Source organism: Leguminivora glycinivorella, chromosome 5, assembly GCF_023078275.1.
Source record: "Leguminivora glycinivorella isolate SPB_JAAS2020 chromosome 5, LegGlyc_1.1, whole genome shotgun sequence".
In the NCBI taxonomy this organism is placed as follows: Eukaryota; Metazoa; Arthropoda; class Insecta; order Lepidoptera; family Tortricidae; genus Leguminivora; species Leguminivora glycinivorella.
Window position 1 is genome coordinate 20,187,439 of NC_062975.1, and position 254,689 is coordinate 20,442,127.

A 254,689-nucleotide genomic window follows, 5' to 3' on the forward strand; every position below is an offset into this window, starting at 1 on the left:
TGGTGCTGTTAATGTCAATATATTGGAGGCCGTTCCCTTTTGTCTCTGCGTTATCTGCGTAATCTGGCATTACGCAAGTCTTCAGTTGAGCGGACGAGGACTAAGGCGGTCACGGCCGGCCAACGCTCCGCAGCCCTGCCACGCGATGGAAATTGATGGAAAATTACTCCTTGCTGGCTGGACGGGAAATTGGCAGGTTATCGGGGTGGGTAAGTGGCTAACAGTAGTCTGTACGCACTTGTACCTTTGGCAAAAATGTAAAGCACGTGTCAGTTTAGGCTTCGTAGGATTAAGCCAGAAAATATTGTCGACTTCACCACATTTCACCCCTAACTGACACTGAAGTGGGAAAAACAATGATTAAGACGCAAAAGAGAGAAGAGATGTGGTAGGTACGTATACATAGCCTGTCTCAGTTTTGACAACGGGAATAGGTGCTGGGGCTGTAGGTATGATAAGGCCAACTAACTAATAAAATAGAATCAAGATAAAATAATAACTGACAATATAACATTATATATATATATATAGTATGTATTATTCTTTATCTACTACCCCTCATATGTCTATACATCAACAACACAAAGACATCAAAGAACACAAACATCCTGATTCCTAATCCACGTCCTACAGTTCTTTGAACAAAATATAAAATGCAAAATTCATTGATTATAACTAAACTCACGTTCCAAACTTTCAAACGTCAACAGAATCGTTAAAACAAGCGGCCGAGCTTCACCACATACCTATCATAAGTATCATAACATGTCAACCACATGACAAGCATTCGAATAACATAAATCATGGGAAGTTTCGAACGAATAAGTCGACTACACTACTACACCACTCTTAACTTCATGCGTATGTATGTGGTTTGGCAAAGGCGCGAGATTATCTCGGCGCAACATCGACATTTGACATAGACTTAACCACTGGTGGGCATTCAAAAAGTGGAATCTTGAGCGTTACGAGGGTTTCAAGGCACGAAAGTTAAACAAACTTTGCCACCGAGTGAAACAAAAAAAAATTCACCACACCAACGAACAAAATACTAAATATAAAACATCAAATTGAAAAACATCAATTTCATCAATGTTTTCGATATTTATGAGTCAAAATCGTCATTTATAACTATATTCTACCAGTCAGCTAAAGACATCAAGCTAAAATTGGTATGAAATTACTTTGCACTCTTGTGGATAAAATGCAATTTTGCTATCCGTTTTCGAATAGCAAAATGGATCTTTATCAGTTGGTGTGGTAAAAAGAACTTGAGGGCCGGATTTACACATAAAATGCATGCCATAGTGACTATGGCACTAGAAGTAGGCCGGATATGATCCTTTCGCGGGCCGAACAACCCGCGGGCCGTACTTTGTCCACCACAAAGACTAAACCGTCCTTACGTATTAAATACAATTACAAAAACATGTGATAGTGTCGCGCCCCTCATGAGCTAGCCCTGCTGCAATAAAAAAGCCTATGTGGGTACAACTGAGCATTTCACCACCCCCCTTTCTTCCTATGGATGTCAAATTCAAATTCAAAATTATCTTTATTCATGTAGGCCTAATTACAAGCTCTCATGAATAGTTAATTACATATATATATTATGATCTTAATCTAACCTAATGTAGTTGAAGACGACTCTGGGATTTCAGCTCAATTGTGACGAGGGCGATGGGCTAACTACTTGTCAATATCACAATTTCGGTTTCTTTTAAGCGAATCATTGCAAAGAGTTGCACTACAACTTGAGCAATTTCATAAGATATGCCTACCCATTTTCGGATATCCGTGAATTTACGTAGGTTATGTATATTATGTAATAGTAACGTATTTCTGAATTTCAGACGAAAGCTCCTTATTGCACTAAAAACATAAGGACCTTTTAGTGATAGCAAGCCACATGTATAAAAATCTGTTTACGCTGCCATTATAGTGTCTAGGTATTAGTGTATAAGGCGTCATCCATATATTACGTCACAGTGTAAGGGGGAGGGGGGGTCATACTAAATGTGACAATCCCTGTTAAAGGGATACAAAAAAGCGTGACATAGGAGGGGGGAGGGGTCCAAAAACCTGAAATTTGGTGTGACGTAATATGTGGATGATCCCTAACGTCCCAGTGAGTTAGATACTTAGGTGTTATGTACAGTCAACCAATTGGAACCCTAGGCCACTGTAGAACTACTTAGTGACGTTATAAATTAGATTGTAAGAAATCTCTCACTGCTTGTCATTTTGACATGGTTGTAGAGTGGCCTAGGGTTGCAATTGGTTGACTGTATATGTGCATACTTCAATTACAGTACAAATAAAAGGTGACAGCCTTGACAGGCACGTGTCGAGCTGTTTATTTTAGTGTACATTTTTAACTCAAGGAAAGTGGGCATGCGGTGTCTACGTCACGTCAACAGTTGTCATTCTATCGAGTCCATAGATTTAGAATTATTAAACTAGATTGTTGAATCACATTTTTTGCTATACTAAATTGAACCTTATCACTGAGACAGAAAGGTGATCGTATCGGACTAGCGAAAACGGTCCACATGAGAGGGCATTGTTTGGGCTGGTGTCCCTCTCGCACGTGTGGCCATTGTTAATGAGGTTACCACAGTAGTAGTATTTTTATCTGTATATTACCTGACTTTATAACTTCTTATATTATTTTAGTGTTATATTCAAATTAGGGTTTCGATATATTTCAAAGAATTGGAAAATAATTATAATGTAATTATTTTGATGCCAATAAATCAAAGATTTGTATAATTAAAAAATATGTTCAAATGGGTATTAGTAGATTTGGTAGTAACTTTGAAATTTGACTGGTATCCCCAATGTATGACAGAAATGACGTCACTGAATAATGTTGACATTGTCAGTAAGTGCGAGAGGGACACCAGCCCAAACAATGACCTCTCATGTGGACACACTTTTTGACCTAACTACTCATTCTGGTTTAACTGTAATTCTGTGATCGAGTCAAATACTTAGACAGTAAAGACGCCTACTACTAACAATCCTGACCTCGAGGTTCCAACGTCCTTAATAACTACATATAGAGTATCAGGTGCAGAGAATTGAGAATTAAAAGAAAAACAGCATTTCGGAGAAACGCTTTAACTTAAGTAGGTATGTCATAAACAAAACTTACAAGTTCCTTTACGAAAGTGGCTCCAAATGTCACCGACCACTTTTTTGACACATTTACGAAAAGCCATTTCGTTTGGCAGCACAAAGCTTTTCGTTTGGTAAGAAAAACACAACTTAAACCTTTAGGGGCTCAAATCTGATCAATACTGAGTGCCACCTCGATCGAAATGAGAATATTACGAGGGTTAGGGGAAGTCCCTAGTACCATAAGTAAAACGTTCCATTTCACGCCATAATAACATCACAAATTTCAAATTTGTATAGTTGTTAATTGTTATACGTTGCGAGGCATATAAAAACAAACTAAGATACACAAAAAACATTACATTTCCTTCCTTATCAGTTGTATCAATCCAGACCAGTATTTCTGAATTCAGGCAGACTTATTGACCCAGCTTAACCCATAGGAAGGTAAGTAATATAATAAGCACGTGCAGTCGTGCACAATGTATTAGTACATATTACGAAACAACGTTACATTTTTTTTTACAAGCGTGTCCTAATAAAACATGAAGTATAAGATCGTAAGGTAAGCAACTTCATGCGTAGGATAGATATAGTATATCCTGATAAGCAGTATGGATATTAAATCGCTCTCTAAAGCCTCCGCCACACAAAAGCGTTTTGATAGCGTAGCGTTAGCAATCGGCGTTCGTTAGTTCCCGCCGGCGTCCGTTGGGCGCAAGTGGCGCAACGCCAGCGTTCGTCCGGCGCACCGCTATCCAATGATAACTCCGCTAACGCTCCGCCTACGCTCTCATAACGCGCATGTTTGGCCACGCTTTAAATACAACCAGCATCCTCTTAAATCAGCTGACGGGATCAACGGCAGATAGCGACCCAACATTGAGTTATGTGCATCCTGCGTTCCAGAATGTTCGGCCGATGTCTCTTACAGAATCGTAAATTTCGACTCGAAAAAGTTTAAAGATAACTGTTGTAATTAAGGTTTGAAATGTATGCTGAATAATGATTTGCACTTTTCATCCCAAATAAACATTTAATTACTTATTTAAATGTGACCGCCCGTCGTTACCCAATTATAATTTTGTGTGTATTTAATTCTTTTCCTTACGTTTTACTTGCTAACACAATTAAAATATATTGCTTAATACTTAAATATGTATATTATATTTTTATTCTGTCCCATCCCAAACAGGCAAAACTCGCATAAATTAGGCTTTACATAGTTTAACAAAAAAAAAGTTAATTGTATTGATTGCAGTATTACAACTGGGTACATAAAAGTAAAACATGTAGAACATTTGAATTTATACACTTATGCTTATTAATTGCTTATTAATTGGTTGGAAGTGTTGGAACTATAAATGTTGCATGAATAAGAAAATAAGATTCTCTTATTAGAAAATAAGATTCCATTTGGTATAAACATTGCTGAATAACATTCTCCTTTAAAAATATATTCCTTACATTACGCAATCTGGAGAAATGATAAGTAAATATTTGCCTATGTTCCAGAAAAACAAGTTTCATTTATTTAAATTGCTGGTATAGGAGGCATTGACATTGACCTCATGAATTTTGGAAGACCTCTTGGTAAATTGACAACCGCTCTGGCGCAGTCGGTAGTGACCCTGCCTGCTACGCCGCGGTCCCGGGTTCGAATCCCGGTAAGGGCATTCATTTGTGTGATGAGCACAGATATTTGTTCCTGAGTCATGGATGTCTTCTCTGTATATAAGTATTTATATATTATATATATCGTTGTCTGAGTACCCATAACACAAGCCTTCTTGAGCTTACCGTGGGCCTCAGTCAATCTGTGTAAGAATGTCCTGTAATATTTATTTATTTATTTATTTATTTAAATATCTAATCAAATTATACAATATCACATGAATATATAAATAATTGTATGTTTCTCTGAATTCTCTTCACCCCTAAGAGATATTTGAGGAAAACGGATTCAATAAAATATATACCAAATTTAAATGGCAAAGAAAATACTGGAGCAAAATAATACAAGTTGAATAAATCAGAATAAATCTAAGCACGACAGATTCAACAAAGAACCACAAATTTTAAAAATAGGTACCTTCAAATTGTGTAGGTATGTAGGTAAACAACAACACATGATAGGTACGTACACTCACGGACTTTAATTGTTGATCCACTTCTAGCTCATTTTATACTATGGGATGTCCAGTATAAAATGAGCTAGAATTGGATCAACAATAAAATTAAAGTCCATGACCGTACCCAATAGCAGTAGGTAACTTTCTTGGCATATAATAAAAGAATTCAAATAATTGTCAGATATTGTATTTCTAATAGTAGGCTTTATAACAATACACCGTACGTTTAATCGTATTTTGTAAAATACTTTCTTTACGGTAAAAAAAAAAAACAATTCTTGCAAGGAACATGTTCAACCAAAACAATGTTTAGTCGCCTGCTGGGCTCGCTTTTAATGTCTGGCAAAATGATATGATTTATATTTCACTTACCGAGACTGCTGGTTTTCTTATTTCACCCATAATCCTTCATTGAGCGTAGTTTACTTGGAAGAAAATCTTAGATTCTCTTCCGATAAAAAATTTATACAATGACAATGGCGTAGAGCCGTAGAGCGGTTAATTCAAATTTCATTTGACACTGACAATTCCAATTCCATAGACACGTACGTAGTGAAGTCCCTTCTATAAGAACAGGTCCATATTTCAATACGGAACCCCATGTTGACAAAAGCGTGGTATACACGCATCATACAGATTCAATTCACAGATGTAGACTGTAGTTAAGAGTCGGAAAAACGACTTCGTAAATGCCAAAAAAAAATAGTTTGCGTTGTCGGGTGTAGAATTATAGGAAAATTGAGATAATTATTTAACGACAATTGTATTTATGTACAGAAACTACTAAGAAATTCATTTGTATTCTCAAATGAAACTATTTTTCAATTTATAGTTTTACAGAAACTGTTGAAAAGAGGTTAAGTGACTGTCAACAAAATTGGGCGCCGTTTGGACGGCGAAACACTTAACTTTTACATCATATTTCTAAATGAATAGCGAAAAGAGAAATGCCCGTGGCCGTGGGCGAGGTAGAGGCCGTGGCCGGGGTCGTGGAAGAGGCCGTGGTCGCGGCAAGAAAGTTCCGAAGGTGATGTCTTCTGACGAGGAAGAATGCTCTGTTGAAGAAAGTTCACAAGACCAGGAGGAGTCTTCAACTATTGAGGAGACAAAGGAAGAGGTTGAACAAGCCGAACCCCCTAAACGTGAGTAACTAGGCATCTTTTGTACCTTTTCTTAGAGTAATCAGAATTAGTTAATAAACTCCAGTGGTCTATGTAGTTCGTCTGTATTTGACACGACTCGTGCATAGCTCGGAGGTAAATTTGGTTTAATGATATTCTGTGTTTTTACTGGTAGAGTAGTGTTGCAATAGGCATTTAAATCAAAAATTATGTGCAAAAAATTACCAAAAAAGAATTCTACAGTTCATTACTTTCTATCACTTACATCTATTAAGTTTAAAAGGAAACAAAATTTATCAACTCTTCCTTTTCAGTGGAAGTCCCTTCCGACATATCACAACTAGAAGCCCCAGTATTCACAACACTGCAGCGTGGCCCGCCTGAGCCCATGCTCCGTTTGGACTGGGACCATCGTGCAGCACTTATTGGGGAAAAAGTGCTGAACCCAATGATATATTGCTGTGATATATGCTCAAAGCCTATACTTATTTATGGTAGAATGGTATGTAACATTTAAATGATATATTTAAGCAAATGTTGTTTCTCTAGTACTGTATCAATGTCATCTGAATATAGTATCATAACTTGAACATTATATTCTTGGAGTAGATTGTCTATTCTGGCTTAAGGGATTTATTGATCTTTGAATTAATGGGCATATTTTTCATCAGTGGTAAACACAAATTTAATAAAAAAAATCTTTCATATTTGTTCCGCTGTAAGGCAAACATGAATGTATAGGTTTAATAAAATTTAGAGATGGGCCGAATATGGACTTTTAATTGCCGAATTATGCGAATATTCAGTCAAGGTGGTCACGAACATTCCTCTACTGTTCCAGTCAGATTTATCTGATGGCACTTTTGATTTCTTTAGAAATGACAAAGTAGAACATTCGGCCGAATATTCGGTTACGCCATATTTAGAAAGCGGATGTTAAGAAAAAACTATTAAATGATTGATAATGGTTACATATGTTACTAGAACTACATATGTTATTACGATTTAGTGAATTTAACTAAAACTTAGTTAAAACAACTCTAAACTCTTCTCAACTCTTAAACTACGGTTTTTCCAACTTTGTATTTGTATTTTGACGCATAGGCAATTATCTCTTTCTAGTAGTTCCTTAGAAAGCTACTAAAATAGGAGCTTATTATCCAAAGGAATACGTAAGATCTTCATTATTTTTTTACTTTGTTTATTCGGTAAATATTCGGCAAAGCAACCGAATTATTCGGCCGAATACGAACATTGAAAAACTTGCCGAATATGCCGAATACCGAATATTTACCGAATATTCGGCCCATCTCTACAACAGAATTATTCGGCTAAATGCTTTCTTATTTCTCATATCTTCATCCACTGGAGAGGTCACAATTCTTAACCAATAGTCCTGATTTTTTAAATTAACTTTCATGACCAAGTCATTATTTTTCTGGAACTACAAATCCTTTATTAGCCAAATAGTCTGTGATTATGACTTACATTGTCTGCTAAATTCCTAACATTTTCTGTATGATCAGGTTCTCCGCGTAGAGCAAACAGGACTCGGCACTGTGTTCATGTGCACACACTCAGGCACTCGTTATGGGAACACAGGCTGCCGGCGGACATACCTCTCTCAGGTACGTTCAACACTTGTAATTTACCATTTATATCTTAGAGAGAAGTGTGCAAATGCGGTAGATTGGAGATGTTAAAGATTACGACGGCCGGTCTGGCTCAGTCGGTTCGGTTGTGACCCTGCCTGCTAAACCGCGGTCCTGGGTTCGAATCCCGGTAAGGGCATTTATTTGTGTGATGAGCACAGATATTTGTTCCTGAGTCATGGATGTTTTCTATGTATGTAAGTATGTATTTATCTATTTAAGTATGTATATCGTCGCTTAGCACCCATAGTCGCTTAGCACCCATAGTACAAGCTTTGCTTAGTTTGGGGGTAAGTTGTTCCGTATAAGGTGTCCCCAATATTTATTATATTTATTTTTATATCAGAAAAGGCATCCAAATTTTTTATTTATTTATAGCAGGTGCAGGTGCTCTGCAGGTGGACCAACATCATGAAAATCAATTCTTATACGGTGCACTTGCCGTCAGTAACCAATGTCACCTTTTTTTTTGCTGTGTACTTAACACAGCAAACAGGAGTGTAAAATTTCTAATGGGTTGGCAACGCGCACGTGACACTCCTTGAGTTGCTTTCATAGGTGACGGTGACCGCCCTCCATCAGGTGGACCGTATTATGCTTGTTTGCCACCGACATAGTATAAAAAAAGTCAGCAACAGGTTAAATCAATCTAATCAATCTTAAATGCGTCATAACTAGTCGTGGCCACATCCGTAACTATGCGGAATTGCATAGGGATAAAGCTCTTCGACAAGGAGGATTTAGAAAGAGAGCTAAAGGCTGACAATTTTAAAGTGTGAAGGTTATACTTAATATACTTTCAAGCCAATGTTTGCATTCGTTGTTGATCTTGGCTGGTCAGTATAGTTATTTGTTATATAAGAGTGCAAAGTTGTATTTTAACATTTTGTAATTGAAAAATGAGCAAGCGAAGAATCCTGAACTTGCGCGTTTTTCAACACACGTGAAGTAAAATACATTTGCACTCGTGTGTAACACAAAACTTATCCCCTCACTATAGCGAGGAAAGTACAACGCAAAAAACGCGTTTACCACTGCTTCCAGTAGTTCCACAGGTGGTAAAATATGTTCATCACTAGATTAACCCACTTTTATCAATTTTAAAGCAGAAAATTTGCCTCTATTCAAGGTCAAATTACTTTATCCACTAGTGGATAAAATGCGTTTTTACCCGTTGGTATTAAAGGACACGTGTTTCCGAGCTAGTGGGGGGAAAAAGTTTGTGACATAAAGCGTTCAAAAGTTAACATTTATTGTATTGTTACAGAGGGACCTGCAGGCGCACATCAACCACCGGCACGTGTCGGGCGAGACTCACGCGGCCGCCGAGCCTCCCACCGTGGCCGTCGTCAAACCTATCTCCGTAAGTTGTCACTAAACTCTAATTAGATGGCATGTACCTTGCCTAATAAATAATAAACAAAAGTTGAAACCCGTGATCAATGGTAATGAGGTTGGCAACTGTGAAAGGATTACTTGTGTGCGATTTTACTCTATGAGAATTGGTAGTGGTCTCGGGAGTCTTCCGCGACCACGGCTAGTGCAAGTTGGCCGAAACGTTGGGTAAAAGGTAATAATGTTATTTTATCGCGTTCGACCCGTGTGTGTCATAAAAAATGTTTATATAACCTAACCACGAAATTAAAATTTTGAAAAAACCCCTGACCACGACATAGTAGACTGATTTTCATGAAACATGGCTAAGAACACTCCCGACTAACTCAGTTTTCAGACAAAAAAAACTAAATTTAAATTGGTTCATCCGTTCGGGAGCTACGATGCCACAGACAGACATACACACAGACACGTCAAAGTTTATAACACCCCGTCGTTTTTGCGTCGGGGTTTAAAAACGCGAGAACTTAAAGTGTTACAGTGCATATTTTTTTAAGTTTATGTGCCTGTCTTACTATTTCGTTTTTCATATCGAGGTATGCAATATTTAGTATCGTATCGTACGTGCAGGTGGGCAGCGGGGTCGGCGCATCGAACGACCCGCGGCACGCGGTGTCGACGCGCCGGAATCTCATCACGGTGCCCATTCAGGACCCGGACCCTAATTATTACAACTATTATCAGGTTCGTAATTTTTTTTTTTTAATAATTTCTTAGGAAGTTGGAAATCTTTGAAAAATTTTCTACGTACGTACAGACGGGCCCTTAGATTAGACTCGATAAAAAATTAACTACCGGGCACTAGGGTGGGTAGAAAGCACGATCTTTAGTGAAAAAAACGTTTTGTACATTTCCAGCAACCCGTAGCGCCGGTGGCGCCGCTGAACGCCGTGGCGAGCGCGGGCACTAGCGGCGCGGCGGGGGCGCCGCCCCCCGCGCCCGCGCAGTACTACCCCGCCTACCCCGCCTACACGCCGCAGCCAGGTACACACTACCTACACACGAGACAACTACAGACACAACTAGAACAAACCTTTTCGATGCATCACGATAAAACCCAGCCCCTTGCACGATCTCATAAATTGTTTAAGTCGATGTACATTTTTAAGCAGAGTTCTGACGATGGTTTGGAATGTACAAAATAAAATATTAACCCATTCATGGCCAAGGACTGTCGAGCGTACACATCACGCCGGGCCACCATACAAACCGTTTTTAGCTAAAACGCGTGACTCAGCTCATGGGTCTCTGGACTGGCGCGAACGCAAAATAAATTGCCGCTTATGAATCCAGCCAGTTGAACAATCTTATGCAACATTTTTACTAACCAACTGTTTTCTGTTCATATTCAAAATAAATGTATTTACTAATTTGTTGCTATTTGTAAGAATTAACATTTTATAGTCTGACCAGAAATATATGATTGTCAAGAGGATGCTGTTATTCTCTTATAATTAATTAATTTTACGGTTCAGAAAAGTATTTAAAAAATATTTATAATGAAATTCCGCAACTTAGCGCGTGATTATGTATATTTCTAGTCATCCATAGCCAAGGTCACAAAAATCACAAAATACGAAATCACTGAAGAGCACTGGGGTATAAAGTCGCCAATGAATAAATCGTGACTAAATAGAATTTCCCATATTACTCTAAAATACATCCTAATCCACGTGAAAGATGAGACGACCGCTTAATCCGCCGCCGCTTAGGTGCATTCATTGTTTATTGGCCAAGTGTCACCGATAATCTTACATGTGGCCTGTCATGATCTTTGTTTTGGTAAACGTCATTATAATAGAAACAATAGAGCACTTAAAAACTGTTATAAACACCACGCAAATGTTTAGAAAAAAACTTGTCTTGTAAATATTTGTCACACACTTTTATGATAATACAATATAATTACTATTTAGTTTGTGACTGTTTAAGCCGCCCTGTTTATGTAATGAAACAAAAAAATATAGCATGGTAATAAGTTTGGTTCTTAGAAATGTTGCTTGCTGCCATCCAAACAGTAATCCGTTGTAAAATGGTAGATCAGTCAATGAATGCTCAAGAGGGGGGTCTAGGTGGAATGGCCGAAAGCAGAAAGTTTCACTTCGGGATGTTGTTAGGGGTAGTCAGGAGACATACATACTAAAAGTCCTCGGACTTTGGACGTGAGCTCGAAGAGGGGGGGATGAAAAAAGGTCCCATTTTTTGGTTTTTTGCTCATATTTCAAAAACTATGCGTCATACGAAATTTTGGTTTACTACACCTTGAAAGCTTATAAAATTCTCTATAACTTTGATCTAGAAATTTTTTTTCTATTCTCAACCATTATCTAGGTATGAGCTCCTAAAAACTGTTAATTTTTTAAAAATCGTTTTCCCCCCCACTTTTTGCTTCATACATTGCTCCATATCTTGAAAAATGACTGGGATTAGTAGTCAAAGTAGACCCCAGGCTCCCATGAGCCGTGGCAAATGCCGGGATAACGCAAGGAGGATGATGAATGGGGATGGCACGGAACGAAAGCAACTTACTGATTCCTGTGCAAACAAAAGTACCAGCTGCTCCGGAAGAAATACTGAAGTCAATATTTTGCCGGTGCACCACACATTGTAGTAGTGGTGGATGGTAGATGTGTACAGCTAATTGTATTGTTACCTGTTGTGTGAATGCATTTATAAATACAGCATCATAATACAATCATGTTCATCAAATACATATTTTACACGTTTATCACATACATTTGTTGTTTCATTTCGTTTTAAAGTCGTATAATTATTCAACGGTACATGACCCAGAAGCATATGTACACATATTATGAAAGGTATTTGAATGATCTACAAGATTTTTTAAGAAAACTTTTGTCTAAGATAAATATTTTTCAAGATATGGAGCAATGTATGAAGCAAAAAGTGGGGGGAAAACGATTTTTAAAAAATTAACAGTTTTTAGGAGCTCATACCTAGATAATGGTTGAGAATAGAAAAAAAGTTTCTAGATCAAAGTTATAGAGAATTTTATAAGCTTTCAAGGTGTAGTAAACCGAAATTTCGTATGACGCATAGTTTTTGAAATATGAGCAAAAAACCAAAAAATGGGACCTTTTTTCATCCCCCCCTCTTCGAGCTCACGTCCAAAGTCCGAGGACTTTTAGTATGTATGTCTCCTGACTACCCCTAACAACATCCCGTAGTGAAACTTTCTGCTTTCGGCCATTCCATCTAGAATCGTTCGTTGACCAAGCTATGGTACAATTTGCAACGAATTTCGTCATGAAATAAGCTTTAAAACAATGTGCAATAAAGTTTATTTTTGCGTGCTATGAAAATATGTGTAGTTTTTACAAGTAGCGCCAGGCCACGGTGATCCATACCTTGAGTCGTGTCTATAACATCAGGCATATATATATTATTTATATTTTTGAAATGTGGATTCATCCATTTGCTTGGAACACGTATGTATCTCGAATTTCAGAATATTTACTATATCTTATACTTTTAAACGAGCAATTCTTGTATATTTATTTATTTATTTATTTATATATATATATATTTATTTACACTGACGATCTCGGAAACCGCTCTAACGATTTCGCAGAAATTTGTTATGTGGGGGTTTTTGGGGGTGAAAAATCGGTCTAACTTATCCTTAGGTCCCGGAAAACGCGAATTTTCGAGTTTTCATGCGTTTTTCTTCGCGCGCCATCTCGTGTGCACGTGCAGTAGTTGTACTGTTAAGACAGAATTCTTTCGGTCGATGTAAGTACTATTTATTGCAAACACTAGATGGCGACACAGGTCAAGGCTAAAACGAATAGAAAATACACTATTTGAGTTTTTGTGGCGAAATGCGCGCCATCTCGTGTGGAGTAGTTGTGTTAAGGCTGAGAATTCTTTCGCTCGATGTAGGTACTATTCATTTTTGAACTAGATGGCGACACATGTCAAGGATACGAAACAGAACCGAGCGAAGCTCGGTTGCCCAGATATTTACACTTATAGTAAACCAAACTTGAATTTTCTCGACCCCATTTCACTAAAAAAAAACATGTTTACAATTTTTTTTTTTCATTATACCTTATGAAAATGGTTGTTAGCTCAAACTATACTTACATTATTACGTTATATTACGTTTTGTTTATGTTTAAATCAGATTTATTCAGGACTCACATGAGAGTCATCGGCCCTGCGGAACTGTTTCACCATGACTCATAAGCTGAGTTGCTGGCCCTGAATGGGTTTTCCTGTGACTTTTTAACGTTTATATGTTCCGCGATCTTCTGTCGTTACGCTCTAGGCGGAACGATCGTGTTCATGTTGAAGACCCCGTATTGATTGTAGAATTTGCAAAGTCTATAGAGCGCTATAGAATCACTATGTGATCTAAAGGCGTCATTTATATCCAAAATATCGCAAGCGGCGTAAACCGATAGTACCTACACTGTCATATACCTTATCGTAGGTCTATATGCCTTCCTTTTACTTCAACGTGAAGAAAAAGAACGGCACGTTGCCTATAATTAATTTAGGCTTAGGACTTTTTATGGCATACCGTGGTTCTAAAATCCGTGGAGTCGACATATGAAAAATTTTCGAAGTCAAAGTCAAAGTCCAACAGTATGATGTCATATTAAATATAAGTATTTATACATACTGTCACAACGTTACCTAGTTAATTTTAATCGAACGTAGTTAATATTAACTAATAATGTTATTTATTAGTAAATTTTATCATAATCCTATATAATAATAGCAAAAAATTACTATTAAGATAAAATCAACTACGTTCGATTAAAAATTAAAATGAACTCAGTGACGATGTGACAGTGTGTATAAATATCATACTGATGGACTTTGACTTTGAAAATTTTTCATATGGCGACTCCACGGATTTTACCTTCGCGGGCACTATGCCAAAGTGTCAAAATGTCCATGGGGACAAAATGCCCAACGGTCAAAATGTCTATGTGGTCAATACGTCCAAGGGTCAACATGTCCAAAGGTAAAAACGTCCTAGGAGGCAATATGCCCAAAGAGACAAAATATCCTCAGGGTAAATATGTCTAAGAGTCAAAATGTCCAATAAGTGAATGTGCCCAAGTGTCAGAATGTCCAAGTTTCAAAACGACCAAGGAATCAAAACGTCAAAAGAGTCAATATGTCCAAGGGTTATAACGTCCAAGGAATCAAAATGTCAAGAGTCAATATGTCCAAGGGTCATAACGTCCCAGGAATCAAAACGTCAAAATAGTCAATATGGCCAAGGGTCAAAACTTTCAATTAATCTACATGCCAAAGGAGTCAAGAAGTCTAATATGTCCAAGTTGTAATAAATGTGAACTTACAAATCCGGGAATATAGTACTTATTTCCCTCCAGGACCACCAAGTTGAATTCCTAAAATGTTGAAATCCCGAAATGTTGACTTTCCCAGAATGTTGATTTTTTTCAGTTTCGCAAAATGTTGAATTCTTATAACGTTGAAATATTAAAAAGTTGAATTCTCAAAATGTATACTTTCAACATTTCGGGATTTCAACATTTTAGTAAGTCAAGTTTATATTCCTGGAATCTTTTTTTAACATGGGTACTTTTTTTTGGTCCTAATAGGAGAAAAAAAATGTCCCAAGATTTCCAGACATTTTTGGGATTGTCCATCCCATTACCGATATAGCTATGAAAAAATGGTAAACGGACTGGAAAATAAATCTTGGGAAAATTAATCCTTTTTCTTATCAGGCTATCAGGATTAAAAGAGTCCGCGATTCTTTGAAGAAATCACATAAAAATTATCAAATAAGTAAACCAAATACCGTTTAACACTAAAGACCTACTTAATCTTTCTGGTATAGCCCATTGGTTGACTGGTAGAGAACTTATTTCTAACTAAAAAGTTGGTCTCTTCATTATACACTACTTCTTACATAATATGTTTATTTTTGCAAATTCAACATTTTAGGGTTTACTGAACATTCGCCAAAAAACGTTTCCCAAAGTTTCACATCCCAAACTATTATTCCCAAATTATCATTTCCCAAATAAACGTTTGGCAAAACAACTTACCGCAAATATAAACAAATTCCTTTATTTACATGAACATATTTACATAATTATATAAGAAACTAGGACTAAACTTAAAAGCTAGCTAATGTCTAAAATAGGCCCTTGAGGCATTGTACCAAGGATACTGGCGACATTTCCTCGCTGTATCGCAATGCTGGGGTCTTAGGTCTATGGGGTCCCAGCGCGAACAAGTTGTTCACAGAAATCGCGAAGCGTCTGGTTGAGGTAACTGGTGACCGAAGAGCTGGCGATTTCCTCGCACAACGTATCAGCATCGTAAATTGACATTTAGCAAACTTTTTTTCGCAAGTATTTGTTTCCCAAAATATTTACGTAAATACATACAATTACGCCTGTATCCCATAAAGGGGTAGGCAGAACACATGAAAGTACTAACGCTTCAGTACCACTCTTGGCAAATAAGGGGTTGAAAGAAAACGAAACTGTGACATTGCAGTGACAGGTTGTCAGCCTCTCGACTACGCCAAAATTTACCCCATATCCCACAGTCGCCTTCTACGACACCCACGGGAAGAAATGGGGTGGTGAAATTCTTAACCCGTCACCACACAGGCCAATATTTACTTGGTCAAATTTCATATTACCAAATATTATTTAGCCAAAGGTATTGTTAGGCAACATTTCCATTTCCCAATATATTGTAATTAAATGGCGCACTAGAAATTTGTTTGTTGATTTTATACTTTGTGTCCAATATTTGTGTGAAATAATGTGTATGTCGTACTTACTTTTTTTCCTCCTGCTGCAAAATGTCATGTTTGTAATAAGGGAGCTCTATTATACTGGACGGTGAAATATTTGTAATCGAAGCGTTTTGTATACCAAGTACGAGTAAGGCACGCCACATACAGTCTTAATAATTCATAATCTTAAAAAAGATTTGTATGTAACCTGTCAGTTCAAACTGACAGAATTTTCAGATTGATTGAACTGATAGGTTGCATACAAATCTTTTTTAAGATTATGAATTTTTAAGACTGATGAAGAATTGTTCTCGAAACGCGTTTAGGCGTGCCTAAGATACAGTTAATTCGCAGCAATTATTAGAGTACAAACACACGGCCTCACCGGACGAAGGACATCCACATACTAAGTTTTTTCTCGCTTTAACCCTTAATCAAATAACGGGAAATTATTTCCCACTTCATCATTCACCACAAAATATTTTTTATCTTTTTAATGGCACCACTGAGCGATACAAATCATACAGATTTAAAATCTTAGTAACTCTTTGAGTTTGAAAAAAGGCAAGACTTTTCTGAGGACAACCATTTGTGACCACACGTCAAAGTCAGTTGTCATGATTTTTCGCGTAATAACAAGAGTCTTTTTAGTGTTTTGAGGCTAAGTACGAAAAAAAATCTGGTAAGTGCATACAGTGAACAGTCTCATTAACTGGACTTATTTCCCCTGTGCTCTGCTTAAACAGAATTGTCATAACGATTATGTCATTATTTAGCCAAGATTTTGAGGTTTTAGTAAATGGGAAATTATTTCCCAGTGTTCGTGCCTGAACTCACGATTTTGGTAGGTTTTCATCAAGTGGGAATATATTTCCCAGTGTTTATTCTCGACTTAGACTTTTTGAAAATGGGCTTTTTTTGTTTTCCATTTTTTTGTTTTTATTCATTTTATTTCTATTCATTTTTAGTGAAGACAAAATGAATAAGAAAACAATACGAACACAACTTACAAAAAAGTACATAGAAGAAACTCTTGAGAACTCAGCTGATTTGTCTGACATATCCGATCATGAATATCATGGTTCTGATAATGATCCTTGCTATGTTGACAGCATATATTTTCCTTTTCTAAGTTTCTAGATTTTAAATCAACTAAAATTGACTAGTAAACAGTTCGTACCTTATCGAACAATGGGAAACTATTTCCCACTTCATTCATAATTATGCTTTCCCGTACCGGATAACGGGAAATTATATCCCGCCGCGAACCCCCCCCCCCCCCCCTCCCCATATCAATTAAGTAATGAAAAGTACATATTTGTTGCTTAATTGAGTTCGTATAGTACTAAGAATATATATTTTCCATCTTTCAATTTAGTTAAGTATTTTGCTCTTCCTAAAATTATCAATATTTAGAAAAAGTATTGGTATAAGTTTTATAATTTATCAACCTACGTATTCATAATATTGTAAATTGAAATTATTTGCCAGGAGTGGCAGTGAAACTTGAGTTGTTTCATGTGCTCTGCCTACCCCTTCATGAGATATATACAATTGTTTTGTAAGAAAGTAACAAAACTGTAGTTTAAGAGTTGAGCAGAGTTTAGACTTCAGAGTTGTTTTAACTAAGTTTTCATAAGTCATCATAAGAACATAGTTGTAGTAACATATGTAACCATTATCAATCATTTAATAGTTTTAATCTTAACATCCGCCTCGCCTTAAAAATATGGCGTAACCGAATATTCAGCCGAATGTTCGGTTCGGTAAGAGCTGAACCGAATGTTCGGCCGAATATTCGTATTCGGCAAAGTCCATATTCGGCCCATCTCTAGTGTAAGGTGTCCCCAATATTTATTTATTTATTTCTATTTTTCAATATTCACTCCTTGGACGTTTTGACCCTTGGACATATTGACTCTTTGGGCATATTGACTCCTTGGACGTTTTGACCCTTAGACATATAGACTCTTCGAGCATATTGTCTTCTTGGACGTTTCGACTCTTAGACATGTTGACTCTATGGACATATTGACTATTTGGACATTTTGACATTTGAACATATTGACTCTTTGGGCATATTGACTTCTTGGACGTTTCGACTCCTAGACATGTTGACTATATTAACATATTGACTTCTTGGTCATTTTGACCCTTGGACGTATTGACTACTTGGATGTTTTGACCCTTGGACATTTTGTCTCTTTGGGCACATTGACTCCTTGGACGTTTTGACCCTTGGACATATTGACCCTTTGGACGTATTGACTCCATAGACATTTTGACCATTGGGCATTTTGTCCCCATGGACATTTTGACACTTGGGCATAGTGCCCGTGAAGGATGTGATTTGTAATCTTAAAATACAAACACAGGCCACAAATCTTTCTCTGAACTCTGAATCAGGGGCGGCTCACTCCGCGATTCTATCGCCGCGCTACAAGTACATGTCAGCGGCCCATTCATTGGCGACGACCTTCGTGCGGCGCAATAAAATTCAATGTTGGCTGCTCGCGTGCGGTCCGTTTGTTAATGTAGGTAAGAATTTAGAATGGCGGCATTTTGTGAACATCAAAGGAGTGAGCCTTCTGTACTTGTACTATTATATATTCTGTGTCTGAATAAAACTTTCTTTATTTTCCAATCTACTAAACGTTGCTTTTTGTAATGTAAAGCGGCCACTATTTTTGTTTTCTTTGTAATCGGGGTGCGTAAGCATCATTGTAAGTACATCTGTGTGATGAACTAGCGAACATTGGTACTGTGTAAATTTCACAAAATTGTGAAAACGCTAGTGAACTTGTAGGAGCGATTTGACGAGAAAAAGTTAGTCCAATGGGTACATAATAATGATGTAACTTCATACAGACCAAATCACAACAGCTGACTCGAATACCACGAATGAATTAATGAAAGTATCTGCGTCTATCAGTGTACAGCACCTTCACCAATAGAATTACGTCTCTTGACTTGACTATATGAAACCCTATGAAAGATCAATTTCTATTCGTGCCAGCTTTCGTGAAACGACATGCAATAAAAAATAGCTATATATAAGACTGGAATATAATATAAATAAAAATTATACACAGCATTGATTGGGTATTATTTATTAATGTAACACTAGTCAATATCAATTATATTTACAAGTCTCATTCACACCTCCCAATATCTTGATTTCAATTTCAACAAATGCATTAAAATCTGCAAAAAATATCTTTCTTTGTATACCATACTCGCCATTCCCATACTGAAATAAGTATGGGTGGAAGGGAAATAAAATAAATACTAGAATTGTAAGAACTCACAACGCCATTGCAGAAATACCAATTAATAAATTAATTGTTAAATGCACTGCATGCATGATTACTGCTTTGAGCCTGCACTGATAAAATGTTAAGGTTAAGCGTGGTAAGACTGACAGTTTATTTTGCCCGGTCATAGAGCAACAGTATGAAAATTCCCTACAAGGGCTAGTTTTTATCCAGTGTTTCTCTTACCCCATCTTTCTTTATATATATATATTGGAATCCTTATTCACTTCCTTTATTAGATTTGCAAAAGTTAACTCTTACATGCATGGTATCAAAAACGATACTATCAAAATGACACAACGTTGACGTCAATATGAAACTTTGTCATACTATCAAAGTTTAAAATTGACGTATGATTTTAAATTCTTCTTAAGTCATTTTGGAAATGAAACCTATAAAATTATACCATGCATTTAAGGGTTAACATAAGAATAAAGTTGCAGAAATGTTTTGATAATACTACCTTTGATATAATTATGTAGTTCATAATAAAAAAAAACTTTAGAAATGCTTCGTAGATTGACCCTGTTGTTGCTGTCTATTGCAGATACATAGTGTCATGCTCTCAAAATAATCACATATGTGCAATAGAGATAGCAACAATCCATAACTAAATTAAGTCTTTCCTTTAGAATTGACTGATGGTAGCGATGATATTAAAGGCCTACCTCTAAACTGAAAGTAATATACAAATATAACGTTAGTTTTAATAGAATAACTGATAAATTCGTCCCATTTCATACTATAAACTGTTTTATTGTTGTTCAACTATCTAATAACCTCCTTTTTTGGCCAAATACGAATACTTTTGAGGACAATAGTATTACTCGAAAGAATTTCACTGCATATCCATAAGAAAAATCAACAACAGCTATTCTGGTTGCAATTTACAAGGAATTATTATTATTTTAGCCTCAGTCGATTGCCAAGAGGTTATAGAGAAATATTTTTTATACCACATCGGTGGCAAACAGGTATACGGTCCACCTGATGGAAAGCGGTCACCGTAACCTATGGACGCCTGCAACGCAAGGGAAAATATTTATCATAAACAAAGGATAACTGATTTTTATGACGGTTTAATTTCATGGCAGTGTTTTTGAGTTAACGGAATCTGTAATGTATTAAAAACCTTTATCTGAACCTCAATTTACCTTTCATTCTAGTGTAAGGCCTTTTTAGGGTCCCACCCCTATAAGTGAATAGGGGTTTTCTAAAAGAATTTTTTGAAAATGTTCATATTTTGAAAAATCTGTGCCCCCCCCCCCTCTAACTTTTGAACCATAAGTTTAAAAGATATGAAAAAAATCGCTAAAGTAGAACTTTATAAATACTTTCTAGGAAAATTATTTTGAACTTAATAGGTTGAACAGTTTTTGAAAAAATAACGGGAAACCACGGAACCCTACACTGAGCGTGGCCCGTCACGCTCCTGGCTGGTTTTTTTTAACGTTTGAGAAATGCATTTCCTCATGCCATCCGGTCCGGGGGACCAGGGGCGAAGTGTGAGTGCACGCTCATATTGGGCGTGCGGCGTGCATGTCAACAATTGAAGCTCATACACGTGTCCTGAGTCCACGCTACATAGCGCGCACAGGCCGTACACCAAGAGGATCGAGTATTATAGAGAGTTACTGTCGAAGTAAAATATGTAATCACAATGCATAGACTGCCATCTCTTGACACAGGCTTGAAACTTTTGAACCTCAGTTTTGACAATTTGGCCCATATTCTTAGCTTGATATGTTTTAAAATGTCAAATATTAATTTTAGCGCCATCTAGCTGAGCGTACCCCAAAGGTGTAATGCCATCTAGGTCACCGTACCTTTTTCTGTATAGTACTGAGGTGCGTTTTTTTCTTAGACTATCTGTCTATACGGAGTTATATATGTCTTTGCCGTACACTAACGTGCCTACGCGACCACGCTGCCATAAAATTAAAACATTGTTCCGATCATCATTTACGACCCGATTATAATTCATCTCGGTGATCGACTTAAAAGGCACTTGGCGTTTCAGGCCATCGCGATTGAGAGAATGTATCTGTCAAAAAGTGGTAAAGTAGAATTCTAACAGTGCTAAAGTTAGTGAAATATATTTTATAAAACAATATTTAACGATTTATTTTCTAACTTTAGCACTACTTCCTTTATAGTGTTTTAAATTATCAAAAATCTTACCGTTATTAAATATTATTGTAAAATATGTCTGTAAGAACACAAAAACGTAAACAACCAAGTACAGTCTTACTTATTGCGTTCTTCAAGGCATACTCTACAATAAAATTATTCATAGAATTTCAAATAATTTAAAGTACAGTGCTGGACTGCCTGGTCATTCCTTTTCTATGCGTACGGTACGTCCAGATCTGGCGAATACAGCGCGAATAAATCCATACAGAGCGAGCAATGTCCTCACGCGGTAAATGGCCAAATTTAAACTTGCAACGGCAGAAAAAGAACGCTATAGGGTATTAAACTACTAATCAAATCAGATTATTTTTTTTGCTAAAACGATTTGTTACTGTAGTTACGGTCAAGTTACCTACTCTTTATCTATCCTATCCAAGCTTGCCCAGAAATATACGACTATGCACCACGTTGCGGAATTTCATTACAACTATTTTCTTCATACTAAACTGAACTTTCACTCTAACAGCGCCTCCTGACAATAGTCATATATTTATGGTCAGGCTTTATGTAAATGTAGCCTGACCGGAAATATATGACTAATGTCAAGATATAATAACAGCACCCTTATTCTGATGTATGAGGTGACAGATCAGTATAATATGAAGAAAATGGTTCTGATGAAATTCCGTAACATGGCAGATCATATATTTCTGGTCTTGCTTTACCACATTGGCCATAAGCGGCGCGAGGATATTGCCTGTGTGGGCTCGCCCGTTGAGTCTGATAGTGAAAATCAGCGCTTTATACACTAGGGCATTCACCAGACCTAAACCCAGTACCTAATTACAACCGATCCCTAACTACAGATAGCTGATAGATCATGAGTGTTTCGTCGTGGGCGGCTCCAGGTCCACCAGCGTGGCTTCCTGCGGCGCCGGCTCGGCAGGGAAGGCCGGGATGACGTTGGAGGCCTGCGCCTTGCGCACCGCCTCAATGTTCACTTTCGTCGAGAGGTTCTTCTGTCGCGTCTGCTCTGAGGTTTTGGAGAGACGCTCGCTTAGAGCTTTGAGCGCGATTTGTCTGAAAGAGGAATATATATAAGCGAATAGCCGGGTCACACAGCGAGGCACTATAATAAGCTAGTTTCCTACTAGTCAAATCAGCTTCTTTTTATGAACTGTGAAAACGATTTGCTATTATGGAATTACTATGAAATACTGAGGAGTGACGTCACGGTCAATTCATTTACTTTATTTATTATTTATTACTAATTACTAACACATGTTTTGTTTTGTAAATTTTGTGAATTTTTTGTATATTTTAAATGTATATGGACCTGGTCTGAAATAAATGATTATTATTATTATTATTATTATATCTCTCTTTTTGACTTATTAAATGGAAATTATGTTTAAAAATAACTACTGTCCATATTTTTCTTCTAATTATGTGGTGCTTTATTTCGTGAACTGCATGAAATATTTTATTTTAAGTATAGGAAACTAGCCTATTGCCTCACGACCTGGCTAATTAGATGATTTATGCTAAAGAACAGTGATGGGTAAAGTACGGCCCGCGGGCCAAGTCCGGCCCGCAAAAGGATTTTATCCGGCCTGCCACCGGTCGTTTGAAATAGTGTGTGATATGGCCAGCAGTGTAGTACAAAATGCATTATTGGTGTAAATCTGGCCCGCCTTTAAAATTCCTTCAAATTTTGATCCGCAATGAAGAAAGTTTACCCACCATTGCTAAAGAACATACATTCTCAGGTGTCTTATAATCGATATAGAGGAGGAGAAAATTCATGAAAGAATTTCTCCCGTTCTGAGTCATGGCTTGTCCAACAAGTCTCCATCGCCATACAGCAGGGTGACACTGCTAATGTGTTTGAGATTTCTGGACCTAACCGATTATAAGAATTATATGAATTAAATATTGTTATCAAAGCATAATAAAAAGTTTTACACAACTAACATAGCAAGGACAGGACCTACAAAACTTAGCCTAGGGCCACGAGCACTGCACCGATAACATGGTCGCGCGATAAACTATAAAACACGCCATCCCTATCGCACTATTCGTAAGTGCGATAGGGACGGCTTGATATTATATCATTTATCGCGCAACGATGTTTGCCTGCCTGGCGTCTGCTCCACAAACAAAAATTACGCTTTTATATTACAAGCAACACATGACATTTTTTCGGAGTTCGTCAATAAAACCAGTCATATAAAACATAAGTTTACAATACTATAATAAAATATATGACCTAGAGCCCAAACAATAACAAGTCAAGGACGCCACTTATTTCTAAGTGCTATTGATTAGTTGGTAGATATGGTTTTAGCATGCAGAATTGTCATTACTCAGCTTGTTTCCAGAAGCGTTTACAGTCTAGTATTTTTAATGTAGCGAAGGTCATTGTTAGAGGTTAAGGTATAATTGCAATATGTGACGCCAGTACAGATGTTGTGCATAGTGCATTTATACAAGTGTATCTGTCATGCTATTTCAGTCAATCTCAGTACGGAATGTACTAACGCCGTGTCTTGCGTGGGCGACGGTCGCGCGACCGTCGCCGTCGCGTCTCATCGCATCGTTTACTTCCATATCGATAAGGTCGCCCACCGTCGCGCGACCGTCGCCCACGCAACCCACGGCGTAAGAGGTAGCTTGACAAATACGAACGTTTTAAAGAAAATATTGTGATAAAGAATTTTGGACTACATGATTCAAATTTTAACCAAATTACCACCAAAGGCGTAGGTATATGGATTCGCAGCTACTCCAATATCAACTTTGTGCATTTCAACAAGGTTCATTATCGCATGATAATACTTCTGAAGTAGGATTAGATTATCGTAGTGTTTGGGCTGATCGTACTTAGTGTGTTTTTTCGATTAGTCATAGTCAGGGCCCGTAACTTTCATGCCGATGACATAAATTTGACGTCACGCTGCATATAGGGATGATTCATACATACATACATACAATCACGCCTGTATCCCATAAAGGGGTAGGCAGAGCACATGAAACTACTAAAGCTTCAGGGCCACTCTTGGCAAATAAGGGGTTAAAAGAAAACGAAACTGTGACATTGCAGTGACAGGTTGCCAGCCTCTCGCCTACGCCACAATTTAACCCATATCCCATAGTCGCCTTCTACGACACCCACGGGAAGAAAGGGGGTGGTGAAATTCTTAACCCGTCACCACACAGATAGGGATGATTCAAGAGTTTTATTTAATAATTAATCATTATTCATCAATCATTTTAATCATGACTTCAATACTAATCTATTCATACGTCAAATAATTAATACCTACTTGATACGTGAATAGTAAATTAAATTATTTGTTTATTTTTATACATACCTTTTATTAAATAGGTTTGTTACCATATTTCAATAAATTATAAAAACAAAACAATATTGTTTCCTTTTCGTTTCACGTATCAAGTAGGTGGGCCATTTTTTTCAAAGTTGTCCACCCCGTTTTTGGCTTGTCCCATACTTTTGATATAATATTTAGCGTATTTAAAGAGTCTAAACTAATGAAGACTATTTTTTATTCGAACCCAAATTTAGTTGACAGTAATTTACAATATTCATTTAAATTTTTATTATAATTATGTATTTGTTAATAATTATAATGTGATAAAAAATGGGCAATTTTTTGCTGTCCCACGTCAAATATCGTTTTTGTTATGGATTTTATTCTATAACTAATTGTACTAAATATTGATGACGGCATAATTTGAAAAGGTTGAGTTATACGCTATTATGTTATAAAATATTTCATGTTAATAAATAAACGTACTATTTAAAATTAAGTATAATTTGCCGAGACGGAATCTGGTAATTGTGGAATTTTCCATTCCGAAACCGCAGAATGACTGTTAAAATTAAAAGAAAGTTCCTAACATTTGGTAGCATTTTATTCAGCTTGGCAAAATTAATTTAAAACTACTCAATACCGTCATCTTGCATTTGCCAGTTGCCGCCAAACAGGCATCAAAGTAGCTCGTACTCAGGGGTAACATTTTCTCATTCCACCTCCCGAAACCAAATTTGCGGGTAAATACGTAATATGCAACCTTTTAACATCGATTCCTAAAACAAAGTACTAATATTGAAACCAAATAAGCCAATTAAAAACAAGATTTGTGATTATTTAATAAATAATTAAGTAAAATATCGCCGGAGGTAGCGTTCCGTTACTTCCGATCCGATACTAGATCGTTAGTTTCGTATAGGCGGAAAGAAAAACGTATCGGAATGGAAGTATAAAGCGGTATTCACGTGGTTTTAATGTGATGTTTTAGTTTCATTTGATTGCGGGAAATAAAAGAAAAACGTATGGGATTAAAACTAACTCATCTAAAATATGGTAATCAATCACGGATTACACACTCCGGTTGTTTTAGTCATTACTCGCGATATGCTTTGGAGGTCTTAGGTACCCACGTTCAAGTGTAGACAAGACCTTAGCTTTCATCCGTTACCCATACAGTCAGATCCGTTACTGTCCCATGTTTCAAATAGTTTTATTTGCAAAAATTAAATACAATTTGTTATTAAACTACGTTTCCGTTATTTTATATTGAAATAGTAACGTTTAAACTATTGATTACAAGTGATGGCATCCTATAAACTTGTGAAACAGTATAGTAATCTTAAAAATTCTCCTCTATTTTGTACTGAAAGTAACGGAACGGATATATATATGGGTTTAAAAAAATAGTAGTCCGCATTTATGTGAAAATGAAAGTGTAATTTCTTCATTTGTTATTTTAGAATGAATAATAAAAATATTGTAAAATTCCCAAACCTTTTATATTTACATTATCTGCGATTAAATTTGGTTGCGGAACGGAACACTCGCTTCCCCTCAACTCAACAAAAACATATTTTTTTTCATTAATTACTTAAAAGTCAAGTGAACCTTCTATATTTTATATAAATTTATTTATTAAAGAATCTATAAAAATAGCTTTTAATAAATTTCTATCGGTTTCATTTTCATATCAACTTTTTTCGGGGTGGACAACTTTGAATAAAATGGCCCAGGTATTAGATATTTCACGTATAAGTAGCTCAATTTTGAAGTCATTTGTACATGATTATATTGATTGATGAATAATGACTAATTATTACAATCAGCCTATATGCAGCGTGACGTCAAATTGATGTCATCGGCATGAAAGTTACGGGCCCTGGTCATAGTATTTTAGATATAAAAAATCTCTCCAGAACGATACCTATTTCAGAAATTCAGGGAATGCTGTCAGGACGGACGTTTTATGAACCACAAATTAGCTTCTAAACTGAGGAGGAACACTGAAAGGTTGGACAGATGTTGCTATTGCAATCGCTGTATTAGGTACATATTGCATATTATTTTTATGTACAATTTGGCATAAAGTAAAATTTTTTTATTTCTTATTTATTTTTTTTTTTTTTACTTACATAGTCGATACGTTAACATGACATTACAGTGAGCTAATACGCCATGAAACTTAAATAACATATAACAACGTATAAAATTAGAAAGGTACAATCAATATAACACTAAGTACCTCACATTACACTCGATGGCCTAGCATCCATTTCCTCACAAAACCTCAAGCATTCCTTTCTCACAGCCGCCCATCGCCATGCAATCAGATCGCACTCGGGTGTTGACGCCAAGAGCGCATTCAGTAGTGAGAGAGCACGCAGTAGTGGAGAGTTCCTTCGCGACACAGTTCGCGCAGCCGGCACCGCTAAAAGAACGCGTCGCCGAGGCCTGAGATCTATTCTGGAGACTCCCGGAACATACAGTCGCACGAGGCAGCTAACTAGTTCCGGGCAATCTGACTCTCCGCGCAGCACTCGACACGCAGTACCTAACAAACTAAAGGTCATTCTGACTTCCAATGAATTGTATCCAAGGGTTCCCAAGAGGTACTTGGTTGGATACAAAAGCGGGTAGTACCCATACATTTTTTTGTACAAAAACCTTAGGAAAGCTTTTTGCACTTTCTCGAGCATTAACGAGTATGTGGATTCATACGGTAGCCATACAATCGACGAAGCCTCTAATTTGCTTCTAACCAAAGCGTTATACACGAGCTTGATGGCCAGTGGATCGTTAAACTCCCTCATGTTACGGACTACAAACCCTAGTCTTCGATAGCAGTCGGCCACAAGAGACACTATGTGCTCGTGGAACGTGAGATGCGTATCGAAGACCACGCCTAGATCTTTAACTGAAAATACTCTATTTATAGTCTCTGATCCCAGAAAGTACTGCGCAAGTATTGGAGCCTGTGAGCGGCTGAAAGTACAGACACAACATTTGGCAGAATTGAAAAGAAGCCTGTTTTCCATACTCCACTGATACACCAGGTTGATGTCCGCTTGCAACGATTCACAGTCAGTTCCTTGCTCCACCCCGTAAACTAACTTTAAATCGTCGGCGTAAAGGAGACATTGAGATGACTTCAGAACTGACTGGAGATCATTAATCATGATTCCGAACAGGAATGGTCCCAGTATGGAGCCCTGGCTGACGCCCGATCGCGTATGGTATGGAGCCGATACAAAGCAACCATGTCGGATAAATTGCTGTCGATCACGTAGATAACTTGCAAATAATTTTAGCAATCCAGTAGAAAAACCAATACGGCTTAACTTTTCCAGCAATACATCATTATCTACGCGATCGAAAGCCTTTCTAAAATCAAGATACAGCACATCAACCTGTATACCTCTATCAAGGTGTTCCGAAATGCTATCGACTAAAATCAGAAGATTCGTGTTTACAGAGCGATTCGGCCTAAAACCGTGCTGCGCATCACACAGAAAAGGTCTAGTCTGTACTGACAGAGTTTTATGGAGTATGGACTCAAACAATTTGGCCAGCGTAGGAAGAACAGCTATTGGCCTGTAATTCTCCACCACAGTAAGATCACTCCCCTTAGGAATCGGCCTTACTCTAGAAACTTTCCACTGATGCGGGTAACACCCAGAACCGAGAGCCAAGTTGAAAATAAAATGCAAAGGAATCTTAAGACTCTCTGCACATCCTTTCAAAATATACGCCGGTACGTTATCGGGCCCAACTGAGGACTTAGACTTCATCCGTTTAATGCCTGTTACCACCTCTTCCATTGATATGGACGTAATGTGAATGAGGTTAGCATCAGGAGTTTGATTTCCACTCCATTGCTTGCTCGGGTCCAGATTGGGTATGTCAGGCAAGAAAACCTCTGAAAAATAGTCGGCAAAAGCCCTAGCAACCTTACTTCCAGTGTATTTTTGGCCACCAGACTCTATACTAGAGACAAAACCACCCTTTGTCTTCAGACTGTCAAGATGTTGCCAAAACGCACGGGGATTTTCTCTTAGTCTACTCTGAATTCGGTCGAGGTAATCTTCATAAGCCGACGCTATACGTTTCTTCACTTTGGACCTCAAATTCGAGAACTCGTTGTAAACGTCTTTATTTTTAGTGGCTTTCCACTTTTTGTGAAGCTCGCCTTTTCGTTTAAGGTCACTGATCAACTCTGAAGTGTACCAAACGGGATAACGTCTACTTGGTTTCGCCGGTCGATTTCGTTTCGGTATACAGAGATCAAAAACCTCATACAATTTTTTGTACAATATATCGACCGCCTGTTCGACATTCACAGAGTTTAGAACTTCCTCCCAACAGGCCGCCGAGATTAACTCATATAGAAGCGCATAGTTACCTTTGGGAAAGTTCCAATCCTGCTGCTTGTCTACATTACCAGGTTCCAGGCGTTCGGTTGGAGCTCGACCTGTGATACCATCCATTGGAACCGATATCTCCAGAGGAGGATGGTATGCGTCTGGCCTTGGGACCAGGCCTCCATCCAGCATCTCTAGTACCACACAAGTAGGAATGCGCTCCGACATCAGCACAACATCTAGTTTACCCCCATGAGCATTCCTCACCTCATTCGTCTCTTTCAAACCACATACAGTTAAAAAATAACAGTAATAAGTTAGAACATTTTGAGACGTATAATCTGGATTCAAATTTAGGTCACCCACGATAAACACCGCACACTTTAGCGTTTCGATCACCGACTCTACTTTTTGAAACCACGCGAAGTAAGTTTCGTCAGTTGCACTGGGAGGAATGTACACAACACAGATATAGCATCGTATTTGGTCAACGACGAACGATGCCCACAAGTCCTCACCACTTGGCGTTTCCAACTCTTGACACCGACACAGTTCAATCCCGGGCCTCGCCGCGAGGAGCACGCCACCGCCGCGCGCGCCCGTGGCGCGGTCCCGGCGCAGCAAGCTCCACCCGTCGCATGTAAGCTCAGCATCATTTACTGCATCCGTGAGAAAGGACTCTGTCACAGCAACCACATCGCACTCTTGGGATAGAAGACATTTCCTAAAGTAGCTAAGTTTGGTGTTTAACCCTCTGACGTTTTGGTAAATTATGTCTATCGTCGCTCGCATTTTCTGTTTAGCGGTCGGATATCCCTGTGTTCGTGCCGTCGCCAGTGTAGGACTTTCGAAAAAACCACGGCTTTACCCGAGCATTATGTGGCCAAACTTCGGCGGATAGGCATTCCATACAATTCCGGTGGTACTCCAATTTTATATGACTTATAATCACCTTTTGCCTTGAGCTCGTGCACCGTGCAAGTTTTTTCTGGGCACATAGATTTCAGGTATGCGCGAATATCATCTGCGCCTGATATCATGTTCCACAAGTGTATAAATTTTAAAAACTCTACTGCTTTCAGGGTCGTAACTGCAGGCCCTGCTGTGCATCGCACAGAGGAGAAACGTTTCCTAGTAGTATTAGCCTCCTTTCCTTTGACTATGTGGAAGCTTTCGCCATCTGTAGGATTACTGTTTCCTCGATCTGTGGAGATAACAGGAATTCGATCTACACTGCTTTCTCTGGATACCGTGGGAGACCCTGCACTACCTGCCCTGTGTAGCAGAGACCTGTCACCTGCACCTTCTTCGCCGTGTTTTTCCGCTCCAGCCTTAGACTTGTGTGCTTTTCGTGTCCTGCGTCTACGTTTTGGTTTCAGTGCGGGAGAGACATTATCAGTGATATCTTGTTGTCCTGATTCCGTGCAGCGACTACAGGCTGGTGGAAACTCTAACTGCTCTAACCTCCTGTTAACCACGTCGAGCTTATCAGAGCAATCAGTAAGAGCTGTCTGGTATTTTGCTAGTGTGGAAAGGGCGGCACCTAATTGCGTCGACAACAAACTCATTTGGTCTCTGAGATGATTTATTTCTTGTATCATAGAGCTCGTCTCACCTGCTCGCTGTGCTAGTAGCGCCGATTCGTCGCTTTTGGCATCTGTTGATTGAGTCTGTGTCCTAGGTTTCTCGCTCTTGGTCCGGACTGAGATATTTTTGACAGTCAGAGGCGTACCTACCGGCGTCGTACAATTTGGGCCTGTCTTTTTGTACGCAATACAGCACTCAGGGCACACCCACGAGTCCTTTTCCTCCAGTGTAAGCTGTTTATTTATGCAGGATACGTGATAAAGCTTACCGCACGTAGCCAACATACACTCAACATACTCCTGACCTATTTGAAGTTCGAACGGGCACCCATGGCAGATAAACTCAGCACTGTCGCCTCTCTTCACTGTTGCCATCGTGTAAGAGTCACTTTTACCGAGCAGCAAATACAGTTCAACTTAGCTCAATCGCGTAGCACTTCCCGTAGCTCTCGTAGCACTCCGTAGCAGTGGCTGGCGTAGTCGATGATCGAAGCTGCGATGACGTCAGTACGCACTTGTTCCAGTGATGTTTTTCGACGCCAAAGCAAAGTGATCCGTGGCCGAACGGCAATGATAGCGGTCTGTCAATCCGGCGATGCGGGTTCGATCCCGAGGAACTCCCAGAAATTCGTTGTCTCTTTCTAGACACGCCCACTGGGCGGAGATAATCCGTAAGAACTCCGCAAGTGGGACAAGGAATTAAATAAACCAATCACAATTTAAATATTAAAATAAATTTGCGTGGATTCACTATAAGAGAGACACGTCCGCTCCACGAGGCAGCGGGGGCCGTATATAAAAAGCAATCTTACCGCCTCCTCTCCATATCCTGCGGCTCGACGCCGGGCATGGATATAGTGACGCCGCGCGGGCTCATGGCGAGGTGCACGCGGCGCTGGCTGGGCGCGCACAGCCCGACGCGCACGAGGCAGCGGTGCGGCGGGCCCAGGATGCCCCGCACTATCGGCTGCAGGACTGTCGGGAAGAAGCTGGAACAACGTTTTGTGATTATGTCAATTATTTTAGTGAATAAGTTTATTTTTTTGTTTGACTTGGCGGGAGCCCTGCCGTGTCACCAGATGAGTGTGTGAAGGGGCTTCTGGTAAAGGTAACATACCTTTTATCACTTTTGTATGATTTTTCGTTATTACTTATTATATTTTGAAACCTCTATCTTCTCTTATTAGAACTAGCAACATTGTGACTGGCAGAATCAATAATCGTAACCTGAATTTCGTACCTATTGGTCAAGGTGTCCCCATGTCTAACTAATCACATAAAACCGGCCAAGAGCGTGTCGGGCCACGCTCAGTGTAGGGTTCCGTAGTTTTCTGTATTTTTCTCAAAAACTACTGAACCTATCAAGTTCAAAACAATTTTCCTAGAAATTCTTTATAAAGTTCTACTTTTGTGATTTTTTTCATATTTTTTAAACATATGGTTCAAAAGTTAGAGGTGGGGGGATGCACTTTTTTTTCCTTTAGGAGCGATTATTTCCGAAAATATTAATATTATCAAAAAACGATATTAGTAAACCCTTATTCATTTTTAAATACCTATCCAACAATATATCACACGTCGGGGTTGGAATGAAAAAAAATATCAGCCCCCACTTTACATGTAGTTTTTACTTTTTTTCCATTTTTTATTTTTGCACTTTGTTGGCGCAATGGATATACATATTGGTACCAAATTTCAGCTTTCTAGTGCTTACGGTTACTGAGATTATCCGCGGACGGACGGACGGACGGACGGACGGACGGACGGACGGACGGACGGACGGACGGACGGACAGACAGACATGGCGAAACTATAAGGGTTCCTAGTTGACTACGGAACCCTAAAAACTGAGACAAAGAAGAAGTTTGTAAACAAACATATGTATGATATTCACTAATGCCTTGTTATGATAGAGTTTACACTAACTGTTAAATAAACAGTTACTCACTCCACTGAGGTGAGCTAATAACTGTTTGTACTGTTTATTATTCCAGATAGATGTTAAGATTTCAAAGGTTTGGCTGTTGGGCATTTCTCAGAGCGTTTAATTTATTTTGATTTCGGTGGCAACATTTTTACATGAATCCTGTAAGAGTCACATGAAATTTTGTCAATTTAAATAGAAGTCGCGGATTTCTACCAGAAACAAGGAAAACTCATGCTATGCTTATGGGGTTCCGGTAATAATCCGAAATCAAAAAAGTTGAAACACTGAGAAATGCCCTCTTATAAATAAGGTTGTGTACTTAGGTTTCAGAAACATAAAAGATTGATTTAAAATAGAATTCTAGTTGGTAATATTTAGAGTTGTCAAATATTACACCAACCAATTTAGCCTAGATAAAAAGAGTGTTGTACAATCACAAGGCATAAATATGTGATGATTTCTGTACCTTAATTGTTCGACATTTTGGTAGGACATTTCAAACAAGACGTTACTGTGACAAGGTATAGAAATCATCACATATTTGTTCCACTGACTGTGTTACAGTTGGCTTACCCTAATTCAGCTGATCCTAGTACCCAATAGAAGGATCCATCTAGCAGTGCTGTCCTTTTTGAAAACCAATTTAAAGAACTGCAGCTTTTTCAAATATTATCTTCAAATAAAAATCTACTGATAACCAACCATTAAATTCTAAATTATATATTCATTGTGTACACAATTTGACACACTTCAATATCTCAATTGAAAATTATCACCTTATCAGTGACAACTTTGTTACATTACCTACACAGCATTATTTTTAAATCAATACATATGAATTTTTGTTTTATATACATGAAACTCACTTGTCGAAGCTGAAGTTATCAGCCATATCGCCTCGGGTTCCACTACTATGTCTCTGCCAGAATCTCAGGTACATCCAGGACAGAATGGTCCCACTGCCCCACATGCAAGGGTAGGTGCCCTCCAGGGCTCCAATAGCCCATAAAATTATAGCCGCTATAAGCAGTAGAAGTGGTAGAGATCTGTTTGTAAGTTTGCCTGGAAGGTAAGAATCAAGTATTAAAAAATCAAGATTTTTTCATTTCATTTAGTTTACATTACTTCATTACAATGATATGGTTTTTATTACTACTTGATTTATTTTAAGACAGTTATCACCTTATAACCTATAATAAATGAATAAATTACATATAGGAAACAAAATAAAGTATGTCATACCTAAGGGTGTCTTTACAAGTAGATGGTCAGGTAATATCTGCTTCACTGCCACACACACCGCGGCCAGGTACCCCGCCAGGCCGTGCACATGTATGTCAAACAGATACGATGTCTGGCCTGTGCACGCAAATATCACCAAGTAGTAAAACGTCGTCAGAAATGCCACGCCAAAGTTCGTCAGAAAGAAGAACTTCATCATTTCCATTTGGCCCCATAGCGGCTCTATTAACTTCCCACACAATCCCACAGTTACTATGTCGATCACTACTTCCCATAAGTGTATCTCGAGAAACCAGAACGTAAAAGTAGACCACAATTGAAACGAAGGGGGCAACAAATATCCTGGAGTTACACTTAGAACGTTCACGACATCTTCAGAGAACGATAACACATATCCTATTACTACGACAACGCAAATAAATTTCACTGAAGGAGATGTGTTTCCTAGTAATGCTGAAAATTGTTGACGAAAATATGGTAAATTACGGCTAAATACTCTAAGCGCAGCCATTTTTGTGACGGTTGATTGGGAAAAATAGACATTAGAAATCTGTCAATTGTTTTCCGTTCAGAAATGAAACGTTTATTTATATCGGAATTAACCCTTCAAATGCGGTGAATCCCTGAATTCCAAAGCCAAACGGAACCTTCATTTATGGAACCCTTTAAAATATTATATTTTAATTAATCGGTTATTGTACTTATTGTATATTGAAAAGTACTCAGAAAAATTGTTGAATTTTAAATATAATTTAAAATTGAATGTGACTTATATGATAAAAGTCAAAGAGAATATAATCACTACGTTTTAATAAAAATAAATAAAAGATAAAAGTTACCTCAAATAGTCTGATCTGATATGAAAATGTCATCAATGACATTCAGGTCATCGACCTTGTTGTGATTTTTAAGTTTAAGAAAAAATAAAAACAATATTTCAGCAAAAATCCCATAAATTACGATTAAACGAACTTCCCGTTTGTTACTACTGGGTAAATGTTATTCCTCCGGTACATAGGCAGCGCTTTATTGGTAAGTTTGCGGTAAACTCTATTAATGTAAATATCCAACGTAGTTTGATATCATCAGTTCGTTACATGTGCATTATCCAATAACAATAATTTAATCATTTTAGTTGCGGGCAGCCAGTGTATGGGGTAACGGGATGACGGGTGCGAAACAATGCAGCATCGGTCGGGTGAGCTATCTGACGCAGTCGAACGCTGCGGCGTTGGACCAGGATTTATTCAATGAGTACAAATTCAGCGTCGACCAATTGATGGAGCTGGCTGGACTGAGCGTGGCTACTGCAGTAGCGAAAGTCTATCCTCCTCAAACGTAAATACTTATTTTAGATTTCTTGTACTTGTTCTAAAGTCTACTATTTGAATGACATATTTAAAAAAGAAATATACATAATATATTTATAAAATATTTTTTTTAGGCATCAGTCTGCCCTAATAATCTGTGGCCCAGGAAACAATGGAGGTGATGGCTTGGTGGCAGCTCGCCACATGGCCCTGTTTGGATACTCAGTCTCTGTCCACTACCCTAAACGCACACCTAAACCCCTTTATGAGAACTTACTTGAACAGTGCAAGCAGTTCAATGTGCAAATAATTGATGATTTGGCACCGGTGACAGAGTTAAAACAAAGTTACAAAGTCCTTGTTGATGCATTGTTTGGGTTTAGCTTTAAACCACCAGTAAGAGAACAGTTGAAACCAGCATTGGATGCTTTGATTAATGCAGGACTACCTGTTTGCAGGTAATTTGCATTTTCATTCTCATTGAGTAGAGTAATTGCATTTTTCTTCTACAGTCAACTAAACATAATTTTGTTTTACAGTGTAGATATTCCAAGTGGATGGGATGTAGAAACAGGACCAGGTAGTGAGCCTTCTCTGAAACCATCTCTTCTGATTTCCTTGTCAGCTCCTAAGCTTTGTGCAAAACCAGAATATCTGCAGGGTGCTAAACATTATCTTGGAGGCAGGTTTCTCCCACCAGGAATTGTCTCAAAATATAATTTAACTTTGCCACCTTATCCCGCTCAGGATCAAGTGGTTCAGTTGTCCTGCTAACAGTTCTAACATTTAAAAGTGGGCTGTTAAATTAAGGTTAAAGTTGTTAATGTTACTCTAAAATGGAATAAAAGGTATCTTTTTTTAAATTCTTGTGTTTCATTGCTCATGAAATTAAGAATATTTTTGTTTTATATTGAAATATTTTATTCTTTGATTATGGATTTCGTAGTTTTCGATCAGATAATTTTAATCAATGTCCAATAATTTTAAATTTCACGCCACTGTCTTGAAGTTGTTCAGTAGACAAGCTCACCAACATGGCAAACGAAAAAAAAACGAGTGATATTCAAGTCATATTTAAAAACTCGCAAACAGACCACTCACCACTGGTTACAAGATTGACGTTTTAACTGTCACTTTCACTTCGCGCCATTTTTTCCCTCCACCGGCTGTCACAAGCTCGTGAGGTCAGCACCCAGCATCATTTATTTAGTCTCGAGGCATTTGTTCTTGTCGAAATCCCGCAAATTTTCTGTAAAACGTAAGTATTATTGTGCAATATCATCTTAAACATATAAGTAACAGGTGTAAATGCTTTGGTGCATGTAAGCAACTTTTTGCAAAATCCGTTACTTGCAAGCGTTACTTGGTCGCTTTGTGCCATGTTTTCTTTGTTACCGACGCTTGTAGTTGCAGTACCAGTTCTAAACTTAAGCGATTAACTTAGAGATGCTATATTCAACATTTAAGTGTAACTGAATTGTGTTAATTTCATTGCTAGGTCACAATGTTCGAGGCACGTTTACTCCGAAGCTCCATCCTCAAGAAGGTGCTGGAAGCCATCAAAGATCTGCTAACACAAGCCACGTTTGACTGCGACGACAATGGCATCCAGTTACAGGTAAATTCCTTTGTCTGCTTATGCATTGACCTAACACACTGCCCTGATTCTCATGTCAAGAAGTTCAAATGACCTGATTCTCATGGCCTGAAAGAAACTGGTTGTTGATTTCTTAATAACATGTGGATCGTGTTTCTAGACCTACTGATGCTCTAAAATGCGATGCTTGGTCTGTAATCTATACCATTTGTTTTTAACAAGCAGAAACGTCTGCTAACAATTCAAAACATTTTTATATTAAAGGAAAAAACCTCAATATAACTCAATATAACTTGAGACTCCAGTGCCGTTACAAGATGTAATAGTCTGTCGGTAGATGGCGCTAGGCGTCACCCCAAGACGTGTGTACATAAGGAAAGGCATGGAAAGATTTACGATGTCCGGCGTGGCTTCCGTAGCTCAATTGGTTAAGAGCCTTGCACGGATTGCAAATGATGCGGGTTCAAGTCCCGCCGGAAGCGTTAACTATACCATTTGTTCATACAAATCTCTTGGATCAGACTTGATCAGAGTAGCAACTTAAAAACCAGAACATTACCTGAATCCCTTTATTGTTTTCTCTTAGTTTAGGTATTTTACAATATGGGTGTATAAAATAGTCCTGACAGCAGTAGGTCAATACCAAAGCTATTAATCATTATTTTACTTGAGTTGTTTCTTGAAAGATGTGATTTACAATATATTATTTGTGTGTCCTCCAGGCAATGGACAACTCTCACGTGTCTCTGGTGTCACTCACTCTCCGAGCAGATGGCTTTGACAAATACAGATGTGACAGAAACATTTCCATGGGCATGAATCTGGGAAGGTAAGTTACAGAATTGTTATTTCTTATTCTATGATCAAAGCTTTTTTAGTCTATTATTTTTGCACTAAAGTTTAATTTCACTGAGAGATCAAGAAAACAATTCGTCTTCAAAACAATTTTACTGAAAGAAAGAGGCAAATTTAAAGACATTTCCGTAAAAATATTTCCTAGCACATTCAATACGCAGGTCAATATGAAACACATGAGAATCTTATTTTTCCTCAGCATGTCCAAGATCCTCAAGTGTGCAGGCGACAAAGACACAGTGACCATGAAGGCACAAGACAATGCGGACACAGTCACATTTGTCTTCGAGAGCCCCAACCAGGAGAAAGTCTCTGATTATGAAATGAAACTCATGAATTTAGACCTGGAACATTTAGGTAAGTTGTATGAAGATTATAATGATTTTCTTTGCTGTTTATTGTGAGGAGTCTTATTTTTATTATTTTTTATTTATTTTTTAAAGAGGTAAACTCTCATGCAGTTTCATATTGCCCACTATTTCAGTACGCACTCATTTGCAAAGTTTCTTGTTTGATTGAAACAATAAAGGGCCATCTGTACTGAAAAACGTTGTACAATACACATGCGGAGAGAAAACTTCGGTCACGTTTTAATCTATCCCCACTTGTTTGGAACTTCCTCTTTCCCGCACTTCACGTAAAAAATTCTACCCACAACACTATTTTCACCTAGACTTCCGATTTCATAGAAGAAATTGTGAAATTCGCCAGGTATCCCCGAAACTGAGTACAGCTGCACAATCCGCCTGCCCAGTGCGGAGTTCGCGCGGATCTGTCGGGACCTCTCCCAGTTCGGCGAGTCCATGGTCATATCCTGCACCAAGGAGGGTAAGAATCTAGATAATCAATAGAAAAATATAGTAATCCAGTCTAGCTTGTAAAACCTTCCACAAGCATTTTTCAAATTTGAAATTTACAGAGCAAATTACAGGCCTATACAATACATAACTCAAAATTACTATGTACCTACTGTTTATTGTGTTAGGAAGTGAAAGGTTAAATGTGTCATTCTAAGTTTTTAAAGTGTATATTCTAAGATATAATTTTTTTGCTTAATTACACACATACCATGATACTAATAGGAAACAAAATAGGTATGTATTCAGTTAGTTCAGTATTAACGCGATTTTTAATTTTCAAAAAGCAACTCTGAAAACATTAGATTGTTAGGGGGCCATGTAAGGCTTCGTAGTGCCTATATCACTGCGCCCATTCCTGATCCATTGTGATCAAATCATCCCCTATGCTCATGTTTACTTTAAACGCTTCTCAGGCGTGAAGTTCTCATCGACGGGCGACATCGGCTCCGCGAACATCAAGCTGGCACAGACGGCGTCCGTGGACAAGGAGGAGGAAGCCGTGGTCATCGAGATGGACGAGCCGGTCACGCTCACCTTCGCGTGCCAGTACCTCAACTACTTCACCAAGGCCACCTCGCTGAGCCCGCAGGTACACTTATAAATATTTTAGGAGATACTAAGACCTATATTATTAAATTAAAACGGGACGAATAATATGAGTGAAGATCGTGTTAGTTTAAATCAATATATACTAAGACCTATTCCCTGTAGTCTTACCAGTTGGACCACTGGGGAATTTCCTTCCTTACTTAGTGATTGTAAGACTTTTTGTACGAAACCAGACTCGACATCTGTTTTAACGGCTCCTAAATAAATAAATAAACCAGCCACCTGGCTGAGCCCGCAGGTACTTACCTCTTGTAAACAGAAACTTCTTAATTTTTTTATGAAGCTGCAGGTACCTGAATTTACTATCCATAATGTCAACCTATTTTCATGATTGATAGGAAATCGGAACACTGAGATTTCCTGCTAGATTTTTGCACTTCCAGTAGGAACAAGAACATGTAGACGGCATTTTTCCAATTTTTCTCAAGTTGTAAACCAGAATGACAATTATTGTCGCCATGTCAAATTGAACAAAACTTATCATGAAGAATAGAAGTATTCTCTATTCTTATTTTATTGTTATAATCTATGAAACTTGTGAACAATAATTAGTTGGCTATAAAGCTATTGCAACCACGGAAGTATAACTAAAGATTGCAACGTAATGAACGCTTGTGAATAGCTTTTGAATTCCGAACCTGTCAAATGAGTAGAAACTCAAAATTATTTGAGGCAAAAGGACGTACCATGAAAAAGAGCTGCTAGAGTCATCTAGCGACAGTCAAGCAGTTCAAATAGTCCAAATCATTACGCAATTGAGTTAGATCGTACCCCTCTATCATCTTTGCCACTACCAAAGACCTATATAAACTTCGTATAGACCGATAAAATCTAAGAAAAAAACGTATCCCAAAACCATACAGAAAAAGGTACGGTGAGCTAGATGGCGATACACCTTTGGGGTACGCTCGGCTAGATGGCGCTAATATAAATATTTGAAATTTTAAAACATATCAAGCTAAGAATATGGCCCAAATTGTCAAAACGAAGGTTCAAAAGTTTTAAGCCTCTGTCGAGAGATGGCAGTCTATGCACTGTGATTACACATTTTACTTTGACAGTAACTCTCTTTAATACTCGATCCTCTTTGCCACTACTTACAAAATCACTCACAAGTACCCAATTTTATCCACAGGTCCAACTGTCCATGTCTGCCGACGTCCCATTGGTTGTCGAATACCGCATCCAAGACATCGGCCACATCCGTTACTACCTCGCGCCCAAGATCGAGGAGGAAGACAGCTAGACTAATTGTTTAAGTATAATATTAGCTTTAATCCACTTTAATAATTTAGGTTTTATACAGTATCAGTTTCTGTTATCATTGTCTTTATGATTGTCAATACAAAAATAAATTCAGTTGATTAATGTTTCTGGCTATACATAGAAGGTTGGAAGTAGACGGCCCAAGGTAAATTGCTAATATGTCGAAACTGGTCGAAACTTTCAGTTCAGGATTTGGTAGAATTGTTAGCCAGGTTGTTCAAATGAGCGGGACTCACGCAAGTATTGTCACGACTGATATAAATTATGCTATTTTTGTACTACGTTGCACAATATACGTAATTCCATAATCCATTTTTGAGTATGATTTCCTCCTTTCATCCATTTGATTAGTAAGTAATTCCTTAAACCGTTTGGAGTACAATTTTCTTCGGATTTTTTTACACAGTTATAAAAGTAGGTAGATGATAAAATAAAACACAGTATTACTTTTAGGAAAATTTATACTGACATTCCATCAATCCATCATATATCAAATACTACACAGTATTTCAAATCATGTCCATGTTTCACATGAGTATTTAATCTGAAATATGAATACGAAATTCATACTTAGTTATTACAGAAAGCTCACAAAATAAAATCATTCTAACGCAATGGAATGTAGAACTTACATCTATTCAATAATTTAATAGGTTCTAAACCTTATATCTTAAATAATAATACATCTACACAAATGCCTTTGGTCTTTAAGTACTAGCCAACGCGATATAATCGGTGTAGTACGGACAATGTACTTATTTACATGCATTATTGAAAAGATCCTTAAATGTTCTAGCATGCTTAATCGAAATTTTAATTTATCGCATGTGTGACTTGAAAATTCACAGATGTATTTCTGTTCAAATAAGTATATTATAGTAATCTATGGGAATGTTACTAGCAAAGGCGGATTTATTGAATCACAAACTAGCTCTTTAAATGGCAACGTGACTAGACCATATTAAACTTACAAAGTACAATACGCATACACAGACTGTACAATAAATAAAGATATCCTGTTCTCGGAAGACCCTAATCTTAAGACTTCCAATCATATGGTGCTCCTTAATCCTTTTGAAATACACGAACAAGTCGAACAACTAAAACCGTAGTGAGTGACGTATACAAATATAAATGTTACCGTCACCCTTTCAAGTAAGGTTTAAATTACGCGATATACTCCTATGAAATAGGCAGTTACTTTTTTGCTTGACGTCAAGTCCAAAGGGTCTTCCAGGATCAGGAAACACTAATGCAGAACCTAAATCTGTGTATGGCACATAACACTAGGACTAAAGAAACGATACACTCTTAGATAAATAATGGTGAAAATAAGGAGGGCGGAACGGAGCGTAGTTCAGATGACCGCGACGCTACGAATTTTGATAACAAACTCAGAGAGATAGAATCAAAATGAAGAGTCGTCCGGACCGATAGCGGGTAACTTGACTAGATTAGTGTGTTAGGGGATGTGACGCCGATTTTTTAAAAATGACCCTGGCGCGAGGCCGGGAAAACGCTAGGTTGAAGAATATAATATAGTAGTTTTTTTATTTTTTTTATTTGGAAATTCTTTGAGTCGGGCGGGTTAAGCGCCCTTTACTCTACGGGACGGGGCGCCTATACACCTGGGTGTATAGGGCAATAATATAGTAGTTTGAAGTATTTTTTGTATGGTACCTATTATTGGTTATTGATAATATTTGATACTGATCGAGTCATCGAAACTGGCCTATGAGTGATGCTACTGATTTGCAATCAACAAAGAGAAGGTCCTTCTCTTATGAAATCACGGTGGTGATTTAATAGATCAGTTTCGTTCATGTCAGCTGTAAGGAATCGATTTGTAAATTTCAACATAATTAGATTGTGTAGAAAACATTTGCAAAAATCCAAAGAATCATTATGTTTTCCAAGACCGATCGAACCATTATAATTGAGTTATAAATTACATATAGAAAACCAAGCATTTTCTATTAGTTTGTAGTCTTTTATCGGCATCACAAACCACACTGCAGTTTTCAAGTAAGCGGTTTCACACAGCAAACAACGTCGCGCAACAAATGGTCAATGTGGACGTATCTCGGTCGAGGCAGAACACTGCCTCGGTAAACGCGCGCACTGCGCGCCCTGTGTGAGCCGGCTAGTCAAGTGAGCCGGTCAACCGAGTCTGTCACTAGAAAAGGCACGAAATGCTTTTTTTTTCTAGTGAGGGAAATGGTCTGACAGGCTGTATTAGCCGGTCCGGCTGTGTCGGCGTAGGTCGCTACTGCTTCCACTTCTTGGCGGAGAAGAGCACGGCGCGCTGCTTGAGGAACAGCGAGTAGCTCTGCTTGCGCGGCAACACCGCGCGCCCGCGCCGGCTCGCGCCCGCCCCCCCGCGGCCTCAGGACTCGCGCTTCACCTGCACGTAACAGAAATCCCTTATACAATCCCACAAGTCAACTTAAACGCGAGATAGAACAATACAAAACTTCAATTTTCCGAACGAAATGACAGATTCATAGATTCCTCATCCTGATACGTAGATTCTTGTTTTGTTTTGGCCACATTTTCTTCACTAAATTATCCGTTTAAACGAGCACGCACCTCGCTTCAGTTTTCCAGTAGCCATAGCCATCAACAGGTAGAACTAATGTCCAGGTGACCTAGCGAAAATGCCAATTGTGCCACAGCGAGCGAAGCGGTTATCTCTCTGTCACATTTCAATATTAGTGTAATAAGAAGATAATAATAACCAGTTTCATTACAGCACAAATGGTTGAAATTTTCACTAGGCGCTCTGGAAGCGTGCGCGAGACGCGGATGCTGGAGCAAATTGTACACGTGTGCGAGGATTTTATGCTAGAGTAAGTTGCGACAGTATAAGTACGTACCTCGCTCGGTCCCTCGGGCTCATCGTCCGCCTCGCCCTCAACGAGGGCAGGGCTTATAATCTGGTCGTGCAGCGTGCGAAGGTGCCGCAGCAGGTTAGACTTCACGTTGAAACCTTTGTTGCACAGTCCGCAAACGAACGGGCGCTCGCCTAGAAGGTTTACATGTTTAGTATTGTTTACAAAAAAAAAGAACAATGTGAATAAATACAAAGGTTTGTAAGGCAAAGGCTTTGCACATCAACATTCAAAATATACGACCTTATTGTTGTAAACCGACAATAACAATGATCCAAGGTATGTATGTAATCTACAATTTTGAAATATTGGCTTGTAAAGATGTTCTTAAACTTAACAAACCATTAACTTAGGAAGAAATATATGTGCTCATCACAAAAATAAAAGCTCTACCGGGATTCGAACCCACGACTATCGGCTACTCGGGCAGGGCCGGTAGGTCGTAATTTTGTAGTAACATTACCTAACCCCCATGACTAATAGTACATACTAACATGTTTGTAGCGGAAGGTCGTGGTCTATCCATAGGTTAAATATGTCTAATTTAATTGCCTCAGACTACCTATATTTCTTGTAGAGACGGCCGATTTATAACTTTACAAACAGCAACAAAGTAGGTACATATTATTGAAGTATGTTATTAGGAACACGACAAGATATTTGTGACATCATCTGATAAAAGAAATGGTTGTTAGATATAATTAGGCACTTGCTTACAATGTATATAATTGCAGACATTTATGCGAGGAAAATGTAACAGAGGTATTGTTTAAGGGGGTTATAAAGTCAATTACACGCAGATGCCTAAGCGTCTCTGCTGCTATATTATTTAGAATCATAACGCTCTAAGATTGAAAATAGTGACTAGTTATTTCTGTATTCACCATACAAATAAATGCGCTTACGGGGATCCCAACCCAGATGCAGTAGAGCAGACCGGTCGACATATTATTGGATGGGCAAATTAATCGACGACCGGTCTGGCGCAGTCGGTAGTGACCCTGCCTGCTACGCCGCGGTCCCGGGTTCGAATCCCGGTAAGGGCATTTATTTGTGTGATGAGCACAGATATTTGTTCCTGAGTCATGGATGTTTTCTATGTATATAAGTATTTATATATTATATATATCGTTGCTGAGTACCCACAACACAAGCCTTCTTGAGCTTACCGTGGGCCTCAGTCAATCTGTGTAAGAATGTCCTATAATATTAAAAAAAAAAATTAAAAAAAATCTATTTATTTATTCTATTTTAGTATCGGGATATTATATAGACATTACAGACGATCAACCAAATCTTGGCACTAAAAAAGGCGCAAAATCCAAATTTTCTATGCGAATTTAACCTCGCCCTACATTTTGAATCAATTTTGAAGTGTTATGGGTCATAAACTGAAATAGATACCATACACTAAAGAAAAAGCGATCAAGCCCACTGGTGGCGAAGCCGGGAATCGAACTCGGGTCTTCAGGAAATAAAATAAAAAATAATAAAATAATTTGATTTGTTCCCTACGTCGGTGTTATGGGTCGTTGACGATTCCGCCGACGTCAAGGTTCAGAATGGCACGCGTTTTATGGGGCATTCCACGAAAAAGTCGAAATTCTAGTGGAATACCCCACACTGGTGAGCCCTACATTTTTCAAATTCGCCGCCTTTTTTTGTTCCAAGATTTGATTGATCTGACTGACAATTAATATAATTTATTTATTTATTTAAACTTTATTGCACAAAAGAACAACTTAATGTACAAAAGGCGAACTTAATGCATTCTCTACCAGTCAACATTTGGGCAAAGCAGAGAAGATTATAGGCGGTGCATTAAGAGACCAATTTTGAAATATCAATCAAAACCATATAGACATATAATATATTACATACATACATACATACAATCACGCCTGTATCCCATGAAGGGGTAGGCAGAGCACATGAAACTACTCAAGTTTCAGTGCCACTCTTGGCAAATAAGGGGTTGAAAGAAAACGAAACTGTGACATTGCAGTGACAGGTTGCCAGCCTCTCGCTTACGCCACAATTTTACCCATAACAATATATTAACGTACATACAATTACATACTATGTTTACATAAACGGATGGACGATAGGATTCCCAGCACTTGCATGTAAATTGTCTGAGGTTTTATTTATTACTTAGTTTAATACATATTCTGTAATTATATTTGTAATTAGTTTAATTATTCGGTGTATTGGCTTAAGCTGTGATGCCGTGTAAATTATTTGAAATAAATGTTTAAATGTTTAAATAAATAACGATAGGTTATATAATATATACTCATATCATAAATATAATTATATATATACATAATATATAAATTTTACTAACCTGTCAGAAAGATAACATTCTATTCTACCTTAAACTAACTAAACCTATAATACCTTAACTTATAATAATAGTAAGTAATACAAACCCGTGTGTGTCCTCATGTGTATAAGCATGGATGCATGCGACGGGAACGTTTTCTTGCAGTGCGAGCAAGTCTTGTTTTGCGCGCCCTCTGTGAAACGATTGTGACGTTTTGGTGGGGCACTGTTGTTTGATATGGCCAATTCTAGACAACCGACATCGATACATTTAGAAAGGGTTATTAGGACATCATGTTTCGAGAGGTGATGGCATGCTGGAGTTACATGTGACATCAGAAGTGGGATTTCGCTACTTTTGAGGATACTAACGGATTTATATTGAAAGGGAATTTAAAACGTGAGCTTACTTACGGATTAAATACAGCTCAAGACGCGTCATAATTAAAAAATAGTATACATTTAAGTAAAAAAATTGAGAAGGCTTAAGATCCCACGGTTTTTAAGTAATTGCCAGTCATTTGAATAAAAGATTTCTTTCATTATCCATCCGTAATCTCGTGTCTGACCATCCAAGACCTCCATGCCACCACCTCAGTCGCAAAGTGCTATTAAGCGACAAGCAAAGCCAATATAAAACATAACTGAAGTGATCATCATGTGTAGCGGGGTGCGCGTTGCGGGAACTCAGTGATAGGAACAAGTAACTTACGGAAACTTTACTATTCGCTTGTCGAGAATCAGCCACGTACATAACAATCAGATTTCAGCTATGTTAGTTATTATAATTTAGATCGTGATCAAATTACTGCCTCCAGAAATCATTAAATGACATAACATTTTTATGCACCACACCGAGACTGCATCATACAGATTTTTCTGGACGATAATTTGATTAGCATTTTATAGGTTGGGGTTTATTGTCTAAAAACAGTATTCAAATAAAAAATGGAGGTACTCTTTACGAGAAAATATTTTCTTTCTTTTAAATTCCTGAGGCACGAATCGGCAAACCACGGACCGTACTTCGTAGGTTCTCCAAGTAATACGAGTACATCTCCAGTAACAGTTCTTTATTTCTCATATCTTAAAAGTTTGCCGATACCTCACCTAAGAGAACAGATGCTGAGACCTCTGACTGAACGCATGCGGCAGGCCTTGCCTTGCGGCATGCGGCCGCTCTGTCATCTAAAACAGTTCTAGTTCACTGACTACCAGTTTGCCGTACAATATCGGCGTGTCAGTTGGGGTCGGTTGCACCAAACCTCTATTACCGAATTTAACGTTCGCAATTTTGTTTGTATGGGAATTTCCATAGACTTCTGCTGCGTGATTTTTGTGTCTGTTTATTGTGGTTGACGCTACTGGCCCTTAGAAGTAATAAGTGACATCACCGAAAAACTGACAGGCCGTTATCGTCCAACTAAGGGCCAGTTGCATCAACCACATTTGACTGACACATCATCGTCACGCAGCAGACGTCAATGGAACTTCCCATACTTACAATAAAATTTAACGAACGCTTTAACGGTGACAGACAGTTTTGATGCAACTGGCCCTAACTCTAATAGTCAGTGGGCTCCTTTAAGGGTCAGTCGCATCAATCACAACAAAAGTCTAATGAAGAATCCCATAGAAAACAATTTGCGAACGTTAAATTCTGTGACAGATGGATTGGTGCAACCGACCTTAAGTCCATTCTAGCCCGCTTGCCGCGTGCGTTCAGTTCGCGGCGACGCAATTTTATGTCCGAAATATTAGGACTTTAGGACCTAATAATAGTCTTAATTCTATAGTGTGAGGGTGTAGTGTGAAGTAAAAGTACACACCTGTTTCGGTGTGGGTGCTCTGCACGTGGCGCACCCACTCCGCGGGGTTGGGGAAGTGTTTCTGGCACAAATCGCAGCGGAGCAGCGCCATAGTCTCTTCGGTGTCATCGCTCTGTGTACAATAGTTATTTGTTTTACAAGGGGGCAAAGTAGTTGTTTAACCGCACGTGCCAATATTGATACCCAAGCAAGCGAAAGATTCCAATATTGAACTGCGAGCGTAGCGAGTGGTTCAAAAAGTGGAATCTTGAGCGTTGCGAGGGTTTCAAGGCACGAAGGTTAAACAAACTTTGCCACCGAGTGAAACACAAAATTTTTCACCACACCAACATGAACAAAATACTGACTATAACACATCAAACTAAATCAAATCCTTCAATCTAATCAATAATTATGATTCAAAATCATCAGTTATAGGTAAATTCTACCAGCTAGCTTAATACATCAAGCTAAAAATTGTATGAAATTACTTTGCACTCTTGTGGATAAAATGCGATTTTGCTATCTGTTTTCGAATAGCAAAATAAGGCTTTAACAGTTGGTGTGGTGAAAATAAAATTATATTATTTAATGCAGAAACTTAATATTAATAAGAACACGGACCAATGAGGGTAGACCGTGCGCTGTCTACACAACTTTAACATCGCTTGAGTTATCCGTGACCGTGACGCGTGTATCTGCGTCGAAAAATCGAGAGCTCGACAAAAAACAAAAAGGTAATCACGGTCTATATCCGTAAACATTAATAGTTTTTTAGCCAAGGGACGACCAGCGGGTCTGGTACACTAGTGTGATACATACACGATATAAGAGTATTGCGTTAGTGCGTCCCTTGAGTCCCTTCCGCACCTATTAAACGTGCGAAATGGAGGCAGTGACGCGATAGGCTAATCACTCACGCTTGCCCACTAGCACTCATTCCTGCCGAGGTAGTTATAGTCCGAGACTGAAATACTACCCTATTTTGAATATCTGACTATAAGGTTATAACATTTTATTTTATTTATTACGCACTTACATTTTATAATAATACGTCGGAGGCAAACAATCATACGGCTCACCTTACGGTAAGCAGTTTCCGTTATATATGGATACTTGGATCTCTTAAAGATTCGACCTATGAGATCTAAGGTTATTAGGTTGCGTTTTTCGCCAAGGAGGTACTTCCCCAGTTTGGCTCTGATAATACTATAGATTTACACATACTAACACAATTATTTTATGGAATATAATGGGCACTACCTACTTTGGGGGTGCCATCCAACAGTTAGGCTCCCCACAGACAGTCTTAAAAATTCATAATCTTAAAAAAAACTTGTATGCAATCTGACAGTTCAAACTGACACTGACAAGACACTGACAGATCTGAACTGTCAGATTGCATACAAGTTTTTTTTAAGATTATGAATTTTTAAGACTGTCTGTGGGGAGCCTTAACGGAAATCAATAAAAACAGGTTGTAGTTCAGAAACACAACAAAATGCTTAATAATTACTTTCGTGCAAATTTTTTACATGCAAGTTGAATCGAAGGGAACTCGAGCAACTTAATAGTTTTAGTTCTGTTGCCTACTTTATAAGCAGGAAGTAGGTACCCGTGTTGTTTAAAGGTTGCTATTTTTAATCTAGAATATGCCTGATCCATTTACGTCAATGGACGTTCAAGATTATGAAAAAAAAAAAAAACAAAAAGTGTTTAGATACCTGCGATACAAATATAGATTTTGCGGTTATGACGTCTGCATTACGGACCTAACTTATTTTTAAGGTTCAGTACCAAAACAGAAAAAAAACGACACCCTTCTAGTCCGTAATCTGTGTGGCACAGCCACAAAACATTGGGTACAAATATGTAGTAGGTACCTACATAGTATGTTGTAAGCCGCTCCTAGTTAAGTGAGAAAAAAAACTTATAAATCATCTGAATATAGTTATTTGTTTTACAAGGGGGCAAAGTAGTTGTTTAACCGCACGTGACAATATTGATACCCGAGAAAGCGAAAGAATCCAATATTGAACCGCGAGCGTAGCGAGTGGTTCAAAAAGTGGAATCTTGAGCATTGCGAGGGTTTCAAGGCACGAAGGTTAAACAAACTTTGCCACCGAGTGAAACACAAACTTTTTCACCACACCAACACGAACAAAATACTGACCATAAAACATGAAACTAAATAAAATCCATCAAATAATTCAATATTTATGATTCAAAATCATCATTTATAAGTAAAATCTACCAACCCGCTTAAGATATGAAGTTAAAATTTGTATGAAATTACTTTGCACTCTTGTGGATAAAATGCAATTTTGCTATCTGTTTTCGAATAGCAAAGAGAGCCTTTACCAGTTGGTGGTGAAAAATATTTTCTCTATGAATATGATGATATTTATACAATATCCTGTGCTAAAATGATCCATTTTGTAAGTGCTGCGAAGATACGCAATTATGTTTTTTGGTGGATTTTTTTTTGGTTTATTTCTATTAAAAGAGTACCTAATAAATCAAATGGTTCCTAATCGATAATACAAGAAATAAAAGAAGGCTATTATAATCATCACCAAACAAGTTTGTTATTGAAAGGATAAAAATGCACGGTTCCTTAAATCCATTTTTTTTTATTATAATACATACATAACATACTGCAGAGCCGTAAATCGTGACAGGTATAAATAATTTAGATTTATAAATACATGAGTTCATATAAAAAAAATGTATTTGTTAATACAGTAGTAGTTGCTTGTTACACACATTAGTGTAATAGCACCTTTAACCTGTATTTACATTTACTCGTAAGTATTGATTGATCGAAGATAAATATTATCATAAACCACATTGTGTGCCGCAGTTACCTACTTCATTGTTACCTCTCGTAGGTATGATAAGGATTCTGCCCGAATTTATAATTACGACCTTTTTTCTAATTCGAGTTTTGAATCAACGATATTGCCATTGCGAGCACCACACACACACACACACAAATAAAAGGATAACAGCTTTTTTTTATTTAAAACATTTTTCCAATTCATCTTCAGTAAGTTTGACTAGTGTGATCGATTCCTCCCACAGTATCCGGGCGTTCTTATCCTTGTAGGCCCAGGGTATGGCACGAGCTGGCCTGCAGTTCACGAAATATCTCCCACTGGTTTGACCGACTTCGTCATCCAAAGCCACATGCAATGCCGTCTGGGCTCCGACTTTAGGTGTCTTGCTGCAGAAAATCAGCAAGTATCGACATAACGCGCCTAAGATTTTACCGGAGCAATTGTAGATACCCGTTCCGATAGTGCCAGGGTCAACGGTGTGAACCACTACATGAGATCCTTTGACTCTTCTAGTCAGCTCTCTGGAGAAGAGTATCAAGCTGAATTTGCTGTTGCAGTAACTGAAGAAACTCAGCCAGTTGATGTCGGAGTCGCTTAGATCAACGCTTCCGAAATAGTGCAATCTAGATGAGGTGTTGACCACCCTGGCCGGATCCGCGGCCGTTCCAGTCTTCTTCAAAAGCGGGAGCAGCAGTATCGTCAGTAAAAAATGCCCGTAATAATTCACCTGCATAATAAAATTCAAGCGGTCCTTGGTTGCAAAGTTCTTGGGCATTCCGATGCCGGCATTGTTCATTAATAAATCCAATCTGTCTTCGTTTTTCAGGATCTCGGCGGCGAATGATCGGACTGATTCTAGAGAGCCCAAGTCGAGGTGTTTAAAGACAACTTTTTTGTGAGTCCTTTCTTCTATTGTTTTCTGAGCGTGGATACCTTCTTGCGGGAAGGGGCAAGCGATGATGACCCGGGCGCCCCGTCGAGCGAAGTCGGTGGCTATTTCTAGTCCCATGCCGGTGGTGCCGCCGGTGATGATGGCAGTTTTCCCTTTTAGTGTTTTGAGGGACCTGCATTCCCGATTAGTCGCAGAGTGGTACAGTCGAAGGAGGTAGAGGGTGGCGAAGGCCGCCAAAGCTACAGCGGCGAGTGTGAGGACCATCTTGGACGCGTGCGGATTGCGAATGAAGTGCTGACAACTTTGGATAAATAAAGGAGCAATCAAAGTTATTCTCGAATCTCAATCAAGTGCATGTTATTCAAGAACCAGTGTAACTTTAAACCCGACTTATTAACATCTTCGCATAATGGAGGATTTTGAGTACAGCGCGTATTATTTATATTTAAACGTTTGTATAATATTATACCTGCGATGTAAGAATTTTATTTGCCATAAAATATTAGCATAAAGGAGAATAAGTAATGGATATACAACAAAGTAATTATGAGAGCCAGTTGAGTTCTGAATGTAATAAATATTATATTATAATAAATAAATATTTCAGGACTATGTGACAAGAAAATATTCGCGTTATGCACACAAATAACTGTAATTACCGAGAATCTAATAACCTGGGAACTATAGCTTCGTGCACAGGGTCACTGTCGGTCTGTCAAAGGTGAGCTGCTGTAAATGGCCGTTCACTATACATATGATCATGAAACTATTCGAGTTTCAGTGCCACCCTCAGCAATAGGCTAGTTTCCTATACTTAAAATAAAATATTTTATGCAGTGCACGAAATAAAGCACCACATAATTAGAAGAAAAATATGGACAGTAGTTATGTCTAAACGTAATTTCTATTTAATAAGTCAAAGAGTAATATAAAGTAAATGAATTGACCGTGACGTCACTCCTCAGTATTTCATAGTAATTCCATATTCGCAAATCGTTTTGACAGTTCTTAATAAAAATAAGCTGATTTGACTAGTAGGAAACTAGCCTATTAAGGTGTTGAAAGAAAACCAATTTGTGATATAGTAGTGTCAGGTTGTCAAGCCATCGCTCAAACCACGTACCATCGGCAACACTGTTAGCTGTACATTTGTGATTCTTATTTACAAGGGCGTAAAGTCTACTGATGGTTAGTTAAGGGTATTGCTGTTTATACCACCACACCATTTCCCACTGTTGACGACACCTACGGGAGAGAAGTGGGTAGTAAATGACTTGACTCGTCACGTGGTCTGTCCTCCTCAGTCCTCTTGTACAAATTATTGTACATCATCCTCCTTGCGTTATCCCGGCATTTGCCACGGCTCATGGGAGCCTGGGGTCCGCTTTGACAACTAATCCCAAGATTTGGCGTAGGCACCAGTTTTTACGAATGCGACTGCCATTTGACCTTGCAACCCGAAGGGTAAACTAGACCTTATCGGAATTAGTCCAGTTTCCTCACGATGTTTTCCTTCACCGAAGAGCGACTGACAAATATCAAATGATATTCGCAAATAAATTCCGAAAAACTCATTGGTGCGAGCCGGGGTTCGAACCCGCGACCTCCGGAACGAAAGTCGCACGTAGGTATAGGTACTTACCGCTAGGCTATCAGCGCTTCAGCCCTGTAGATCTAAGTTATATTCTAGTTCTTAATTTTTTTTGTCATGATATTTTTATGCAATAAACTTTTTATCTACCTATCTATTTTTTTTTAACAATTTGCTTTGAACTTTTATTGAGTAACGGAAGGTTCCAAATTCAAAAACAAAACAAATTTTTCCAGGACTCAGGAAGGTATATCTATCTATAGTATCTATATTATCTGTTGTCTGCATTTCTAAGATCAAGTGTGCAAATTGAACGTTCTAAAATATTTATTAATATTTAGAGGTTATTATACGTATAATTTACATGGATGCTAATGTTACTGGGTGTTATTCTGTTATTTAAGAATTACAAGTGTTGTGTTAGACAGTAATTCTTCACAAAGTCACACAGGGCGGTCATTTAAAGATCAAAAGGGACATTCGGTTCCAAAACTAAATAAATATAGACTATTTATTTATGAGAAGTATGAGAGCATTAATTAAGGTGCAGTGGGTAAAGTCAGAAGCTTTGGAAAAATCGCAGTGCTTTCAGTCCGCCAAAATATGTTTTTTATACACCCTAGTCACACCTGATGGAAATGAAGATAGAGTAAATAAACAATAACAATCCTTTAATCGCAAAACGGACCTTTCTTTTTTTTAAATTAAAATTTACCCCAGGTATTTTGACACATGAAATTAAATTTTCATGTTAAAACTGTTAAAAGCAACGTCAATGCTGGTGACACACTTAAATAAGGGGAAATGTGTCTGGCCTTCACATTTGGCCAATTTAAACGACACAAATAAATTGACCTTAACCATTTTCAAAATAGTGGTTAGGTAAATCTTATACTTTTAAACGAGCAATTCTTGTATATTTATTTATTTATTTAATTTATTTATATATTTATTTACACTGACGATCTCGGAAACCGCTCTAACGATTTCGCTGAAATTTGTTATGTGGGGGTTTTTGGGGGTGAAAAATCGGTCTAACTTATCCTTAAATCCCGGAAAACGCGAATTTTCGAGTTTTCATGCGTTTTTCTTCGCGCGCCATCTCGTGTGCATTAGTTGTACTGTTAAGACAGAATTCTTTCGGTCGATGTAAGTACTATTTATTGCAAACACTAGATGGCGACACAGGTCAAGGCTGAAACGAATAGAAAAATACACTATTTGAGTTTTTGTGGCGAAATGCGCGCCATCTCGTGTGGAGTAGTTGTGTTGTTAAGGCTGAGAATTCTTTCGCTCGATGTAGGTACTATTCATTTTTGAACTAGATGGCGACACATGTCAAGGATACGAAACAGAACCGAGCGAAGCTCGGTCGCCCAGATATTAGGTACCTATATGCGTTACCTTCCGCGGTCGTCCGCTCAGTAACAGTATGCTGCGTTCGGAGAAGGAACTGAACGCACGGCGCCTTAAGTAAATAGTAGTTAAGCTAAATATAACATCAAACATCAAAATTGACATATGCAAAACGTGCAATACATAGTTTAGATCCAATTCAAATTTTCGCGAAAAATACCTAAACTATACCTAAAGACTTACGTCATTGTCAAAGTGACATATCGGGGTGTCCCCAAAAGGAGCCATTATAGTGTTTTTTTTTTCAGTTAAAGACACGTCGTTAGGATCATTTAAAGGAACCACCTGGCATATGGTTGCTTTTTATTAAATATGTATAACATGTACTGTGTGTATATACCACGGAGCAATGTTTGCTCTTGCTGCGTGCGTGTTCCGGCCCCCGGCAGTGTGAACACTTTCGTACAGCTCCCAATGATACAAGCGTCCTATACAACATGTACAATGTGTAGGTACCGCGTAGCGATGTTTGCGCTTGCGTGCGTGTAGCCCGGACCGCTGTCAGTGTGAGTGAACACTTGCGTACAGCTTCCAATGATGCAACAAGCGTCCTATACATGTACAGTGTGTAAGTACCGCGAAGCGATGCTTACGGCCCAGCCACGACATTTGTCTAAGCGCGACAGCGGTGAGCGGCAGCCATACGTGCGAATGAAAAGTCCCATCGCTGTGTCTCGCTCCAATGTATGGCCGCCGCTCACGGCTGTCGTGGCTGGGCCGTTACGCTTGCGTGCGTGCGGTAGTCAGAGCCGCCAGCAGTGTGAACACTTGCGTACAGCTCCCAATGATACAAGTGTCCTATACAACATGTAGTGTGTACATACCGCGGAGCGATGCTTGCGCTTGCGAGCGTGCGTGTGATCGGCGCGCGCGTGTCTCTCCACGTGCCGCACCCACGCCGCGGGCAGTGTGAACACCTGCGTACAGCTCCCAATGATACAAGCGTCCTATACAACATGTACAGTGTGTACATACCGCGGAGCGATGCTTGCGTTTGCGAGCGTGCGTGTGATCGGCGCGCGCGTGTCCCTCCACGTGACGCACCCACGCCGCGGGCAGTGTGAACACCTGCGTACAGCTCCCAATGATACAAGCGTCCTATACAACATGTACAGTGTGCACATACCGCGGAGCGATGCTTGCGTTTGCGAGCGTGCGTGTGATCGGCGCGCGCGTGTCCCTTCACGTGACGCACCCACGCCGCGGGCAGTGTGAACACCTGCGTACAGCTCCCAATGATACAAGCGTCCTATACAACATGTACAGTGTGTACATACCGCGGAGCGATGCTTGCGTTTGCGAGCGTGCGTGTGATCGGCGCGCGCGTGTCCCTCCACGTGCCGCACCCACGCCGCGGGCAGTGTGAACACCTCTGCGCACAGCTCGCACGCCAAAGGGCTGTATACCTGCGTAAGAAAACATCTTGTTGTAGAGTCATCTATGACGTTATTCAAAAAATCTATCAAATCTATGTAATAAATGAAAATGTTATGTGTCCTTAATCCCTAACCGGCAAAACATGTTTTAGCAGATATTTATTAAGAATGCACTGTTTTATAAATGAACAGGTTAGATTATTGCTTGACTTACATTCAAGGCACATGGGTTCAAAGAAATTACCACGGAAAAGGGGTTGTGCGTCACGCGCCAGCCACGACGAAATATCTTTGGCATAATAAGTTTAAGGGGCAGGACTGAATGAGAAAGAGAAAGCTATAGCTATCCGTACCAGTCCCTCCAAATCGCTTCGCCTCTTCTATGTTGGACGCGTCCCATTACAGCGCTTCCAGGGTCTGTTAGAAGTCTGTCTCCAAGGCTAGAGTTGTAACTAATGAAAGAGAAAGCTATAGCTATCCATACCAGTCCCTCCTCATCGATATCCACGTCTTCAGGCTCCTGTTTGACGCTCATCTCTTGCTGGAACATTTCAGCGATGGAGCGCTCCTCCTCTTCTATGCTGGACGCGTCCCATTCTGGCTCTTCCTTTATCGAGACGTCTGGGTCATTGTTGCTGGCGGTTGACTTTTCTGAGGAAAGAAATGATGGTTAGTTATAGAAAAAAAATGTCTCAGGTTTATTACAACAGCTATAGAATACAGTGAATGGACAACTTATGCTTATTATTTCGTTTTCCCAGGAACAGTATAATAAAGAGTACTATCGTACAGTTTGGACACTCCCGCTCCCCGCTGAAAGTGCCGCCCACCCCCTCTCAGTTATCTCACAGTTACCGCCTGTCAAAAACGCGAACAGTCGGCCTGTCATATTTCACTCATACAAGTACGCGTTCACCTACACGAGCTTAGACTGTGTGCTACAAACGAGCCTCTTTCATATATTTGATCGCCAGTGTCCGAGGTGTGGCACAGGTGTACTTTTTGTATGTTTTTCGTGTTAAAGTTTCATTTCTTCCACACTTTTTTTTATGCACCTAAATTTTTTTTTTTATACTACGTCGGTGGCAAACAAGTATACGGCCCGCCTGATGTAAAGCGGTCACCGTAAGTGTTAAGTACACAGCAAAAAGGAGTGTACAAGTTCCAAGGAGGATTCGGGTTGCCGACGACTCAAAGGACAATAAACGGAACAAGTTAGTTCCGTAAGTCCTCCCGTCATCAGCACACCGCACCCTCGTTGAGCTCTGGCAACCTTACTCACCGACAGGAACACAACACTATGAGTAGGGTCTAGTGCTATTTGGCTGCGGTCTTCTGTAAGGCGGAGGTACTACCCCAGTTGGGCTCTGCTCTAGATTCGAACGAGACGATATCCGCTGTGCTGTGCCCTACCACACAAAGCGGAATATCATTCGCTATGCCCTACCTCCTGCCAAATTTGAAATTGTTGCCATAAACTGAATAAATTATCCTTCTTTGACTATACACGTTAAGTTACTTCGACTACCTAAGGGCCAGTTGCATCAACCACATTTGACAGACACATCATCGTCACGCAGCAGATGTCTGTGGAACTTCCCATACAATAAAATTTTAAAAACGCTTTAACGGTGACAGACGGTTTGATGCAACCGATGCAAGTTTTTCTCGGTTAAGCGACTCGCCTCGACCGAGGCACTTCTACTTCGGGCGTTTGCCCAGGATGTCGCCTCGCTTCATGTGGAGCCTGCTGAGTTATGGTTGTCGTTGATCGTCCTAGGGCACCCCATAGGTGCATAGGGCCTCCACAAGATCCTTCCACGCCTTTCTATCTCGAGCCACCGCCTTGGCCTCGTTCCAGCTCAGTCCATATTCCAGCTAGCCAGCCAGCTGAGTTACGGTAGAGTAGACGTGAGTACTCACTCGAGGCAGCGTCCTCGGCGTCCTTGTCGTCGTCGTCGTGTTTCTGGCGCTTGCCGTACTTGCGCTCGGCCGCGTGCCGCCGCAGGATGCGCGGCGCCGGCGCCTCGTCCGGCGAGTCGTCCGCTATCGTCGTGGACGCTACAAAAAGACAATACAATTTGACAATTTCTTAAATAACTCAAAGGGAGCCCAGATTACTTTAGGAAAATTGGGAATCACTGCCACAAACCCTTATCACTACATAGTATAAAACAAAGTCGCTTTTCTCTGTCCCTATGTCCCTATGTATGCTTGAATCTTTAAAACTACGCAACGGATTTTGATGCGATTTTTAATAGATAGAGTGATTCTAGAGGAAGGTTTACATGTAGGTATAGTACCCGTGCGAAGCCGGGGCGGGTCGCTAGTTGTATTATAACCCCACAAAGATGTTGTCTAAATACCTTAGGCCTTAGCGTCTATTTCAGACGATTTATGGTGCAATGTCCGAGAGACATCGCTTTTGATGACTAAAGTGACCTATGCGAGAGCGACACAGTTTGCCACATAGCTGACAAGGGAAGCTTGCAACCGATTGTCTAAATAACATAAATAAAACTATGTATAATATAGATAGATAGATAAAATCTATATTCTTCTCATTTTTAATGGCTCTAATGGCCAAGAATTTTAATTTACATGTACTTATAGCAGGGTGTCCACTACTAAATCCAAAAAAAATTCCCTGACATTTCCCTGACTTTCCATGACCATTTAAGAAAATTTCCCTGACCAAATTTTCACTCTTTGATGATATTTTTACCACGGTTGCTTCAAAACAGTTTTTTTTTTCTTAAAAAAAAACCCGAAGAAAAAGCAGTTTTTTTAGGGTTCCGTTCCTCCAAAAGGAAAAACGGAACCCTTATGGGATCACTCGTGCGTCTGTCTGTCCGTCTGTTACAGCCAATGATTTTCTGGGATATGTTTGTTTTCTAAAGTACGAAATATAAAAAGTTGCAAGGGAGTTCATAATTTTAACTATTTTCCTTTATGTTAACTATTAAACTTGGCTATACCAGCGCCGGCCCGTGCACTCTCAATCAGGGACATCATGGTAGAGCGAGTTTGAGTTTCGGCGACCTTGATTATCTCATGCAAAAAAAATCGCGAGCGCAGCGAGCGCGAAATTTTTTCCCCTTTTATACGTCCCGTAGTCGTTATTTGGTACTTAACTTAGCAGAACAAAATGGAGTACCTAGTCTATCTGAGCAGAGTCAGGAAAGCAGGCTTGAAATGAAAACGAGATTTCAAGTGTAATGTGAGCGTGAAGTATTGACCAAGTTACAAAAATATATTACATATGTAGAAATATTAAACGCGAGCGAAGCGAGCGCGAAATTTTTTCTCTGTTGTCAGCATCGGGATGCCCATTTAGGTGTTTTGCCACTACATGCCTTTAGGTTTCCGAGTGCTTCATCGTCACGCTAATTATACTCCTATGCTCCTTTGACTAATACAAAATTGCGCCTCTATGTGACGTTTTGCGCCATAGGCTTTATGAGGAACTCCGCTTTGGATTGTCGGATCGGATCATGATCGGATAGATACTTAGAATTTGGACAGCGACGTAACGTAACTTTGTCGTTTTCACATCGCCCTAGCAAAAGCACCTGCCTTATGAATTTTGTACATAGTGACATTGTGGTGCAACTTTCCAACTAATCTAAATCACAATAACTGAATTTATACCCGATCCCCCTCGCTATTTTGGAATATGAGGGTGGGATACGCAAAAGTAAAAAAATCTGGATTTTTCCGCATTTACGATTTTGGGCCGGATAAATTAAGGTTAAGCATGAAGATATCCCCATTAGCAATCACTGGGATGGAGGCCAGGTACTATACTTGTAATGAAAAGTCTGAAGTGTCAATTTTAAGTTGTCTTAAAATCACTACCGGGAATCCATCTTTGCTGTCATGGATGTGGCTAACCCAAGAAATCATATTATTTTTTGAATAATTTTTGATTTTTTTTCATGGTGCCAAATTTTTTCCTGACCTCCAAATCATTTCCCTGACTTTCCCTGACTTTCCATGACCACTATGAGCTTCCCTGACTTTTCCCTGACTTTCCCTGACTTTCCAGAAAGTGGACACCCTGTTATAGTCAACCAATTGGAACCCTAGGCCACTCTACAACCATGTCAAAATGACAAGCAGTAAGAGATTTCTTACAATCTGATTTATCACGTCACGATGACATAGTTCTACAGGTTCCAATTTGAATTGGTTGACTGTACATACATATTTGTCGCAGGCAGATTATATAATCCGCCGTATTATATTACGCATACGTATTTACATATTACAAGACAGAGCCGTTCTTCAATACGGCGGTTTAACCACTAGCCGGATTTAATGTGGCTGAATGAAAATCCGCCAGAATGTACTCGGCGCCAACGTTCTCTAAAACGTGTATGCAAAAACAAATAGAAAAAAATGTTTCCTTGAACAGAAAAGGGTCACTATGCTCAGTTTGCTCCCTCATAGCAGAGAGGAAAATGCTCGTAAAGGGTATGTGATGGTGCTGTGAAAAGTATACTGAAATGTAAATAATTACCTATAGCTATAGAAGTAGAAGTAGTGGTAGTAGTGGCCGGGGTTGTGGAAGTGTCTTGGGAGGGCGCTGGGGCGACCAGTATAGTTTGACCCTTGGGCCCGGCCGACCGCAACGCTGCCTGCGTACCTCCTTCACTGGTCTTGATAAACACCAGTTTGGGTGGCCCGATGAACATGGGTCTGAAAAAGAAAAAACGAATATTAAGTATTTTATGATACATTTACTCTTATTAGATTAACTTGAGAGGAGACAATAAAATATTCAATACGTTACCTTTCTATATAATCAACTTCTTGGGATTTTTTTTTTTAATATAATCTCTAAAAATGTAAAGTATTAGTAAGGCTTATTTTTTTATTATAAACTGGCCAGTGATTGACCTTAGTCGCACCTGATGGAAAGTGAGGCCGAGATTGTAGCTCACTGGTGCAGTAACAGTAATAGCCTATTCACTCTTGACTTGAATACACAATGACATTGAGCATGTTCCATTCCTTAGTAGTTCGCATTAAAAGAAAAGGCAAACCTCTTTGTGCGGCTTATTATTTGCACCAAAAACATATGGTACAAAAGATGGACTTAATGCCAAAAGGAATTCTTTAGCAGTCAACTTTAGAACAAAGTTAATGTAGGTTAATTTGGGCTGAGGATTATTAACAAGTGGTTTTTTTTATGAGATACGAGACAAACAAGGAGACAGGGTGCCCGATGGTAAATTAGTAACCGATCACCCCCGGACATCCAAAACACCAGAACGTCCAGAACGGTTGGAGGCGTATTGCCAGTCTCTAAGATGGAAGTTTAATAAGGTTCTGACCTTGGTCAACAAAATAAAAATGAACAAATAATTTGCCTAAACTATGCGAACACCTCTGAAATAGCCAGAACCAGAACACTACTGATCCATAACATAAATTATTACACTGGCTAAAATTAATAAAAAAATTATAAAGTCCTTACCTTGTGACCCCTTGCTGCTGCATAGGTGTGAAAGTCTTAAGTAATTTATCATCCTTCTTGACTGCTATCTTAGGCTGTAAGTCCTCCGGCTTCTTGGCCGGCTGTTTGTTAACGCTAGCTACTTGTGTGGTAGTCTTCTCCGCTGGAGGGTCCCCAGCCTCATCTGTTTGCCGCCATAAGCCACGGATCTTTAGGACTTCACCGGCTTTTAATACTGTATCTAGAACTTCGTTTGAAACTGTTGTTTCACCTGGAAATATAGGGCTATCTTAGTTTTACTGCTATTGTCTTACGAAAACAATTAATTTTTCTTATCGGAACAAGGTTTCGCGTGATAGGAATATGATCTTAAAGTTCTATTTCCCTTATCTACTCGATTCGAAAATATGATTAATTTGAAACACCTGGAGATACTTGGAATTTGTAAGTACGAGTTCACGAATGTTTTTACTAAATGAATGTCTTGATATGTACTTTATAAAAACGTACCTTTGTACATATATTCCACTAAAATCTTGAGCGCCTTTGTGGATATCTCGGAAGGCAAAACGACGTACAGCATGCCGCCCATCCGCGTGACATGTCGCTGGCCCTCGAACAAGCCGCTCAGGTAAACACTGCACGAACTCAGGATGAACTTGTGAGCCGGGATCTGTGACCCGTCCATCGTGCATAGCACCACATCTGTGAACCGCTCCGAGCGCAGCAAAGCCGCCACGGACCCGTTCAAATGTGAACTGTGCGAGTGCCATTTCAACTGATATGTGTCTGTCGACGTCATTGTCGGTTTATCACGTCCACTCCATCTGCGGCGAAATTATTTCACGTTACGCGGTTTGTTTTTGTTTACAAATGCGAAAACGCCGCCATCGAGAAGCGGGCTTCACGCCTGTTTTACCGGAAACATAACTTTTACCGGAATCAAATCAAATTTAATATTGAATAAACAACTTTGTGACTACAAAATTATTAATTATTCATTAATAAGTTACATTTAAATTTTCAATAATATTTACTACTTGTAATAAATAATTAATTGTATTAAATTAGACTACTTTTAATGATTAATTTTGTTTTTAATTTAAAATGTTACGTAACGACTTAAAAAACGTATTAAAAAAAATACCTTGTGAAAACCGGAAATTAGGAAAATCGATATTTAAAATTGTTACAGTAACGAATTAACGACTTTCCTAACTATTCATTTTCTCTTTTATGCACTATAAGAGCTATAAAACGAATGAAATAAGTATATGAAAACAATGCGCGCCACCACCGCGTGCGACCCTCAAATCTAGTGTGCGGCGGCTGCGGCTGTAAAAATCGATGGAAAGGGTATTGATTTTTGGAGCGGGGTTGCGCGTTTATCTCATCGATCCATGCCGGTGAGCGTCGGTCTGCGCCGCGCGCCTGCGCCGTGTGCAAGGGGTGCGTCGGCCGCGGCCCGCGCGTCCGCCGCCAGCTCGCTCAGCCACCCTGTTCATGCGCAAAATGTGAGAAGTATCAAATCAACTGGCCTCCAAATTTACAGCTCGCCGATGTCTCGCCGTAAATGAAGACGTAGGTATTTATTTTAGTTTGTCTTAAATTATAGAAGGTATTGTCATTTATAACTTTCGCATTATTACACAAATACCTATTTCAACTATTTTGAATCATTGAACTGCATTATGCATCGAATAAAAATTCAGTAGGTAAATATAGGACGAGGGACCCTAGAAACTAGGACGGAGACACCAATGAAAATAAACTTTGGGTAAATAGTCCAGGATACGAATGCCGAAACTGAAAGATTATAAATCTCAACTTTGTTCTTTTCTTTGAATGTAAGTAAATAATCAGAAAAATATAAATTAGGTAAAACTACAGGAATGTAAGTACCTACTCCATTGTAGTTTTAGTTAATTTGTATTTCTCCGATTTATCTGATGTTTAATAAAAGAGGAAATGAAAATAACAAAGTTGAGATTCAAGATGGCTAAATAAAAGAACATAATATCCATCCACTGAACTAAGTATCTCCAACCATCCATAGGATTTCTACAGAAGGTAGTTCACGGCATTAAGACAAGATGCAACGGGTCCATTCTCCATACAAACGCTCTCGACTAGTTATTTCCTCCCTGTTTTCTGAAGGTAGAGCAATGATTTTTTCATCACAGATTATTACCACCTTTATGTCGGACTGAGGAAATAGTTTCCCCTTACGGTACCTCGCCACAGGAAAAGTGTATAAGGTATTATTGCGGTCGGCGCTTACGTCGTGTATCATCGTGTACCTCTACTCCCTACAACGCTTTTAATATTGAAAGTATTGTCGATAATAACAGCAAAAGGGTATAACTGCCATATATGTAGTAGCTTCCGTGATGCTTAAGTACACAACAAAATAGATGTATGTATTAGAAATTATATGTAGGTAGGTACTACATATAATTTCTAGGCTCTGACTGCATTTATTTTCATCTTTTTCTTAAAAAAAAACTTGTAAAAATTGTTTCAAATACCGATTAATTAACCTAGTTAGTCATGTAATTTAGTTAGTAAAATATAAATTCAAACTATTATAAATGTTGGCGACAGATCCGCCCGATCGCAGATTAATAAGAAAAAGATGAAAATAAAAATTAACTTATTTTTACTTCACGACGTTTGTGATACTTTTGTAGACAAAATTTATACATGTTTAATTAAATAAAAATTCAAACTATTATAAACTTATAATATTAATTTGTAAAGTGATACGGTAAAGTTAACCGAGCATTACCTTTATTAAAGGAATTGTACCTGACCGTAAACAGTAGGTAAGTATCATTGTTTTCTGGATAAATCATCCCCTCAGCTCAGCGCCTATAGTAAAGAAGGTTCCGTTCCGTGCATCTTTTACAAATATTCATCCACCTGCCGGTTCATTATTTCAAGCAACCATAAAATGTGTAAATTAATTGGTAGGTTACACTGATATTGTAATAAACGTATTGGTCGTGAGCGCGCATGTCGCTCGAAGCTCCCATGATGCTCAGTGTGCTCAATAGAGCGAGAGGATAGGATACCTGACCTAATAAAGACTGCTCTTGTAATAAAAGTTGCAAGTCAGACCTCACATGGAGTACTGATGTCATCTTTGGGCAGAAGTACCTGGATACCAGCTTGGACCCTTTGACTCGCTGCATGGCAGAGACGCGCTGTACGAATTGTCGTCGATCCCACCCAAACATACAGGCGGTATGAACTCTTAAGGAGGAACTTCGCCTCCTTGTGTGTGTTCTATGGCCCGTACAATGGGTTGTGTTCTGAGGAACTCTTTGACATGATGACAACGTCCATTTTTCATCATCGCACCGCTCACCATTGACAGGGCGCTCATCCACAGACCTTGCAACCACCGTGCGGTTTCAGAGGAATTTTCACCCGCGGACGCTCCGGCTGTGGAATGAGCTCCCTGCCGAGGTATTCCCGGTGAACTACCGTATGAAGTTCTTCAAAAAATGATTGTACAAAGTTTCTAATGGGTCGGCAACGCGCACGTGACACCCATTGAGTTGCAGGCGTCCATAGGTTACGGTGACCACCTTCCATCAGGTGGACCGTATGCCTGTTAGCCACCGACATGGTATAAAAAATGTCATCTTACGTCTAGCTAGATCAGTTGGCGCCCATAAACTACGTTGACTTCTTATCACAAGGGCCGAAAACTTGTATATAACATGGGTATAAATGGAACATGGATTGAACCATTTGAACCTCACGACCCTCGATTAATTTATTTTTCCCCTCACTAGCTCGGAAACACGTGTTTTGTCCTTTAATACCAGCGGGTAAAAACGCATTTTATCCACTAGTGGGTAAAGTAATTTGACCTTGAATAAAGTCAAATTAACTGCTTTAAAATTGATAAAAGTAGGTGAATCTAGTAATAAAGATGATTTACCACCTGTGGAACTACTGAAAGCAGTGATAAACGCATTTTTTGCGTTGTAGTTTCCTCGCTATAGTGAGGGGAAAAGTTTTGTGTTACACTCGGGTGCAAATGTATTTTACTTCTCGTGTGTTAAAAAACTCGCAAGTTCAGGATTCTATTCTCGAACCACTCGCTTCGCTCGTGGTTCAACTATAGAATCCTTTCACTTGCTCGTTTTTCAATTCCACACTCGGCGTTAAAATACAACTTTGCCCCCTTGTATAACAAATAACTATTATGAAATTAATCTATTTTACAAAAGTCTGAAACTTTTTTTATGGAATGACGTTATTATTTAATTTTTATAACATGGAATTTGTTACTTAGTATTCACCAAGTTGTTTTTATAAAGTTAGATTTATAAATAGCTAAATACTTAAAATAGTGTTTAGTTAAGCCCATGTAAAGGACAAAAAACAAGGCCTATTTGGTTTCTTTGTTTTAGTACCTAGCATGGTTGGAGCGCATTAAATTAGTTGCATAGCTCGATCGATCAAATAGGACGTAGATATTAATAATAGGAATGTAGGTATAGGTATATAGGGGGTTGTTACGCGTGGGGTGGCCGCGATCAATACTCGCTACGGACTGCGCACGCGTCTCGGGTGGACGCATGTCGTCATGGACGCCATAGATATATGTGTAGGTATATTGGTATAGTACGTAGGTATACAGAACAATACAGTAAATAAAACATATTGTGAAATTGTACACACAAAGACGCATACTTAATTTAAAAAAAAGGTAGTCACTTATGTACGTACTAAAAATATTTCCTCACTAAAAAAGTCAATATTCAAGAAAAACTTAACTAGTGACTGGGTAAATCGTTATCATAATATTATTTATAATAATTAAATATTAATTTAAAATAATTTTACTTGAGAATAAAAAACCTATGACGAGGACTCGACTACAAAGACGCTGACGATGGGTAAACAAAGTTACTCACCAACACCATGTGCTTTGCTACCGATAGACCAATATTACGAAGGGTTTACGATAGCATTTTGTTTTTATGATCGTGCGGGTCGCTAGTATAATAGCGTCGAGTTTACGAACGAGAACAAAACAGTTTGTGAATTGTTAACATGATAACAGGCAGGTGTGTGATGCGTCGTGTATCTTTTTGTATTTTGGCAATTTGAGTTACACTTATTATAGAATTGATTCATATTATTCAAAAATTAATATTATAATTTTACTTATTTCTGACATCCATTATTAGAGAGCGCACACACGGGCAACTTTTGGCAGCGACTTTTTTGTCGCGACCATGGCCTAAGTAGTATGAAAGTGCGCTCACGAAGCGACGCAACTTTTCATACAAATACGAAAGTCGCCGAGCAACTTTGTCGCCCGCCCATTTCATCAAAATATGTTTAATGAGAAAACAACACATGTCTACACGACTATAATAAAAGTAGGTATAATAATACATATATGTATTTATAATAGCACTTATAGCCCTTACCACCGACAGATTGGCGCTGCCCCGCTTCTGACGGCATCATAAGTTATATCTTGTTTTATCCATATTATAAATGTTTTAACTTGCGAATAAAAAGTAGTAGTATAATAAATAATTGGGAATAAAGATAAATATATATATATATATATATATATATATATATATATATATATATATATATATATATATATATATATTATATATATATATATATATAATATATATATATATATATATATCTGTATAAAATGCACAACTAAGGCAGCGTCCCCACTCAGGCGACGCATGTCTCGCGGCGCGGAACGGACGTCTCCGCCACGCCGCCTGAACGTAATTAAAAAAAAAACGTCTCCTCAGTACATTTTGTATAGGAAGGACGTAAGACGCGCCGCCAGGCGGCGCCTGAGTGGGTACGCTGCCTAACTTTACATTAAATAACACGAACCACAATTTCAAAGCTTTTCATTTCGTAATCCAAATAAAGAACTATTGAACTATTAATGATGTAATAGTTTTAACATTTTATGTGAGCCAATACAAGTCGTACCTGTACCTACCCAAGTGGATATCTATTGGTGATAGTGATAGTAGATACTCCACTAAATCGCTAAAATGCGTGATTAGGCAATTTTATTTTGTAGGTAATTTTTAAGCTGTACTACAGTAAGTAGTTCTGGGTTTGTACTTGCTTAGAAAAATATTACAGCTCATTAAAAAAACATCATGTACCTACTTGATCTTTTGTTTTTAGCGAGACGATCGTTATATAGTATTTTATGCAACTGGCGTTTGACGCCACGAGTATATGTTTGACTCAGTTAAACACCGTTGCATACAATATTTTTTCTCTGACTATGGACTCATTTTTTAACAGTTTTCTAGAATAACTTTCGTGAAATTCACACTGTTTCCTGTATTTTGACCAAATTTTGACGCAAAGGCCTTCTTTCTGTTCCTGCACTCAACCTGTCGCTCGCACTGACCGCGCCGCTGTCAGCACCCGGCCGGCTCCCCGCACACCCACGCCATATCCATTAAAGGCTTCCTAACAATGCGTTAAAGGCTAGATTAGATTAGTTTTATTAAAAGAACGCAAGTACCATAACTTTACTAATATGCTAATAGGTATAGGTAGGTAGGGTTTTTCTGTAGCAGTTATTAAAGCAACTTTGGTTACCAATAGAATATATTTTATCCTTTTAATATATTAATTACCTACTCAAAATATATCGGAATACCACAGGTAGAAGCTAATATTTTCCGTGTAGGCTAAATCGTTGTGAATTAGTGATTCAATACTCTTTGTGTGAGCTCTTAGACTATCATATGGCCGCTGTACACACATGGCCAACGGTTCCACCAGCCCTTTGTGAAACCCCTTGGCCAAGATAAGAGCCGCTGTTTACACATTGGCGAACCAATCACTTGGCATTGGCTCTTCATGAAAGATGGACGTGGAATGGAAAAGTCTAGGAAATTCTAGATCATAGACGTTGACAGAAAAATTTGATTAATAGTTATTTGTTATACAAGGGGGCAAAGTTGTATTTTACCGCCGAGTGTGGAATTGAAAAACGAGCAAGGGAAAGGATTCTATAGTTGAACCACGAGCGAAGCGAGTGGTTCGAGAATAGAATCCTGAACTTGCGAGTTTTTTAACACACGAGAAGTAAAATACATTTGCACCCGAGTGTAACACAAAACTTTTCCCCTCACTATAGCGAGGAAACTACAACGCAAAAAATGCGTTTATCACTGCTTCCAGTAGTTCCACAGATGGTAAATCATCTTTATTACTAGATTCACCTACTTTTATCAATTTTAAAGCAGTTAGTTTGACTTTATTCAAGGTCAAATTACTTTACCCACTAGTGGATAAAATGCGTTTTTACCCGCTGGTATTAAAGGACAAAACACATGTTTCCGAGCTAGTGAGGGGAAAAAAATAATAACCCCGTAGTAAAATTAAATTATTTGAAATATTAACAATTTTTTGAATATTATGATAAGAACATTTATCTTTTTTAGGAAATACATTAAACATTTGCAAGGTTATTTTATTTCCTAAAATCTACACTATTATTGACATAGATAAACTTATTATTTTCGTAAATATTTCACTACCGTCCTCTCTGACGGCTGACGACCAACTGAATGAAGCGCCAACGTGTAAACGCAGTTGGCCATTGGCGCCAAGATCCTTTGATGTGTGGACAAAAAACCGACACCAATCGGTTGGCCGGCAAGCGCAAGCGCCAACTGCCAACTTACGGCCAAGTAGCCCTCTACACGCTTGGCCAAGGGGGCTGGTGGAACCGTTGGCCATGTGTGTACAGGGGCCAATAGAAAATGACTATCGACTTTTTTAATCGATTTTTAGAATTTTTAAATGTATTTATGATTTTCTTTATATTATTAATATTAAATGTACTTTCAACAATGAATGTCTATGTTTTTTTAATTTTTTTTGACTCAGTTTTTGTAGAAAAACATTTGAAATAATTTAAATTGTAATTTTTTTCGGTATTTTCAAGGTATATTTTTTTAAAGGTATAATTTGTAAGGTTGTCGTTAATAAATTTGCACTGGTAACACTTAAAATGTCAAAATAACTGTCAAGGTGGCATGTGTCACTTATGTCACATTTGCGGTTTGTTTTGCGTGCGTGATGCACGCATCTTTTCAACACTTATTTATGTACCATTTTTTGACAAAAAGTGACTAAATAGGCAAAATGAATCCCTCTGGCAATTCCACTGCATTGTCGGCGGACCTTAACAACTTTATTTATGGTGTATCACGAAGGAACTTCCAGAATGCTTTGGAGCTTACTAAAATCGGTATTAGCCTGTTGAAGACGTTTCCTGCGGCTAGGGATGCTGTCCTCGAATATTTCGCGATGGTTTTTCATAGTGCGGTCAACGTTTCTATCAACCCAACCGACTATGAGGTATGTTTTTCTAAAAAATAGCGATTTAAAGACCCGGTCTTTACACTGGCGTATTTTGCTTAAAGTACTCAGTCATACAGCTTTGTATACATAATTACATATACAACATGGTTTATAATTTATGTACCTACTATTAAGTAGTTGTAAGATTGCTGAGCCCTTGCAGGGTCATATTACTCCCACATGTAATATGTTTGCAATAAATGCTTTGTTTGTTTGTATAAGTCATGAGTTGTTCCTCAGAATGACCCTAATACAAACGGAGCGCTGGAAAGTGTGAACATGATTGGACCCGAGCTCTGTAGTCTTGGAGAAGCCTGGGCTCCCTTTGTTGCGCCATGGTGCATCAATCTAATTATGGATATAGCTACACAGAAAGAAAATGTCCCAAGTAAGTACTGCTTCATTATTGGAAATGGAAGGTTTGAGGTAAATCCTTTGCATTGTAATGTCAAGAACTGGTGTCACTCAAAGCCTGACCAGAAATATATAACCGTTGTTAGGAGCAGGGTTCGAGGATATATATCAATGGATATATACCAAGATATATATCCGAAATATATCCAGCTGGGTTCGACGATATATATCAATGGATATAAATATCCGATATGTATCATTTTTTTATAAATATTGCAATACAAAAATGATTTAAAAAAATAATTGGTTGTCTGTAAAGTCGGTTTACGGACGGTAGTTTAACATGATAACGTCAAACATTACAGTAGTATAGACAGGGGCGGTCAGAGTATAGCAAAAGGGGCCCGATTCTGGGACTTTTTTCACGTTTTTTTGTTCTTATTTGAAAGAATGCATTAAAATAAGCATCTTTTATAAATTAAAGTTTTTTTAAAAATCTACTAATTTAGGAGTTAGAGTGGTGCAAAGTTGCAAAATTTTCCCGTAGCATTACTAAGGCGCCAGAGACAGAAAGCGATATCGACGGAGCCCCGCTTATTACAGAAACTGCACAGAATAGGAGCCTTCGGCCGTTTGAAGATACCTAACGAACCTAACCTATACCTATATAAAAGTCGTCATTTTGTATCCTAGACCGTTTGCGAGACACGCGTTAATTTTATTAAAGTGCTAGTGCCATTTACTAATCTTAGAACCCTAATATCTCAGTAAATATTAATGGAAAAGAAAAAGTTTATATAACAAAACATCCTTATTTAAACGTGTTCTATATGATTTATCACTATTAACATAGGTTATATTGGTAAAAAAATCATCGTAAACGTCTCTGGCGCCTTAGTGAATACTATGGGAAAATTCGCAACTTCGTACTGCTCTAACTCCTAAATAAGTAGGTTTTTCAAACAACTTCATTCTATAAAAGATGCTTATTTTAATGCAATCTTTCATGTTTTTAAATTACAAACACTCAAAAATAATAAATGAAAATTTATAACAAAAATTTTCTAAGTCCTAAAATCGCTTATACCCCAACCGTCCATACACAAACCACTTTCTCTTGCTTGGTGGCCTTGAGGAACGGGACAATGACGTCATCTTTTTCGTGCATGCAGCCCGTAGTAACGAGTTATTAGACGTTATCACGTCAAAATGTAACATTGTTAAAAATATACTTTTTTTGTGTTTGTTACTGTTTTTCTACTAAATTTTATGTTTTTTGGTAGATTCTTCATTATCTAAAGTAGTATTCATAAATAATGCAACAAAATAATAATATGCCTTCCATACAGAATGGATATATATCAAAGTTGATATATATCCAATATATATCATAAATATCCGATATTTTGATATTTATTATAAATATCGGTTATTTTCGAACCCTGGTTAGAGGCGCCTGCTATTATTCTGATGGATGGGCTGACAGTTCAGTATAAAAAAAAAATAGCCTTTGTTTACTGAAGCTTTTTACATTCATCTACACATATAAATAAATAATAAATAAATAAATATTGGGGACACCTTACACAGATCAACTTAGCCCCAAACTAAGCAAAGCTTGTACTATGTGTGCTAATTAAGTGACGATATACAATACTTAAATAGATAAATACATACTTATATACATAGAAAACATCCATGACTCAGGAACAAATATCTGTGCTCATCACACAAATAAATGCCCTTACCGGGATTCGAACCCAGGACCGCGGCTTAGCAGGCAGGGTCACTACCGACTGAGCCAGACCGGTTGTCGGTTACATATACTATCTTTGCTTATTATCTATTTGTTTTTAAACTATAATATATTACTATTTTTTCCCATCTACAACTTCCAACTTCAGTCTTTTGAGGACATAGGCCTCTTCCAAAGCCTTCCAGGTATCATGGTCTCTCGCTTTCCTGAGCCAGTTCACTCCGCCTATCTTTTTAAAATCATCTGACCATCGGAGATGTATGTTCAGTATAGTATGAAGAAAATAGTTCTAAATGAAATTCCACAACATGGCGCGTAGTTATATATTTCTGGTCAGGTTTTACATATTTGTGACACTGTTGTACTTTTGGGAAAGAGTAAATTTTTAATATTCTTCTTAAGTGGAAACTTTCTGAAAACTTGTTTAGAATTGAAAATAAAGAATCATCCTCCTTGCGTTATCCCGGCATTTGCCACGGCTCATGGGAGCCTGGAGTCCTCTTTGACAACTAATCCCAAGATTTGGCGTAGGCACTAGTTTTACTAAAGCGACTGCCACTGCCATCTGACCTTCCAACTTCCAACCCGAAGGGTAACTAGACCTTATTGGAATTAGTCCGGTTTCCTCATGATGAATTGAAAATAAAGAATATCAACGACATAAAATCTTGTCTTTCAGTAATAAGGTTCGAATGTACCATTAACCCCTGGAACGCTGTTGTCAAACAATTGCCATTGAATTACTAGCCTTCAGTATATTATTTACAGTTTAAATTGTCTGGGAGAGATCTGTGACAAGGCGTTTGAGGGGTTAAGCTGCAGAGGGGTTCTTGCAAAACCAGTTAAAAAAAAGTTAACAAATAGTTATGTAGTTTTTAATTAAAAACTTAGTCACTGAAAAGATAGTTTTTTAATATTTAAGTATTTGTAACTTTTACTAAACTTGAAAATATATGCAAGAAATAAAAGGCTTTTTTATTTTTATTTTATTTATACCATTAAGCTACATAGTTTGGCATTTACTGAATTAAACAACTATAGCCACAAAGACAGATGGGCATATGAGTGAGACACTTGCTTTATTTAATGAAATTGTTCAGTGTTCTTTTTTTTAATTCCAGTGTTTAATTTATATTTCTAACTTTCAGATGGAACCCTCCAGACAACTGAACCAATAAGGATTCTGCTGGATATCACAGCACAAAACCTGACATTACTAGACACTGACATGAGAGCCAAGTGCATAGATATGATGCTTGGTAAGAAATCATAATATTAACGGCCCAGCCCAGCCATTGGTCTAAGCGCGACGGCGGCGAGCGGCAGCTGCATCGCTGTCTCGCTCCATTGTATTGCCGCCGCTCACCACTGTCGCGCTTAGACCAATGTCGTGGCTGAGCCGTAAATCATGACCAAAGGGATTATAGGGGACATTTTCCCGACATTTTCTCAGCAACAGAGTGATCACACTCAAAACATGGAGCAAATTACCAGAAGCCGTGATCTCAACACTGAATGTCAACCAGTTTAAGAACCGACTAGATAACTAAGTATTTAACAAATTTAAAGAACACATCTTAAGAAAGAATAGTTGGATACAGGCAACTATCAGTTGTTACAACCTTATAACTGCCTGCCTGATTGATAAATAATAATAATTTGAACAGCAAATAGCCAGATCCACACAGAGCAGGGCATGTTGCGAGGAAATGTGCTCGAGTGACAAACATTCAATGTAGGCATGCCCTGGCTCGGGCAGGTTGTTCAGCCGAGCATAACACGCACATTGCATTGACCTAGGCACGTCTACATAGCACGTTTGACACCCGACGAAATTGCCTTGCTCTGTGTGGATCTGCCTATTGTATACATAATTTGTATGCACTCATTTTGATTTTGGTGTTTGACTGGAGATTTTATATCCCAAGTAATTTTAAGACACTAGTAAACAACCTACTTTTATCCAGGCAGGAAAATAAGGACTATATTTTTATGGAGAGTTGATGATTACTTATTCTTTTAATGATGAATTGAATGTTGATTCATATTCAATATATTTTACAGTATACACAATGAAGAACCGTGTGGTGACGGGCTAAGAATTTCACCACCCCCTTTCTTCCCGTGGGTGTCGTAGAAGTCGACTGTGGGATATGGGTTAAATTGTAGCGTAGGCGAGAGGCTGGCAACCTGTCACTGCAATGTCACAATTTGGATTTCTTTCAACCCTTTTTTGCCAAGAGTGGCTCTGAAACTTAGTAGTTCATGTGCTCTGCCTACCCCTTTATGGGATACAGGCGTGATTATATGCATGTATGTATGTATGTACACATGAAGAAATATAACTTCCTTGGATTTTCATCTGTTCTGCACTTGTATTGCAATATCTCTATGATATTTAACATTTTATATTCTTGCTAGGCTGCCGTGCGTGCTCCTGGGCAGTCGGTTGGATCGGTCGCGCTGAACCTGCTCTGGTGGCGCCGAGAGCGCTAGCGTTGGGCGCCGACGCCGTACTAGCGCATTTAGCGAACCATCCCCCCGCGTTACTGCACGTGCGACGGGCGCTGCTCGACTTATTCCAGGTACTGTACACATGTTGCTAAGCTACCGTGCATTCTCCTGGGCAGGCCTGTACACATGTTTCCATGTTGATGACGAATTTCCAAAGCCAAGAAATGTCTTTCTTATAGAAGTATATTTTTAGAATGCCCCGTCACCTTCTTTCAGTTCTCACCTTTGTTTTGGTTAATTATAGTTAGTTTCAAATAGATTGTCTGCTAACTCAAAGACATATATAACTCCGTATAGACAGATAAAGTCTAAGAAAAAAACATACCTTAGTACCATACTCAGCTTGATGGCGCTAATATTAATATTTGACATTTTAAAACATATCAAGCTAAGAATATAGGCCAAATTGTCAAAACTGAGTTCAAAAGTTTTAAGCCTGTGTCAAGAGATGGCAGTCTATGCACTGTGATTACACATTTTACTTCGACAGTAACTCTCCATAATGGTCGATCCTCTTTGACTAAATACTAGATTTCTAGTGCTAAAACTTCATCATTATTGTTAGTGACTTTGAGTTTCATTGCAGGAAGCCATATCGTTAAAAGGAGACTCGGAAAAGCAGCGAGACGTGATCCCGTACCTGTTAAACTTGGCCGCCAAGTCCGACATCGTGCTCAAAGCTATCACACAAGACATCAAGCAGACGTGTAAGTATCATATTGCTACATATGTGGTTAACGAATGTGCGATACCTATGATATTGTATACAATTATTAAACACGACACACATTGATATTGAGTAGTTTACGTAAGTTTCAACCACGTCTCGGATACTGGCGATCAAATATATGAAAGAGGCCCATTCCAACACACATTCTAAGCTCGTGTAGGTAAACGCGTACCATGCTTGTGTGAGTGAGATATGACAGGTCGACTGTTCGCGTTTTTGACGCGGTAACGGTGAGGTAACCGAGAGGGGGTGGGTGGCACTTTCAGCGGGGAGCGGGAGTGGCCAGTCCGTACGATAGTACTCTTTATTATACTGTGGTTTCAATAGTTGTTGAGATGTGACTTTGAGAAGCACTGAGACCTGATTGGCTCAAAAGAAACCATGAGAATCATTGCATGAAAGATGCCAATTTAAAGATTCTTTTTAAAGATTTAAAGATTTTTTTAAAGATTTAAAGATTTTTATTGAACATAATAACATACATTTAGTAACAAATTTGTTCGTAATCAGCTGCATTAGTATAAACTGTGTCGCAGCTATTTACGCCCACCTCGGAACATAGTGAATTTTATGTTCTACTTATATCTAATAGACACATCAGTTTAGAAGTTTACTGTTTAGTAAACTTAAGTTTACTAGTTCAAACATGTGGTAATTGTTATAATTAACATTAGATAAAATTTAATTACAGCGAGTAATAGTTTAATGGGCAAGTAAGGCAGCAATTACAGGAAGTAATAGTTTAATATTTATGAATATAGTGAAACATATTTAACATGCTCATTCAAATAGTAACTCAGTCTCATAATAATTAAGTTTTTGTAAAAAGTTTTTTAGTTTCTTCTTGCATTCCCAGCATGACAGTTGATAAATAGGTAGCAAAGAATTTACTTTGTTATACAATTTAGCCGAGAGATAGTCATAGTGACGTCTAACAAGAGTCCAATGTCCAAGTCAAACGTCCAATCGCAACTAACTAGTTAGTCATAGTATATTAGGTATTTGTAGTAGGTACTAGCTTTGCCCGCGGCTTCGCTCGCGTTAGAAAGAGACAAAAAGTAGCCTATGTCACTCTCCATCCCTTCAACTATCTCCACTTAAAATAAATTTATAGTTTAAAAAACACTAGAAAAACACGCTTTTATAAATGCACGTAAAAGCCAAAAATAAATTATGGATCGTTCAAGTTGTCTCTATTTCTGGGATGAAGAGTAAACCAAGTGCTTTTAATTATAATATTTGATTGTAAAAGCGTGGGGCGCTGCAGTCGTGTTGCAACTGCAGTTAGCGCGCCAATCTGTGTAAATTGCTTCTCGTAACATAGCTTAACTTGATTTACAGCAAGTTATACAAAAAGTCTTTCCTGTTACAGTGCCCCACGCCGTGAAAGACGGACAAACAAACAGACACACACACTTTCCCATTTATAATATTAGTATGGATATTATTATACAAAAATGTTATTGTTGATTTTCAGTGACAGACGAGGTGATCCAACGTCTATGGGTGGTATGGACCCACCAACGCAACACAGCCGCGTGGGAAGGCGTGGGGCCTGAGTCGCTAGTGGCTCTACTCGTGCGCGCGACCGTGCAGTGCACTCTACTTCTACTCCACCACCCAGTGTGCCGGCAGTTACTTGGTGAGTTGTGTATAGACACTAGTGGTCTATGGGTGGTATGGACCCACCAGCGCAACACAGCGGCTTGGGAAGGCGTCGGGCCTGAGTCGCTAGTGGCTCTACTCGTGCGCGCGACCGTGCAGTGCACTCTACTTCTACTCCACCACCCAGTGTGCCGGCAGTTACTTGGTGAGTTGTGTCTATATACTAGTGGTCTATGGGTGGTATGGACCCACCAGCGCAACACAGCGGTTTGGGAAGGCGTGGGGCCTGAGTCGCTAGTGGCTCTACTCGTGCGCGCGACCGTGCAGTGCACTCTACTTCTACTCCACCACCCAGTGTGTCGGCAGTTACTTGGTGAGTTGTGTACAGATCGTTTCACGAATGGAATAAACGAAACTTTGATTGTATGAGTGACATCTGTATTGGTATAGTATACAGACGTCAAATGCTTCCATTATCTTGGTTAATCTGTCACACACATGCTTATTTTCGTTCATTTGTGTTTGTTCAATTGACGGTGAATGGGCAGTATGGTGCCAATGTGCCAGTAGACTTACTCGGTGACTGGGGATTGTGTACTGCGGGCAAATAAGTTTTTCACTAGGTAAAGGCTTGACAGACTTTACCTAGCCTGTATAATAAAGGTGGTGGTAAAATCACAAGGTGGAGAAATGGTGCCAGTTTCACCAGCGCAAAATACATCTCAGTTTATTACTGTTTTCTTTTCAGAGTACCTCCTACAGAAGTTAGAACTATCCGGTCTACTCCCAGACGCGGACTTTCCTCTCCTGACCAGTGCCGCTGAAGAGGCCCCGATGCTCAGGGAGAGACTGCTGGTCGGAGACCAGCTGGAGCAGTATACTATAGCCCGGCTGCTTATACTTGTCAGTGAGTACCGTTGTGTTGAGACTGTTTACACAAGACAACCTACAGACGTTAGAGCTATCTCCTGACCAGTGCCGCCGAAGAGGCCCCGATGCTCAGGGAGAGACTGCTTGTCGGAGACCAGCTGGAACAGTATACTATAGCCCGGCTGCTTATACTTGTCAGTGAGTACCGTTGTAGTTGAGACTGTTTACACAAGACAACCTACAGAAGTTAGAACTATCCGGTCTACTCCCAGACGTGGACATTCCTCTCCTGACCAGTGCCGCTGAAGAGGCCCCAATGCTCAGGGACAGACTGCTTGTCGGAGACCAGCTGGAAAAACCCTATACTATAGCCCGGTTGCTTATACTTTTTTTCCTTCTGTCACAGCTTAAGATTCTTGCTTCTGCTTTAGCATCTACATAATCTCAAGATTTTGCGTAGACGGGCATTTTCAGAATATGGGTCCCCCCAATTAGCGTATGTTAACAAAAATTAACTCACTGTCAGTTTTGTGACGACAATTAAGCATAAAATCTGTCTAAAAATTTACTTTTTTCACATTCTGAATGTTTTAAGTTTATGTAATTAACACAAAAACAATTATTTTATTGAAATTTCATCAAACAATTTATTTTCTTAACTATCGTCACAAAACTAACAGTGAGTTAATTTTTGTTAACGACTTACGCTAATTACGAAAGCGAGTGTCATTCGACTGATTGAATGAGCCTTTCCAATATCCACTGTTGAGATAGTTTACTCTTTATTTTATTTCCATAGATATTTTTTTTTTATAATTTGGATGACATAACCTAACTTTAACTTCCAGGTTGCCGTCTCCCCTCCGAATACGTCAACACGCTAAGCTACCTCCTCCAATACTCTCGCACCGACACAACCCTAGCGCTCTTCGTACGCATAATGTCCGGAACTATGACCATGCACATCCCTAATGACACCTCAGAACGCGCGTTAGGCTCCGCCGAAAGATACCAAGAACATATACAAACGGCCGTCGGAAATGCGCTGAGGAATTCTATGCAGTCAGATACTCAGATAAAGAAGAGTTTTGTGCAAGGAAAGGTGCCGGCCGATCAGAAGACTTATTTACATCATTATTGTTTGAATATCGTCAAATTGTTGCGGTAAGTCGATTTTGTTGTTTATACTCCAATTGCTAATTCGAGTCCAAAAAAACTACGACAGATACGTCAATGTCACAGCTGTCAATGTCATTTATGTCACTGTCAAAATACTTTTCAGGTTTCGCCAACCTTCTACATTCTTTATTTGGCACGTAAGAAATCCAAGAATACTTGATGATAAAATTGTGAAGAAAATTCGTTTTAGTTTTTTTGTTTTAATTCTCATACGTCAAATTAGTTCCACCGGTCGCCACTAATGATAAATGTTGGTAATTCGCATTATATTACGTGTATTTGTGATAATCAACATCACCTTCATTCACGTTGCTAATAATAATACAACTTAAACCAGACAAATGTATGCACTAAAGATGCCCTGTCTCAGTCCGGTGCAATTTTCGCCAATGTTTATTAAATTAGTCATTGGAGTCTAACAACCCATTACCAATATTAGAATGTTATTGCTGAAGGGTAGCACCTGAACTGGCTCTCAGAATGGCGCGTGGCGAAGTCAGGGGCTCACGAAAGGTATTTCCTTAGCGTATTGAACGAGTGCCCAATGTATCTCTGAGACTCCTCAGGAGATTTGGAACCATAAATTGAAGAACATTACTCAAACTTACTTACATACTTGCAAATACTCTCTTTAAGGTAAAACAATAGATCATTACATGTGCCATTTTTTATCTAAAAGGTTCATAAATGTCGGTTGTCAATAAAGCGCTACTTGCATATTAACGTCTGTCTATCATAATATCAGAGATGTAGTCTGTATATCTGTGTATCATACATAATAATAAATTCAAATACAGTTTGACAGACCATGGTGTCATGGCCGCTTCCAAAACAATGGCGGCCGTGGCAACCATAAAGCCCACTATACACTATTTCGCTGATTAGCTAATTGTAAAATATATGTATAAAAAATTGGTCACAATATCTTTATCATCAATAGTTTGTTCTATACCGCAAAATATAGCACCAAATGTTATTGATACCTGAAGTGATACAAGCGCAATACCAACTTTACAACTAAAAATCACGGAAAAAAAGAAAAAAAATCGAGCGTCCTAGTATTTATGTAAATAATAAAAGACTATTAAATATATAAATCAAAGGATGGAAATAAATAATAAATAATTTATCTTGGCGTGTGTTTTTATAAAAAAGGAATATACTATTTTACAAACATTTTATTGCAGTGGTAACATCGTAGTAGTTTTTTTGGACTCGAATTAGCAATTGGAGTATAGTTATATAAAAAAAAGTGTTCGTTACTCTATATACGACTGATCTGTATCATTCTTAATATGCATAATGTCTGGAACTATGACCATGCACAATGCACATCCCTAATGCAACCTCAGAACCACACCACATTTTATGTTGATTGTATAAAAAGACAACATGTGTTTATTATATGAAAACTTAGCACCTATGCTAAGGTTTTAGGAAACGGCTTCTTTCTGTCATGTTAAAAAAAAATGTACAATTTGGTTACTAACGTACACTTTTTTTAAAGTGTGTTAATTAAAAAAATGTACGAATAGTCTACAATACGGAATCTGGTAACTTTCCTCTATAAGCCAAACCCACTAAAAAATCTCTATATTTGTTCTTAGATGGGAGAACTCAAACCGCGTACCGCACCTCCGCACGCGTCCCATAGGCCGAGCGGTCGAAGCGAACCTCTGTCGCTTCGGTACGGCGCTACAAGACACCGCTTCACTGCTGCGCATCTCCGTTGAGTGCACCATGTCTTCCCTGCCTGAGATGCCTGCCTGCCACGCCTTGGCTGAGGTAACTAAAAATACATATAAATACATCCGACACATAGGCCGAGCGGTCGAAGCTAACCTCTGTCGCTTACGGCACTACAAGATACCGCTTCACTACTGCGCATCTCCGTTGAGTGCACCATGTTTTCCCTGCCTGAGATGCCTGCCTGCCACGCCTTGGCTGAGGTAACTAAAAATATATATAAATACATCCGACACATAGATTGAGCGGTCGAAGTCAACCTCTGTCGCTTACGGCACTACAAGACACCGCTTCACTGCTGCGCATCTCCGTTGAGTGCACCATGTCTTCCCTGCCTGAGATGCCTGCCTGCCACGCCTTGGCTGAGGTAACTAAAAATACATATAAATACATCCGACACATAGGCCGAGCGGTCGAAGCCAACCTCTGTCGCTTACGGCACTACAAGACACCGCTTCACTGCTGCGCATCTCCGTTGAGTGCACCATGTTTTCCCTGCCTGAGATGCCTGCCTGCCACGCCTTGGCTGAGGTAACTACAAATATATATAAATACATCCGACACATAGATTGAGCGGTCGAAGTCAACCTCTGTCGCTTACGGCACTACAAGACACCGCTTCACTACTGCGCATCTTCGTTGACTGCACCATGAGGTAACTACAAATATATATAAATACATCCGTCACTTTTAGGACGAGCGGCCGAAGCCACAAGACACAACGTCCAGCAGCTAAGTAAAGCAGATTTGTAGGTAGGTACCATTCATTTTTAAAAACTCTCGGCCCAATTTTATTCAAATTAAAAGATAAACTGAAAATGTATATTAAAATATTATTAAACAGCTGTAAATACATAGTTATAATTTCCTCGGTTAATTATTTGACGAGTAACTTAGTCACAATGTGTCGTAAATACAGATGTAGTGCGATAACCTAACCATAAAATTAAAATAAAAAAAAAAACCCCGACCGCGACATAGTAAACCGATTTTCAGGAAACATGGCTAAGATCACTCCCGACTTACTCAGCTTTCAAACAAAAAATACTAAATCCAAATCGGTTCATCCGTTCGGGAGCTACGATGCCACAGACAGACACACACACAGACAGACAGACAGACACGTCAAACTTCTAACACCCCGTCGTTTTTGCGTCGGGGGTTAAAAAGGGTTTCCTTTGTATTTTTCCGGAAACGTTCGTATTTGTCATGCTAGTTCGTACGTTTCCGTAACAATACGAAGGCAAATCTTTTCGCATTACGTCTGTACACGGTATTTTGTTTAATGTTTATTTGTATTAATGGGTTTTCTTTGCAGGTATTGGACAGGATAGACCTGACGGGGACGAAGGGATTGCCGCCGAGCGTAGAAGCCATTCTGAAGGTCGTCAAAGCTACGGTTCTGTATTTCTTCCGGTGTCTACATGAAGAAGGTAAGAGCCCATTCAATATTATACCTTGGCCAGTGGTTCTTAAACTTAACTTGCTATGCATCTCTACGTCGCATAATAAATGATAATACTTTAAAATAAACATTGAATAATTATACATTGGTTTGGTAGATGTGACGGGTGACAAAAGGGCTGGCCACTATTTTGCTCAGAGAATAAGCATCGCCATTCAGCGAGGCAATGCGGCCAGCCTTTTGGCCACGCTGCCTGTTGGTGGCGACTTGCAGGGTGTTTTTGAGTTGTAGGTGTGTGTGTGTGTGTGTGTGTGTGTTTTTTTTAAGTATGTACTTTTAGGTTTAGTTTATTGACGATGCATGTTGCGGATTTTCCATTGTCTTACTTTTTGACGAAGCTTGTAGCTAATAACGGATTTTGTATTCAGTTGACGAAGCCTGCGTTGCGGATTTGAGAATATGGTTCTGAATAAATTATTTATATTATACATAGCAGGTTAAACTTAAACACATACTAACTTCTGTGAAACAAATATCTCTCAACTTTATGTGTTATAGAATATAATAGAATAGAATATAACAGAATAAACATTTATTCGTGAACACAGACAAGACAAAATACACATAATAACAACAAGACAAAGGAATTAAGTGCCACGAATTGTGCCATGCCATTGTATGTAGCACAATTATTATAAAGAACGTGAAAATGTGTTTTGTGTTTACTTTTACTAGGTTTAAACACTGTTTAGACTCAACTTAGCAACTTTATTTAAATCTCAACACCTTTTACACATGTTCCAAAATATTGACAAAATCATTCCACGGACAGAAGCCGTTTCCATCGACAACACAATTTTCCATTTCAAGGCGTTGCCACTGCGGAGGATCCTCTAAACTTACTTCAACGCCATCTCTTATTTGTTTTGCGGACAAGTACACGTAATCAACTCTTAGCAAATATCGATCCTTTTCCTCATCATACCACTTTTGAAACACGACCTTTCCTCCTATAGGATTATTTTCAAGTTGGTCATGTAGAACATACTGCCTGAAGCCGAGCGATCTTAACAGTATAATTATACAGAGTGGGGCCTGTAACAAAGGCGAAGAATTGAACTGTAGGCTATTCTTCTTATACTGATCAACATTTGTTCAGTGACTTTTAAAAATTATGAAGTCTAAATTTTTAATTTTTCATACAAAATAAATATTAGCTTCAATGTACGCCATTATTGTTGTCATTGACGTTGTCTGTCACACTTTAGACTTAACAGAATTCGCAATACATTACCTCTTAGAAAAAACTTTCAAGGGTGATAAAAATCAAAATACAAGTTATTTTTAAAAGTCGCCGAACAAATGTTGATCAGTATAAGGGGAATAACCTAGAGTTCAATTCTTCGCCTTTGTTACAGGCCCCACTCTGTATTAGCGTCATGTGCGACGAGCATATAAAATTTCCTTTTACTGTTCTCAACTATATCAGAAAAATATTCAAACAGAGGCGAAGCCACGAGTATGCCTCTATCTTTTTTTTATTTATACTACGTCGGTGGCAAACTAGTGTACGGCCCGCCTAATGGAAAGCGGTCACCGTAACCTATGGACGCCTGCAACTCAAAGAGTGTCACATGCGCGTTGCCACCCCATTAGAAACTTGTACATTCCCTTTTGCTGTGTTAAATACACAGTAAAAAGGAGTGCACAAGTTCCAAGGAGGGTTCGGGTTGCCGACGACTCAAAGGACAATAGACGGAACAAGTTAGTAAAATCTTAGTTTCAAATCGCTCGCTCATCTAATCAGTCGCTCGCAAATTCGAGATAAGTTTTCGCTATCGGCATTATAGTTTCCCATTGCGACGCCGTCTGTATTTGACCCCACGCCACATCTTCAGTCGCCTTACCATCATAATATTCCATCAAAAAGGAATCTACAAGATACCAACCAAAGTACAAACCGCCTGAAATACTCGGTGTATTACTATCAAAAACCATTTCAGTTTTCACTTCTCTCAAATCACAAATCTTTTCTGTTTTGCAGTATGACGAATTTGTAAAATTCACTATTCTGTTCAATTCCGTAAATGCTTTTCTCAAGTCTGTACGAATCAAATTGTTCTTCAATTCATTTAGAACAGCGGTTTTGAATTCTGCCGATTGGTTTCTGGCTTTAAATTTAAAGATGGGGTCAAAGTCTGTGATATTTTTAAAGAAAACTCGTCCACACTCTGTAAAGGCGCCTTCTGCAAATGCTTTTGCAGAATCTTTCGTCCTTTGTCTAGTATTGGCGTATACAAATACTTCGTCTCCCGGGCAGTTATTGTCGAGCAAATTTTTCTTAATCATCCAATCGGAGAAATACTTGCCCATATGGTATTCGAGGAGGCGTCCCTTTGGAGTTAAATGTTCTGCTTCTGTATTCCATTCTGGCCAAGGTTTGGAGCTGAGCAAATACGGCTCTTATATTATGTCTCGATAGGACTATCACTTGTTTTAACTCGTAGTCGTTACCGACAAAAAAGGTCGTTACAAGTATTGTACATTTTAGAAACATTACATGTGGTGACAAATGTTGTAGTGACCCTGGTCATAAAATAATTTTGGATAACATGTACCGAGACATTGTGACGGCGCTTAGCCAGTCTGCCATAGTCAGTAAGGAAAATGTAAGACATAATAAAAGTAACAAACATCGTATAGTCGGTTGGAATAGGCACGTGAAGGACGCTCACTGGCGGGCGAGACAAGCATTTATTGAATGGGTGTCTAATGGCAAACCTTTGGTGGGCACTGAATATACTAACATGTGTGAAAGTAAACGTATATTTAAGTCCCGACTAAAATGGTGCCAAGACCATCAAAATCAAATACAAATGGACATGATAGCATCGCATCACTCTAAAAAGGATTTTAAGGCATTTTGGAAGTCGACGGGCAGGTTAAATGTGAGGTCTGGCCCGCCAGCGGGTGTGGAGGGGGTAACAGATCACGGGGTCATAGCTAACATATTTAGAGATCACTTTACTGTGCAACCTAGCATAGCACCTGCATGTGAGGGGGGGAGCACGGGGGGCATTATGGAGAGGCGAGCGACGCGGATATCGGCCTCAGACGTAGCTAAGTCTATACATGCTATGTCTGGTGGTAAGTCGCCTGGCCATGATGGCCTCAGTGTGGAACATCTACGCTATGCTGGGTGTCATATTTCACGTGTACTTGCATTGTTTTATTCTCTCTGTATATCCCATTCGTACCTGCCAAGTGACTTAATAAGAACCCTTGTAATACCAGTAGTGAAAAACAAGACCGGAGACCTAACTAGTAAATCGAACTATAGACCAATATCTCTTGCTACTGTTATTGCAAAGGTACTGGACGGTGTGCTTAATGTACAGTTGAGTAAAAACCTTTCGTTGCATGACAACCAGTTCGGGTTTAGGCCTGGGCTGTCAACTGAAAGCGCTATCCTGTGCCTTAAGCATACTGCCGCGTACTATGTTGATAGGAATACTCCGGTCTATGCTTGTTACCTTGATTTATCGAAAGCGTTTGATCTGGTTTCCTACGAATTGCTTTGGAAGAAACTAGAGGGAATTAACTTAGCGCCTGATCTTATAAGTATATTCAGATATTGGTATGGAAACCAGATCAACAACGTGAAATGGGCAGGTACATTGTCTGAGCCGTACAGGTTGAGGTGTGGAGTGAGACAGGGGGGATTAAGCTCACCATCACTTTTCAACCTGTATATGAATGACCTTATTGTAGCGCTCAGCACCATGCATGCCGGCTGTCATATAGATGGGGTAAATGTGAACAATTTGAGTTATGCAGACGACATGGTGCTGTTGAGTGCGTCAGTTTGTGGCATCAGAAGGTTACTGAAGGTATGTGAGGAGTATTCTCACTCGCACGGACTTAAGTATAATGTTGAGAAAAGTCAGTACATGGTTTTTGGGGTCGAGTCTAAAATTCCGTCATTGATACCACCTATTAGACTTAACGCGGTTGCCTTAAAAAGAGTATACCAGTACAAATATTTAGGTCATATAGTTAGGTCCGACCTCAAGGACGATGATGACATAGAGCGGGAACGTAGGGCCTTGTCGATCAGAGCTAATATGATTGCACGAAGATTTGCTCGGTGTTCAAATGACAGTAAAGTGACGTTGTTTAGAGCTTTTTGTACAACATTTTATACCTGCAGTCTATGGCGAAAGTTCAATCTTAAATCGTATAAGGCCCTACAAGTACAATATAATAATGCATTTAGGGCGCTGATGGGGCTGCCGCGATACTGCAGCGCATCTGGGATGTTCGCGGAGGCGCGTGTGGCATGTTTTAAAGCTACTATGCGCCTGCGGGCTGCATCTCTGGTGCGACGTGTGCGCTCCAGCTCCAACAGCGTCATGTCAATGATTGCGAACAGGTTTTGCCCTTATGTCGCATTTTGTTGTGGGCTTCATGCACCTGTGGTTGACACAGTGAGGAATAACTATAGATAAGGGTTATCCTATCAGTGTGTCAATCACAGCTGCTTGACTTTTTAGTATGTGTGTTGTGTCTGTGTATTTTTTATATTTTATTGTAAATTATGAGTTGTGTTACTTGAAATAAATAAATTTTAATTTAATTTAATTTAATATATCTGCGATGTTCGTTTCGCACTTGATACTAAAATGTGCACTAACGAGTCAGTACTTTGTTTTGTTATCAATATGAGTTATTAATAATTCATGACGAGGTTGAAAACCTGATTTACAAACGGAAATAGAACTCGGGGTTGTTGTCTTTCATAATGGGTAGCCTTGATGGGATTGTGTTTATGTCAAAACTAGTTGTTTGTTATTTGAAATGATAATATTGAAGTTTATGCAAGCATTCTTGACCGTATACATAATTGGAAACAAAATCGTCAATACCACGGTAAATAAATAATTTGATGGATAATCATATTAATCACGATTCATCACCATGTTGAGTACTTATGGTTTCCTCCATTCTAAATCGACCTGAGTACTTAGGGTTCCCCTCCTCCCTCCAGTTGGTTCGACCCAGATACCTTTGCTTATTACGAACAATAATAACGTTGACCGACTAAAACTTCTCGTTTGGTGTGCTTTTGTCGAATGCTACAACTCGGTTGTTGTGTTCGCCTTAACACTTTCACAACCAAGAACCCGACTGGTGGGCACTCGTGAACTTTGCTCAGATGCTAGAGAACCCGCTGGGCGCGGCGTCAGTGACACCAGTGCTTGTACCGACTTCACCGTTCTTAGTAACAGTAAGGCCAGTTTTTACGAATGAATAAAAACCTATAAACTTTTTCACAGACATCCTAACAAAGCTCCGCGGTGTGCAGTCCGCGAGTCGACTTCTTCGCAAGTTGTGTCTGCACAGCAAGCTAGCTCGCGCCGCCGCTCTAAGGGACCTACTCGAAACAGCCATGTTTAGAGAGGAGGCAGCTTTTGGGAGTAAAAGCTTCGTGAATAATACTGTCGTGCCGGCTAGGGACTGGCAGCCAGAGGAATTACTGCTGCAGATGAATCAGAAACATGTAAGTAACAAGTTTAGAAAACATCCGGAAAACTCCACTAGTCGCCTGCTTCGCAAGTTATGTCTAAAGATATAAATACTACTTGAGTAATGCTGACAGCAATCTGGACGCCATGTTCATCACAAGAATTTCGCATATAAAACCTTGTGTTATCTATGGACTCATTGAAGTTACTACATAAATAATAACTTACTTACTTGGCTGGCGCGATAACCCAAAATGAGTTATGGCCTCCAACACAAGAGCACGCCATTATGCTCGGTCTTGAGCGGTATCGCGCCAGCTTTCGCCGACGCCGAGCTCACGGAGGTCTACCTCCACTCTATCCGCCCAACGATATTTTGGGTGTCCAGCAGGACGGCGTCCAATCGGTCTCCCCAAGTACGCCCTTTTGACTGCCCGATCTTCTCCCATTCTCTCAAGATTCTGGGACCCGTTAAAAGAGACGATGGCAGTTGGAGGATCCGCAAAAATTCCGAATTTGAAAAACTGGTAGCCGAGCCAAATATTATAGGTGAAACCAAAGCGCATCGTCTCCGTTGGCTAGGTCACATAAATAATAAAATAGTTTCTTTTCTCCAGGGCCCAATAACGCAGCTGACTCAGAGCCACACTTCAGTTTTCCACGCTGGTATCATCGGTTCAGGAATCCGGAAGCAGAACCTCTACGAATCCAAGAAGGACATTCCTCCCATCCTGACTACAAACAACGAGCTTCTGATGGGCGCCCTTATGTCTTGTATGGTAAGTTCATTCCAGAAAGTAATAACTCAATTGCCCCGCATATTTTAGTGTAGGCATCATCAATCGTCCAAAAAGGACATTTAAGTATGACTTCGGTCTCTTTAAAGCAAGAGTGAATAGACTATTACTGAATCGGTGTTTTCACTTTCCACCAGGTGGGACTAGGGTCAATCGCCGATCAGTCCATAATAAAAAAAAAGTAAGAGCCAAACTATTAACTTCATAAACTCTACACCATAGTCAACATTCCGGGCTTGGCTGTTTCGCTTCATTCACGTGAATTGGCATTATTTATTGATGAAACAATAGGGAACTTGACTGTAGTTAAAATAAAATATTTTATACCATGCACCAGATAATTATAAGAAAAACATGGACAAAAGTTATTTTTAAATCCAATTTCTATTTAATAAGTCAGGTAGAAATATATAAAGTAACTGAGTTGACCGTGACGTCACTCAATTCGATTTCAATATAAATTCCATATTAGCAAGTCGATCAAATTCGTTTTGACAGTTCTTAAAAATAAGCTGATTTGACTAGGAGGCAAGTAGCCTACTGTGAAGTTAGAGTTAGTAGCTTGGCTCTACATAAGATCTAATAATTTTTTGACATGGTTGCCTTATTGTTTTGTCTTGGCAACATTTTACATGAAAATGTTCATGGTCTTATCGTTATTTTTAGACTAATAAATTTCACGAAACGTTATTTTGTTGACAGGATGGCAACAACGGGGTGGTGGAAGGTTGCACCTCAGTGGCGTTGCTATTGGTAGAGTTGGTCTCACCTGACGTCATGTATAATGGACTGCCTTGGCCGGACGAAGACTTTACTAAGGTTAGTTGTTTAAAAGTTAACTACTCTTTTGGGATTATTTTTCATGGCGATGGGAAAGTAAGTTGAATTTAAAATATATCGGTTGATAGTTGAAATATGTATTTATGTGTGACTTTTCACGCCTAAACACTCTAGAGTCCTTATTTCTGTAGACTTGATATATTTCTGTAGAATTTCCTCACAATCGAAGTGAAAAGTAGAGTACACAACTCAGGCATAAATTGCCCCACGAGCTTCGACATTTAATGGTACTTCAGTTAGTAGTGGAAAACATGGAAATGCTTTCGATTCAATAAATAACCCCGCACGATTCGTGTACCTACTGATGTGCCGACGGAAAGTTTCCAAAATTCAGAAATTTTCACATAGGAAAACTTCGGAAACTTTCCATACTTTGTATGGACAATTGTATGGATGGAAACTTTCCATTTCATAAATTTAAATTCCTTTTATTTTTCGTGAAAGTTTCGTGAATTTTTCAAGAAATTTAAGGTTTTTTTGGAAAGTTTCCGCATTTTGCACATCACTACTTGTACCATAATACTTTTGGTTTCAGCAAGTAAGCATAGAGCGAGAGCTATACATGCGTTCAGCGTTAGAAAGCAGTGCTGTGGCCCGCGCGGCGTTACGGCGCTGCGCCGGCGCGCGTCCTTCATTATGTCTCGCGTCTGCACTGCTGCGTGCCGCCGCCGCTACCGCAGCGCCATTGCACCGCTTGGCCACACAGCAAGGTATATACCACATAACTTAGTCATTGTAGTAGGGGTCCAGTGAGTATATAGCGTGAACTGAATGAAAGCAGTATCGTAGTTCGAGCGGCGACACAGCGCTATGAGTGTAGCCAATATCAAGGACAAACGCTTATAAATAAATATTATAGGACGATCTTACACAGATTGACTGAGTCCCACGGTAAGCTCAAGAAGGCTTGTGTTGTGGGTACTCAGGCAACGATATTATAATATACAAATACTTATATACCTAGAAAACATCCATGACTCAGGAACAAATATCTGTGCTCGTCACACAAATAAATGCCCTTACCGGGATTCGAACCCGGGACCACGGCTTAGCAGGCAGGGTCACTAACCACTAGGCCAGACCAGTCAAAAAGCGGCTGCGAGTGCAAACAGAGCATGCGATTATCATGTCGATGTCGCTAAATGTGTTAAATCGTCACTACTTTGAAAAAAAAACTTGTATCTTCTTCTGTCAATGAAAAGAAAAATGTAATAAGTATGTATGGAATGCATATAGACTTACTGCGTTTTAACTTTGAGGAGCAGTGTGAGATACGAGATTTTTTCAAAGTAGTGACGAAATATAAATTCTTCAAACTTAGTGTAACAAGATCCTTAACTTAACACGTTGGACACCAGAAACCCACCTGGTAGGCACAACACAACACGTAAACTTTGCTCAGATCCCGGACAACCCGCTAGGCGTGTTCGCGCCATACAATGCAGGCGGTTATAAAATAACGTCTGCACGGGAAGCATGGTCGCGCGATAGACGATAAAATATCAGGCCGTCCCTATCGCACTTACAAATAGTGCGATAGGGACGGCCTGCTATTTTATCGTCTATCGCGCGACCATGCTTCCCGTGCTGGTTTCTGGCGTAGTGCGACATTTTTAGTCTGGTAGTGTTATGTCAAAATTATTATAATTATAACAGTTTCTCATCATTTATTTTACAGCAGACTCGCAATCACCCGAGATAATCCGCGAGAAGACCGCTCTGAAAGAACTTCTGGAAACCATGACTTTGGGACAGTTACTGCCACATCCACTCAGCCATATGATCGAGATGGTGCCCAACCTCTCCGCTATCGAGGTTTGTTCACCTTGTCATTATCTACTTTCAATTGATGATTACCGGAATAATTAAAACATCTAAACTGCCACGATCTGCCCCAGGGGCCCGTTTCTCGAAAGGTTCAAGTCTTGTATTACAAGTGTGTTTCCATGACAACCCATACGATTTGACAGTTCGCGCACTTGTAATACAAGGCTTGTACCTTTCGAGAAACGGACCCCTGGGGCCCATTTATAATAAATAAAAAAAAAAAAAATTCTCAAAACTGAAAGTTACAAGTTAGAAGCGGAAGTCTCTTTCCAACTTGTCATATTAGACATTGATTACCACTTGTAAATTGTAACTTGTAACTTCGAGAAATGGGCCCCTGGTTAAAAAAAGTAAGGTACAGCGGGGCAAATCTCGACAGGGGGGCAAATGTAACTGGTCCATTTTTTCCATGTATAATATTTGCATTATTAAATAGAGTGTCCACCGGTTATATAAGTAGGCGTGGGTATAGTAGGCGTGTTCAGTGGATGTAGAACTCAACATGTGTAATAATGGAAAAAATGGATTAGTTATAATGGCTCCCCAGTCGAGATTTTCCCCGCTGTACCTTATTCCTATAAGATTTTTCGAATAAGTTTCTCTCTAACAACAAAATCGTTTATTTGCAGATCGTGCAAGTGTTACGGGATTGCCTGTGGAGCTACACGCGAGACAACGTGCCTTCTCCGGCCTTGTTCATCGGTGATGTCACAGGTAATTCAAACTTATATGCCTAGGGTTGCAAAAAAAACGGTTTTTTTTCTGGCTTGAAAAAAAAAACATGAAAAAACCCGTGAAAAAAAAACAGTTTTTTTTCTGGAGTATGTTTTTTTTCTAAAGGACGAAATCTCAAAATTTGCAAAACAGTTAATACTTTTGTACGGTTTATTAGACTTTATGTTAACTACTATGAACACTCCCGACTAGTTCACCTTTAAAAAAAAAAAAAAATCAAAATCGGTTCATCCGTCCCGGAACCACGATGCCACAGACACAGACAAACACGTCAAACTTAACAACCCGTCGTTTTTGCGTCGGTCGTTAAAAAGGGGGCTAATTTAAATGATGGTTTTTAGACTGTAACCAGAATTTAGCAAATGATTAAATTTAATATTTATTGCATCGATATTGACGCTTTTATCTAAAGATAAGTATCCAAAATAAAGCATTTGTATGTCTATTATTGTACCAGGTCTGCACTGGCGCGACCCGGCCACCTGCCAGCCCGCGCCCGCCTACACGGACACGCTGCGCGCCATCCTGCAGCACGGCGTGCGCACGCACGGCCGCCTCTACCCGCTCATGTTCATGGACCTCGACAAGCCCGAGGGAGACACTGAAGGGGAACTGAGTATAGACCTGGATGCGGAAGCTATGGACGTGCCTGCGGAACCGGCACCACAAACTTCAACAGCTGCTGCGACTTATTAAAAACGCTAAGAGTTCAGAATGCAAGTTTCATTGCAATATGCTTTATGATCATGTATATAATAGTTATAAGTTTAATAAAAATATGGAAAATTGTGGGTAGTTTTAGTTACTTACAAAGCAGGCCCTACCCGCTCATGTTCATGGACCTAAAGACGCAGGGGGACAAGCCAGAGGGAGACGCTGAAGGGGAACTGAGTATAGACCTGGATGCGGAACCTATGGAGGTGCCTGCGGAACCGGCTCAAACATCGTCGGCTACTGCTTTTTAAAAAGCGAATATTTTGCATGTTTCATTAACAGCGTGCGCACGCACGGCTGCCTCTACCCCCTCATGTTCATGGCCCTAAAGACACAGGGGGACAAGCCAGAGGGAGACACTGAAGGGAAACTGAGTATAGATCTCGATGCTGAACCTATGGAGGTACCGTCGGAAGCGGCACCACAAACTTCAACAGCTCCTGCGACTTATTAAAAACGCTAAGAGTTCAGAAAATATTGCAAGTTACATTGCAATATGTTTTATGATCATGTAAATAATATAACTATTTGTAAGTTGAATCACAGAATATATAATAGTACAAGTACAGAAGGCCCACTGCTTTGATGTTCACGACATGCCGCCTTTATAAATGCCTACAACATTCTTACAAAGAAACGAGCCGCACGTGCGCGGCGTCCGGCGATAGGGTTGCCTATGGATTAAACGAATTAATACTCAGATAAAATGTTATACTATAATATTCAGGTTTTGGGTACTTTCTAGGTAATATATATAGTATTTATATATTTTTGTTTAAGTTCCAACATCACAAGACTTATTGAACCTTTCCGAGGGACTTAATCCATATAATATTCATTTAACTAAACATTATTAGTCATTCCACACGCGGACAATGCATATGAACCTTAAAAAAACTCGCGACGTAAAGTAACAATAGAAAGTGCGAACGTGCGTTTTGTGAGAATGCGCGCCACCCCTGATTAGGCCGCGAACTCGCGGCCGCCAGCATGTACTAGTAGCGCGGCGATAGAATCGCCGAGTGAGCCGCCCCTGGTTGAATACAAAATTGAAAATAACTAGCGGTTTGTTTTAGTTACTTTTAACAACATAAGGCCTTACGTTTATGCTTGTAACAAAAGTTGAGTTTAAATCTTAAATTGTATATGTCTGGATCTAACGAGGACTTAATCCGTGGAACAAGGGAATGAGAAATAAGACTAATGCATTTCTTTTCCTCTTTATTTACATTCTGGTAACCCCATTAAAAATACAGTAATTACTCCAAGAGCACTAAGAAGAAATTTAAAGAATCCTTATTTACTTAAAAAATATTTGAATCCAATATGGTTCCCTCTCACGTCTTTGACTGGGTGCCGTCAGGTTTGGTGACCGTCGTTGTTTTGATGACTCTTGGTGGTGAATCTGAAAAATAAGAGTAACATTTGAGTACTGTACGTGTTGCGTATTAGCAAAGACATATGTAATTGACAACATTTCATATTTTTGAGTACTACTTTTTATTGTTTGGTTTGAAAGAACTCAATACTAAAAGATACACGTATTTTTTTATTTTTCCAAAAACTGCTATTTTAAAGAGAAATTCCCTTTTTATTACTGCTTCGAGCAGAAAGAGCGTAAGTTACAAACGCCAAGACACAGCTTCGTGTCGTCACATGTGTTGTTTCATACACATAAGAAAACGACAAAATCATTCCTAAAAAAAAGTTTTAACAGTCAGCTTAAACAGTCCGGTATGTCTGACTCACGGAAGTATAACTAAAGCATGGAAGCCATGCTAAAATAAGAGCTCGGTAACATGTATCTTACTCACACCACACTATTACCTTTTTTATATGAGCGAATGAGACAATATTCCACAACTTCTTTCGTTTTCTCGAAGGTTGTGCCTAAATGCTGATGTCAAAACGGACCTGGGGTCCATTTATTATACGCACAGATCAATACAACAAGATGGCCCTTACAGGGCGACTCGCGGTCACCAAGCATACGACAAATCAGGTTTATAAAAGTTTGAACGCGTGCGACACCGATCAGTAGCGCCCAAGTATACGACCCGCTAACAGTGTCCGTGTCCGCTCGGGAAAAAATCTTAAATAATCAATTTTGGTTGCAAACAATGGTCTCTTACAGCATAAAGTGGTGTGGCAAGTCTTCTAACACTTCTACATGTAAAAAAGATGGAACAACATTCCACAGTTAAGTCAAATTAATTATTTTGCTGAATATTGTTTATTGTCCGCGGAGTTCATTTATACTGGTCAATATGGTTGTGCTGAGCGGCGCCGAGGCGCGTCCATCCCTCTTTACCGAGTTAACAATGTGATATGCTATCCCTTTCACGTAAACGACTAGGCATGGGGCCATGTTAGTTTATGTCTGTTGCGGGAACTTCGTACTGCCGTTCGTACCATGTAGCACATGAATTTATGAAATATAAAAGAAAGCAGATTTGTAATAGTGAATAATTATCTAGAATCTGTAGAGTCTGTAGTGGTATTTAGTTCATTGATTAGTTTCGAATATTTAGTTGGTTATTTAACTTAGTAAACGTAAGTAAAAATGCACAGTTTAGTTATTAGTTACTAGAATGATTTTTATTGAGATGCTATCACAATTATCATCCTCCTTGCGTTATCCCGGCATCGGCATTCGCCACGGCTCATGGGAGCCTGGGGTCCGCTTTGGAAACTACTACCAAGATTTGGCGTAGGCACTAGTTTTATGAAAGCGACTGCCATCTGACCTTCCAACCCGAAGGGTAACTAGGCCTTATTATAATTTAATTATAATATTATAATTTGTTGCAAAACAAATTCACCACAGTACTGGTACCGGTACCATTGTCTATAATAGACATGTCCCATTCCCATCCCTACTGCTAATCATAAAGGCGCGCCATTATTTGAAACGACCAATGGCAGCACCGTGCGCGCCCGCCTCACCCCGCAAGGATTGGTGATTTGCGTCTCGAACAATATCGCTTGCATTTGGCTTCTAGTGGGGTGTTCTGTGATTATACGGCAAAATTAAATATACGTTTGTCATTTCACACTCGGTCTCCATCTTTGACAACTGTACATAGTCGTATTATATTGGTTCGAGTTTTTAGCGCGACTTCAATGGTCGTCTTGACGATATTTATTTATTTTGTGAGGATTTCTGATAGATCGTGGAAAAAATAGCTCAGTGTATATTTGTGATAGTTCCAAGTTTCATTTCTGACTATGGCTTGTGTGATCAAGTGTTGCAAATCACATTCAGGAAGAAAAGAAAATACGCAAGAGGTTATATCATTTCATCGGTAAGTTTCTTGAGTTTTTGATAATATTTATTGATACGACCTGGCAGAAATATAAATGTACATATTAGTAGTTTATACAATTCAAATCTTATTCAATTCTGTATAGATTTTTGCATATTTTTTGGAAGTTTTCTCAAACTCGGAAAGGTTATGTTTTTTAGCATAGTGATGTGATGTGTTTTATCGACCTTGCAATAATAACCTATCAATATTCATACCTTAAAAACGCCATCAATGATTATTGTTCTTTGTTATGATTCTCTTGTTATTTAGCTATTTTACAAATTCAACTTTATATATTTCTTAGATTTCCGAAGAAGAAGACCGGAAACACGAAGTTCAAGGTGCGATGCTCGCGGTTCCTTTACTCCCAAGACTCCACCAAAAAGAAGGCCAAGAAGCTGAAATGGAGCAGGCCCCCAGATGTCTCCCCAGGTGTCTACCTTTGACAATTGTACATAATCATATTATATTAGATCAAATATCTCGGCGGTCGTCTGGCCGATTTTTAATTTAATTGTGTTTATTCCTGATAGATAGTTGATGATCCTGCTAAATTCTTATTTGTGATGTGTTCAAGTTCCTTGTGTGATTATGGCTTGTGTGATTAAGGACTGTAATTCACGTACATGGAGAAAAGAAAACTCCCAAGAACCTGTTGTGTTTCATTAGTGAATTTCGGTCAGTTATTGATACTATTATTTGTAGGATCTAAACAAAGCATAAAATACGATCTTTTCATAGTTTAAATAATAACTACTACCATGTTAAATTCTGTTCTGAAGTTTCTCCAAACTGTTTTTAGGTTATGTTTTTGTACTAGTGATGTGTCATTTTTATCGACGTCCCGACATTAACTCTATTGACATTCTTGCATTGAAAAGGACATAAAAATGATTAATGATGATCAGGTATCACAGACTGGGTAAATGGTAATGTAACATTTCTAGTGAATTAAACTTATAGTATTTTTTAGTTTTCCAGAAATTCTCAAACATTATTAAAAAGAAACTAAAAATAGGTGAAACTATTGAAATAATAAATTTTGGTACCTACACTGCCGTTTTGTTTTATTTTCTATTTGATAGAGAAAATATTATTGAGGTAAGTATAAGTAGATTTTTGAGTGGAGGACTAGAAATTAATAGAGGGATGCTACACGAATTAAATTACTTAGGTCTTTGCGTAAGGAGAAGAGAAGAATGTATTTATTTGTTTTATACTCGTATCTCCCATCTTCTATTTTTTACAAACTATTTAGGCCGATATTACACTATCATAGAAATATAGTCATAGACAACATGCCGTCCTTTTTATTCACGTTACAGAAAAAGGGAGGCATACAGACCTATGATCAGAGATATAGGTATGATAATGTAATATTAGGACTTGGTAAGAGAAGAGAAGTGACCGTTTATGTAGGTAAGTACATAAACAAACCATTTATTTGCAATCAGTAGGTACGGTTAGCCAAGAAGGCAAGAATGTATGAATATATGACTTTCATAGCCAAAAAGCCACATAATAATCCAAATGAAATGTTTATATCAATATTGTATGTTTTCGTTACTTTTATATATATAACGTTTATATTATTTTTAAGGTGAGAACGTAAGTAAGTGCATATTTTATCGATAATTGAATCGACAAAGTAACATCCCTAGCTAACACAAAACCAGGGACCACCTACCAAAAAGAGCAATAACTAGCATATATCCATCCTTTTTCAATACATTATCTAAGTCATAAGGAAGTCAAGGATGAGTATATGCATTTTACACGAATTTTTATTAGGGGGGCTTGGTCTGACTGTCAAGTGTCACTGTCAACCACTAGTGAATGACTACGAATCATAGACTAAGCCATGATTTTTTTAATATCTTTGCTACGAACTGTGATAAGTTTCACTGTCAAACTCAAGTGACATCCCAACTGGAAGATTTTTTTGATATAGTGGCAGCTCTAAATCAGCTATTTGACGTCACTTCCCCTTTAAACTATTTTTAAGATTTTTTATACTAAAAATGCGGAAAAAAAATTAAAAAAATGATTTATGTGATCTACAAGCGTATATCTCGAAATGGTTTTCGATTTAGGGAGATTGAAAATTTTGAAACGTTGTCAATTCCGTATAGACGGAAAAAGAGAAAAAGGTACGGTGGCCTAGATGGCGTTACACCTTTGGGGAACGCTCGGCTAGATGGAGCTAATATTAATATTTGACATTGTAACACATATCAAGCTAACAATATGGGCCAAATTGTCAAAACTGAGGTTCAAACGTTTTAAGCTTGTGTCGAGAGATGGCAGTCTATGCACTGTGATTACACTGATTACCCATTTTTACCAGACTACGGCAACGCAAAAGGAGGGTTATGATTTTGACCGGTATGTATGTGGGTATGTATGTATGTATGTTCATCTGTTCCCTCATTCTGAACCAGACGTCGGGATGGCTCCATACTTAGTTGAGATTGTATTGGCGCGTGTGTGGTCTACAAATCGTACTGTACTGTCCTGAAAATGGGTTCCCTGATGAATACTCAATTACTCACCCTCGTCATCATAAATGGTCTGAGTGAGTTCCTCCACGACCGTGCCGTCGGCATGTATGGTGGTCTTCGTTTCCTTGGTGACCCTCGGCTCGCGCGGCACGTTGAAGAAGTACATCACATCAAACTTTTCGTTCCCGCTCGATAGCTTCTTCCAGAAGTTCACGTCGTCAGTTCTGAACCAGACGACGGGTTTGGCGCCATTCACTTGGAGAATGTCTGAAATATACGAGAAAATGAAAAAGTTGTCTGATCAAGACGCACCGTCAATAGTTATTTGTTTTACAAGGGGGCAAAGTTGTTGTTTAACCGCACGTGCCAATGCCAATATTGACACGCGAGCAAGCGAAAGATTCCAATAGCGAGCGTAGCGAGTGGTTTAAACACTGGGATCTTGAGCGTTGAGAGGGTTTCAAGGCGCGTAGGTTAAACAAACTTTGCCAGCGAGTGAAACAACATTTTTCACCACACCAACACCGAACACGAACAAAATACTGACTATAAAACATCAAAATAAATCAAATCCATCAATCTATTAAATATTTATGATTCAAAATCATCGTTCATAGGTAAATTCTATCAGCCAGCTTAAGATATCAAGTTAAAATTTGTATGAATTTAATTTGCACTCTTGTGGATAAAATGCAATTTTGCTATCTGTTTTCGAATAGCAAAGTAAGCCTTTACCAGTTGGTGTGGTGAAAAATATGTAGTATGTATTGCACTCTTGTGGATAAAATGCAATAGTTCACCGCTGGGCGAGTAACTATCAACATCGCCCTGTCTCTTTTATTTACAGGGGAGTGATTATCTTTTGTTAGTTTTTATAGTCGATAGCTCATAGTTTACTAGCTCGCGGTGGGACCAGTGCCTTACGAGACCTGTATTCAGGCATATAGGAGTGCTCCCGGCGGATAGACTCAGTGCACGGATAAATAACGTGAGTACAACCAGTTATTAATGAGATTATAGTTGATTCAAATATTTCATTTAGATACTTACCGACATCGGTCTTCGTATTCTTCGGCTCGATGTATGGAACCACTTTGCTGGGGCAAGGTTGGTTTGAATCTTCAGTAGTCGAGGGTACCGGCTTAGTCACTTCAGCAGTAGCGTTGGCTGTGGCAGTCGCTGTCACTGGTGAAGGGGTGGTGGCTTCTGTCTCAGGTGGTGTTGGGGTCGTTGGGGTTGGTTCAGTAGTCACAGCTAAAGGAGTGGTTGCAGGGTAAACAGCAGTAGCTGTTACTGACACTGGTGGTTGCGCTGTGGGTGCGGAAACTGCTGGCTTCTCTGTGGTCGGGCCGGTTGGAGGTAGAACTGTAGGTTTAGGTCCAGGGACGGTACCGTTTTGAATTACAGGTGGTGGAAGAGGTTTGTTTGGTGATGGAACAGTGCTGTTTAAAAGTACAGGTGGTTGGGCTGGTCCGGTTGGTTGAATAGTCGGTTTTGGACCAGGGACTTTGCCAGTTTGAATAGAGGTCGGTTTTGAGGGTGAAGCAGGGTCATTAGGTCCAGCTATTGGAGAATTTGGTGCTGGTGCGGGATCGACTGGTCCCAGTTTAGGCGCTGGTTTGACTGGGGTTAGTCCTGGGCTAACTGGCGCTGGGTTAACCGGGGTTGGTGCTAGGTTAACTGGCACTGAGGCTGGTGGTGCAGGGACAGTGTTTGATTGAGCAGTGGCGTGAGCGACTGGGGTCTTCTGTACTGTAGTGGAAGGAGCTACTGGGGCATTTGATGCTGAAGCAACTGGGGCATTTGGTGCTGAAGCAACTGGGGCATTTGGTGCTGAAGCAACTGGGCCATTTGGTGCTGAAGCAACTGGGGTATTTGGTGCATTAGGTGCTTGTGCCACAGGGGCTGCTGCTGGCGATGGGACCACCGGCGTCTTTGGTGGGGTATTCGGCGCCGTTGGTACAACTGGTCCATTTGATGCTGTTGGGCCATTTGGTGCTGCAGGGGTTTTTGAAATTGGAGTTACTGGTGTCAATGGGGTTTTTTGTACTGGTGGACTTGGTGGCACTGGGGCAAGTGGGGCCACTGGGGTTTGTGGGGCCACTGGGGCTTGTGGAGCCGCTGGGGCCACTGGGGCTTTTGGGGCCAGTGGGGTTTGTGGGGCCCCTGGGGCTTGTGGGACCATTGGGGTTTGTGGGGCCCCTGGGGCTTGTGGGGCCACTGGTGCTTGTACCACTAGATTCTGAGCTGGTTTAGCAGTCTTAGTCGGCGGAGTAACGCTGCCAGCGTTCACTAGGATGTAGTTAGGGTGTTGTTCGACAATGTGTTCGATTTTGTCCATGTGCTCGATGTTTCCGTTGGGGTGGATAACTAAGTAGCGTTTCTTTAGCGGTGTGGAGGCGAGAACTTGCTGGATCCTCGGGTGGTAGGCCAGTTTTTGAGCTTTAATTAAAAACAGGTTTTTTAATTAATATAGTACACGGATAACAGGGGCCCATTTTTCAAAACTGAAAGTTACAAGCGGAAGTCTCTTTCCAACTTGTCATATTAGACATTGACTACCACTTGTAAATTGTAACTTGTAGCTTCGAGAAATGGGCCCCTGGGGCCTATTGCATAACAATTTACAACTTGTATTACAAGTGGAACTCTCTTTCTTATAAAATGAATTGGAGGGGGACTACCGCTTGTAATATGAGTTGTAAATTGTTATGCAATAGGCCCCTGGTCGTAGAATTTTTCAAGTGACACATGGTTCGTTCGTGGTTGTTTGCATTAACTTTTTTTCTATTAGAATCTAATAACATGTAAATTATGGCATATATCCGTTTGAAGCCTCAAAAGTAGTTTGGTACCTTAAAAGGTACCGTCAACCGGTTTAACCTAGATTTTTAATTTTTTTTTGCTGATTCTGGACTCCTTCTTGGAGGAATAGCCAGACATAGCACTGGATAAATTGGGGGTTAAATCATCAGTGGATAAATTGGGGGGAGGCCTTTGCCCAGCAGTGGGACACGACGGGCTCCAAATAATAATAATAATTTTGCTGATTAAAACAATTTAGAGCGTTTTCTCATTATCCGATCCGACATCGGATGTAGGAAGGATGTCCAAGGCAAAAAACAAATATGGCGCCTTTAAGAATAGGATATCGTATAATCTAAAAACGTACGTAGACTTTATAGTAAACTTACGCGAATAATGGTACGGGTTGGTAGCCGGCTGACTCGCGCCCTGCGAGTTCCCGACCTGCGCCTGAGCCTGGGCGTGAGCCTCCGTCGCGACTTGGTACTCCTGCTGCACTGGCTGGTATTGCCTGATACAGAAAATCCTGGTTACAACATCGTCATACGATATTAAAGGCAGACAGTGGGATATTTCGCCACAGTGACATTAGGACATAGGACATTTTTACACAGACAACAAATACAAATAATTTATTATGAATAACATAAGTGTACAGTGGTTATTCTTAAAGACGACTGAGTCCCACGGTAAGCTCAAGAAGGCTTGTGTTGTGGCTACTCAGACAACGATATATATAATATACTCATAATACATAGAAAACATCCATGACTCAGGAACAAATATCTGTGCTCATCACACAAATAAATGCCCTTACTGGGATTCGAACCTGGGACCGCGGCGTAGCAGGCAGGGTCACTACCGACTAGGCCAGACCGATCGTCATTTCACATTGACAATCCTGTGTCTATCTGGGTTGACAATTAACATTGTTACTTGGCGTCAATATTTCCTTGTTGAACAGGCAATGAACGGCCAAGTATCACTGTCAATTGTGATTATTGTGAAATAGGCCACAAGATAAGTTGGAATCACAAACCACGTCAACTATAGAAGTCACCAGATATTTTCCCGTAGTCATTTAGTATGGAAACTCCACCGCTTAATCTAGCTGTGTCAACTTTTACAACCAGACTAGTGCTAGAGGGGCTGCACTCGTGTGATTGTGGATTATCGAATTGAAGTTTGACTGTTCGCGTACGGTGTTCAACACAGGTTGAAAATTGTAGCTCGGCCTTTAGGCCATTGCTACAACGTCCTAGGATGAGAAAAACCGGCCAAGTGCGAGTCGGACTCGCCCACCGAGGGTTCCGTACAAACTAGGCTTGTGTCGTTCACGAACTATGAACTGTTAGGAATAAAATCCCATCAATGACCGAAATGAACTGAATCTTTCCGTGGTCTGAGAATCGGTCTTTGCTCATTTAGTTCAGTATAGGATCGGCGAGCGCGAGCCGTTTGGATCGAGAACGAATGTGTGACTGCGCCGACCGAGAGCGAGAGCTACTTAGCAGAGCAACAAAAAAAGTCAAGTTTTCATATTAAACTTCGGTTACTTACAACCTTTCGGCCCGGAATGTTACTATCTGTGGACTATTTGTATAATTTTGACACTATTCGGTCCCATTCGTTCTGATCTTTCCGACCGCAGTGGTCGCTGGTCTGGCTGAACTAAATGAGCAAAAGACCTAAAAGAGCGAACTAGTTCATGGGAGCGATTGAACGAGATCGGAGCGCTCCGATCAACGAACGAAACGGCACAAGCCTAGTACAAACTTTTAATGGTCAAAATAATCTAATACTACTCATACTCATTTATTTGTAACGCCATTTTACACGTCAAGATTTGATTTAAAAAAATAATATTCATACAACAATAATACTTAGAAAATAAATAGACAGAAGATTGAAATTACAAAAAGTTAGGCAATATTCACATAAAAAATTAACAAAAATATTTTTCTAATTAGGTAATAAAAAAATTGTCATAAGTGTAGAACGGGTGCTCGACCAGCCAAGTTTTTAAGCAATACTTAAAGTTCGACACTCTAGGTACTTCAACCACATATTGCGGCAATTTATTATAGACGGCAGGGTCCATCACACTATGAGCAAGAAGAAGTATTGCATAGATTTCATCGAGGGAACCGGCCCCTTACCCTTCTCTTTGTAGGGAGTAGTCACGTGCGATTTCATGACTATTGGGATAAATCGGATCAGTTTGACCCAAGGAACAATTTTGCCAAGCAGCATCGCCACAGGCAAAAGTGCAAAGTCGCTGGCCTTACTTATCCTACTGGTCATTGGTGACACGAATATGGCAAAGGGAAATGAGCATAGTTTGAAAATTATAAGTTCTAGCTATATACTTCAAAAGACAATATTGTAGAGAATTTTATAGAGAATATACTTCTCTTAGACGTTATTGTTGTAGCTTTTACGGTTTTCATGGAAATATAAAAAAACTGAAAACAGGCATACAAAAGTGGGGAGAAGGAGGAGAAACATTGACACCTCGGCGTGTTTCTACTTCAATTTTGTCTTATAACCCTATAAGCTATATACATGCCAAGTTTCATGCTTTCTGCCAGACGGGACTATACATTCATACTAATGCTCTGTTAACGCTCCACACTATTCAAGTATTTTCCCATTAATATGAACTATCAACGGCGTGGTCATGCGGCCCGAAAGATTAAAATGCACAAAGTGAGTCTTTTTGAGATTTAAAGCTAAGCCATTCCATGCGAACCATTGACGCCGTGGCTTGCGTGGGCGACGGTTGCGCGATGGTCGCGCGACGGTGATGCGACGCATACGAAATCAAACCTTATCGATATGGAAGTAGACGATGCGATGAGACGCGACGGCGAGTTATATAATGTCTTTGGCTAGAAGTATAGGTACTCTAATTAAACAATATAAACAATAAAATTAATAGCCCTCAAACTTTGTGGAAAAACTTAAAGAACACTGTGTTGCCTAAAATAAATAAAGATTTGCCTACTTCATTTAATAATCCTGACACCATAAACAAACACTTTCTTAACCTGCCTGGAACTCCAGATGTTAGCTTGTCACAGCTGACCTTTTTTGAGTTTCATAAGTTCAATGACTCTGTTTTCCACTTAGATACTATTAATTCGAATCAACTGATCAAACTGATCAAATGCATAAAATCTAATGCTGAAGGTATAGATAAGATAAATCTAAATATGCTTGTGTTAACTTTTCCTTACTCAATTGAGGTCATTACAAATCTTATAAATACCTCCATTCTCACAGCAACCTTCCCCGATATCTGGAAGTTAGCAGTTGTGACTCCACTTCCTAAAGTATCCCCTCTACTCTTACTGACCTTAGGCCCATAAGCATACTACCTTGTATGTCTAAAATAATGGAAAAAGTAGTTGGCTCACAGTTAGCTGCCTACTTGGAAAAAAACAATATATTACCAGACGTCCAGTCAGGCTTTCGAAAGGGACGCAGCACTGTCACCGCATTACTTGATGTCACTGACAACATCCTGGATGCTCAGGATAAAGGTATGTGCACACTTTTAGTCCTCCTCGATTTCTTCAGGGCGTTCGATTGTTTAAATATAAATCTTCTTCTTTCCAAACTGACCTACTACGGTTTTGACCACCATACTGTTAAGTGGTTTGATAGTTATTTAAGTAATCGATCACAAATTGTGAAAGTATGCGGAAATGACGGATCCTCACTTTTTTCTGAAAAGGCTGTAGTGACCAGGGAGTTCCTCAAGGATCGGTGCTCGGTCCGCTCCTGTTTATACTCTACTCTTCAGATGTAAGGTCGCACATCACACATTGCAAATACCATATCTATGCAGACGACATACAAGTGTATATATCATGCAAGCCAGAAGACATTGACTGTGCTATTGTGAAACTAAACCAAGATCTAGCCTCTATTGCATCCTGGGCCACAGAAAACTGTCTACTGCTTAATCCGAGCAAAACCAAATACCTTGTATTTGGCAGCCGGCAACAAGTGGCTGGTATCACTATTTCACAAGATGTTATGTTGTCAAACACTCTAGTTGAGAGGGTATATGAGCCCCGTAATTTAGGACTTCTCATGGACTGTGAACTGCGATATGAAAAGCATGTAGCTGAGTCTATCAGAAGTTGTTTTTATAAACTTAAGGTCCTATACAAAATTCGGCCATACATAAGTGAAAACCTACGCTGTCAGCTAGTTGAGTCACTTGTATTATCAAAATTGAATTATATGGATGTAGTGTTTGGACCTAGACTTCTTGCAAGAACAAAGAGACTCATACAACGTGTCCAAAATGCCTGTGCCCGCTTCTGTTTCGATATTCCGTTGAGAGCACACGTGACTCCTTTTCTTAACAGCCATCACATCCTTAAAATGAAGCACCGACGTAAATTTCACTTGGCTTGCTTGCTCTTTGGTGTGCTGAAGTATAAGTCACCCCCGTATCTCTTCAGCAAACTCTCTATCATCAAACTTCGCGAACGCCGTAACTGGGGGATTCAATTGTTAACGCCGCGCCATACTTCTGCAGCTTTCCGAGGAAGTTATCGCTATTCTGCATCGCGTTGCTGGAATAATGTGCCTCCGCCTTTGAGGAACCTGCAAAGTATTTATAGTTTTAAAACCAAGCTCAAGCAGTATTTATTAAACCACCAACTTAGCCAAGAAAACTTGAGACTTGACACGAGCTGCCTATAGTTAAACATTCATTTCTTATCTTTACCACTTGTTTTTTGTTCCTTCTGCAGCATGATTATTTGCCGTTGATGTTATTTAATAATGTTCACCATCCTGTAAACCCGTACATTTGATATTTAGTAATTAAGTTATGGTTTCACACAAAATCACGTTTGTTATTGTCTTGTTGTGACAAACCTGTCTTTTAGTTAGTGTAACCACCGCTGGCGCTAGTTGCAACTAGCAATTGCCACTTTAATGTACACCCATAGTATGGTTCGACCAAACGTTAAAACGCGGCGTGCGCGATCTGGTGTACGACTCTTTTTAATTAATTTGGGTTTTTTCTGTTTATAATTATTATTTTATTCTATGTGTCGATCACAGTCTGTTGTTATTTTTCTTGTAACGTTTTCACTTTCTTAACTGTTTGACCACGTTCTTGTATGTGTTTTGTATTTCTTCTGTCTGTTACCCTCCGTGAATCTTTCTCACTTGATGGTCTCATCGGAAGATCAGCGCTGGAAGTCACCAGCAACATGCTGAGATGAGGCCATTTCGTGGCACTTCATTCCTTTCTGTCTTGTTGTTATTATGTGTATTTTGTCTTACCTGTGTTCACGAATAAACGTTTATTCTATTCTATTCTATTCTAATCTATTCTAATGAGCATTATTGTATTTAGCGCCATCTCTCGGCAAAATTTACTAAGTAATTTACGCGACTTGAGACTTGTGTGAACCTTTAGGCATCGAAAGTTACATGAAAAGTTGTCGAAACTAATAATAGATGACGCTGCATTTGAATATCTTAACTCATAACTCTAATACTAAATTGAATATAATCTAAGGTAGAGCAGAGTCTAACTGGGGAAGTACCTCCGCTTTACAAAAGACTGCGGTCAAATAGGACTAGACCTTACTCATTGTTGTGTTCCTGCCGGTGAGTAAGGCAGCCAGAGCTCAACGAGGGAGGACCTACGGAACTAATTAGGACAATAGATTGTCCTTTGAGTCGTCGGCACCCCTTCTAAGTACAGGTTTGTACAAGTTTCTAATGAGTCGGCAACGCACATGTGCCACTCCTTGAGTGGCAGGCGTCCATAGGTTACAGTGACCGCTTTCCATCAGGCAGACCGTATGCCTGTTTCCCACCTACGTGGTACAAAAAAACTGTCGACGAATTCACCTTAAACATTAAAAACAAAGTCAAAATCGATTGATTCGTTCGGGAGCTATGATGCCACAGACAGACATGTCAAGCGTCAAACCTTAAATTATTATAAAACACTCCGTCGTTTTTGCGTTGGTGGTTAAAAACAAGAAACTTCCTTCAAAACTATAATAAAACACAACTTTCTATGAAAATTGGTCAAGTGCGAGTCGGATTACGACATTTCCATACAAACAGGTCATGAGCGCCTGACGAAATGTAATGGCAACGTACACTAAATTTCGTACTTAGATTTCGCGTATATTTCGGAAACGATAAGAGATAGAGCAAAATGGACTTCTGATTTTGGTTGTCGATGGCACAATTTTTTTGTTTTCGTATATATACACCTTTTTTGGACCTATGTGGGCAATATTATGGTCAGTGAAGTTCTAAACGGTCTTAAGTGCCTCTTTTTTAGTAGGAACTTAAGTCATTTTGGAAAATGTTTTTTTTTATTTAACAATTTCTATAACAAACGAAACAGAAATTAATTTCTTTATACCTGTCCAACGCGATTACAACATTTTAAGACGTTTAGTAACTATTTGCAGCGGCAGTGAGTGAAATTCGTAATCTGAGTTTTTTTCTCTTAAGTCCAACTTACGCTTGACTGTAGATTTCTAATAGGTTTTCCTGTAATCTACAGGTAGAGGGCTATCTCGTGTATTTTTTTGAAAATTTTACGCTAAGTAATTTCGGAGATAAGGGGGGGGAATGGTCATTTTTTGCGTATTTTCTTAAATTACTTCTAAATTACCAAAATAAAAAAAATAAAAAAATTATACTTCAAATGCTTATAAAATGCTCTTTCATTTGATATGTAACACGATATAGTTTTAATAACTTTGATTTTTAATTTTCAATGTTACCCCCCAAAAGTGGCCCCTGTGATTAAATTTCATTTAATTAAATTACATGTCCGTCTTTGGGCCACAGGTTTACATATGTGTGCCAAATTTCAAGTAAATCGGTCCAGTACTTTTGGAGAAATCGGCTGTGACAGAGGGACAGACAGACACGCGAGTCATCCTATAAGGGTTCCGTTTTTCCTCTTTGAGGTACGGAACCCTAAAAATGAGTATTTTATATATGCAATATTAAAAATACCTGCCTAATAGATTGTTGACGCTGCACTGGGTAGTATTGCTGCGTTAAGGGCGCCTCATACTGAGCGCGCTGTAGAGGAATCGAGTTGAGGTACGGCTCGCGTACGGTGTTCAACACAGGTTGAATATTGTAGTTCGGCCGCGTCAGGATTTGGTTTGCCAATCTTTGGTTCAGGTCCTGGTATAGGAAATACGAATATATTATAAGAATAAATTATAAGTGGTGTGCACTTGTGACGAAAGTGAAACAGTTTTACGATAGATGTCGCTAGGTGCGGGTCGCTTTAGTTGTCTATAAAAAATATGGGGTAACATTAACAGAACATAGATCATTTATTGATGAGAGATGACGCGCAAATAGTTCTAAAAGGAACTATTAATGGTAAGCCAAAACGAACTATTAAGGCCAAGGCACGCGTTTCGTTAGTGTAATGTATAATTCTCGGTCGGATACGGCTTGAATTTTTCCATCTTTCCCACTTTTTTAAATCGCTGTAACCCTCTCAGGGTATTGGCAGTTTTAAAAAGAATAGAAATAGTCTGTATTTCCATTGCTATCGCAGCGGTGGAAATATCTCTAAGTTCTATAGTTAAATTTAAAATTTAGACTAAGGGGCCGTCCACATATTACGTCACACACAATCCCCCCCCCCCCCCTCTCACCCTGTCACGCTTTTTTGTTTTGTATCCCTCTAACATGGATTGTCACATTTAGTATGACCCCCCTCTCTCGCTGTGACGTAATATGTGGATGATCCCTAACCCTCTGCAGGGGGTCGTACAATGAAAAAACTCTGGTCTGTCTAGTAACTTACCTGGTTCCTCAACAAGTTCTCATAGTTCTGCCTGCGGATCTTATCTTGCTGCTCTATGTAGAGCTGCTGCTGGTAGAGGTCGGGAGAGTGTGCTAGAGCTGGTATTTGTACCTCTTGGGGCTCATACGTCTCATAGTACGCGGGCTCCGGGAATGGGAAAGAGGCTACAAATTATAAACATTATAATAATTTCAAAAACTCGGGTTATATCGTATCATACACGATGACACTGAAATTTGTCAAATCTAACCTTTAATACAATGAAGATAAGAGTTAAAGCATGTGTCTTCGTGAATGAAAAGGTCTGTTATTTGGTTAGAATGGAGCTCAATCTAACACATCTTTATTTGCTATGTTTATATTGAGTCTTGTTTTGTTAAAATGAGAATGTTAAATGAAAAGAAATGAAAAAAATGTTTATTCAAAACTAAAACTTAAAACTTTAACTTCTGCCAAACCAGAGTATGGTTTGTTGGCAGACGAGGCTCCTAATACATTAGGTTCTATATCTACTTATATTATTTACTTGCAATACAATTAAAGCACTACAATTTGAAATAAATTTTAAGAACAAATTAAATTACTTTCAGAGATGCGAACCGGAAGTAAGTTATTAAACATTAAGGTGTATATAATTGTAGAAATGTTTAAGTAATGGCTTTTAATTATTTTATTATATTGTATTTTAACTTAATTATTGTTTTTTGTATTTTTACACGTTCTATACACTGTATTGTCTTATTTTACTTCGATGTTTGTTTTTGACATTCATATGGGTTTTTTTGCCTGAATTAAAATTGATTTATTTATTTATTATTTATTTATTTTTCATAGAAAATATTTTTTATTTGTGTTTTTTTAGTAGGCAGTAGGGACACTACTACTTCAACTATGAACTGAAATAAATGTCATACCTATACAAAGAAAAAATAACCAAGGCCTCCAAGTGTCCAATGCTGGATTCGAACCAGCGTACCTACTCCGTTACGCCGTTTTCACATTATCCGATCCGATATCGGATGTCGGAAGGATTTACATAGAAAAAATCCAAGATGGCGCCTGTAATGTATGGGATATCGGTCCGACATCCGATCGGATAATGTGAAAATGCACTTATAGTCACGGATGCCTCATGTGACATGTCAGTTCATAATTTGAAATAAGTCAGTAATAGGATATTTGCACATGTAATATCTCGTGGCATGTTTTTTACATCACTTTTATTTTACACTAGCTTTTGCCCGCGGCTTCGCACGCGTTAGAAAGAGACAAAACGTAGCCTATGTCACTCTCCATCCCTTCAACTATCTCCACTTAAAAAATCACGTCAATTCGTCGCTGCGTTTGGCCGTGAAAGACGGACAAACAAACAGAGACACATACTTTCCCATTTATAATATTAGTGTGGATAAGTAAAAGCCAACACTAGTGCTGCCCTCCTAACCTCAATGGCGGTAAGTATCTCAAAAACAAAAGATCTAGAAAATAAAGTTTTCAAACAATAACTTACTCATGCCACTACTTAGGTTAGCAGGGCAGAGAATCCTTCTGATTTCGTACTGACATATGATTTTAGATACCTATGATTTTTACTGAAACCAAACTACAGGAATTTTGAATAAATTTCGCGTTACTTTCCATTACTAACTTATTTTGAAAAGTAAGCGAAAGTAAATTAAGCACTATTTTAATAAATAAGGAAATACTCACAGACTAGCTCCAAAACAAATATAGCGCAAACGACTATTGTCTTCATTGTCGCTACATGTGTACTAAGATACTAACACACTCTGACCGTCCAGAGCCCCATACTCTTATAACCACGAGCTCGAACAAACACCACAGACAGCTGAACAAACAGTCCGCCATTGTTTTTAAACTGCTCCGGTTACTGAATACATGTTTATGAACAAAGAAAATTCAGGGCCCCAATAATGTTGCGTAAATACCGAATAATAGGTCCTTAGGTAAATATTGGGTTTTTGGCAATAAATCTGGTTGACGGAAGGCAAATAGGTACTAACTCCACGTGCGTAATCGCACAGAATATTATAATAGTATAAGTACAGAAGGATCACTGATTTGATGTTCACAAAATGCCGCCTTTCATAATGCTTACCGCACGCGAACAGCCGACATTGAGTTCTATTGCGCCGCGCGAAGGTCGTCACCACTGAATGGACCGCGAATGCGAAATAATCGCGGAGTGCGCCGCCCCTGTAGGCCTAGCACATGATTGCCGCGGGAGTATGTCGCCGCGAGATAGATCACACGTCTTTTTCTAACTGTATTAATGACATAAGGACGGGTAGTCCACTCGCAATCATGTGCTAACCCTGCTGGTGTAGGGTGTTAAATTGTCTACAGAGATTAGAATAACCAGATTCCCATCAACGCCAACGCTTCTTTCTGATGAGTTTTGGTTACATTTTTGAGTACGACTATGGAGACTTGCTAGCATGTACCTATTGCGGTCTCGCGTGAGAATGCAACTCACGTAAGCAGATCTGCTAGTAGTAACCTATGTACGTACGAGGCTTCGTTACATTGGTTATTAACCTTTTAGGCGATGGCGCCAGTAGTTACTCATTGACGTCAGTTATTGATTTATTGTTACATACGTAGGTAGGTACACAATAGTTTTCTAGAGTTGTCATAAATCATTTTAATGTTTGAGTCGTGCGGCGTATATATTAGTGTTTTTGTAGTGTAGAGATGAAGACGCAAATAAAAATTTTGACCCGACGGCCATTTTTCCGGGACATTTCTCATAAGGTGTTTGTTAATAAAACTGAATTTAAATATTAATCCTATTTTCTTATTTATTTTCGGTGGTATTTTATACATAAACACTATATACGAACGGTGTTTAGTCAACTCTGAGAGCGTTTTCACATTATCCGATCCGATATCGGATCTACATCCGAAGGCTACAGCGACGCCATTTTCTATAGCGCTGACTGAACACCGACGCTTTAAAAGATAAGTAGTAGACGCAAACCAAATTGACGACCGGAATTGTAAAACTTCTCATTTACATTGGTCGTAGGCAGAGTGTGTAAGACTCTGAAGCACTGTTCTGAGCGAGCATTCGTTCGTTCATGCACCGATTTTTTTATATACTACGTCGGTGGCAAACAAGCATACGGTCCGCCCGATGGAAAGCGGTCACCGTAACCTATGGACGCCTGCAACTCAAGAAGTGTCACGTGCACGTTGCCAACCCATTAGAAACTTGTACACTCCTTTTTGCTGCACACTTTTTGCTGTGTATGGCATTCAATTGTTTTCATTTGCGCACGAACAAACGAATGCTAGCTCAGAACTGTTCAGACCACTATGTGAAAACGCAGATTGAGAGATATATTTTAGTTTGCTAGTATTATAGGTACACGAGTAGGTCTACAATTTAACAATTTTCATTTTCGTCTCCGCTTGACTCGGAGCAGTCCTCGACGTGAAAAGTGTCGTCATGTGCTGGATTCGCGTTAGCTTTAGGCAAGGGACGCTTGCGGCGGGGCTCGTTCAGCGGATTGTCGAGCTGAAAGATGTACAACCCAATCATAAGATTTATTATATCGTGACGCGTAAGAGGGGCGCACCCACGGGCGACAAAGACGCTCGGCGACCGGCGACATTTTTCTCGCACGCATCTTAATCTAACATGGGCTAGTATGAAAGTTGTCGCCCGTGGGGCACCCTCTAACGGCCCAGCCACGACATTGGTATAAGCGCGACAGCGGTGAGCGGCGGCCATACATTGGAGCGAGACACAGCGATGGGACTTTTCATTCGCACATATGGCTGCCGCTCACCGCTGTCGCGCTTAGACCAATGTCGTGGCCGGGCCGTAAGAGCGGTTTCACACTACGTTCGATCCGAATCTAATCCGATGGAAATAAGATCCATAGTAGTCGTAGAACTATTTGTATGGTAATTTACCCACTAGATCCGAAGAATGACGGAAAGAAATTGGATGACGGAGATCGAATATAAATAAATAAATATAAATATTGGGGACACCTTACACAGATCAACTTAGCCCCAAACTAAGCAAAGCTTGTACTATGGGTGCTAAGCGACGATATACTTACTTAGATAAATGCATACTTATATACATAGAAAACATCCATAACTCAGGAACAAATATCTGTGCTCAACCACAAATGTGTCCTTACCGGGATTCGAACCCAGGACCGCGGCTTAGCAGGCAGGATCACTACCGACTGAGCCAGACCGGTCGTCAAATCGCCGGATATAGTGCGTAAATTACCATATAAATAGTTACGGCTACTACGGATCTAATTTACATGGGTTCGAACCGACGAAGTGAGAAACCGCGCGCTCTGTGTGGTGTTCAAAGAATCAGCAGAGGTTTTTATTGGATACTTAGGGCCAGTTGCATCAACCACATTTGACAGACACATCATCGTCACGCAGCAAAAGTCTATGCTTCCCATACAATAAAATTTAACGAACACTTTAACGGTGACAGGTGGTTTGATGCAACCGGCCCTTAGTACGTAAAGTTAGAGATTACAAAAGCAGAGGTCCGTCGAACCATAAATTAAATATAACAAGATCATACCATCCCATACATTGAAATGCGACCGCCTACGAACGCGCTTACACTCCACCACACATAGATGGCGCCACAAAAAATGCCTTGTTGCCACCGATTATTTGTAGATTGGCATTAAGTGTCAATTCCGAGCCGTAAATCTATGTCAAAAGTGGCACTTAAGGTGGCTCGCTTTCCATACAAAAAACATCTACCATTTATTTAGTCACCGCACACTACAACTAAATAAAAATATGCGCATACATCTACTATACATTATCCATCGTCGCAGTATTGAACGAAATACATTGTTTCATACAGAAATCATGGACAAATCCATGTGAATTTTTTATTAATTTTACGAAAATGTGTGTGCCAAATTTTGTGTACAGACACAGAGCCGTCATATTTCGCGCATTTTTAGTTGACATTGTCATCAGTGACACTTGGCTCTTGACAAGTAATTATTTAAAGATATTGGTTTACTTAACTCAAGCAGACTCAGAAATAATGACGCATTTTGTCAATAAAGATACATATCGTGTATTTCGACACTGCTAGTGTAAATCGAAATAGCGTCTCGGTCAAATGCATTGACTATGAAACAGGAGATCTCGAGTTCGATTCCGGGCTCTTTTTTAATAATTTGAACTTTTTTTGGATTTATTAAGTTTTATTTTTATTTTTTAATAGAATAAATATTCTATTAAAAAAGACTCTTACTATATTTCTTTCCTATTTTTTATTTTCATATAAAAATACATTACAATCTTTATTATGCCTTTGTTGATAAAATAAAATATTACACGTCAGGTCAGGTACATAGGTCATAGTGTGGCATAGTATTAGTATTAGTAATGTGCTGACTTCCTTACATTTACTGAGCTAGTTGACCTATGTTATTGTTGTGTGAATGTTTTTCTTCAACAACTAAATAGTTATATATATGAATATGTATGTAGGTATGTGGGTAGCTTTTGCACATTGTAATTTTTCCTCAGTCACCCGCTGAGCTCAGAGACCACGAACGCTGTAGTGTTCGAAACGTCGGGATAAATTGTAAATTAATTATACACGATTTAATCCGTTTTCATAGTTTTTATTTCATGAGTAACTATCGCGGTAACTGAAGACAATATTAACTAAATGGTTACAAATAATAATTATCATCAATATAATCTGATCCAGGCAGGCAATTATGGTCGCGCGATAAATGATAAAACATCTGGCCGTCCCTATAATCGCACTTACTAATAGTGCGACAGGGCCGGCCTGATATTTTATCGTCTATCGCGCGACCATGCTACCCGTGCTGTACTAGCTTTAGCCCGCGGCTTCGCTTGCGTTAGAAAGAGACAAAAGTAGCATATGTCACTCTCCATCCCTTCAACTATCTCCACTTAAAAAACATGTCAATCCGTCGCTCCGTTTGGCCGTGAAAGACGGACAAACAAACAAACACAAATTATCTTTGGTGAAACAACGAATTCTTCCACTTCAGATTATAGAGTAACCAGTTTTTCCCATTTATAATAAACTAGCTTTTGACCGCGGCTTCGCTCGCGTAAGAAAGAGACAAAAAGTAGCCTATGTCACTCTCCATCCCTTCAACTAAATCCCCTTAAATAATCACGTCAATTCGTCGCTCCGGTTTTGCCGTGAAAGACGGACAAACAAACGGACACACACCCTTTCCCATTTGTAATATTAGTATGGATTTGACATTATTATTTATATTTAAATAATTATATATGTATAGCCCAATTTCGTCGGTAACAGCGTGTTATGTAATGGCGTCGTTGGGGAGCAATCGTCTGTCACGCCGTGAAGGTGCGTTCGATTCCCAGGATTATATAAACTTTTTGTATTTTTTTGGATATAAATTTCGTTTTTTTTATTGACTGAGCAAGAATGGAGAGCCGAAGGTATCAATTTTGTCTTAGAGAACATATTGATTTTTTTATTGTCATTTTGATTTTCTATTTATTAAGTTGAGATATAAAACACAACTTTTAATACCCTCGCTAAATATAATATTTTATCGAAATCACTCCTTAGATAAAAAAAGTCCACTTGAGTTTTTAAAGCATTACGTTACTCAGTTAACTATTGCATTTTCATTTACTAATTTAAGATTTCAAAAGCGATTTGAATACCCTTGCTCCATCAAAAATAAACAATTAGAAAAAAAAATCATTCGGATCGTAGTTTAGAAACTAAAATTTATCTATACTTTTTGGATTTTTTTAAAAATATCACATTAGGATAATTATGTTAGAAATTCTGAGTTCGACGAACAAAAAATAGTGTCACATAGTGTTGTGTTCCTGCCGGTGAGTAAGGCTGCCAGAGCTCAACGAGGGTGCGGGGTGCTGACGACGGGAGGACTTACGGAACTCATTTGTTCCGTCTATTGTCCTTTGAGTCGTCGGCAACCCAAACCCTCCTTTGAACTTGTACACTACTTTTTGCTGTGCATACGCAGCAAAGGGGAGTGTACAAGTTTCTAATGGGGCGGCAACGCGCAAGCGACACTCTTCGAGTTGCAGGCGTCCATAGGTTACGGTGACCGCTTTCCATCAGGCGGACCGTATGCTTGTTTGCCACCGACGTAGTATTAAAAAAAAAAAGAGAAAAAGTCCTGGATTCGAACCCAGTACTTCCATGCAAATCATGCGATGGCACGTATTTACCGCAAGGCTATTTAAACAAGCTGTCGCCGCGTGAAATTATCGACTAGAAGGAATACAAAAACACTGTTTTCATCACACCCGCACTTTAAATGTGCCATTGCGCGCAGGCGGAGCGTGAGTTATAGAAAAATCGTTCTCCCAAGGGAATAATGAAATTTCTTGTACCGTACTTAACTTTTTTACATCTATTTACATATTTTTTACATTGTGAGTGTGATGAAAAACATTGTGTGTAACTCGGGGAGTATGAATATTACTAACTCGAGTCTTTAAATCGCTCCGGCAAGCCGTCGCGATTTAACTTACTCTCGTTAGTAATATTCAACTTCCTCCCCTTGTTGCACAATGTACTATTGTATGTGTGAGTGGTACTTAAAAATAGTGTAAAATAGTAAATTTATTTACATTAAGGGGATTAACGTTACAATGAGAAGTTGAATGTTTGTTGTAATACGTTAATTTTAATATTAAATGTTCGCGAAGCATAATTGAAAGTATATAAATGCCTGTACGACTCCACAAAAAAAATAAGACTGGTAATTTGCAGATTAACGCCATCTAACGCAGCCTGAGCTTCGGGTAACCTAGGCGAGCCACCTTAACGGCATCTACAAGTATAATCGAAAGCTACAAGACATTTTTTTTGTGGCGCCATCTATGTGTGGTGGAGTCTAAGCGCGGTCTTAGGCGGTCGCATTTTAATGTATGGGATGGTATGATCTTGTTATATTTAATTTATGGTCGAACTTACTTTTCAGATACCCCATCATAGCTTAGAATTGCGACAAAATCTTATATTTTATTGCTGTCCGCGATTCCATCCATTAAAACCAAATCTAATATAACAAAGACATGAGCTAAGGGTAAATTATGATGGTGCCATCTATGCAGACCGAGAAATTATATTTTAAACCATAAATTAAATATAACAAGATCATACCATCCCATACATTAAAATGCGACCGCCTAAGATCGCGCTTACACTCCACCACACATAGATGGCGCCACAAAAAAAAAATGTCTTGTAGCTTTCGATTATACTTGTAGATGGCGTTAAGTGTCACTTTTGACATAGATTTACGGCTCGGAATTGACACTTAATGCCAATCGACAAATAATCGGTGGCAACAAGGCATTTTTTGTGGCGCCATATATGTGTGGTGGAGTGTAAGCACGTTCGTAGGCAGTCGCATTTTAATGTATAGGATGGTATGATCTTGTTATATTTAATTTATGTTTAAACATACCTAAAAGAAAAGGATACCTACATTACCTACTGATATATAATAATATCACCTGAGTTAAAAAGGAAAACAAAATTGTGTCTCGTCACAAATAAGGACAAAGGTATGTATAACACCACTGACTTGAATGTGTACTCAATACGTTAAGGAAAAACCCGTATGCCGCATTTCCATGTAACGCGTTCAATAGATTCATTAATAAGTTGATTCATTAGCAATTTGAACAGATGTGGCAATTTCTGGAAGCGTGACGCGTCTGTGTGCATTGTAAGAGAATAATAAGAATAGGTGACACGCAATAATAGAAGCTAGATATAATAGTTGATGCAATACTTTATACTTATACTATATACTATATACACAATAAGAAGATGAGATGTATTATATGTATTTATGTATTATTTGATGTATGTTTTAGATTTCTGATTTTCTTTTTCTGTTCTTTTGTTTTCAATGCACCGCCTACAATCTTCTCTGCTTTGCCTTTAGGTTGACTGGTAGAGAATTGCACATGACATTAAGTTCGCCTTTTGTACATTAAGTTTGTCTTTTGTGCAATAGAGTTTAAATAAATAAACCTAACCACAAAATAAAATTTTTGAAAAAACCCCCGACCGCGACTTTAGTAGACCGATTTTCATGAAACATGGCTAAGAACACTCCCGACTTACTCAGCTTTCAGACAAAAAACTAAATCCAAATCGGTTCATCCGTTCGGGAGCTACGATGCCACAGACAGACACACACACAGACAGACAGACACACACAGAGACAGACACGTCAAACTTATAACACCCCGTCGTTTTTGCGTCGGGGGTTAAAAACTACACATTTGATGTAATAGATGTCTATGTACATTTCTTAATGTAACTTCTACTTTAGAAATGGATGAAAAATTTGTGTGTTTAAAATGGGGCTAAAATGTGGAATGTGGGATGAACTGTCGCCTGCAGCAGTGTTTAACTGTTTACGGACCGATATACAATCTTCAAGAAAAGAGCGTATGGTGCTCCTCTTAAATTCCGTTCTGGTGTTGCTTCACTTACAGCTCAGGGTGCGTAGCCTAATGGCACAAACGCTAACGAAACGCTCACGAAACGAAACGCTAGTAGATATCTATCTCTATCGCTCTTGCGTATTGGCGCGACAGAGCCAGACTAGCTTTCGCGGCGTTTCGTTTTCGTTTCGCGTCGGAGAAATACCATTCGGATACGGGGCCTAGTGTTGCTGGTGTCCACTGGCGTTGGTAACCGCTTTCTATATATACTAGCATTTCGTAATGAACATTCTCGTAGGTTGCACTATTTTCTAGATCATCTACAGGGGCAGTTTAAAAAGAACTGTTTTGTTATGTTGTTTTTTTAATACTACGTCGGTGGCAAACAAGCACACGGTCCGCCTGATTGAAAGCGGTCACCGTAACCTATGGACGCCTGCAACTCAATGCGTGTCACATGCGCGTTGCCAACCCATTATAAACTTGTACACTCCCTTTTGCTTAAGTACACAGCAAAAAGGAGTGTACAAGTTCTAAGGAGGGTTCGGGTTGCCGACGACTCAGAGGACAATAGACGGAACAAATTAGTTCCATAGGTCCTTCCGTCACCAACACACCGCACCCTCGTTGAGCTCTGGCAGCCTTACTCACCGGCAGGAACACAACACTATGAGTAGGGTCTAGTGCTATTTGGCTGCGGTCTTCTGTAAGGCGGAGGTACTTCCCCAGTTGGGCTCTGCTCTAGATTCCTTACATGCATGTTTACTTACATGTCTGACCAGTTTGTATGACCCCTCTCCGTCAATGAAGGCCAGTTTGAAGGCTTTGGTCAGATGATACTTCTTGAACAACATGAACTGTTCACGCAGCGTTTCTTGAGGCTTATCCGATAAACCTGAAAGACAGAAAGATGTAAACATATAAGAAATAATTTAGAAAATTAAAAACTACGTATAGGCACATCAACATCATATAGGAAATGACTTAGAAAAATGAAAAAATTACAGTCAGCAGCAGAAGTTGCGTAGCGGGCAAGGTGTTCAAAATGAACTTGACACGATCTTATTTTTAAGACAATAAGAGCGTGTTAGGATCATTGTGAACACCTTGCCCGCTACGGAACTTCTGCTGCTGACTGTACATCCGGTAAACCAACGCTAAAATTAAAAGGGGTGATAGCAGGGGCGGCTCACTCCGCGTTTCTTCCATACATTTCGACGGCCGCGAATTCGCGGCCCATAAAGTTTGACAACCTTCACGCTGCGCAATGGAACTCAATGTCGCATGCAGTCCGTTGACAGGTTGTTGAGAGTGAACCTTCTGTACTTGTACTTTTATATATTCTGTGGTGATAGATAGGACAACTTATTAAATTTTACCTCAATGAAAATGTCATGGTTTTCGAGATATTGGCACTTTATAAATTAAACTTGCTTAATAAATGATAATCTCGGTCAAACAAGTCTGTCAGTAAATAAGAACAAAAAAAAAACTATAGGTATCCTTTTCTATAGCACCCTAAAGAAAAGTACGCATATAGTTTTCTTTGTTCTTATTTACTGACAGACTTGTTTGACAGAGTATAGCTAATGAGGTCTTCTCATCCCTTTTAATGTCTGCGTTGGTTTATTATAAGACACTATAACTCTAAACTTGTGCGTAATATGTATTATGGTAAATTTGAGTTTCCGGATTTAGCCACAAGATGGCGGTTTATCCAACGCACATGTGAGTTGTGAGTGTGCAATGCTTCAGCAATCCTTACCAGTATTCTCACTACGGGAATTAAATAAGGTATAACCGGGTTTATAGCATTTTTTTTCACACTTGCTACCAAACTGAGTTATTGTATGGCAGTATAATTTATTGATTTAATCTTTATCACACAAAAGAAAAATCTTGCAGTACAAAAAGGCCGACTCAAGCATTCTCTCCCAGTCAACCTCGAGGCTAAGCAGACGAAATAATGACGTATTGAATTACATATACTGTCATATGTCATATACAATATTACATACCTTTGAACGAATAGTCCCTAGGCCGGATGTCATACATAGTGTAGTGCAGTATGAATGTTATGCTCTCGGTGGTTTCGCTATCTTCCTCCAGTTCGTTTCTGACGACGAACGTAATCTCCATCTGTGTGCCGTCCATCAGCTTGAAAAGAGATGCGTCTACACTTAGGAACACCTGCAATCAAGATATTACATGTATTCTTCTAATTTTATTATTCTACCCCGCCCGTGCTACCGGGCCCGTGCCCGTGTGGTGACGGGTTAAGAATTTCACCACCCCCTTTCTTCCCGTGGGTGTCGTAGAAGGCGACTGTGGGATATGGGTTAAATTGTGGCGTAGGCGAGAGGCTGGCAACCTGTCACTGCAATGTCACAGTTTCGTTTTCTTTCAACCCCTTATTTGCCAAGAGTGGCACTGAAACCAGAGTAGTTTCATGTGCTCTGCCTACCCCTTCATGGGACACAGGCGTGATTGTATGTATGTATGTATGTTATTATTCTAATTGGTATAAGGAATGATCAGTGGTCAGGGTTCCTTTTGTAGGTACCTTTTAGGTAATAAAAAAGCTATGAAACTTGATTTACTAGTCTGATTTCAAATTGGATGTTATAGGTGTCTATAGTGACTGTTTACAATCAGGCGGGCCGTGTGCTTGTTTGTCACCAACCAAGCTAGAAAACTGATCTAATAATTAGCTAAACCTTCATTAGCGGCAACTGCGTCTTTTGTAGACTGTCTGTTGTGGCAAAAAACTTGCACTAGCTCAAATTAACTTTTAAGCATTATTTCAGTAGTGGAAATCTTTGCAGAGCTAATCATTGTGTAAATTATGGCAAACCTATGCACCTATGTGGTGCTCTATCACAAACCTTATCTGAATGAAATGATATTGGGCTGTAGCTGTGTGCAATGGGCATCAATGATATCGATTTACTTCATTGATGGTGAAATTGTCAATAGCAGAAGGATTATGGTTGACTCTCTTAGTAAAATCTCTTGCTATAAGACTGCAAGATGAGTAAGAATACATTACCTTCAGATCTTCATACTGTTCAAGTCTCGCATAGTATGCAGTGAGTGCCTTCCTGATGACATCAAAGGTTTTCAGTGAAACCTCATTGTTGCAGCCGTCCAACATTGCCTTTAGGTTGAAGCCGAGGGGCAGAGAGCAGCCTGTGATCTTGTGCTCACCTGAAAGACAATGTAATGAGTTTGTATATATAGAAAGATTTTATGCATGCTATGCACATCACATTCAATGCCGCACTTGTAATTTTGCATTCTAAATCGCCCACATGTGTCCGGTGTGGCAGTGAACGACATACGAGGTGCGGTCCAAATGTCTCCGGCCCGACAAATATGGCAGAAGAGTTTAAAAAAAGTATGTATATCATTGTGTTCGTCATTTATTCCACTTTTTTGGTGTATAGTTTCTTTAGGTGTCTGTTGGCTGTAGGTTTTTTTACGGTGTTTAGTGCTAGGTTAGTGCCCAAACTTTTATCGTGCTTACAGCGAGATGAGTGAAAAACCGTGAGTTCATGAAACTTGAGACCAGCATAGACACCGCGTAGCGAGTTTTTTGAATGCAATTGCTACTGTAGATGAAACCATGGTTATGTAAGACGATACTCTGTACAAAAGAAAATTAATGGAGTGACAACGTCATGGTGAAAAGGCGCCTAGAACAACCTCTGTCACAAAATGCACGAAAAAAGATAAAGGCTACGGTATTCTAGGGTTGTCACGAAATTCTAACGATTTACATTTATGTAAATCGTTAGAATCGTTCTTTTAAGAAGGGTAGACTACGGTAAATAGCAGATGCTACGCAATATTTTTTGTCCAATTACGATAGCAGATTATGCAGAATAGTCTTTAAAAACTTAGCAGAGGCACAAGGGCATCTCCGCGACAATTTCCCCGTTCACGCTGCTTCATTTTACAAGGTATGCTATGACGAAATGTGTCTTCAAAAATATTCGGCACCTACCTTATATTCGAGACGTGACCCCAAGTGATTATTATTTGTTCTAAAAACTTAAGGTAGACTGAAGCACAGAATATATAATAGTACAAGACTGAAGTAAAAAAAAAAAATCTTCGTTTGACGAAGTGACCCGTGCGGTTTAGGGCGATTTTGAGGACAAAAATCTTTATTATTTTTATTAGGTGATGGAGAAGCTTATAAAGAGATTTGAAAAGTGCGCTGTGACAGAGGAAGACTATATTAAAAAATAAAAATAAAATTGTAAAGATATGTAAGCCTTTTCTTTGTTAGGCCGGAAACTTTTGGACCGCACCTCGTAGCTCAGTTGAATATAATATACTCAACTCAACAGGCTCAACATGTTTCAATCCAGTCAAAGATCTTCCTCCTCCTAGATAGTGCTATGGCATCACATTTACTGTTTAAGCACGCAACATACACAGTGCACGAGTGCATGATCGAACATAACACAAAAAAATATTTTGTAGACTATTAATTGAACAGTTACAGAACATACATGTAGGTATTCATGAGGTTTTTGCATGTCATCTACAAAACTAAGCAACAGATTTTGATGTAGTTTTATTTTTAAATAGATAGAGCCATTTGTACGCACAGTTTTTATGTATAATACTCACACAGAGAACCTCCTATAGAGTGGCAGTCTTGTATATTTGGTTCGCGATACGAGTCACCAGTGTTTGGGGTGCGAGGAGCGGGCGGGGAATGTGTTAAGCGCGCTGTGATTGGCCGTTTCAAGGACGGCGGGCAGTCGCGCCAGATGAAAAGGGACAGAAGTATGACTGTCCCTCTACTGACGCGTAAGTGGCCAATGTAAGTTGACCTATGCCGGCTCTGAATAAATTATAAATATGACTTATTTGTGGAATGTAATGCCGTCTGTTTTTAAATTTGAGCTTCTTGTTACCTTTCCACACCATTTCACACTACAGGTGGACATCTTTAAGGCATCAAAATACCCTTTTCCAATTTTTTTGTGCGAAAAACACGCGCTGCTTTCGGGTCTGTTACTTGGTCGATACTGATCGGGCACGGCGAGCGCCCGCACTTATATCAGTGCAAATACTAGGAAGGCTGGCCACCGCAAGTCGTCTTGTAATAGTTGTCTATAGGGGTTGGTCTGTGAATACTCATGAAGGTGGGTCCCTAGTTTGTAATAACCTGTAACCATGCACAGAGTAAAATGGCTTGGAGGATGCCATTACCCTATCAGGGACCCCAGAAAATTAAATGAAAAGTAAATAAGAGGTTATAAATGAGGAAAAAAGGCTAAATAAATAAGTAAGCCTTGCACTAACCATCAACTTTGGATATGGTGACTCCATGTTTGACATCCACCTCCCTGTCAAGCTGCATGTGGAATATGACGGTGCAGTGGTCCCGGCCGTATGACTCCACCTCCATACCTGTCAGCATCGCTGTCAGGTCCAGGGTCTTCTGCCATCCGTCTATACGTTTTTGTACGATTATTGACTGAAAATAGATAAATAAGTATTGTAAATAGTTACTAAAATTGATAAATCCCAATGTTAGACGGTGTATAAGTGTGAAGACATGTAACCTACTTGTTAAGTAGTTGACTGTTGCTTAGCAATGTTTGTTTAAAATTGTGTCGCTTAACTTCAAAACTGGGTAAATCCATTCTGCTATAAGGTTGGTTATCTTTCAGATCATATTATATTTTTTATATTTTCAACCTTAAAGCAGAATGGATTTACCCAGGTTTGAAGTTAAGCGACACAATTGTCATATCTGGCAGGCAAGTATGGTCGCATGATAAATGAGTATTGCACTGTTTGTAAGTGCAATAGGGACGGCCTCATGTTTTATCATTTATCGCGCGACCATGCTTGCCGTCCAGATGTGTGTCGGTTGTATACATGTAATGAACTTTATAATGCCACATGGATATTTCTATACACAAGTAGTGCAATTTGAAAATAAATTGAACATACTTTAGTGATAGCAACATCATTATCCTCAATTTTCTTTGGTACCACAACAGAGTGCCGGTAGCTCGCCCTCTGGATTTGGAAAAGGTAATCTTGTTTTTCTCGAAGCTTTCGCTCTAATTCCGCCACCTCCTGCTGTAACTCACTGTTTTCATCGTTTTCCTTGAAAATTCTGGGACCTACAAAATCCAAATTAATAGTAGTGACGCTAGGACCGTTTTACGGTGGTATAATAGCAGTGTAAGACTCACACTCTGTTAATAAACCGTCTTGTATCCTATACCCATTAGTGGTAACATGTTTCAATAAATACTCACGTTTGTATCCTTTGCGAAACAACTTCGTTATTTTTAATTGCTTTTTAGTCACTTTCGACATCGTCATTTCTTATTTTTTAGGATTCAGAAACTTACAAACAGATAACTAGGAATAAAATAAAAATAAGTAACGGCTTCTAACCAAACATCGACCATTTGAAACTTTTGACAGTACGTTTTATATTAATTTTCAGCCAAGTAAGGCACGACCAGATAAGTCTCGCTTATTAAGGCCGCTACAGAGTTCTTTGATTACAACTGAAGTTGGTTATGCCATGCTATGAATCAAAGAATATAATAGTACTCACTAGGGGAAGAACGCCAACTCCATACAAAAAAATGCCCCCTTCCAATAACACACACACTTATACTAGTGGCGGTCTCAACCAAACCACGTGACCCCTCCCTCGACAGAAAGCTGGATCCGCCCCTGGTTCCGCCACTAATTCTATCGATAAACATAATTTGTGGTAAGATTTGTGGGTTACTTTAGTTTTTGCTCTAATGAAATAAAAGGCATATTATTTATGTTTTATAGCGTGTGACACTGGCTTTACGCCTAACGCCTCTCAGAGAGGCGGCACGAGTCAAGAGAGAGATAGACGACTCCCTAAGAGAACCAATCGAGGTAGACCCCCGGTTCGCTTCCTGACGGACTAAGCCGCGGGTCAACCTTAGCTGGTTATTGTGTGCAACTAGCTTCGTTCAAAACACGTAGCGGCTGGCAGCGCGGCGTTTTCGTGAGACAGTGGCCGTTAGCTTTCACTCGAGAACGCACGCGTATCCGCACGACCCTTTGTCTTTTTTTTATTGTGTTAGAATGTTTAAAGTTAAACTGTTATGTTTATTGGGTTGGTAAGAAAGTAATGAGCGATCGATTGAATTCCACATAAAATTTTTGAGAGAGTTCTAGAATCTTCTATGGTCGAAAGTATATAAAGGGCGAGTCGCACAGTTTCTCGTCAGTCATTCACTATCTGTCGCCGAGCTAATATAAGGAAGAAAATGGACGAATTAAAAGTGCATGTAAGGCATTGCTTACTATATGAATTTCAGTCTGGCCATTCAGCCGCCGAAGCAGTGCGTAATATATGTCAGCGTGTTGCTCCTGAAGTTGTGTCTGAGGCCACGGCGAAACGATGGTTCCAGCGGTTTCGTAGTGGCGACTTTTCATTATCAGATCAACCTAAGTCTGGTCGACCGGCGAAGATTGATGTAGCCAAATTAAAAACCTTAATTGAAGGAGATCTGAGGCTAACGAGTCGTACTCTTACTACCGAGTTAGGCTGCTCTCATGTCACCATAGAAACACATTTACACGAGTTGGGAAAAAACTACAAATACAGTGTTTGGATACCGCACGAACTTGATAGAGATCAACTAAACCGCCGTGCCGATATCTGCATACAACTTCTGTCTTTTTGCCGCACATTCAACTGGTTGGACCATCTTATCACTGGAGATGAAAAATGGGTCTTATATATAAATCACACACGCAAACGTCAGTGGCTAGCTCCAAACGAAAAAGGAATAGAGGCACCAAAAACAGAGCCTCACCCGAAAAAAAGTTATGCTGTCCGTTTGGTGGGATATTCATGGTATTATTCACTGGGAACTCCTACCAAGTGGAATGACTGTTACCGCATCAGTATACTGTAATCAGCTTGAAAATTTAAACCAAAAAATCTGTCAGAATCGTCCACAGCATGCTAAAGTTTTTTTCTTACACGACAATGCTCGCCCACACATTGCAAAAGTGACTCGGCTAAAGCTATTGGAGCTAGGTTTGAAAGTGATACCTCATCCACCGTACTCTCCAGACTTGGCACCTACGGATTACGCATTGTTCAGATCGCTAAGCAATGCCTTGAATGAAAAAAGTTCGATGATCAAGCCCATCTACGACAGTACATAGCTGAGTTTTTTGAATCTAAACCTAAGAACTTCTTCGCCGATGCTATTCATTCTTTACCAGAACGATGGAGACAAGTAGTAGATAACGAAGGCCGTTATATTTTTGATAAATGATTAAAATAATAAATTAAATAAAAATTACAATATTGGTTATGATTCGCTCATTACTTTCTTACCAACCCAATAGACAGTAACTTTGATGGCGTCTCTCGCTCGTAAATTGCACTGCCACTCCGCGACAGGGTAAAAAGTCGCGCCAATCTCTTTCTTCTCGCGCATCGCATATGTCACGCTTAGTATTTGAGCTAGAGGCCGTTCCACTTTCGCTACCAAGAACCCGACTGTCGGGCACACCGCTCGTAGAAGCGTAGCCGATTACATGGGTTTCCCCGTATGTAGCGAAAATGTCGTAGCGCCGCGTAGAGCCCGGTTTCGAAAGTGTTAACTGAAATACGCCACGATAAACCACTCGCAACTGCTTTATACTGCTCTAGAGTAAAATGGGGTTTTATAGGTTAATGAAACTCATCTAAATTTCGATGTTTAACTCAGAAGTTTATTTTTTGACGTGATAACGTCTAATAACTCGTTACTACGGGCAGCATGCACGAAAAAGATGACGTCATTGTCCCGTTTCGCAATATAGCTTTAGCGCCATCTATTGGCGCGCGTTGGAACTAAGCGGCTGATCGATGCGCTCGGTATGGTTATAGCGTGTGGCCTGAGTAAAGCACCACAGCTGGGACAGATGGCGCGCCCGTGTGTTGTTCTCGTTATGCTGAGTTTAGACCAGCAAGTTAATGCTGCAAGTTTTGAGACGCAACTATAGGTAAGAGTGAGTGGCAAATATCTGCATCTCTTTCTAGCATATACTTCTGTCTCAAAACTTGCAGCAATAACTTGCATGTCTAAACTCAGCTTTACAAAATTAATTATTTTAATTTATACGACTTTTTACAGAACATATCCCGTCTGAACTCATCATAGATTTAGAATTATTAAACTAGATTGTGTAGTTAGGTCAAAAAGTGTGTCCACATGAGAGGTCATTGTTTGGGCTGGTGTCCCTCTCGCACTTACTGACAATGTCAACATTATTCAGTGAACGTCGTTTTTAATTATACAAATCTTTGATTTATTGGATGTTTATTGGCATCAAAATAATTACATTGTAATTATTTTCCAATTCTTTGAAATATATCGAAACCCTAGTTTGAATATAACACTAAAATAATATAAGAAGTTATAAAGTCAGGTAATATATATATCTAAAAATACTACTATTATGGCTCATTAACACTGGCCACACGTGCGAGAGGGACACCAGCCCAAACAATGCCCTCTCATGTGGACCGTTTTCGATAGTTCAGAATAGCGAAAACGGTCACCTTTTTGTCTCAGTAATAAGGTTCAATTTAGTATGGCAAAAAATGTGATTCCGCTGTCCTCTGTCTTTGGAACTCACTGACAATGACATTTGGGCCGCTAAACATGGTACAATAGGGACTGAGCTCACACTTTTTTGCCATACTAAATTGAACTTTATCACCGGTGCAGAAAGGCGTTCTTGTCAGACTAGTAAAAGTTTTTGGCTTAACAACTCAATCTAGCTTAATATATATAAATCTATGGCATAGAACAACATGTCGGGTCCCTATATATAGGCACAGAATACATAATAGTACAAGTACAGAAGGCTCACTCCTTTGATGTTCGCAAAACGCCGCCATTCTAAATTCTTACCTACATTAACAAACGGACCGCACGCGTGCAGACGACATTGAATTCTATTGCGCCGCGCGAAGGTCGTCGCCACTGAATGGGCCGCGAACTCGCGGCCGCCGGCATGTACTTGTAGTGCGGCGAAAGGATCGCGGATTGAGTCGCCCCTGATATAGGTCTAAGGTTTTATTTGAAAATTGAAATGGTCATACAATGCCAAAAATTGTAAGTATTTGCAATATTACTTTCTATTATAGTAAAACATATATTTTTTAAGGATTATAATATATATACACGTATGTTTTTTCATAGCCAAATCTGGTCTGCTTTGGCAAACATTGCCATCATTGCGGTAAATGGATGGAGCGAAGAGCTTTGAGGAAAGATTGTAAGTATTCACTTCTGATAATTGTGTTAAAGGTTTTTTATCTATCTACTCACACCAGTATTCCCAAAAGTTATTGGCAAATCACTAGAAAGACTGCAGAGGAAGTTCTGTAGGCACATTTACAAACGACTGTACGGATATTACCCATATATGTATCCATCTCTATTCGTAACAGGAATGGTTGGTCTTCAAAGTCTTCAAACTCTAGAAACCAGACGGAAACTGCTGCATATTATGCATTACCGCCAACTGTTTCACCATAGAGTAGATGACGCATCCGTGCTTGAGAGAATGGGGCTGCAAGTGCCAAGAGCGAATGTGGTGGTTGGCATGCCGGGCGCGGTGCCGGCGCGGCGGCGGCGGCGCCTGTTCGCGGCGGCCGGCGCACCGCTCGAGCCCGACCTGCTCTTAACCGCATCATGTTGGAGACAGACGATATTGACATATTTGCTGATAGTGTTGGTGTGTTTTACAGAAAACTCTTAAGGTTCATAGACTCTACACTCCTTAGGTGATTAATGTAATAACCATAGTTTAACTTTTAAGTGTGTTTGCTTTTATTTATGTCAATTTAACATGTACATAATTATATTACCCCATAAGTGCTTTGGTGAAATACTGTTAACTTTTGTGTATTTTTAATAAATAAAAAAACGTGAAAAAAGTCCCAGAATCGGGCCCCTTTTGCTATACTCTGACCGCCCCTGTCTATACTACTGTAATGTTTGACGTTATCACGTTAAACTACCGTCCGTAAACCGACTTTACAGACAACCAATTTTTCTCCAAGTTATAGTTACTTCTTAAACTAATTATTTTTTACTAAATAAGCCTACCTTAAATTATAAAGACTACATTTTACAGAGATTGTTCGATCTACAGAGATACTGTGAAGTGTATCTGTAGATCTTTTGGTGGCTTGACTCATTGACTCACAGTTCTATCATTTATCTCAACACATTTACTGTTACCCCATTTTGTACCGTTAGGTTAGGACTTCAAGGTTTCCATGTAACTTGTGTAGTGAATGTTATATTTGGTGAGAAACAGATAAAAAAATTTACACTTGTGTATAAATACAATGATGAGTTGTTAATCTTTATTTAAATTAATAATTTATGAAAGAAATAAAGATACAAATAAACACGAAACTTAGCGTTCTTTTAAAACGTCAATTATATATAACTGATTTGGATTCCATTTGACAAAGTTTTAACAGTTGGTTTGGGTGGTGGTTGGGTTGCCTGTGTGGGTAATGTAACTGGGGTTGCTGGAGTCACTGGCGTTTGTGGGGTCTGTGGTGTAGCTGGAGTTACAGGGGTTTTAGGTGGTTTTTGGTGGAGCTGGAGTTGGTGGTGTTGGTGGGGTAGGAGGGGTTGGTGGAGTGGGAGGGGTTGGTGGAGTGGGAGGGGTTGGTGGAGTGGGAGGGGTCTGTGGTGGAGCTGGAGTTGCAGGGATTTTAGGTGGCTTTGGTGGAGCTGGAGTTGCAGGGGTTTTAGGTGGCTTTGGTGGAGCTGGAGTTACCGGGGTTTTAGGTGGCTTTGGTGGAGCTGGAGTTGCAGGGGTTTTAGGTGGCTTTGGTGTAGCTGGAGTTGCAGGGGTTTTCGGTGTCTGTGGTGGGGCTGGCGTCGGTGGTGTTGGTGGTGTAGGTGGGGTAGGCGGCGTTGGTGGGGTGGGTGGAGTTGGTGGGGTAGGCGGGGTTTTTGGAGTAGGAGGAGTTGCTGTAGTAGGCTTTGGAGTTGTAGCAGCAGTGTAGGGTGCATAAGTAGGATATGGAGCGTAAGTAGGGTAAGGAGCATAAGTAGGTGGGGTTGGGGGTGTAGGCGGAGTTGGAGGTGTAGGCGGTGTTGGTGGTGTTGGATAAAATACTGGGCGTGGTGTGGTCACTGTAGCAACAGTGTAGGGTGCATAAGTAGGATAAGTAGGATATGGAGCGTAAGTAGGGTAAGGAGCATAAATAGGTGGGGTTGGGGGTGTAGGCGGAGTTGGAGGTGTAGGCGGTGTTGGTGGTGTTGGATAAGTTACTGGGCGTGGTGTGGTCACTGTAGCAACAGTGTTGGGTGCATAAGTAGGATAAGTAGGATATGGAGCGTAAGTAGGGTAAGGAGCATAAGTAGGTGCTTGGTAAGATTGGTAGGTTTGAGCAGGCGCTTGATAATTCTGGCTCTGGTACTGGGTACCAGAGTTTGCTTGAGGGTCTTGCTGATTGTACTGATAAGTCTGCTGGTAATATCCTGCCGGTGGAAGTTGTGGAAGCTGCGGCAGTTGTGGCAGTTGCGGCAATTGAGCGGGATAAGCATTTTGATAAGTTTGCTGTGGATATTGATAGCCGTTGTATGCTGTGCTAGTTCTTTGCCCTGTAGAAAGAAAATATTGATATGAAGCAATGTATCCAGCGGGCTCAGGGTACGGAACCGACTGAGATAAAAATAATTTTACTTGTCAACTCAATGCACTATCAAATTAGTTGGAGATTGGAGATTTAGTAACCGGATAAAGTAAGAAGCAACTCATAAGCAACTCCATATTTTGCAGCTCTACTCAATCTAACACAGGACTATTTAAACACTAGAATGCGTGTGACACAATTAAAATGCATTATTTGGATAATTTTTTTCCAATGGAAAAAAAACATGAATTAACTCACCGACTATACAGGCGCAAACGACCACACTAAAAGCTATTACTTCAGCCCTCATTGTTAGCTACATCTATACTGCGCGGAGCTTCGAACATGACTCTGATAATACCTTGTTTTGTATTCCCGTGCTGGAGACCAACGTTTTACAAAACCGGTATTATTGGAACTGTAGCTTCATAATAACTACGTGTAATAGGTGATTCCACCTATACTGGTTAACTCGAAAAATTGACTCAAATAAGGCCACGTATTTTGAATGTGGTATGGTTGCAGTTCCATATTATTTCTGCTCAGACGTAAATTAACTCAAACAATGGAAAGCTGTGTAAACTCAATATTTCAAATATTTAGAACGTATTGGAAATTAGTCACTTGCGTTATTAATTGACAAAAATACAAGATACACATGGTTGATTAGAAGAATAAATAAGATAAGAAGAATTTGGTGTACATACACACAGTTATGAATTCCTTAAATCCTCCTAAAATCGATTAAAAAGTCGCTCAATGCTCTAACTTACCTGGAGCTATGTTTTAAGTCCTTATGAATGATCTTGAACGTCCTATATTCGCAATTCATTTGTCTTATAAAATAATAATTGAGATGAATTTACAAAAACAAAATTCTATCTACGCTAGGTATAATTTCTGTTTACTTATTAAGACCTAATAAATTATATCTTTATGTCATTTTTCAATGATATATGCATGAAAAACAATGACGTCTGAGTCTTTGTATTATAACAATAGTCATTTGGACATGAGCAAAGTTTACACACGTTGGTGAGACGGGGGTTCATTAAAAATAAGTGAAAAGAGCAAATCAAGTTCAGCTTGATATACCTTTTCTGGCTGATGATTTTACAAAAGCGCAAATTCAGTGACAAATTTGTCACGTGACAACTCGTTTTTGTCAAGTTGTAGTCCGAGAGTTGTAGCATATTAGCTTTTAATACTTTTTATATTTTGTGACCCATAGCCCCCTTTGACTTTCTATATCTACGTAATTGGTTCAGAAGAACTAATAGGAAGACAGACAAACAGACGAACAGTGTTACTTTTATGGACATTAATTATTATTTTTATAAAGTTGTGGCGAATATATAGTGATTCAATATTAGACAAAGCCTGCATTGTGTCGTGTTTGCAATTGTCCTGTTATTTTCCATTGAAAATATGATTGCACATTATTAATAAAGTGCGTTGCGCAATGCAACAGTTACTTTGTATTTGCTTTTACTCACGTCGCCACAGATGTGTTTTCAAATAGGATATTTTCAAAACGCATTGAGTATTAGTTTACCGGCTAGTACACGTGATTTTATTGTAGTATGTTCTAGATTTGTGTTGTTTTACGTCTTGACTCATTTCGATGAAAGAAAATAGTTATTATGGCCATGGCCTATTACCTAGTTTGCCACTACAAAAGGCGCAAAATTCTATAGGACGATGAATATTCGCACACGGTGAAACCCTGTATTTTTTTTAATTTCCCGCTGTTTGCTAGTGACTATAGAGGTACAGTAGTATTTACTTCCCCCTTGTAGAATATCAAAGCATTTTTTAAATTACTTCCTTTGGCTACAATCACACGCTACGAATTGATAGTGAGATTTTGGTTATGATTTTACCAACATCGGGTGGTGTTGTTCTGTCGCATCACGTTTTAATAATGTGTACCGGCCTTTAATTTCAATCAATGTCAAGCCAATGTTTGTTTGAAGAGAGGATAATGATCAGCCAAATAGTGTTACGACTAACCGTAGACATTTTTTTTATAGGGAACGTGCAAGAACTATAGAGGGCAGCACTGGCCGACTAAAGCGACACTGCGCGGATAAAATGAAAAGCAAAAACTTATCTGTCGAAAAAAAGGGCGGGAAACTTCGGTCGCGGCGGACGCAGTTTTCGTAACTAAAGTTTTGAAATTCTATTTTAAAGGATTGGACTTGTATATTGTGTATATATTTGTAGATTTAGCTTTAGTTTTTGACTATATTTAGTAGTTAGGTGTATATATTGATTGGTAAGTACTAATTCTATGTAATTTTTATGGGGGACGCTAAGCCCCCTGACCCTGGGGGAACAGTTCCCTCAGGGTCGAACACTCCTATGGATTATCTTATATCTGCACTTGAATCATCAATGGATACTGATGCGTCTGTATCCAATACCTCAGACATAACTTTAAAAAGGAAAATACTTTCGCGAATGTGTACGAATTGCAATAAAAGGAAACGCAAATCTGGGTCAGGAAAAAATAAAAGTACGGATTGTGTGTGTGCTGATGAAATTAAAGTTCAAAACAAAAAGGATAATGTTCATACTAATCCACAACCAACTGAAAAATCGAATCCCGTTCCCATTGTAAATGCAAACTCTGAGTGAGCGTCAGGACCCCTGGACCACTACAGATATTTGATGTTTAGTACATACTAAAATTTAGTACCTATTTGATACTATTTGGTACCTGAGTACATATATTTGGTACCTCCACTGATATCGAAAAATCGAGCGAATAAAGTGGCCAGACATTCTGACGTCAGGATGTCTGGACCATTTTTGGTTTACATAGTTCTAGACAACACTACTAATTGATATCTTAGTCAATATTTACTACCTATTTGGTACCTGTCAATATATTTTTTTCAAGTTTTTTTGGCATACCAGAAAAAAGTTATGACGGAATTTAAAGTTGTGAGCCCGGCCGTGCCGTTGAAGTATGTAGCGCCTGTTTTGACACTGTTTTGTTACTTTTATATTTCGACTATATTAATGCCACTAGTCAGTAGAGATGATGTGCGAGTGCCTAAAAATAAATTCCTATTTAAGTTGACGCGCAGGAGGGCAGGCGGATTTGCCTCTATTCTTTTGACATGCGCTACATACTTCAACGCCACGGCTGGGCTCACAACTTTAAATTCCATCATAACTTTTTTCTGGTACGCCAAAAAAATTTGAAAAAAATATATTGACAGGTACCAAATAGGTAGTAAATATTGACTAAGATATCAATTAGTAGTGTTGTCTAGAACTATGTAAACCAAAAATGGTCCAGACATCCTGACGTCAGAATGTCTGGCCACTTTATTCGCTCGATTTTTCGATATCAGTGGAGGTACCAAATAGTATCAAATAGGTACTAAATTTTAGTATGTACTAAACATCAAATATCTGTAGTGGTCCAGGGGTCCTGACGCTCACAACTCTGAAAGTTCAAATACTAATAATGTCCCACCGACTCATGTGCCTGTTGGCCGCGTCCGCTACCAACATTCTGACATTGCTCCTTTTGTTGTTCATGTTCAAAGAGAAGCCAGCAGTGATGGCACAACTCTCCATCCCATAACTTTTGGTCGCTTTATGCGACAAAATAACATCCAAGGTGTTGTGAATGGCAGTTTAAAGAGAATAGGCAGAAATAGAGTCAGTATTACATTTGCTACACACACTGATGCCAACAACTTCCTAAGTAACAAATACAATGCTTTCGTCCCAACATTCAATGTCACTCGCATGGGAGTAATTAAAGGTGTACCCCTTGATTTGACTGATGATGAAGTACTGACTTCTATCAACTTGCCAATTGGTTGTGGACCAATTATCAAAATAAGAAGAATAAAAAGAAAAAAGTTTGTCAATGACAGTAGTCAATTTGTAAATACTGGTACAGTTATACTTACCTTTGATGGACAAATACTACCTACTCGAGTATACATGTGTTACATGGCTCTGCCTGTAGAGTTATACATATATCCCACTGTTCAGTGCTATTTTTGTTGCCGATATGGGCATGTGAAAAGCCAGTGCCGCTCCAATCCAAGGTGCTTTAAATGTGGACAAGGTCACTCTGGTGATTCTTGTGATGTTGAGGAGGATGACTTCCAGTGTTGCTTGTGCAAGGGTTCCCATCAAGCCACAAGCAAGAAATGTTTGGAATATAACAGACAAAGAGCTATCAAAGAAACAATGAGCAAAAGTTGTATTTCATACATGGAAGCTTCTAAAGTACATCCACCAGTTTCGAAGGTATCATATGCTGAGGCTTTACTTGCAACACCATTGTCATCCACCTCACAATCACAAGAAGATTTATATAACAATCAGGATAAAACACCTATGTTGAATAAACAATCATATAAAAAAACTGTCTTCCTCAAACCCAGGGCTCCTGTAAAGCTAGGAAAAGGTTATGATAAAAATGCGCATTTTGAAATCACTAGACAACCTACTATACAAAGAGATAAACCAGTTTTTAACAATAGCACAAATGAAAACCCTAGTTTTGATGATATTGTAAAATCTATCATTGATTTAATGTCTCAGTCAAAAACCTTTTCACCGTCCAACGTTGCCGCAGTAATTAATGCTTTATATCAAATTAAGATCAACAATAATGGATCACAGGGCCCTAGTGGTTCAGTGGAATGTTCGCAGCCTAATCAGTAGGAAACAAGATTTAATACATGTTATTAATAAAAATGACCCCTTTCTCATCTGTGTCCAAGAAACATGGTTGAGAAAGGATTCATTGTTTAAAATACCAGGATATGTCTGTCTCAGAGAGGACAGACCTGATGGGTATGGCGGAGTGGCCATACTTGTCAAAAACTCACTAACTTATAATTATGTCACTTTACCTGTACATAGTGATGAAATATCTGTTATAGCAGTGGTTGTAAATAGCATTTGTTTTGTATCATTATATTATAAACAACCAAATAATAATATTCTTATAGAAATAAATGAAATTTTTAAGTCCCTGCCTAAACCATTTGTTTGCTTAGGGATTTTAATGCTCACCATGAGTTCTGGGGCTCTGCTCAAACTTTATACTATGGAGAAAGGTTATTGGAAATAATTAGTGAACATAATTTATGCATTTTAAACACTGGATCTCCTACTAGGCTTGCTCGAAATCCAAGTGCAATAGATCTGTCTATATGTACTCCAGATCTTGCTTCATCTTTATCATGGTCAACAGCAGATTCCACTTATGGTAGTGACCACTTTCCTATATACATTACCTTTCCTTTTTATAAGACTCCACGAACACATGCCAGACAGCCCCGTATTAAACATAAACTGATTGATGACAAATGGGATGAGTATAGAGAGGCTGTAGTAATAAGAATTAATATTTTGCCAGTAATAAACAACTCAAATATATTAGAGAGCTCTCAAGCATTTGCCTTAGCTCTGGTGGAGGCAGCTAATGAAACCTTTCCATTAAAGAGCAGAGGTCCGGAGTTCATTCCATCCCCACCTTGGTGGGATTCAGATTGCACTGTTGCAATTAAGCAAAGAAAGGAGGCAGAGAAAAAGTATTGTCAAGAAATGACTGATATTAACTTTGATAACTACTTAGAAGTCGCTAAATCAACTAAAGAATTACTTAGAAAAAAAAAGTTTGAAGGTTGGCATAGATTTTGTAAATCATTGAGTCCAAATGTAGCTCCCTCAATTGTTTGGCAAAATATTAGGAGGTTTCGATCAGCATTTAAAGACACACAAAGTAAAATATCTCCATCTTTAGCAGACCAGGTTATGGATCGTTTGGGTCCACCTTATGTCCCAGAACACCCTATGATTCTCAGGCCACTAATGTTATCTAAAAATGATTCAGAAGATGTTTTAAATTCCCCTTTTTCGCTTTGTGAACTGAAAGGAGTACTTTCTTCGACTAAAGATTCCGCACCCGGTGAAGACGGGATCCCTTATTCTTTCGTATCAAAACTGGACGATAACAGTCTCTGCTACCTTCTTTCTTTGATTAACAATGTTATGATTACAGGCTCTGTTCCCAAAGAATGGAGAACACAAACATTGATTTTAATACCGAAACCAAATAAACCTACTTCAGACCCCAAATCGTATAGACCCATAGCCTTATCATCTGTAATAGCTAAAGTCGCAGGACACCTTGTAAAAATACGATTAGAATGGTTCCTAGAACACAATAAACTCTTAACTTGTAATCAATTTGGCTTTAGAAAAGGTTGTACTCTTGACAGTTTAAGCATCCTTACCACAGATATAAGAATAAGTTTCTCTAAAAATGACTCCTTAGTTGCTGCCTTTTGACGTGATAACGTCTAATAACTCGTTACTACGGGCAGCATGCACGAAAAAGATGACGTCATTGTCCCGTTTCGCAATATAGCTTTAGCGCCATCTATTGGCGCGCGTTGGAACTAAGCGGCTGATCGATGCGCTCGGTATGGTTATAGCGTGTGGCCTGAGTAAAGCACCACAGCTGGGACAGATGGCGCGCCCGTGTGTTGTTCTCGTTAAGCTGAGTTTAGACCAGCAAATTATTGCTGCAAGTTTTGAGACGCAACTATAGGTAAGAGTGAGTGGCAAATATCTGCATCTCTTTCTAGCATATACTTCTGTCTCAAAACTTGCAGCAATAACTTGCATGTCTAAACTCAGCTTTACAAAATTAATTATTTTAATTTATACGACTTTTTACAGAACATATCCCGTCTGAACTCATCATAGATTTAGAATTATTAAACTAGATTGTGTAGTTAGGTCAAAAAGTGTGTCCACATGAGAGGTCATTGTTTGGGCTGGTGTCCCTCTCGCACTTACTGACAATGTCAACATTATTCAGTGAACGTCGTTTTTAATTATGCAAATCTTTGATTTATTGGCATCAAAATTGACATTGTAATTATTTTCCAATTCTTTGAAATATATCGAAACCCTAGTTTGAATATAACACTAAAATAATATAAGAAGTTATAAAGTCAGGTAATATATATATATATAAAAATACAACTATTATGGCTCACTAACACTGGCCACACGTGCGAAAGGAACACCAGCCCAAACAATGCCCTCTCATGTGGACCGTTTTCGATAGTTCAGAATAGCGAAAATGGTCACCTTTTTGTCTCAGTAATAAGGTTCAATTTAGTATGGCAAAAAATGTGATTCCGCTGTCCCCTGTCTTTGGAACTCACTGACAATGACATTTGGGCCGCTAAACATGGTACAATAGGGACTGAGCTCACACTTTTTTGCCATACTAAATTGAACTTTATCACCGGTGCAGAAAGGCGTTCTTGTCAGACTAGTAAAAGTTTTTGGCTTAACAACTCAATCTAGCTTAATATATATAAATCTATGGCATAGAACAACATGTCGGGTCCCTATATATAGGTCACAGACCAACCCCTATAGACATCCATTACAAGACGACTCGCGGTCGCCAGCCTTCCTAGTATTTGCACTGATATAAGCGCGGGCGCTCGCCGTGCCCGATCAGTATCGACCAAGTAACAGACCCGAAAGCAGCGCGTGTTTTTCGCACTAAAAAATTGGAAAAGGATATTTTGATGCCTTAAAGATGTCCACCTGTAGTGTGAAATGGTATGGAAAGGTAACAAGAAGCTCAAATTTAAAAACAGACGGCATTACATTCCACAAATAAGTCATATTTATAATTTATTCAGAGCCGGCATAGGTCAACTTACATTGGCCACTTACGCGTCAGTAGAGGGACAGTCATACTTCTGTCCCTTTTCATCTGGCGCGACTGCCCGCCGTCCTTGAAACGGCCAATCACAGCGCGCTTAACACATTCCCCGCCCGCTCCTCGCACCCCAAACACTGGTGACTCGTATCGCGAACAAAATATACAAGATTGCTACTCTATAGGAGGTTCTCTGTGATATAGGTCTAAGGTTTTATTTGAAAATTGAAATGGTCATACAATGCCAAAAATTGTAAGTATTTGCAATATTACTTTCTATTATAGTAAAACATATATTTTTTAAGGATTATAATATATATACGTATGTTTTTTCATAGCCAAATCTGGTCTGCTTTGGCAAACATTGCCATCATTGCGGTAAATGGATGGAGCGAAGAGCTTTGAGGAAAGATTGTAAGTATTCACTTCTGATAATTGTGTTAAAGGTTTTTTATCTATCTACTCACACCAGTATTCCCAAAAGTTATTGGCAAATCACTAGAAAGAGTGCAGAGGAAGTTCTGTAGGCACATTTACAAACGACTGTACGGATATTACCCATATATGTATCCATCTCTATTCGTAACAGGAATGGTTGGTCTTCAAACTCTAGAAACCAGACGGAAACTGCTGCATATTATGCATTACCGCCAACTGTTTCACCATAGAGTAGATGACGCATCCGTGCTTGAGAGAATGGGGCTGCAAGTGCCAAGAGCGAATGTGGTGGTTGGCATGCCGGGCGCGGTGCCGGCGCGGCGGCGGCGGCGCCTGTTCGCGGCGGCCGGCGCACCGCTCGAGCCCGAGCTGCTCTTAACCGCATCATGTTGGAGACAGACGATATTGACATATTTGCTGATAGTGTTGGTGTGTTTTACAGAAAACTCTTAGAGCGTGCGCAGACAGAGAGCGGTCTGCGTTCTGTCAGAGTTCCGCGTTCTGGTGACCGTTGACCGCTCAAGAGCTCCAACGCACACAGGCGGCGTTCAAATTCTCGCGTTCTAGTTTGGATTGTGTCTTTGTACATGCAACATGTCACTGGAAAGTTTGTTTTCCTATGAAGAATTATTGCTCAAACATTACATCTATTAAATTCTCCTTACAGATGAACAGCGATTCGATATTTTTATTCGCATGTCGATGAATAGTTTCATTAATTGAGAAAAATAAAGGCTGGTTGTATTTTTAGGGCATTGTAATTATTTATTAAGGATAAAATAAACATAACAGCAATTCGTCGTGTACTATCCGTAGATTCGACCTCAGAAATCCTTCCTTTTCCTAACAAATTCATTATTTTTCTGTGTTTGCAACCTCGGACATCCCCGCGTTCCGGCGTTCTCTGTCTCGGCGGGAAAAGAACGCTAGAACGCGGCGTTCGGCTTTGACCGCCGCAGGCAGACTGCCCGCTGTGTGCGTTGCTGCTACAGACTCGGTACATTCTAAAGAACGCAGAACTCTGAACGCGGAACGCAGAACTCCAGACCGCTCTCTGTCTGCGCACGCTCTTAAGGTTCATAGACTCTACACTCCTTAGGTGATTAATGTAATAACCATAGTTTAACTTTTAAGTGTGTTTGCTTTTATTTATGTCAATTTAACATGTACATAATTATATTACCACATAAGTGCTTTGGTGAAATACTGTTAACTTTTGTGTATTTTTAATAAATAAATAAATAAATAAATAAATAAAAAAACGTGAAAAGAGTCCCACAATCGGGCCCCTTTTGCTATACTCTGACCGCCCCTGTCTATACTACTGAAATGTTTGACGTTATCACGTTAAACTACCGTCCGTAAACCGTCTTTACAGACAACCAATTTTTTTTTAGACATAAATTCTGCTTATGATAACGTCAACATTTCAATCTTAAAAAATAAATTAATCAAATTAGATGTTCCTAACTTTCTTATTAATTTTATAATCAATATGCTGTATGAAAGGTTTATAAATTATCACTTAGAACAACCTGGAAATAAATTTATTAAAAGAACTGTCTGGAAGGGTCTACCACAAGGTTCTGTCTTGAGCCCTTTATTGTATAACATTTATACTTATGATCTGGAACTTTCTGTTGGAGGACAGGTGGACGTCCTTCAATATGCGGATGATTTGCTTTTGTATGTTTCGGGGAGTTCTTTAGAAAACATTAGTAACACAATGTCCTCATCCTTGAATGCCTTAAATAGTTGGTTGAATAATAATGGGTTAGATCTTTCACCTTCTAAAAGCTCTGTTGTTGTTTTTTCACGAAAGAAAAATACTCCACTTATTAATATAAATTATAATGGTTGCCCACTGGTAATTAAAGATAGTGTTAAATTTCTGGGAGTTATATTAGATCGTAAGCTTACTGGAATTCCCCATTTTGAACATGTTGTTGTAAAATGTGAACGTAACCTGAATATATTAAGATGTCTGACAGGGGTCTGGTGGGGAGCCCACCCTTTTACTATGAGATTACTATATAATGCTTTAATAAGAAGTGTTTTAGATTACGGCACCTACCTCTTACACCCAGTACAGGCTAAAGCTTTAAGATTAGTTACAGGGGCTATGAAATCAAGCCCAATAAGTTGCTTGCAAGTAGAATGTTGTGATCCACCTCTTGCCTTTAGAAGACAGTTTCTATGTGACAAATTCTTTTTCCGTTCCGTGCAACTATATTCTCATCCACTACTTCCAAAAGTAAAGCAATTAGCTGAACTGGTTGAAACAGGTAACTATTGGACCCATAAGGATTCTCCTTGTGTTGTTAAGAGTTATAAAAAATACAAAAGTCTAGAAGCACCGACTTATAGAAGTGAGACTCTTCCTTTATATCAACAATCATACAACAGTCTCATTACTAATCCAGATATTAGATTTAACATCGGTATATCTAAACACGATATAAATCCAAAAATAGATTTTTTGAACATTCTTAACAATGACTGGAGTAATTGGCACTGTTTGTACACAGATGCCTCTAAACATGGTGATAGAAGTTGCGTTGGTGTTGGAGTCTTTCATTCACAATACAAAGGATTACAACTTATTAAACTGCCACCTGAAAGTTCTGTCTACACTGGTGAATGTTATGGTTTACTTAAAGCTATAGAATATGTACTTATGTTGAAGATACCTAAAACAATAATTTTTTCAGACTCCCGTAGTGCTTTAGAAGCAATAATGAGGTTTCCATTTAAGTCACATAAACAGTCCCCTGTCGTGTTTAACATTAGGAGCCTTTTATACAAATGTTCCCAAAAGAGTTGTGCTGTCGTGCTGGCTTGGGTGCCAAGCCATGTGGGTGTCCCTGGGAATGAGAGAGCTGACCAACTGGCAAATGAGGCTATTCACGTGGGAGACATTGTACCATATCATAACTATTGTCATGACTTAATCAATTTGTCTAAAGCGTATTTGTATGATAATTGGAATGGGATTTGGAATAAGGAAACATCAAAAGGTAAACATTATCGGCATATTCAGCCGGCAATTCCAAAGAAACCATGGTTTACAAGAGTATCATTTTCAAAAACTGTGACGTCAACATTATGCAGAATGCGCCTGGGGCATGTTTGTTCCCCGGCGCATTTACATAAAATAAATAAAAAGCCGGATCCTCATTGCTCTTGTGGCGAATATGGGGACCTAAACCATATTTTCTTTGCATGTACTCTTCACGATCGCTCTGATTTTCTTTCTAGTCTTGAATTACTACGCATCCCATTTCCCACATCCATACTTTGCTTGCTGTGTAATTATTCGTATGATATTTATAAGGCCATATCAGTATTTTTAGAAAAGAACGATATAAAATTGTAGTATAAAATGTATATATCATATCGAATCCAATCCTTTCCTTTCCAAATTACCGTAATATCCGTATTTCCTAATTCCTAGTTTCCCTAACTTTAACTCTTTCACTTGTCGTTGGCTAATGTAACAAAAGCCAGAAAAAAAAAAAAAAAAACTTATCTGTCAAACTGCGGTCACATTTACAAACTGAAAAACATGAGTAAATAATAAAATTATGATTAAAATAATAAAGTACGGCTTTGTTCCCGTGAAGAGCGACATTGAGCGCGGTCAGAACAACGTCAAAGGGCTCAAATTATTTCAGGCGGGCCACGTTTTAGATGTGACTGAGAAAATCAACGTCGACAAAACATCCAAAATTAGTGGACGAATCGTGGCCCAAACGAGGATTTCAAATGTTTATGAAGCCCAAATTACAGTAAGTACATAATAATTATGTTATTGTTAATATTTAGTAATAACAGAACTGTATTTGCGACTGCAACCGACGGCAGCTTTTAAACATCCCGCCATAAACTTTACCTCGTATGCTTTGAAACCTGCACGGGTAGCATGGTCGCGCGATAGACGATAAAATATCAGGCCGTCCCTATCGCACTATTAGTAAGTGCGATAGGGACGGCCAGATGTTTTATCATTTATCGCGCGACCATAATTGCCTGCCTGTAGGCCTAGCACATGATGGCCGCGGGAGTATGTCGCCGCGAGATAGATCACACGTCTTCTTCTAACTGTATTAATGACATAAGGACGGGTAGTCTATCTCGCGGCGACATACTCTCGCGGCAATCATGTGCTAGGCCTACTGGAGATGCTTGAAGCCTGTATCTATTGTATTATCCTTTACTAATGATGATTACCACAATTCAAATATAAGCGTTATAATTCAAGTATTCATCATACTTACGTATGTTTCTTTGTTGCATTTATTAGACATGCGCGAAACAGTGCATCAAAATGTAATGCCAATCACATCACTTTTCCGAGAAAGTAACATCTCACTGAGATGTCACATCATACATCACTCGAAACATTACCCGACCTTGAACAGCGCTCGGGAGCGAGATGGCACCATCACAGTCATCACAGATATCAACAAGGCTACGCATCTCATATCAGCGCGTAGTTCCATTACATGCTGCTTTTTGCTACGTGAATTAAGTATATTTTATAAAATTTGCAAATGGTTACTTATACTTACTGGATCATACGATACCACTACCACACATGTACGTAATGTACATCTAGATAAATTATTAGCCGCGAAAGTCAACTAAACATTTCACAACAATAAGAATAATATGTTTTGTTTTCGGCGCGCCCAATTTCACAGACAAAATTACTCTGTTTACCCGCATCCATAAAATGATTATAAGAAATGATAATAATAAAATAAGCTCTATGGGGACGCATTACAGTTTTAAATCTTTTGGACTGTTATAAAATCATATTCGCAAGCGAAATTTGCAACTACGTAAACGCGACCGCGTTCGGCTGAGTAGCGCGTTCCGAACTCTTCCGGAAATAGCCGAAAGCATCGTATCATAGTTTGATGGTTAGAACGAGAGCGACCGAGCGCTTAGTGCGGCGCGTGTGAGCGCGAGAGCGAGATAAGAAATAAGAAATTAATAACTGTAATAAGTAATAAGTGATGCTTTCAAACATCTCAGTCGTTACACCATTACAGTTTTCACATGGGGTAGTAAACATTACGCGCACTGTTTTAGTTGTTCGCGACATTTGCGTTCGGGTGATAGGTAATGCTAGAAGTGATGGTGGATTTCTCGGAGTGATACGTAATGCCATATTACATGTTCAAGTGATATCACATTTGTGATATTACTCTCATTACTTACACATGTCTAGCATTTATCCATAAATTTCGCTTTTCACGAGTCCAAGGTACGAAAGTGCTTTCGGCTGGAATGCTATAAAATTTTATATTTTTCACTTGCCCCGCGTTGTGTTAGGACACCTAGATACACAACAATTCATTTTAACGTCCTTTTATTCTATATTTTAGCAAATATTATGAATACAAATATTTCTGTGACAAAGCAAAGTGACAGGTTGATAGTATTTGGTTTCCCATTATAGCCACTAGATGGCAGACTCCAACGCGCACGGTCCCTTACACAGATTTCGGGAGATAGGTCATGCCGGGCGATTTGTATAGAATACGCCTGTCGCAAGGACTGCGCAACCCACACAAAGCACCAGTAATTGTAAAGATAATGCACGCACACACCTAATCCACACACACTTGTAGCTGGACGCTCCTATTGCGCAATACACGCGCATCATTTCAATGGTTGTGTACATGCGAACGATAAGCGAGCGCGATCGCGCACGCACACAACGATAAATAGCGGGAACGCCTCGCCTCGTTTCCGAGAAAAATGTCTCACTGAGTGAATCGTTTTGTACACCGTACATTGCGGCGCAAAACACTACACTGTTTACAATATGCTCCTTGTGTAGCCGCAATGTATAATTAACGTTTTAAAGCATAAGCAAACGTAAGGTTACATGGTACAACTCGGAGTATTACGTTGAATTCTCAGAGGAAAAAAATCTATAGAGGGGACAAGCCGCGCGCGGCCTGGTCGCAGATGTAGGCCCATTGGGCCTACACCGCCGCCAGTTCGCCGTCCGCTGTCATCGAGTGTACACGCGCGCTGTTCACCGACGAAAAACGAGTTTTATCCAAAATGCCGAAGTATGCAATAATAACTTGCAAACATCGCAGTGACCTGAATAATTTCCAAGCCGATAGGATAACATTTCATAGGTAAATACTATTTATTTCCTTTTATTTCACATAAAACACGAATTCAACGTAATACTCCGAGTTGTACCATGTAACCTTACGTTTGCTTATGCTTTAAAACGTTAATTATACATTGCGGCTACACAAGGAGCATATTGTAAACAGTGTAGTGTTTTGCGCCGCAATGTACGGTGTACAAAACGATTCACTCAGTGAGACATTTTTCTCGGAAACGAGGCGAGGCGTTCCCGCTATTTATCGTTGTGTGCGTGCGCGATCGCGCTCGCTTATCGTTCGCATGTACACAACCATTGAAATGATGCGCGTGTATTGCGCAATAGGAGCGTCCAGCTACAAGTGTGTGTGGATTAGGTGTGTGCGTGCATTATCTTTACAATTACTGGTGCTTTGTGTGGGTTGCGCAGACCTTGCGACAAGCGTATTCTATACAAATCGCCCGGTATGACCTATCTCCCAAAATCTGTGGTTGAATTCGTGTTTTATGTGAAATAAATAGTATTTACCTATGAAATATTATCCTATCGGCTTGGAAATTATTCAGGTCACTGCGATGTTTGCAAGTTATTATTGCATACTTCGGCATTTTGGATAAAACTCGTTTTTCGTCGGTGAACAGCGCGCGTGTACACTCGATGACAGCGGACGGCGAACTGGCGGCGGTGTAGGCCCAATGGGCCTACATCTGCGACCAGGCCGCGCGCGGCTTGTCCCCTCTATAGAATTTTTTCCTCTGAGGTCCCTTACAAAGAATTTTCCGTAACAAAAAATGTACAAAAGGCACTTTTACGGTGGATAGAAGGAAGCAACACGTAAAACACGTTAAATGTGGTTCGCAGTCGGCCATATTTTAGAGAATCCGCTTTGACACTAATCAGAACTTTTCAAAAAACTGTAATTAAGTACATGAAACTGTAAGTATTTAGGCATGGCGATGTCGGCAAAATATTGCCGTAATTCATAGAATGAAGGAAGGAAGCGCACGATTCTAGTAGGTATTGAATTGGTAACGCCACGGTAAGTGCGTTTTCACATTATCCGATCCGATATCGGATGTCGGACCGATATCCCATACATTACAGGCGCCATCTTGGATTTTTTCCATTGAAATCCTTCCGACTTCCGATATCGGATCGGATAATGTGAAAACGCTCTAACGGCGTAAGAAAATCTAGGTACATGGTTGCCAGGCGAATGCACATTTAACTGTAGGTACGTCAACCAATTGGATCCCTAGGCCACTGTAGAACTATGTCATAGTGACGTTATAAATCAGGTTGTAAGAAATATCTTACTTCTTGTCATTTTGACATGGTTGTAGAGTGGCCTAGGGTTCCAATTGGTTGACTGTACTTCAACACTAGGTCAATAAAAATATTCTATTGAAATCAACTCCTAGTGAGCTTCTTTGAACTCAAGCCTCATGAATTCATGACGTCAAAGCAATAATTAAACTTCTTTTCACAGTTGCTAAATGGTAAACAAATATAATTAACGTAAAAAAAGGAATAACTTCACAATCTGGGATATAGTTTCTGATGCATTCAGTAGTATCATCACCCTCCTTGCGTTAGAGCCAGACCGGTCATTTACTCGTAGTAGGATTTTGGTTCTCTATTCGGAGGCCGCAATGCCCCTATGGTTAGAGCGACACTCACGGATCTGGGCAATCGAAACAGGCCCTATATTACGGAATATTACCTACTCATAAAAATAATAATTCCGGCCATGAGTTATTTTTGTAAGCAAATAAGGTTTCGAATAGTACGTATCACGATAAAATATCGATCCTGTGACAGCGGTCGAATCAGCACGCAGGTATGTGACGAACAACTCTCGCGCGTGCGTCACCGCTCGCCCGTGAGGCCCTACTGATTTGCCCCTCGCGAGGGGTACTTACAGTTCGATACCTACACTCGCGAGTGGGATAGGCTTGTGCCGTTTCGTTCGTTGATCGGAGCGCTCCGATCTCGTTCAATCGCTCCCACGAACTAGTTCGCTCTTTTAGGTCTTTTGCTCATTTAGTTCAGCCAGACCAGCGACCACTGCGGTCAGAAAGATCAGAACGAATGGAACCGAATAGTGTCAAAATGATACGAATAGTCTACAGATAGTAGGGCCGAAAGGTTGTATTGTAAGTAACCGAAGTTTAATATGAAAACTTGACTTTTTTTGTTGCTCTGCTAAGTAGCTCTCGCTCTCGGTCGGCGCAGTCACACATTCGTTCTCGATCCAAACCGCTCGCGCTCGCCGATCCTATACTGAACTACGAGTAAATGAGCAAAGACCGATTCACAGACCACGGAAAGATTCAGTTCATTTCGGTCATTGATGGGATTTTATTCCTAACAGTTCATAGTTCGTGAACGACACAAGCCTAGAGTGGGACAGGCCTGCCTGTGTTACACAAAGGACCCATAGACGTTTGGTTAAACTACAAATTTAAAGTTTAATGCCTGACTGGGTACTGGGTAGGCCGCATTGTTGTGTGCGTAATATGTGGTAATATCGTATCTGTGGCCATACCTCTTCGTTAGTTTGATGTACGCAAATGTGTCTACTTGTGTGAGAACGGCAGCTGAAAATGGTTAAATATGGGGAGGCTATGATTAGAATAAATCATGCTAGAGATATGGGTGCTTGCCCTTTGCCTGTTGCTTAACTATAAGTGCGTTTACACATTATCTAATCCGATATCGGATGTAGGACCGATATCCAATGACATTAAATACTTCTTATATCTATGCCGATATCCCATACATTAGAGGCGCCATCTTGGATTTTTCTACTGAAATCCTACCGACGTCCGATATCGGATCGTATAATGTGAAAACGGACTAAGGCTATACTAAATCTAGGTTAGGCATAGGTACTTTGTACTTTAGTTATGTTATGGTATTGGAAGTACCGTTCTTGAAATTAATATGTGTTGCCCTTAATTCGGTGGTGGCCACCTACACATATAACTGAGTGTGTAAGTGGCTATTACTAAGGCACTTTTTGTCTAGTACAGTACCTACATATGTTAATTTTTAAGATTAACTTAATTAGAATAAGTTTTTAAAATGTAGTGCTCACTGTATGGACTTTTTGTCTGAAATAAAGTTTTTATTTTATTTTTTTACTTATTACAAGGCAGGTAAGAACACTTGTATATATAAAAACTACGCGATAGAAACCCTTTGTTATTGACTCGTTGAGTGCTGTGAATCACGTTCAAAGAAATTTTCATTGCGTTGGCGTGTGTGCGGTGTGTGCTAGTGGTAGAAGGGAGAGGCAAGTAATTTTCCTTATATTTTTCAAAGTAGTAGGGATGCTATTGCATATCACTGTACTATCTGATCATGTGCTGAAACTTGACATGGTAGTTCCTTAATTAGGCGGTCTTGAGTAGATTCAGACCGGGGGGCATCGAGAGCCTCCCCGCATTTAGGAGGGGGAGTAGGTATTTCGTCACTGCTTTGAAAAAATCTCGTATCTCACGCTGCTCCTCAAAGTTAAAACGCAGTAAGACTATATGCATTCCATACATACTTACTACAATTTTCTTTTCATAAAAAAAAAAAAAAAAAAAAACAGACAGACGAAGATACAAGTTTTTTTAAAAGTAATAATTATTAGATAATTAACTATAATATAGGTAAAGCCTGACTAGAAATATATGACTATTGACAGTAGGGCTCTGTTATTCTAATGTATGGGGTAACAGCACAGAATACATTTTAGTACGGTGTGACAGTTCAGTTTAGTATGAAAAAAATAGTGGCGCGTAAGTCATATATTTGTGTGTGCGTAGCCGAATGCACAAACGCTCACGAAACGAATCGTTTCGTTTTCGTTTCGCGTCGTAGAAATGCCATTCGGCTACGGGGCCTGGTTTATTTATGTAGCTTTTGAAAGCGGATTTATATGTATAGCGCCTGGATAAAGTCTAATGGCAAAAAAATATTTCAGCATATGCTTGGGAACACGGTAGGTACAGAAATTAAAAGGCGTTTTATTATTTTTCTAAATTACACCCTCGATCTCATTCTCTTACAGATGACATACGACATAAAAACTATCTTGTTATGTCCTTCAACAGGTCTCTTACGCCTAGTCACAGACTACTAAGGAGATACTACTACGTATCGCCTCCCGGGTCTCTAAACTCTACGCCTAATCTATTCAGGTTTGACAATTGACATTAATGTTGACTTAGAACTTAGAATACGCTGTACCACTATTTATTTGTAAAAATATGTAGCTATGTATATAACCATGAATTTATGAAAATGAATTGTAACTTTTTGACGTTTAAGCATCGACTTTTTATGAATAAATGTCTTGTATCTTGTTTAGGGCTCATTTACAAGGTGAACTCGCACACAAGATCCTTTATTGCGGTATCTCATTGGTGCGCTGAATTTGTATGTAATCTCAACAGCGCGCAATGTAACTGAAATCGCATCCGAACCATTGCGCGAAGTGTAAATGTGTGAAATAGTACATTGCGATAAATAAACTCAAACTCAAAAATATAGTTTATTCATGTAGGCAAGTTCTTAAGAATAGTTATATATTAATTATATTTATATTATAATCTTAATTTTATATCTTAAGAAATTCGAAACGAGTGGCGATAAATTAAAACACGAACGTAGAGAGTTGCAAATTACTTATTCGCACGTGTATCGTATGTACAATGTGTGGTACAGTACACATGGTCATTTCAATTTCTGACATAGTTGCATAGTGCGGTAATATAGCGCCATATGATATGTACCTACTGTAAAACATACATACATACAATCACGCCTGTATTCCATAAAGGGGTAGGCAGAGCACATTAAACTACTCAAGTTTATTGTAAAAATCTTGCAATTTCTTGCATGTAGTCAATTGTGCGTAGTATATTATTATTGATTTTCAGGAGCGTCATGCAAGGACAATCACGAGTCTCCGTTGCGTGCCGCCGTGCCCGCCTCCTAGAACATGCGAGAACCGGAACATTCAGTACATGTGTGCGATATCTGACGACCCAAGTAACAATTTCTGGTCCTATAGTGGTCGAGAGCACCAAATTAAATCACATTAAATGGTCCTATAAATAGTCTATATTGGTACTGTAGAGCCGATTTGGCGCAATTATGCAGCCATTTAGTGATATAATAGGGCTATAGCAGTATCATCCGTGACGTTTAAGGTCTATAATGGTGATGTGATGATGACTATTGTGCTAATTTGTTGACATAGAGGACACAGTAACGCTATTATAGTATCAATTTATGCTATAGTAGCATTTGAGATTCCGTTATACAGGTTTTTTGTTCTGTAATAGCAGTTGCCGTCCCTTTTAATGCGAATGAATGAAATTTCTAAAATAATTTAATGTGTGTAATATTTAACAAAAACTGTTCTAAACGAGGAACTTTATGAAAAGTGGCATGTGAACTTGTGAAGTTTAGTGTCAATCAAAATAATTTGGATTTCGTATAATTCCATCATTACTGCAAAAAGGTATGCGATGGAAATTTTACCGTTAAAAGAATATTAGTTTAATGGAGTATTTTAAGTGCGCCCTCGATTTATACCTGTTTTGAATAAAATAAATAAATATAATTTAATACAATAAAATTATTGGCACCATAGTTTCTACTATGGATCCAAGAAGTCAAACATACGCTTTTATAGTTCGACTATGTCACTTATCATACGCATTCACTGCCATAAGCCCGCCATTGTGGATTCAATTAGGGTTGCATGAGACTTTAACTATGATCCAGTTTAACTTATAAGTTCTTTATATAGAAAACAATACTTGTTTTCAATGTTTTACTATAGAAAGATCTTCTAAACAGTTTTTTTTTATAAAACATAATTATAGTAAACTCAGCTATAACGCTATTGTGTTTTAAAAGAGATACCGAAACCATTATTCCACAGTTCTGTGATATAAAAGAGTAATTGTGACGTATACGGCGATGAGATATAAAAGGCATTAGAAAACGACTATTATCGCTTTTCAAAGCTATATAAACGTATCCTGAAAACTTCATTATACAGCAAAATAGCTCTATAATGGTATTCATATCACTACTACAGTGTTAAATACTGTAGCAGTGTTTTCCAAAGCCACTATATCCCAAAATAGTGGTAGAGTTAGGTTTTAATTTCTGTTAATATACGACTACTAAAAATACTATAAGCGGCTTGTTGGGAACCTTAATAGCGCAAATTGATAGCATAACAGTGATTCCTAACACTATTATACAATAATATTGTTCTTTAGTAGGTTATTTGGTCCTGTTATAGACCAGGCCTATAGCGGCTCTATAAAATGGTGATATAAACGTTTACATCACTTCCTAATAACACCTTTTAGCTGTATAACACAACAACTATAGCGGCTTGTCGGGAACCTTAATAGCGTAAATTTATTGCATAACAGTGATTTCTAACACCATTATATAATAATATTGTTCTATAGTAGTCATATTTGATCCTGTTATACACCAGGCCTATAGCGGCTCTATAAAATGGTGATATAAACGTTTACATCACTTCCTAATAACACCTTTTAGCTGTATAACGCAACAACTATAGCGGCTTGTCGGGAACCTTAATAGCGCAAATTGATTGCATAACAGTGATTTCTAACACCATTATATAATAATATTGTTATATAGTAGTCATATTTGATCCTGTTATAGACCAGGCCTATAGCGGCTCTATAAAATGGTGATATAAACGTTTACATCACTTCCTAATAACACCTTTTAGCTGTATAACGCAACAACTATAGCGGCTTGTCGGGAACCTTAATAGCGCAAATTGATTGCATAACAGTGATTTCTAACACCATTATATAATAATATTGTTCTATAGTAGTCATATTTGATCCTGTTATAGACCAGGCCTATAGCGGCTCTATAAAATGGTGATATAAACGTTTACATCACTTCCTAATAACACCGTTTAGCTGTATAACGCAACAACTATAGCGGCTTGTCGGGAACCTTAATAGCGCAAATTTATTGCATAGCAGTGATTCCTAACACTATTATACAATAATATAGATCTGTAGTAGTCATATTTGATCCTGTTATAGACCAGGCCTATAGCGGCTCTATAAAATGGTGATATAAACGTTTACATCACTTCCTAATAACACCGTTTAGCGGTATAAGCTTATAGAGCTAAAAGGTGTTACTGGAGGCTTTTATACGACAAGCGGTCACGCCGAAAACCTTTATACGACATCTATAGTAGCTTTTGGCGTCGAAAACCAAAATTATAATACTAAAATGTTACTTGGGGACTGCTCCTTCAAATGCGTATGCGATAGCGGTTATTACAGGAAGGGGACGTGGTGCGTGAGATATGAGGAGTGTGGTAAGATTATTTGATTCTTGATGATCAGCCTGCCTTAGTTGATAGTGCTAAGTCGTTCCTTGCCTGCTAAGTCGTTCGTATAATGGCATTTTTTTGTGTGATGACCACAGATATTTGTTCCTGAGTCATGGATCTTTTTCGTGTAGTTAGAAATTAAGAATGTATTTACTTATTACATATATTGTTGTCCGAGTACCTACAACACAAGCCTTCTTGAGCTTGCAGAGGGACTCATGTCAATCTGTGTATTTTTTTAAATTTTGGATTCCCGACTTTCCTGGTAAAACTCAATCTAGAGATTTTTAAGATAGTTAAATATCTACCTTTTGTATATTAGCAATAATTACTTCAATAAGACCTTGATTATTATTTTTCCAGATGAGTGATGCCGATGATTATTGATTACATGAATAAGAAATGAAAATAAACTTATTTCGTTCTCATATTTCGATTTATTTATAGTAAGTATATCTACTTTCTTAGGTAATTACTTAATCACCTAAATACCTTGAAGTACTTTCATTCTTTATTCCGAAGCATTGGAGTCGCTTTTGCCAGCTGCAAACAAAATAAGAGTTTGTACTTAAGTGTATTTTCTGGATTTTAAAATGAAGATACAGTTAAGAGACAAAGACAATAAGGTACTTATTGTTATTAAAATTCAGTTGATATGAAAGCAGACATTCTAAGTAGCAGAAAATAATATGTAGTGACCCTGCCTGCTAAGCCACGTTCCCGGGTTCGAATCCCGGTAAGGGCATTTATTTGTGTGATGAGCACAGATATTTGTTCCTGAGACATAGATGTTTTCTATGTATATAAGTATTTGTATATTATAATATATCGTTGTCTGAGTACCCACAACACAAGCCTTCTTGAGCTTACTCAATCAGCTCCCAGAAGTGCATTTTCCGGACTAAGTACCTAGTCTAAAGTGTCCAGTCAGTGGTTAGAAGCTTGTCCTGTTTGATTAATTAAGGACACTCCGAATATAATGAATTCCACAATTTAATGTTAATAAGTTAGATTAGAACAAGTTTAAAATGGGAAAAGTATCCTTAAAGAGCTGTTCCAATGACCAATATGGTGGAAAATTTCGCTGGCTTGGTTGAAATCTTGGTGTCTCAGTTGGCAGAGCGCTGAAATACATATACATGAGCCCGTGAAGTTCAAGTCTCATCCACTGCAGTACTTTCAACTTTTATTTCTTCTAAATAAAAGATGGATGAGAGGAGAGTAACGAAGAAAGTATATGAAAAAAGAGTGCGAAGGCGAACTTTTCTTGTTTAAATCCGGGAAATATTGCAAAAAGGCCAGGTCAGAAGTAATCGAAACCGACGAGCGTGTATGAGAAACGTTATGAAAGTGAGTGAAGCGAAAGTGGTTTGTCAGGATCGTAGTAAATGGAAATTTGTGATCTCTGCCTACCCCTCTGGGAAACCGGCTTGATTGTATGTATGTATGTATTAATTCTAAGCATCGATTGCTGGCGTATCTGCTTGTAAAAAGGTAAAAGTAAAACGAGTCAACGTACGGCATTGATTGTAAGGCACGCAAACTTTGTCCTCGTTCCAGAAGTAGCCCTTCTTGCAGCGGCAGCTCGGGTTACATTCCAGCACTCTGCCAATGCTTCCACGGATTGGAGGACAGCCTCCTGACGGCGTGGCCTGCCTGCAGGAGCCGTTTGGACAGAGCGGTGGGCAGGGGTGGTATTCTTCGTTGGGCTTGACGCATTTGAATGGGGCTGTGGACACAGTTAAGGGTAATATAAATCTTGCCAATTGTTTTTGGTATCTGAAGACTGTAGTTATCAGATGCCATATTTATGTTACATTAGTCAGTGAAAGCTTATGAAACACTTGAGTGGTTAGATGAGAGTTAGGTTAGACGACCGGTCTGGCTTAGTTGGTAGTGACCCTGCCTGCTAAGCCGCGGTCCCGGGTTCGAATCCCGGTAAGGGCATTTATTCGTGTGATGAGCACAGATATTTGTTCCTGGGTCATGGATGTTTTCTATGTATATAAGTATGTATATTTATCTATTTAAGTATGTCTATCGTCGCTTAGCACCCATAGTACAAGCTTTGCTTAGTTTGGGGTTAAGTTGATCTGTGTAAGGTGTCCCCAATATTTATTTATTTATTTAGATGGGGCCTTAAATCGATTAAGAACAGCGGTCTGAAGAAAAATAAATAAATATTATAGGACATTCTTACACATAGGTATTGACTGAGTCCCACGGTATAAGCTCAAGAAGGCTTGTGTTGTGGTAATCGGAATCCATGATTCAGGAACAAATATCTGTGTTCATCACACAAATAAATGCCCTTATCGGGATTCGAACCCGGGACTGCGGCTTAGCAGGCAGGGGCAATGCCGTGAAATAGGCGTTTGATCGAGCCATTCTTGGCTATTCTTATAAACAGAGTGACTATACATGTAAAGACACTTCAAACTTGGGGCTATTCATCATTCATCTTTTAGTTTAAGGATTTCCTCTAATATTGATAGATTTCGTATTTGGAATTTTGGATTCCCTGTTAACCTTTTGCCTTCAACAGCATGATGGGAAAAAGTCGTAGAATAGAAGCACAAAACAGCGAAGAATACTCACGGCATTCGCGTGTAGGTATGCAAGTTCCATTCTCAGCACGACGGTGGTTGAATCTGCACTTGCACTGGGGCGGGGGACAGACATTCGGGCGAGCGCAAGCCACGGTCTTCGGGCCCTTTGGGCAATAGTCGGAGGCGCAGTCAGCTGGGCAGTAGTGTTTTGTTTCGTCGACACCGCATGCTGGAATACATGGATTATGGTGTGTTAACTAGGTATTTAACCTAACTATAAGTTGTCAAAGCTGACCTCTGACTCCCATGAGCTGTGGCAAAATGCTGGGATAACGTAAGGAGGATCATAGTCTGCTAACTTGGGGTAGAAAGTAGTTAGGTACACCTAACGAATGAAATGTGTGAATAAGCTACGATCAAGGTGCATTCTACCATATTATTTATACCAGAGGGCACAAATAAGGAAGAACGGAAGAGGAGTACCCTGATAGAAAATGGTTTCGACGATTTGCCCTCAGGGTCACCGAGGATCTTCAGCCGTGATAAAGCAAATGCGCGGTCACCACCACATCGCACGTCACATAGATCAATCGAAGTGGGATTAGCTCTGTTGGGCAAAGTAATAATATCACACCAAATAACTGAATTATGCCCAAGAATAGACATTTTTTATTTTATTTACACAAAGAAAATTACACAGTATGAGAATCCATACTTATATTATCCATAATAATGGGAAAGTGTCATAACGCCGGCGGCCTGCTGAACAGATCACCGGAATCTGGCTACCGCAGTCTCACCTCTTGACAACCTTTCAGCCACTCTTCAAGAGTTGCTCTATTGTGGCACCGTGTGTGCTGCCGTTTTGCAGGGCCCACTCAATGAGTTGGCAAGTCACCGCCTGTCTTTTACAATTGTGAGACTTATTGTCACGGCAGGTGTCCGATAGTCTCCTCCTGTTCATCCAACTTACAAAACAATAACCCATGACTTTAGCTCCCATCGTAACACAAAAGTGCTGCACTGCAATAGTCTTTGCACCTGGCGGGGACCATCTCCGGTTGTATCATATCATATATTGTGCGCTCATCATCATTGTGCGCAGATCATATCAGATTAAAATGTCTTAAAGGGCCTCTGTGCTGTTGGCTTCGGCCCCACGCATGCCCCCCAAAGGTCCGGGATATGCAAAATACACACCGAATAGCTGAATTTTGCCCGGGCATTATACATAATGCCCATCCTCTATTGGGCAAAGTGATAATAACATACCGAATAGATCAATTTTGCCCGGGAATTATACATAATGCCCGTCCTCTGCTGGGCAGAGTAATAATAAAACGTGTAGCAAAACCAATAGATGGATTGGCGCAGCTTCAGCAGACTTTCGTGCCGATCTGTTCAAGAGACTGTATGCAGTTTCATATCGAACTACAAAGGACACAGCCGACCAAGTGTCCCTTTCTCGCTAGGAGAGGGATAAAATAGCACTTTAGGTGTCAAAAAGCAATTGTTAATAAACTTATATGATGAACTAGCTCTGCATGCCTCCACAAACACTGTGCCGCGCTAGGCGGGGCCGGGCTAGGCTATACAATAGTACCATTTGCAAATGGTGGTCAGTCGGCTTAGTCGGGTTCTGGTACTCTTGAAGCAGAAAAAGAGGGGCTGACTTATTACGGGCAGCCACAGAGTCTTGAGAGATACCTTGGGAGATAGCGTCAAATGTGGCGCGGCAGACGATATGGTCCAGCACACCCTGGGAGAATACAGTCGTTGGGCCGCCGAAAGAGCTTTATAATAAGTAGTAAGTACGTTTTGTGAAACTGATTTAACTATGATTATCTTTCAATCAATTGTTTTACTGACCACTATTTGATCAACGACTTATTAAAATAATTTGTAAGTATTGATTTTTATTAAGGTCAGTGTCGGAAAGACCGTCTTGTACTTTAAATTTAAAGTCTACTTCAATTACAACGATTAGGGCGTCAAGCAAATAGGTATTTAATACATACATACAATCACGCCTGTATCCCATAAAGGGATAGGCAGAGCACATGAAACTACTATAAAGCTTCAGGGCCACTCTTGGCAAATAAGGGGTTAAAAGAAAACGAAACTGTGGCATTGCAGTGACAGGTTGCCAGCCTCTTGCCTACACCACAATTTAACCCATATCCCATAGTCGCCTTCTACGACACCCACGGGAAGAAAGGGGTCGGTGAAATTCTTAACCCGTCACCACACAGGTTATTTAATTTGTATAAAAAAATCGAAAGACCTTCATAATTGTTCAAGTCTACTCAACAAAAGTATGCTTATTCAAGAAGCACAATTTACATTTCATTATTTGTTAGGAAACACCCAGTACACTTATTAAACTTATTATCAAATTGCCCAACAATCACGTAGCAGTATCATAATGCCCGGGCAATGTGATAAAAAATGGCGTTTATGCAAACTTGTTAAACTCATTATCAAATTGCCCAACAATCACGTAGCAGTATCATAATGCCCGGGCAATGTGATAAAAAATGGCATTCAGACAAACCTGTTAAACTTATTATCAAATTGCCCAACGATTACGTAGTAGTATCATAATGACCGGGTAATGTGATAAAAAATGGCGTCTAGACAACGATTTATCACTTTGCCCAAAACAGCTAGGCATTATTCATAATGCCCGGGCATTATACATAATGCCCTTATTAATCACTTGGTCCATAACATAAATACAATGTAACCGCTAAAGCCTGTAGGCAATGTTTTTTTTAATCGCATGCGAGTTCTCACACCGTGTAAATGGGTCCGTACATACAGTAAATAGGATGGAGGATAGCACCTACGGAGTTTTGTATGTCTATACAAAATACTTACATTACATGTAGGTATAATGAGAATAGATTAAGATGAATTTACGAGAAGCTAAAATTCTTGTAAATACCTACAACGTTACTAATGTCTATTCAATCTAAGTAAATACCCTGTCTATTTTTAAAGTTTTAACTGAAAAATAAAATTTGGCATTGTTTTTTAGAAACCTGATCAAACACAAATCTGAATAGTAAATACCTACAACGTTACTAATGTCTATTCAATCTAAGTAAATACCCTGTCTATTGTTAAAGTTTTAACTGAGAAATAAAATTTGGTATTGTTTTTTAGAAACCTGATCAAACACAAATCTGAATAGCAAATAGCGACGTGGAATTAAACATCTGTTTCAACAAGATACAGCTTGGAATATGGCAAATAACAGTAGAAAATAATAGGGGCGCCTCCGTCTATGTAAATCGTTTTGCATGTGGCAACTATTTTGATATTTTTGATACTTTTATATGAGAACGGTTAACACGTTCGCGTGCGCAACCGATTTCTTATGTTGTCACTGTTTCGCACGATCGTTCCCCATACAAAATAAAACGACGTCTATGGCCTTTGTACTAAGACATTTACGATAAAGGATACATTATTTGTCACAAACGTTTATTAACGTCGACGTTTAATAACGTTGTATCATAGAATAAGGCTAATAAGTAAATAATCCAGACACAACGTGTTGACACGTCAACGTGTTCAGACGTCGTACTCATTATATTATTCAAAAGTTATTGAGCTAAAGCACAACGTCTAGTCACGTCAAAATCGTTCTGGCGTCTCTGGACGTTGTGTAACACAACATATTTTATACAACATACTTAACGTCACAACGCCTCATCACGTCAATCAATTTCGGACGTCTCTTGACGTTCTTCCACGAAACATATAATATTATACAGCGAACATTGCACAGCGTCATATCACGTCCCTGCTATTTCAACGTATCTTGACGTTCTATCAACAAACATGATCATTGGTTTTGTTACGAAAGCACGACGTCGTATCAAGTTAGATTTTAGTGACGGTTTTATTTACCGAATTATAATAATTGTCCATGAAAAGCCAGTGTCCCTTCATCAAAAATGGCTTCATGAGACGCATGACAATTTTCTCCGTTTTTCTACCATTCTCAGTTGGGTCATCGTCATCCTTTCCTGCATACATAACCATGTTAAGCATATAACCGTCTGAAGTTGCTAGTTCATAAGACTTGATACCGTAGCGTGCTTTTTTGGATTAAATATATTGTCTGAATGACCATCGGCCTCTAAATAGAAGAAGTGATTCATCCAACGACAACTCTTTGTTAGGTTTATAACATTTGCGAAAATTTTCAGTCACAGCATCAATGAAGTTTACTATTTTACCTTTTTTTTTTTTGTAGCATTTAGCTCCGACACACATAAACATCGTAATATTTGCTCAAATCTCCTGGCAGACATTACATGCAGAAATACTGGATGGAAGTATAAGACGTCGGTGTATGTAAAGAGTTTTCGCTTTTGAGGGGTATTTATTTGCCCCATTAGCAAACATAAACCTAAGAACTTGAAGAGTTCCTCTTTATCTATATCCTTATAGGTATATTTTCTAGCTGTTCTGGTAGACGGTCTGCTAGAACGGCACAATTTTCACAATATTTGGAGAGAGTAATTTCTCGAAAATATCAAAAGGTGAGGCATCTCTTCTAAGCTCAAATTGCACACCAGTTGAACTTTCGTCAAAATCAAATACAGGGATATCACTTATTGAAGTCTCCCATGTGTCAGGTCGAGGTGAACTTTGTTGGCGCCGTTGGGTTCGACGAGCAGACAAATCGGAATCTCGAGTGCGACTACGGGATCTATGCTCTACGGGACTAACTACTTCATTACCAGGTTCAGAAACTGATTGAGGTGGGTTTGCCTCAGCCGGTGTTGATAGTTGAAGAGTAGGAGTGGCAACATTGTCGCTAGGAGGCGATGAATGTAATGTACCTTCAGTATCTTCTCGATCTGCGGAGCTGCGTAAAGTCTGGGAAGATAGCACCTGCGTTAGATTACCTGAATCGGGCAATATTTCCTGACGATGTGACCCCTCTTCGGGACACTGCATGGGTGGTGAAATTGGTCCGGAGGAGAGTATGGCTTCTTTTAGATGAACTGGAGATATTATTGGCTAACTTGGACGAAGCTCGTTGTCTTCTGTTCTTGCTGATGGCTGCGGTGAATTGTTCAGATTGTCTTCAATCACTTTCGGTGGGGACGGTAATTTTGAAGCAACTTGGTAAGCTTCCCTTCCTCAGGTTGAGGTGGTAAGGAGTTTCTAAGTGTTGGCGTTGAAATAGAGAAAGGCTTAGCATTTGTGTCTTTAGAATAAGAAGCTGCCTCCAATACTGAACCTGGGTTTTCATTCTTCCTTTTAGATTGTGATGGTGAATCTAAATTACTTTGCTGCTGCTGCTCTGCTGGGTCGGGTGTAGGGTTGTAAATAGAAAAAAAAACAAATGTTTTTTTTCAGAATTATGAAAAAAAACATGAAAAAAAACCGAGCACCTTGGTTTTTTTTCTAAATATGGTTTTTTTTTCAGATGAACAAATAATACGACAATAACGGTTTTTCGTGAGTTGTAACGTGTTTCAATAACAATAACGTACATTTTAATTCAGTATACAAACGTTTATTGGGGAATCCCCGATGCGGCGTGCAGCGTGGAGAGGCGGTGGTGTTGCCAACAGTAAATAGTGATAACTACAAACTACAGATTTCGTAAATGTTACTTTTATGAGACTAGAAATTAAAGTTATTTGATTAAATTCGTTTAATAGTTAACAGTAAGTCTAAAAACCGTATAAAAGTATTAACTACTTTGCAAATTTTGAGATTTCGTACTTTAGAAAAAAAACATTACTCCAGAAAAAAAACTGTTTTTTTTCACGGTTTTTTTCATGTTTTTTTTCAAGCCAGAAAAAAAACCGTTTTTTTACAACCCTAGTCGGGTGGTAGTGATACGTTCTCTAAAGTAAAGTCATCTTCTAATACTCTTCGTATCACATCAGACGCAAGCGAAAGGGTGTCAGCATCTGTGTCATGTGTGAAGTCGAAGTTGCCTGTTCTAGGCTTCTTAGATGGCGGTAAGGCGTTTTGGTTCTTGCAATCTGACAATGGTGTAGGAATATTCTTTTTGGAATGGTGCCCTATCGGGAAGGTCAAATATACTCTCTGAGCTCGAGGACAAACAATCTTCGGTATCTTCTATGACACTCTCAGTATCAGAATTAGAATCAGAGTCTGACGAATGCCCTTCAGATAAAGACATTCTTGTATGAGTTTTAGGTTCATCCCGTGTTCGTTTGCGTTTTGGTCGAAAAACAAAGTCACTCGACGAGCTGCTACTGGAGACGAAATCCCCTCCGGGTCGTAGTTGTTGTCCGAACCGTATTCGCCGTCATCGCTATAAGGATTTGGTGTAATGTCTCGAGACGAACCGGGTTCTTCGAACACTTTCATTGAAGTTTTTTTACGACTTGGGCGTTTTTTATTCATCTAAAACAATACAATTATAACACGTAAATATATATTTTTTACAAAAGCCTTGTATGTAACACACCTACCAACTCAACCTACAATACTACGCAAATAAAACAGTCTGTAATACTTACGATGTTATAATTTATCCGAAACGGGTACCGCCAGACGCAACCTGCGCACGCGTTTCTCCCGGGGAGCGCACAAGCCGACTGAATGTATGAGCGCGCGGAACAAGTAAAACGTCACTGAACGTTGTTAGTGTGCGTGTAGGTACTCGAATGTGTGCGTGCGGCTAACTTTTAGAGGCGGTAAAATTTGATGTAGTGTGGCACTAGCGATCTACTTTTTTTACATAGTGTAGCACAATGACGTCATTAATAGAATTTACTACGGGCAAAGGGCGTTCATAAACGTTGTATAAGCTAGATTCTTTTTAATTTCGACTGATATGGACGTTGTGTTGTATGGTGTATGCCTATATTTGACGTCTTATGACGTAGCGCACGCGAACGTGTTAAGTGTTGCTATGATAAAAAAAAATAGTTCCGTTTCTACTGTTTTTTGCTAAGCTGTATAAACAATATAGCCCTTGAATAGGGTTGCAAAAAACGGTTTTTTCTGGCTTGAAAAAAAAATATGAAAAAAAAACCGTGAAATAAAAAACAGTTTTTTTCTGGAATATGTCTTTTTTCTAAAGTACTAAATCTCAATAGAATTTATGTTCATTTCTGGTTTTATAAAACCAAACTAACATTTACGAAATCTGTAGTTGGTACTTATCGCTATTTGCTGTTGGCAACACCACCGCGCTTCACGCCGCATCGGGGATTCCCCTATAAACGTTTGTATACGAAATATGAATGTCTATCGAATTAAAATGTAAGTTATTTTTATTGAAACGTTACAACTCACGAAAAACCGTTATTATCGTATTATTTGTTCATCTAAAAAAAAACAAATTTGAAAAAAACCATGATGCTATTACATATACGTTAGATTATAGACGTTTTTCATGTTTTTTTCACAATTCTGAAAAAAAATCACTTGGTTTTTTTTTCTATTTGCAACCCTACTCATGAACCAGCAACGTTAGGCCTCCGCTCTCGCCATTTCAGAACGGATGTCGAGGTTACAGTTATAATGAGATTTCGGTTCTAATTTTAGTGGTGTAGTAAGTTTATCGGTATAAATAGTAATTATTTTTTGGCGTGTTTGGACAATTGTATTTTTTTCAATAGCTACCTAATTAAATACCTAACGTAATTTTATCATCATAGAAGAGTAGTGAAATGTATGGGACCCCATACATTTCACGACTCTTCCACAGTACCTATAAGGACGACTCAGCAGTTAATCTCCCGCGATCGGTATTTGGCTCTCTCGCACGCGCCGCGCGCGACCTTGGCAGCGTCACGCAGCGCGGCGCGTACTGACGCGACCGGCATCATCCGGTTCCGCATGTACCCTCTGCACTCGCTTGCGCAGAGCGTTTTGTTAGAAGTTTGCGAATTTGTTAGAAGAATTATTACTGAGTCGTCCTTATACTGTTCTCTTCCGAACAGACTTACCATAATTTTGATACCTAAGGACGTGGCTATTTAAGTATGTACATAGAGTTAAAAAAAGTTAATAGTACATTGTGCAACATGGGAGGTAAGGGGAATATTACAAACGTGTGTTAATTCACAACAGCCTGGCAGGCTGGCTTTCTCCCAGTGCCAACGTCCCCAAAGCTTTGGATTTGGAGCCCGAGATCACTTAAAGATAGAATAGAATAGATTTTTTCCCCTCACTAGCTCGGAAACACGTGTTTTGTCCTTTAATACCAGCGGGTAAAAACGCATTTCATCCACTAGTGGGTAAAGTAATTTGACCTTGAATAAAGTCAAATTAACTGCTTTAAAATTGATAAAAGTAGGTGAATCTAGTAATAAAGATGATTTACCACCCGTGGAACTACTGGAAGCAGTGATAAACGCATTTTTTGCGTTGTAGATCCTCGCTATAGTGAGGGGAAAAGTTTTGTGTTACACTCGGGTGCAAATTTATTTTACTTCTCGTGTGTTAAAAAACTCGCAAGTTCAGGATTCTATTCTCGAACCAGTCGCTTCGCTCGTGGTTCAACTATAGAATCCTTTCACTTGCTCGTTTTTCAATTCCACACTCGGCGTTAAAATACAACTTTGCCCCCTTGTATAACAAATAACTATTTCTTGCTCTCATGTTCTTCTTGCTCTCTAAATAGATACGATTGCAAAAAAACAATAACTAATTGGCTAGGTGAGCTTGACTACAAAGCTACTGAGGATTTGATTAGTAAATAACCAATAAAATTAAACACACACACACACATACACACACACACACACACACATACACACACACACACACACACACATACACACACACACACACACACACACACACACACACACACACACACACACACACACACACACACACACACACACACACACACACACACACACACACACACACACACACACACACACACTTGCATACGCGCGAACACACAACTGCATGCTACTTATTATAAGAAAATTGTATTGTATAAACAAATAAAGCACTTACCACTTACCTGTTCATCTCAATAGTATATTAGAAATAAAAAATGTACCATATAGTAAAAGATCATAAACTGTAATTCTGGAAGAGCGAGGTCTCCTGATACAGGTACTTCGTACCCACTTGGAGGACTCGACAACTATGTATTTAGCAATGTTGATTTTTTATAAAATAAATCATTTTCATTTTCATTTTCATGTTGGTGTACAGATCTTACACTAGGTACAATGGTTACATAGCAACAACATGACCCTACAGGGTATTATGTATAATAGTAGAGGAGTTGTACGAGCATTTGTATGGGAGGGGTCATAATAATTCCCACAGAACCGAAGTTTGGTTTTTTTAGTTCTTTATGTGTGTCTTTTTGACATACTAAAAATATAGTAAAATATATTTCTGCAAAATGCGTTTTTTCGACCGCCAAAAGTTGTATGAAAAAGTACTATGAAAAAAAAATCCTAAAATTTAAAAATCGTCTCTGGTATCAACTTATGAGGAATTAGGCGGCAAAAAAATTTATAGCGTTGATGTTTAGCAAAAGTATAACAATTTTCCATTTTTTTGATAAAATTAAAACTGATAAAAATCATAAATTCGATGAAGGGAAGTAATTGAAACATAAATTTCATGGTAAATACGGGTACGATCCGCCTGGTGATACGTAGTCAAGGAGCCTATGACGCCTGCCACTCTAGAGCCTGCACATGCGCGTTGCTGGCCCTTTAGGATAACTTTCCACCAGAGATGCGCTAATAAGTAAAACAATATACTTACGAAACGGTACTAAACCGTAATTTTTTAATTAACCAACAATAGTTATTTGTTATACAAGGGGGCAAAGTTGTATAGTTGAACCACGAGCGAAGCGAGTGGTTCGAGAATAGAATCCTGAACTTGCGAGTTTTTTAACACACGAGAAGTAAAATACATTTGCACCCGAGTGTAACACAAAACTTTTCCCCTCATTATAGCGAGGAAACTACAACGCAAAAAAATAAGCGCGTTACAAAACACGGAGAAACTAAAAAGCCAAAAATAATAAACCTTTCAATTCAGATTTCTTATCGTATTGCAATAAGCTAAACATCCAAATTATAAACAAATCAATTATTTTTGTAGTCGGTACCAGACCTATTCGTCGCCTTGCTATTGCCTGTTTGCCCCACCCAACCATACACAGGCTGGTACCGACTCCAAAAATAATTGATTTGTTTATAATTTGGATGTTTAGCTTATTGCAATACGATAAGAAATCTGAATTGAAAGGTTTATTATTTTTGGCTTTTTAGTTTCTCCGTGTTTTGTAACGCGCTTATTTTTGAAGGCGGTTTTATTTTTTGTTAAAAAGTTTATTTATTTGTTGATTTTTAGTGGTTCCTAGTGATATTATATGTATCAGTCCGAATACATGTACAGTAGTGAAAGAATTATCCTTTAACTCCTAACCATTGAGGAGTTGACCTTCCATCATCAGCTCAACCACATAAAATTATTACCATCAGACGTAAATACTGGTGTACCTTTGAAAAATAGACTAAAAACATTACATGTGCCTGTAACATTTGAAGAGTTCCCTCGATTTCTCCAGGATCCCATCATCAGACCCTGACTTGGTGCCAATGGGACCATCTCGGGGTTATACCGGTTCGATCAAAAAAAAATTTTTGAAAATCGGTCCACGATTCTCGGAGATATCGAGTAACATACATACAAAAAAAAAAAAAAAAAAAAAAAAAAAAAACATTCAGTCGAATTGAGAACCTCCTCCTTTTTTGAAGTCGGTTAAAAATTGCGTTTATCACTGCTTACAGTAGTTCCACAGGTGGTAAATCATCTTTATTATTAGATTCACCTACTTTTATAAATTTTAAAGCAGTTAATTTGACTTTATTCAAGGTCAAATTACTTTACCCACTAGTGGATAAAATGCGTTTTTACCCGCTGGTATTAAAGGACAAAACACGTGTTTCCGAGCTAGTGAGGGGAAAATCCAATTATTTTATATAAAATATAACATGTTTTTATTTACCTGTGCTCTGGGCCGCAGCCGCTGAGATTCCCACAGATATGATAACGACAGCTAACAACGCTAATGATTTCGCCATCTTGCTCAGCCGCTGAGTCTTCTCTGACCGAACTGGCTTTCCGCCTTTATTAATAATTTAGACATTATTTGTACAGCTGTGGCAACAAAGGATATTATTTCTCAGGTTCGTGCTTAGTAACAGATTCTTTTTATTCTTTTTTTAATAATTGTGTTCGAGAGAGCGGAGTAGTACCTAAGCAAACATTCATTGTGAATAAAACACTGTCACACAATAGGACGGACAATGTAGTGTGTAGAGTGCTACAGTAGGTACAGGTACAGTATTAAGCGACTTGAGCCACTGTTCCCTACTTGACCTTATTATACTCTTCCTGTAATTGTATTCATTGGAAACTTATTTTAATTGTTTTTCGGTATTCATTTATTTTATTCGAAACTTTGTCACTTGTCGTAGGTACCTATTTGGAGGAATTATAGGTTAAACTGTGGTCACACACACAAGACAGGTATGATATTTTATTTTACTTAAAAAATTAAATATATTAGGAACACATATGCCTTTCCCATCTTCTCATATCTACCTTTATGCATACCCTTTCTTGCAGTAACACACTTCGTTAGGTAGTAGGTACACCAGAATGTTCCTTATATAGGCCAATTCTTCTGGCTCCGTTCGTGTAACGTTGAGCAGACATGAATCTAGGTAGTTATTGTTGACATAATTCTATAGGAACACATATGCCTTCCCGTCTCTTGCATACACAGTAACACACATCGTTACAGCTAATGTTCCTTATAGGGCAGATGTTCTGACTTTGTTCGTGTAATATTGAGCAGATGTGAATGTAGGTAGCTATTGTTGACAAGATTCTATAGGAACACATATGCCGTTCCCGTCTCTTGCATACCCTTCCTCGCAGTAACACATATCGTTACACCTAATGTTCCTTATAGGGCAGTTGTTCTGACTTTGTTCGTGTAACGTTGCACAGACGTTGTCGCACGCGCCGCCGCATGAGTAGTACTCGTGAGGGCCCGTACAGCGTTCTGGGAGACAAAATAGAACTATAATTATACATACACATACAAATGTCATAATCTCACGTCTCACTCACGTCTGGAGACTCAGGTTACAGAGCCACTTATAGCAAAAAAAAATCTGATATTGCAGTAACAGGCTGAACCCACACCACAATTGAATCCGAAAGTCGTATTCTACGGCAGCAAAAGTGGTTTTCACCAACCCTCCTAACCAGACGCCTCATGGAAAAATTTGATTGTATCATGACATAATTTCTTTTACAGATGATTGAGCAATTGAGAGCGTCTGGATGTTGTTAACGAACGATTTCTCAGAGAATGGAAAATACTCTCATTAAACCCGCGTTATAGACACATCCATTCAGTCTCCTCTACACACTTCACGAGTTCCCACTCACCGCCCTCAAATATCCCGGTTTGCACACATGCAGCTATAAGTTCGCAACTTGACACAGGGTACTGGCTTTCCAAGGTGACTGCAGTTTCAACTTACGTTTCTGACATTCTACTTCCTCCACACACTTCCTGCTCGCCGCCCTCAAATATCCCGGTTTGCACACACATCCCTTGATGCAGCTGTCTGCTCGCAACTTGACACAGGGTACTGAATTCCCAAGCTGACTACAATTGAAACTTACCCTTATGACATTCTACCTCCTCCACACACTGCCTGCTCGCCGCCCTCAAATATCCCCGCTTGCAGCTGTCAGCTCGCAACTTGACACAAGCTACGGGCTTCCCAAGCTGACTACAATTGAAACTTACCCTTATGACATTCTGCCTCTTTCACACACTTTCCGCTCGCCGCCCTCAAATATCCCGGTTTGCACACACATCCCTTGATGCAGCTGACAGCTCGCAACTTGACACAGGGTACTGAATTCCCAAGCTGACTACAATTGAAACTTACCCTTATGACATTCTACCTCCTCCACACACTGCCTGCTCGCCGCCCTCAAATATCCCCGCTTGCAGCTGTCAGCTCGCAACTTGACACAAGCTACGGGCTTCCCAAGCTGACTACAATTGAAACTTACCCTTATGACATTCTGCCTCTTTCACACACTTTCCGCTCGCCGCCCTCAAATATCCCGGTTTGCACACACATCCCTTGATGCAGCTGTCTGCTCGCAACTTAACACAGGGTACTGGCTTCCCAAGCTGACTACAATTGAAACTTACCCTTATGCCATTCTGCCTCTTCCACACACTTTCCGCTCGCCGCCCTCAAATATCCCGGTTTGCACACACATCCCTTGATGCAGCTGTCTGCTCGCAACTTAACACAGGGTACTGGCTTCCCAAGCTGACTACAATGGCAACTTACCCTTATGACATTCTGCCTCTTCCACACACTTTCCGTTCGCCGCCCTCAAATATCGCCGCTTGCATCCCGCATCCCTTGATGCAGCTGTCAGCTCGCTACTTGACACAGGCTGCTGGCTTCCCAAGCTGACTACAATGGAAACTTACCCTTTGACATTCTGCCTCTTCCACACACTTTCCGCTTGCCGCTCTCAAATATCCCGGTTTGCACACACATCCCTTGATGCAGCTGTCTGCTCGCAACTTGACACAGGGTACTGGCTTCTCAAGCTGACTACAATTGAAACTTACCCTTATGACATTCTGCCTCTTCCACACACTTTCCGCTCGCCGCCCTCATATATCCCGGTTTGCACACACATCCCTTGATGCAGCTGTCTGCTCGCAACTTGACACAGGGTACTGGCTTCCCAAGCTGACTACAATTGAAACTTACCCTTATGACATTCTGCCTCTTCCACACACTTTCCGCTCGCCGCTCTCAAATATCCCGGTTTGCACACACATCCCTTGATGCAGCTGTCTGCTCGCAACTTGACACAGGGTACTGGCTTCCCAAGCTGACTACAATTGAAACTTACCCTTATGACATTCTGCCTCTTCCACACACTTTCCGCTTGCCGCTCTCAAATATCCCGGTTTGCACAGACATCCCTTGATGCAGCTGTCTGCTCGCAACTTAACACAGGGTACGGGCTTCCCAAGCTGACTACAGTTGCGGGCATCACAGCCCCCGTTGGTGCATGAAGAGAACACTTCGTTGCCACTGCACTGTATAGCTGGAAGAAATAGTTTTTTGCTTTAAAAGGGGGCAAAGTTGTTTTTTCACCGCACGTGCCAATATTAATAACACCTACCCGAGCAAGCGAAAGATTCCAATATTGAACTGGTTTAAAACGTGGAATTTTAAGCGTTGCGAGAGTTTCAAGGCACACCGAATGAAACACAAAATTTATTACTAAGTAGATAGGGTTTGTTGTAAAGTTTAGGCGCATTTGCGCATTTAAGATTTATTCATTATAGCTATTTATATTTTTAATTCTTACCTGTTTCATCGTTGTCCCCCTTATCTAAAGGATTAGCCCCACAAATACCAAATCCAGAAATAACTAAAAATAAAAGGTATCTGTCCATGATGCACAAGTACAACGGTCAGTATTCGACTGTTGATGTAATTTCCTTGTACAATTTTATTATAGACTAGCTTTTACCCGCGGCTTCGCCCGCGTAATAAAAGTATTCTTATTGAAACGTTTACAAAAAATAAGATTTTCATTTGGATCCGTAGGTTTCTTTGTAGGTACATCTGTCCGCGATTATTTCGATTAAGGTAAAGCGGGGCAATTCTCGACTGGGGGGCCATTGTAACTGATCTATTTGCTGTACGGTCAGCCAAGAACCTTACACTGCTTTTTGGCTGACTGTACCTTACACATATTACTATTGTTTTAAAAGAAATTCTTGCAATGATTGTAGAATTGTTACACAGCGACCACAGCGTAGGTAGTAGGTACGAATATGTATGTATTTTGCCTATATAAATATTTATACTGGGGAAACTTCATACAACCCACATAGCCAGTATCTCGACGCTATGGTCGGTAGGGTAAAAAGTACTTCCTTGCATTATCGCTTACAATTTTTTCCATTTTGCTTATACTTATTGCAAACGTAAACTTATAAAAGGCAAGCAACGATCTTCTTACAGCACATTGAATATAATAGTTATCACGGATGTAGGATACTCGCCGATGCCTACTTACTAATCCCTTCCCACTGAGCCACCTGCATTTTACACTGCCTAGATATCGATTGCCGACCGATTATTCCGACCCCAATCCCTATTCTTATCCCCGTCCCTATCTCTATCCTTGTCCTCGTCCCCGTCCCCGTCCCGTCCCTGTCCCCGTCCCTCCCCTATCCCTATCCCCGTCCCCGTCCCCTATTCCTATCCCTATTTCTATCCCTATCCCTATCCCTATCCCTATCCCTATCCCTATCCCTATCCCTATCCCTATCCCTATCCCTATCCCTCTCCCTCTCCCTCTCCCTCTCCCTCTCCCTATCCCTATCCCTATCCCTAACCCTAACCCTAACCCTAACCCTAACCCTAACCCTAACCCTATCCCGTCCCGTCCCGTCCCTGTCCCTGTCCCTGTCCCTGTCCCTGTCCTTGCCCCTGTCAAATTATCATGCTAGGAGGTGAAAATCCTTTCTTAGTGCTATATCCTCTTATGGCTATTTTGGATATTTTAACCCTATTGCACTACGACAGGGGACAAAATTTATTTTCCACCTCATTAGATTTTAAAATCGTTGTATTTATCGTAATCAGCGACCCGATAAACAATAAAAACGATACCCATATTGTGTTTTTGACTTTACCCCCTTTGCACCCCTTTAGGGGTCAAATTTAAAAAAAACCTGAAACATGTAATTAGTCATATGTCTTTAGGAATCCTCCTGTGAAGTTTCGTATAAAATAGTCAAACTAATCTTGTTTCCCCATACAAACTTTGAACCCCCATTTGAGTCCCTTAGTAGGCGAATTTTGAAAAATCCTTTCTTAGTGCTCCTCTACACTATAGAAGGAACCTACATGCCAAATTTGACATCTCTAGGACCAGCGGTTTCGGCTGTGCGTTGATATGTCAGTCAGTCAGTCAATATCTTCTTTTATATATATTTTTGATATTTAAACCCCATTGCACCACAACAGGGGAGAAGGTATTTCACTTCCGCCTCGTTAGATTTTAAAAACGTTTTATTTATCGTGATCAGCGACCCGATAAACCATAAAAACGATACCCATATTGATTTTTTGACTTTATCACCCCCTTTTCACCCTTTTAGGGGTTAAATTTTCAAAAAACCTGAAACACGTATTCAGTCATATGTCTTAAGGAATCTTCCTGTGAAGTTTCGAATAAAATAGTCAAACTAATCTTGTTTCCCCATACAAACTTTGAACCCCCATTTGACCCCCTTAGGAGGTGAATTTTGGAAAATCCTTTCTTAGTGCTCCTCTACACTACATAAGGAACCTACGTGCCAAATTTGAAATCTCTAGGACCAGCGGTTTCGGCTGTGCGTTGATATGTCAGTCAGTCAGTCAGTCAGTCAGTCAGTCAGTCAGTCAGTCAGTCAGCTTCTTCTTTTATATATTTAGACTAAAAAAAAAAACAAAGTGTTGCAAAATAACTGAGAATAAATTGCGTGCTTAATAAGACCGTATGCCCTTGGCATAGAGTTAGTTTTAGCTTTTCTGCTGTTTTTCTAGGGAATGCCCCTAAGAGCGTGCGAAGTTCCCCGAGGTCATTGTATGACAGCCATGTCGTGATAACCGGTCATTAATGAGTTAGATTACCATTATAAAGTAAACATAGTATTTCGCTTGGAAAATAAGTATTTTTTTTGCAGATTTTGCAGTCTTGGGACAAGTTTCGAATATAAGATAACTAAGATTAGCCAACTACTACGATAAGTTGGAGACATAATAATTAGGTTCTGCCTTCGATATGAATCAAAGGCAACCGAACCAATTGGCTAGGGCCTACGAAAGCCCTTGCCACCGCACTGAGTCCGGTATGACAGGACCTATACTTCACTATTACCTTCATGCTAATCCCGCATGCTTCATGTGATGCAGTAATGTTATAATTTCTGGGGAAACACCTAGTTACCCTATTCAAATGGCCAGTCAAAGGGAAGCCTTCATGTCGACTTGACTTACGGGCATTTTCTCGAAAAAAGATTTCAAAACTTTTTTTATTAAATAGGTAAATTTACTCGAGTTTAGTAAAATGGTTACCGAGTGGGACCCACGGAACACCGTAGAGGGTGCAGGCCGGGGTTCAGGCAGACCAAAAAAGAGATGGCGGGATGACTTGAACGCATTCTATCCAAGCCGGCAGAGTTACGCACATGACAGGATTGAGTGGAAGAAGCGAGGGGAGGCCTTTGCCCAGCAGTGGGACACTACAACAGGCTAATTTAAAAAAAAAAAGGTAAATTTAATGTTTTTCCTACTCAGAATCACGAGCCCTTTCCATCCTACTAGGTGAAAAAAAGCGTCCCAAATTTAAATTTTCTACTTTGTTACTAATACCTACTTTGTACAGCGTGGTACAGCGGTTACAAACAAAGTGGAAAATAATATATGCAAATAGAAAATTAATAGAAAATTTTGGGTCACCACCAGCCACTGCTACCTAAGCTCATTCACACTTACAGTTACAATCTGGGCGACCGAGCTTCGCTCGGTTCTATTGTAATATATCACGTCTTTAGATAAAAATAAACTCTTATAAATACAAAAACAAAAAAAAAGACAAAAAACAAAAACTTAATTTCTGGCCGGGATTCGAAACCCTGACTGACACCTAAGATCTATCTGCGTACATTAGACCGCTCTCGTACGACTGAGCTAAGCGGAATCGATGCGCGCGCGGCAAAATTAACGACCATATTTTACGTTTACTAACGCGAAAGAAAAACTCATGAAAACTCGAAAATTGGCGTTTTCCTGGATCTAAGGCTACGCTAGATCGATTTTTCACCCCCGAAAACCCCCACATAACAAATTTCAGCGAAATCGTTAGAGCGGTTTCCGAGACCGTCGGTATATATAAATAAATAAATATACAAGAATTGCTCGTTTAAAAGTATAAGATAAAGAACCGGGATAACTTAGGTGCCAGTACCTTTTTTTATCACATACCTACCTAATCCATCAACTTCCGGCGTATCCAAAGAACGAATCCCACAAAGACTCATACCAATAATAAACAGCACTGAATAACCTTCCATACTGCGCGACGTGCAATATTCTACTGATTTCTTAACAACACTATCACTATAGTATATTATATAACGGTAACGTTATGAAGGCTATAAAAGTTGAGTACCGCGGTTAGGCCACGAAGGCTTGCCGAGTGGCCTAAGTAAGGTACGAGACTTTTATAGCCATAATGTTACGATTGTATACTATACTTTTTCTACGACAGCCACATACATACCTATTCGAGAATAATAAAATGGGTTAGTTACTTACTTCATGTAATGAATGGGAATATTTGTGTGGATCGTCGTAGCATTGAGTATTCTGTCCACAATGTTGATGGCGAGAACTTGTTGCACAATTCTTCAAAATATGCCAACAACGCCGTTTCAGAGAAAGTTGAAACATTTTTTTGCAATTTCCATGTAAAAAAAAATCATAACATTTTTGGTACGCTTTATCTGACTTTTCATGTAACAAATTGTCAGTCACTTTGAGCGCCCATAGCCTTGATTTCTTCGGAAGTGCATTTTTCACCAGAATCACTCATAATTACTTATGTTTTTGCACAATAACGTCGAATTAAAACAAACTACACACCACCGAAATAGTTCAAATAGTTTCGTGATAAGTTTACAAATGTCAAACATACCATAGACAAGAGAAATAGAAAATAAGCCGGTTTTCAATTACGAAAAATGTGGTTGCGTTCAAGAATATTTAAATGTCGAATGTAAAATTATTGGATAAACTTATGATTTTTACCTTTGTTTTGCAATATCTAATATGTAAAACGCATTTAAGTTTATTTTTTCATCTTGATTTAAATTATGAACCTAAATATTATATTAATTATTAAAAGTTACTTATTACTGTAAATGAAAACATACCTGATAAATGGAAGTTGTGCTTTAAAAAAAAATTGGTTGTCTGTAAAGTCGGTTTACGGACGGTAGTTTAACGTGATAACGTCAAACATTTCAGTAGTATAGACAGGGGCGGTCAGAGTATAGCAAAAGGGGCCCGATTGTGGGACTCTTTTCACGTTTTTTTATTTATTTATTTATTTATTAAAAATACACAAAAGTTAACAGTATTTCACCAAAGCACTTATGTGGTAATATAATTATGTACATGTTAAATTGACATAAATAAAAGCAAACACACTTAAAAGTTAAACTATGGTTATTACATTAATCACCTAAGGAGTGTAGAGTCTATGAACCTTAAGAGTTTTCTGTAAAACACACCAACACTATCAGCAAATATGTCAATATCGTCTGTCTCCAACATGATGCGGTTAAGAGCAGCTCGGGCTCGAGCGGTGCGCCGGCCGCCGCGAACAGGCGCCGCCGCCGCCGCGCCGGCACCGCGCCCGGCATGCCAACCACCACATTCGCTCTTGGCACTTGCAGCCCCATTCTCTCAAGCACGGATGCGTCATCTACTCTATGGTGAAACAGTTGGCGGTAATGCATAATATGCAGCAGTTTCCGTCTGGTTTCTAGAGTTTGAAGACCAACCATTCCTGTTACGAATAGAGATGGATACATATATGGGTAATATCCGTACAGTCGTTTGTAAATGTGCCTACAGAACTTCCTCTGCACTCTTTCTAGTGATTTGCCAATAACTTTTGGGAATACTGGTGTGAGTAGATATATAAAAAACCTTTAACACAATTATCAGAAGTGAATACTTACAATCTTTCCTCAAAGCTCTTCGCTCCATCCATTTACCGCAATGATGGCAATGTTTGCCAAAGCAGACCAGATTTGGCTATGAAAAAACATACGTATATATATTATAATCCTTAAAAAATACATGTTTTACTATAATGGAAAGTAATATTGCAAATACTTACAATTTTTGGCATTGTATGACCATTTCAATTTTCAAATAAAACCTTAGACCTATATCACAGAGAACCTCCTATAGAGTAGCAATCTTGTATATTTTGTTCGCGATACGAGTCACCAGTGTTTGGGGTGCGAGGAGCGGGCGGGGAATGTGTTAAGCGCGCTGTGATTGGCCGTTTCAAGGACGGCGGGCAGTCGCGCCAGATGAAAAGGGATAGAAGTATGACTGTCCCTCTACTGACGCGTAAGTGGCCAATGTAAGTTGACCTATGCCGGCTCTGAATAAATTATAAATATGACTTATTTGTGGAATGTAATGCCGTCTGTTTTTAAATTTGAGCTTCTTGTTACCTTTCCATACCATTTCACACTACAGGTGGACATCTTTAAGGCATCAAAATATCCTTTTCCAATTTTTTAGTGCGAAAAACACGCGCTGCTTTCGGGTCTGTTACTTGGTCGATACTGATCGGGCACGGCGAGCGCCCGCGCTTATATCAGTGCAAATACTAGGAAGGCTGGCGACCGCGAGTCGTCTTGTAATGGATGTCTATAGGGGTTGGTCTGTGACCTATATATAGGGACCCGACATGTTGTTCTATGCCATAGATTTATATATATTAAGCTAGATTGAGTTGTTAAGCCAAAAACTTTTACTAGTCTGACAAGAACGCCTTTCTGCACCGGTGATAAAGTTCAATTTAGTATGGCAAAAAAGTGTGAGCTCAGTCCCTATTGTACCATGTTTAGCGGCCCAAATGTCATTGTCAGTGAGTTCCAAAGACAGGGGACAGCGGAATCACATTTTTTGCCATACTAAATTGAACCTTATTACTGAGACAAAAAGGTGACCGTTTTCGCTATTCTGAACTATCGAAAACGGTCCACATGAGAGGGCATTGTTTGGGCTGGTGTCCCTCTCGCACGTGTGGCCAGTGTTAGTGAGCCATAATAGTTGTATTTTTATATATATATATATATTACCTGACTTTATAACTTCTTATATTATTTTAGTGTTATATTCAAACTAGGGTTTCTAGGGCATATAATGAACCACTTCTCGCACTAGTGCGTAAAAAAAAACTCCATCTATACTGAAAATGTATATTTCAGTACACATGGTGCAGTTTTATGGCACTAGTGCGAAATGTGGTTAATTATGTGCCCATATCGAAACTTTAAAGGGCCATGTATGGACTGAAAAACGTCGAACGATACAATTGCAAAAAAGAGGAAGTTTGAAACGAGTGTCGATAAATCAAAACACGACTGAAAGGAGAGTAATGTACTAATAATTGACATCTGTGATTGTAGTGTCCATTTATGTTAGGTATTCTATGGGCCCAGAACGATCTAACAAAAACCAGACCATTCAGGGCACTAGCTCCTGACGCATATTATTACAGTTTACAAATTTGACGGTTTCTCTCTGTTAGATTATAATCTAACGAAAAAAAATCCGTTAAATTGTGAACGTTACGGTTCACCATAACTCGTCAGTTTATAATCTCACTAGTAAAATTATAAACTAACGGTTTTTTTTTTCGAAAACTGATTATTAAATCACAAGAAATATACCAATTAAGCCGCCACATAACAAGCAAAGTAACTGACAATTTTGTTTATTTGGCGAGTTCGACCATTTCCTTAAACAATATATCGAATTTTTATTAAAAGTTTAATGAGGTTTTTGATTGACATCTGTGATAGCAGTGTCTATTGGTGTTAGTCACTCTATGGCCACAGAACGATCTACTATAAAACCGACCAATCAGAGCGCTACATTCGTTCCGACGCCATGACAGTTTACAATTTGACGGTTTCGCTTCGTTAGATTATAATCTAACGTAAAAATAATCCGTCAAATTGTGAACTGTACGTTACGGTTCACAATATTTCGTTAGTTCATAATCTCGCTAGTGAAATTATAAACTAACGGTTTTTACAATTTTACGGTGACATACACATATATTAACTTAGAAATCATTATAGATAGCACTATCATTAATATTGTGATTTTTAGATGGTTCATTGCATTAAATATAGAGATAGGTATATAGGCTAGATATCTTGGACATTTATTTACCTAAGATGTATGATTATAAGTACTTTTTAAAACTGATATTTATAACATGAAATTGACTTGTACCACACCTTGGACACTGGCGATCAAATATATGAAAGAGGCGCGTTCCTTGCACACATTCTAAGCTCGTGTAGGTGAACGTGTACCATGCTTGTATGAGTGACATATGACTGTACGACTGGCGGTAACTGTGAGGTAACCGGGAGGGGGTGGGCGGCACTTTCAACGGGGAGCAGGAGGGGCCATACTGTACGGTAGTACCCTTTATTATACTGTGCTTGTACTGTAGGTATTTAGATATAGGGCTGGGAACTCCCCAGAAACCGCTAGCATTTTTTGAACTGCGTAGTTCAGAACTACTTAATTCCAAGGTTATGGCCACAATTCGCAATTGTACTATTATATATTCTGTGCCACAATTCGCAATCTACAGTACTTAATTAACACCTACATACATTTACGAGAGTTTGTTGACAGGATAAATGATCAGGAAAACACCGAACCGGTTACAATATTTGTCTATAGGTTCATAGGATTACTGCTAGCAGTAATCATATGAATATAGGAGTTCTGTTAATTTTTTGACGTGATAACGTCTAATAACTCGTTACTACGGGCAGGGTCTATATTAATTCGCATAACTGAATACTCCTAATATGAATTGGCATACCGTTTATTACGCATAACGTTTAATACGCATATCATTATTTCGCATAACAGATTTCGTATAATTCTAATGCGCATAATGTAAATTGTTATAACGATAAATTGGTATAAGTATAATAAGCATAACTTTGTTTCGTAGAATGTTTAAATGGCATACAAGAAAATTATATTTTCACCACACTAACGGGTAACGGCTTACTTTTCTGTTCGAAAACAGATAGGAAAATTGCATTTTATCCACAAGAGTGCAAAATAATTTCATACAAATTTTAACTTGATGTCTTAGCTAGCTGATAGAATTTTACCTATAAATGATGATTTTGAATCATAAATATTGAAGTAATCGATGGATTTGATTTAGTTTGATGTTTTATAGCCAGTATTTTGTTCATGTTGGGGTGGTGAAAATTTTGGTTTTCAAACTCGGTGGCAATGTTTAACGTGCCGTACGAAGGTTAATGTGCCTTGAAACCCTCGCAACGCTCAAGATTCCACTTTTTGAACCACTCGCTACGCTCGCGGTTCAATATTGGAATCTTCCGCTTGCTCGTGTATCAGTATTGGCACGTGCGATCTGCGAAAATCTGAACGATGAAATAATATTACCTATTTAAATACTATCCATTTTCAATTTCTTTAGTAAGGTACAGTGGGGCAAATCTAGACTAAAAGGCAATTGTAACTAATCCATTTTTTAAATTATTACACTATTTCCATTATTCCATGTACCCACTGAACACGCATACTACATAACTGGTAGACACTCTATTTTCTGAAAAACACTTAGTAATGTATAAATAAAATAAACACTCCTTAACTCAAATAATCTTTTTAATTTAAGATTAGCACATAAGTTCATAAATGCATGTATGTTTCTTAAAAATAAACAGTTTTTTTAATAATGCAAACATTGTAAAACATGGAAGAAATTGACCAGTTACATTTGCCCCCCACTCGAGATTTGCCCCGCTGTACCTTACTTACCCCTATTTTTTTCATGCTTAATAAGTGATACAGTATAAAATTAAACACTCAAAATCGAGCGCTCGAAATTTAAAAATCAGCCCCTGATTGATCCAATCGCTTGCTCCATACAGTTAGTAAGTATGGCAATTCATTTTAGAATAATTTAAGTTATACGAAATAATAGTATGCAAATTTCAATTATGCAGATTCATTGTTATGCGAAATAAGAATTATGCATTTTTAATATTATGCTTATTCAATGTTATGAACAATTATGTTATGCCAAATCTGTTATGCGAATTCTAATTATGCGAATTAATGATAGGCGAAATAGAGGGCACCCCTACGGGCAGCATGCACGAAAAAGGTGACGTCATTGTCCCGTTTCGCAATATAGCTTTAGCGCCATCTATTGGCGCGCGTTGGAACTAAGCGGCTGATCGATGCGCTCGGTATGGTTATAGCGTGTGGCCTGAGTAAAGCACCACAGCTGGGACAGATGGCGCGCCCGTGTGTTGTTCTCGTTAAGCTGAGTTTAGACCAGCAAGTTATTGCTGCAAGTTTTGAGACGCAACTATAGGTAAGAGTGAGTGGCAAATATCTGCATCTCTTTCTAGCATATACTTCTGTCTCAAAACTTGCAGCAATAACTTGCATGTCTAAACTCAGCTTTACAAAATTAATTATTTTAATTTATACGACTTTTTACAGAACATATCCCGTCTGAACTCATCATAGATTTAGAATTATTAAACTAGATTGTGTAGTTAGGTCAAAAAGTGTGTCCACATGAGAGGGCATTGTTTGGGCTGGTTTCCCTCTCGCACGTGTGGCCAGTGTTAGTGAGCCATAATAGTTGTATTTTTATATATATATATATATTACCTGACTTTATAACTTCTTATATTATTTTAGTGTTATATTCAAACTAGGGTTTCGATATATTTCAAAGAATTGGAAAATAATTACAATGTCAATTTTGATGCCAATAAATCAAAGATTTGCATAATTAAAAACGACGTTCACTGAATAATGTTGACATTGTCAGTAAGTGCGAGAGGGACACCAGCCCAAACAATGACCTCTCATGTGGACACACTTTTTGACCTAACTACACAATCTAGTTTAATAATTCTAAATCTATGATGAGTTCAGACGGGATATGTTCTGTAAAAAGTCGTATAAATTAAAATAATTAATTTTGTAAAGCTGAGTTTAGACATGCAAGTTATTGCTGCAAGTTTTGAGACAGAAGTATATGCTAGAAAGAGATGCAGATATTTGCCACTCACTCTTACCTATAGTTGCGTCTCAAAACTTGCAGCAATAACTTGCTGGTCTAAACTCAGCTTAACGAGAACAACACACGGGCGCGCCATCTGTCCCAGCTGTGGTGCTTTACTCAGGCCACACGCTATAACCATACCGAGCGCATCGATCAGCCGCTTAGTTCCAACGCGCGCCAATAGATGGCGCTAAAGCTATATTGCGAAACGGGACAATGACGTCACCTTTTTCGTGCATGCTGCCCGTAGGGGTGCCCTCTATTTCGCCTATCATTAATTCGCATAATTAGAATTCGCATAACAGATTTGGCATAACATAATTGTTCATAACATTGAATAAGCATAATATTAAAAATGCATAATTCTTATTTCGCATAACAATGAATCTGCATAATTGAAATTTGCATACTATTATTTCGTATAACTTAAATTATTCTAAAATGAATTGCCATACTTACTAACTGTATGGAGCAAGCGATTGGATCAATCAGGGGCTGATTTTTAAATTTCGAGCGCTCGATTTTGAGTGTTTAATTTTATACTGTATCACTTATTAAGCATGAAAAAAATAGGGGTAAGTAAGGTACAGCGGGGCAAATCTCGAGTGGGGGCAAATGTAACTGGTCAATTTCTTCCATGTTTTACAATGTTTGCATTATTAAAAAAAACTGTTTATTTTTAAGAAACATACATGCATTTATGAACTTATGTGCTAATCTTAAATTAAAAAGATTATTTGAGTTAAGGAGTGTTTATTTTATTTATACATTACTAAGTGTTTTTCAGAAAATAGAGTGTCTACCAGTTATGTAGTATGCGTGTTCAGTGGGTACATGGAATAATGGAAATAGTGTAATAATTTAAAAAATGGATTAGTTACAATTGCCTTTTAGTCTAGATTTGCCCCACTGTACCTTACTAAAGAAATTGAAAATGGATAGTATTTAAATAGGTAATATTATTTCATCGTTCAGATTTTCGCAGATCGCACGTGCCAATACTGATACACGAGCAAGCGGAAGATTCCAATATTGAACCGCGAGCGTAGCGAGTGGTTCAAAAAGTGGAATCTTGAGCGTTGCGAGGGTTTCAAGGCACATTAACCTTCGTACGGCACGTTAAACATTGCCACCGAGTTTGAAAACCAAAATTTTCACCACCCCAACATGAACAAAATACTGGCTATAAAACATCAAACTAAATCAAATCCATCGATTACTTCAATATTTATGATTCAAAATCATCATTTATAGGTAAAATTCTATCAGCTAGCTAAGACATCAAGTTAAAATTTGTATGAAATTATTTTGCACTCTTGTGGATAAAATGCAATTTTCCTATCTGTTTTCGAACAGAAAAGTAAGCCGTTACCCGTTAGTGTGGTGAAAATATAATTTTCTTGTATGCCATTTAAACATTCTACGAAACAAAGTTATGCTTATTATACTTATACCAATTTATCGTTATAACAATTTACATTATGCGCATTAGAATTATACGAAATCTGTTATGCGAAATAATGATATGCGTATTAAACGTTATGCGTAATAAACGGTATGCCAATTCATATTAGGAGTATTCAGTTATGCGAATTAATATAGACCCTGCCCGTAGTAACGAGTTATTAGACGTTATCACGTCAAAAAATTAACAGAACTCCTATATTCATATGATTACTGCTAGCAGTAATCCTATGAACCTATAGACAAATATTGTAACCGGTTCGGTGTTTTCCTGATCATTTATCCTGTCAACAAACTCTCGTAAATGTATGTAGGTGTTAATTAAGTACTGTAGATTGCGAATTGTGGCACAGAATATATAATAGTACAATTGCGAATTGTGGCCATAACCTTGGAATTAAGTAGTTCTGAACTACGCAGTTCAAAAAATGCTAGCGGTTTCTGGGGAGTTCCCAGCCCTATATCTAAATACCTACAGTACAAGCACAGTATAATAAAGGGTACTACCGTACAGTATGGCCCCTCCTGCTCCCCGTTGAAAGTGCCGCCCACCCCCTCCCGGTTACCTCACAGTTACCGCCAGTCGTACAGTCATATGTCACTCATACAAGCATGGTACACGTTCACCTACACGAGCTTAGAATGTGTGCAAGGAACGCGCCTCTTTCATATATTTGATCGCCAGTGTCCAAGGTGTGGTACAAGTCAATTTCATGTTATAAATATCAGTTTTAAAAAGTACTTATAATCATACATCTTAGGTAAATAAATGTCCAAGATATCTAGCCTATATACCTATCTCTATATTTAATGCAATGAACCATCTAAAAATCACAATATTAATGATAGTGCTATCTATAATGATTTCTAAGTTAATATATGTGTATGTCACCGTAAAATTGTAAAAACCGTTAGTTTATAATTTCACTAGCGAGATTATGAACTAACGAAATATTGTGAACCGTAACGTACAGTTCACAATTTGACGGATTATTTTTACGTTAGATTATAATCTAACGAAGCGAAACCGTCAAATTGTAAACTGTCATGGCGTCGGAACGAATGTAGCGCTCTGATTGGTCGGTTTTATAGTAGATCGTTCTGTGGCCATAGAGTGACTAACACCAATAGACACTGCTATCACAGATGTCAATCAAAAACCTCATTAAACTTTTAATAAAAATTCGATATATTGTTTAAGGAAATGGTCGAACTCGCCAAATAAACAAAATTGTCAGTTACTTTGCTTGTTATGTGGCGGCTTAATTGGTATATTTCTTGTGATTTAATAATCAGTTTTCGAAAAAAAAAACCGTTAGTTTATAATTTTACTAGTGAGATTATAAACTGACGAGTTATGGTGAACCGTAACGTTCACAATTTAACGGATTTTTTTTCGTTAGATTATAATCTAACAGAGAGAAACCGTCAAATTTGTAAACTGTAATAATATGCGTCAGGAGCTAGTGCCCTGAATGGTCTGGTTTTTGTTAGATCGTTCTGGGCCCATAGAATACCTAACATAAATGGACACTACAATCACAGATGTCAATTATTAGTACATTACTCTCCTTTCAGTCGTGTTTTGATTTATCGACACTCGTTTCAAACTTCCTCTTTTTTGCAATTGTATCGTTCGACGTTTTTCAGTCCATACATGGCCCTTTAAAGTTTCGATATGGGCACATAATTAACCACATTTCGCACTAGTGCCATAAAACTGCACCATGTGTACTGAAATATACATTTTCAGTATAGATGGAGTTTTTTTTTACGCACTAGTGCGAGAAGTGGTTCATTATATGCCAGGTCGAAACTTCGGAGGCTCATCTGTACTGAAAAACGTCTTACGATACACGTGTGAAAAGGAAATTCGTAACTCGTGTCGATTTAAATTTCCTTTTTTATGCACTTGTATCGTAATGTACTATTTTAATACAGTTGCTCAAAAAGTGCCCGTTTTTTGTCTGTTTAGCTTGCGACAAGTTGTATTTTACGCACTCATACGTAAAAAGTATGCGTTCCATTTTACGACTACATACCGAGCTGTTTTAACATTAGTCTATTTTACTAATAAGGCATAAAACTATAAACTTGCTATTAAGTGATTAATGTTTAAAACATTGATATTTCATAAATGTAATTGTTTACTTTTAGTCATACTAAACATAAGTTATAAAATGGATGACATAATGAGGTGATGACATACTTCTCGCACTTATAAGGAAATATACTATTTTATTACATTAATTGACATCTGTGATTGTAGTGTCTATCTATGTTAGGTACTCTATGGGCACAGAACGATCTAACCACAGATTTCGGGAGATAGGTCATGCCGGGCGATTTGTATAGAATACGCCTGTCGCAAGGTCTGCGCAACCCACACAAAGCACCAGTAATTGTAAACATAATGCACGCACACACCTAATCCACACACACTTGTAGCTGGACGCTCCTATTGCGCAATACACGCGCATCATTTCAATGGTTGTGTACATGCGAACGATAAGCGAGCGCGATCGCGCACGCACACAACGATAAATAGCGGGAACGCCTCGCCTTGTTTCCGAGAAAAATGTCTCACTGAGTGAATCGTTTTATACACCGTTCATTGCGGCGCAAAACACTACACTGTTTACAATATGTTCCTTGTGTAGCCGCAATGTATAATTAACGTTTTAAAGCACAAGCAAACGTAAGGTTACATGGTACAACTCGGAGTATTACGGTGAATTCGTGTTTTATGTGAAATAAAAGGAAATAAATAGTATTTACCTATGAAATGTTATCCTATCGGCTTGGAAATTATTCAGGTCACTGCGATGTTTGCAAGTTATTATTGCACACTTCGGCATTTTGGATAAAACTCGTTTTTCGTCGGTGAACAGCGCGCGTGTACACTCGATGACAGCGGACGGCGAACTGGCGGCGGTGTAGGCCCAATGAGCCTACATCTGCGACCAGGCCGCGCGCGGCTTGTCCTCTCTATAGAATTTTTTCCTCTGAGGATCTAACAAAAAACTGAGCATTCAGAGCGCTAGCTCCTGACGCATATGACAGTTTACAATTTGACGGTTTCTCTCCGTTAGATTATAATCCAATGAAAAATAATCCGTTAAATTGTGAAATTCACGGTTCACCATAACTCGTCAGTTTATAATCTCACTAGTAAGATTATAAACTAACGGTTTTTTTTTCGAAAACTGAATATTAAATCACAAGAAATATGCCAATTAACCCGCCACATAACAAGCAAAGTAACTGACAATTTTGTTTATTTGGCGAGTTCGACCATTTCCTTAAACAATATATCGAATTTTGATGATAAAAGTTTAATGAGGTTTTTGATTGACATCTGTGATAGCACTGTCTATTGGTGTTAGTCACTCTATGGCCACAGAACGATCTACTATAAAACCGACCAATCAGAGCGCTACATTCGTTCCGACGCCATGACAGTTTACAATTTGACGGTTTCGCTTCGTTAGATTATAATCTAACGTAACAATAATCCGTCAAATTGTGAACTGTACGTTACGGTTCACAATATTTCGTTAGTTCATAATCTCGCTAGTGAAATTATAAACTAACGGTTTTTACAATTTTACGGTGACATATACATACAAGGTACAGTGGGGCAAATCTCGACTGGGGGGCAATTGTAACTAATCCATTTTTTCCATTATTACACTATGATAATCGTAAACTAGAACGTTCCTTTGCTAATCCGCGAATTGATAACGTGCAAGTCAATCAGTGTTAACCTGTTGTACTTACTTGCGTATTTTTACATGCAATTAATTTTCCCACCCTCCCACCGCAAAAATAAAAATAAATACGCAAATAAATACAACAACCCACCACAAAAAATACAAAACTCGACACGTGTTTCGCCTCTCTACGAGGCATCCTCAGGAGCTGATGTTGACGGTCCGAAGTTCCGCAACTAACTGATCGTCTCCTTTTTTTTTTTTTTTTTTTTTTTTTTGATTTGGAAATTCTTTGAGTCGGGCGGGTTAAGCGCCCTTTACTCTTTACGGGACGGGGCGCCTATACACCTGGGTGTATAGGGCAAAATACTGATCGTCTCCAGAATGGTCGGCCATATTTATACTTTGTCCACCCCCCCTACCAAGCATGCTAGATGGAAAAATTCGTAATAACGGCGATGACGCAACATTTAACTGCTCATTAAGGATCAACCCCTATTGCTGTACCTAATTAAATAAAACACGAAAGTGCTTTCGGCTGGAATGCTATAAAATTTTATATTTTTCACTTTATGCTGGTTGCCCCGCGTTGTGTTAGGACACCTAGATACACAACAATTCATTTTAACGTCCTTTTATTCTCTATTTTAGCAAATATTATGAATACAAATATTTCTGTGACAAAGCAAAGTGACAGGTTGATAGTATTTGGTTTCCCATTATAGCCACTAGATGGCAGACTCCAACGCGCACGGTCCCTTACAAAGAATTTTCCGTAACAAAAAATGTACAAAAGGCACTTTTACGGTGGATAGAAGGAAGCAACACGTAAAACACGTTAAATGTGGTTCGCAGTCGGCCATATTTTAGAGAATCCGCTTTGACACTAATCAGAACTTTTCAAAAAACTGTAATAAGTACATGAAACTGTAAGTATTTAGGCATGGCGATGTCGGCAAAATATTGCCGTAATTCATAGAATGAAGGAAGCGCACGATTATAGTAGGTATTGAATTGGTAACGCCACGGTAACGGCGTAAGAAAATCTAGGTACAGTAGGTACGTCAACACTCAACCAATTGGAACCCTAGGCCACTGTAGAACTAAGTATGTCATAGTGACGTTATAAATCAGGTTGTAAGAAATATCTTACTGCTTGTCATTTTGACATGGTTGTAGAGTGGCCTAGGGTTTCAATTGGTTGACTGTACTTCAACACTAGGTCAATAAAAATATTCTATTGAAATCAACTCCTAGTGAGCTTCTTTTAACTCAAGCCTCATGAATTCATGACGTCAAAGCAATAAACTTCTTTTCACAGTTGCTAAATGGTAAAAAAATATAATTAACGTAAAAAAAGGAATAACTTCACAATCTGGGATATAGTTTCTGATGCATTCAGTAGTATCATCACCCTCCTTGCGTTAGAGCCAGACCGGTCATTTACTCGTAGTAGGATTTTGGTTCTCTATTCGGAGGCCGCAATGCCCCTATGGTTAGAGCGACACTCACGGATCTGGGCAATCGAAACAGGCCCTATATTACGGAATATTACCTACTCATAAAAATAATAATTCCGGCCATGAGTTATTTTTGTAAGCAAATGAGGTTTCGACGATCGATTCGATCACGATAAAATATCGATCCTGTGACAGCGGTCGAATCAGCACGCAGGTATGTGACGAACAACTCTCGCGCGTGCGTCACCGCTCGACCGTGAGGCCCTACTGATTTGCCCCTCGCGAGGGGTACTTACAGTTCGATACCTACACTCGCGAGTGGGATAGGCTTGTGCCGTTTCGTTCGTTGATCGGAGCGCTCCGATCTCGTTCAATCGCTCCCACGAACTAGTTCGCTCTTTTAGGTCTTTTGCTCATTTAGTTCAGCCAGACCAGCGACCACTGCGGTCAGAAAGATCAGAACGAATGGAACCGAATAGTGTCAAAATGATACGAATAGTCTACAGATAGTAACATTCCGGGCCGAAAGGTTGTATTGTAAGTAACCGAAGTTTAATATGAAAACTTGACTTTTTTTGTTGCTCTGCTAAGTAGCTCTCGCTCTCGGTCGGCGCAGTCACACATTCGTTCTCGATCCAAACCGCTCGCGCTCGCCGATCCTATACTGAACTAAATGAGCAAAGACCGATTCACAGACCACGGAAAGATTCAGTTCATTTCGGTCATTGATGGGATTTTATTCCTAACAGTTCATAGTTCGTGAACGACACAAGCCTAGAGTGGGACAGGCCTGCCTGTGTTACACAAAGGACCCATAGACGTTTGGTTAAACTACAAATTTAAAGTTTAATGCCTGACTGGGTACTGGGTAGGCCGCATTGTTGTGTGCGTAATATGTGGTAATATCATATTCTGTGGCCATACCTCTTCGTTAGTTTGATGTACGCAAATGTGTCTACTTGTGTGAGAACGGCAGCTGAAAATGGTTAAATATGGGGAGGCTATGATTAGAATAAATCATGCTAGAGATATGGGTGCTTGCCCTTTGCCTGTTGCTTAACTATAAGTGCGTTTACACATTATCTAATCCGATATCGGATGTAGGACCGATATCCAATGACATTAAATACTTCTTATATCTATGCCGATATCCCATACATAGAGGCGCCATCTTGGATTTTTCTACTGAATTCCTACCGACGTCCGATATCGGATCGTATAATGTGAAAACGGACTAAGGCTATACTAAATCTAGGTTAGGCATAGGTACTTTGTACTTTAGTTATGTTATGGTATTGGAAGTACCGTTCTTGAAATTAATATGTGTTGCCCTTAATTCGGTGGTGGCCACCTACACATATAACTGAGTGTGTAAGTGGCTATTACTAAGGCACTTTTTGTCTAGTACAGTACCTACATATGTTAATTTTTAAGATTAACTTAATTAGAATAAGTTTTTAAAATGTAGTGCTCACTGTATGGACTTTTTGTCTGAAATAAAGTTTTTATTTTATTTTTTTACTTATTACAAGGCAGGTAAGAACACTTGTATATATAAAAACTACGCGATAGAAACCCTTTGTTATTGACTCGTTGAGTGCTGTGAATCACGTTCAAAGAAATTTTCATTGCGTTGGCGTGTGTGCGGTGTGTGCTAGTGGTAGAAGGGAGAGGCAAGTAATTTTCCTTATATTTTTCAAAGTAGTAGGGATGCTATTGCATATCACTGTACTATCTGATCATGTGCTGAAACTTGACATGGTAGTTCCTTAATTAGGCGGTCTTGAGTAGATTCAGACCGGGGGCATCGAGAGCCTCCCCGCATTTAGGAGGGGGAGTAGGTATTTCATCACTACTTTGAAAAAATCTCGTATCTCACGCTGCTCCTCAAAGTTAAAACGCAGTAAGACTATATGCATTCCATACATACTTACTACAATTTTCTTTTCATTAAAAAAAAAAAAAAACAGACAGACGAAGATACAAGTTTTTTTAAAAGTAAAAATTATTAGATAATTAACTATAATATAGGTAAAGCCTGACTAGAAATATATGACTATTGACAGTAGGGCTCTGTTATTCTAATGTATGGGGTAACAGCACAGAATACATTTTAGTACGGTGTGACAGTTCAGTTTAGTATGAAAAAAATAGTGGCGCGTAAGTCATATATTTGTGTGTGCGTAGCGTGGCGTAGCCGAATGCACAAACGCTCACGAAACGAATAGTTTCGTTTTCGTTTCGCGTCGTAGAAATGCCATTCGGCTACGGGGCCTGGTTTATTTATGTAGCTTTTGAAAGCGGATTTATATGTATAGCGCCTGGATAAAGTCTAATGGCAAAAAAATATTTCAGCATATGCTTGGGAACACGGTAGGTACAGAAATTAAAAGGCGTTTCATTATTTTTCTAAATTACACCCTCGATCTCATTCTCTTACAGATGACATACGACATAAAAACTATCTTGTTATGTCCTTCAACAGGTCTCTTACGCCTAGTCACAGACTACTAAGGAGATACTACTACGTATCGCCTCCCGGGTCTCTAAACTCTACGCCTAATCTATTCAGGTTTGACAATTGACATTAATGTTGACTTAGAACTTAGAATACGCTGTACCACTATTTATTTGTAAAAATATGTAGCTATGTATATAACCATGAATTTATGAAAATGAATTGTAACTTTTTGACGTTTAAGCATCGACTTTTTATGAATAAATGTCTTGTATCTTGTTTAGGGCTCATTTACAAGGTGCGAGAACTCGCACACAAGATCCTTTATTGCGGTATCTCATTGGTGCGCTGAATTTGTATGTAATCTCAACAGCGCGCAATGTAACTGAAATTGCATCCGAACCATTGCGCGAAGTGTAAATGTGTGAAATAGTACATTGCGATAAATAAACTCAAACTCAAAAATATAGTTTATTCATGTAGGCAAGTTCTTAAGAATAGTTATATATTAATTATATTTATATTATAATCTTAATTTTATATCTTAAGAAATTCGAAACGAGTGGCGATAAATTAAAACACGAACGTAGAGAGTTGCAAATTACTTATTCGCACGTGTATCGTATGTACAATGTGTGGTACAGTACACATGGTCATTTCAATTTCTGACATAGTTGCATAGTGCGGTAATATAGCGCCATATGATATGTACCTACTGTAAAACATACATACATACAATCACGCCTGTATTCCATAAAGGGGTAGGCAGAGCACATTAAACTACTCAAGTTTATTGTAAAAATCTTGCAATTTCTTGCATGTAGTCAATTGTGCGTAGTATATTATTATTGATTTTCAGGAGCGTCATGCAAGGACAATGACGAGAGTCTCCGTTGCGTGCCGCCGTGCCCGCCTCCTAGAACATGCGAGAACCGGAACATGTGTGCGATATCTGACGACTGCTCCTTCAAATGCGTATGCGATAGCGGTTATTACAGGAAGGGGACGTGGTGCGTGAGATATGAGGAGTGTGGTAAGATTATTTGATTCTTGATGATCAGCCTGCCTTAGTTGATAGTGCTAAGTCGTTCCTTGCCTGCTAAGTCGTTCGTATAATGGCATTTATTTGTGTGATGACCACAGATATTTGTTCCTGAGTCATGGATCTTTTTCGTGTAGTTAGAAATTAAGAATGTATTTACTTATTACATATATTGTTGTCCGAGTACCTACAACACAAGCCTTCTTGAGCTTGCAGAGGGACTCATGTCAATCTGTGTATTTTTTTAAATTTTGGATTCCCGACTTTCCTGGTAAAACTCAATCTAGAGATTTTTAAGATAGTTAAATATCTACCTTTTGTATATTAGCAATAATTACTTCAATAAGACCTTGATTATTATTTTTCCAGATGAGTGATGCCGATGATTATTGATTACATGAATAAGAAATGAAAATAAACTTATTTCGTTCTCATATTTCGATTTATTTATAGTAAGTATATCTACTTTCTTAGGTAATTACTTAATCACCTAAATACCTTGAAGTACTTTCATTCTTTATTCCGAAGCATTGGAGTCGCTTTTGCCAGCTGCAAACAAAATAAGAGTTTGTACTTAAGTGTATTTTCTGGATTTTAAAATGAAGATACAGTTAAGAGACAAAGACAATAAGGTACCTACTTATTGTTATTAAAATTCAGTTGATATGAAAGCAGACATTCTAAGTAGCAGAAGATAATATGTAGTGACCCTGCCTGCTAAGCCACGTTCCCGGGTTCGAATCCCGGTAAGGGCATTTATTTGTGTGATGAGCACAGATATTTGTTCCTGAGACATAGATGTTTTCTATGTATATAAGTATTTGTATATTATAATATATCGTTGTCTGAGTACCCACAACACAAGCCTTCTTGAGCTTACTCAATCAGCTCCCAGAAGTGCATTTTCCGGACTAAGTACCTAGTCTAAAGTGTCCAGTCAGTGGTTAGAAGCTTGTCCTGTTTGATTAATTAAGGACACTCCGAATATAATGAATTCCACAATTTAATGTTAATAAGTTAGATTAGAACAAGTTTAAAATGGGAAAAGTATCCTTAAAGAGCTGTTCCAATGACCAATATGGTGGAAAATTTCGCTGGCTTGGTTGAAATCTTGGTGTCTTAGTTGGCAGAGCGCTGAAATACATATACATGAGCCCGTGAAGTTCAAGTCTCATCCACTGCAGTACTTTCAACTTTTATTTCTTCTAAATAAAAGATGGATGAGAGGAGAGTAACGAAGAAAGTATATGAAAAAAGAGTGCGAAGGCGAACTTTTCTTGTTTAAATCCGGGAAATATTGCAAAAAGGCCAGGTCAGAAGTAATCGAAACCGACGAGCGTGTATGAGAAACGTTATGAAAGTGAGTGAAGCGAAAGTGGTTTGTCAGGATCGTAGTAAATGGAAATTTGTGATCTCTGCCTACCCCTCTGGGAAACCGGCTTGATTGTATGTATGTATGTATTAATTCTAAGCATCGATTGCTGGCGTATCTGCTTGTAAAAAGGTAAAAGTAAAACGAGTCAACGTACGGCATTGATTGTAAGGCACGCAAACTTTGTCCTCGTTCCAGAAGTAGCCCTTCTTGCAGCGGCAGCTCGGGTTACATTCCAGCACTCTGCCAATGCTTCCACGGATTGGAGGACAGTTTCCTGACGGCGTGGCCTGCCTGCAGGAGCCGTTTGGACAGACCGGTGGGCAGGGGTGGTATTCTTCGTTGGGCTTGACGCATTTGAATGGGGCTGTGGACACAGTTAAGGGTAATATAAATCTTGCCAATTGTTTTTGGTATCTGAAGACTGTAGTTATCAGATGCCATATTTATGTTACATTAGTCAGTGAAAGCTTATGAAACACTTGAGTGGTTAGATGAGAGTTAGGTTAGACGACCGGTCTGGCTTAGTTGGTAGTGACCCTGCCTGCTAAGCCGCGGTCCCGGGTTCGAATCCCGGTAAGGGCATTTATTCGTGTGATGAGCACAGATATTTGTTCCTGGGTCATGGATGTTTTCTATGTATATAAGTATGTATATTTATCTATTTAAGTATGTATATCGTCGCTTAGCACCCATAGTACAAGCTTTGCTTAGTTTGGGGCTAAGTTGATCTGTGTAAGGTGTCCCCAATATTTATTTATTTATTTAGATGGGGCCTTAAATCGATTAAGAACAGCGGTCTGAAGAAAAATAAATAAATATTATAGGACATTCTTACACATAGGTATTGACTGAGTCCCACGGTATAAGCTCAAGAAGGCTTGTGTTGTGGTAATCGGAATCCATGATTCAGGAACAAATATCTGTGTTCATCACACAAATAAATGCCCTTATCGGGATTAGAACCCGGGACTGCGGCTTAGCAGGCAGGGGCAATGCCGTGAAATAGGCGTTTGATCGAGCCATTCTTGGCTATTCTTATAAACAGAGTGACTATACATGTAAAGACACTTCAAACTTGGGGCTATTCATCATTCATCTTTTAGTTTAAGGATTTCCTCTAATATTGATAGATTTCGTATTTGGAATTTTGGATTCCCTGTTAACCTTTTGCCTTCAACAGCATGATGGGAAAAAGTCGTAGAATAGAAGCACAAAACAGCGAAGAATACTCACGGCATTCGCGTGTAGGTATGCAAGTTCCATTCTCAGCACGACGGTGGTTGAATCTGCACTTGCACTGGGGCGGGGGACAGACATTCGGGCGAGCGCAAGCCACGGTCTTCGGGCCCTTTGGGCAATAGTCGGAGGCGCAGTCAGCTGGGCAGTAGTGTTTTGTTTCGTCGACACCGCATGCTGGAATACATGGATTATGGTGTGTTAACTAGGTATTTAACCTAACTATAAGTTGTCAAAGCTGACCTCTGACTCCCATGAGCTGTGGCAAAATGCTGGGATAACGTAAGGAGGATCATAGTCTGCTAACTTGGGGTAGAAAGTAGTTAGGTACACCTAACGAATGAAATGTGTGAATAAGCTACGATCAAGGTGCATTCTACCATATTATTTATACCAGAGGGCACAAATAAGGAAGAACGGAAGAGGAGTACCCTGATAGAAAATGGTTTCGACGATTTGCCCTCAGGGTCACCGAGGATCTTCAGCCGTGATAAAGCAAATGCGCGGTCACCACCACATCGCACGTCACATACCTCAATCGAAGTGGGATTAGCTCTGTTGGGCAAAGTAATAATATCACACCAAATAACTGAATTATGCCCAAGAATAGACATTTTTTATTTTATTTACACAAAGAAAATTACACAGTATGAGAATCCATACTAATATTATCCATAATAATGGGAAAGTGTCATAACGCCGGCGGCCTGCTGAACAGATCACCGGAATCTGGCTACCGCAGTCTCACCTTTTGACAACCTTTCAGCCACTCTTCAAGAGTTGCTCTATTGTGGCACCGTGTGTGCTGCCGTTTTGCAGGGCCCACTCAATGAGTTGGCAAGTCACCGCCTGTCTTTTACAATTGTGAGACTTATTGTCACGGCAGGTGTCCGATAGTCTCCTCCTGTTCATCCAACTTACAAAACAATAACCCATGACTTTAGCTCCCATCGTAACACAAAAGTGCTGCACTGCAATAGTCTTTGCACCTGGCGGGGACCATCTCCGGTTGTATCATATCATATATTGTGCGCTCATCATCATTGTGCGCAGATCATATCAGATTAAAATGTCTTAAAGGGCCTCTGTGCTGTTGGCTTCGGCCCCACGCATGCCCCCCAAAGGTCCGGGATATGCAAAATACACACCGAATAGCTGAATTTTGCCCGGGCATTATACATAATGCCCATCCTCTATTGGGCAAAGTGATAATAACATACCGAATAGATCAATTTTGCCCGGGAATTATACATAATGCCCGTCCTCTGCTGGGCAGAGTAATAATAAAACGTGTAGCAAAACCAATAGATGGATTGGCGCAGCTTCAGCAGACTTTCGTGCCGATCTGTTCAAGAGACTGTATGCAGTTTCATATCGAACTACAAAGGACACAGCCGACCAAGTGTCCCTTTCTCGCTAGGAGAGGGATAAAATAGCACTTTAGGTGTCAAAAAGCAATTGTTAATAAACTTATATGATGAACTAGCTCTGCATGCCTCCACAAACACTGTGCCGCGCTAGGCGGGGCCGGGCTATACAATAGTACCATTTGCAAATGGTGGTCAGTCGGCTTAGTCGGGTTCTGGTACTCTTGAAGCAGAAAAAGAGGGGCTGACTTATTACGGGCAGCCACAGAGTCTTGAGAGATACCTTGGGAGATAGCGTCAAATGTGGCGCGGCAGACGATATGGTCCAGCACACCCTGGGAGAATACAGTCGTTGGGCCGCCGAAAGAGCTTTATAATAAGTAGTAAGTACGTTTTGTGAAACTGATTTAACTATGATTATCTTTCAATCAATTGTTTTACTGACCACTATTTGATCAACGACTTATTAAAATAATTTGTAAGTATTGATTTTTATTAAGGTCAGTGTCGGAAAGACCGTCTTGTACTTTAAATTTAAAGTCTACTTCAATTACAACGATGAGGGCGTCAAGCAAATAGGTATTTAATACATACATACAATCACGCCTGTATCCCATAAAGGGATAGGCAGAGCACATGAAACTACTATAAAGCTTCAGGGCCACTCTTGGCAAATAAGGGGTTAAAAGAAAACGAAACTGTGGCATTGCAGTGACAGGTTGCCAGCCTCTCGCCTACACCACAATTTAACCCATATCCCGTAGTCGCCTTCTACGACACCCACGGGAAGAAAGGGGTCGGTGAAATTCTTAACCCGTCACCACACAGGTTATTTAATTTGTATAAAAAAATCGAAAGACCTTCATAATTGTTCAAGTCTACTCAACAAAAGTATGCTTATTCAAGAAGCACAATTTACATTTCATTATTTGTTAGGAAACACCCAGTACACTTATTAAACTTATTATCAAATTGCCCAACAATCACGTAGCAGTATCATAATGCCCGGGCAATGTGATAAAAAATGGCGTTTATGCAAACTTGTTAAACTCATTATCAAATTGCCCAACAATCACGTAGCAGTATCATAATGCCCGGGCAATGTGATAAAAAATGGCATTCAGACAAACCTGTTAAACTTATTATCAAATTGCCCAACGATTACGTAGTAGTATCATAATGACCGGGTAATGTGATAAAAAATGGCGTCTAGACAACGATTTATCACTTTGCCCAAAACAGCTAGGCATTATTCATAATGCCCGGGCATTATACATAATGCCCTTATTAATCACTTGGTCCATAACATAAATACAATGTAACCGCTAAAGCCTGTAGGCAATGTTTTTTTTAATCGCATGCGAGTTCTCACACCGTGAAAATGAAATGGGTCCGTACATACAGTAAATAGGATGGAGGATAGCACCTACGGAGTTTTGTATGTCTATACAAAATACTTACATTACATGTAGGTATAATGAGAATAGATTAAGATGAATTTACGAGAAGCTAAAATTCTTGTAAATACCTACAACGTTACTAATGTCTATTCAATCTAAGTAAATACCCTGTCTATTTTTAAAGTTTTAACTGAAAAATAAAATTTGGCATTGTTTTTTAGAAACCTGATCAAACACAAATCTGAATAGTAAATACCTACAACGTTACTAATGTCTATTCAATCTAAGTAAATACCCTGTCTATTGTTAAAGTTTTAACTGAGAAATAAAATTTGGCATTGTTTTTTAGAAACCTGATCAAACACAAATCTGAATAGCAAATAGCGACGTGGAATTAAACATCTGTTTCAACAAGATACAGCTTGGAAAATGGCAAATAACAGTAGAAAATAATAGGGGCGCCTCCGTCTATGTAAATCGTTTTGCATGTGGCAACTATTTTGATATTTTTGATACTTTTATATGAGAACGATTAAGTGTTGCTATGATAAAAAAATAGTTCCGTTTCTACTGTTTTTTGCTAAGCTGTATAAACAATATAGCCCTTGAATAGGGTTGCAAAAAACGGTTTTTTCTGGCTTGAAAAAAAAAATATGAAAAAAAAACCGTGAAATAAAAAAACAGTTTTTTTCTGGAATATGTCTTTTTTCTAAAGTACTAAATCTCAATAGAATTTATGTTCATTTCTGGTTTTATAAAACCAAACTAACATTTACGAAATCTGTAGTTGGTACTTATCGCTATTTGCTGTTGGCAACACCACCGCGCTTCACGCCGCATCGGGGATTCCCCTATAAACGTTTGTATACGAAATATGAATGTCTATCGAATTAAAATGTAAGTTATTTTTATTGAAACGTTACAACTCACGAAAAACCGTTATTATCGTATTATTTGTTCATCTAAAAAAAAACAAATTTGAAAAAAACCATGATGCTATTACATATACGTTAGATTATAGACGTTTTTCATGTTTTTTTCACAATTCTGAAAAAAAATCACTTGGTTTTTTTTTCTATTTGCAACCCTACTCATGAACCAGCAACGTTAGGCCTCCGCTCTCGCCATTTCAGAACGGATGTCGAGGTTACAGTTATAATGAGATTTCGGTTCTAATTTTAGTGGTGTAGTAAGTTTATCGGTATAAATAGTAATTATTTTTTGGCGTGTTTGGACAATTGTATTTTTTTCAATAGCTACCTAATGAAATACCTAACGTAATTTTATCATCATAGAAGAGTAGTGAAATGTATGGGACCCCATACATTTCACGACTCTTCCACAGTACCTATAAGGACGACTCAGCAGTTAATCTCCCGCGATCGGTATTTGGCTCTCTCGCACGCGCCGCGCGCGACCTTGGCAGCGTCACGCAGCGCGGCGCGTACTGACGCGACCGGCATCATCCGGTTCCGCATGTACCCTCTGCACCTCGCTTGCGCAGAGCGTTTTGTTAGAAGTTTGCGAATTTGTTAGAAGAATTATTACTGAGTCGTCCTTATACTGTTCTCTTCCGAACAGACTACCATAATTTTGATACCTAAGGACGTGGCTATTTAAGTATGTACATAGAGTTAAAAAAAGTTAATAGTACATTGTGCAACATGGGAGGTAAGGGGAATATTACAAACGTGTGTTAATTCACAACAGCCTGGCAGGCTGGCTTTCTCCCAGTGCCAACGTCCCCATAGCTTTGGATTTGGAGCCCGAGATCACTTAAAGATAGAATAGAATAGATTTTTTCCCCTCACTAGCTCGGAAACACGTGTTTTGTCCTTTAATACCAGCGGGTAAAAACGCATTTTATCCACTAGTGGGTAAAGTAATTTGACCTTGAATAAAGTCAAATTAACTGCTTTAAAATTGATAAAAGTAGGTAAGTAATAAAGATGATTTACCACCTGTGGAACTACTGGAAGCAGTGATAAACGCATTTTTTGCGTTGTAGTTTCCTCGCTATAGTGAGGGGAAAAGTTTTGTGTTACACTCGGGTGCAAATTTATTTTACTTCTCGTGTGTTAAAAAACTCGCAAGTTCAGGATTCTATTCTCGAACCAGTCGCTTCGCTCGTGGTTCAACTATAGAATCCTTTCACTTGCTCGTTTTTCAATTCCACACTCGGCGTTAAAATACAACTTTGCCCCCTTGTATAACAAATAACTATTTCTTGCTCTCATGTTCTTCTTGCTCTCTAAATAGATACGATTGCAAAAAAACAATAACTAATTGGCTAGGTGAGCTTGACTACAAAGCTACTGAGGATTTGATTAGTAAATAACCAATAAAATTAAACACACACACACACACACACACACACACACACACACACACACACACACACACACATACATACAAACACACACACACACACACACACACACACACACACACACACACACACACACACACACACACACACACACACACACACACACACACACACACACACACACACACACACACACACACACACACACACACACACACACACACACACACACACACACACACACACACACACACACACACACACACACACACACACACACACACACACACACACACACACACACACACACACACACACACACACACACACACACACACACACACACACACACACACACACACACACACACACACACACACACACACACACACACACACACACACACACACACACACACACACACACACACACACACACACACACACACACACACACACACACACACACACACACACACACACACACACACACACACACACACACACACACACACACACACACACACACACACACACACACACACACACACACACACACACACACACACACACACACACACACACACACACACACACACACACACACACACACACACACACACACACACACACACACACACACACACACACACACACACACACACACACACACACACACACACACACACACACACACACACACACACACACACACACACACACACACACACACACACACACACACACACACACACACACACACACACACACACACACACACACACACACACACACACACACACACACACACACACACACACACACACACACACACACACACACACACACACACACACACACACACACACACACACACACACACACACACACACACACACACACACACACACACACACACACACACACACACACACACACACACACACACACACACACACACACACACACACACACACACACACACACACACACACACACACACACACACACACACACACACACACACACACACACACACACACACACACACACACACACACACACACACACACACACACACACACACACACACACACACACACACACACACACACACACACACACACACACACACACACACACACACACACACACACACACACACACACACACACACACACACACACACACACACACACACACACACACACACACACACACACACACACACACACACACACACACACACACACACACACACACACACACACACACACACACACACACACACACACACACACACACACACACACACACACACACACACACACACACACACACACACACACACACACACACACACACACACACACACACACACACACACACACACACACACACACACACACACACACACACACACACACACACACACACACACACACACACACACACACACACACACACACACACACACACACACACACACACACACACACACACACACACATACGCGCGAACACACAACTGCATGCTACTTATTATAAGAAAATTGTATTGTATAAACAAATAAAGCACTTACCACTTACCTGATGTTCATCTCAATAGTATATTAGAAATAAAAAATGTACCATATAGTAAAAGATCATAAACTGTAATTCTGGAAGAGCGAGGTCTCCTGATACAGGTACTTCGTACCCACTAGGAGGACTCGACAACTATGTATTTAGCAATGTTGATTTTTAGGGTTCCGTAGTCAACTAGGAACCCTTATAGTTTCGCCATGTCTGTCTGTCCGTCCGTCCGTCCGTCCGTCCGTCCGCGGATAATCTCAGTAACCATTAGACCTAGAAAGCTGAAATTTGGTACCAATATGTATATCAATTATGCCAACAAAGTGCAAAAATAAAAAATGGAAAAAAATGTTTTATTAGGGTACCCCCCCTACATGTAAAGTGGGGGCTGATATTTTTTTCATTCCAACCCCAACGTGTGATATATTGTTGGATAGTTATTTAAAAATGAATAAGGGTTTACTAAGATCGTTTTTTGATAATATTACTATTTTCGGAAATAATCGCTCCTAAAGGAAAAAAAAGTGCGTCCCCCCCCCTCTAACTTTTGAACCATATGTTTAAAAAATATGAAAAAAATCACAAAAGTAGAACTTTATAAAGACTTTCTAGGAAAATTGTTTTGAACTTGATAGGTTCAGTAGTTTTTGAGCAAAATACGGAAAACTACGGAACCCTACACTGAGCGTGGCCCAACACGCTCTTGGCCGGTTTTTTATAAAATAAATCATTTTCATTTTCATTTTCATGTTGGTGTACAGATCTTACACTAGGTACAATGGTTACATAGCAACAACATGACCCTACAGGGTATTATGTATAATAGTAGAGGAGTTGTACGAGCATTTGTATGGGAGGGGTCATAATAATTCCCACAGAACCGAAGTTTGGTTTTTTTAGTTCTTTATGTGTGTCTTTTTGACATACTAAAAATATAGTAAAATATATTTCTGCAAAATGCGTTTTTTCGACCGCCAAAAGTTGTATGAAAAAGTACTATGAAAAAAAAAATCCTAAAATTTAAAAATCGTCTCTGGTATCAACTTATGAGGAATTAGGCGGCAAAAAAATTTATAGCGTTGATGTTTAGCAAAAGTATAACAATTTTCCATTTTTTTGATAAAATTAAAACTGATAAAAATCATAAATTCGATGAAGGGAAGTAATTGAAACATAAATTTCATGGTAAATACGGGTACGATCCGCCTGGTGATACGTAGTCAAGGAGCCTATGACGCCTGCCACTCTAGAGCCTGCACATGCGCGTTGCTGGCCCTTTAGGATAACTTTCCACCAGAGATGCGCTAATAAGTAAAACAATATACTTACGAAACGGTACTAAACCGTAATTTTTTAATTAACCAACAAATCCAATTATTTTATATAAAATATAACATGTTTTTATTTACCTGTGCTCTGGGCCGCAGCCGCTGAGATTCCCACAGATATGATAACGACAGCTAACAACGCTAATGATTTCGCCATCTTGCTCAGCCGCTGAGTCTTCTCTGACCGAACTGGCTTTCCGCCTTTATTAATAATTTAGACATTATTTGTACAGCTGTGGCAACAAAGTAACAGATTCTTTTTATTCTTTTTTTAATAATTGTGTTCGAGAGAGCGGAGTAGTACCTAAGCAAACATTCATTGTGAACAAAACCCTGTCACACAATAGGACGGACAATGTATATCTAATGGCACGTGACTATGAGAGTGCTACAGTAGGTACAGGTACAGTATTAAGCGACTTGAGCCACTGTTCCCTACTTGACCTTATTATACTCTTCCTGTAATTGTATTCATTGGAAACTTATTTTAATTGTTTTTCGGTATTCATTTATTTTATTCGAAACTTTGTCACTTGTCGTAGTTACCTATTTGGAGGAATTATAGGTTAAACTGTGGTCACACACACTAGACAGGTATGATATTTTATTTTACTTAAAAAATTAAATATATTAGGAACACATATGCCTTTCCCATCTTCTCATATCTACCTTTATGCATACCCTTTCTTGCAGTAACACACTTCGTTAGGTACACCAGAATGTTCCTTATATAGGCCAATTCTTCTGGCTCCGTTCGTGTAACGTTGAGCAGACATGAATCTAGGTAGTTATTGTTGACATAATTCTATAGGAACACATATGCCTTCCCGTCTCTTGCATACACAGTAACACACATCGTTACAGCTAATGTTCCTTATAGGGCAGATGTTCTGACTTTGTTCGTGTAATATTGAGCAGATGTGAATGTAGGTAGCTATTGTTGACAAGATTCTATAGGAACACATATGCCGTTCCCGTCTCTTGCATACCCTTCCTCGCAGTAACACATATCGTTACACCTAATGTTCCTTATAGGGCAGTTGTTCTGACTTTGTTCGTGTAATGTTCCACAGACGTTGTCGCACGCGCCGCCGCATGAGTAGTACTCGTGAGGGCCCGTACAGCGTTCTGGGAGACAAAATAGAACTATAATTATACATACACATACAAATGTCATAATCTCACGTCTCACTCACGTCTGGAGACTCAGGTTACAGAGCCACTTATAGCAAAAAAAAATCTGATATTGCAGTAACAGGCTGAACCCACACCACAATTGAATCCGAAAGTCGTATTCTACGGCAGCAAAAGTGGTTTTCACCAACCCTCCTAACCAGACGCCTCATGGAAAAATTTGATTGTATCATGACATAATTTCTTTTACAGATGATTGAGCAATTGAGAGCGTCTGGATGTTGTTAACGAACGATTTCTCAGAGAATGGAAAATACTCTCATTAAACCCGCGTTATAGACACATCCATTCAGTCTCCTCTACACACTTCACGAGTTCCCACTCACCGCCCTCAAATATCCCGGTTTGCACACATGCAGCTATAAGTTCGCAACTTGACACAGGGTACTGGCTTTCCAAGGTGACTGCAGTTTCAACTTACGTTTCTGACATTCTACTTCCTCCACACACTTCCTGCTCGCCGCCCTCAAATATCCCGGTTTGCACACACATCCCTTGATGCAGCTGACAGCTCGCAACTTGACACAGGGTACTGAATTCCCAAGCTGACTACAATTGAAACTTACCCTTATGACATTCTACCTCCTCCACACACTTCCTGCTCGCCGCCCTCAAATATCCCCGCTTGCAGCTGTCAGCTCGCAACTTGACACAAGCTACGGGCTTCCCAAGCTGACTACAATTGAAACTTACCCTTATGACATTCTGCCTCTTTCACACACTTTCCGCTCGCCGCCCTCAAATATCCCGGTTTGCACACACATCCCTTGATGCAGCTGTCTGTTCGCAACTTAACACAGGGTACTGGCTTCCCAAGCTGACTACAATTGAAACTTACCCTTATGACATTCTGCCTCTTCCACACACTTTCCGCTCGCCGCCCTCAAATATCCCGGTTTGCACACACATCCCTTGATGCAGCTGTCTGCTCGCAACTTAACACAGGGTACTGGCTTCCCAAGCTGACTACAATGGCAACTTACCCTTATGACATTCTGCCTCTTCCACACACTTTCCGTTCGCCGCCCTCAAATATCGCCGCTTGCATCCCGCATCCCTTGATGCAGCTGTCAGCTCGCTACTTGACACAGGCTGCTGGCTTCCCAAGCTGACTACAATGGAAACTTACCCTTTGACATTCTGCCTCTTCCACACACTTTCCGCTTGCCGCTCTCAAATATCCCGGTTTGCACACACATCCCTTGATGCAGCTGTCTGCTCGCAACTTGACACAGGGTACTGGCTTCCCAAGCTGACTACAATTGAAACTTACCCTTATGACATTCTGCCTCTTCCACACACTTTCCGCTCGCCGCCCTCAAATATCCCGGTTTGCACACACATCCCTTGATGCAGCTGACAGCTCGCAACTTGACACAGGGTACTGGCTTCCCAAGCTGACTACAATTGAAACTTACCCTTATGACATTCTGCCTCTTCCACACACTTTCCGCTCGCCGCTCTCAAATATCCCGGTTTGCACACACATCCCTTGATGCAGCTGTCTGCTCGCAACTTGACACAGGGTACTGGCTTCCCAAGCTGACTACAATTGAAACTTACCCTTATGACATTCTGCCTCTTCCACACACTTTCCGCTTGCCGCTCTCAAATATCCCGGTTTGCACAGACATCCCTTGATGCAGCTGTCTGCTCGCAACTTAACACAGGGTACGGGCTTCCCAAGCTGACTACAGTTGCGGGCATCACAGCCCCCGTTGGTGCATGAAGAGAACACTTCGTTGCCACTGCACTGTATAGCTGGAAGAAATAGTTTTTTGCTTTAAAAGGGGGCAAAGTTGTTTTTTCACCGCACGTGCCAATATTAATAACACCTACCCGAGCAAGCGAAAGATTCCAATATTGAACTGGTTTAAAACGTGGAATTTTAAGCGTTGCGAGAGTTTCAAGGCACACCGAATGAAACACAAAATTTATTACTAAGTAGATAGGGTTTGTTGTAAAGTTTAGGCGCATTTGCGCATTTAAGATTTATTCATTATAGCTATTTATATTTTTAATTCTTACCTGTTTCATCGTTGTCCCCCTTATCTAAAGGATTAGCCCCACAAATACCAAATCCAGCAATAACTAAAAATAAAAGGTATCTGTCCATGATGCACAAGTACAACGGTCAGTATTCGACTGTTGATGTAATTTCCTTGTACAATTTTATTATAGACTAAAAAAAAAACAAAGTGTTGCAAAATAACTGAGAATAAATTGCGTGCTTAATAAGACCGTATGCCCTTGGCATAGAGTTAGTTTTAGCTTTTCTGCTGTTTTTCTAGGGAATGCCCCTAAGAGCGTGCGAAGTTCCCCGAGGTCATTGTATGACAGCCATGTCGTGATAACCGGTCATTAATGAGTTAGATTACCATTATAAAGTAAACATAGTATTTCGCTTGGAAAATAAGTATTTTTTTTGCAGATTTTGCAGTCTTGGGACAAGTTTCGAATATAAGATAACTAAGATTAGCCAACTACTACGATAAGTTGGAGACATAATAATTAGGTTCTGCCTTCGATATGAATCAAAGGCAACCGAACCAATTGGCTAGGGCCTACGAAAGCCCTTGCCACCGCACTGAGTCCGGTATGACAGGACCTATACTTCACTATTACCTTCATGCTAATCCCGCATGCTTCATGTGATGCAGTAATGTTATAATTTCTGGGGAAACACCTAGTTACCCTATTCAAATGGCCAGTCAAAGGAAGCCTTCATGTCGACTTGACTTACGGGCATTTTCTCGAAAAAAGATTTCAAAACTTTTTTTATTAAATAGGTAAATTTACTCGAGTTTAGTAAAATGGTTACCGAGTGGGACCCACGGAACACCGTAGAGGGTGCAGGCCGGGGTTCAGGCAGACCAAAAAAGAGATGGCGGGATGACTTGAACGCATTCTATCCAAGCCGGCAGAGTTACGCACATGACAGGGTTGAGTGGAAGAAGCGAGGGGAGGCCTTTGCCCAGCAGTGGGACACTACAACAGGCTAATAAAAAAAAAGGTAAATTTAATGTTTTTCCTACTCAGAATCACGAGCCCTTTCCATCCTACTAGGTGAAAAAAAGCGTCCCAAATTTAAATTTTCTACTTTGTTACTAATACCTACTTTGTACAGCGTGGTACAGCGGTTACAAACAAAGTGGAAAATAATATATGCAAATAGAAAATTAATAGAAAATTTTGGGTCCAATTTTTTGTTCTAGATCGAAAAGGCTCGTGATTCTGAGTAGGAAAACATAAAATTTACCTACCTTAGAAAAAATATATTTGGCGATTCTTCTCGCGAAAATGCCCCCTACACCTTCCTTGCCTTTAAATATTTCGAAGAGTAAGATCGACAGGTTGATGAAAACATACAAATAAAACAATTACCTTCTTCACACTGACTCTTTTTCACACACACGCCGTCCTCGTCCCTCAGGTATCCCTCGCTGCAGACACATCCCCGCTGGCAGAATTTGGGGTCGAGCCTCACGCAAGGAATCGGTTTGCCGAGTTGGGAACAGTTGCGGGCTTTGCATCCACCGTTTGTGCAAGCATTGTATTCTTCGTTGTCAACGCATTTTCGCTCTGAAAACGATAAGTTCATTTTTGGCACCTGCAGGTTTCCATCCATGAGGATTTGACGACCTAAGCTAAGCCAATGCTTCTAGATTTGAATCCCGGTCTTAAAGGGCACTTATGTGTCCTCGTTTGTTAAAACTACAAACTCTTTTTATAGTTGTAAGTGCGAATGAGCTAAAGTTACAGGTAGGTACAGTCGACTACAAAGAGATGTATCCACTTTTTCACCTTATTACAATGCAATAAGGTGAAAAAGTGGATACATCTCTTTGTAGTCGACTACCTAACAGCAGCGGCTGGTCCATACAAGCCGATTCCCACCGGCTTGCCTAAAATTGATTACTAGTAAAGTACTTTAATGTTAAGGTAGGCTTCTTTTTGCTCAGTGTTGCCTAGCAGAAATTTTCACCAGCCGCCACTGCTACCTAAGCTCATTCACACTTACAGTTACAATCTGGGCGACCGAGCTTCGCTCGGTTCTATTTTAATATATCACGTCTTTAGATAAAAATAAACTCTTATAAATACAAAAACAAAAAAAAGACAAAAAACAAAAACTTAATTTCTGGCCGGGATTCGAAACCCTGACTGACACCTAAGATCTATCTGCGTACATTAGACCGCTCTCGTACGACTGAGCTAAGCGGAATCGATGCGCGCGCGGCAAAATTAACGACCATATTTTACGTTTACTAACGCGAAAGAAAAACTCATGAAAACTCGAAAATTGGCGTTTTCCTGGATCTAAGGCTACGCTAGATCGATTTTTCACCCCCGAAAACCCCCACATAACAAATTTCAGCGAAATCGTTAGAGCGGTTTCCGAGACCGTCGGTATATATAAATAAATAAATATACAAGAATTGCTCGTTTAAAAGTATAAGATAAAGAACCGGGATAACTTAGGTGCCAGTACCTTTTTTATCACATACCTACCTAATCCATCAACTTCCGGCGTATCCAAAGAACGAATCCCACAAAGACTCATACCAATAATAAACAGCACTGAATAACCTTCCATACTGCGCGACGTGCAATATTCTACTGATTTCTTAACAACACTATCACTATAGTATATTATATAACGGTAACGTTATGAAGGCTATAAAAGTTGAGTACCGCGGTTAGGCCACGAAGGCTTGCCGAGTGGCCTAAGTAAGGTACGAGACTTTTATAGCCTTCATAATGTTATGATTGTATACTATACTTTTTCTACGACAGCCACATACATACCTATTCGAGAATAATAAAATGGGTTAGTTACTTACTTCATGTAATGAATGGGAATATTTGTGTGGATCGTCGTAGCATTGAGTATTCTGTCCACAATGTTGATGGCGAGAACTTGTTGCACAATTCTTCAAAATATGCCAACAACGCCGTTTCAGAGAAAGTTGAAACATTTTTTTGCAATTTCCATGTCAAAACAATCATAATCAGTCAATCCTATAATATTTATTTTATTTATTATTTATTTATAACATTTTTGGTACGCTTTATCTGACTTTTCATGTAACAAATTGTCAGTCACTTTGAGCGCCCATAGCCTTGATTTCTTCGGAAGTGCATTTTTCACCAGAATCACTCATAATTACTTATGTTTTTGCATAATAACGTCGAATTAAAACAAACTACAACCACCGAAATAGTTCAAATAGTTTCGTGATAAGTTTACAAACGTCAAACATACCATAGACAAGAGAAATAGAAAATAAGCCGGTTTTCAATTACGAAAAATGTGGTTGCGTTCAAGAATATTTAAATGTCGAATGTAAAATTATTGGATAAACTTATGATTTTTACCTTTGTTTTGCAATATCTAATATGTAAAACGCATTTAAGTTTATTTTTTCATCTTGATTTAAATTATGAACCTAAATATTATATTAATTATTAAAAGTTACTTATTACTGTAAATGAAAACATACCTGATAAATGGAAGTTGTGCTCTTAAAAAAAAATTGGTTGTCTGTAAAGTCGGTTTACGGACGGTAGTTTAACGTGATAACGTCAAACATTTCAGTAGTATAGACAGGGGCGGTCAGAGTATAGCAAAAGGGGCCCGATTGTGGGACTCTTTTCACGTTTTTTTATTTATTTATTTATTAAAAATACACAAAAGTTAACAGTATTTCACCAAAGCACTTATGTGGTAATATAATTATGTACATGTTAAATTGACATAAATAAAAGCAAACACACTTAAAAGTTAAACTATGGTTATTACATTAATCACCTAAGGAGTGTAGAGTCTATGAACCTTAAGAGTTTTCTGTAAAACACACCAACACTATCAGCAAATATGTCAATATCGTCTGTCTCCAACATGATGCGGTTAAGAGCAGCTCGGGCTCGAGCGGTGCGCCGGCCGCCGCGAACAGGCGCCGCCGCCGCCGCGCCGGCACCGCGCCCGGCATGCCAACATTGCCAACCACCACATTCGCTCTTGGCACTTGCAGCCCCATTCTCTCAAGCACGGATGCGTCATCTACTCTATGGTGAAACAGTTGGCGGTAATGCATAATATGCAGCAGTTTCCGTCTGGTTTCTAGAGTTTGAAGACCAACCATTCCTACGAATAGAGATGGATACATATATGGGTAATATCCGTACAGTCGTTTGTAAATGTGCCTACAGAACTTCCTCTGCACTCTTTCTAGTGATTTGCCAATAACTTTTGGGAATACTGGTGTGAGTAGATAGATAAAAAACCTTTAACACAATTATCAGAAGTGAATACTTACAATCTTTCCTCAAAGCTCTTCGCTCCATCCATTTACCGCAATGATGGCAATGTTTGCCAAAGCAGACCAGATTTGGCTATGAAAAAACATACGTATATATATTATAATCCTTAAAAAATATATGTTTTACTATAATAGAAAGTAATATTGCAAATACTTACAATTTTTGGCATTGTATGACCATTTCAATTTTCAAATAAAACCTTAGACCTATATCACAGAGAACCTCCTATAGAGTAGCAATCTTGTATATTATTTTGTTCGCGATACGAGTCACCAGTGTTTGGGGTGCGAGGAGCGGGCGGGGAATGTGTTAAGCGCGCTGTGATTGGCCGTTTCAAGGACGGCGGGCAGTCGCGCCAGATGAAAAGGGACAGAAGTATGACTGTCCCTCTACTGACGCGTAAGTGGCCAATGTAAGTTGACCTATGCCGGCTCTGAATAAATTATAAATATGACTTATTTGTGGAATGTAATGCCGTCTGTTTTTAAATTTGAGCTTCTTGTTACCTTTCCATACCATTTCACACTACAGGTGGACATCTTTAAGGCATCAAAATATCCTTTTCCAATTTTTTAGTGCGAAAAACACGCGCTGCTTTCGGGTCTGTTACTTGGTCGATACTGATCGGGCACGGCGAGCGCCCGCGCTTATATCAGTGCAAATACTAGGAACGCTGGCGACCGCGAGTCGTCTTGTAATGGATGTCTATAGGGGTTGGTCTGTGACCTATATATAGGGACCCGACATGTTGTTCTATGCCATAGATTTATATATATTAAGCTAGATTGAGTTGTTAAGCCAAAAACTTTTACTAGTCTGACAAGAACGCCTTTCTGCACCGGTGATAAAGTTCAATTTAGTATGGCAAAAAAGTGTGAGCTCAGTCCCTATTGTACCATGTTTAGCGGCCCAAATGTCATTGTCAGTGAGTTCCAAAGACAGGGGACAGCGGAATCACATTTTTTGCCATACTAAATTGAACCTTATTACTGAGACAAAAAGGTGACCGTTTTCGCTATTCTGAACTATCGAAAACGGTTCACATGAGAGGGCATTGTTTGGGCTGGTGTCCCTCTCGCACGTGTGGCCAGTGTTAGTGAGCCATAATAGTTGTATTTTTATATATATATATATTACCTGACTTTATAAATAAAATAAAATAAAAAATAAAAAAAATAAAAATCATTTATTTCGGACCACAAAATCCATACAAGGTTAATACTTAAACCTAATACTACCACTATGTTAATTTCCTTAGTGCCTAATTACTATACATATACTATTTTTCAAAATTGGCTAGGGTGAGGTGCAGGTTCGACCAGTGTTGCATATAGCGACTATCAAGCCGGCCCGCTATCGCACCCAGGATACCGTTGCTGCTGCCAAACACTCTGCTACGCGTTGCTGCGGCACGCTTTCTTAATGTGGCATAGAAACCGTCTACTTGAGCGTCCGCAAACATACCAGACGCGCTACAGAAGCGTGGCAGCCGCAACAGCACCCTGAAGGCGTTGTTATACTGGACCCGTAGAGCACTGATCGAGCTTTGCGAATAGTTAGCCCATAGGCTGCAAGTATACAGAGAAGTACAATAGGCTCTAAAAAGCGTTATTTTCACCTGCGCTGTGCATCCTCTGAACCTATGTGCTATCATATTCGCCCTTATCGCCAGCGCCCTACGCTCCCTATCTATGTCTGCGTCATCACGCAGATTTTCATTTACAATATGGCCAAGATACTTGACACAAGTCACTCTTTTAAGGGGTGTCCCATTCAGATACAATGGTGGTACAAAAGATGGACATTTTGACCCTGATTTAAAAACCATAAGTTCACTCTTGAGAGCATTATATTTGAGGCCATGATTACAAGCATATCTCTCACATACTTTAAGCAACATTTCAAGTCCACAAGGCGAGGGACTGAGCAACACCATGTCGTCCGCATAACTAATATTATTCATACAGACACCACTTATATGACAGCCGACATGCATGCTGCTCAGTTCCTCGATGAGCGCGTTGACATACAGGTTGAAGAGCTTCGGAGATGATCTCCCGCCCTGTCTCACTCCGCACTCCAACCTGTACTCCTCCGACACTTCCTTGCCCCATCGGACAACATTAACTTGAGACAAGTACCAACTCCTAAGTATATGCAGGATGTCCTTCGGGACCCCGGACGTTTCTAACTTGGCCCACAGTAGATTGTAATTAACAAGATCAAACGCTTTGGAGAGGTCCAGGAAACATGCATATACAGGCGTCTTCCTATTGGTATAATATTCAACGGTGTGCTTGAGGCTAAGTATTGCGCTTTCAGTAGATAGTTTGGGTCGAAAACCAAACTGCGCATCACTGATCTGTATGTATCTATCTAACTCAGCATCGAGCACCGCATCAAACACCTTAGCCACGGCCGTTGCTAGAGAAATGGGCCTATAGTTGGCCAACTTAGCTATATCGCCTGTTTTATTTTTTACAATGGGAACAACCACAGTGCGAATCATATCAGGTGGTAGGTAAGCATGGCTGATACATAGTGAAAAGAGCATTGCAAGGACCCTGGGCAGATGGGGCCCGGCATGTTGCAGGTGCTCAATGCTAAGCCCATCATGCCCAGGGGACTTGCCGCCCTTCATATTCTGAATTATTTTAGTTATTTGATTTGCAGTAATTTTAGTCGTACACACAAACCCATGTGCCCTAACCACCTCACTGCTGATCTCAGTACTAAGGGCAGACTTGACAGAAAAATGATTCTTAAACAAATTAGCTATATTAACAGGATTGGTCTCATTATCAATACTCACAGAGAGCCCAGGCCTGTGATTTAATCTGTTTGTACCTTTCCAAAAGTTGCGAAAATCATTTTTACCATGAAAAGAGGCCAGCCGGTCCATTTTAATTTGGTCCTGATGTTGCTGGCACCATTTTAATCTGGCTTTAAAAACTTTGCGACTTACAGACATGGAATCATACAACTGACCCGAACGGGGTTTCCCGCTAGCTACCCATATTTGAAATCTATGCCTGGCCTCTCTGTGAGCCTCACTCACATGTTTATTCCATCCCATAATTTGTTACTTTATAACTTCTTATATTATTTTAGTGTTATATTCAAACTAGGGTTTCGATATATTTCAAAGAATTGGAAAATAATTACAATGTCAATTTTGATGCCAATAAATCAAAGATTTGCATAATTAAAAACGACGTTCACTGAATAATGTTGACATTGTCAGTAAGTGCGAGAGGGACACCAGCCCAAACAATGACCTCTCATGTGGACACACTTTTTGACCTAACTACACAATCTAGTTTAATAATTCTAAATCTATGATGAGTTCAGACGGGATATGTTCTGTAAAAAGTCGTATAAATTAAAATAATTAATTTTGTAAAGCTGAGTTTAGACATGCAAGTTATTGCTGCAAGTTTTGAGACAGAAGTATATGCTAGAAAGAGATGCAGATATTTGCCACTCACTCTTACCTATAGTTGCGTCTCAAAACTTGCAGCAATAATTTGCTGGTCTAAACTCAGCTTAACGAGAACAACACACGGGCGCGCCATCTGTCCCAGCTGTGGTGCTTTACTCAGGCCACACGCTATAACCATACCGAGCGCATCGATCAGCCGCTTAGTTCCAACGCGCGCCAATAGATGGCGCTAAAGCTATATTGCGAAACGGGACAATGACGTCATCTTTTTCGTGCATGCTGCCCGTAGTAACGAGTTATTAGACGTTATCACATCAAAAAATTAACAGAACTCCTATATTCATATGATTACTGCTAGCAGTAATCCTATGAACCTATAGACAAATAGACTTTCTCATCGTTACTCAAATGAACTTAATTTGGATACCGCTGACAATAATCTAATTGACAGATTTAAGTGCTGGAGTAGAAAAAGTTAACTGATCAATGGTCAATTGAAACCTTATATGTTTGAAGTAAGGTTTAAATTTTTCTGTTTAGTGAGATGCTATTGTAACCGTTTCGGTGTTTTCCTGATCATTTATCCTGTCAACAAACTCTCGTAAATGTATGTAGGTGTTAATTAAGTACTGTAGATTGCGAATTGTGGCACAGAATATATAATAGTACAAGTACAGAAGGCTCACTGCTTTGATGTTTACGAAATGCCGCCTTTTTAAATACCTACAAAATTCTTACAAAGAAACGAGCCGCACGTGCGCGGCGTCCGGCGATAGGGTTACCTATGGATTAAAACGAATGAATACTCACATAAAATGTTAATATCTGGGCGACCGAGCTTCGCTCGGTTCTATTTTAATATATCACGTCTTTAGATAAAAAAAAAACTCTTATAAATACAAAAACAAAAAAAAAAGACAAAAAACAAAAACTTAATTTCTGACCGGGATTCGAAACCCTGACACCTACGATCTATCTGCGTACATTAGACCGACCTCGTGCGACTGAGCTAAGCGGAATCGATGCGCATGCGGCGAAATTAAGGACCATATTTTACGTTTACAAATGCGAAAGAAAAACTCATGAAAACTCGAAAATTCGCGTTTTCCGGGATCTAAGGCTACGCTAGATCGATTTTTCACCCCCGAAAACCCCCACAAAACAAATTTCAGCGAAATCGTTAGAGCGGTTTCCGAGATCGTCGGTATATATAAATAAATAAATAAATAAATATACAAGAATTGCTCGTTTAATAGTATAAGATACTATTATATTCAAGTCTTGGGTACTTTCTAAGTATATATACTGTATTTATATATTTTTGTTCAAGTTCCAACATTACAAGCCTTACTGAACTTTTTCGTGGGACTTAATTAGTAGTAGATCTGTGTAAGAATGTCCTATGGTATTTATTTTATTCATGATGTCTATTAAACTAAGTATTATTAGCCATTCGACACGCGGACATCGCATATGAACCTTAAAAAAACTCGCGACGTAAAGTAACAATAGAAAGTGCGAACGTGCATTCCGTGAGAACGCGCGCCACCCCTGAGTAGGCCGCGAACTCGCGGCCGCCAGGATGTACTTGTAGCGCGGCGATAGAATCGCGGAGTGAGCCGCCCCTGATTGTGGCCATAACCTTGGAATTAAGTAGTTCTGAACTACGCAGTTCAAAAAATGCTAGCGGTTTCTGGGGAGTTCCCAGCCCTATATCTAAATACCTACAGTACAAGCACAGTATAATAAAGGGTACTACCGTACAGTATGGCCCCTCCTGCTCCCCGTTGAAAGTGCCGCCCACCCCCTCCCGGTTACCTCACAGTTACCGCCAGTCGTACAGTCATATGTCACTCATACAAGCATGGTACACGTTCACCTACACGAGCTTAGAATGTGTGCAAGGAACGCGCCTCTTTCATATATTTGATCGCCAGTGTCCAAGGTGTGGTACAAGTCAATTTCATGTTATAAATGGGATCCTTTTAATTTACCGAAGATTTTTTTGTCGAATTTCATTTCCCAAACGAATTTTGCCAACTACACGTTTGTCAACTCAATCTTTCCCATAATAACATTTGACAACGTTAAAATCCGTCAAATGATAATTTCCCAAACTGTTGTAATGCAACTTTTATAACCCCAACTGTTAATTTCGCAAATGTTTCACTTAGACTAGAAAAGTTTGCTCAACTTTACTTTCGTCAAATTAATTACTTACTGGACAAAATTATTTTGTCAAATAATTTGTTTAGTAAAAAATGTTTCTATAAAAACACACCATGCAAAACCACTTTTTGACAAGTGTTTTAACATGATTGTTTTCATTTACCGAATTTCATTTCCCAAACAGATTCACGTTTGCTTCCCACTGTAAACACTTTTGACGAAAATACCATAATTATGACGAGTCAAATAATCTTTAAAAACTGAAAAATAGCCTAAAAACCTAAAAGTAGGTTTAAGTTAGGTTGGATTGGAATTGTGACCCCCACAAAAAACTGTTGCTAAGAAAGTATAGGTTTAGATTAGGTTGGAATTGCGACCCTCACTCAAAACTGTTGCTAAGAAAGTAGGTTTAGGTTAGGTTAGAACTGCGACCCCCACACAAAACTGTTGCTAAGAAAGTAGGTTTAGGTTAGGTTAGAACTGCGACCCCCACACAAAACTGTTGCCAAGAATGTAGGTTTAGGTTAGGTTAGAATTGCGACCCCCACACAAAACTGTTGCTAAGAAAGTAGGTTTAGGTTAGGTTGGAACTGCGACCCCCACACAAAACTGTTGCTAAGATAGTAGGTTTAGGTTAGGTTAGAACTGTGACCCCCACACAAAACCGTTGCTAAGAAAGTAGGTTTAGGTTAGGTTAGAACTGCGACCCCCACACAAAACTGTTGCTAAGAAAGTAGGTTTAGGTTAGGTTAGAACTGCGACCCCCACACAAAACTGTTGCTAAGAAAGTAGGTTTAGGTTAGGTTAGAACTGCGACCCCCACACAAAACTTTGCTAAGAAAGTAGGTTTAGGTTAGGTTGGAACTGCGACCCCCAAACAAAACTGTTGCTAAGAAAGTAGGTTTAGGTTAGGTTAGAACTGCGACCCCCACACAAAATGTTGCTAAGAAAGTAGGTTTAGGTTAGGTTGGAATTGCGACCCCCACTCAAAATGTTGCTAAGAAAGTAGCTTTACCCGCAGCGCCGGAGCAGACGCGGAGTCCGACTTGTCACTAGAGCCTGACTGTTTTTTCTATTTTTGTCAACTGCTCATTTTGAGTAAACGAGATTTGTTAAAATAAAAAATGCCCAAGAAATGTTTTACTAAATGTTAGATTTGGCTTTTTTTCTTTTGGGATAATATTCGTTGGCAATTAATTATTTTGAGTAATTAAAGTTTGGTAAAATGAACATTGCCAAAGAAAGGAAATGTCTAAATATTTATTTGGATATCATTATTCTGGCAAATATGTATATGGCACATGATAAGTTGGGGAATGATGAGTTGCCTTTTAAATTTTTGGGATAGATTGTTTGGGATGTGAAAATCTGGCAAATAACTTTCGGTAAAACATTAGTAACCCGTTATAAATATCAGTTTTAAAAAGTACTTATAATCATACATCTTAGGTAAATAAATGTCCAAGATATCTAGCCTATATACCTATCTCTATATTTAATGCAATGAACCATCTAAAAATCACAATATTAATGATAGTGCTATCTATAATGATTTCTAAGTTAATATATGTATATGTCACCGTAAAATTGTAAAAACCGTTAGTTTATAATTTCACTAGCGAGATTATGAACTAACGAAATATTGTGAACCGTAACGTACAGTTCACAATTTGACGGATTATTTTTACGTTAGATTATAATCTAACGAAGCGAAACCGTCAAATTATAAACTGTCATGGCGTCGGAACGAATGTAGCGCTCTGATTGGTCGGTTTTATAGTAGATCGTTCTGTGGCCATAGAGTGACTAACACCAATAGACACTGCTATCACAGATGTCAATCAAAAACCTCATTAAACTTTTAATAAAAATTCGATATATTGTTTAAGGAAATGGTCGAACTCGCCAAATAAACAAAATTGTCAGTTACTTTGCTTGTTCTGTGGCGGCTTAATTGGTATATTTCTTGTGATTTAATAATCAGTTTTCGAAAAAAAAAACCGTTAGTTTATAATTTTACTAGTGAGATTATAAACTGACGAGTTATGGTGAACCGTAACGTTCACAATTTAACGGATTTTTTTTCGTTAGATTATAATCTAACGGACAGAAACCGTCAAATTGTAAACTGTAATAATATGCGTCAGGAGCTAGTGCCCTGAATGGTCTGGTTTTTGTTAGATCGTTCTGGGCCCATAGAATACCTAACATAAATGGACACTACAATCACAGATGTCAATTATTAGTACATTACTCTCCTTTCAGTCGTGTTTTGATTTATCGACACTCGTTTCAAACTTCCTCTTTTTTGCAATTGTATCGTTCGACGTTTTTCAGTCCATACATGGCCCTTTAAAGTTTCGATATGGGCACATAATTAACCACATTTCGCACTAGTGCCATAAAACTGCACCATGTGTACTGAAATATACATTTTCAGTATAGATGGAGTTTTTTTACGCACTAGTGCGAGAAGTGGTTCATTATATGCCAGGTCGAAACTTCGGAGGCTCATCTGTACTGAAAAACGTCTTACGATACACGTGTGAAAAGGAAATTCGTAACTCGTGTCGATTTAAATTTCCTTTTTTATGCACTTGTATCGTAATGTACTATTTTAATACAGTTGCTCAAAAAGTGCCCGTTTTTTGTCTGTTTAGCTTGCGACAAGTTGTATTTTACGCACTCATACGTAAAAAGTATGCGTTCCATTTTACGACTACATACCGAGCTGTTTTAACATTAGTCTATTTTACTAATAAGGCATAAAACTATAAACTTGCTATTAAGTGATTAATGTTTAAAACATTGATATTTCATAAATGTAATTGTTTACTTTTAGTCATACTAAACATAAGTTATAAAATGGATGACATAATGAGGTGATGACATACTTCTCGCACTTATAAGGAAATATACTATTTTATTACATTAATTGACATCTGTGATTGTAGTGTCTATCTATGTTAGGTACTCTATGGGCACAGAACGATCTAACAAAAAACTGAGCATTCAGAGCGCTAGCTCCTGACGCATATGACAGTTTACAATTTGACGGTTTCTCTTCGTTAGATTATAATCCAATGAAAAATAATCCGTTAAATTGTGAAATTCACGGTTCACCATAACTCGTCGTCGTCGTCGTCGTCGTTTTTTTTTCGAAAACTGAATATTAAATCACAAGAAATATGCCAATTAACCCGCCACATAACAAGCAAAGTAACTGACAATTTTGTTTATTTGGCGAGTTCGACCATTTCCTTAAACAATATATCGAATTTTGATGATAAAAGTTTAATGAGGTTTTTGATTGACATCTGTGATAGCACTGTCTATTGGTGTTAGTCACTCTATGGCCACAGAACGATCTACTATAAAACCGACCAATCAGAGCGCTACATTCGTTCCGACGCCATGACAGTTTACAATTTGACGGTTTCGCTTCGTTAGATTATAATCTAACGTAACAATAATCCGTCAAATTGTGAACTGTACGTTACGGTTCACAATATTTCGTTAGTTCATAATCTCGCTAGTGAAATTATAAACTAACGGTTTTTACAATTTTACGGTGACATATACATACAAGGTACAGTGGGGCAAATCTCGACTGGGGGGCAATTGTAACTAATCCATTTTTTCCATTATTACACTATGATAATCGTAAACTAGAACGTTCCTTTGCTAATCCGCGAATTGATAACGTGCAAGTCAATCAGTGTTAACCTGTTGTACTTACTTGCGTATTTTTACATGCAATTAATTTTCCCACCCTCCCACCGCAAAAATAAAAATAAATACGCAAATAAATACAACAACCCACCACAAAAAATACAAAACTCGACACGTGTTTCGCCTCTCTACGAGGCATCCTCAGGAGCTGATGTTGACGGTCCGAAGTTCCGCAACTAACTGATCGTCTCCTTTTTTTTTTTTTTTTTTTTTTGATTTGGAAATTCTTTGAGTCGGGCGGGTTAAGCGCCCTTTACTCTTTACGGGACGGGGCGCCTATACACCTGGGTGTATAGGGCAAAATACTGATCGTCTCCAGAATGGTCGGCCATATTTATACTTTGTCCACCCCCCCTACCAAGCATGCTAGATGGAAAAATTCGTAATAACGGCGATGACGCAACATTTAACTGCTCATTAAGGATCAACCCCCTATTGCTGTACCTAATTAAATAAAACACGAAAGTGCTTTCGGCTGGAATGCTATAAAATTTTATATTTTTCACTTTATGCTGGTTGCCCCGCGTTGTGTTAGGACACCTAGATACACAACAATTCATTTTAACGTCCTTTTATTCTCTATTTTAGCAAATATTATGAATACAAATATTTCTGTGACAAAGCAAAGTGACAGGTTGATAGTATTTGGTTTCCCATTATAGCCACTAGATGGCAGACTCCAACGCGCACGGTCCCTTACAAAGAATTTTCCGTAACAAAAAATGTACAAAAGGCACAGGCAAACACGTTAAATGTGGTTCGCAGTCGGCCATATTTTAGAGAATCCGCTTTGACACTAATCAGAACTTTTCAAAAAACTGTAATAAGTACATGAAACTGTAAGTATTTAGGCATGGCGATGTCGGCAAAATATTGCCGTAATTCATAGAATGAAGGAAGCGCACGATTATAGTAGGTATTGAATTGGTAACGCCACGGTAACGGCGTAAGAAAATCTAGGTACAGTAGGTACGTCAACCAACCAATTGGAACCCTAGGCCACTGTAGAACTAAGTATATCACAGTGACGTTATAAATCAGGTTGTAAGAAATATCTTACTGCTTGTCATTTTGACATGGTTGTAGAGTGGCCTAGGGTTCCAATTGGTTGACTGTACTTCAACACTAGGTCAATAAAAATATTCTATTGAAATCAACTCCTAGTGAGCTTCTTTTAACTCAAGCCTCATGAATTCATGACGTCAAAGCAATAAACTTCTTTTCACAGTTGCTAAATGGTAAAAAAATATAATTAACGTAAAAAAAGGAATAACTTCACAATCTGGGATATAGTTTCTGATGCATTCAGTAGTATCATCACCCTCCTTGCGTTAGAGCCAGACCGGTCATTTACTCGTAGTAGGATTTTGGTTCTCTATTCGGAGGCCGCAATGCCCCTATGGTGAGAGCGACACTCACGGATCTGGGCAATCGAAACAGGCCCTATATTACGGAATATTACCTACCTACTCATAAAAATAATAATTCCGGCCATGAGTTATTTTTGTAAGCAAATGAGGTTTCGACGATCGATTCGATCACGATAAAATATCGATCCTGTGACAGCGGTCGAATCAGCACGCAGGTATGTGACGAACAACTCTCGCGCGTGCGTCACCGCTCGCCCGTGAGGCCCTACTGATTTGCCCCTCGCGAGGGGTACTTACAGTTCGATACCTACACTCGCGAGTGGGATAGGCTTGTGCCGTTTCGTTCGTTGATCGGAGCGCTCCGATCTCGTTCAATCGCTCCCACGAACTAGTTCGCTCTTTTAGGTCTTTTGCTCATTTAGTTCAGCCAGACCAGCGACCACTGCGGTCAGAAAGATCAGAACGAATGGAACCGAATAGTGTCAATATGATACGAATAGTCTACAGATAGTAACATTCCGGGCCGAAAGGTTGTATTGTAAGTAACCGAAGTTTAATATGAAAACTTGACTTTTTTGTTGCTCTGCTAAGTAGCTCTCGCTCTCGGTCGGCGCAGTCACACATTCGTTCTCGATCCAAACCGCTCGCGCTCGCCGATCCTATACTGAACTAAATGAGCAAATACCGATTCACAGACCACGGAAAGATTCAGTTCATTTCGGTCATTGATGGGATTTTATTCCTAACAGTTCATAGTTCGTGAACGACACAAGCCTAGAGTGGGACAGGCCTGCCTGTGTTACACAAAGGACCCATAGACGTTTGGTTAAACTACAAATTTAAAGTTTAATGCCTGACTGGGTACTGGGTAGGCCGCATTGTTGTGTGCGTAATATGTGGTAATATCATATTCTGTGGCCATACCTCTTCGTTAGTTTGATGTACGCAAATGTGTCTACTTGTGTGAGAACGGCAGCTGAAAATGGTTAAATATGGGGAGGCTATGATTAGAATAAATCATGCTAGAGATATGGGTGCTTGCCCTTTGCCTGTTGCTTAACTATAAGTGCGTTTACACATTATCTAATCCGATATCGGATGTAGGACCGATATCCAATGACATTAAATACTTCTTATATCTATGCCGATATCCCATACATAGAGGCGCCATCTTGGATTTTTCTACTGAATTCCTACCGACGTCCGATATCGGATCGTATAATGTGAAAACGGACTAAGGCTATACTAAATCTAGGTTAGGCATAGGTACTTTGTACTTTAGTTATGTTATGGTATTGGAAGTACCGTTCTTGAAATTAATATGTGTTGCCCTTAATTCGGTGGTGGCCACCTACACATATAACTGAGTGTGTAAGTGGCTATTACTAAGGCACTTTTTGTCCAGTACAGTACCTACATATGTTAATTTTTAAGATTAACTTAATTAGAATAAGTTTTTAAAAAGTAGTGCTCACTGTATGGACTTTTTGTCTGAAATAAAGTTTTTATTTTATTTTTTTACTTATTACAAGGCAGGTAAGAACACTTGTATATATAAAAACTACGCGATAGAAACCCTTTGTTATTGACTCGTTGAGTGCTGTGAATCACGTTCAAAGAAATTTTCATTGCGTTGGCGTGTGTGCGGTGTGTGCTAGTGGTAGAAGGGAGAGGCAAGTAATTTTCCTTATATTTTTCAAAGTAGTAGGGATGCTATTGCATATCACTGTACTATCTGATCATGTGCTGAAACTTGACATGGTAGTTCCTTAATTAGGCGGTCTTGAGTAGATTCAGACCGGGGGGCATCGAGAGCCTCCCCGCATTTAGGAGGGGGAGTAGGTATTTCGTCACTACTTTGAAAAAATCTCGTATCTCACGCTGCTCCTCAAAGTTAAAACGCAGTAAGACTATATGCATTCCATACATACTTACTACAATTTTCTTTTCATTAAAAAAAAAAAAAAACAGACAGACGAAGATACAAGTTTTTTTAAAAGTAATAATTATTAGATAATTAACTATAATATAGGTAAAGCCTGACTAGAAATATATGACTATTGACAGTAGGGCTCTGTTATTCTAATGTATGGGGTAACAGCACAGAATACATTTTAGTACGGTGTGACAGTTCAGTTTAGTATGAAAAAAATAGTGGCGCGTAAGTCATATATTTGTGTGTGCGTAGCCGAATGCACAAACGCTCACGAAACGAATCGTTTCGTTTTCGTTTCGCGTCGTAGAAATGCCATTGGGCTACGGGGCCTGGTTTATTTATGTAGCTTTTGAAAGCGGATTTATATGTATAGCGCCTGGATAAAGTCTAATGGCAAAAAAATATTTCAGCATATGCTTGGGAACACGGTAGGTACAGAAATTAAAAGGCGTTTTATTATTTTTCTAAATTACACCCTCGATCTCATTCTCTTACAGATGACATACGACATAAAAACTATCTTGTTATGTCCTTCAACAGGTCTCTTACGCCTAGTCACAGACTACTAAGGAGATACTACTACGTATCGCCTCCCGGGTCTCTAAACTCTACGCCTAATCTATTCAGGTTTGACAATTGACATTAATGTTGACTTAGAACTTAGAATACGCTGTACCACTATTTATTTGTAAAAATATGTAGCTATGTATATAACCATGAATTTATGAAAATGAATTGTAACTTTTTGACGTTTAAGCATCGACTTTTTATGAATAAATGTCTTGTATCTTGTTTAGGGCTCATTTACAAGGTGCGAGAACTCGCACACAAGATCCTTTATTGCGGTATCTCATTGGTGCGCTGAATTTGTATGTAATCTCAACAGCGCGCAATGTAACTGAAATCGCATCCGAACCATTGCGCGAAGTGTAAATGTGTGAAATAGTACATTGCGATAAATAAACTCAAACTCAAAAATATAGTTTATTCATGTAGGGTGAGGTTGCCAACAATGAGCCACCAAAAATTTAAATCTTAATAAGTCAGTCATAATAGGTCCAAATTCAATTGTTTTTATTCAGTGCATTTGTTATTTATCTAGCTCTAAATTTTCATCATTATTTTTTAATAAAACTGAATAGAAGTCGAGATATTTTAGTTTTTTTAAAAGATGAACAATGGCTCATTGTGTACAATCTCTGGTACAGACTGAACCGGTACTATGTATTCAATGAACCGGCCTAGTACACAATGAACCTACCATTATATAATTGCATAGTTTTTGATAAATAATTGCAAAATATACAAACTGATTTAGGTAAATATGGGGCAATTTAATAAATACAACATTTACAATGTCAAAAATGCTTATTTATTTAAACTAAGAGTAGTTTACTAATGTAATCGTCACAATATTCTTCGTTATATGAAAAATAAAGTCTTGCACTTCAAAAAACTTAAATAATATATGTATTATCATATATTTTTGTACTATATAGTAACGTTATATTAGATATATTTATATTAACTCTTAAACATGGCAAAAGTTGTACAAAATAGACCTTCCAAAGGCTAACTAGAGAATTACCTAGAGAACCTCCTGGTTCATTGAGTACTCTAGCCTTGTGGCTCAATGTGTGCTATATATACATTTTCACTTTTTAAATTCGGTAAAAAATAAACGGCACAAGAAAGCCGCATCAGTGAATGTCAAAAAGATAGAGAAATAGTCACTCCTCACAACTGATTAATTAGATAAATCAAACATAACTACATTCTGAGAAAATAAAAAAACTAAATACTTACTTTTTTTTGTTTTCTTGTCCAAAATCAAAAAATACTTCACTACACGTGCAATTTCAACGCGGACCGGCCGCCGACTGGGGAGCGAGCGGGGGAACCTTAGCGGCGCGTGCTTATGTTCGCAGTGCAGTTTGGCAACGTCGCATTTTCGAATAAAACCGTTGGTTCCTTGTGTACCACTGGTTCTCTGTTGCCCACCTTACCCTAGGCAAGTTCTTAAGAATAGTTATATATTAATTATATTTATATTATAATCTTAATTTTATATCTTAAGAAATTCGAAACGAGTGGCGATAAATTAAAACACGAACGTAGAGAGTTGCAAATTACTTATTCGCACGTGTATCGTATGTACAATGTGTGGTACAGTACACATGGTCATTTCAATTTCTGACATAGTTGCATAGTGCGGTAATATAGTGCCATATGATATGTACCTACTGTAAAACATACATACATACAATCACGCCTGTATTCCATAAAGGGGTAGGCAGAGCACATTAAGCTACTCAAGTTTATTGTAAAAATCTTGCAATTTCTTGCATGTAGTCAATAAAATTGTGCGTAGTATATTATTATTGATTTTCAGGAGCGTCATGCAAGGACAATCACGAGAGTCTCCGTTGCGTGCCGCCGTGCCCGCCTCCTAGAACATGCGAGAACCGGAACATTCAGTACATGTGTGCGATATCTGACGACTGCTCCTTCAAATGCGTATGCGATAGCGGTTATTACAGGAAGGGGACGTGGTGCGTGAGATATGAGGAGTGTGGTAAGATTATTTGATTCTTGATGATCAGCCTGCCTTAGTTGATAGTGCTAAGTCGTTCCTTGCCTGCTAAGTCGTTCGTATAATGGCATTTATTTGTGTGATGACCACAGATATTTGTTCCTGAGTCATGGATCTTTTTCGTGTAGTTAGAAATTAAGAATGTATTTACTTATTACATATATTGTTGTCCGAGTACCTACAACACAAGCCTTCTTGAGCTTGCAGAGGGACTCATGTCAATCTGTGTATTTTTTTAAATTTTGGATTCCCGACTTTCCTGGTAAAACTCAATCTAGAGATTTTTAAGATAGTTAAATATCTACCTTTTGTATATTAGCAATAATTACTTCAATAAGACCTTGATTATTATTTTTCCAGATGAGTGATGCCGATGATTATTGATTACATGAATAAGAAATGAAAATAAACTTATTTCGTTCTCATATTTCGATTTATTTATAGTAAATATATCTACTTTCTTAGGTAATTACTTAATCACCTAAATACCTTGAAGTACTTTCATTCTTTATTCCGAAGCATTGGAGTCGCTTTTGCCAGCTGCAAACAAAATAAGAGTTTGTACTTAAGTGTATTTTCTGGATTTTAAAATGAAGATACAGTTAAGGGACAAAGACAATAAGGTACTTATTGTTATTAAAATTCAGTTGATATGAAAGCAGACATTCTAAGTAGCAGAAGATAATATGTAGTGACCCTGCCTGCTAAGCCACGTTCCCGGGTTCGAATCCCGGTAAGGGCATTTATTTGTGTGATGAGCACAGATATTTGTTTCTGAGACATAGATGTTTTCTATGTATATAAGTATTTGTATATTATAATATATCGTTGTCTGAGTACCCACAACACAAGCCTTCTTGAGCTTACTCAATCAGCTCCCAGAAGTGCATTTTCCGGACTAAGTACCTAGTCTAAAGTGTCCAGTCAGTGGTTAGAAGCTTGTCCTGTTTGATTAATTAAGGACACTCCGAATATAATGAATTCCACAATTTAATGTTAATAAGTTAGATTAGAACAAGTTTAAAATGGGAAAAGTATCCTTAAAGAGCTGTTCCAATGACCAATATGGTGGAAAATTTCGCTGGCTTGGTTGAAATCTTGGTGTCTTAGTTGGCAGAGCGCTGAAATACATATATATGAGCCCGTGAAGTTCAAGTCTCATCCAAGGCAGTACTTTCAACTTTTATTTATTCTAAGCATCGATTGCTGACGTATCTGCTTGTAAAAAGGTAAAAGTAAAACGAGTCAACGTACGGCATTGATTGTAAGGCACGCAAACTTTGTCCTCGTTCCAGAAGTAGCCCTTCTTGCAGCGGCAGCTCGGGTTACATTCCAGCACGATGCCAATGTTTCCGAAGATTGGAGGACAGTCTCCTGACGGCGTCGCCTGGCTGCAGGAGCCGTTTGGACAGAGCGGCGGGCAGGGGTCGTATTCTTCGTTGGCCTGGTCACATTTGAATGGGGCTGTGGACACAGTTAAGGGTAATATAAATCTTGCCAATTGTTTTTGGTATCTGAAGACTGTAGTTATCAGATGTCATATTTATGTTACATTAGTCAGTGAAAGCTTATGAAGCACTTGAGTGGTTAGATGAGAGTTAGGTTAGACGACCGGTCTGGCTTAGTTGGTAATGACCCTGCCTGCTAAGCCGCGGTCCCGGGTTCGAATCCCGGTAAGGGCATTTATTCGTGTGATGAGCACAGATATTTGTTCCTGGGTCATGGATGTTTTCTATGTATATAAGTATGTATATTTATCTATTTAAGTATGTATATCGTCGCTTAGCAGCCATAGTACAAGCTTTGCTTAGTTTGGGGCTAAGTTGATCTGTGTAAGGTGTCCCCAATATTTATTTATTTATTTATTTAGATGGGGCCTTAAATCGATTAAGAACAGCGGTCTGAAGAAAAATAAATAAATATTATAGGACATTCTTACACATATTGACTGAGTCCCACGGTAAGCTCAAGAAGGCTTGTGTTGTGGTAATCGGAATCCATGACTCAGGAACAAATATCTGTGTTCATCACACAAATAAATGCCCTTACCGGGATTCGAACCCGGGACCGCGGCTTAGCAGGCAGGGGCAATGCCGTGAAATAGGCGTTTGATCGAGCCATTCTTGGCTATTCTTATAAACAGAGTGACTATACATGTAAAGACACTTCAAACTTGGGGCTATTCATCATTCATCTTTTAGTTTAAGGATTTCCTCTAATATTGATAGATTTCGTATTTGGAATTTTGGATTCCCTGTTCCTTTTGCCTTCAACAGCATGATGGGAAAAAGTCGTAGAATAGAAGCACAAAACAGCGAAGAATACTCACGGCATTCGCGTGTAGGTATGCAAGTTCCATTCTCAGCACGACGATGGTTGAATCTGCACTTGCACTGGGGCGGGGGACAGACATTCGGGCGAGCGCAAGCCACGGTCTTCGGGCCCTTTGGGCAAGAGTCGGAGGCGCAGTCAGCTGGGCAGTAGTCTTTTGTTTCGTCGACACCGCATGCTGGAATACATGGATTATGGTGTGTTAACTAGGTATTTAACCTAACTATAAGTTGTCAAAGCTGACCTCTGACTCCCATGAGCTGTGGCAAAATGCTGGGATAACGTAAGGAGGATCATAGTCTGCTAACTTGGGGTAGAAAGTAGTTAGGTACACCTAACGAATGAAATGTGTGAATAAGCTACGATCAAGGTGCATTCTACCATATTATTTATACCAGAGGGCACGAATAAGGAAGACCGAAAGAGAAGTACCCTGATAGAAAATGGTTTCGACGATTTGCCCTCAGGGTCACCGAGGATCTTCAGCCGTGATAAAGCAAATGCGCGGTCACCACCACATCGCACGTCACATACCTCAATCGAAGTGGGATTAGCGTTGTGAAAAAAAAAAAAAAAAATGAAATATTTATTTTGTGACCAAGCAGGGTACCTCAGCAACTCTAAAAAGGATCGGTTGGTTGCATTCTGTGGTGCAGAAGAAAAGTATAAATCTGTTCAACAATTTAGGGCTGATTTAGTTAGACGGCACGAAATCTCGCATGCGAGTTTCAATACTAACAATGCGGCATTATAGGTTAGGTCGGTGGTTCTGGCTGAATCGATTGTAAATACAATGTAACCGCTAAAGCCTGTAGGCAATGTTTTTTTTAATCGCATGCGAGTTCTCACACCGTGTAAATGGGTCCGTACATACATTAAATAGGATGGAGGATAGCACCTACGGAGTTTTGTATGTCTATACAAAATACTTACATTACATGTAGGTATAATGAGAATAGATTAAGATGAATTTACGAGAAGCTAAAATTCTTGTAAATACCTACAACGTTACTAATGTCTATTCAATCTAAGTAAATACCCTGTCTATTGTTAAAGTTTTAACTGAAAAATAAAATTTGGCATTGTTTTTTAGAAACCTGATCAAACACAAATCTGAATAGTAAATACCTACAACGTTACTAATGTCTATTCAATCTAAGTAAATACCCTGTCTATTGTTAAAGTTTTAACTGAAAAAAAAAAATTGGCATTGTTTTTTAGAAACCTGATCAAACACAAATCTGAATAGCAAATAGCGACGTGGAATTAAACATCTGTTTCAACAAGATACAGCTTGGAAAATGGCAAATAACAGTAGAAAATAATAGGGGCGCCTCCGTCTATGTAAATCGTTTTGCATGTGGCAACTATTTTGATATTTTTGATACTTTTATATGAGAACGATTAAGTGTTGCTATGATAAAAAAAAAATAGTTCCGTTTCTACTGTTTTTTGCTAAGCTGTATAAACAATATAGCCCTTGAATAGGGTTGCAAAAAACGGTTTTTTCTGGCTTGAAAAAAAAAATATGAAAAAAAAAACCGTGAAATAAAAAACAGTTTTTTTCTGGAATATGTCTTTTTTCTAAAGTACTAAATCTCAATAGAATTTATGTTAATTTCTGGTTTTATAAAACCAAACTAACATTTACGAAATCTGTAGTTGGTACTTATCGCTATTTGCTGTTGGCAACACCACCGCGCTTCACGCCGCATCGGGGATTCCCCTATAAACGTTTGTATACGAAATATGAATGTCTATCGAATTAAAATGTAAGTTATTTTTATTGAAACGTTACAACTCACGAAAAACCGTTATTATCGTATTATTTGTTCATCTAAAAAAAAACAAATTTGAAAAAAACCATGATGCTATTACATATACGTTAGATTATAGACGTTTTTCATGTTTTTTTCACAATTCTGAAAAAAAATCACTTGGTTTTTTTTTCTATTTGCAACCCTACTCATGAACCAGCAACGTTAGGCCTCCGCTCTCGCCATTTCAGAACGGAAGTCGAGGTTACAGTTATAATGAGATTTCGGTTCTAATTTTAGTGGTGTAGTAAGTTTATCGGTATAAATAGTAATTATTTTTTGGCGTGTTTGGACAATTGTATTTTTTTCAATAGCTACCTAATTAAATACCTAACGTAATTTTATCATCATAGAAGAGTAGTGAAATGTATGGGACCCCATACATTTCACGACTCTTCCACAGTACCTATAAGGACGACTCAGCAGTTAATCTCCCGCGATCGGTATTTGGCACTCTCGCACGCGCCGCGCGCGACCTTGGCAGCGTCACGCAGCGCGGCGCGTACTGACGCGACTGGCATCATCCGGTTCCGCATGTACCCTCTGCACCTCGCTTGCGCAGAGCGTTTTGTTAGAAGTTTGCGAATTTGTTAGAAGAATTATTACTGAGTCGTCCTTATACTGTTCTCTTCCGAACAGACTACCATAATTTTTTAAAGTTCGCTCTTTTAGGTCTTTTGCTCATTTAGTTCAGCCAGACCAGCGACCACTGCGGTCAGAAAGATCAGAACGAATGGAACCGAATAGTGTCAATATGATACGAATAGTCTACAGATAGTAACATTCCGGGCCGAAAGGTTGTATTGTAAGTAACCGAAGTTTAATATGAAAACTTGACTTTTTTGTTGCTCTGCTAAGTAGCTCTCGCTCTCGGTCGGCGCAGTCACACATTCGTTCTCGATCCAAACCGCTCGCGCTCGCCGATCCTATACTGAACTAAATGAGCAAATACCGATTCACAGACCACGGAAAGATTCAGTTCATTTCGGTCATTGATGGGATTTTATTCCTAACAGTTCATAGTTCGTGAACGACACAAGCCTAGAGTGGGACAGGCCTGCCTGTGTTACACAAAGGACCCATAGACGTTTGGTTAAACTACAAATTTAAAGTTTAATGCCTGACTGGGTACTGGGTAGGCCGCATTGTTGTGTGCGTAATATGTGGTAATATCATATTCTGTGGCCATACCTCTTCGTTAGTTTGATGTACGCAAATGTGTCTACTTGTGTGAGAACGGCAGCTGAAAATGGTTAAATATGGGGAGGCTATGATTAGAATAAATCATGCTAGAGATATGGGTGCTTGCCCTTTGCCTGTTGCTTAACTATAAGTGCGTTTACACATTATCTAATCCGATATCGGATGTAGGACCGATATCCAATGACATTAAATACTTCTTATATCTATGCCGATATCCCATACATAGAGGCGCCATCTTGGATTTTTCTACTGAATTCCTACCGACGTCCGATATCGGATCGTATAATGTGAAAACGGACTAAGGCTATACTAAATCTAGGTTAGGCATAGGTACTTTGTACTTTAGTTATGTTATGGTATTGGAAGTACCGTTCTTGAAATTAATATGTGTTGCCCTTAATTCGGTGGTGGCATACAGAAATTAAAAGGCGTTTCATTATTTTTCTAAATTACACCCTCGATCTCATTCTCTTACAGATGACATACGACATAAAAACTATCTTGTTATGTCCTTCAACAGGTCTCTTACGCCTAGTCACAGACTACTAAGGAGATACTACTACGTATCGCCTCCCGGGTCTCTAAACTCTACGCCTAATCTATTCAGGTTTGACAATTGACATTAATGTTGACTTAGAACTTAGAATACGCTGTACCACTATTTATTTGTAAAAATATGTAGCTATGTATATAACCATGAATTTATGAAAATGAATTGTAACTTTTTGACGTTTAAGCATCGACTTTTTATGAATAAATGTCTTGTATCTTGTTTAGGGCTCATTTACAAGGTGCGAGAACTCGCACACAAGATCCTTTATTGCGGTATCTCATTGGTGCGCTGAATTTGTATGTAATCTCAACAGCGCGCAATGTAACTGAAATCGCATCCGAACCATTGCGCGAAGTGTAAATGTGTGAAATAGTACATTGCGATAAATAAACTCAAACTCAAAAATATAGTTTATTCATGTAGGCAAGTTCTTAAGAATAGTTATATATTAATTATATTTATATTATAATCTTAATTTTATATCTTAAGAAATTCGAAACGAGTGGCGATAAATTAAAACACGAACGTAGAGAGTTGCAAATTACTTATTCGCACGTGTATCGTATGTACAATGTGTGGTACAGTACACATGGTCATTTCAATTTCTGACATAGTTGCATAGTGCGGTAATATAGTGCCATATGATATGTACCTACTGTAAAACATACATACATACAATCACGCCTGTATTCCATAAAGGGGTAGGCAGAGCACATTAAGCTACTCAAGTTTATTGTAAAAATCTTGCAATTTCTTGCATGTAGTCAATTGTGCGTAGTATATTATTATTGATTTTCAGGAGCGTCATGCAAGGACAATCACGAGAGTCTCCGTTGCGTGCCGCCGTGCCCGCCTCCTAGAACATGCGAGAACCGGAACATTCAGTACATGTGTGCGATATCTGACGACTGCTCCTTCAAATGCGTATGCGATAGCGGTTATTACAGGAAGGGGACGTGGTGCGTGAGATATGAGGAGTGTGGTAAGATTATTTGATTCTTGATGATCAGCCTGCCTTAGTTGATAGTGCTAAGTCGTTCCTTGCCTGCTAAGTCGTTCGTATAATGGCATTTATTTGTGTGATGACCACAGATATTTGTTCCTGAGTCATGGATCTTTTTCGTGTAGTTAGAAATTAAGAATGTATTTACTTATTACATATATTGTTGTCCGAGTACCTACAACACAAGCCTTCTTGAGCTTGCAGAGGGACTCATGTCAATCTGTGTATTTTTTTAAATTTTGGATTCCCGACTTTCCTGGTAAAACTCAATCTAGAGATTTTTAAGATAGTTAAATATCTACCTTTTGTATATTAGCAATAATTACTTCAATAAGACCTTGATTATTATTTTTCCAGATGAGTGATGCCGATGATTATTGATTACATGAATAAGAAATGAAAATAAACTTATTTCGTTCTCATATTTCGATTTATTTATAGTAAATATATCTACTTTCTTAGGTAATTACTTAATCACCTAAATACCTTGAAGTACTTTCATTCTTTATTCCGAAGCATTGGAGTCGCTTTTGCCAGCTGCAAACAAAATAAGAGTTTGTACTTAAGTGTATTTTCTGGATTTTAAAATGAAGATACAGTTAAGGGACAAAGACAATAAGGTACTTATTGTTATTAAAATTCAGTTGATATGAAAGCAGACATTCTAAGTAGCAGAAGATAATATGTAGTGACCCTGCCTGCTAAGCCACGTTCCCGGGTTCGAATCCCGGTAAGGGCATTTATTTGTGTGATGAGCACAGATATTTGTTTCTGAGACATAGATGTTTTCTATGTATATAAGTATTTGTATATTATAATATATCGTTGTCTGAGTACCCACAACACAAGCCTTCTTGAGCTTACTCAATCAGCTCCCAGAAGTGCATTTTCCGGACTAAGTACCTAGTCTAAAGTGTCCAGTCAGTGGTTAGAAGCTTGTCCTGTTTGATTAATTAAGGACACTCCGAATATAATGAATTCCACAATTTAATGTTAATAAGTTAGATTAGAACAAGTTTAAAATGGGAAAAGTATCCTTAAAGAGCTGTTCCAATGACCAATATGGTGGAAAATTTCGCTGGCTTGGTTGAAATCTTGGTGTCTTAGTTGGCAGAGCGCTGAAATACATATATATGAGCCCGTGAAGTTCAAGTCTCATCCAAGGCAGTACTTTCAACTTTTATTTATTCTAAGCATCGATTGCTGACGTATCTGCTTGTAAAAAGGTAAAAGTAAAACGAGTCAACGTACGGCATTGATTGTAAGGCACGCAAACTTTGTCCTCGTTCCAGAAGTAGCCCTTCTTGCAGCGGCAGCTCGGGTTACATTCCAGCACGATGCCAATGTTTCCGAAGATTGGAGGACAGTCTCCTGACGGCGTCGCCTGGCTGCAGGAGCCGTTTGGACAGAGCGGCGGGCAGGGGTCGTATTCTTCGTTGGCCTGGTCACATTTGAATGGGGCTGTGGACACAGTTAAGGGTAATATAAATCTTGCCAATTGTTTTTGGTATCTGAAGACTGTAGTTATCAGATGTCATATTTATGTTACATTAGTCAGTGAAAGCTTATGAAGCACTTGAGTGGTTAGATGAGAGTTAGGTTAGACGACCGGTCTGGCTTAGTTGGTAATGACCCTGCCTGCTAAGCCGCGGTCCCGGGTTCGAATCCCGGTAAGGGCATTTATTCGTGTGATGAGCACAGATATTTGTTCCTGGGTCATGGATGTTTTCTATGTATATAAGTATGTATATTTATCTATTTAAGTATGTATATCGTCGCTTAGCAGCCATAGTACAAGCTTTGCTTAGTTTGGGGCTAAGTTGATCTGTGTAAGGTGTCCCCAATATTTATTTATTTATTTATTTAGATGGGGCCTTAAATCGATTAAGAACAGCGGTCTGAAGAAAAATAAATAAATATTATAGGACATTCTTACACATATTGACTGAGTCCCACGGTAAGCTCAAGAAGGCTTGTGTTGTGGTAATCGGAATCCATGACTCAGGAACAAATATCTGTGTTCATCACACAAATAAATGCCCTTACCGGGATTCGACCCCGGGACCGCGGCTTAGCAGGCAGGGGCAATGCCGTGAAATAGGCGTTTGATCGAGACATTCTTGGCTATTCTTATAAACAGAGTGACTATACATGTAAAGACACTTCAAACTTGGGGCTATTCATCATTCATCTTTTAGTTTAAGGATTTCCTCTAATATTGATAGATTTCGTATTTGGAATTTTGGATTCCCTGTTCCTTTTGCCTTCAACAGCATGATGGGAAAAAGTCGTAGAATAGAAGCACAAAACAGCGAAGAATACTCACGGCATTCGCGTGTAGGTATGCAAGTTCCATTCTCAGCACGACGATGGTTGAATCTGCACTTGCACTGGGGCGGGGGACAGACATTCGGGCGAGCGCAAGCCACGGTCTTCGGGCCCTTTGGGCAAGAGTCGGAGGCGCAGTCAGCTGGGCAGTAGTCTTTTGTTTCGTCGACACCGCATGCTGGAATACATGGATTATGGTGTGTTAACTAGGTATTTAACCTAACTATAAGTTGTCAAAGCTGACCTCTGACTCCCAAGAGCTGTGGCAAAATGCTGGGATAACGTAAGGAGGATCATAGTCTGCTAACTTGGGGTAGAAAGTAGTTAGGTACACCTAACGAATGAAATGTGTGAATAAGCTACGATCAAGGTGCATTCTACCATATTATTTATACCAGAGGGCACGAATAAGGAAGACCGAAAGAGAAGTACCCTGATAGAAAATGGTTTCGACGATTTGCCCTCAGGGTCACCGAGGATCTTCAGCCGTGATAAAGCAAATGCGCGGTCACCACCACATCGCACGTCACATACCTCAATCGAAGTGGGATTAGCGTTGTGAAAAAAAAAAAAAAAATTAAATATTTATTTTGTGACCAAGCAGGGTACCTCAGCAACTCTAAAAAGGATCGGTTGGTTGCATTCTGTGGTGCAGAAGAAAAGTATAAATCTGTTCAACAATTTAGGGCTGATTTAGTTAGACGGCACGAAATCTCGCATGCGAGTTTCAATACTAACAATGCGGCATTATAGGTTAGGTCGGTGGTTCTGGCTGAATCGATTGTAAATACAATGTAACCGCTAAAGCCTGTAGGCAATGTTTTTTTTAATCGCATGCGAGTTCTCACACCGTGTAAATGGGTCCGTACATACAGTAAATAGGATGGAGGATAGCACCTACGGAGTTTTGTATGTCTATACAAAATACTTACATTACATGTAGGTATAATGAGAATAGATTAAGATGAATTTACGAGAAGCTAAAATTCTTGTAAATACCTACAACGTTACTAATGTCTATTCAATCTAAGTAAATACCCTGTCTATTGTTAAAGTTTTAACTGAAAAATAAAATTTGGCATTGTTTTTTAGAAACCTGATCAAACACAAATCTGAATAGTAAATACCTACAACGTTACTAATGTCTATTCAATCTAAGTAAATACCCTGTCTATTGTTAAAGTTTTAACTGAAAAAAAAAATTTGGCATTGTTTTTTAGAAACCTGATCAAACACAAATCTGAATAGCAAATAGCGACGTGGAATTAAACATCTGTTTCAACAAGATACAGCTTGGAAAATGGCAAATAACAGTAGAAAATAATAGGGGCGCCTCCGTCTATGTAAATCGTTTTGCATGTGGCAACTATTTTGATATTTTTGATACTTTTATATGAGAACGATTAAGTGTTGCTATGATAAAAAAAAAATAGTTCCGTTTCTACTGTTTTTTGCTAAGCTGTATAAACAATATAGCCCTTGAATAGGGTTGCAAAAAACGGTTTTTTCTGGCTTGAAAAAAAAAATATGAAAAAAAAACCGTGAAATAAAAAACAGTTTTTTTCTGGAATATGTCTTTTTTCTAAAGTACTAAATCTCAATAGAATTTATGTTAATTTCTGGTTTTATAAAACCAAACTAACATTTACGAAATCTGTAGTTGGTACTTATCGCTATTTGCTGTTGGCAACACCACCGCGCTTCACGCCGCATCGGGGATTCCCCTATAAACGTTTGTATACGAAATATGAATGTCTATCGAATTAAAATGTAAGTTATTTTTATTGAAACGTTACAACTCACGAAAAACCGTTATTATCGTATTATTTGTTCATCTAAAAAAAACAAATTTGAAAAAAACCATGATGCTATTACATATACGTTAGATTATAGACGTTTTTCATGTTTTTTTCACAATTCTGAAAAAAAATCACTTGGTTTTTTTTTCTATTTGCAACCCTACTCATGAACCAGCAACGTTAGGCCTCCGCTCTCGCCATTTCAGAACGGATGTCGAGGTTACAGTTATAATGAGATTTCGGTTCTAATTTTAGTGGTGTAGTAAGTTTATCGGTATAAATAGTAATTATTTTTTGGCGTGTTTGGACAATTGTATTTTTTTCAATAGCTACCTAATTAAATACCTAACGTAATTTTATCATCATAGAAGAGTAGTGAAATGTATGGGACCCCATACATTTCACGACTCTTCCACAGTACCTATAAGGACGACTCAGCAGTTAATCTCCCGCGATCGGTATTTGGCTCTCTCGCACGCGCCGCGCGCGACCTTGGCAGCGTCACGCAGCGCGGCGCGTACTGACGCGACCGGCATCATCCGGTTCCGCATGTACCCTCTGCACTCGCTTGCGCAGAGCGTTTTGTTAGAAGTTTGCGAATTTGTTAGAAGAATTATTACTGAGTCGTCCTTATACTGTTCTCTTCCGAACAGACTACCATAATTTTGATACCTAAGGACGTGGCTATTTAAGTATGTACATAGAGTTAAAAAAAGTTAATAGTACATTGTGCAACATGGGAGGTAAGGGGAATATTACAAACGTGTGTTAATTCACGACAGCCTGGCAGGCTGGCTTTCTCCCAGTGCCAACGTCCCCATAGCTTTGGATTTGGAGCCCGAGATCACTTAAAGATAGAATAGAATAGATTTTTTCCCCTCACTAGCTCGGAAACACGTGTTTTGTCCTTTAATACCAGCGGGTAAAAACGCATTTTATCCACTAGTGGGTAAAGTAATTTGACCTTGAATAAAGTAAAATTAACTGCTTTAAAATTGATAAAAGTAGGTGAATCTAGTAATAAAGATGATTTACCACCTGTGGAACTACTGGAAGCAGTGATAAACGCATTTTTTGCGTTGTAGTTTCCTCGCTATAGTGAGGGGAAAAGTTTTGTGTTACACTCGGGTGCAAATTTATTTTACTTCTCGTGTGTTAAAAAACTCGCAAGTTCAGGATTCTATTCTCGAACCAGTCGCTTCGCTCGTGGTTCAACTATAGAATCCTTTCACTTGCTCGTTTTTCAATTCCACACTCGGCGTTAAAATACAACTTTGCCCCCTTGTATAACAAATAACTATTTCTTGCTCTCATGTTGGTGTACAGATCTTACACTAGGTACAATGGTTACATAGCAACAACATGACCCTACAGGGTATTATGTATAATAGTAGAGGAGTTGTACGAGCATTTGTATGGGAGGGGTCATAATAATTCCCACAGAACCGAAGTTTGGTTTTTTTAGTTCTTTATGTGTGTCTTTTTGACATACTAAAAATATAGTAAAATATATTTCTGCAAAATGCGTTTTTTCGACCGCCAAATTTGTATGAAAAAGTACTATGAAAAAAAAAATCCTAAAATTTAAAAATCGTCTCTGGTATCAACTTATGAGGAATTAGGCGGCAAAAAAAATTATAGCGTTGATGTTTAGCAAAAGTATAACAATTTTCCATTTTTTTGATAAAATTAAAACTGATAAAAATCATAAATTCGATGAAGGGAAGTAATTGAAACATAAATTTCATGGTAAATACGGGTACGATCCGCCTGGTGATACGTAGTCAAGGAGCCTATGACGCCTGCCACTCTAGAGCCTCCACATGCGCGTTACTGGCCCTTTAGGATAACTTTCCACCAGAGATGCGCTAATAAGTAAAACAATATACTTACGAAACGGTACTAAACCGTAATTTTTTAATTAACCAACAAATCCAATTATTTTATATAAAATATAACATGTTTTTATTTACCTGTGCTCTGGGCCGCAGCCGCTGAGATTCCCACAGATATGATAACGACAGCTAACAACGCTAATGATTTCGCCATCTTGCTCAGCCGCTGAGTCTTCTCTGACCGAACTGGCTTTCCGCCTTTATTAATAATTTAGACATTATTTGTACAGCTGTGGCAACAAAGGATGTTATTTCTCAGGTTCGTGCTTAGTAATAGATTCTTTTTATTCTTTTTTTAGGGTTCCGTAGTCAACTAGGAACCCTTATAGTTTCGCCATGTCTGTCTGTCCGTCCGTCCGTCCGTCCGTCCGCGGATAATCTCAGTAACCGTTAGCACTAGAAAGCTGAAATTTGGTATTAATATGTATATTAATCACGCCAACAAAGTGCAAAAATAAAAAATGGAAAAAAATGTTTTATTAGGGTACCCCCCCTACATGTAAAGTTGGGGCTGATATTTTTTTTCATTCCAACCCCAACGTGTGATATATTGTTGGATAGGTATTTAAAAATGAATAAGGGTTTACTAAGATTGTTTTTTGATAATATTAATATTTTCGGAAATAATCGCTCCTAAAGGAAAAAAAAGTGCGTCCCCCCCCCTCTAACTTTTGAACCATATGTTTAAAAAATATGAAAAAAATCACAAAAGTAGAACTTTATAAGGACTTCCTAGGAAAATTGTTTTGAACTTGATAGGTTCAGTAGTTTTTGAGAAAAATACGGAAAACTACGGAACCCTACACTGAGCGTGGCCCGACACGCTCTTGGCCGGTTTTTAATAATTGTGTTCGAGAGAGCGGAGTAGTACCTAAGCAAACATTCATTGTGAATAAAACACTGTCACACAATAGGACGGACAATGTTTATCTAATGGCACGTGACTATGAGAGTGCTACAGTAGGTACAGGTACAGTATTAAGCGACTTGAGCCACTGTTCCCTACTTGACCTTATTATACTCTTCCTGTAATTGTATTCATTGGAAACTTATTTTAATTGTTTTTCGGTATTCATTTATTTTATTCGAAACTTTGTCACTTGTCGTAGGTACCTATTTGGAGGAATTATAGGTTAAACTGTGGTCACACACACTAGACAGGTATGATATTTTATTTTACTTAAAAAATTAAATATATTAGGAACACATATGCCTTTCCCATCTTCTCATATCTACCTTTATGCATACCCTTTCTTGCAGTAACACACTTCGTTAGGTACACCAGAATGTTCCTTATATAGGCCAATTCTTCTGGCTCCGTTCGTGTAACGTTGAGCAGACATGAATCTAGGTAGTTATTGTTGACATAATTCTATAGGAACACATATGCCTTCCCGTCTCTTGCATACACAGTAACACACATCGTTACAGCTAATGTTCCTTATAGGGCAGATGTTCTGACTTTGTTCGTGTAATATTGAGCAGATGTGAATGTAGGTAGCTATTGTTGACAAGATTCTATAGGAACACATATGCCGTTCCCGTCTCTTGCATACCCTTCCTCGCAGTAACACATATCGTTACACCTAATGTTCCTTATAGGGCAGTTGTTCTGACTTTGTTCGTGTAACGTTGCACAGACGTTGTCGCACGCGCCGCCGCATGAGTAGTACTCGTGAGGGCCCGTACAGCGTTCTGGGAGACAAAATAGAACTATAATTATACATACACATACAAATGTCATAATCTCACGTCTCACTCACGTCTGAAGACTCAGGTTACAGAGCCACTTATAGCAAAAAAATCTGATATTGCAGTAACAGGCTGAACCCACACCACAATTGAATCCGAAAGTCGTATTCTACGGCAGCAAAAGTGGTTTTCACCAACCCTCCTAACCAGACGCCTCATGGAAAAATTTGATTGTATCATGACATAATTTCTTTTACAGATGATTGAGCAATTGAGAGCGTCTGGATGTTGTTAACGAACGATTTCTCAGAGAATGGAAAATACTCTCATTAAACCCGCGTTATAGACACATCCATTCAGTCTCCTCTACACACTTCACGAGTTCCCACTCACCGCCCTCAAATATCCCGGTTTGCACACATGCAGCTATAAGTTCGCAACTTGACACAGGGTACTGGCTTTCCAAGGTGACTGCAGTTTCAACTTACGTTTCTGACATTCTACTTCCTCCACACACTTCCTGCTCGCCGCCCTCAAATATCCCGGTTTGCACACACATCCCTTGATGCAGCTGACAGCTCGCAACTTGACACAGGGTACTGAATTCCCAAGCTGACTACAATTGAAACTTACCCTTATGACATTCTACCTCCTCCACACACTTCCTGCTCGCCGCCCTCAAATATCCCCGCTTGCAGCTGTCAGCTCGCAACTTGACACAAGCTACGGGCTTCCCAAGCTGACTACAATTGAAACTTACCCTTATGACATTCTGCCTCTTTCACACACTTTCCGCTCGCCGCCCTCAAATATCCCGGTTTGCACACACATCCCTTGATGCAGCTGTCTGCTCGCAACTTAACACAGGGTACTGGCTTCCCAAGCTGACTACAATTGAAACTTACCCTTATGACATTCTGCCTCTTCCACACACTTTCCGCTCGCCGCCCTCAAATATCCCGGTTTGCACACACATCCCTTGATGCAGCTGTCTGCTCGCAACTTAACACAGGGTACTGGCTTCCCAAGCTGACTACAATTGAAACTTACCCTTATGACATTCTGCCTCTTCCACACACTTTCCGCTCACCGCCCTCAAATATCCCGGTTTGCACACACATCCCTTGATGCAGCTGTCTGCTCGCAACTTAACACAGGGTACTGGCTTCCCAAGCTGACTACAATGGCAACTTACCCTTATGACATTCTGCCTCTTCCACACACTTTCCGTTCGCCGCTTGCATCCCGCATCCCTTGATGCAGCTGTCAGCTCGCTACTTGACACAGGCTGCTGGCTTCCCAAGCTGACTACAATGGAAACTTACCCTTTGACATTCTGCCTCTTCCACACACTTTCCGCTTGCCGCTCTCAAATATCCCGGTTTGCACACACATCCCTTGATGCAGCTGTCTGCTCGCAACTTGACACAGGGTACTGGCTTCCCAAGCTGACTACAATTGAAACTTACCCTTATGACATTCTGCCTCTTCCACACACTTTCCGCTCGCCGCCCTCAAATATCCCGGTTTGCACACACATCCCTTGATGCAGCTGTCTGCTCGCAACTTGACACAGGGTACTGGCTTCCCAAGCTGACTACAATTGAAACTTACCCTTATGACATTCTGCCTCTTCCACACACTTTCCGCTTGCCGCTCTCAAATATCCCGGTTTGCACAGACATCCCTTGATGCAGCTGTCTGCTCGCAACTTAACACAGGGTACGGGCTTCCCAAGCTGACTACAGTTGCGGGCATCACAGCCCCCGTTGGTGCATGAAGAGAACACTTCGTTGCCACTGCACTATATAGCTGGAAGAAATAGTTTTTTGCTTTAAAAGGGGGCAAAGTTGTTTTTTTCACCGCACGTGCCAATATTAATAACACCTACCCGAGCAAGCGAAAGATTCCAATATTGAACTGGTTTAAAACGTGGAATTTTAAGCGTTGCGAGAGTTTCAAGGCACACCGAATGAAACACAAAATTTATTACTAAGTAGATAGGGTTTGTTGTAAAGTTTAGGCGCATTTGCGCATTTAAGATTTATTCATTATAGCTATTTATATTTTTAATTCTTACCTGTTTCATCGTTGTCCCCCTTATCTAAAGGATTAGCCCCACAAATACCAAATCCAGCAATAACTAAAAATAAAAGGTATCTGTCCATGATGCACAAGTACAACGGTCAGTATTCGACTGTTGATGTAATTTCCTTGTACAATTTTATTATAGACTAAAAAAAAAACAAAGTGTTGCAAAATAACTGAGAATAAATTGCGTGCTTAATAAGACCGTATGCCCTTGGCATAGAGTTAGTTTTAGCTTTTCTGCTGTTTTTCTAGGGAATGCCCCTAAGAGCGTGCGAAGTTCCCCGAGGTCATTGTATGACAGCCATGTCGTGATAACCGGTCATTAATGAGTTAGATTACCATTATAAAGTAAACATAGTATTTCGCTTGGAAAATAAGTATTTTTTTTGCAGATTTTGCAGTCTTGGGACAAGTTTCGAATATAAGATAACTAAGATTAGCCAACTACTACGATAAGTTGGAGACATAATAATTAGGTTCTGCCTTCGATATGAATCAAAGGCAACTGAACCAATTGGCTAGGGCCTACCAAAGCCCTTGCCACCGCACTGAGTCCGGTATGACAGGACCTATACTTCACTATTACCTTCATGCTAATCCCGCATGCTTCATGTGATGCAGTAATGTTATAATTTCTGGGGAAACACCTAGTTACCCTATTCAAATGGCCAGTCAAAGGGAAGCCTTCATGTCGACTTGACTTACGGGCATTTTCTCGAAAAAAGATTTCAAAACTTTTTTTATTAAATAGGTAAATTTACTCGAGTTTAGTAAAATGGTTACCGAGTGGGACCCACGGAACACCGTAGAGGGTGCAGGCCGGGGTTCAGGCAGACCAAAAAAGAGATGGCGGGATGACTTGAACGCATTCTATCCAAGCCGGCAGAGTTACGCACATGACAGGGTTGAGTGGAAGAAGCGAGGGGAGGCCTTTGCCCAGCAGTGGGACACTACAACAGGCTAATTAAAAAAACCGGCCAAGAGCGTGTCGGGCCACGCTCAGTGTAGGGTTCCGTAGTTTTTCGTATTTTTCTCAAAAACTACTGAACCTATCAAGTTCAAAACAATTTTCCTAGAAAGTCTTTATAAAGTTCTACTTTTGTGATTTTTTTCATATTTTTTAAACATATGGTTCAAAAGTTAGAGGGGGGGGGACGCACTTTTTTTTCCTTTAGGAGCGATTATTTCCGAAAATATAAATATTATCAAAAATCGATCTTAGTAAACCCTTATTCATTTTTGAATACCTATCCAACAATATATCACACGTTGGGGTTGGAATAAAAAAAAATATCAGCCCCCACTTTACATGTAGGGGGGGTACCCTAATAAAACATTTTTTTCCATTTTTTATTTTTGCACTTTGTTGGCGTGATTGATATACATATTGGTACCAAATTTCAGCTTTCTAGTGCTTACGGTTACTGAGATTATCCGCGGACGGACGGACGGACGGACGGACAGACAGACATGGCGAAACTATAAGGGTTCCTAGTTGACTACGGAACCCTAAAAAAGGTAAATTTAATGTTTTTCCTACTCAGAATCACGAGCCCTTTCCATCCTACTAGGTGAAAAAAAGCGTCCCAAATTTAAATTTTCTACTTTGTTACTACTCGTAATACCTACTTTGTACAGCGTGGTACAGCGGTTACAAACAAAGTGGAAAATAATATATGCAAATAGAAAATTAATAGAAAATTTTGGGTCCAATTTTTTGTTCTAGATCGAAAAGGCTCGTGATTCTGAGTAGGAAAACATAAAATTTACCTACCTTAGAAAAAATATATTTGGCGATTCTTCTCGCGAAAATGCCCCCTACACCTTCCTTGCCTTTAAATATTTCGAAGAGTAAGATCGACAGGTTGATGAAAACATGCAAATAAAACAATTACCTTCTTCACACTGACTCTTTTTCACACACACGCCGTCCTCGTCCCTCAGGTATCCCTCGCTGCAGACACATCCCCGCTGGCAGAATTTGGGGTCGAGCCTCACGCAAGGAATCGGTTTGCCGAGTTGGGAACAGTTGCGGGCTTTGCATCCACCGTTTGTGCAAGCATTGTATTCCTCGTTGTCAACGCATTTTCGCTCTGAAAACGATAAGTTCATTTTTGGCACCTGCAGGTTTCCATCCATGAGGATTTGACGACCTAAGCTAAGCCAATGCTTCTAGATTTGAATCCCGGTAAGGGATCATCCATAAATTACGTCACACGTTAAGGGGGAGGGAGGGGGTCGGCGAAGTGTGACAATGTGTGACATGGGGGTGGGAGGGGTCCTAAAGTTCGTGACGTCACATTTCAAAATCTATCATAATCTAAGGGTTAAAACACGAACTTTAAACTGTTACTTTATGAATACTTCATAAGAATATACAATACAAAATTAAAAATACAGGATGTTCGTCAACCGGATGAAAAGCCGAAAGTAGGCGATAGTCTAGGCCATTTAGAACATTCTTTAGCTATAAATGTCTTGGACAAAATTTGATTCGTCGTTTCTTTTGTAAACTTTTCGGTGAAAACTCCAAAATTTCAGACTAAATCGATAAGCGTACTCTTGTTACTGTATTAAGTTGTTTTGGTTTTATTTAGTATTGTAAAATGTCTATCTTATACCATAAAATAGATTTGAAATATATGTGTCTAAAGTTTTCTTTAGAAGACAGTGACAGAACAAACGACAGTGATTTAAAAATTGAATAACATAAAAAAAAAATATTGGAGTGATTACTTGGGTCGATAAATAAACTAAAATTTGTCTAAGCTACCATATAGCTAAAAATGATCTAAATGGACTAGACTATCATCTATTTTCGGCTTTGCATCCTGTTATAAAAGATACCAATTGTTTTGCTGGGGTTTCAAAGCACGTAGGTTAGGTATATAAATTTGTCACACACACACACACACACACCAACACGTGGAAAACATTAACTGCAAAACATCAAACAATTTAGCTTGATTAATTTTTATTAACATTTAAGAGTCAAAATCATCATTTAAACATTTATTCTACCAGCCATACCCGTGGACATCAAGTTAAAATGACTATGAAATTACTTTTGCACTCTTGTAGATAAAATGAAACTTTGTCATTCGTTTTTTGAAGTATCAAGAGAGCCTTTACCTGTTGGTGTGGTGAAGAATAATTCAAGCACATAAATGGAAATAAGATTGACAGTCTCGTCCGCTCATCCGCTGTGAGCGGTCGTGTTTTTTTGCGAATATTCCTTAAACAATTTATTGGTTTACTTAATTGTGATTGGTTGAGAGCTAAATTTCCGTTTTCTTGTTCTTCTTGAACTGTTTTTATGTGTTGACTCCGCCCAGTGGGCTGTCCTAGAGCGGGATAGTTGTCTTCATCTGGTTTCGCCGGTTGTGGGAGCTGAGACCAATCTGCCTTTTTGTGCGTCCCGTGAGGATCGAACCCGAGTTGGCGAGACAGCAGCCGCGGTTTGTATAACTGCGCCACGGAGGCAGGTTCTCGGCGCGGCGAAATAAGACAGGACCTTGTGCGAGTGACGTCACTGCATCTGCTACGGCGATTCCTTACGTCAGTGCTACGGGCTACGCCACTCTGCTACGCCGGGTCGCTACGTGGATCTGCTACGCCTCGCTAAGTTGTGTTGCATTGCCTACTCACAGTTACTGCATAAGTATGGATTCAACTTTAAATAATAGTATGCTCTGCGACGGCTGCCAACAGGAGCTGCTGGTAGGGGAAGAGTACCTGGAGTGCATGGTGACGTCATGCGGCAAGGTGTATCACTATTACTGTAACAATAAAATTCTCACTGAGGCTGAGAAGGCCACTTGGGTTTGTCCTGCGTGCATTTGTGCGGCCAAAGGTGTGGGCCCAACTGCGATACTCCAGTTGGTACCCCGGCGTGCATAAAAAATGTGGCGCTACGAAAGCCATCTTCAATGGCTCGAAGTCCGTCACCTACGCTATTGTCTCCAACGACTGCCTCCGCTGCCCTGATAACGGTGACGGCCTCGCCGACATTCCAGTCTACAAACACATTGCCGCCTACGCTATCGACTGCAACTTCGGTGCCGCCCCTGGTGACTACAACTACTGCGCCTATCCTGTCGTTCCCGACTACTGTTCAGTCCGTACCGACTTTGCCGACTCCTAGAAGCCGTCCGACCTGGCCGTCGCCGCCGGTTAATGTTTCTCTTGAGAAGGACGGTTCTGTTGGCTTGGAAGTCCAGTTACTGCGAGAGCAAATCACCCAATTGACGGAGCGGCTAGCTGATACACTGTCTGCTATGAACCAGTATCATACTACGCTTACTGTTTGCACCAATAAAGTAGAGGCAGTCAGTGATAGGTTGCAGGAGGTTGAGCAAATGATCCGATCTCAAAATGTGCCCGCGGGCACGGGTGCTATGCCATTGCCTGCACTATACAATACTGTCCTAAAGTCCGGTACTACGACGTGTTCGGCGGTTCAGACAAGCGCTCAAGAGGTTAGTAATAGGATAGAAAACGAGAACCATAACCATCGTGTCAGAAATAGCAGTTCTAGTGGTAATACTGATAATCCTCCTCGGGAAGCGACATCCCCCCATAACATTGTAAGTGAAACGCAGACAAAGACAGGGGTCCTCCGAGAACATCCGACCGGCGATGGGCCGGAAGTGGTTAAGGAACACAACTCCACTAACGATACTCGAACGGAGAGACGTTCAACATCCATACGTTGCATAGGAGGCCCTAATGTTACTTCCCTTAGAGCAATTGAACATCGTAGACAAATCCATTTATGGAATATGGCGTCTGGAGCAGACGATATCAGAGAGTATCTGAAGACCTTATGCCCAAATGCAAATTGTACTGTAGAAGAGCTCAAGTCTAAAGGAGACTATAAGTCCTTCAAAATAAGTGTCCCTGCCTCCTTCTACGACAAATGTCTTGCGGCTGATGCCTGGCCTGAGAATGAGTCAAGCCCTGGTTATTTCGAAGGCCAGGTTCTAAAAACCACCAAACACAAGAGAGTTAGCACCACTAAACCATCCCTAAGCTTGGTATACCAGAATGTAAGGGGACTTAATACCAAGCTAAAAAGTTTCAGAAACAACACTCTCGGGCTCGATAGCGATATTGTTGTAGTCACTGAAACATGGCTATCTAACTCTGTTGAGGACTCCGAATTGGTTGGAAATGGCTGGAGTGTGCTCAGACGAGACCGTGCTTCGGAAGGACGTGGAGGTGGAGTGCTCCTGGCGGCGCGGCCAGGTGTTGCTATGCGGCGTAGGCGAGATCTGGAAACAGCGGAGTGCGAAGACTTGTGGGCTTCTTTTCAACTACACCAAAATAGTTGCCACGTGTGCGCCGTATACATTCCACCCAATGCTCCTGATGAGGTCTACATGCGCTTTTTCAATAAAGTGGAATCAGTTATTGACTCGTTAAATGGTTTAGTGTTAATTATAGGAGATTTAAATTTGAATCCGAAATATTCATCTGTTAATGTTTTAAGTTATTTTTGTTACTTTGTTTCAGTGTGTAATTTGACAGAGATGAATGATGTGGTAAATGCGTTTGGAGGAATGTTAGACGTGGTGCTGGTGCGAGGTCATTCCGTCGGAGTGAAGGTCGGAGAGATAGGGGACGGAGGTTTAGTCCCTAGCAGAGACGCGTATCATCCTCCGCTCGAAATTTCTGTCCCGCTTAATGTAAGTGAGCGTGGTCCTCGGTACGTAGATCCTAGCAACGTGGACACTAGTCGTGACTGGAACTTTGCCAAGGGAGATTATGTTCTCTTGTACCAATTGTTCACAGAGATCTCTTGGAGTGAAGTTCTTGTCTCTCACGATGTAAACTCTGCCGTGGAACATTTCTATGAAATAGTTTATGAAGTCTTCGATAAGTGTATACCAAGGAAGAGTAGATCGCAGAAACCTAGCAAACGTTACCCAATTTGGTTTACGTCTGACATTATCCGAGACATTAAGAGGAAAACTAACTTGCATCGAGACTGGAAGCGTAATGGTGACACAGTCGTATATTCCGTTTTTTCCATGCTCAGAGCAGACATAAAGGCACGTATCGCGGTTGCCTATGAGAAATATACTTGCAATATCCAAGCTAAACTTAAGGTAGATCCTCGCTCTTTCTGGCAACATATCGGTAGTCTAAAAGCCAAAGGAGGTTTTGAGGCGCAAGTTACCTATGATGGAAGGGAATACCAGGGGAGGGAGGCGGCACAAGCTTTTGCAGATTTTTTCTCGTCTGTATTCTTGCCTAATGAACCTAGTTTGGACTATCGGAGTGCTATTCATGAGGATCGCAGTCACGATTCTCAATATATCCATATTGCTCGGTTTACCCCACTAGATATAGAAATGTCAATTAAACATTTAAAGCCTCAGAGCTCTCCGGGGCCGGACAACCTCCCGGCTTATGTATTAAAAGGTTGCAAGGAATGGCTCATTGCTCCTCTAGTGCACATATTTAACTTAGCCTATACTTTAGGGGAGTATCCAAGTCAATGGAAAGTTACGAGAGTGCGACCTATTCCGAAAGTGAGTAATTCAACTCGTGTCGAGGACCATCGACCTATTGCCATCCTGTCTTCGATAGCCAAGCTGTATGAGTCTACCATAAATAGACTAGTAGCTCCGCAAATTAAGCCTTTTCTCTGTGACTCTCAGCACGGCTTTAGGGCTCGCCGGTCGGTTGAAACGAATTTATTAACCCTGACTGACACCATCTCAGATCATTTGGATAAAGGCATACAGGTAGATGTGCTGTATTTTGACTTTAAAAAAGCCTTCGACCGAGTAGATAACGATGTGTTACTGAGTAAGCTGTGTAAAATTGGATTTTCCCCCAGCTGCTCCGCTTTTTCGCTAGCTATTTGCGTGACAGGCTACAGTACGTACAGCATGGATGCTTTGTATCAAAGACCTATCAGACTCTATCTGGCGTCAGTCAGGGATCGATTCTTGGGCCATTGCTTTTTGGAATTATGGTCAACGATTTACCATCTGTTCTTAGGTCTGCGAGAAGTTTGCTTTACGCTGACGACCTCAAAATTATTTACGGCGTGCAAAACATCTCTGACTGTTTATCTCTCCAGGATGACGTAGACCGAGTTCACTTATGGAGTGTAAAAAATAGGCTGACTTTTAATTCATCAAAATGTGCAGTCCTTACATTTAGCCGAGCTCGTAATCCCCTTGTCTGTGAATATTTTCTGGATTCTGAGACTATTACTCGTGTCAATTCCATACGAGATTTAGGCGTAATCTTAGACTCCAGCCTCAACTTTCATGATCACATTACCTCATTGGTGCGCGACTGTTATAAGAGGTTGGGGTTTATTATTAGGAATTCTAGGGATTTTAATGACCCCGATACATTAAAGATCCTTTACAATTCACTAGTGAGAAGCAAAGTCGAGTCGGCCTTCGTCGTTTGGAACCCTTACGAAGCATCTTACGTCTTACTTCTAGAGAGAGTGCAAAAAGTGTTCTTACGATCCCTTTATAAAAAAATGTATGGGTACTACCCGTTTTTATATCCCACCAAATTCTTGCTGGGTGTGCTGGGTTTTCTCTCTCTGGAGGTAAGACGTAATCATGCACTTCTCACTACTGCCTGTAGCGTCCTGCGTGGGGAGTCGGACTGCCCCGAACTGGTGGAGCAAATGGTGCGTCTGTACGTCCCCTCAAAGACCAGAATTGATTTCAGACCTCCCGAGGTCCCCACGCAGGACGCTACAGGCAGTAGTGAGAAGTGCATGATTACGTCCGACCCCCGTTACGGTCCCGACCGTTGCCTACTGGCAGTCCCGGCTTCACGTACTGTAGCGCGCAGGAATTCCCCTCTGGTGCGTTCCTTGGTCCTCCTGAATGCGTTCCTCGCATCAGCCCCTCAGTGCGACTTATTTGCAAGCAGACAGGTTGTTGTGCGTGATGAGTGTCTGAAGTTCTGTGAGAGGATTGATGCAAGGCCTACTACAGTTAAAATGTAGGTAAGATAAATTGTGTTTAGATATCTTTTGTTGTTATTTACTGTTGCTGTGTTGTATGTTTTATTCTATGTAGTTAGCAGTGATTTAGTTTCGACTGTTATGCTGTTAACATGTTTTGTAAATAAATAAATAAATAAATAAATAAATAAATAAATTGATTTCTAACCGCTGTTTTTATTCAAAAATTGCTACGTGGTTAGGCATAGGTACTTTGTACTTTAGTTATGTTATGGTATTGGAAGTACCGTTCTTGAAATTAATGTGTTGCCCTTAATTCGGTGGTGGCCACCTACACATATAACTGAGTGTGTAAGTGGCTATTACTAAGGCACTTTTTGTCCAGTACAGTACCTACATATGTTAATTTTTAAGATTAACTTAATTAGAATAAGTTTTTAAAATGTAGTGATGTATGGACTTTTTGTCTGAAATAAAGTTTTTATTTTATTTTTTTACTTATTACAAGGCAGGTAAGAACACTTGTATATATAAAAACTACGCGATAGAAACCCTTTGTTATTGACTCGTTGAGTGCTGTGAATCACGTTCAAAGAAATTTTCATTGCGTTGGCGTGTGTGCGGTGTGTGCTAGTGGTAGAAGGGAGAGGCAAGTAATTTTCCTTATATTTTTCAAAGTAGTAGGGATGCTATTGCATATCACTGTACTATCTGATCATGGGCTGAAACTTGACATGGTAGTTCCTTAATTAGGCGGTCTTGAGTAGATTCAGACCGGGGGCATCGAGAGCCTCCCCGCATTTAGGAGGGGAGTAGGTATTTCGTCACTACTTTGAAAAAATCTCGTATCTCACGCTGCTCCTCAAAGTTAAAACGCAGTAAGACTATATGCATTCCATACATACTTACTACAATTTTCTTTTCATTAAAAAAAAAAAAAAAAAAAAAAAAACAGACAGACGAAGATACAAGTTTTTTTTAAAGTAATAATTATTAGATAATTAACTATAATATAGGTAAAGCCTGACTAGAAATATATGACTATTGACAGTAGGGCTCTGTTATTCTAATGTATGGGGTAACAGCACAGAATACATTTTAGTACGGTGTGACAGTTCAGTTTAGTATGAAAAAAATAGTGGCGCGTAAGTCATATATTTGTGTGTGCGTAGCCGAATGCACAAACGCTCACGAAACGAATCGTTTCGTTTTCGTTTCGCGTCGTAGAAATGCCATTCGGCTACGGGGCCTGGTTTATTTATGTAGCTTTTGAAAGCGGATTTATATGTATAGCGCCTGGATAAAGTCTAATGGCAAAAAAATATTTCAGCATATGCTTGGGAACACGGTAGGTACAGAAATTAAAAGGCGTTTCATTATTTTTCTAAATTACACCCTCGATCTTATTCTCTTACAGATGACATACGACATAAAAACTATCTTGTTATGTCCTTCAACAGGTCTCTTACGCCTAGTCACAGACTACTAAGGAGATACTACTACGTATCGCCTCCCGGGTCTCTAAACTCTACGCCTAATCTATTCAGGTTTGACAATTGACATTAATGTTGACTTAGAACTTAGAATACGCTGTACCACTATTTATTTGTAAAAATATGTAGCTATGTATATAACCATGAATTTATGAAAATGAATTGTAACTTTTTGACGTTTAAGCATCGACTTTTTATGAATAAATGTCTTGTATCTTGTTTAGGGCTCATTTACAAGGTGCGAGAACTCGCACACAAGATCCTTTATTGCGGTATCTCATTGGTGCGCTGAATTTGTATGTAATCTCAACAGCGCGCAATGTAACTGAAATCGCATCCGAACCATTGCGCGAAGTGTAAATGTGTGAAATAGTACATTGCGATAAATAAACTCAAACTCAAAAATATAGTTTATTCATGTAGGCAAGTTCTTAAGAATAGTTATATATTAATTATATTTATATTATAATCTTAATTTAAAGAACCGACCAGTGAGCATCGAGAGTGGACGTGTCGCAAAAATAATATTTATTTATTTAAATTTAAAGTATATCAATTTTGCACTCTATAAGTACAACGTTTAAGTTCATTTTCAATAATAATTCAGTGTACTATACGACGTTTATAAATATCCAACAAGAACAGCACGGGTGACTTTGCAACGAAAGCTTGCGGTCCGGAAACTGTAAGTGCCTCTTATCATCACCTTTTAGTACGAAAAAAGACAATTATTCGCATAACATGAGCGTAACGAGGTCACCAACTGGCGCGGGGTCGCAACCGGACCTGTCGAAGCTGGAAGACTACGTCACTATGCGCAGCAAGCGTAAACAACCAGAGACGGACTGTGACTGTAGACAGGAGGTGATCAATCTTGGAAAACAGATGCAGGATATGCTTTCGAAATTTTCAACTGATCAAAAACAATACTTTACGTCAGCGCAAGAAGATATGAAGTTAATTAAAACTAAAATAGACAATATCCAAACCACCACAGATTTTTTGGTGACAGAGCACACCAAAATTTTAGCAGAAATATCAGAGCTTAAAAACAAAAGTAATGAAGCAGAAGATAAACTTAAACAATTAGAAAGCGACATACAAGACCTAAGCAATGGACCAGCACAGCATAGCTTGCAATCAGCAACCGAAGAAATTATACATGAAATAACAGAACGAGCGGAAAGGCAGAAAAATGTGATTGTCATCGGTATACCTGAACTAGAAGAAGGTACTTTTGAAGAGCGGCAGGCTATGGATAGAACTGAAATATGCAACATTCTAAAGTCTGTCTTGAAAACCGAAACACCTATACAACCATGGAAGCTACAACGAATCGGAAAGCCAAAGTTGGGAAAAAATCGACCACTAAAATTATGTTTCGATACAGGAAGTGTTGCGAAAGACATCTTGAAGAACAGGAATAGTGTCCTAAATCAGGGAATCAAGATCTTCGCCGACCAAACCGTGGCTCAGCAATTGTACATTAAAAACCTGCGCGAAGAGCTCTCAAATAGGCTGAAAACCGGAGAGACCGATTTAACAATAAAATATGTCAAAGGTCAGCCTAAAATAGTAAACCTATCAAAAAACGACAAGGATCAATGCGACCAATAAGTAACGCTGAAAAAAATAATGAGAGCAATAACTTCTTATCGTACATTGGTACACTTTGAAGTAATTGTACATAACACATAACTTTGAAGTAATTGTACTTCAAAGTTATGATGACTTAGATTTAAAAAAAAACTCTCTTAATTTCTTTTATACAAACATTAGAAGCCTAGTTAAGCCGGGAAAGCTGGACGAATTAAAATGTATTATTAAAAATATAAGTATGGAGATCCATCTGATACTTCTCACCGAAACCTGGATCAAATCTGAAGGAGAGGCTACTTATCTTGAAATACCTAATTATTATCATTATTACAGCTATAGAACAGATAAAAGGGGTGGAGGAGTATCTATATACATTAATAAAAATATAAAACACAACCTACTGAACACTAAATACATAAATGGAAATAACTATCTTTGGATTCACATTAAAAAATTTGACATCAATGTTGGAGTGATTTATAAGCCAGGAGATACACACGTTGGTACATTTATTGAAGAGTTTGAAATGCAATTACCTCAAAGCAAGCAAACAATAATTTTCGGCGACTTTAATATTAATTTGCTGGCCAACGACAGAAACACTGAAACGTACTCAAATATGCTACAAGAAAACGGATACGTCATTATAAACCAAATAAGTGAAAAATACTCCACTAGGACTACAGCTACAACAAACAGTATTCTAGACCATGTAATCACAAATGTGAAGGATAAAGATATGCACGTAGCCTTGGCTGATTCTTCGCTATCAGACCATAAACAGATATTCACTGGAATAAATAATCATAAAATGCAGACACGCATTAAAGTACAATATGAAGCCATTGACTATGACAGACTGCACAGTTTGGCTGAAAAAAGCGTACCTAAAAATGCCGATAATCATATTAGCTATGACATACTTCATGATTCAATAAAGACTTTAGTAAGAGAAAGTACAATCATAAAAACGAAAGTCAGCAATCCACCTAGACAAGACTGGATCAACAGAGACATAATAAAGAAAATAAACCAAAGAAATGAACTATGGCAGGCTTTGAAAAGGGATCCACAAAATGATCAATTACTAACTCAATTCAAAAAAGAAAGAAATGCTACGACAGCTTTAATCAATAAAACAAAGAATAAATACTATAACAGTTGCTTCGAAAAGTGTAAAGGCTGCCCAAAAGAAATGTGGAAATTAATAAGTACACTATCAAGCAATAAAAATAAGTCAATTTGTGCCCCACCAAATCTCTCGACTCCAAATGGAATTATAACCGATACCAAGGAAATAAGTGAATATTTTAACTATTTCTTCGCTACCATCGGCCCTAACTTAGCAAATGAAATTCCAGCTCAATATCACGATGGCTCAAGTGCACAACCTGAACAATATTCTGATTCCTTGCTAACGGATCTATGGCCATGTAGTGAAGAAGAGGTCATCAATATAATAAAAAACCTAGATCAAAACTGCAGTTCAGGCATAGACCAAATAACAACCAAGTCAGTTAAATGTATCAAACAGTTTATTGCTCCGAGACTAACAAAGTGTATTAATAGTTGTTTAAGAAGTGGCACATTTCCGGATTCATTAAAAGTAGCGAAAGTGACACCGATTTTCAAATCTGGGAACAAAAGCGACCCTGGTAACTACCGGCCGGTATCTGTCCTGCCCGTTATGTCAAAGATATTCGAAAAAATTTTATATAAACGCCTTAGCAACTATTTAACTGAGATTAACTTTCTTTTTGATAAACAGTACGGTTTTCGGCCTCAATCTAGTACATTGTCAGCAACAATTGACTTGATAACAAAAATAAAGTTGAATATAGATGCAAAAAACATTTGTCTTGGGGTCTTTATCGATCTCAAAAAAGCATTTGACACTGTATGCCATTCAATACTTCTAGAGAAACTACAAAACATAGGTGTTACAGGAAACGCGTACAAAATATTTGAATCCTATTTATGCAATCGTGTCCAAATAGTTAAAATAAATGATAATATCAGCTCCCCCCAACCAATTACATGTGGCGTTCCTCAGGGATCTATTGTCGGCCCACTGCTATTTCTGGCTTACATCAACGACATACGTGAATTAAAATTGCATGGCGAGCTGAGTTTGTTCGCTGATGACACTAGCATATTCTATTTCGGCAGTAACATAAGCGATATCCAAAAAATGGCTCAAGAAGATCTTAACACGTTACACAGCTGGTTCCAACGTAATTTATTGACCATTAATGTCACCAAAACAAGCTTCATAATATTCAAGGCAAGAAATAAAAAAATAAATAATGACATATCTCTCATCATTAATGACATACGAATAAAACAATCAACTGAAGAAAAATATCTTGGACTGGTTTTGGACAGTGAACTTACGTGGAAACCACATATTACAAAAATTAAATCGAAACTATCATCTTTACGTGGTCTCTTAGTTAATATAGCCCAATGTCTACCTAACCAAGTACGTCACACTATTTACAATTCCCTTGTGAAATCTCACCTAAATTATCTCATAGAGATATGGGGTAGTGCTAATAAAACTACACTAAAACAACTTCAGACTACCCAAAACAAACTAATAAAATCCCTCTTTCGTTATGACCGCTTAACAGCCAGCCGAATAATTTACTCCGAAACTAAACTTATGAACCTGAATCAACTTTACTTTAATAACACATGCATTTTAATAAAAAAAATTATAGATAAGAAAATCCACTCTCAACTAAACTTCAAAACTAAATCCGATCACGGAATACGCCCATTACGCAACTCCAACGATCTTTGTTTACAGTCAACACGAACCAAAAGTGGCAAAAAAAACATCTGCTTTGAAGGGGCACAATTTTACAATAAATTACCAAAATCCGTAAAAGATTGTAAACATATTAACCAATTTAAACGCAAGTTACGAGATTATGTTATTAGTAACGTCTAAGCCCGGCCCTGGGAGCTGCAGCTTGGAGACAAATAGTTATTATCGATAACTGGTTACCATTAGCTTGCAACAAATCTTAAACTTTAAATATATGTAATTAAGATCGCTCTGTCTTTGCATGTTTGTATATTTGTTTGGAATGAAATTAGCTTGTTTCTACATTTTACGTATACTTTTGTAGTGCTACCTACATTCTGCATTGTGTACTTACTACTATACCTACAAACTATGACTATGTACAAACTATGACTAACTATGACTATGTGATAAAAAGTTTAGTGTTATTTTTAGTTAGTTATTTTTGCGATGTTCTTTTTTTTTAATTGATTTCTTATAGGTATG

General features: G+C 39.1%; 14 protein-coding genes and 2 long non-coding RNA genes across 31 annotated transcripts; 5 read left to right on the top strand and 11 right to left on the bottom strand.

Annotated features, from left to right (window-relative positions):
- Positions 1-5,855: 5,855 nt before the first annotated feature.
- LOC125225968 (E3 ubiquitin-protein ligase Hakai) lies at positions 5,856-13,749 on the top strand. Its single transcript, XM_048129781.1, is given in 8 exon segments — positions 5,856-6,394; positions 6,688-6,879; positions 7,097-7,108; positions 7,844-8,001; positions 9,293-9,388; positions 9,991-10,104; positions 10,278-10,404; positions 13,712-13,749. Coding segments are annotated over 8 exon segments (951 nt in total). The 5' UTR covers positions 5,856-6,180.
- A 7,521-nt stretch (positions 13,750-21,270) lies between these two features.
- LOC125226388 (transmembrane protein 115) lies at positions 21,271-34,633 on the bottom strand. Of its 2 annotated transcripts, XR_007177080.1 has the most exons (5): positions 34,076-34,633; positions 33,700-33,895; positions 31,719-31,895; positions 22,445-22,707; positions 21,271-22,379 (listed from the first exon to the last, which is right to left on the bottom strand). XR_007177080.1 is itself a non-coding variant. In XM_048130359.1 (4 exons), the coding sequence occupies exons 1-4, from the start codon at positions 34,584-34,586 to the stop codon at positions 22,506-22,508; spliced, it is 1,086 nt and encodes a 361-aa protein (XP_047986316.1). In that variant the 5' UTR covers positions 34,587-34,632; the 3' UTR covers positions 21,271-22,505. The 2 variants fall into 2 exon arrangements, 1 of the variants encoding a protein (XP_047986316.1); XM_048130359.1 differs by having other exon boundaries at positions 21,271-22,707; positions 34,076-34,632.
- Positions 34,634-34,943: 310 nt separating this feature from the next.
- On the top strand, positions 34,944-36,248 carry LOC125226389 (NAD(P)H-hydrate epimerase). The gene is made up of 4 exons (XM_048130360.1): positions 34,944-35,107; positions 35,211-35,413; positions 35,520-35,843; positions 35,925-36,248. The coding sequence occupies exons 1-4, from the start codon at positions 35,072-35,074 to the stop codon at positions 36,157-36,159; spliced, it is 798 nt and encodes a 265-aa protein (XP_047986317.1). The 5' UTR covers positions 34,944-35,071; the 3' UTR covers positions 36,160-36,248.
- Positions 36,249-36,496: 248 nt separating this feature from the next.
- On the top strand, positions 36,497-40,884 carry LOC125226325 (proliferating cell nuclear antigen). The gene is made up of 7 exons (XM_048130275.1): positions 36,497-36,643; positions 36,884-37,003; positions 37,705-37,811; positions 38,037-38,194; positions 38,549-38,665; positions 39,111-39,286; positions 40,442-40,884. The coding sequence occupies exons 2-7, from the start codon at positions 36,890-36,892 to the stop codon at positions 40,550-40,552; spliced, it is 783 nt and encodes a 260-aa protein (XP_047986232.1). The 5' UTR covers positions 36,497-36,643; positions 36,884-36,889; the 3' UTR covers positions 40,553-40,884.
- Positions 40,885-42,221: 1,337 nt separating this feature from the next.
- On the bottom strand, positions 42,222-62,466 carry LOC125226558 (zinc finger and BTB domain-containing protein 17-like). 2 transcript variants are annotated; one of them, XM_048130554.1, is made up of 11 exons: positions 62,320-62,466; positions 61,683-61,999; positions 61,194-61,443; positions 60,234-60,412; positions 57,635-57,772; positions 56,196-56,362; positions 55,613-55,741; positions 47,618-47,729; positions 45,896-45,982; positions 43,449-43,597; positions 42,222-42,976 (listed from the first exon to the last, which is right to left on the bottom strand). In XM_048130554.1, exons 2-11 carry the CDS (start codon positions 61,972-61,974, stop codon positions 42,959-42,961), a joined length of 1,521 nt encoding a protein of 506 aa, XP_047986511.1. In that variant the 5' UTR covers positions 61,975-61,999; positions 62,320-62,466; the 3' UTR covers positions 42,222-42,958. The 2 variants fall into 2 exon arrangements, with proteins under 2 accessions (XP_047986511.1, XP_047986510.1); XM_048130553.1 differs by having other exon boundaries at positions 45,896-46,036.
- A 6,814-nt stretch (positions 62,467-69,280) lies between these two features.
- LOC125226536 (integrator complex subunit 5) lies at positions 69,281-92,249 on the top strand. Of its 3 annotated transcripts, XM_048130526.1 has the most exons (18): positions 69,281-69,575; positions 69,819-69,966; positions 72,837-72,947; positions 74,110-74,273; positions 74,789-74,909; positions 76,410-76,574; positions 77,286-77,365; positions 77,527-77,605; positions 78,256-78,571; positions 80,194-80,371; positions 81,651-81,765; positions 87,074-87,297; positions 87,880-88,041; positions 88,762-88,878; positions 89,435-89,609; positions 90,578-90,714; positions 91,356-91,440; positions 91,919-92,249. In XM_048130526.1, the coding sequence occupies exons 1-18, from the start codon at positions 69,360-69,362 to the stop codon at positions 92,155-92,157; spliced, it is 2,832 nt and encodes a 943-aa protein (XP_047986483.1). In that variant the 5' UTR covers positions 69,281-69,359; the 3' UTR covers positions 92,158-92,249. The 3 variants fall into 3 exon arrangements, with proteins under 3 accessions (XP_047986483.1, XP_047986484.1, XP_047986485.1); XM_048130527.1 differs by lacking the exon at positions 77,527-77,605 and having other exon boundaries at positions 77,286-77,444; XM_048130528.1 differs by lacking the exon at positions 77,527-77,605 and having other exon boundaries at positions 77,286-77,444; positions 90,581-90,714.
- A 1,134-nt stretch (positions 92,250-93,383) lies between these two features.
- LOC125226161 (vegetative cell wall protein gp1-like) lies at positions 93,384-110,490 on the bottom strand. 3 transcript variants are annotated; one of them, XM_048130064.1, is made up of 8 exons: positions 110,337-110,490; positions 108,627-108,790; positions 107,817-107,989; positions 101,179-101,300; positions 99,836-100,426; positions 99,035-99,787; positions 98,036-98,251; positions 93,384-93,580 (listed from the first exon to the last, which is right to left on the bottom strand). In XM_048130064.1, the coding sequence occupies exons 1-8, from the start codon at positions 110,380-110,382 to the stop codon at positions 93,513-93,515; spliced, it is 2,133 nt and encodes a 710-aa protein (XP_047986021.1). In that variant the 5' UTR covers positions 110,383-110,490; the 3' UTR covers positions 93,384-93,512. The 3 variants fall into 3 exon arrangements, with proteins under 3 accessions (XP_047986021.1, XP_047986020.1, XP_047986019.1); XM_048130063.1 differs by having other exon boundaries at positions 93,384-93,450; positions 93,481-93,580; positions 99,035-100,426; XM_048130062.1 differs by having other exon boundaries at positions 99,035-100,426.
- Positions 110,491-110,629: 139 nt separating this feature from the next.
- On the bottom strand, positions 110,630-124,575 carry LOC125226162. The gene is made up of 7 exons (XM_048130066.1): positions 124,415-124,575; positions 124,101-124,276; positions 123,444-123,618; positions 121,171-121,328; positions 120,140-120,311; positions 118,892-119,016; positions 110,630-112,167 (listed from the first exon to the last, which is right to left on the bottom strand). The coding sequence occupies exons 1-7, from the start codon at positions 124,479-124,481 to the stop codon at positions 112,036-112,038; spliced, it is 1,005 nt and encodes a 334-aa protein (XP_047986023.1). The 5' UTR covers positions 124,482-124,575; the 3' UTR covers positions 110,630-112,035.
- Positions 124,576-129,523: 4,948 nt separating this feature from the next.
- Positions 129,524-131,223, bottom strand: LOC125226334 (extensin-like). The gene is made up of 2 exons (XM_048130292.1): positions 131,086-131,223; positions 129,524-130,795 (listed from the first exon to the last, which is right to left on the bottom strand). The coding sequence occupies exons 1-2, from the start codon at positions 131,135-131,137 to the stop codon at positions 129,762-129,764; spliced, it is 1,086 nt and encodes a 361-aa protein (XP_047986249.1). The 5' UTR covers positions 131,138-131,223; the 3' UTR covers positions 129,524-129,761.
- Positions 131,224-131,872: 649 nt separating this feature from the next.
- On the top strand, positions 131,873-190,155 carry LOC125226333. 6 transcript variants are annotated; one of them, XM_048130291.1, is made up of 4 exons: positions 141,105-142,788; positions 150,071-150,178; positions 152,460-152,532; positions 152,911-152,993. In XM_048130291.1, the coding sequence occupies exons 1-4, from the start codon at positions 142,585-142,587 to the stop codon at positions 152,916-152,918; spliced, it is 393 nt and encodes a 130-aa protein (XP_047986248.1). In that variant the 5' UTR covers positions 141,105-142,584; the 3' UTR covers positions 152,919-152,993. The 6 variants fall into 6 exon arrangements, 1 of the variants encoding a protein (XP_047986248.1); XR_007177071.1 differs by lacking the exons at positions 152,460-152,532; positions 152,911-152,993 and adding an exon at positions 149,243-149,329 and having other exon boundaries at positions 150,071-150,096; XR_007177073.1 differs by lacking the exons at positions 141,105-142,788; positions 150,071-150,178; positions 152,460-152,532; positions 152,911-152,993 and adding exons at positions 131,873-132,597; positions 132,861-133,517.
- On the bottom strand, positions 152,965-169,652 carry LOC125226336 (inducible metalloproteinase inhibitor protein-like). Of its 2 annotated transcripts, XM_048130295.1 has the most exons (5): positions 169,539-169,652; positions 169,074-169,271; positions 155,146-155,325; positions 154,067-154,276; positions 152,965-153,090 (listed from the first exon to the last, which is right to left on the bottom strand). In XM_048130295.1, exons 1-5 carry the CDS (start codon positions 169,624-169,626, stop codon positions 153,059-153,061), a joined length of 708 nt encoding a protein of 235 aa, XP_047986252.1. In that variant the 5' UTR covers positions 169,627-169,652; the 3' UTR covers positions 152,965-153,058. The 2 variants fall into 2 exon arrangements, with proteins under 2 accessions (XP_047986252.1, XP_047986253.1); XM_048130296.1 differs by lacking the exons at positions 169,074-169,271; positions 169,539-169,652 and adding an exon at positions 166,108-166,376.
- Positions 174,769-175,854, bottom strand: LOC125226337. 2 transcript variants are annotated; one of them, XR_007177074.1, is made up of 4 exons: positions 175,703-175,854; positions 175,137-175,185; positions 174,976-175,051; positions 174,769-174,800 (listed from the first exon to the last, which is right to left on the bottom strand). It is a non-coding gene; the product is annotated as an uncharacterized LOC125226337 (long non-coding RNA). The 2 variants fall into 2 exon arrangements; XR_007177075.1 differs by having other exon boundaries at positions 174,775-175,051.
- A 539-nt stretch (positions 190,156-190,694) lies between the features above and the next one.
- LOC125226335 (inducible metalloproteinase inhibitor protein-like) lies at positions 190,695-206,697 on the bottom strand. Of its 2 annotated transcripts, XM_048130293.1 has the most exons (6): positions 206,586-206,697; positions 205,458-205,655; positions 203,637-203,834; positions 192,880-193,059; positions 191,801-192,010; positions 190,695-190,820 (listed from the first exon to the last, which is right to left on the bottom strand). In XM_048130293.1, exons 1-6 carry the CDS (start codon positions 206,668-206,670, stop codon positions 190,789-190,791), a joined length of 903 nt encoding a protein of 300 aa, XP_047986250.1. In that variant the 5' UTR covers positions 206,671-206,697; the 3' UTR covers positions 190,695-190,788. The 2 variants fall into 2 exon arrangements, with proteins under 2 accessions (XP_047986250.1, XP_047986251.1); XM_048130294.1 differs by lacking the exons at positions 205,458-205,655; positions 206,586-206,697 and adding an exon at positions 204,102-204,254.
- Positions 206,698-224,053: 17,356 nt separating this feature from the next.
- Positions 224,054-228,308, bottom strand: LOC125225969 (late cornified envelope-like proline-rich protein 1). The gene is made up of 4 exons (XM_048129782.1): positions 228,264-228,308; positions 225,969-226,176; positions 224,894-225,103; positions 224,054-224,179 (listed from the first exon to the last, which is right to left on the bottom strand). The coding sequence occupies exons 1-4, from the start codon at positions 228,306-228,308 to the stop codon at positions 224,148-224,150; spliced, it is 495 nt and encodes a 164-aa protein (XP_047985739.1). The 3' UTR covers positions 224,054-224,147.
- A 2,649-nt stretch (positions 228,309-230,957) lies between these two features.
- On the bottom strand, positions 230,958-236,903 carry LOC125226306 (inducible metalloproteinase inhibitor protein-like). The gene is made up of 4 exons (XM_048130246.1): positions 236,647-236,903; positions 232,873-233,052; positions 231,798-232,007; positions 230,958-231,083 (listed from the first exon to the last, which is right to left on the bottom strand). Exons 1-4 carry the CDS (start codon positions 236,720-236,722, stop codon positions 231,052-231,054), a joined length of 498 nt encoding a protein of 165 aa, XP_047986203.1. The 5' UTR covers positions 236,723-236,903; the 3' UTR covers positions 230,958-231,051.
- Positions 236,904-237,725: 822 nt separating this feature from the next.
- Positions 237,726-240,466, bottom strand: LOC125226307. 2 transcript variants are annotated; one of them, XR_007177066.1, is made up of 3 exons: positions 240,341-240,466; positions 239,875-240,072; positions 237,726-238,263 (listed from the first exon to the last, which is right to left on the bottom strand). It is a non-coding gene; the product is annotated as an uncharacterized LOC125226307 (long non-coding RNA). The 2 variants fall into 2 exon arrangements; XR_007177067.1 differs by lacking the exons at positions 239,875-240,072; positions 240,341-240,466 and adding an exon at positions 239,166-239,868.
- Positions 240,467-254,689: the final 14,223 nt, after the last annotated feature.

What these genes read in the sequence shown, in the direction of transcription:
- LOC125226388 (XM_048130359.1), bottom strand. Translation starts at nt 34,586, where the DNA reads ATGGCTGCGCTTAGAGTATTTAGCCGTAATTTACCATATTTTCGTCAA. An exon ending in ACTTGTAAAGACACCCTTAG is followed by an intron (nt 33,896 to 34,075) that starts GTATGACATACT and finishes CTTACCTTCCAG; the next exon opens with GCAAACTTACAAACAGATCT. An exon ending in CAGGATATGGAGAGGAGGCG is followed by an intron (nt 22,708 to 31,718) that starts GTAAGATTGCTT and finishes TTCCTCTTTCAG; the next exon opens with ACAAATCGCGCTCAAAGCTC.
- LOC125226389 (XM_048130360.1), top strand. Translation starts at nt 35,072, where the DNA reads ATGTTATTCCTCCGGTACATAGGCAGCGCTTTATTG. An exon ending in ACATAGGCAGCGCTTTATTG is followed by an intron (nt 35,108 to 35,210) that starts GTAAGTTTGCGG and finishes TAATCATTTTAG; the next exon opens with TTGCGGGCAGCCAGTGTATG. An exon ending in AAAGTCTATCCTCCTCAAAC is followed by an intron (nt 35,414 to 35,519) that starts GTAAATACTTAT and finishes TATTTTTTTTAG; the next exon opens with GCATCAGTCTGCCCTAATAA.
- LOC125226325 (XM_048130275.1), top strand. Translation starts at nt 36,890, where the DNA reads ATGTTCGAGGCACGTTTACTCCGAAGCTCCATCCTCAAGAAGGTGCTG. An exon ending in ATGGGCATGAATCTGGGAAG is followed by an intron (nt 37,812 to 38,036) that starts GTAAGTTACAGA and finishes ATTTTTCCTCAG; the next exon opens with CATGTCCAAGATCCTCAAGT. An exon ending in CCACCTCGCTGAGCCCGCAG is followed by an intron (nt 39,287 to 40,441) that starts GTACACTTATAA and finishes TTTTATCCACAG; the next exon opens with GTCCAACTGTCCATGTCTGC.
- LOC125226558 (XM_048130553.1), bottom strand. Translation starts at nt 61,974, where the DNA reads ATGACGTCGACAGACACATATCAGTTGAAATGGCACTCGCACAGTTCA. An exon ending in CAGCAGCAAGGGGTCACAAG is followed by an intron (nt 60,413 to 61,193) that starts GTAAGGACTTTA and finishes TTTCTTTTTCAG; the next exon opens with ACCCATGTTCATCGGGCCAC. An exon ending in GAGCACCCACACCGAAACAG is followed by an intron (nt 46,037 to 47,617) that starts GTGTGTACTTTT and finishes TCGGTTGTCTAG; the next exon opens with AATTGGCCATATCAAACAAC.
- LOC125226536 (XM_048130527.1), top strand. Translation starts at nt 69,360, where the DNA reads ATGAATCCCTCTGGCAATTCCACTGCATTGTCGGCGGACCTTAACAAC. An exon ending in ACAGAAAGAAAATGTCCCAA is followed by an intron (nt 69,967 to 72,836) that starts GTAAGTACTGCT and finishes TCTAACTTTCAG; the next exon opens with ATGGAACCCTCCAGACAACT. An exon ending in GTTCATCGGTGATGTCACAG is followed by an intron (nt 91,441 to 91,918) that starts GTAATTCAAACT and finishes TTATTGTACCAG; the next exon opens with GTCTGCACTGGCGCGACCCG.
- LOC125226161 (XM_048130063.1), bottom strand. Translation starts at nt 110,382, where the DNA reads ATGAAGACAATAGTCGTTTGCGCTATATTTGTTTTGGAGCTAGTCT. An exon ending in CAGCGTCAACAATCTATTAG is followed by an intron (nt 101,301 to 107,816) that starts GCAGGTATTTTT and finishes TTTCTGTATCAG; the next exon opens with GCAATACCAGCCAGTGCAGC. An exon ending in GAATACGAAGACCGATGTCG is followed by an intron (nt 98,252 to 99,034) that starts GTAAGTATCTAA and finishes CGTATATTTCAG; the next exon opens with ACATTCTCCAAGTGAATGGC.
- LOC125226162 (XM_048130066.1), bottom strand. Translation starts at nt 124,481, where the DNA reads ATGACGATGTCGAAAGTGACTAAAAAGCAATTAAAAATAACGAAGTTG. An exon ending in CACCATATCCAAAGTTGATG is followed by an intron (nt 121,329 to 123,443) that starts GTTAGTGCAAGG and finishes ATTGTCTTTCAG; the next exon opens with GTGAGCACAAGATCACAGGC. An exon ending in CATACAAACTGGTCAGACAT is followed by an intron (nt 112,168 to 118,891) that starts GTAAGTAAACAT and finishes TACATCTTTCAG; the next exon opens with CTCGACAATCCGCTGAACGA.
- LOC125226334 (XM_048130292.1), bottom strand. Translation starts at nt 131,137, where the DNA reads ATGAGGGCTGAAGTAATAGCTTTTAGTGTGGTCGTTTGCGCCTGTATA. An exon ending in CGTTTGCGCCTGTATAGTCG is followed by an intron (nt 130,796 to 131,085) that starts GTGAGTTAATTC and finishes TTCTTTCTACAG; the next exon opens with GGCAAAGAACTAGCACAGCA.
- LOC125226333 (XM_048130291.1), top strand. Translation starts at nt 142,585, where the DNA reads ATGATTAAAATAATAAAGTACGGCTTTGTTCCCGTGAAGAGCGACATT. An exon ending in TTTATGAAGCCCAAATTACA is followed by an intron (nt 142,789 to 150,070) that starts GTAAGTACATAA and finishes ATTGATTTTCAG; the next exon opens with GAGCGTCATGCAAGGACAAT. An exon ending in TGTGTGCGATATCTGACGAC is followed by an intron (nt 150,179 to 152,459) that starts CCAAGTAACAAT and finishes TTACTTGGGGAC; the next exon opens with TGCTCCTTCAAATGCGTATG.
- LOC125226336 (XM_048130295.1), bottom strand. Translation starts at nt 169,626, where the DNA reads ATGGACAGATACCTTTTATTTTTAGTTATTTCTGGATTTGGTATTTGT. An exon ending in GGGGGACAACGATGAAACAG is followed by an intron (nt 169,272 to 169,538) that starts GTAAGAATTAAA and finishes TATTTCTTCCAG; the next exon opens with CTATACAGTGCAGTGGCAAC. An exon ending in CATACCTACACGCGAATGCC is followed by an intron (nt 154,277 to 155,145) that starts GTGAGTATTCTT and finishes CTGTGTCCACAG; the next exon opens with CCCCATTCAAATGCGTCAAG.
- LOC125226335 (XM_048130293.1), bottom strand. Translation starts at nt 206,670, where the DNA reads ATGGAAGGTTATTCAGTGCTGTTTATTATTGGTATGAGTCTTTGTGGG. An exon ending in GCCGGAAGTTGATGGATTAG is followed by an intron (nt 205,656 to 206,585) that starts GTAGGTATGTGA and finishes TATCGTTTTCAG; the next exon opens with AGCGAAAATGCGTTGACAAC. An exon ending in AAAGAGTCAGTGTGAAGAAG is followed by an intron (nt 203,835 to 205,457) that starts GTAATTGTTTTA and finishes TATTTCTTCCAG; the next exon opens with CTATACAGTGCAGTGGCAAC.
- LOC125225969 (XM_048129782.1), bottom strand. Translation starts at nt 228,308, where the DNA reads ATGCCAGTCGCGTCAGTACGCGCCGCGCTGCGTGACGCTGCCAAG. An exon ending in CGCTGCGTGACGCTGCCAAG is followed by an intron (nt 226,177 to 228,263) that starts GTCGCGCGCGGC and finishes TTAAATACCTAG; the next exon opens with TTAACACACCATAATCCATG. An exon ending in CATACCTACACGCGAATGCC is followed by an intron (nt 225,104 to 225,968) that starts GTGAGTATTCTT and finishes CTGTGTCCACAG; the next exon opens with CCCCATTCAAATGTGACCAG.
- LOC125226306 (XM_048130246.1), bottom strand. Translation starts at nt 236,722, where the DNA reads ATGGCGAAATCATTAGCGTTGTTAGCTGTCGTTATCATATCTGTGGGA. An exon ending in GGCTGCGGCCCAGAGCACAG is followed by an intron (nt 233,053 to 236,646) that starts GTAAATAAAAAC and finishes CATGTATTCCAG; the next exon opens with CATGCGGTGTCGACGAAACA. An exon ending in CGTGCCTTACAATCAATGCC is followed by an intron (nt 231,084 to 231,797) that starts GTACGTTGACTC and finishes TTTTGTTTGCAG; the next exon opens with CTGGCAAAAGCGACTCCAAT.